Genomic DNA, 279999 nt, shown 5'->3' with positions numbered 1-279999 from the left:
AAGAACTGCCTCAAATGAGCATGCACGACGACATTCCAATGAGCATGACATTTCTACAACTACTAAAGTTAAGAAATTTATGAGAAAAGCAAAACATGCAAATTGCAAATGGCATGACTATGACATGTAGCACCAGGCAGAAAACCCACACAAACAACACACAGTGCAAACATCCCAGATACCCGCTCCATTTGATTCTTTATGCACTCATCACAGAAAGAACCAATAAATCCTAAAATTCACCCATTCTCCTCTATTACCTTCAACTGCATGCAGCCACACTTTCTATTACTTCACACCGGTCAGAACAGACCAGCCTCCTTGCCGGTGAACTGGAGTTCTAGTTCTGTCTGTAAGTTTTCTTATAAATAATTAATCTGAAGCTAGCTCTGTCGACTATTAGCTCTAACTCTAGATCGGATCAAATATTTGGTACTATTTTTGCAATTACTTTGTCGTGGAATACATGTTGGTAGCTAGGTTGTTAATTATGAATAATATTGCTTTAAGCTGTGATATATATATTTCCAATAAAACTCTTTCGTGGAATTTAACATGTAAGACCGATGATCGTACGTAGACTACATATGGTTTTCTTATAAAAAGGGGACACTGTAATCAAGATGATGATAGTGCAAGAGCCTGAATTGGCCACAGAACTGCACTCGATGAACATGCATGTACTCACATATACATCAAGATCTGCAATGATATAACTTAGTTGTGATTCTTCTATGCACATTGGCAATTAATTTTCCATTACATTCATAATTCCACGGGAGACATGCAAGAGGCCAACAAACATTACATTCATGAGTCTATTCCTACATGTAAATTAGGTTGAAAAATTCTATTTAGTTGTAAGGTCTTCGTATACTTTCTGTTGCTTCTTGATTTTACCCTAGTGCATTTGCATTTTAACTACAAACAATTACACCAAAATTCAAGCACATGCAAACTCCTGGCCTAGCAAATCATTACTCTTTCCACAACAAATTAAATTCAAGTCATAACTTTGGGTTTACATAAGGCAAAGATTTGTGATTCCTCCTGCCATAAAATTTTATTCCAATCCTATATAACTTCAGCTTTCGCATTCATGTAAGTGTAGATTGTTAATACTTGAAATGAAACACAATAACCATTAAAATATGTGGAATCATGACAGCGAATTGCAGAGTTGCCAAGGTTATATAATGTAATCATGTTCATTCATTACTGTCAAGCAGATGATACATAAACCATCAAGAGAACCAAAAAAAGAATTGAACTGACGACACTAGTCTTGAACTACAAGAGATTATAATATCCATTAGAATACCGCTACAAGTTTGTTCATACTCCGTGAGATCCTGAAATCTGCATAGGAAGAGGGAGATAACAAAGTGAGGGGAATTCCAACCTTGATTGGCACAAAGCCCGTCTCTTCTCCTCTCATCTCACCATTTCAGAAGAAATAAAATTAACAAGACCAGAGGCATGAGAGAGGTTTTCCTTCTTGGCATGTCTTTACACAACCCAATACTATCTCTTGCAACTGTTTCTCAACTTCCTCCATGGTTGAACAAGCATCTATGACCTGCATCAGGCCAAACGAATTTTAACAGCATCCAAGTAATTCAACTCACCCCCAGCAATACTATACTGCAAGAATGATGGTACAAACCAAAAGAATTTTATCACTGTTGAAGACTAGTTGTGTTTCATGCCCAAAAGTTTGAACAGCAAGTACAACAACCATCAATATGACATATATATATATATAAACTCAATGTAGTTTTAACTGCCCCTCATGAGGAACCAGATCACAGTCCCATTGGTGATCCAGGTGACACCCTCTAGATAGTATCACAACCAAAAGCAGATATCCAGGTTCTCTATGACAGTAAAGCAATAAAACAATAAACTACCTTCCAATTGGCACTGCAGAGGTCCTTATATCTTTGGCCAACTTTCTTCTGAAATTCAAGCTGCTCATATCTCTCACCTCCATAGCCCCCTCTTTCTGCAGCTTTCTGATAATTAGAATGTCATAGATCAGTTCAAAAACAATGGGGAGAACTACTAGGTACATCTAATTTGCAGGAACCTTATCATCAATGTGTATCTGCATAGCATAGGCTGCATAGCAACCTTGATAGTTCAACAATTATCATGAAGGGTATATATATCTCCATTGATAGCAACATAAATAGATCAGCATTTCTCATGAAGGGTATATATCCTTTATTTTGAGAAGTTATTCTTTGAGCAAATTTGAAGTATGTAAATAAACTTCTGATGACGAGATGTCTGTGTGTCTCAGTAAGACATGTCAGGTTAGGTAACATACGATCAGGACACTTTTCTCACCTTAACAACCTTAAAAGATAGTTATATCACTAGACTTTAAAAAATCACGTGACACACTAAAATACAAGTAAAAGAATTCTGGTTTAATCTTCCCATGTTTCTTCCGTACAGTTCACAATGAAACATTACACAGTTTACTTACCTCAGGTGGTATGTCAAGGTACAGAACAACATCTGGAGCCAACAACCCAATCTCAGGAGCCTACAAAAGAAAACCTCACTTTGTTCAGTATTAGATTTCGAAAATATACTTCTCTAGGAGAAACAACAAAAATCCAGCAGATCATCACCTTACACCATTCCATGTCCAGTCCTTTGGCAGATGAGAAAGCCACCCCAGAATAAGAATACCGGTCAACGACAAGAGTGGTTCCACTTTTCAATTTAGTTTCCATCAATGATCTGCACATAAATTAATAAATTATAGACTATCTAGTATAACAATCAATGCCCACCTCTTTCTTTATGCAAGAAAGAATTTTAGAAATTTGAAGAATTCAAACTCTTATATTACTCAAACTAGTGATGAAACACATCACAAACCTATGATTTTGCTCATAATCTAATCCAGATCCTGTGGGAAGCACCACTCCTAAAGGGAAACAGGTTACAGGATGGAAAGCCAAAGTTAGGAAATATGATACTCGGCTTTATTTCGGTACATTCCCTCTTCCCTTTCACCTCGGAAGGGGAACTTCCAGACGTATGAATAGTGAAAATATTGGTTTCATCATTTTAGATTTTAGGGACCCAGGAAGTTCAGACTCAGAACACCTCAAATTTGCATCATTTTAAGTTTGAAGTACACATGCACCATGAGCTGGAAAAATGCACTTGGACACCCATGAACCCCAAGAATCTTGTAAAACCCTACAGGTACAAGAAATTCACTTGGGCCAACCAGATAACTGCACTAACTGATTTACTGCTTACATATGCACTTCTTATCTCCTTGACATACCTAACAAATCAGCATGTTATGTTGGTTACTCAAAACAGCTAAATACAAAGTATTAAAGATTGGGTTCCGACCAACATTAAAGCTCTCAATAATTAGGTCACTGCACTAGAATGTCATGCAATTCAATGAGCCAAAAGACAATCACTGTGCATTCCACTGGTATTGTGTTTTTATTCTGAACAAGAGATATCAATTACTAGCAGAAGCAACATTCACAAATGGAGCAACTTCTCTATCATATATATAGAAACCCACAAGGCAAAGTATAGCATAACACCAACCTCTTCTCCCACCGGTTGGCACTGAAGAGAAGATGGATAGTACGATCATCCAGTTGCGATTTGTTCGAAAGATAAGAAGATATCATTTGCCCAACACTTGTAGTCCTGTCAGGATACCTCCATAATTCCGTTGAATACCCTAAACTTTCTAAGTGTTTTACTAGTCTAGTAGACTGTGTAGTCTTCCCACAACGATCCAAGCCTTCCAAAACAACCAATGCACCTCTTGAATCCTCCTTGCCTCTTAGGCTACAGTTGTGACTATTGTCTGCCATTTGAATCCGCCTAACAAAAACCTTTTGGGGCAACTTAAAAGAAAAATTCGATGATCTTCGCAGCGGTCTTGCTCCAAAATTCCTGGAGAAACAAAAGCAGTCTATCATAGAAGCTCTTAACAGTAAGCCAATCTAGACTATTTCTCTAACATACATGGCATTCTAAAATCCATTTATCCTGATGAATCCACAAAGTTCAAAATTTCAAAGTTACCAAAAATGGATTCTGGGAAGCGAAAAAGTAAACCCTTTTAGCTTAAATTGGGTTTTTTCCTTGTCTAAACAACAACCAAAAAGCACACTAATCTCATTTCTTCTCCTTGCTTTCTCAGAAATCCAAAAGGCTTCCGAAAATGGATTCTGGGAAGCGAAAAAAGTAAACCCCTTTAGCTTAAATGGGTTTTTTTCATATCTAAACAAACACTAAAAAGCACAGTAATCTCATTCCAATCTCTCATTCTTCCCCTTACTTTCTCAACAAATCCAAAAACTGACATACACAAAATGCTTAAGCTAAAGAAGCAAAAAAGCTAGTAACAAAAGCAAGAGTTGATGATTCTTACAAAGCCTTGCAAACTGTGAGATAAGAAGCATGGCTCATGTCCCTCACAACCTATATAATCTGATAACCAGACCAATACAAAATCATAAACACAAACTCTTTTGATGATTGTAAGCTACAAAACTGGTAAAGTTCATCGATTTTCAGAGAAAAATGTAATCTTTTTACTGAAGCGAATTGGGGTTTTTTTTTTTTAACTTTCAGAAACCAAGTAGAGTGCTCTGTGGAATCAAATTGTTGAAGCAAATTCTTAGTGATGAAGAGAGAGAGAAAGTCACCTCAGGATGATTACGTCGTGGAGAATTGAAGTTGTGTAAGAGTGATCTGATGATCTCACCGGCCGGTGAGGAAGAAGCCGCCGCGGCTGAGTTAACAGGACGGCTAGATTGCTAGAGAGCAAGTGACTGCGGGAGGGAGGCAAAGGCTTTGAAGTAACAAATTTACTGTCAATTTTTATTTATTTATTTCTTTGAATTAACTGTCAATTTTTATTCTTCTAAAAAAAAAACACACTGTAAATTTTTTTTTCTTCTAGTAATTCTCTCAAACCAAAATAAAAATTAAATGAAAACCCTTTTTTTTTCTTTATATTTTCTTTACATATTTAAAGGGGAGACAATTATTTTAGTTTAGTTTTACTTTTTGTTTATTTTTTTCTTGTACAAATGAGAAAGCTGATGTGAACTAAGAACTTGGGATTAATGTCATTGTCTGGAGGTGAAAAAAATAGTGTTGTCATGTCATGGACGGAATGAAAAATAATGAGTTGTGAAACAAGTAGTTCTATTGTTACTAATTTTTTTCCTTTCTATTTTGTCCATATTAATATATAGTACATAATCCGATGATAATAGAATTATGGGGGAGGATTCAGTGCACCGACATAAATAGATGGTTAGATTATATTAAATACACTCTTAATTTATCAATAAAAATATTAGTTATAAATATCAAGAGTTGATATCATCTTATAAGTGTTGAGTGCATAGAATTATTAATTAATCGTCTAGTGTCAAATTTGAGTTGCATAAAAATATTAAATATGTCAGAATATACAAATTCAAAAGAAGCAAATTAACTCAAATAAGTACGTCAACAGATCATTAGATGGTTTGAATTACGTCAAAGTATTAAACTTTGACGAATATATTTGCATTAGCAAATTATCAAACTCAACCCATAAATAAATAGGGGCCTATATAGGAGTCGGTCCATTTTAAGCCTCATCTAGCGGCTGACAAGTGGCAACCAAATATATGTCGGTTATCCAACGGTTGACATCCATTAGACCCATATTTAAAAGCGAGTCTCTTGTTTTTAAATTTCTCACCAGCCTTTATATTTTTCGTTTCAAAAACAAGAGTGGGACTTTATTAGAGAGCCAAAGTCCAAGGACGCCTCATTTTTCAAGTCGCCGCCGTCTTCCGATTCCGGGCGGTTCGGGTCGTGATCCGGTTACTCTCAATCGGAGTTTCTCTAGGGCTTGTGTCACTCTTCTTCTCTCTACTCCAACCTTGCTCCCGCCGCCTCTCTTGTTTCTCTGAAGCTCTCTGGAGCTTGAGACGAAGAAGAAGGCGAGCTTTTGATCGCAAGGATGGGTCTTGAACTCAATTGGGCAACTGAGGATTAGCAACTGGTAAGTGTTTTAGGGTTTTGGGTCGGTTTCAATTTTGGAGTATTTAGGTTTCTGTGTCTTCAATTTTGAAGAGTTGGTTGCCGCTCAAAGGCTAGGGTTTCAATTTTGGATTGTGAAGATTGAGCTTTTGAACTTAGCCTAGAGTTAATTGCGGAGATGAAGAAATTCATGTGCTTTTGATCATTGTATGTTTCGATTTTAGATAACATGTTTTAGCTGTTTCGAATTTCGACTAATCCCGTTTTGTAATTTGATGCTTAATCTGTTCAGAAATCACTGATCAAAATCACACACCGCAAATCACCATTGTGAAGAGAAGTGGTGGTATTGGAGAGATTTGTTTAGATATGACAAAGACGAAGAGGAACAGGTACGCTGGAGGGGGAGGGTATAGCGGTGGTGTTTTTGACCCGGCGGGTGGATATGAGTGCTCGGGTAGCTCAGGAAGAATCGACACAGAAGTAACAGTCTCAGAGGGGTCGAGTGCTCCGAAAAGGAAGTGTATTAGTTTGAATTCTAATAATCGCGACAGTTTCAGAGTGCCCACGCAAGTTCTCCCCTTGTCAAGGATGTTGTCGTCAGAAAGGAAGGATTTGATGAACAGGTTGAGGACGGAGCTTGAACAGATTCAGGTACTTAAGAAGAGAGTTGAAACACATAGAAGCAATGGTGTTGCAGTGTCGTCTTCTAGTGATATCCTCAGCTGTAGCAATGGACCAAATGGGCTGCATGTGGAAAATTTGCAAAAGTCATCAGCTTTGTCTTCTGGACAGAGGAAAAAAGAGTATCCTGTGGCTAAGAAAGTGCATGAGTTGAATCCCGGCAATTCTGGTAGGTTCAAGTCGGTCAGTCAGGCTTCAAAACCTAGCACCGCAAGTGTAATGTTGATGAACCAATGTGAGAAGGTATTGCGACGGGTAATGACCCAAAAATGTGCACATCCATTTAATAAACCTGTTGATATAGTGGAGTTAAAGATTCCAGATTACTTTACTATTATCAAGCATCCAATGGATTTGGGTACAATAAAGAAAAAGCTAACTTCAGGATCTTATTCAAGCCCGTTGGAGTTTGCTGCTGATGTCAGGCTTACTTTTACCAATGCTATGACCTACAATCCACCAGACAATAATGTACATATATGGGCTGATGATCTTAGTAAATATTTTGAACTCTGGTGGAAACCCATTGAGAAGAAACTTCCAAAGGCGGATCCACCAGCTAAATCTGCTCCTCATGAAGACATGGAAACTGCCAAGCCAATCCTCCCCTCAAGAAAGAGGACAATCACTTCAACGCAACCCGAAGTAAAGTCTGAGCCTGCTAAGCGGGTAATGTCAATGGAGGAGAAGCACACTCTGACAAGAGATTTGGAGTCTTTGCCACCAGAAGAAATTCCTTCAAACATCATTGATTTCTTGAGAGAACATAGTTCAAATGGAAAGGAGAATCCAGAAGATGAGATTATGATTGACATCTATGCCCTCAGTGATGATACCTTGTTTGCACTTCGGAAACTCTTAGATGAGTATGTACAAGAGAAAGAAAAGAATCATGTGAGGGCAGAGCCTTGTTCAATGGAGGTATTACCTTGACCTCACTTTATTCTTGGATTCAAAGTAGATTGATATATGCATAATAAACACTTTGTTTTCAATTATTTATTGCAGCTTTTGAATGATTCAGGGTTGAGCAATTCATCCATGCAGCCATGTGAAGGTCAGATTCTTTTTCATTTGCTTCTCTATTTGAAATTCTAATTTTAGCTTATATGAGACTTTATTCTTTCCCCCTCCTCACATATGTGCATCTGTAGGGAATGACCTCGCTGAGGAGGATGTTGATATTGGTGGAAATGAGCCCCCTGTCACAAGCTATCCTCCTGTTGAGATAGAAAAGGATACAGGCCATAGAAGCAGTAAAAACATAAGCCCAAGCAGCTCCAATGGTAATTGAATTTGTCGTGCTGTGGTCTTTCTTTTCTTAGATTTCTTTAGGAACTGTTCTTCGCTACCTTTTTTTTCCTTTGGCTTTCTTTGTTTTGGTATTCATCTCCATTTCTTTAGCTGGAGTAGGGCTTCTAGGAGCAATTTGTCTAATTTTTGTACCAAAATAACATAATGTTTAGAACAGAAGGAGAGTGCTTTATGCTTGCAAAGAGTAATCTGAACATAACGTTAGAATACTGAATAGTTTCTACGATCTGTATGCTTCACAGAGTCAGATTCAAGCAGTTCCGAGAGTGAGAGTGATGATGATTCTAAGGCCTCAAGTCCAGTAAGTGCATAAAGTCTGACAATTTTTTTAATTACCTCAAATCTAGATCATGTATCTTTTATGGGCTACGGGGTTGATGAACTATCATGCTCTGTTGCTCTGCTTTTAAGGTTTTGTAGTACAGTGGTGTATGGTAGGTAGTTTGACTGGCATTGCACTTTAAATTCTTCTTCAGGTACTACAACCCTTCAGTTCTGAAACTCAAGCAGATGAAAAGACAACAGTTGGAAATCCCCTTGAAGGAACTCGTGAGTGTTTCTCCTTTGATCTCTAGGTGTCATGTAAAATTTTTTGATACTTAGTTCTTGTAAATTAGAGACACAAGGTTGGCTACAATTCTGTACCTAAATATGGCACACTAGAGTGAATTCTTTGAAAATGTTGTGGGCGGGGTACACTTGTTCTGCAGTATACTTAACCTTGTAACTTCTCTCGAGTCAAATACAGAGGCCTTAAACCACACCATTTGTGGTAAAATTGGTTTTAATATCACAATAATTGTGATCGTACTGAGTGATCGAGTACTCTTGTTCATCCTCTTGCTCTTAATCACTTTGAAGGATCTCATTATGACATTGGTTTATCATCTAAAATTGAACTTGACATTTTTTCTTTACCAATGGCCCTTTACCTTATGCAGCTCTTTGTAAGAAAACAATAAGACCTTTCTTGATAGAGAACACCAAGAGCAAGGATTATGACATTGGTTTATCATCTAAAATTGAACTTGACATTTTTTCTTTACCAATGGCCCTTTACCTTATGCAGCTCTTTGTAAGAAAACAATAAGACCTTTCTTGATAGAGAACACCAAGAGCAAGGATTACTGTAACTTGTAGATTCCCAAAGGAAATAGGAATAGAAGGAAAAGGAAGTTAATTTTGTTGAAACTATAGGAGTCTGCCTCTCTCATGGCTATAGAAATAAAGCTTAGAAGTCTAAAGCACTAGATAGTAATGGTATTAGTAAAATTGGAGAATTATAATAACAAGGGATGAAGTACCTTTATGGTGTGGAGTAGAGATGAAATTATCAAAAAGAGCATATTATTTTTTAGTTCTTGTTGGATGAATGATATTTGACTGTCTTTGGTACCCTTTGTTACACTCGATCACTAGTTAATTTTACATATATAGCTTGATGATGTGGTATCCCTATTGGAAACTGCCAGGATCATTTAATCATTTAGCTTTGATGAAAAATATTCTTCAATGGTTCTCACTAAATAACGGATTTGATAATTCATGCTTACAGAGTCTGACAGTGGGTTGGATCAAGTTGAACAAACTTCCCAGCCAAAGCCAAGTTCAGTTGAATCAGATAGCCGTCAGGATGGTAAGTGGAAGAGTTTAACCAGTTAAAAAGGCAAAACAATTAGGCTGTTGTTTATGTGGTAGCATCTTATTGCTGATCTCTCAAAAAAAAATTTAGGGGACAGTGCTCCCACAGAGAGGCCAGTCTCCCCTGATAAGCAGCATAGAGCCGCTCTGTTGAAGCATCGTTTTGCTGATACCATTTTGAGAGCTCAAGAGAAAACCTTTATTCAGGTGGGATTCAAAGTTTGGCTAGTTTTATGGTAATTAGTTTCGCATGTACATTTTATTGTGGATGTGATAATTTTATCTGGCTGATATCAGGGTGACAAAGGGGATCCTGAGAAATTGCGACGGCAGAGGGAGGAACTTGAACTGCAACAGAAGAAAGGTTGTGGCCTTTGCATTTAACTTATACTTCATTTCTGTGTATGGTTTTCATCAATTCCTTTGGTTATACACTTAAAACCACTCCTGGTTTACTGAACTGAAATTGTATATTAACAAAGTTAGCTTATTAATTTTATTTGCCAAAATATGTGCAGAAAAGGCCCGGTTGCAAGCAGAAGCCAAAGCTGCCGAGGAGGCTAGAAGAAAAAAAGAAGCAGAAGCTGTAGCCGAGGCTAAACGGAAGAGGGAGCTTGAGAGAGAAGCAGCAAGGCAGGCTTTGCTGCAGGTAAATCTTGGATGTTGCACAAGTGCAACTACTTAATTTATGTAAATTGTTATTTGAGCATCTTATGGCGTACGTACAGATGGAGAAGACTGTTGAAATCAATGACTCTCGGTTCCTTCAAGATCTGGAAATGCAAATGCTTACAGCTCCCATGGAGCAGTTACCAATTTCAGTAGATGAAACAAGCCCAGATCATTCAGAGGATGGTTTAGGTGGTTTCAACTTCCGGGGCAGTAACCCCTTGGAACAACTTGGCTTGTACATGAAAAAGGATCAGGATGATGAGGAAGAAGAAGCTGATCTTGTCGTTCCAAATCCTGTAGATGATATAGAGGAGGGAGAGATTGATTAAGTAAATGCTACTTTTCTTTTTGCTCGACTTCTGCCTTTGTATTTATGAACAATTCAAGAAGTAAAACATAGAATTTTTTTGGGACGAAAACGATGCTAAAAAATGTCTATGCAATTTTGGTAGTGAATTGGTAATCTCAGTCAAGTTGATTTAACTGGAAAAATGACTCTCTTTCGCCTCCAACTGTTTCATCTTCTCTAAACCGTGCAACTCTAGTTGCTCTTTTGCTCCGAAAAGTTGCCGCTCACCTTCCGCCGTTCTCTGATGCTTAATGTTAATATGGCGGTGGACTGGCAACCTCCTCTTTCTCATTTGCCATGTCCTAAACTACCTTGACGTTAATATGGTGCTGCTACCCAGGGTTAAAAGAAGTAAAAAAAAAAATATTACCATGAATGGTTTGGTTAGTCAAGATAGTGATACTGTGACATCTGAATAGTCCTTTGAGTTTCAAAACCAAGAGATCCCCCTATATATATATATATAAACTGTGTCACTCATTTCAGAGTTCAAACACAGTCAAGAGACTCTTCTTCTTCTTCTTCTTGTTCTAGGAATCTAGGGTTTCCAATGGGAACGCAGCAAAGCCCAATTGTTTCTTCCCTCCCACCCCTCCCAATCCTCTTCTCCTTCTTCTTCACCGTCTACCTCATCGCCTACTTCCTCGTCTTCCGCTCCTGGAGCCCCAAGATCCGACCCGAAGCCTCCAGCTGCCTCATCTCCCTCGCCCACGGCACCCCCGCCGTCTTCTTCTCCTCCTTCGCCATTCTCTCCGATCCCACCACCGGCTTCGCCGCCCCCAACACGCGCCTCCAGAACTCCGTCCTCGATTTCAGCGTCGCCTATTTCCTCATGGATCTTCTCCACTACCTCCTCTTCTTCCCCGGCGACGTCCTCTTCATCGGCCACCACCTCGCCACGCTCTTCGTCTTCCTCACCTGCCGCTACGTCGCCTCCCGCGGCGCCTTCGCCGTCCTCACGCTCCTCATCCTCGCCGAGGTCACCAGCCTCTGCCAGAACGTCTGGACGCTCGCCAACGCGCGCCGGAGGGACGTGGAGTTCGCCGCCAAGGTGTATGATTTTCTGTCTCCTCCGTTTTATGTCCTCTATTCGATTGTGAGGGGCTTTGTTGGCCCTTATTTCGTGTATAGAATGTGTGCTTTCTATGCTAGCGGCGCCGCCGAGGGCTTGATTCCCCGGTGGGTTTGGGTTTCGTGGATTGTGGTGGTAATGTCTGCTATTTCTGTTAGCATTATGTGGATTTCAAATCTTTGGGTGGAGTTGTATAGAGATAGGAGTGGCAAGTTGGAAAAGAAAGTTACATAGAATATTTGATGTTGATTTAGACGGAACATTTTGCAAACTTGGTGTCATGTTTTTTTTTTATCTCAAGCTTAATAACAATGTGGCTTGATTTAGCGTAGCGATTTGCAACAAGTAGCTCTGTTTCGTTGATGTCTTTCGTCAAATTTTATGTTTCGATGATGTAGATTGGTGTAAATGATGATACAAGCAATGCCAGTCGAATGGTTTAATCATGATCACAGAACAGATTCAATGCAGTTTTTTGAATGCATACGTTTTTCTTTTCTGATGCTATCTTTGTTGTTATACTTTCGAAATTGGAAAGGGAGCCTTCTTTAGTCTTTGTTGTTCGGAATGCTGATTAGGTTTGACGATCAGAAGGGTTTCTGAATTATGAGGATGAAATGAATAAATTGATGTAGTTGAAATCAGACCACCTACCAAATTTGTGGCAAAGGGTTTTGTTCTTTTTCTTATGAAGTTGTTGACTTGCAGTGTAGGTTAAAGCATAGAAATCCAAATTTGAGTGGTTGCTTTTCTGTTTTCTGCAATATCTTGTTCCTCACTTTTCCATTCTGCTTAGGTAGGTAATCATTTAAATTAGTGCCCTCTCGCTGTCATGTTGCATTCTGGTGAGATATTTAGCTTTGGTGAGCTTTGGTTGGCAGCCAAGACTGTCATAATCATGGTCTTGTTTCTATTACCTAACATAAAAGGAAAAGAAAGTTGATGAGTTTTTTGTATTCATTAGTCTTAAATTGCAGGTTTTAAGGCGATTTCTCAAAGATAATATTTTCTCTCCTTTCGTTATTGTGATTGAATCATCGACAATAGTGCTTTCTCTGTTAGCAAAACCAAATCTTCTTCATCTATGATGTGCATTCCTCTGTTCAGACATGTGACTGTAACACTGTTCATCATAAATAAAACATTATCTGACATGTGACTAATACTCCGATAGTCCACAGATCTATTTCTTATTACAACGGTAATTGACAATACAATGAGTAGAACTCTGACATGTTTGCGCCTCTTTTATGTTCGTATTAGTTACACATGGTTGCCTCTATCATTGCATTGGATTTCAGGGTGACGACCTGTGCTTGTACTAAGCCTCTTTAATTGTAGAAATGGTAGTCCTTGGCTTCAAGTATTATATGCCTTAACCCTCCAATAGGTGATAGGATCATGAGCAGGACACCTAGTGTAATGCAAATCTGAAATTGAAGAAGCCAATTTAGAAATGAAGCGGTCTAGTTTAAAGACACAAGCTGAACATGCTTATACTTTTACATACCCAGTTAATGAACCAAGATAAGCTAAACTTCCGTGGTTTCCTTATGGCTAGCCAGATAATGCAAGGGAGCTGAAGAGTGAAATCAAGTTGAGACCATGACTAAATTTGTTATGATTATTTAGAAAGCAAAATGGCTTCAAGTTAAGCGATAGACTAGGAGGACTCACAAAGTATGTTGTTGGCGAAAAAGCAAATCCTCCAAAGAATCCCAGAAGTCCACCAAAGAAGGGAAAACTAATGCCCACGAACATTGTGAGGGCTGCAGTCAAATACGACATTATAGTTTTCACTCTTGGCTCAAGCAAGTAATCACATAGCTCTTACTTACCAACGTATACATTCCTCGAAATGAAGCGAAGAGTTCTTGTAGGCCTAAAATGCAGTTTCTTTACCAGGACTGTTTCTATCATGTCGAATACTGGCATTGCAAATAGCTGCAAAATGATGCAAAGGAAATCCAAGATTTGATCAAAATCCACCGATTTATGTATTCGACCTTGCATTGATTGAAATAGAGAAGAAAGAAGCAGAACAAACCTGATAACCTCCAATAATATGAATAACTACAAACATGTTGGCCGTAATGACTAGCCATGCAGGTTTCTCCAAGGAGATTAGGATGTTGTCCTGGACTTTATTGCCGAAAGTATAAAATCCGACGAGGGCAACCGGGAAATAGCACAAAGCGACCACTGTATAGGCAATGAGCACCCCTCTCCACATAGGCTTCTTGGATGGCTTGCCAGGTGAAGAAGGGACTGTTGCTTGGATCTCCAAAACCACATTATGGCCGGCATAGGCAAACGCAACGTTTCCCAAGGCAGTCAAGAAGTTGAAAACTGTTCCCGATGCGTTATGAGCTGTATACCCATATTCTACATCTGCCTGAACACCCTTATGTACGGAAGCTGTCCATGCAATAGTAGAATAACTGCATCACAGTTAACTTTTATCTTATCTTTCCTTATTGTCATTGTTTGGGAAAAACTAAATGTTGTACCTTAAACACATGACTGCTGCAGTCAAGGACACGCCGGCAATGGAGCCAAAGTTGGGGAGATGTGCGAGTACAAACTGAGCCGAGGCATAGATCATGATGAAGTAGGTGAGTTTAATCGGGTTCTGGCCTTTGCGAACTATGCTATGCACCTTCTGCAGTGTTTTTCCTCCTGCGACCATATACACAATGTCCACACCAACTTCGCAGACCAGCTGTTGAGGCACCACAATCCACAGACCAAGCTTTTCACCAAAGGCATGTTGACCCAGTTCATGGTACCTATCGAATCGCTTTCCAGGTACCATTTCATGCATCTCAACCATTTGCCATAATGTGAATAAAGTGATGACCCATGATAGTACTAAAGCAACTACACCAGGACCCCTAAAATTCAACAAGGAATTCAAAACTTGTAGATGGAAGTAAAAAAGTGACTTAATGTTTAGTGTTAAACATACCATCCTAGATTCGACATGGCATAAGGAAGACTTAGGACACCAACTCCAACCATGGAGTTGACGTTATGGAAAGCTGAGTGCCACCAGTTTGCATTCCTTGAGGAAGTGATTGGAAGCCAAGCATCAATTTGCTTCTGCCTCTCTAGCTTTTCATCTATCTGTGATTGCTTCTCTGATTGCTCCTCCATCTGTGGTTTAGTGAAATTCCACAGTTCTTAAACAAACTCACAAGCTAAATCCACACTGAAAGCACCGTAAGCTTTATTCTTGATGAGAAAAGTGTGTTCTTGTGGATCAAATGGTTCATCAAATGAATCAAAATCTAGTCAAACTTGGCAGGTGTTTATGTATGAAAGAGAGGCTTACATTGCTCGGAATGGAAGAATTTTCGTCGGTTGGAGCTTGAGTTCCCATTCATGCACAGTGTAGGCTTTAGTCGTACGTATTGACTAGTAAAATAAGTGGCCAAGAGAGTTGGAACTTATAACACTCTTGAAGCTGACATATTTGTTTGCCACTCTTCTGTAGGGGGAATCTTGTAATTCGGCCAGTTAAATATCTCCAAACTAGTGCTAAATAAAAGTAGTATAGAAATTAATCCTTAAATTTGTTTTCATGTTGGTTGGCCTCGGGTTGCGCCTCAGAGAATTAAAATATACTGTATATGTAACAATCGGCAACAAATATGCAACTCATATTGATTAATCTTCCATCAATCTTGTATTCTTATGTTTAATTGTTTGTTCTAGTTTTTTTTTTTTGATAGAATGAGGCCAACAAAGTTCGGCGCTTTCGCTCAAGTAACTCACAAGTGGAGGCTCAGGATTCAATCATCATCATTACCATTTCTGTCCCAGTCATGCAACCGATTCAGACATTCGGTGCAGGCCACCAACCAAGTGTCTAAGTGGTTAGTTTAGTTTTTCTGCACCATTCTTCTTCTGGTTCTAATTTCCCAGCTGCTTAGGTTATAATTTGCGGATATTTTGCTGTTGTGTTGCACTTTGGTGAGACCATGAACATTCAATATTTGTTGGCCATAAAGAACTAGTAGTCCACAAATATCTATTTCATTGCTGCTGAAAGTACATGAAAATAGTAAATTTGTAATGTATATATGCATCACACCCATACAACACAAAATTAAAAAATCAACAACTCTGAGAAGAGGCCTAGAGATGTCTCCTGTACTTCCTTTTTCAGTTCAGACAAGCCAGATGGAGACCTATTTGTGTCTGTCTTCGTTGTCTTATTCGTCACATATGCTTGCATCTATATGTCTGCATTGGATTTCAAGGCCACCAACCTTTGCTTCTGCCAAGTAATTTCAATTGTAGAACTTGTACTTCTTGGCTTGAAGTATGATACTCCTTAAGCCTCCAATAGGTGATAGGATCATGAGCATGACTCCCAATGTAATGCAAATCTGACATTGAAGAAGCCAATTTTTAGAAATAGAGCTGGTTTAGTTTTAAAGAAGATGACGATACCTGATGAATGTACACATACCCAGTTAACGATCCAAGATAAGCTAAACTTTTGCGGTTTCTTGATGGCAAGCCACATGATGCAAGGGAGCTGAAGGATGACCATGAGTTGAGGGTTGGTGTCATATAAAAAACTTCAAAAAAATTGACCTCAAATTATGGGCTGTCTAGGAGGACTTACAAAGTATGTTGTTGGGGAAAAGGCAAATCCGCCAAAGAATCCCAGAAGTCCACCAAAGAAGGGAAAAGTAATACCGACGAACATTGTGAATGCTGCAGTCAAATGTGACATATGAGTACCCTATGTAAATCACATACACATTCTGCCTCAGCCTAGCGATCACACTGGCCGGTCTTAGTTACTTGTACTTACCAACATATAAATTGCGTGAAATGAAGCGAAGAGTTGTAGTTGGCCTGAACTTTAGTTTCTTTACCAGGACAGTTTCTATCATGTCAAACACTGGCATTGCATATAGCTGCAGCAGAACAAAGAAAAACCCAAGATTTGATCAGAAATCTACTAAGGCCATCGCCTTATGTTCTAGTTCTAGTTCATATAACTAGATAGGAAAGAAGTAAAACAGACCTGATAACTCCCAATAACATGGACAACAACAAACATGTTTGCCATTATGATGAGCCATTCAGGTTTCTCCAATGATATTAAGATGTTGTCCTCAACTTTGTTGCCAAAGGTGTAGTATCCAATGAGAGCCACTGGAAAATAGCACAAAGCCACAACTATGTAGGCTATCACAACACCCCTCCACATAGGCTTCTTCGATGGGGTTTCAGGTGTGGAAGGGAGTGTTGCTTGGATCTCCAGAACCACATTGTGGCCTGCATAGGCAAAAGCAACATCGCCCAAGGCACTGAAGAAGTTAAAGACTGTTCCTGATGTGCTGTGGGCTAAATAACCATAATCTACATCTGCCTGAACACCCTTATGGATTGAAGCCGTCCATGCAATAGTAGAGTAACTGCAATATTACAATTCAAATAAGTTTAATCTTAATGTTCCCTCTTTGTCACTGAGACGAATATAGGACTCCAAAAGCTTAACGTATGACCGAACACTTTATGTCAAGCTAAAATCCTCCCTGCTCATGTATATCCTCACTAATGAGAAGGGAGAGAAATGAAGGGACGGGAGGTTTCAAACACAGAAGCTTTTGCAAACAAGATTTGATACCACATTAGTCAATGGCCCAAAAGCTTAAGGTATTAGTTATCGATGAAGTCAACAATGAATATCAACCAAACATTAGCTAATAAGAGTTAACTGCATGTACCTTAATGACATGACTGCTGCTGCCAAAGACACCCCAGATATGGAGTTGAAGTTGGGGAGATGAGCAAGTACAAAATGAGCAGAGGCAAATATCATGATGAAGTAACTGAGTTTGATTGAGTCTTTCTCGTCTTTACGAACTATGTTATGGACCTTCTGCAGCGATTTTCCTCCAGTGACCATGTACACAATGTCCACGCCAACTTCGCAGATCAGCTGTTGGGGCACCACAATCCAAAGACCAAGCTTTTCACCAAAGGCATGTTGACCCAGTTCATGGTACCTATCAAACCGCTTTCCCGGAACCATTTCATGCATCTCAACCATTTGCCATAATGTGAATAAAGTGATCACCCATGATAATATCAGAATAACTACACCAGGACCCCTGAAAAACAAGGAGTTAACAACTCGATAATTTGATATACAAATTTTTATTTCGATATCAAGTTCATTGGTTATTTTGGGTTAAACATACCATCCAAGATTAGACATGGCAAAGGGAAGACTGAGGACACCAGCTCCAACCATGGCAGTGACATTGTGGAAAGCTGAATACCACCATTTTGCATTCCTTGATGAAGTAATTGGAAGCCAATCATCAATTTCCTTCTGCCTCTGTAGTTGTTCATCTATCTTTGCTTGCTTCTCCGGTTGCTCATCCATCTGTTATTTAGTACAACTCACAATCCACACTTCTTAAACAAAACCACCTAACGGTACTAAATTTTATTTTTGTTGATTGAGAGATTTTGTGTGCTTGATGGCATAGCCTTGAGAAACTTAGGGCGAGTTTTAAACAACAAAAGGCTAATGAAGAACCAATAGTGGTGTTTGTCCCAAACAATAACATCATTTGATGGTGGTGCATGATTGATAAAACTTGAAATTTTTAAAATCAAATCAAACTTCAAGCAGCTAAGAGCAGGGTCCTTAAATAAGATATCAATTCCTCTTTTTGTGTGTTCAAGTCATGCATCAAGTGTATGTCCAATTCTAGAGAGAGCGAGCTTACATTGCTTGGGGCAGAAGAACTATAGTCGGTTGGAGCTTGAATTCCCATTGATAGACCGAGTAGGCTTCAACTCCTGGAAGGAAATATTAGAGCATGGAACTTCAAAATGAATGGAGAGATGAAACATATAATGTACTACGAGGCTGAGCTATGAATGTATCGAAAATGACAGAATGTTAAGCTACAGAAAACTCCGCCCTAATCGAAGTTGCTGGCAACTTCATTTGTTTGCTAGTCTTCTGTCTTCTCTATCAAATATTCAATCTGGCCTGCAAAGTCTGTCTCCAAATGCTGATTGAATCAAGTGTTATTATATAATCATATGCTTTAAGCTGTTTTGATGTTGGATTGGTAAAAGAAAGTGATCGACGTACCTACCTGCTTATTAAATATTACCAAATGGTCCTTTAAAAAAAAAATTACCAAATGGGTTTTCATTTGTTTCCTGCTTTCTTGAGGCCATTATGAACTGGTCATTTCTGCATATGGACAATTCCATGCTATATGAGGCCAGAGAATGAGTCCTACACATCCTTTACCACAGCCTTTTTGTTTCCATTTCTAAGGGATCTGTTAATGTATAATGTATTGATGCTCCATTAATTTCTTTCTTGTCTTATTGAATATATTAGTGCACACATGATGTATTGATGTTTTATGTTGTATATCATCTTAGTTTGATGATCCCATGCATGTCAACTGCTTTCCCGTGGCTCATATCATATCAATTTACTGTTTTTTGTTCCGGAGAAAGTTGAAGGAGAAGAAAGTTCGTCTCTGTTGCTGCATATATACTCCTGGTAATTAAAGTGTAACATTTTCGATTCAAATCTTTTGTGCTAACTTCCAGGCCCGGTGTTAATGATTCCAAACTACGAGTGTATAAACAGAATTATCGATATATGGAGACTTTGGCTGGCTTGTGTGTGATGGAAGTTATGTGTTGGTTGTTGTAACCTCAAGAGTTGTGTTTGAACCCAAAATAAATATTTTTTCCTACATGGGGGACTCGAAGAGAACCGGGCCAATATCCGTGGCCCAAACGATTTATTTTCGATAAGCTCGGAAAATATTGTTTAGAGGCTAAATAAAGCCTACTTGGAGGCCAAGCAATTTTAAAGCAAATCTGGGGATTAATCGATTGACTATTAATTATCAAATATTTGATAATTAATGATGATCTATTTGCTTGATTACCAAGGTTGAGCAGGAGGGAAGAATGCGGACGAGTCGGTTTGCTCGCGAAGATCAAGCTGGCTATACTTCTCTACCCATATTCAAGACCACCCCTGCAATTAAGATCTTTGGTGGTTCAATTAAAGAGGGAGTCAAGGTGGGCCATTATCCTTCGCTACCAGCGGCATGCAAGCAAGCCATGCGAATATTCATATATTCCCATGCAATTAATGTGCAATGGCATATATGGAAGCATGCAATCATGCTTGATGGTGGTCAAAGAGGAATATTTATATATATATGATGTATGTATGGTGGCTCATGCATGGTTCAAGTAAGGAAGATTCCCCATGTAATTAAACATGGCAACGTGCTGTCCTTCTCCACTCATATTCAAGAGTATTCATGCAATTAAATAGCATGGTGGGCCATCATTCACCAGCCAATCACATGCAAGCGAGCAAGTCTTCCATGCAATTAAGGTTTCATGAAGGTGGAGCAGTTTGACTCGCGACCAGAAGAAGATTACATCCAGGACTCCAAAAGGCAATTAACCTTGCCTAGAAGATTGCTACGACAGAGTTAATCTTTCATTGACTACGATAGTTATCAAAACTATTAAGAGTTTTGATTTGATTCAAGGCCAATATCTGTGGCCTAAAATATAGTATTTCATTCCTATTTGGAAGAGAATCTGCAGCAGCCTATATATAGAGGCTAAAGACGATACAGAAAGGACACCTCTCTCATATCAATCAATCCTAGCGATTACAAAGCCTCCCCGGAGCAAACCTTCAACCTTGTTGAAACCCGGTGACCTTGCGTCAGTCCTAGTCTCTCCAAGAGCCGACTGTCAGCATCACCAGACCAACCCGGCGACCGTACTTCCAGTCCCAGTCTCCCAGCGAGCCGACTGCGAGCGCAACCGCCACCGTTACTGCCAGCGAAGCAAGGGTAACGCCCTCGCAACCCAGCGAAGCTAAAGTCACGCTTTAGCGCAACCCGTGCTTTCTCCCAACTTCCCAGTGATTGCTCTGCTTAGTCTACAACACTAAGTATCTATTCGGTGAACGCAAGAGACCACAACCAAAGTCCTTATCCGTAAGGCAAAAGTCCTTTTCCGAAAGGCTAGAGAAGAACCCTGTGACGAGGTTGGTGCTCTCCTCGTCCACAGTGCTTGAAGAAGAAGTCAGGTCAAGGGACTACCCCAACGACTGCACCCCGCGGTGCTGGCACGCCTGCGCAATCACTCGCTCAAAAGAGACAGTTTGCAAGCCAACTGGTTTTGGAGCCAAACAAGTTGTTAACTTGTTAATAAGAATTCTATATACTCGTGTATTTGACAATTGACATCATTCTAATAATTACGAATGCCTTGTTCGCCATATCTGAATCCATCTCCGCCATACCTGATCGCCGCCTGCTTAATAAGACCTTCTCTCAGTCTAAAAAGCTGGGAGAGACAAAGCGAGTTGGGGGTTGAGTGTTTATATTTTTCTTTTTTATTCATGAGTTTTCAATTGCTAAAGAAGTTGTATTGCACCATTGCCTTATTGCAGCCCATGTGGAAGCAACTGAAGGTCATGACAGCAGATAACAACTCTGTGGGAATTCTAGCTCGGATGGGAGCAGAAAACAAGCAAATTGCTCCTAATTAAGGTATTAATTATTGCAAAGAAGAGTTACAACGAAGTGATATTATTGCCAAATCGTTACAAAACATATATTCCACATCTGAAAAGGAAACAATAAATTTTTATAAAGGTGTGAGTCACCATCATTTCATGTAAATTCTAAACATTATGTGTATATATACACCAAAAGACTCGAGCAAAGACATCCATTTGACTCCATTTTTGGTCCTGCTTGGCTAAATATTACAATATGGTAGGACCTCTTATGTTGATGCAAAGAGCGGCTTGAAATTCCCAATTAGTTGCCAGTTTGCCACCGAGCGACTTGACTCTTCCGTACGAATTTAACTCCATCTTCCCTAGACCTCCAATTATTCCCAATCGATAGTCATTTGCTATATAAACACATAATACAAGATTAAGACTTAACAATTGCAAGATATAATTGAAGTGTAGATTAAGTAATATATCTGTATTGAGTCTATACCAGTACTGTAGATAAAGTATAAAAAGTAGGAAATTGAAGAAATTAGGTAGCACAGAGACTCAAAGTTTGGAATACATGCTTGGTGCGCTTCTTCAAAATTAACCCCAACCAGGTCTTAACTTATCGTACTAATTAATAGAGTATGCAATATATACCAAATGACCAATCCCTTGTATATGTAGTATTTGAAACTCCTGAATCCCTGATGTATGATTACCAGGTTTTTAGTGAACTAAGTACTTTATTTGAAGAAAGTTGTGGATGAAAATCTGTGCTCCCTTTGAAATAGAACTTGATTAATAACTCACTGACGTTCCTATTAATGTAGAAAGTGTTGAAGGAATATCGATTTAGTGTGCCTTATCAAACTAGGAGTAGCAATAGGAGAGAAGGTTCTAGATTTCCCAATCCTACACGGATTGGTATTCCTTGTAACATTAGAACTAGTACTTTGTAATCCCTATATATAGGGCTCCTATTCTCAATAATAATACACATCTCTCTACAATTCTCTCTCGAATCTATTTTACTTAAACACGTTATCAGCACGACTCTAGCCACAAAAACTGAAACCAACTATTCTGCCTACTTGCGTGCCTACTGCCCCAGCAGCCCCTAGCCCGAGCTAGCCAAGCCTGAGCTGCAGCCTGCTCCTTGCGCGCCCAGCGCTACGCGCCCCTGCGCTCCGTGCTGCCCGCCTACGCGCCCGTGCGTCTGCAGCCCCGCGTCGCTGCACTGCTGCTCCTACAGCTCTGCCGCACATCTGCTGTCCCTGCAGCACCTACGCGCCCCTGCGCACGCATCCCTACTGCCCCTGCAGCACCAACGCACACCGACTGCACCTTTCCTCTTTCCTGTGCACGTCCGTCTGTTTGCAGGCTTCGAAACATCTAGTTCGGAACCTCGGATCAAAATCTTTTCTTCATCAAAGTTGTTCATCTCTGTCTCTTCCATCGGACCTCCGAATTTCAGCCTTATCGGAGTTATTTTGAGACCAGTACAACAATCAAAGTGAAAACTGTTCAGAAGAGAATTTGCTCCGAATTTCAACAAGCTTGACCTTATAAACATTCGCTGCACGCCTCTACTCGGATTGCTTCGCTCCATCACGCCTGCATCGACACGCGCGTGATCCAAATACATGTAAGTATTCAAAAGAGTAAGTTTTGAAGTTCCTATAATTCGGAATTTATATTTCTTCTTCTTTTCTCGGGGACTTGAAAACCTCCATTCTTCTACATCCCACCTTTCTTATAACGTGGGTTCGATTCTTGAAAAGCAGAATCGTGGGGATTCACGCAATTAACGAACTAAGAGCGTTCGTAAGACTTCGGACTAAGAGTATTGTGTAAGCCCCCTTTAGGATCGTTGTGTTTTACTACTTAAGCAAGGTCAGAAAATAGATGAACTGAAAACAGAAACAACACAGCAGATTTTATAGTGGTTCAGCCAAAACTTTAGCCTACGTCCACTTCGTGATCTCTCTTGAGAGATTCACTAGCACTATGAAGAATTTAGGTGTTTACAAGTACTTATTGCAGATCCCTCAAACCCCTCAGACTAGTTCTTATCTCTCTATCACCTTGACTCTCAGTTTTCTGCACTTTCTGTCTTCTATATCAGAAAACTGACTGCAGCTCCTATTTATAGGGCATAGAGGCTGCTGATACAACATGGGATTAGGATTCCTAACCCTAATAGACTAAGCTTTTAATACAAATCCTAATAGAACTTGAAAGACTAACTTTCCTAGAACTTATAGAAAAGCTACGCGCAAACCTCTTTCCTTTCTAGACTTGGATTTGAATTCTGCATCCTAATTTTCAGATTGTATCAATGAGCCAAAAACACAACAATCTCCACCTTGGTGAGTTGATACCAAAACGATTGCTGCAACCTTCAGGATGTCTTGAACTTCTTGAAGTAATCCCGAACAAACCTTCAAGAACCTTCACCTTGGCAAGACTCTTCTTGCCTCAACGCACCTCAAGTGAGGAGGTGCTCCACCACAACTCAGCATGTTGTGATACTGAGCAAGTTCAAGCAATGCTTGAACTTCTCTACAGCAACGGGCTTGGTAAGACAATCTGCAGCATTGTCATTTGTGTGAACCTTCTCCACAAAGATATTTCCAGATTCTACCCAATCTCTGATCCTGTGATAGCGAACATCAATGTGTTTCGTCCTTGCATGAAACACCTGATTCTTTGCCAAATGAATGGCACTTTGACTGTCACACTTCACTACCACGCCTTCTTGGTGAATTCCAAATTCACTTGCTAGCCCATTCAACCAAATAGCTTCCTTTGAAGCTTCTGTTAATGCCATATATTCTGCCTCAGTAGTAGATAGAGCTGTGACTGCTTGAAGAGGTGATTTCCAACTCACAGGTCCTCCTCCACAAGTAAAAACATAACCTGTTGTGGACCTTCTTTTATCTAAGTCTCCTGCATAATCTGCATCCACAAAACCAGCCACACATGCTACTTCTTGTTTTCTCTCAAACATGATTCCAAGCTGCCTAGTCCCTTTTAAATACCTCAAAATCCACTTCACTGCTTCCCAGTGGGGCTTACCCGGATTTGACATGTACTTAGAGACAACGCTCAATGCTTGAGCTAAATCTGGTCTTGTGCAAATCATCGCATACATGAGACACCCTACTGCACTTGCATATGGAACATCCTTCATCGCATCAATCTCTTTTTGACTTGATGGCCTTTGTTTTGCACTTAACTGATAATGTGCAGCTAATGGGATAGAAACAACCTTAGCTCCATCCATGTTGAAGCGTTCAAGTACCCTCAGAATGTACTTTTCTTGTGAAAGCCAAATTTTACCAGCTTTTCTATCCCGCCTTATTTCAATTCCAAGGATCTTTTGTGCAGCTCCTAGATCCTTCATGTCGAATTCAGCTCCCAATTTCTTCTTAAGCTCTTGAATTTTCGACATATCCTTGCATGCAATTAGCATGTCATCTACATACAAAAGTAGTAGAATAATCTCCCCATCTTCGAATACATGGTAGTAAACGCAGCAGTCATATAGACACCTTGTGTAGCCTATTTTCAGCATGTATGTGTCGAAACGCTTGTACCACTGCCTTGGTGATTGCTTAAGTCCATATAGGGACTTCTTTAACCTACAAACCAGATCCTCTTTTCCTGTTTCGACAAAACCCTCCGGCTGCGACATATAAATGTCTTCTTCGAGGTCCCCATGAAGAAACGCAGTTTTCACATCCATCTGCTCAATCTCCATATCATACTGAGCTGCTATAGACAACAATAACCGAATCGAAGTGTGTTTGACGACCGGAGAGAAAATCTCGTCATAGTCCACTCCCTCTTTCTGCGAATACCCTTTTTCCACCAAACGTGCTTTGTACTTTATGGCATCAGCATCATGTATTCCTTCTTTCTTCCTAAACACCCACTTGCAGCCAACAAGTTTTCTTTCTTTGGGTTTAGGAACCAACTCCCACACGGAATTCTTATGCAAAGATTCCATCTCTTCTGTCATAGCACCAATCCAACCTGCCCGTTCTTCGCTTTCTATGGCATCTTGATAAGTAGTTGGATCTCCTTGACTTATACTCAGAGCATGACTCACATCTTCTTCCGGTTCGAACCCAAACCTTTGTATCTTTCTTGGATTCCTCTTCGGTTTGTCAAGTGCTATGCTTCTTTTAAATGACTCAGGTGCTTGTGGGATAGGGGAATTTCGACCCCTCTGTGGGGATTGCTCCACCTGAGCCCTAACTGGTGACTGTTGTTGCTGCTCTGTTTCTTCAATAGCTCCTTGATCATTCCCTACTTGCTCAATTTGCTCCACCTGAACTTGGGAATCTTCATCTGATGGTTTAGCTAATGAAATCTTGATTGCTTCTTCTGCAACAACAGCCATCTTCTCCTTCTTGCTATTAACCTCCTCATTCAATGGCATAGTCTTCTCATCAAAGATTACATCCCTGCTGATCAATCTTTTGTCGTTGACTATATCCCACAACTTATAACCTTTCACCCCTTTCTCAAAGCCGATGAACAAGCACTCATGGGACTTAGGTTTCAGTTTGGTTCTTTCATCGCTGGGAATATGTGCATAAGCACTGCAACCAAACACTCTCAAGTTGGAATAATCAACTGGCTTTCCAGACCATACCTCCTCTGCACACTTGAAGTTAATAGCCCTAGAAGGTGATCGATTAATCAAATAACATGCATGATTAACCCCTTCTGCCCAAAAAGTTTCAGGCAACCCCGCATGAAGTCTCATGCTTCTTTCTCTCTCCATGAGAGTTCTGTTCATCCTTTCTGCAACACCGTTTTGTTGAGGAGTCTTCTTAACAGTAAAGTGTCTTGTGATGCCCGCATCCTTGCACAGCTGTAAGAACTGATTATCTCTATATTCACCTCCATTGTCGCTTCTCAAACACTTGATTTTTCTGCCTGTTTGGTTTTCAACTTCAGCTTTCCACTCCTTGAACTTAGTGAAAACTTGGTCTTTAGTTTTCATGAAATGTACCCAAACTTTCCTTGAAAAATCATCTATGAAAGAGACAAAATATCTGGCTCCACCCTTTGATTTTGTTGGTGTAGGCCCCCAAACATCTGTGTGAATATAGTCCAATACTCCTTTGGATTTGTTCTCACTGCTGCCCATATTGAACGTCACCTTGGTCTGCTTTCCTAGTGTGCAATACTTGCAAAATTCAAGCTTGCAGCTCATTACACCTTCCAGCTGATCCCTTTTGTGTAATTCTTGCAACCCTCTCTGACTCATGTGCCCTAGCCGTTTATGCCAAAGCTCAGTCTTGTCTTCCTCCGTACAAACTGCAGCTCCACCTACCACTGTAGAACCCGTAAGTTTATACATGTTATCTAGTTGCATCACACTCCTCATGTAGACCATTTGTCCCTTTCCTACCTTGAGCTGTCCTTTTTCAGATTTATACCAAAATCCAGCCCTATCCAAAGTGCTCAATGAAATCAGATTTCTGCTCAATTTTGGGACATGTCGGACGTTTCCCAGCGTTCGGACAATTCCATCATGCATCTTGATCTTTACTGTTCCGATTCCCATGATTCTACAAGGTGAATCATCTCCCATCAACACTTCCCCGGTGTTCCTCTCTTCATATGTGTCGTACCAATCTCTGTGTGCACACATATGAAATGTGCAGGCTGTATCCAAGGTCCAATATTTAAGCGCGCCGGAGCTGGTTGTTACTGCGAGAAGTTCTCCATCGTCACTATAATTTCCAGTAACGACATTGGCTGACTTGGAGCTTTCTCCTAACATCTGCGCCTTTTTCTCCTTCCATTGTTTGCAATTCCTTTTCCAGTGGTCGAGTGAACCACATTCGAAGCAACCATTCTTCTTTTCTTTGCCTTTCCCCTTGGATTTAGACCTGCCTTTTTCTTCAAATCCACCACCTCTATTCCTGGACCTTCCTTTCTCCTTGCCTCGGACATGAAGTCCCCGTGCTTGAGAACTTTCTTCATTTTTGTCCATTTTGACATATGATTCCAAGTTCTCACACACTTTAGAAAGTGTGATAGTATCTTTGAATATCATGGTGGTTTTGAAGTGCTTGAATGAAGGTGGAAGCGAATGAAGTAACATGACAGCCGTGTCTTCGTCATCCATCTTTGCTCCAACCTTCTCCAAGTTTGATATGCAATTCTGAAAATTGCATATGTGATCATTAAGATCATCCCCTTCCTCCATCTTAAGGCCAAAGAGCTGTTCCTTCAAGAGTAGCTTGCTGCTGATAGTTTTACCCCTGTAGACGCTTTCAAGCTTCTCCCATGCTTGCTTTGCAGTCATATTCTCACCAATATGAAGCAAGACATTATCAGCAAGATGCAGCTCAATGGAGCTCTTTGCTTTCTTATTCTTCTTTGTATAATCTGCTTCAGACATCGTTGTAGGCTTATCTCCAATTGCCTCATCAACCTCTTGCTGAACCAGAACGTTCTTCATCTTCCTCTGCCAAAGCGTGAAGTTGTCCTTGCCATTAAAGGGCTTAATGGACGGTTTCACATCGCCTGCTTCGACAATGACTTTGCTGTTCACCATCGCAAAACACCTTGAGCCTAAGCTTTGATACCACTTATTGTGTAAGCCCCCTTTAGGATCGTTGTGTTTTACTACTTAAGCAAGGTTAGAAAATAGATGAACTGAAAACAGAAACAACACAGCAGATTTTATAGTGGTTCAGCCAAAACTTTAGCCTACGTCCACTTCGTGATCTCTCTTGAGAGATTCACTAGCACTATGAAGAATTTAGGTGTTTACAAGTACTTATTGCAGATCCCTCAAACCCCTCAGACTAGTTCTTATCTCTCTATCACCTTGACTCTCAGTTTTCTGCACTTTCTGTCTTCTATATCAGAAAACTGACTGCAGCTCCTATTTATAGGGCATAGAGGCTGCTGATACAACATGGGATTAGGATTCCTAACCCTAATAGACTAAGCTTTTAATACAAATCCTAATAGAACTTGAAAGACTAACTTTCCTAGAACTTATAGAAAAGCTGCGCGCAAACCTCTTTCCTTTCTAGACTTGGATTTGAATTCTGCATCCTAATTTTCAGATTGTATCAATGAGCCAAAAACACAACAAAGAGCATCCGTAAGCATCGATTTACGACCATACAAACATCATTGTTTCGGTCTAATCCAATTATTCTTGGAAATCGATTTCTTGGTAGCATAGCTCGGAAATCTTATTTATATTAGTTTTCGTGGAAGCATTGAGTCCGAAACTAACTTGTTCTTGTTTCATCTTTCAGGATGTCAAACATGAACAAACTCGATTTTATTCCATTGGATTATGCAGGCAAAAGGTACTTAATCTGGGTCATTGATGTCGAGATCCACCTTATTGCCCGTGATTTATTGCATACTATCCAAGAGCTTTGTCCTATAGAAACAGCTCCAGACCCTCAAACTGAGAAAGATAATTCCAAGGCACTTGCCTTCCTGAAACGTCACATGGATAGTGACTTACAGTTTGAGTTCATAAATGAGGATAGCGCCATAAAGCTTTGGCATGCGCTTCGCGAACGATATGGCAATGTTCGTGACTCCATACTTCAGAATACAGAAGCAGAATGGAAAGATCTTCGCTTCTCTGAATTTGACACGGTCATGCTATTTTATTCGGAAGCCCTCCGCATCAGAGTAATGATGCGTCTCTGTGGAAAGATGATCACAGAAGACCAGTTGATTGAGAAAACCCTCAATACCTTCCCCGCCTGTGCTATGAGGTCCTCTGACTTATTCCGGACTCATGTAAATGCAAGACGGATCACAAGTTTCCAATAGCTTATTGAAGCTATGGCCACTGCTGAAAGACATGGCAATGAACTTGTGAAAAGAGAATTTGATAGGCTTCAAGATAGCCATCAAGAGCATCGTCCTATGGCTAGAGAAAGTCGCCATCGACGTCATGATCCATACGATCGAAATGCTCAAGAAGGTAATCGCTCAAGGCGACAATCACACGACCGTAGGAGGCGTGATTTTGAGGGAAATAGGGTTGGAAACCATGGAGCCAACGTTGGCCATGGGCACCACTTTCCAACGCCACCAGTCCTAGGGACTATGCATATTGCGCCAATGCGCCTCAATAAAGGGAGAATCCTTTTTATGGTGTCTATTTCTGATATGGAACGTCTGATCAATGGACCTGAATTTGCAATGTACCTACGGAGGTAGACGCATCATGGTGATCAAGACTTCGAGTTCACAAAGACTTTAAATCTGGCGATGAAGACAAAATGCGCAGATTTTTATTTATAGTCTTTCATTTTTTCCAAGAATTATGTAATGGCTATTATGCCTTAAATCAATAAAATGACTTATTGTATTAACTTTTTCCCTCTAGGCGTACTCAAGAGTACTTGTGATGTCTAGGCAAGGTTTGATCTGAGAGAACGGTTTTAAAAGTGAGCAACGCTCCACCAAAATCTCGCCTTACCTTACCTGGTCACAACTAAATTGAAATTACCGAACGGATTGAGTGACTACGATTTGTCTACGGTTTGATTTTTATGTTGGATTAGATTTTGGTCAAGAAACTTTGATGTAATCATTGGCTATTATTAATAAAGTATCGATTTATTTTTCATGTCATGGACATATTTTTTTGAACTTTATTACTTCAAAGATATAAGAGCCAATGGTTTTCATGTGGAAACACATTGTGAGAATGGACAAGAGTTCCTTTGCATCACCTCTAATGACTACGGACATAAACGAGTCTTAGAGAAACTTATGTGTCGCTCTAGTGGGTTGTACGCAACCACTATTCGAGTCATTAAATCCAACCATGTCATGAGAGATGATTTATGGGATTCCGACACATATAGGCTTTGGCACGACCGTTTGGGACACCCAGGTCGTGACATGATGATCCGTATATTAAAGACTTCACACGGACATCCCTTTTTCAGAACGAAAAGAAGTAAAACTCGGTTTTTGGACACCGAAGGAGCCCCTGCGCCTCACGGCGCCGTTCCCCCCCCCAAATCCGGCCATCCTTGGCCGGCGCCGCCTTCCCTCTGCGGCCTCAGGGTGGCATTGACGCCACCAAGGCTCCTTTGTCTCCAACTTTTACTTCTAAAGTCACTTGTGATTTTTTGGCTCAACCAAAATCCTCATTGGTTGTTTCTACAGCCTATCATTCGTTCTGCAAAGCCTGCTCTTTAGCAAAGTTAGGATCGAGACCATCCTATGCAAAGGACACCAAAGAAAATATACCATTCTTGCAAAGAATCCAAGGTGATATTTGTGGACCTATTCAACCATCATGCGGACCATTTCGATATTTTATGGTATTGGTTGATGCATCGACACGCTGGTTACATGTCATGCTATTGTCCACAAGGAACGCTGCATTTGCTAAACTCCTAGCACAAATAATTAAGTTGAGGGCTCACCACCCTGATCATCCCATTAAGTCTATAAGATTAGACAATGCTAGAGAGTTTACATCAAAGACTTTTGATGATTATTGCATGTCCATTGGGATTGATGTTGAACATCCTGTTCCTCATGTTCACACCCAAAATGGTCTCGCAGAAGCCGCCATTAAACGACTACAAATGGTCGCTAGGGCATTGGTAATGCGCACCAATCTCCCTATTTCTGCTTGGGGCTATGCAATATTGCATGCAGCTGTGCTTATTCGTCTGAGGCTCACTGCCACTCAACCCTTTTCTGTGTCCCAGATGGTGACTGGGTATGAGTCTAATGTCTCACACTTACGCATATTTGGGTGTGCAGTTTATGTGCCAATTGCGCCACCACAGCGCACCAAAATGGGTCCTCAAAGACGATTAGGCATTTATGTTGGATATGATTCTCCAACGATTATCCGCTACATAGAACCCTTGACAGGCGATCTCTTTACCGCTAGATTTGCGGATTGTCACTTCGATGAGACAGTCTTCCCATCGTTAGGGGGAGATAAGAACATCAATGTTCAACAGGAACGACAGGAATTGTCGTGGTCTATCCCCACTCTGTCTCATCTTGATCCCCGAACCGCACAGTCCGAAATTGAAGTGCGGAGAATTCTTGATCTTCAGAACGTAGCAGAATCGATGCCTGATGCTTTTTCTGATATCGCTAAAGTGACGAGATCAAACATACCTGCTGCAAACGTGCCTGCAAGGATTGAAGTCCCTAAAAGTAGAGGACATGACGCCAACTCAAGAATGCATGAGCATGGCGCCAACGTCCCATCTCTCAATGATGGTGACGTTATGGCTAGGCCCACGGCTCCTGCCAGGAAGCGCGGGAGGCCCATAGGTTCGATGGATTCTCGCCCAAGAAAGAAAGCGAGTTTGGCACAAAATAATCCATTAATCATCGATGTGAATAATCCATCTCATGAGAATATTCCGGATTATGGTTATGTCCAAGAGACATCATTGGGGGACGCTCCAATGTCAGAACCAACTCCAGAGAATAGAGAGATCTCCATAAATTACACTAGTGTACATGAGATGATGGATAGAAATTCTATGGCGATTGATGATGCATTTGCATATCATATTGCAAAAGGAATTATAGAATATGATGATATCGAACCTCGCTCTGTTGAAGAATGTCAACGAAGAGCAGATTGGTCTAAATGGAAAGATGCGATCCAGGTTGAATTGGATTCACTAACAAAGAGACAGGTATTTGGGCCTGTAACGCAGACACCCCCAAGTGTAAAGCCTGTTGGCCATAAATGGGTCTTTGTTAGAAAGCGTAATGAGAAAAATGAGGTGGTAAGATATAAAGCCCGCCTTGTGGCGCAAGGTTTCTCACAACGCCCTGGAATCGACTACGAGGAGACATATTCTCCCGTAATAGACGTTATAACGTTCCGCTACCTTGTCAGTTTGGTAGTTTCCGAAAAACTTGACATGCAGCTTATGGATGTGGTTACAGCATATCTCTATGGGGATCTAGATTCAGAGATATATATGAAGGTTCCAGATGGACTTCAATTACCCAAATCAAGTGGCTCTAAACCACGGAGCGCGTTTTCAATAAGGTTAAAACGCTCACTATATGGATTAAAACAATCCGGACGGATGTGGTATAACCGTCTAAGTGACTACTTGATTGGGAAGGGATATATTAACAACGAAATATGCTCATGCGTGTTCATTAAGAGAACAAGTTCCGGATTTGCAATCGTAGCAGTTTATGTCGATGACATGAACCTAATTGGAACTCTAGATGAGTTGAAGGAAACTGCTAAATACTTGAAATCCGAATTTGAGATGAAAGATCTTGGGAAAACACGGTTTTGTCTCGGTTTAGAACTCGAGCACCGTAGTGATGGGATTTTGATCCATCAGTCTGCATATACTCAGAAGGTCCTAAGGCGCTTTAATGAAGATAAAGTGAAGCCTGCGAGTATTCCCATGATCGGCCGTAGTCTTGAGCCCGGAAAAGATCCGTTTCGTCCAAGGGATGAGGACGAAGAACCATTAGAGGCCGAAGTGCCCTATTTGAGTGCAATAGGCGCATTATTGTACTTAGCTCAATGCACAAGACCGGATATCTCATTCGCAGTGAACTTGTTAGCTCGACATAGCTCTGCGCCAACACGCCGCCATTGGATTGGTGTAAAGACAATCTTTCGATACCTAAGAGGTACGATTGATATGGGTCTATTTTATCCCTACAGAGAGATGAGGAACGACGGAAGAATGGGATCAGACCCCATTAGGCATGGAGCCGCCGTCCATAACATGACCGTCGGCCATGTTGTCACCTCCAGCGCCGCAGCCGCCCATGGTGGCCGGCCTCACCCTATTCCCCTCCATCAAAACGACAACAATGTTTTGATGGGATTTGCTGATGCAGGGTACCTCTCTGACCCTCACAAAGGTCGCTCCCAAACTGGTTATGTCTTTACCATGGGAAGCACTGCGATATCTTGGAGGTCTACAAAACAGACCCTTGTTGCTACTTCCTCGAATCATGCAGAGATTATTGCTCTACATGAAGCCGTTCGTGAATGTATATGGCTAAGGTCTGTGATTCGACATATTCAAGGAAGTTGTGCTTTGAAGTCTACCACAGATGAACCTACATGCATTTATGAGGATAATGCAGCTTATATTGAACAAATGAAGTTAGGTTTCATCAAAGGCGACAACACCAAGCATATATTGACTAAGTTCTTTTATAATCAGCAACAACAATCACTTCTAAAGATTGAAGTGAATCAAATCCGATCAGAGGATAATGTAGCGGACTTATTCACTAAGTCGTTACCTAAATCCACCTTCGAGAAACATGTGAAGAGCATCAGATTGAGAAAGTTATCCGAACTCCCACGATTGTAGCAATCAGGGGGAGATATCGACATCAGGGGGAGTTATGATGTCTGCATGTTCGATCTCGAAGAGTGAAGGACGTGTTGTGCTCTTTTTGTCCTTCGACCAGAGTTATTTTTATCCCACAGGGTTTTTGTTACCTGGCAAGGTTTTTAACGAGGCAACGGATGAAGCGTCACCACCAAGTTTGAAGCGGCACAAGGGGGAGTGTTGAAGGAATATCGATTTAGTGTGCCTTATCAAACTAGGAGTAGCAATAGGAGAGAAGGTTCTAGATTTCCCAATCCTACACGGATTGGTATTCCTTGTAACATTAGAACTAGTACTTTGTAATCCCTATATATAGGGCTCCTATTCTCAATAATAATACACATTTCTCTACAATTCTCTCTCGAATCTATTTTACTTAAACAGAAAGTATGTCAGAATAGTCATTCGAAGTAGATGAATATTCATAATCAAATTTTTGTTTTTTATGTTTTCCGAAAAAGTAAATATTTCATACTCTGTTATTTAGAACTCAATGCAAGTATGCAACCATTGTAATCGATCATAGAGTTTATATGTCATTGTCATGCCATATGACTCTGTTTTTTCATTTGCATTTGATGCAGTACTTAATTTTTGTATTGGTGGTGTATTAGATCTACATCAACTCAAGACCTAAAACAAATTTAGAAAGACAAAACCAAACAGAGATTCTACAACACTCAAACGTTGAGTCAAGGATTAAGGGTTGGTTGAAGAAATAATCACGTGAAGATTAACAATGAACACTACGTACATGATATAATTAGGAGGAAATTGCAAACACGGGTTGCAAGACATATGAAGAAGCAACCTTTTGCATGATGTGTGCACACACTATTTGACATTATGCGCGCGCGCATATATTATGCGAAGCAACGCAACCACAAAACAAAGAGGTGTTACGCATTTCAAATATGCACGTGAATCTTTGTTGGGGACGAGACACCCATACCGGGGTTGGGGGAGAATAATGAAAACTAGGTTATCAAGATCAGTGTGTGATGTATTCAATTTATTTTCTTTGCTTGTGATTATAACAAAACAAAGAGGTGTTACACATTTCAAATATGCACGCGAATCCTCTTTGGGGATGAGACACCGGTTGGGGAGAATCATCAAAACTAGGTTATCAAGATCCATGTGTGATGTAATCAATTTATTTTCGTTTGCTTTTGATTGTAACATCCAGAATTGTTAGTAGTCCGATTCTAACAATTACTTCCTATGCACTTCAATTTTATAAATTACACTATTTCTATTCTACCTGAACAGGCCATTGGTAAGCCTATCTAAGCTACTTAGTAGAAGGCGATTACGCAGAGAGGGGAAAATGGGCATGCAGAGAGAATTTTAGTCTGCCCGTTGTGGCCAATCAAAAGCAAACTACGGGCCGAGCTAGAGCCTCCGGCTCGATTATGGTTAGGGCCCAACATAGTACCTAATTTCTTAGGTTTAAATCCTCATATATTTAGATGCTCTCAGACATGAGACATGTAACATGCCTGCATATGAACTCACAAACTTGCCCACCAAATAATTCAGATTCGACCAAATGGATCATTTGTCTTCTCCTTCATCGCTGCTTTGCTGCGTTTGATTAAAATCCAATCCATCAAACTCTCAGAGTTTAGGTAATTTTCATTTTCCTTTCTGGTTTGTTTTTGTTTTTTTGTTTTTTTTTCTTTGGTCCTGTTGATGATGTGGGTCTGTATTTGTTCTTATGTGAAAGGGTAATGGTAATAGTTGATAAGGATTGAGGGGGAAACTCTATACTCCACAAAGCATTGAAAAATATCTGAATTTCCCTTTACAAATTGTCATTATTTCATCACTGATTACATATAACATTATACAATTAACTCAATTTTTATATCATATATGCCATTCCCTTCTATTTCAAATGGGTAATGGCAAATGTGTCTACATGTAATTGAATCCAACTTTGAACACCAAAGAGCTGCAAATATGTCTCTTAAAGTTCAACATATCTATCAAGAAATAACTGTGGGGAAATTTCACTTTGTTTGAAGCTTTTAGCTAATCTGCTCACCTATTAAGTCCAAACCTACAACAAGAAATGACAAGCCTTGGAAAAGCAAGAAATAGAAGTGAACTCCATGTTCTGATAGGAAACTTCTTGCTGATGCTGTGAGTAGCAGAAAAGCAAGAGCAAGTTCCTTCCTATAAATCCCATTTTTCTTCTTTTTCTTGGGAGGTGCTGCTACTTCTTGTTCCTTGAGTTTACTTAACGATTCTAAACCAGACTCAGAGTTCCTCCTTAGGATCTTCTCATCATTTGACGATTCCCTTTCAGCAAACGCTAACAAATCTGACTCAGATGATCTTCCGGTCTTCTTTGTCACCACCCACTCATAAGAACTTCCCAGCTGAAATAGGCCGGAGACCATGGCATTGAATTTTGTGACAGACATTGTGTTTTCAAAGAGTAGGTATGGGACTAGGAAAGGGAAAGATTTTGGGGATGGTAGAATGTTGAGGAAGGACATGAAAATTGGTACATAGCAAATTACCCAAAGAGGTAATTCAGCCTCAGGTATGAACATGGTCAATGGAAGTATGATGCAGAACAATGTGAATGAGTAAAAGGGAAGAATTAGCTTCCTCAAAAGAAAGAATAGAAATATTAAGTTGGCCTTCTTGAATATAGATATCTGCACAATGATAATTTAAAAATTGTTACAAAAACTTATATAATGTGACAGTTTTTGGAAGTAATCAAAAATTCAAATGAAGGGTGAAAAACCAACCTTGGAAGTTAAGATAGCAGGAAGGCATAATCTGAAGAGCTGCATTGGACCTGAATGCCATCGATGCTGCTGCTTCTTATAAGTTTCATAAGACTCTGGTAATTCACAGAGGGCTTTTACATCATTGAGGAAGATGAATTTCCACCCATTCAAGTGTGCTCGAACTGCAATGTCCATGTCTTCAACTGTTGTTCTCTCTAGCCAACCTCCTGATTCTTCCAGGGCCTTAATTCTCCAAACTCCTGCGGTTCCATTGAATCCGAAGAAATTGAGAAAGACACCATTAACTTGCTGCTCCACTTCAAAATGGAAGCACAAGTTGATGTTTTGCAGCCTTGTAAGTAAATTCTCATCCTTGTTCACAAATGACCACCTAGCCTGGACTAGTCCTAATTCTGGATTTCCCTGTGAAAAGTTTAAAGAATGTTAGTGGCTACTTAGAAAACACTGCATCTATTTACTGACATATTATAATAATTAGTCTATCAATCACCTTGAAGTGAGGAACAGTGAGTTTAAGGAAATCAGGATTGGGTGTGAAATCAGCATCGAAAATTGCCACAAACTCGTAGTCTTTGACATACTCACATCCCATGGCCGATTTAAGATTCCCAGCTTTGTAGCCAGTTCTGATCAATCTGTGCCTGTAGATTATGTTAATGCCTTTCTGATTCCATGCCGAGATTTCATCTTGGATTAAATTCTGTAGAACTATGTCGTCCGAGTCGTCCAAAACTTGAATCAAAAGTCTGTCCCTAGGCCAATCCATCTGGCATGCGGCGGCAATGGCTTGTTCGTACACCTGAAGTAATTAAACATACCAGAAGCAACATGAGAATCCAACACAAAAGGACCTTTTTTATAACAGAAGTACAGCTAGTTTGTTCTGTTACCTCTCTCTCATTGCACATGGGAATCTGAAGAAGGACCATTGGGAAGCTAGAAGGGTCTTCAACATCATAAGCATCTGGCTCAATCCTAGGCTTTACCTTCTTGAACTTGATCCAGAAACATCCAAGACACAAAACCAATCTATCAAGAGACTGAATCAGGAACAGAACAATGCAGAATTTAGAGAGGAAGATAGCCACTGGTGCAATATAGTCAACTCTGAAAGACAACCAAGCCATATAGGACCACCGCACCAGACCCTGAACTTCCCAAGGTTGATGATGAACCAGATTTAAATTCCATTTCTTGTAATGAGCAATAACTTCAACTCCCAAAGCCACAATTGACAACATAAGAAAAGCCTTGATGAATCTGTACAACTTTCCTCGATTCCTCGGCTCCTCATCGCTCATATCCGATAAAGCAATGCGTTTTCTGAATGCCATTGGAAGCCATGAAAGACAAGCAAAGATTCTGTTGACTTTGAGAAGAAGAACCCATGTGAATTGCTTGGGGCTCGCTGCTTTCTGCTTCTCAAAGAAAACAGAGGACTCCAAAGACTTTGCCTTTGAGAAAGAGTTGTTTGGCTTCTGGATTGTGATTGCAACTGAGTTGTTTGGAGCCATAACCAACAAGGAAAGAAGCAAAATGATGAACTGGGTATTATATGCTATGAAAGGAAAGAAGCCATGAAAATAAATCTGGGATCTTTTAGAGCATGAACTCAGTTGAAGTATATATAATAGAGGACAAGGAAGATATAGAAACTCTATTAGGGATGTTGGTGAGAAATGGAAGGTCCAAGTCCAGCTTCAAATTCATAAACAAACCCATATATGGTAACTAGCAAATTACCTGGAACAGTAAAGGTTAGCATGGCAATGGTGTCAAAAAGAATATGTATTGTTTAAAGTTATGCGGTGTGATAGATGAACAATCAGCTGGTCCTTTGACGGACATGCATATCAGTTTTGGTTTGTCTAGTAAACTGATGAGGAAATTAGTTTAAAGAGTGACAACCAGGTTCCAGATCACGTACTCCCCACCATGGAAAGTGGTTCTTGTCTGCTCATTTGGGCACGTACACTTGCACAGAAAATTCGGTTTCTTCTCTTCAAAAATAGATGTCAGTCATCTCTATACTGCAGTTTAGTATACTTTATCTTAACTAATTTTGGACTTCCTGCTGTAATCTGTCTTGCTCACCGGCGCGTCTGGGGTCCCATTGAAAGTAAATCATGGTTGTTGTAAGTTTTGTTTTTTTTAGAAATAGATAACTTCATTAACTTATCCATGGTCAGAAGGCACATACATCACAAGCTGTCTCATACCAACAGATCTAGCTGGCACAAGTTGCCAAGCAAATGACAAGTACCCTCACTGAAAACAAATGCGCTCACTTATGAAAGTGCCTAGCGAAATGCTCAAAACCCAAAACTATCTAAGCTCTTGCTATAGCCACCCAACCGCCTAGAGACCTCAATTGGTGTACGATTAAAGTAGCTAACTTACATAGCACTAGAATCTAAAACAAATACTAGGCACACGTTCTTGTCTTGAGAATCCTCCGTCGTTACCACTCCAGAGGATTTGCTAGAGGCACGAAAGTGCGTAATTCCCTAACAAACGTAGAGAGTACAAACCTAGGGTTCTAGAACAAGGGAAAAAACTAGAACAAGAAAAAAACTAAGAAAAGTCCAACTAGCCCAAAGCAGATAGCAGCACCCTAGGCCCAACAGCTGGCCCAGCTCGTTCCACCTCCACTTCCCTACGCTGAGCTCGACGCGCACACGCCGCAATCAGCCACCGCCTCCACGCCATGCCGCAATCATGTCGTCGCCTCCCAACTTCAAGGAACCCCGCCAACAACACGTTGCCACCGCTGAGAGACATCGGCGCAACCCGAAAACACCAGACCCAATCCAAACGGGACCTGATCCCCGATGCCCCAGGAAGGTCAACCGCACCCTGTCAATGCCGCTGCGCCGCCGCCAAGAGCCGAAGCTAGCTTGCGCCGCCCCTTAAGCCGGAACCCCACGACAGCCCAAGCCACAGGGAGGCTTCAAACCAGACCGGAACCCGTTGTCAACTTCGGGTTGCTGCAAACCCTAGAGGCCAGAGAACTGTCGACCACCAGCACCCGTCCGGCAGCCTCCCAACGACGACGAGGCAAGCCCCATGCCGATGATGAACGCCGCCGGACGAGAGGAGCTCTGCTAAAACTAGACCAAGCTTGTGTGCGTGCGGCGCCTTCGAGTACTAGGGTTTTTTTGTTGTTGTAAGTTTTGTTTGATCACTTAAATATAGAGAAATATTGTCCAATAAATTATTTGCGAAACATACATGTATCATACATAAAATTTTCATTCACGAGATCAATATTTGCGAATATTCTTTATTGATCTAGTTAATTAGTAACTTGTTTCAACAATAGCTTTAGTGTCTCATTAAACGCAAATTGTCTTCATTTCAGTGTACCAATTAATTATTTAGTAGAGAATATGACTTCTAAAAATAATGAAAAAAAAATCAAACATCCGTCCGAAATAATCTAAAATTTAGATATCTATCGTTGATTTTGACTCGCATTTTGTAGACATTTGAAAATTAGTAACACTCCAGAGAGTATGGATGTTCATATTGTACCTAATGTACCTAATCAACAAGAAAAAGTATTCCCACTTTGACAACTTTGCTTAATGTATTCCATTGATGCATGGATGTCAAACATGAATACATGAACTGCCTGAGGTCTAGCTGAAACGTATAAATCAAATCGTGAATACAGAAAGTCTGAGAGTTAGATAGAGAAGTCAAAGCAGGTGCACGTTACTGCGTTATTCTTGGACGGCGTAACAGCAGCAGAAGCTTATATATAACCAATCCTAATCCTAACTCTTACGCATGATTGCTGTGAAAGGGAACCACAGAAGCCACGTTGACCATTTGACTTTTCTCTCGCAGTAGTATAAAGCCACAACATGGGGACGACAATTGGAGGACTCATACTCTATTGGACAAAGAAAATGGAGGACTTATATGGAGGCATATGGACTTAAAGTTTAGTCATTTAGATTAGCAGGCGGTGGAGAGGAGGATCGATGAGTCAATTAGGTTAATTAATTGCTTATATAATGTATGTATAAACGTCCAAGTTAGAAGTTTACAATTTTATAAATTGCTTATATAATATATGTATAAACGTCCAAGTTAGAAGCTTACAATTTTCTTTTATAAAATTGCTTACAATTTTCTTTTATAAAATTGTATACTTCTAACTTGGACGTTTATACATATATTATATAAGCAATATTTTTTTTTTTTTTTTGGCAATGAGTGATAGCAGAGGAACAACCTCTCTAACACTCTAATTTATGAAGCCAAAAAAATGTGAATGACAATAGAGGGGGACCTAACCAAAACCTCCAGAATAAACAAGCAAAACAAACAAATCAACGAAATCTAAACTGTGGAAGACCCAAAACATCACTCTCATAGAACGACAAGAGAAATGGAGGAGGCATATCCCACCATACTTGCTCCGACAAAGATGTTCTATGATTAGCTAGAGCATCTACTACCTTATTCCCTTCTCTAAATATGTGTGAAGATTTAAAGTTCATTTGTGAGATCCTATATAAGCAATTTAACCAACGTACTCGAAGTTGCCAAGGCACAAGAGAAGGAGAGCGAATATAATCCAATACAGTAGAGGAATCTACCTCTAGCCATATGTGTTTCCAATCGTGAAGCCAAGCAATCTCAATAGCCGTAATGACTGCCATTACTTCTGCCGCAATAGAACTAGGAATATCCAGGTTAGAAGCAAAAGCACCAATAAACTGACTTTTATAATACGAAAGACAGCTCTGAATCCTCCAATACCCTCTTCATGTTTCCAAGCGCCGTCAGAATTAATCTTGATCCACCCAATAATGGGGGGATGCCAATTAACCTCAACCACTCTAGGAGTACGTCGCAGTCTACAACAAGCACCAAAACTTTTCAAGATATGTAAATCTTGAATTGTATTATGCATATGACCTGTTGCCAGTCGACTAGCTGCTTGGATATCATATACCCTGAGATTAGACGACAAACTCCAAGAACTGAAAATGCCTTGCACGCTCTCAAATCAGATTTGATTTCTAGCATGCCAAATATACCACAAAACAGTAGTGAAGCATATTAACCAAAGTTCTTGAAGTTGGGGACTCCTCTCCATATCCATACCCAAATTAAATACTTCATGAATTATATAAGCAATTAAGTGAGATGTTTACCTTAAAGATCATGAATTTGGCTGAAACTTTGCAGAGATGATCTATACAGTAGTATTTAAAAACTGAACGGTCGAGATATGGATATGAGACCGAAAAGTGACCTTAAACTCCAACCTCACACGTTAATTTCAGAGCAAGACCTCGCTCTGGATAGGATATATATATATATATATATATATATATATATATATATATATATATATATATATATATTATATATATATATATATATATATGATTTTTCTCAAGTAAGGATGTCCTTAGTTTTTCTTATGGAACGGATTTACTGTTTTCACCAACTTTCCGATAACATTTTCACATCTTAACCGTTCAGTTTTTAGGTCCTAATGTATGGATCACCTCTGCAAAATTTCAGCCAATTTGGTGATCGTTAAGGCGTCCAAAACTGCAATTTACACGAACGAACCGAATCTGTTGAACCGGAACCGTTCGTTTACATTGTTGTAATTTGCAGTTTTGGATGCCTTAATGATCACCAATTTGGCTGAAATTTTGACCTAAAAACTGAACGGTTAAGATGTGAAAATTTGATCGGAAAGTGGGTGAAAACCGGAAATCCGTATCTAAGAAAAACTAAGGACGTTCTTAGTGTAGCCGGACTGTATATATATATATATATATATATAACACAGAGTAGCTACTAGGTACATTCAAACCCTGTATAATACAGTATAATTAAATCAATGGGTAGTGGCCATCCATATATATGTATATTTTCCATGTGAGCCAAAACAAGTACAGGCTCTTTCTGGTGGAATATATAGATCCATGATCAGTTTCACAACCCAGCAAGGCGAGCTCTCAGTTAAGACGGTTATTATTTGCCGATCACATACATACGTAATGGTAAATTATGATTTAGCTAAGGCACAGTAACCCTAAACCAAAAGAGATACAGTAGCAAAGGATGGGCATATGGCACAAAATGTGTATCTTAATTTTGTCTCCGCGTGCAGAGTCACATGGATTAAGATCACTATGTAGGCTTGGACGCTTGGTAGTCACACTAGCACTACAAGTTCCACGTGAGTTTGATTAGCTATACCCTGGACTTCGCTGTACAATTCAATAAATACAGACCAATTATTCAACATGTAGAATTAACTAGTCAATAAATATAGACCAATTATTCAACACGTAGAGCATTTACAGTAAGTTTATACAAAGCTCGTCGGTTTAAATTGCGCACCATCTTCATGTTGCTTGACCGATCGGTGTGTTGCTGGTGTACGTTAGGAATTTGGGGTAAAAGCTTTAATTTATGGTGTAACTCTAGAATCTGGATTCTGGAATCCAAGAGTTAAACTCTAATCCCTTGAGCAACTATATGGGAAGCAAAAACATATTCAATCTTCAGGTAGACTATCTATCTCTTGAATCCAAGAGTTAAACCCCTTGAGCAATCATGTGTGAAACAAAAGTATGCTAGATCATCACATAGACCAGTGTCCTCTTGGTGTATCCGATACACTCGGTAAAGTTCTGTAATTATGTATGGGGATAGAACACAACTTGTTGACACTAAATATATATATGTACAATATATGTAGTCGCACTCGCATCAAAATGAAAGCTACAAATTGGCCAGGTGACAAGTTATATCGATGTCTACCTCGATCATTTCTACATCACTATCATGTATATATATGCATATTTCCGACAGAGTAATTGATACATAACAAGAGAGGTTTAATACGAGTGTGTGCTGTGTGCCCTCACCAAAAGACAACACCCATCCACAAGTTCGACAAGCTAGGTCGAAATACTTCGCCAGCTATATATATTCATGTGTAACAAGAAATCGATTAGATCGACAAAAGGACTACTCAAGCATATATCTGAGTCAGCTCGGGCACAGCAACCCTAAACCATCAGATCGATCGGTAACATGCACTAGCCCAAAATCGTGAAGGATGCAACTAGCAGAGGAGGATATATGGCCATTTTAACATGCAATTCAATTTGTCTCTGTTTAACATGGGCAGTCAAATGGATCGATCACTACAAAGTTCCATGTGAGTTTGATTGGCTATACTCCTAGACCTGACTGTAGAATATGTAGAATTAAGTTAATTAACTAGTGCGTATATATATATATAGTACTGCAGCTACACTACTTCACTTCCCAGCGAGCTGGAATTAATTGGCCAACCTTTATGAGCAGGTAAGTCTTCAAAGATCGTATTTACGTTGATGACCCATTAATCATTGGCCAAAAATATCAAAGTGCATACTAATCCAGCTGAATGTTTAATCCCAATTAACCAACAAATCCATGGGTTGTGAGAATAATCTCACATCGAAGTTAACGCATTAATCTTTATACGTACACCTAAACCCTGGACCCTTAAACCTTTAGAGATGAGTAAAAAATGGAAACCCATCTGCAATGAGTTCTTATTCACATCAACTTCGATCAAGAATCAAAGCTTTTCCTCTGGGGCATTATATGCATTTAGCTTGCGTTAATTAAGGTCTGTATTTCCATCGTATAAATTTCAGCTAGACTCGGACATTTTTTTTCTTCAGTCTTCCTTTCTATGTTAAATACATATTTGAGCTTTGTTATGTCTGCAGCCTAGGCTTGCAGCTACCATGTTACTACATTCATCATTAAAAAAAAAACTCTCATATACTAGACTCATTTCAAACATATATATGCAATAATGCAAACGATGTTTAAATAATTTTGCACAACTTCCTATCGTTCACAAGAAGAAAAACTCACCTTCAGATACATATCCTTTCGCTCCTTTAGGTACCATTTCTTTTCTTTTATATTGCTTTGATTATCTATTGTTTAATTTCGATTTTTCTTGGTAACTTAGGTTTTAATTATTGGCCGGATATATGCTTTGCAGCTAGCTGATCACGTTCTACTGTCTTCGTTGGGTGTTCTTCGAAGCGAAAATTTGAAAAATAATGTATTCATAGAGACCTACAAATTAATTTGTAGTATAGACCTAACTTACCAAAAAGAAGCCAAATTAATATTTAATTTGTTGGGTGTTCTTCGTTGGTTGTCCTCGTTTTTTTCAGCCAAATTAATATTTGGTTTGATTCACACAATTATGTATGTTTATGCAGGGCTCTTTTTTTTTTTTTTTTTTGAACAAACCCAAATAGGGCGACTATCATTCATCGAAAGCCAGAAATGGTCATTACATATCCTCCCTCTACCATCAAGGGGTAGATAAAGAGTTTGTGGTAGTAGCACAGTGATACATAGATTAGGTCAAATCATTTGACGGTTCCATGCTCCGAAAGGAAGCCTATAAACTATTAACTACTACATAGTAAATAGGCCGAGTAAACTAGACTCCATGACGCTCACTAAAAAAACTAGAAAGCACAGCTCCCTAACAAAGTAGGGAATTATTTTAATCAAAATGACTAAACTAAATTAAATGGCCTAGAACAAAAACCTAGCCCAAAACTAGCAGCCCAACTAGGGCATCCACCAAAGGAAGTCCACGCAGGCCCATCAGCAAGGTCAAGGTCCAGTCCACATGCTTGTCCCCTTCCCGTCGTACGAAATCGCCAGGCCGAGCTCCATCCACCGCATGCCGCCACGATCCGCGCCGCCTCGATCCCTACTGCCACAACCACAACCCAAACCACCATGACACCAAACCGCCACGACCCACGCCTGCACGGAAAACCAGCCCCAATCCAGGTCCTTGCCCCGCACACGGCCAACAAGTCGGATCCGTAGCGCCGCCAACCAAGAACCTTCATCAAGGATCGATCGCCTGCCCTGTTTGCACAACCCTCCTCCTCGCACCAGCCCAGCCAAAACCAGCCGACAAGCACCAGAAGCACCTCCTTCGGCGGAACCCCACGAGCAATAGCAGTCAAAACCTGTCCGGCAGCAAACCTCAAGAAGTCAGCGCAGCCAGAGGCCATCCCAGATGCCAGGGCGCTGTCAGACGAGCTCGAAATCACGCTCGGAAAAAAAACCGGCCTTTAGGGTTTTGTGAGAGAGAGAGGATTAAAAACTACTAATATATTCCAGTAGTATGCAGGGCTCTTTTAATAACAGACTCTTTTTTTTTATATACATACCATTTCAAATCATCATTTGTATGACTCATTTTTCAACCACGTATTGACATCTCGACCATTTAATTTGTAGGTCTCTATGAATAAATTATGTTTTATTGTTCCTTACTTTAACAAATATTAATTTGGATGAACATTTAAAAAATAATTTATTCATAGAGACCTACAAATTAAATGGTCGAGATGTCAATACGTGGTTGAAAAATGAGTCATACAAACGATAATTTGAAATGGTAAAAAAAAAAAAAAAGTCTGTTATTAAAAGAGCCCTACATAAACGCATATAATAGTGTGAATCAATGAATAAGTAACCAATTTGATTGTGTCCACCCGCCGACTGTCGACAGTGGATCAATCCAATTGTATGATTTTTTTTTTCTTCATTTTTTTAAAAGAGGATCAAATGATTTCACTCCTACCCCCATGGTGACTCGAACCCAATACCTGGATCCTAGGTAGTGGGCGCTACATCCAATTGTATGATTAATCAGTTGGGGTGGAGGATAATCTTTGGTCGTATTTTTGGGGATAACTACCGATGGAAGAGCCGAGATCCCACTTCTTAGATTTTGCTTTAGTTTTCAATTTCGCATGGTCGATGCAGTTTACAAACATTAAACATAAAGGAATTGGAGGCTTTGTTTGTGATTGCTTCTATAGAAGTAGTTTTGTTACATAGCATTTCTACACGGTTCTTCTTTTATTGAAATAGAGTCAAGAGAGTGAGCACTAACTGGATTGCTGGAAGCCTTTTGATGGAAGCACGTACTATTATTTTCATAAAATTTTTGAGTGGTTTATGTGAAAGCACTTGAAGTGCATCGATCTTTTAGAAAAAAATATCAAGTACTTTATGAAAACCTACTACAAATTGCTTTTTTAACTTAGTCGTTCCTCAATATTGTTCACTTAATCGATAGCTGACCAGAAAAATTATGTTCAACCACCCTTGGATGTAAATCTAATGATGGAAAAGAAAAAAGTTTAATTTAAAAATAAATATTTCCACCATTGGATTTACATCCAAGGGTGGTTGAGCGTAATTCTTTTTATCAGTTACTATCCAGATGAACGGCATTGGTCCCTCTAAATCTTTTTTTTTTTTTTTCTGAACACTGTTAAAAACTTTGTGATACTCTTAAAAGTATTTTTGCCAGTTTTGATCATGATATTAGTCTAGTGTTAGAGGAGGCTCTAGGCTTTATTCAAGATGTCATCTATGAGGATAACTGTAATTGCCTCTATTATCGCTCGGTTTATAGTTATTACGTCCCCCTCGATGCGAGCAAATATTATTTCTAATAACATGCACGTCGGGATGAGTCTCCCAGCCTGACTGGGTTCCAAACCCCTTTATTAAAAAAAAAAAGCGTTTTTGCCAATTCAATTTTTTTTTTTTTTGAGATAAGTAAGTACTAAATGCTACATTTATGAAGGATTATTTATATTTTTTTCTCATTTAAAATAAATGAAGTGTTTATAAGAAAATTATTTTTAAAAAGTTAATTTACTATATTAAATCATACATATGCTGAAACTAGCAAGTACATAGGAGTGGAGAAATGCCAAACATAATCATTTAAAGTGCAAAAGCAATACCTTCATCATCCGTGTTATTGTCTTCTAGCTTTGTTTTCCATAGCTTTCACAAACGGGTCGCTTTGAACTTCCTCCAGGATCCAACTCCATTTTCATGCCTGAGGGTATGGCCGAGGTATATGTACTCTCCTTAAGTCAGCATCAGCTAATGGTAAGGCCCATATGCACAACTTCCTCCTTATTTTTGTGCAGGGAAGATTGATTGCACCACCTTCTCTGCCACAATAAAAGACTAGGGGCACAAACACTTGATTATCACGAGTGTAATCACAGAAGGCAAAGCTACCAGCTTATGCCAGTGGTACATAGCAAGTTCCTTTAGCAGGACCCAAATGTGCAGGAAAGAGTGTCCTTCTTCAACTGCAGGAGATACATATACAAATGCAGCAAGCTGACCTTTGAAGCCATGGCCAAGCACCATGTCCAAATTATTAACATCAGCTTCTCGAGTGGCTACCAAGCTGCCCATTTGTTCAATCTCTAAATGATAGGGTATTATTTAAGCATTAAAAATTATTTCCTTATAAACATTTCATTTATTTAAAATGGAAAAAGATATGCATAATCCTTCATAAAACTAGCGATTTAGTATTTACTTCTCTTAAAAAAAAAAATGAATTGGCAAGAACGCTTTTAGATTATCACAAAGTTTTTGACAGTGTTCAAACAAAAAAAAGATTTAGAAGGACTAATTTTATTTACCTGGTTAGTAACTAATAAAAAAAAAACTACGCTCAATCACCCTAGGATGTAAGTTCAATGGTGGAAATATTTACTTCATGAATGATGTTTCTAACTCAAAGCTGAACGAAATTAAAACTTTTGTATCATTTGCATAGGACGGTCTCGGTCTTAATTTTCCTAAGGAACGGAGTTTACAGAATGAATGAAGGGCCTTAGAAGCAATGAATGAGGATTCCCAAGAATGGTCTCTTTCACTTGAATATGATGGAAGTTTTGCGTATCATACCAGCCGTGCATAAGCATCAGGACCATGGTGTACCATTAAATCATGGCTTCACGAGAGTAGATATCCACTCTGCCATTCCCTCAGGAATTCAGATGGAGCTTGGATCCTGCAGGAGGTTCCAAGAAACCCCTCTTGGGAATCTCCTCTACAGATCCAAGAAGTACAACTAGAAAGCTATGGAAAACCAAGCTGAAGAAAACAACAACAGTGGTAAGAGAATCAGGCTCTGTTGTGAAGATGATGACTCCTAACTGGACATAGGTATGGTACGGTAGCATTTGTGACTTTCTAATGCACTAATATACAAAACTAAAATGGAGGTTTCACTTTTTGCCTCTGATAAGAGCAATCGAAAAACCACAAAGTCACTACTGATACTGGTGTTGAAAATGAAGCTGGACGTGTTGTTTATGTTGATAGTGGGAGTGAATGATGCAGGATATACTTTGTTACACAGGTTGAAACATGAGGTCAAGATTTTTTTTTTTTGGGTGGGGGGGGATGAGTTGCTAGGGAACCAAGAATTAGGGTGAAGGTTATTAATTACGATTAAATTTGAATCGGCAATCCCGAGACGAAGTGTGCTTCGAGAATCTTTCAAGCAAAAAGATTTGCATCTGGGACTTGAACAAAGAACAGATGGAAAATGAAGTTGAATTTGAATGGAGAATACCAGCCGCTCATGGATTTGGGCAAACCAGAACTGGACAACTGAAGATAGTGAGGTTCTTAATCCCAACCGTTGATGCTGGAGATCTGGAAAGAGAACGATGATACACTCAAAGTGAGTGTCAATTTAAACCTTGTATCAAATTGTAGTATGAGTAAGTAGGGTATCGTTCTAAACCAGGGATTGGGGTATACTTCCTGTCAAAAACGTTAAACAGATTAGTATTATTCACAAAGTATAAAACAAAAATAAAACAAAATATATTTATACAATTACAAGATAGGGGGAATTTATAAAAGTTTGTATTCTAATCTAACTATATAATACATGTGATCAATCAACCATGAATCAAGGAAAAGATGGACAGATAAGATGTAGAGATGTAGTTAACAATCATTAACACGAAAACAAGCAATCTAACCATAAAACCATGGATCAAAATATGTGAATGAAGAAATCAATCAAAACAGAAATGAACACATACAAAGTCCTTATTACTTTCCTTAATTAAATTAACTAGATGAACACATCATAGTTAACCCTATTAAACATGCAATGCTAGTCATAGAACGCTACTCACTAACAAAACTATGTTAACACAATAAACACTTAGAAAGTTTGATTGATTTAAGCAAAGAACACAAGTTGGAACGCCATACAAGCATGCAAGACTCTTCATTGATTTACCTAAGGAATTATAGGTTTTCCACTTAGCAATTAAGACCTAGAACGCTAGCAATCTTAATTTGGATTGAATTACATGCTCAATATTCTAAGTTTGCAACCAAAGAATACAAAACACATAAAAGGTGGGATTGAAGCACAAAATCAATGAACTTACATCATCACATATTGAAATTGCAATTTATGAATTCTAGAAACCTAAAACGTTTTCATGTTTCATGATTATTGGAAACTAAACATCAATACATAAACTTTATTCTCACAAATATTCGAAACATCCATTTAAAACAAAAATCTAGAACGCTGGTACAACTGTTTTTAACGTTACAAAACAAAGAAACCAAAAACAAAAGATAGAAGGACATAGTTACACTTTTGAAGAACTTCAAGGATGCAAGATGATCTTCAAAAGGATGGAGGACGTTGATGATGACTACGGCAATGAGGTGGAGATGCTTCATGGCTTCCATGCTTGAACAATGGAGAGTGATCGAAATTTAGAGAGTAAAGGGAGAAGATTTGCGTTTTGATTCTGGTTTTGATGATGATAAAAACGTTGCTCAATGGTCTCTATATATAGAGGAAGTTTTACATGTCAACCCTAGCTCTCCTTCTTCAATTCCGATTCACTTTCCTTCTTTGTGTTGATGTAGATTTCCTCTTGAATTTTCTCATTGGTCCACATCATCATGGCTGCAATATATCTTCAAAATCAGATCAAATATGGAGTAGAAACCTTCCCAAACTCGTCCCAAAAGATATTCACGTCAAAACTCTCCTTATTTGCACAAAACAGATTTTCGGGCAGATTGACCTTCGTGTACTAAATCAGCCATAACTTCTTCTAGAAAATTGATATTGACAAACTGTAAAACGTTTTGAAAATTAGACAACCATATAAAAATAATAATTTTCTTATTTCTGAGCTGCTCTCAGGACTCTGTCGAAGTTGACTGATCTGCACAGACAGATTCCTAATTTGAAACGAATTTGACTTTGACGCGTTGTATCTTGTGTCCAATTAGGATTCCTTATCTAATATTGATTGCTTTACCACCACATGCCTTGCACATGTCGTCCATGACATCATCTAGAAGCTTCATGAATGTTCTTGGGCTCTCCTAGTCCACTCAGGTATCCTAGTATCATCAAGACTCCTAATGCCAACAGGTTTCCTAGTCCAACTAGGACTCTTGCATTTTCGCCATTTCTCATCATTTTCCGAGCTTGACTCTTAGTTAACTTAGGATTCCTACTTCAACTGGGATTCTTTGTCCTGGTAGGATTAGGAAAGCTTCATTTCTTCATTTCTGATCATTTTTGCGCCTCATTTCCTCCTTGCCTTCATTTTAGACTCAAAAGTACCTAAAAACACTAAACTAAGTTAGAAATGATAATGTTAAGAGAATAACTAAGTAAAATGTAGAGAGAAATGCACTAAAAACATATGAAATATTAGTCCGATCAAACGACAACAAGAAGAAGAAGCTCGTTTGGGCCAAGAAGGAGGTGATGAGGATCTAAAACCGAGAAACATGTCTCTTGGACATGGCTTCCAAGGCAGGCTCTCCCTATGTGTTTACACTGATCCCTCGCCACAAGAACCGTTCTCAAAGCTCAATGTTTGGACTATTGAGAAGAACCAAGGAGGAGGTGATGGTGAATTTTGGCACAAGTTGCTCACTCTTCCACTGGATGATACTGCATATCTCCTTGAGCCTTATGTTCCTTTGTCATTCTTTTATGGAAGAGGGGATGGGGGATTGAACCTTTTCTTCCATAGAAATAAGGCCCAAATTTTTCAAATTGTTGTGAGGGTAGTGATATTGTAAGTGAAGCGATCGCTCCCACTTTTAGCTACCGTGAAAAATCACTCTACCTGCCTTTGGTTTGTAGCACATTTCAAGCCACTCCTCTGGCTCCAAAAACACTATTCCTGCTGGAGCCTTCAATGCCAATAACTGAGAAGGAGAACAAGGAGGAGAAGAAGAACTGGGATGCCACCAGACTCAGTTTTGTAGATGACCTTGAATAGCTGACTCTCACAGCATGTAATGCTCTAACCTTTTTGGTCCTTTTTGTTGTTTTTGATGTATGTCTATGTATAATATGTGCAGCATGGTAGTTGTTAATTAGTGCTTTTATGAACTCTAACCTAACCCAATTGTCATCTGCATTAAACCCACTTTCTCACTTTGTTAATGTTTGAAATTGCTTGCCTACTCTAATGCAATTGCCCTCATGTGTACATTTTCATTCTTTTATGGCGCTCTTTCTTATGTGTCCTCCATATGCCAATTTGGCTTGATCCTTGTCTCATTGTCATATTTGAATAGTGCTGTGCTGGATATGAATTTGATTATAGTTATTTCTGTTTTATGAAGCTATGTTGTTTTAGAGTTGCTTATTTAAGTTCATAAAAAATTGATATTCACAGTTTCAATGTTCTTTCTGGAGTAGAGATCCCTCATCATTTTATATTATTTTGGGTCTCTAATTTTCTTTTACAAGTGCAGCGGGACTATTAAGCTTTAACCTTAATTTGTGTAATTTGTGATCATATTTCTTATCCTGAAAAGTAATTAACATCAAGTCTCATGTCCTTTACTTTCCGGTGCATGCTGGGCTAGAGTCTTAGTTATAATGATTATTTTTGTCGTACCTACTGAGCTTGTGAAGCTCATTCCTTATACTCTTGTTGTTGTTTTCAGGTAGTCCTTGAGTGGACATTTAAGTGATATTCTCGAGCTTTCTTGAGTGGAAGTTCGCTTGGTTTTACTTTGTGATGGTGCATTGGATGTGCTTTGTTTATTGATCATTGGCTGTGCTTTGCTTATTGATCAGATACCTTTGTTCTCTTGGGCTGGGATGCCTTGTCATATTTGAATTGAGGAGTTTGCTTTTGTGGTTATCATGTTATGAAGTGGTAGTTCATTCTCAAGTTCCATTTCATTGTTGCTAACAAAATGTTTCTTCCTTTAAACATAACCCAACTAAAATTTTGGTGGTTACGTTTTTGGTTCTTTTTAAAAGTCTTCAGCTGAGAGAGAGAGAGAGAAATTCCAGCAAACTTACATTTTCGACTTAATCCATCATATTAGTCATGCCTCAAGTTTGGGGTGTGACAAAGCGACAATATGGTCCTCCAGTATTTTATTTTTATCAGATTTTAAAGCTTTTCCAGTATTTTATTTTTATCAGATTTTATAGTTCATTCTCAAGTTCCATTTCATTGTTGCTAACAAAATGTTTCTTCCTTTAAACATAACCCAACTAAAATTTTGGTGGTTACGTTTTTGGTTCTTTCTAAAAGTCTTCAGCTTAGAGAGAGAGAGAGAGAGAGAGAGAGAGAAATTCTAGCAAACTTACATTTTGGACTTAATCCATCATATTAGTCATGCCTCAAATTTGGGGTGTGACAAAGCGACAATAGGGTCCTCCAACCATTAGGCATCAGTGACGGAATCTGCTTTGGCCGTGTGCTAATGATTTCGTTTGTGGCTTGACTATTCCTTGGAAGCATATTACTATTAACTTGTTCATGAAACACAAAGTAACTTTTCAATAAAATCTTAAGACATGAAACTTTTGTGGTACATTGATTTCGATTGTAGCCTGAACATTCATTGGAAGCATGTTACTTTTAACTAATTCATGAAACACAGCGTAACTTTTTCATAAAATTTTATGATAAGACATTACACTTTTTCTTGCGCTATTTTTTCTGGTACTCTGACTTATTCTTGTTGATTGATCTACGCAATTGTCTGTTTATTGATCTTGGTAGTTGGCTTTGCAGGATGGACTGTAAAGGAGATGTTAGAGACTTGGAGCGGTTAGGAAGGTTAATTCGTTAGTGTTACATGAAGATACTGTTGAATGTAGAGTTGGTTGTACAATCTGCTGAAAACTACACCATTGATTGAAGAAGAGTAGGGGGAGTGCAGTAGTGATCCACTTCAGCTGCCACTGTGATGTACTGTAGCAATTTTGCCTGATGGAGCAAACTGTAGCTTTATTTTAGCCTACGATTTCAAACTTACTTTTTCTCAAATCACTTTGGTTTCTCTTTTTGGGTTTTATATCATTGGAAAACTAGGTACATCTAATTTGCAGAAACCTTATCATCAATGCATGTGTATCTGCATACAACCTTAATAGATAAGCAATTATCAAGCTTTCTTTGATAAAATTTGATGTATGTAAATAAATGCTGGTATAATGATTACTGTTTTGTGTTCGGTTCTCTTTGTTCTTTTGGGTTCCACTTTGGCTTGGAATTGTTTTCCTTTAATACTTAGGAATGGTATCATTTCTCTGAGGAGTAGGTTGATAGTCCTCCTCATTGTTACCAGAAGAAATGGGAATATAGGATGTATAAATATTTTGAGGAGTATAGTGGCAGCCATCTGCATATTATTGAAATTTATAGTCCATGTCTTACTAGATTTGAAGTGTTGGAGATGGGGAGAAACTACTCTAGGTGGTTTGTGAAGTACCATGTTGATCTTGATCCCTTAGGCACCGGTTAACCACGCTTCCTAATTGAACAACATGTTCTATTTCTTGCTCGAGACGAAAATGAGATGGAGAGGAAAGTTCATATATGCTGCTGCATTCTCCTGGTAAAGTCTTCTTTTGTAACATTAAGAGCAAAACCTTCAAATCTTTTGAGTTAGCCACTTTAAAAGTTGGATGTTACACTAATCCATGTGGAGACTTTGGCTTTTCTGTAGTTGTTCCATTTATATCCCAAGATGCTGCTGCTCCAGCTAGCTTTGCGTTTTTGTGCTTTTGGTTTAAGATCAAGCATCAAACATTATAAGTCTCAGTGATACAAATTGGTAGGTTCCATGAAACAGATTGGTACATTAGGTTGATTGAAACATACTAGTTACTAGTCATAAGATTTCGACTTCAACTATGGATTCCCCAAAACAGAGACTAGTGGTTATATCAGAACATCTCTGCACTACCAATCAAAATTCATAAAATCTGGCGAAAGGAAATGCACAGCAAACTAATTCATTCACACCGCGGTACATAAGCAAAAATGTAGTACAAAATCCCCTTCCTAAGACACAAAGTGATCAAGCTGGATTGCATTAGCTAGGCGAGTCCAAGCAAATGAATAATACTCAAAAGTGGAAATAGCTATAACTGCTCAAAATTTGACGTATTATAGGATCAATCAGTATTGGGGAATTAAGATTTCCCACATATCCACCTCAGAATGCTTAAACAAACACAAAGAAAGATCATATACATGATGACATGCCCAAACAAATACATAATGAAGAAAAGGAAACAGTAGAGAGCCCTTTGGAATTAGTCCCATGGTGACTGATTCTTTTACATGGAGACGAGTATTCCACTCCATAAACAACCTTATTTAATTCTTTGTCCACTGCTTACTTGCTGCTCAAGGTATTTAGTCCTTGATATTTCTTCCTCATCTTCATCAGAAACGGCTCAATGTTTTTTTTCTTTTCTTTTAAAAAAGTCTAGGCTTTTCGCTTGGAAGGATGATGATCAATGGCTTACGAGAAGAATTCGTAGGTCTTGGCTTTAACTATGATTGATCTCAGCCCTCCAATTGGTGATAGAACCATCAAAAGAACACCAAAGAAGATGCAGATCTGAAATTAGCAAGTCAAAATAAGATTAACTCAAATATATGCAATCAAGAGGAAATCAAATGCATGCTTAAGAACAATAAAGTATAAATTAACCAAACTCAACATACATAGTTGCACCACCAAGATAAGCCGAATTTCTTTGGTTTGTAGATGGCAAGCCACATTATGCAAGGGAGCTGAAGATATTAACAAGTTCATTAAACATGTGAAAAAGAAAAATCAGAATGTCAATTTTATTTCATTAGAATTTAAAGGAATAGATTGTGAGCTTACAAAATATGTTGTTGGGGCAAAAGCAAATCCTCCGAAAAATCCAAGGAGACCACTGAAGAAAGGGAATGTAATTCCGAGAAACATGGTAATTGCTGCAACGAAATGTATATTTTAATTCATTAATGTATATCCAGCTTGAACTCGAAGCAATAGCATAAACTTGATGGAATTAAGGTTAACTGTAACCAAATAACTTACCAACATATGAAGTTCGTGTAATGAAGCGAAGCATAAAAGTTGGCCTGAAATTCAACTTCTTTACCAGTAGAGTTTCCATCATGTCAAACACTGGCATTGCATAAACCTGCAACAGAGCTAGTAGTGTCAGACTAAATGTTTGAGTACAGAAAATGAAATTAAAAAAATTTAGGCAATCCTTGATCGGTCCATCACCTGATAGCTTCCAATAACATGGATGACAACAAACATGTTGGCCATTGCAATTAGCCATTTGGGTCTTTCCAATGTGACGAGGATGTTGTCTTCAAGTGAATTGCCATATATGTAATATCCCACCAGAGAAACTGGGAAGTAGCACAAAGCCACAATTATATAGGCAAAAATGACTCCTTTCCACATGGGTACCTTGGAAGGCTTCTCAGGTGTAGAAGGAATTGTTGCTTGGATTTCGAGGACTACATTATGGCCAGCATACGCAAAAGCCACTTCACCCAATGCAGCTAAGAAGTTGAAAAATTTTCCTGTAGTAGTCTTGGCTTTGTAACTATAATCGACATTTTCTACCACACCCTTGTCTAGCGCAGCAGTCCATGCTATGGTAGAGTAACTGCACACATATGCATCACAATTAGTATCCAAGATATTAATGAATCACGTACACAATAACATAACTTGGAAGTTGGAAATAAACATAGTAGGACTCCCTAGCTTAGAGGCATTAATTTCATCAAACATGTTTTGGGGGCAAGACTTCTAACTTGGAAGAAACACAAAAAGCTAGTGGGTTCCTCTCGCCACGCCTATTATGTAGTGAGTAAAAGCCTAGCAAAAATATCTGACCTCAAGGACATGACAGCTGCAGCCAAAGACACGCCGGAGATAGAGTGGAAGTTGGGAAGGTGGGAAAGCACAAAGTGAACAGAGGCAAAGATCATGATGAAGTAAGTCAATTTGATCTTTTTGCAGTCTGAGCACACAGTGTCATGGACCTTCTTCAGCGATGTTCCTCCGGTGACCATGTACACAACGCAAACACCAACTTCAACAATGAGTTGCTGAGGCACCACAATGTAAAGACCAAGCTTTTCACCAAATGCATGCTGACCCAATTCGTGGTAACGATCAAAACGTTTCCCTGGAACCATCTCATGCATCTCAACCATTTGCCATAGTGTGTACAATGTGATGACCCATGAAAGGACCAAAATAACTATACCAGGACCCCTGAATTACACAATGAGATCAATCAAATTAACTGAACTGACAGAAGTTGTAAGTGTATAATTTGATGCTTAATTAGAATATAGAATAATTAACATACCATCCAAGCTCCGCCATGGCATAAGGGAGACCGAGAACACCAGCTCCAACCATGGCCGTAACATTGTGAAAAGCCGAATACCACCATTTTGCATTCCTTGAAGAAGTAATTGGAAGCCACTCATTAATTGCCTTTTCCTTGGCTAATTTTTCGTCCATCTACACAAATTTAGTAACGGCAGCCGTGTTATGCTTTCATGAGCATCAACAACAAAAGTACACCATATTGAGCACTTCAAATTTTACAAATTAAACACCAGTAGTATCCAAGATTCCTAGCTAGCAAAGGAAACTTTGGGGGCAGTAGTGATATTCTAGGGACTTTGGAGGGTATTTTGGGAATTCAATCTCAACTCAGTGAATCTAGGGAGATTGGTATCCCCAAATTTGAGGAATTGAATCAATTGGCATAGTCAACTTTCACAGTTATCAATTTGCGATGGCCCAGTAATAAGCTGACACCGTGTGCTGCCCAATGCCCATTACCATATTCAATATTTATTTCAACTAAATATATTTGTTTTTCTGTGATTTTTTTATGACGTTGTTTTTTCTATTTTGGCCTAATTATAGAAATTAGTTCAATTACGTGCGATACATAATTCAAACCTATCCTCTCAAAATTGTAGTGCAACTGGTGTAAAAAAAAAAAAAATACTATTGCTGCCAACGAAGCCACGTGTGGATCTAGGAAAAACAAAAATGCAAGAAGGAATAGTCAATACGCTTTACATTTGGTTAAGGAGACTCAAAGGATCTTACTTGAAAATAATATCTCTTTGGGTTTGTTTATGCACGCAAAGGTGAAACAAAAATGACAAGTATCTACTTCTCTCTAGCGGCAACAACTTCTATCCTAGTCGTCTTCCCTAGTGTTTCAAGAGCGCTCATCTGGCGGTGACCCAATTTCACTGCCGGCCTTTGGCCACGCTGACGTTGCGGTGCTGCCGGACGGGTGGTGGTCTACAGAGCTCAGCGGTGGTTCTTTGGTTTCTGGACGGGAAGAAACTAACATTGGTTGGCCGGTTTCATCCCTTTTCGATCCTTGTTGGCAGCATAGATGGTCGCGGCAGAGTTCCGGGGACCGTGGTTGGAGGTTGTGGAGGCGTCGTTGGCATCTAGTAGACGGCGGGGTGTGTTGGGTTTCCCATACCCGATTGGCTCGGGCCTGATGGGCATCCAAACTCGTTTGCTTCGATGGCGGCGACAATCCTTGGAAGGGCGGCGATGGGGTCGTGGCCGTTGCTCGGGCGTACATGCTGCACGGGGTGGAGATGGGTTTGGGCCGGATTGGCCTTGTTGGGCTTCGACTTTGGGCTAGCTAGATTCTCCTTTGGACCATGATTGAGCTGTTGTTTGGTCCAGCAAATCTTATTTTTCTAACTTTTTCTCTAGGCCTTTTCTGGTAGATCTAGTGGGCTTTATCCCGTTCTAGTTTTGTTTTTTTGCCTGCAATTGGATTTGGGTTTTTGTCGGCTTAATTCTTAGTTTCTCTAGTTGTATACAAATTGAGGTCTCTAGACGACTAGATTTACTATGAAGGAGATTTAGGTTGTGAGGGTTTGGGTCCTGTTGTTTTTAGGCTCGAATAATTGTGCTCATTTTGTCTGCAATGAGGGTTACCGGTCAATTTGTTTGGCGACTTGTGCCATCTAGACTTTTGGTATGAAACAACAATTGATGCAAAGTGTCTTCTGGCCATAGATAAGTAATGAAATTACCTATTCTCTAAAAAAACAAAGACAAGTATCTACGGTATACTGTAGAAATCATAGAAAATTATTGAAAGTTTGTCTATAAGCAAAAAAAGAGAGATATATATATATATATATATATATATATATATATATATATATATATATATATATATTGTTGAAAGATAATTTTATTAGTTACTTTTTGAGATTGCATGGTAAAACAAAAATAGGAAACCAAGTGTATATAAGATGAGAAGACATAACTTTCCTCATTGTTTATGAAACAAACAGATGCAACCTCAACCGAATATAAACAAGATCATCAACATCATTTTCGGAAATTTCGAAAGTTTCAGATAGGAATCGAGACTAATACTAACCTCTGTCTGGTCGTAAGTTTGAGTTCTCATGGCGACTCAACCAAGATTTGGAGATAGGAGAGATATATGCAGTAGCTGATAGGTTAAAACCAAGAAATGGAGCTCTCTAGCTAGCTCTGCACCCTCAGTCCAGCACAGAAAATAAGGAGGGTGCATGCTCTATGGTATTTAAATACAGAAGCTCTTAAGCTAGCTAAGATTCACGTACTTCTAAAACAAAAGGCTAGCTAAGATTCAAGTATTCAAACTCAGAAGAATCTTTGTTTGTCAGTAGTCTATTCCAACGTGTGAAAGAGGAGTTGAGTAATTCGAATTCGTGACGTTTTTTAGTTTGACTTTCCAAACTGCGCGCATATTAACGGAAACAGTTTTTTGTTTTTTTTTCCAAATGCTGAATTTTCCAGGCAACGACCTCGTGGTTGGCTTGGCGTGTAGCTAGCTAATTTATGTTACAAGTTTTCAATTTTGAACAGATGCTATGGGGAATGCTACATACACACGCACAGTGCGTCTGAGTGAAACAACACACCATCACGTGTTCAATGAAAGCAGAGACGAGGTATTTTATTCAATGCAAGTTTTTCTTCTTCTTTTTTTTGTCATTTTTGCCCCTATCATTTCTTCTTCCCCTTCCTCTCTTGGTAAAAATAGCTTCGTTTTCTTCTCCTCTAGCTCTCATCAGTCTCATGTTTTCTGGGTAAATGATATAGAAATAGAATTGAAGCTAGAATTGAAAGCGTGAAGAAATGCAAGGGTTATCATAAGCCTCATATCAATTTTGTGAAATTTGAATAGTTGATTTTTTAATCCAGTTTATAGTCCAACTGAGATTTTAGATTCTGGATTTCTATTGGATTGGAATTTTACCTCAGAAATTCAGCAGCTTTTGAATTAATTGAACCAACAACGAGAATAAGGAGATGGGTGAAGTGACGGCAGCTAAGTCTTTTATTTTCGTCGTCTTTAATCTTCACCAACGATCCTCTTCTCTCTGCTCAAATAGCTTTCGCTGTCGCCCAATTCATCAAGCTCTTCACCACCTGCTACTTAATTATCTCTCTTTGTCGTTTGAACCCAGTTATGATCAATATCTGATCTATGAAGTTAGTTTTCAATTTGTAAAGTCATGTTTGATTGTTAGCTTCATAAGTTTGATTTTTGGATAAGAGGTTCTTGAAGATGTGTATTCATTCAAATTTGGCCAAGAGATGCCTTCGGTGGTTCTGGAGGATATAGTGAAGAAAATAGAAATTGCTTTTGCAGAAGCCAAGAGAGGAGGAACAAAGAGATCAGAGCAGCAAAGGGCAAAAGTGACCAGAAAAAAATAATAATATTATAAAGTACTTCGTTTCTAGACACGTGGTGGCGTGGTGTTTCACTCAGACGCACTGTGCGTGTGTGTATCTAGCATTCAATTAAATGGCTCTATTATAATACCTGTTACGTACATGGGACGTACATACCCATAGAAATAAGTCAATAACGAACATGTGGGGAACTTATGTGGGAGAGGCCTATCCAAGATCCTTGTTTAGATTCAAACTATCCCATGCACAAAGATTAAAAAAAGGTAAATTGTTGAAAAACTAATTCAACGAAGGCATGAAGCCAGCCAGAAGAGGCGTTCCTCAGAAGAGGTTTGTAAAGAAATCGAATGCTTACATAAACCAATAATTGGATAATTTGAAATATAACACTCATGAATCGAAAACAATTATTGATATTAATTTTTTTCTTAATTTATTCTTGGATCTTCGATCTGGGATTAAGTTTTATTTGTATTAACGTATAAGTATAAATGACAATAATTCCACTTTTATTTTCTACGTACAAAAAATCTAATGGAAGTAAAACATATTGAGATAAGAGATTTGAAATTTTAAAATTCTATAGTGGTCATTTTTTTTTTTGATTGAATATAGAAGGTCATATGTTAATGTAATTTTTTGCAATTAATATGACGCGTTTTGGAAAAACTTATAATCATGTACTTGAACCCAGTGCTGATTGATTAGGTACGTAGCTTTCATAGGAAGTAGAAACCACAAACGTATAGTAATTGTAGTACGAGTGAATTAGTAACCTTACTACCTAACCCTAGCTACAACACCGTAGAAAATGAATGTTTCATTTCTAAGGGAAGGTAGTAATGTAGTATGGCTGCTGGTAGCCGTGGCTTACTAACTAAAATAAGATCGATGGCGTGTGCACAGTATACATAGAGATTCCATATTGCTAATCCTCGGGTTAACCCAGGCCACTTGCTACTTGTGGCGTAGAGCCAGGACCAGTTTTAGCAAAAGAGGTATGGTACACAATCGTCAATATTCTCTAGCTAGCTAGTAGCTCGTGCACTACCACCTCTCAAAATAGCACGTACACGACTCAATTAAGCAAATTTGGAGCCCAATAGCTTAACACACGTTGCAACTCGTATGAAACATAACGTGTCTCTGTCGTATTTTTAGCCTTTGATTCTTCAACCCAAAGATATTTTTCTTTTTATGTTTTTGAGGTTTTCATTGTACCTGAATAGTTTATATCTTTTATAGTGGTTCTTGTCCCAAGTATGTATTCTTGGTGGTGATGATCATCATTAGACATTGTAGTAAATGCTCTTAATTCATTAGCGTAGAGAGTGTTGGTATTGAATGATCAGTGTAATATTATGTGATGGCTCAATGAAGCAGCCCATAAGCCAATTATAAGCATTGTCTTCGAAATAGTTTCTCAATTCACTCCCACCTTCTGATAGCGATATGAAGATCACTGATTTTTTTTTGTCTTCCCCCACCAACTTATGGGAGATATATCATTACTTAATGCACTTACATTTGCCACCCGACGGCCAAAATCACCCTCATTTTTCTTTATTTTGATGAAACGATGATTTAGAGAAGAAAGTTCGCACTTAGATTTTGAATCTAATTAAGATTTTTGATCTCATCTTACTACTGGATCCAACAGCCCTAATTATTCTTAGTGATCTGCTTGTAGTGTTCGATTCCGTTGTATCGATTGCCTAGGTATGACAATGGAAGAGACCCTTGGATTGATACAATTCTTTCCTTTGGTAAAGGGTAGCTAACACCAATTAATACGTTATATATGGGATGATGGCCAGCAACAATTCAAGTTGTAATTTCTTTTTCTTATAAAAAAATAAAAACTTATAATTGAAATAGTTGCTCAGTTGATAAGGAGAAGGTCCGAAAAGCGAGTCCAAAAGGCATAACGAAATCCTTGATATTAAAAAATGATAGAGCAGGTCTTCTTTTTTTAGATAAATTAAATAGAGGATTAGGCGATATTAGTTCCTCTGCGACAACCGATTTGGGGTGACTGGCATCCACCCGCAATCTCGAAAGAAAGGGGGCCATCGCAACCAGGAACCCACCGTCCGTCCCTTTATTTTATTTTATTAATAAAAGAAAAAAAAATCACAAGAAGAGAGAGGGGGACAAGAACCAAAACCTCTCTGAGAACAAAAAGAAATAAAGTACTCAAAGTGGGAAGATAAGAAGACATCATTTGCCCAACACTTTGACCTCCATAATTCAGTTGAATACCCTAAACTCTCCTAGTGATCAAAACTAGTCTAGTTTTACTAGACGTATAGTCTTCCCACAACCATCCAAGCCTTCCAAAACAGCTGGTGCTCCTCTTGAATCCTCCTTTCCACCTCTTAGGCTACAGTTATGACTATTATTTGCCATTTGACTCCGCCTAACAAAAGACCTTTTGGGGTAAGTTAATTGGACAATTTGATGATCTTTGCACTGCTCTCACTCCGAAATTCCTGGGGAAGCAAAGCCACTCAATCAAAGATTCTGTTAATTCTGGGGGTTTATTCTTTTCATTGTTTGAAGGAATAATAGCTGAAACGCACAGCAAACCAGTCGAAATTCATAAAATCTGGTGAAAGGAAATGCACCGCAAACTAATTCATTCACACCACGGTACATAAGCAAAAATGTAGTACAAAATCCCCTTCCTAAGACACAAAGTGATCAAGCTGGATTGCATTAGCTAGTCGAGTCCAAGCTAAATGAATAATACTCATAAGTGGATATAACTATAACTGCTCAAAATTTGACGTATTATAGGATCAATCAGTATTGGGGAATTAAGATTTCACACATATCCACCTCAGAATGCTTAAACAAACACAAAAAGAAAGATCATATACATGATGACTTGCACAAACAAATACATAATGAAGAAAAGGAGACAGTAGAGCCCTTCGGAAATTAGTCCCATGGTGATGGATTCTTTTCCCTAATACATGGCGACGAGTATTCCACTCCATAAACAACCTTATTTATTTCTTTGTCCGCTGCTTACTTGCTGCTCAAGGTATTTAGTCCTTGATTTCCTCCTCATCTTCATCAGAAACGGCTCAATGCTTTTTCTTTTCTTTTAAAAACTACTACAACCCCTTTGAGGCTTGTCGATTGGAAGGATGATGATCAATGGCTTATGAGTAGAATTTGTAGGTCTTGGCTTGAACTATGATTGATCTCAGCCCTCCAATTGGTGATAGAACCATCAAAAGAACACCAAAGAAGATGCAGATCTGAAATTAACAAGTCAAAATAAGATTAACTCAAATATATGCAATCAAAAGGAAATAAGACGCATGTTTAAGAAAAATAAAAGCATGAATTAACCAAACTGAACATACATAGTTGCACCACCAGGATAAGCCGAATCTCTTTGGTTTGTAGATGGCAAGCCACATTACACAAGGGAGCTGAAGATATTAACAAGTTCATTACCACATGTGAAAAACAAAATCAGAATGTCAATTTTATTTCATTAGAATTTAATGGAATGGATTGTGAGCTTACAAAATATGTTGTTGGGGCAAAAGCAAATCCTCCGAAAAATCCAAGGAGACCACTGAAGAAAGGGAATGTGATTCCGACAAACATGGTAATTGCTGCAACGAAATGTCAATTTTAATTCATTAATGTATATCCAGGTTGAACTCGAAGCAATAGCATAAACTTGATGGAATTAAGGTCGACTGTAACTAAGTAACTTACCAACATATAAAGTTCGTGTAACGAAGCGAAGCATAAAACTTGGCCTGAAATTCAACTTCTTTACCAGTACAGTTTCCATCATGTCAAACACTGGCATTGCATAAATCTGCATCAGAGATCGTAGTGTCAGACTAGATGTTTGAGAACAGAAAATGAAATTCAAAAAATCTAGGCAATCCTTGATCGGTCCATCACCTGATAGCTTCCAATAACATGGATGACAACAAACATGTTGGCCATTGCAATTAGCCATTTGGGTCTTTCCAATGAGACGAGGATGTTGTCTTCAACTGAATTTCCATATATGTAATATCCTACTAGAGCAACTGGGAAGTAGCACAAAGCCACAATTATGTAGGCAACAATGACTCCTTTCCACATAGGTACCTTGGAAGGCTTCTCAGGTGTAGAAGGAATTGTTGCTTGGATTTCGAGGACCACATTATGGCCAGCATACGCAAAAGCCACTTCACCCAATGCAGCTAAGAAGTTGAAAAAATTTCCTGTAGTAGTCTTGGCTTTGTAACTATAATCGACATTTTCTACCACACCCTTGTCTAGCGCAGCAGTCCATGCTATGGTAGAGTAACTGCACAAACATGCATCACAATTAGTATCCAAGATATCAATGAATTAAATCGCAAACAATAACATAACATGAAAATAAAAATATAGTAGCTAGGACTCTCTAGCTTAGAGGCATTTCATCAAACATGTTGGGGGCTAGACTAAATCTAACTTGGAACAAATTAACACAAAAGGCTAATGGGTTCCTCTCACCACCCCTATCGTGTAGTGAGTAAAATTTTTGTTAGGCTATCTCACCTCAAGGACATGACAGCTGCGGCCAAAGACACGCCGGAGATGGAGTTGAAGTTGGGAAGGTGGGAAAGCACAAAGTGAACTGAGGCAAAGATCATGATGAAGTAAGTCAATTTGATCTTTTTGCAGTCTGAGCACACAGTGTCATGGACCTTCTGCAGCGATCTTCCTCCGGTGACCATGTACACAATGCAAACACCAACTTCAACAATGAGTTGCTGAGGCACCACAATGTAAAGACCAAGTTTTTCACCAAATGCATGCTGACCCAATTCGTGGTAACGATCAAAACGTTTCCCTGGAACCATCTCATGCATCTCAACCATTTGCCATAGTGTGTATAACGTGATGACCCATGAAAGGACCAAGATAGCTATACCAGGACCCCTGAATTACACAATGAGATCAATCAAATTAACTGACATCTGAAGTTATAAGTGTTTAATTTGATGGTTAATTAGAATATAGAATAATTAACATACCATCCAAGCTCTGCCATGGCATAAGGGAGACCGAGAACACCAGCTCCAACCATGGCCGTAACATTGTGAAAAGCCGAATACCACCATTTTGCATTCCTCGAAGAAGTAATTGGAAGCCAATCATTAATTGCCTTTTCCCTGGCTAATTTTTCATCCATCTATCATAAAAGTGAACAATTTAGTACACAAATTTTGTAAAGGCAGCCATGTTGAATCTGCTTTCATGAGAATCAACAACAAAATGTACACCAAATTGAGCACTTCAAATTTTACAAATCAAACACCAGTAGCGTCCAAGATTCCTAGCTAGCAGAGGAAATTTTGGGGGCAGTAGTGATATTCTAGGGACTTTGGAGGGTATTTTGGGAATTCAATCTCAGTTCAGTGAATCTTGGGAGATTGGTATCCCCAAATTTGGGGAATGGAATCAATTGGCATAGTCAACCTTTGAGTGATGGCCGGGTTGCTTCCTTGATACGTAAATTGTGTCTTATTAGCTTTTGGGCCCATATCTCATAATGGCCCAGTAATAAGCTGACACCGTGTGCTGCCCAGTACCATATTCAATATTTATTTCAACTAAATATATTTGTTTTTCTGTGATTTTTTATGAACGTTGAATTTTCTATTTTGGCCTAATTATAGAAATTAGTTCAATTACGTGCCATACATTTTCAAACCTATCCCCTCGAAATTATTTTGCAACTGGTGTAAAAAAAAATACTAGTGCTGCCAACGAAGCCACGTGTGGGTCTAGGAAAAACAAAAATGCAAGAAGGAATAGTCAATATGCTCTGCATTTGGTCAAGGAGACTTGAAGATCTTACTTGAAAACAATATCTCTTTGGGTTAGTTTATGCATGCAAAGATGAAATTTTTTTAAAAAAATGACAAGAATGATATATACAGTAGAAATCATAGAAAATGATTAAAAGATTCTCTATACGAGAAAAAAATATAGGAATAGTCTTATTAGTTTTTGGATTTCATATATCTATACTATTATTAAGAGAAGAGAGCTTGCTCTTTAAAACTGAATTTTTTTTACTAATTTAACCTTTATATATTAAAAAACTATGAAATATAATTAATCAATAAGGATAATATTTAACATTTATATATTAAAAAATTATGAAATATAATTAATCAATAAGTATAATATGGTAAATTATAAAATAGAAAAAAAATTAAAAAAGCAGAAAATGTGGTAGTTGTACGGGAAGTTTTTTCACTACCTTTAACTTCTCTCCACACACATAGTAAGTGGGCCCTGTTAGTATATTTTGTTGAAGGAATAGTATTATTAGTCGTATTAGTTTTTTTTTTTTTGTCAATCTATAAAAAAACCTCTGTTTTTAATAAATAAAAAATAAAGGTTGTATGTCTAATCATTATTATTTTTGAAAAACTAGCTTCATGGTGAAAAAATGAAGTATTAGTCAATTCTATCAATCAATTGGAAGAGTTGGCTTGAAAATCAAAGTTGAAGTAGAAGACAAGGTGCCGTAGGCCCTGGGGCATTAGAACAACCGAACCAGAAGACCCTCAGGCCTTATGAGGTCTCATCTCGATAAGATTCCGAGCAGAAATAAAGACATAAGCTAAAACAAAAATGGAAAACTAAGTATATATAAGAGGAGAGGACATAATTACTTTCTCCCATTTAAGCCTAGCTTAATTGGCCTCATTCTTTATGAAACAACCAGATGCAACCTCACCCCAACATAAACAAGATCATCAATTTCTGAAAAAGTTTCAGATAGTTATCGAGAAGCATATATACTAACCTCTGTCTGGTCGTAAGTTTTATCGGCACCGTTCTGAGTTTGAGTTCCCATGGCGACTCAACCAAGATTTGGAGAGAGGAGAGATATATGCAGGAGGCGATAGGTTAAAACCAATAAATGGAGCTCTCTATCTAGCTCTGCACTCTCACTCCAGCACAGAAAATAAGGAGGGTGCTCTATGGTATTTAAATAGGGAAGCTCTTAGCTGGCTAAGATTCAAGGTGTGAAAGAGGACCAGACGAGAGTTGACTCAGTTGAGTCATTCGAATTCGTGATGGTTTTTGTTTGACTTTCAAAAATGCGCGCTTCTTAACGGAAACTTTTTTTTTTTTTTCAATTGCTGAAGTTTCCAGGCAACGACCTCGAAGCTGGCTTGGCGTGTATAGGTAGCTAATTTATATTACAAGTTTTCAACCATGAATATATGCTATATATTCAATTATATTTAGTCTATTCTCAAAAAATAATACCTGTTACATACCCATAGAAATAACTAACATGTGGGGAACTTCTGTGGGAGAGGCCTATAAAGATCCTTGTTTATAATTAGATTCAATCTATCCCACAAGTATTAGCAAAAGGTAAAATAGTTGTTTGAAAACCAAACTAGTGAAGGCATGAAGCTAGCTAGAAGATGTTTGTAAAGTGGGTGAATTAATGCTTTCATAAACCAATAAATGGATCATTTGTGTTAAACAGCGACAAGCGTGGCCAGTGGCCCACCATTGTACCGATATTGTCCTAACTTAACCACCCGTTAGGTGTTGGGTTTTAATCACAAAAGGCCTCGGTACAATTGGGTAAGAGCCACCCACTTATAAGTTATATTTTATTTGTCACTTTTCCAATGTGGGATCTTTCCTCTCCAACACGCCCCCTCACGTGCAACCTAGCTCTAGGTTTGCACGTGAAATTCATTCATCCAATTCCCATATTGGAAATTGGGACACAAGTCTCATATTGGAGACTTGGTCAATACAATCCAAGGCCCACATTGGACACTTGGTAATTTCATTTCAATGGCAATACAAGGAACCCCAATTTGGGCTCATGATACGTGCCTACGTGGAGACGCAATTGGAGAGGGACCCGCTCTGATACCATGTTAAACAGCGACAAGCGTGGCCAGTGGCCCACCATTGTACCGATACTGTCCCAACTTAACCACCCGTTAGGTGTTGGGTTTTAATCACAAAAGGCCTCGGTACAATTGGGTAAGAGCCACCCACTTATAAGTTATATTTTATTTGTCACTTTTCCAATGTGGGATCTTTCCTCTCCAACAATTTGAAATATAACACTTATGAATCGAAAACAATTATTGAGATTAACTATTTCTCTTAATCTATTATTCAATTCGAGGTTAAATTTTGTTTGTATTAGCATATAGGTATAAATGACACTGGTTCCACTTTTATTTTCTACATGCATAGAATCTATGAAAGTAAAACATATTACGGGAAGAAATTTGCTGAAATTTTATTACATATCTATATATAGGGGCTAAGACATTTGTTAGTGTCAATTTACTGCAATTAAAATGACGCGTTTTGGAAAAACTTGGTTACTAGTTATATCATATACGTACTTAACCAGTGATCTTGATTCATTAGGTACATAGCTTTCCTATATAGGAAGTAGAAACCATAAACCAATAGTAACCTTACTACCTACTTAGGGCATCTCCAACAGACTAGCTATTTCAATAAAAAGTTAAAAATTTGGCTAATTTGAGATAGTTTAGCACTCCAGCAGAATAGCTATATGAAAGTCAAATTTGGCTTTTGCTAAAATCTCTAGCTAAATTTAGCTAGGGAGGAGAGAGAAAATAACAAAAAGCTAAACACTCCACGTTCTATTTTTTTAGTTTAGCTAACACTGCTGGAGGAAAAGCTGAAAATTTACTATCTAAATTGAACTTTTAAATGATTTAGCTAAAAAAATAGCTTTTACTGTTGGAGATGCTCTTACCCTGGCTAAAGCACCGTAGAAAAAGAACGTTTCGTAAATGTAGTTCTAAGAGAAGGTAGTATGGATTCAAATTTGCTAATCACTAAATATTAGTGGTGATATCACCGCTCAATAAACACATGACGCATATACTGCATCTTAACTATGGTTAGTAATAATAAATTAATAATTTTAGTTAGGAATAATAAATCAATAATTTAATATCTGCGACTACTCCCTCTCTGTCATCTCTCCTCTCTCCGATCAAAGGAAGCACCTTCATCGACCTTTCCGATGCCTGATGACGGCGATGACGAAGAGCTTTGAATTCTCCGATTTAAACCCACTAAAACCCACTTCAAAAGGCGAAGAACAAACCCGTTCACAACCGGGTCGGTATCCGAACCCGGCCAGTCCTCCAATTCTCTCACTGAGTAGTGACTACCCATAATTTTTGTGTGAAATTTGCGCCGACGATAAGTTTGGGTACCAATCGAGAATTGCAACCATATCTATTGAACTGATTGTATGATCAACTACATCGATTCGAAGCTTGAAGAAAAAGAACCCACCATTCGGTGCTTTGTTCCGGGCTGCAAAGGTTTGCTGGAGCCCGAGTACTACTGCTCGGTTCTGACTACTCAGGTGCTTGTGAGGTGAGGAAAGGCAATGTGTGATGATGTGATTCTCGGCTCGCAGAGATTCTACTGCCCATATCAAGATGATTGATGATGGGCTTACACTTTTCTTTGATCGCATTCATGATTCATCCATCCCTTAGGTCCAGATTTAGTTCTTTTTCCTAAGACCCTTCTCCAACCTGGCCATTTCGCAAAGCTGCAATGTGAAATAGGCCGTCCAAACAACATTTGCCTAAACAATCAAAATATATGATCAAGTCATTGGCTGGGTATGACTATTTCTTTGATGAGCTTGCGGGGAGGAGCTTGGCCATGTTGGGAAGGATCGGCGCGTTTCAGTAGCTGAGGATGGATGAGAGAGGGAATGAAGATGTTAAGGAAACTGGTGGTGCAAGAGAGAGTAGGAGAGAAAAAGGAGAGAGAAAATAATTACACAAATTAAAAATTATTAATTTTATTATTGCTAACCATAGTTAAGTTGTAGTACATGTGGCATGTATTTATTGAGTTTATTGAGTGGTGATACACGACTAATGTTTAAGTGGGATGAAATCAGCTGTCTTCATTATTCTATCTCAATTCTATCCCCTCAACATGATTGGTGCATAGAGATTTAAAAAATATTTTCTTAATATTTTGTTCTATTTTTTAATCTATATGCACCAATCATGTTGAGGATTTGAATTCAGTTAGTATGGCTGGTAGCCACAGCTTACTAGCTAAATAAGATCGATATGACATGTGCAGTATACCTAGAGATTCCATATTGCTATTCCTAGGGTTAACCCACTTGCTACTTGCATTTTTATAGCGTATTCATAGAGCTAGGACCAATCTTAGCAAGAGGTAAGTATGCCAATCTAGGTAGTAGCTCATGTATTACCCCACCTCGAAAAAGAGCACGTACACGGTACACGACTCAATTAAGCAAATTTGGAGCCTAATAGCTTAACGCACGTTGCAACTATTATGAAACCATAACGTGTCTCTGTCGTCTTCTTAGCCTTTGATTCTTCAACCCAAAGATATTTTTCTTTTGTGTTTTTGAAGTTTTCATTGTACCTGAATAGTTTATATCTTTTATAGTGGTTCTTGTCCCAATTATGTATCATCTTGGTGGTGGTGATCATCATTAGACTAAATGCTCTTAATTCATTAGCGTAGAGAGTGTTGGTGTTGAATGATCAGTGTAATATTCTGTGATGGCTCAATGAAGCAGCCCATATGCCAATTTTAAGCATTGTCTTCGAAATTGTTTCTCAATTCACTCTCACCTTCTGAAGATCACTTATTCTTTTTGGTCTTCCCCCACCAACTTATGGCCGGAGATATATCATTACTTAATGCACTTACATTTGCCGGCCGACGACCAAAATCACCCTCATTTTTCTTTATTTTGATGAAAATATTATTAGGAGAAGAACGTTCACACTTAGATTTTGAATCTAATTAAGATTTTTTTATCTCACCACATTACTGGATCCAAAAGCCCTAATTATTCTCAGACCAGTAGTGTTTCCGTTGTATCGATTGCCGATGGAAGACACTCTTGGATTGATACAATTCTTTCCGTAGCTAACACGGATTAATACGTTATTATACATAGACTGACATGGGATGATGGCCAGCACAGCTACAATTGATTAAAGCATAATCAACAGATTAATCAAACATTCATTTCTTAATAGGATGAGAGAGATGTAGAAGTTGCCCAAGATAAACAACGTAAAAATCTCTAAACAAATATCTTTGACACATTATGGATTCTAGCTAGTAATGCGGAATAGATATCTGATACGTGTATATTCTTATAACTAAAGAATCTCATAGCTACAAACCAGTCAGTATGCTTGGAATCTCATCAATTAATATTATAATGAATTCTTCTCTATTCTATACTATTTAGCTTTTGCTACCTACAGTCCTACAGATACAAGGGAATGAATGTCAACTATGTGAGCAACTGTAATAGCATAGAAAATGGGTGCTGGAATATGTATAGTCGTATTTGCTTCCCTGTTTGGCGGAATGTGTGGCAACTGGCAAGCAATAATAACTATATAGAAAATAAGCAAACAAACAAAAAAAATCTCGATGAATATGTGCTTGTAGTGCGCCGAAAACTGCTAGCTAGGCATATGGTGGGTGTGACTAAAAAACAAAAAGAAGAAGAAGAAGCTAGACAATGGTGGCCCATTGTCGTAATTTCGATTATTCACGAATGGAACCAAATAAAGTCGATGCAAAAATATCGAATGAACTAGGAATCGAGGAGAATCAAATCAAATGAAGATTCATAAAGAGTATCAGTATCTAGCTAGCTAGCTAGAATATTGTGGAAAAGTTGAAAGCTAAAAGGTGCAAGACCCAAGCAATATTGTATTAGGCCAAGTACCACATGTCACATGATGATGATGAAATTGCAGATATTTCTGTGGCCCAGAAGCCGGTTCATTCATCTACAACAAGACTAAAGCTTCTAAATTTATACTTTTCATTAGTTCGTGTTAGACTTTTTATAGTAGCATTAGCAACAGTGGCGATCTACTTTTTATACGAGATGATGAAGCAGCCAACATTTTATTGGATGCTTTTTGATTCCATCTTTATGTGCTAGCTTGAGCTAGCTAGCAATCCAAGTTTGATTTACGAAGCAAATACAATGAGAACATTGACCTACATTCGATCGCCTGCTATTGCTCTCCGGCCTATAGAATAATAAGCACCCACTTTACAATCTCACTTGCTTATCAGAATCTGCAAATACATATTTTAGATTAATTATATATAATGTGCCGGAAATGATGTGGTCAATTTCAAAAGCAATAGGATTATGGCCGGCGAAGGATTAGATTATTTTATAACAGAGGAATAGAGGATTCAGCGGTCCACTGAGTGAACTCCTTCATATGTTCATATTACAGAATAATATTGTAAGAATTTGTGCGATCGAATTAGTCAATGGGATGAAATTTTCAAAAGTTTCGTTTAAATTTCTGTAACTGATCAATCAATCTTCTTATTGAAGGACCAGTATATATACTGAGTATATTGATTCTAAATGAGGAGCTCGATCAATTGCTTTCCGTACAAAATGTGATCGAAACTTGGTAGCACCTTCGTCACAAATACCAAAATTCCAAATGGGGTCTTCAACGTGTCCCAATCGGAAGAACAAACCATGAAATAATAGAGTCAATAATGTGGAAATTTCACCAAAACTACTAGTGCACACAAAGATGACTCTGACCCAGAACATTTTAATTTGCAATTAACAATAGTCAACAACACTATACGCCATAAATACGAATATGATCGATGCCTACACTTTACTCTAATTGACCGCAAGGACTAAATAATTTCGTTTTTTTGAGTCTCCGAAATTATCGTCACATACCACTATAATATTCCAAAATATTCCTCAAAGAAAATCCAACAAACCTTGACATTACACAAGTTTCGAACCTGTGACCTTCCAAAATAAGGCCAGGCAAGGCACCAAGCCCCCAGCCAACTCGACTGACCGTTGCTTTTGGTTCTAACACACTTTTGTTTCTATTAGAATGTGTTTTCCATGGAAAATATTACTAATTATTTTTCTGAGAATTAAGTTAAACTTCTAAAATATAATTTCAAGCAATTTTGTATTTTTAATTTGTTAACTCTAACATTTCTAAATAATTTAATGCTTTACAAGATCTCCTAAATACTTTTGTCACGTTTTCGTAATATTAATTCAGTTGTATTTGATTGAATAGTTCTACAACTTTACTAAATCTCTAATTATAATTGGTACCATATATTTTACTGGCGGCAACATACGTACTCTAAATTACTATAATTCACTATGAAATGAAGGTTGTTCACCATTTTTTTTTTTCCAAATATAATAGATAATGGAGCAAAGAAATAGGTCACAAGGTTTCACTTAAAATTTCAATAATTTTCTCTCAATTTCCACCATTTTTTTTGAAAATTTATCAATATCGATATTTCCGTCGAAATTTTCATTTATCAGAATATCGATATTTCCTCGATACTCGATATTTTAGTCATTGAATTATTGACCGACCTTACAAGTGCTGCATATCCGCTTGAATTGGCTTGTGTGTTGTATTACGTGTTTTCTTCGACATGAGTTTTCTTTTTAAGGTTTGAATTGTAAACATGAATTTTCTTTCTTCCTTTAAAAAAATAAAAATAAAATAAATGAATTTTCTTCAACATAAATTTTTACGTAACTTGATATGAGTTTCTTCTTTTGTTCAAATTAGGGTTCAGAAACCCTACCAAATGCCAAACTCTACCTCTCTAAAGCAGGTTTCCATTTATTTTAGAGTCTTTATCCTTGAAAATAAAAGAGTAAAAGACGTAGTAAGTTCACATGGTTTGTCGCCCTAATCGTAAGCTTAGCTCTTCTTAATTTAAACATTCACATGCAGATGCGAAGTTTGTGGTATGATTCGGACAAAAGGTTTAACAAAATTAGGGATTGGACGTGGACGAACTTCGATCAAGTGGGATTAGTATAACTTTGTCTAAGAAAAACTAGCCAATCCGACCATATATTCGACGCCGAATTCAAACTAGCCACACGTTTTTCACTGGCTAATAGCCAATTTGGTATTCGACGCCGAATTCAAACTAGAAGAAGAAGCTAGCCACACGTTTTTCACTGGCTAATAGCTAATTTGGTATTCGACGCCGATATATATCCATGACCCCAAGTCCACCATGAGAACCCTAAGTCGTTCACTCTAGCTGAAGTCGACAATTGTAGGCAGATAGCTAGTACATTAGTAGTCGACGTATTAATGTACTTAACAAAGTTACAAATCGAAACCGCTTGAGGTTTATTTCAACTCTATCCAGGAAATTCAGAGGAGTTGAAAGTGATTTATACATATATATACTTATACGTAATGCAAATTAACGTCAAGCGGAGACTAATACTCATATAATTGTAGCAGTCAAGAAAGGACAGAGACAATGAAGTAGCAGGTACAATAATTTCAAGTGGAATTATCTGCAAGTAGGAAAATATGTGTGCCCGTTATGTACGAAATGGTCAAGAAAATTGAAATTTAAGACTGTCACAGCTGCAGAAGCTTGTGCTTGTATTTACCCTGGTGATGTTAACTCGGAAGAATTTGATTTGGTGGCTAGCTAGCTAGCATTGATATCTAAATTAGTTAGATTATTTATTGATTAAAAATAAAATTATGCTATGGTATATTTAAATTTGATTGCGCCAAGTGGTTCAAATCAGTTCATTCTGCTACAATTTATATATATTCTAAGCGTGTGAAGAGGAGTCAGCCTGACGATAATAGTGTGCAATAATCCATAACGTATATGATTGCTTCCCAGCAAGGCTTCATTTTTGACATATATATATTTGCAGGGGGGTGGAATATATATCAAATTGAGGAGTCGACCGACCAACATCGTCAATTTTGATCCGGTTTCGGTTTCGCTTGTCAACCGTTAACTGTGACACTGATTTCTTTCTACAATTATATATGGTTATTATCAGCTTCCCCGCCATACTTGCTCATTTCTTCTCTTCCTCTCTTATGATTCGCGATATGGGCTTTTGGATGTGGAGGGCTGGCATGGGTGTGGACTTCTGTGCGTAACCACTAACCACTTGGTAGCCTTTTTAAATGTCTTCTAAGCGATGTGGTCACAGTCTGATGCAGCGGCTGTCTGGCAACGCCTCTTTTCTTCCAGTCATTTTGAGTGCGAAACTGGATAGCATAGGATCGACAAGATCAGATCGATTGGAGGAGTAGCATTACATTGCGACGTGGAGCGTGATTTCTTCAAAAAGTTTCCCTTTGCCATGAATACATAACCCTGGCTATATTTGGCATATAACGTGACCGAATGCTCGGGCTGTGGCCTTAGGCCAGATTTCTAATAGTGATCCTAGGCTCCAAGCCAACGCACCAACCGACTTTCATCATTTACAGCTCTGGCTATTATTCAGCAACAACCCTCGTATAGTAAAACACATATGAAGCTCGCATAGTACAGATCCCTAGCTTCTCTCTCATTTTCGTAGGCACATCGTGTACGTGGTAACATAATTGCTAGAGTATGTATTAAACGTTACTAATATAACATCTAACATCTAACATTTAATTATACATATATTTTTCAAGATGATGTACACAATAATAAGTGGATGAACAGAAAGCAGACGAAGTTGTAGGAGAAACAACTATGAATGGTTGGCGTTGTTCGAATAAGAATTGATGGTAGCAGCAATTTTCTGTGAAGAAGTTTTTGCTTGCAGATCAACACTGCGTACAATATTGATTTCCCAAAGTTGACTATGACTTGTTGAAATCCAGCCAGATACAATTATTTTGGGTGGTTCCTAATGCAAGGTTGACCAATTCCATATATATGATTCTCGCTATCAACTGCTTTTTTTATTTTCTTCATTGCGTATGTGTTTGTGTTTTGGATTTTCAGTCATTGTGATATCCTTGTTTATGATTGGGATCACAAACTGGGCTGTCAATGAAGAAAGAGAAGCCTACTCGTTGAAATATCTATTCAGATTTCATACATTAATTTGTTATAAACTTGGTAGGTATTGTGTGCGCTAGAAATGAATTGGAGTAGTAAAACTTTTGCTAAGTTGAATTCTTGCCAAGTTGAAATTCTTGGCCATCAAATATTTCAAGGGAACAAGAGTAGAAAAGGGCCATACCTGAAAACCCAAAACAAGAATGTTGACTGATGTAGACGAACATTACAGAATTAGGCTTCATACCCTGAAAGGGATTAGACTGCTTAGTTGATAGGCCCATTGGCTCATTGAATCATTCGATAATTGCTGAGTTCACTCTAGAGGTCAATCTTAGAGTTATCTCAATTTTTGTTTTAATCTTGTCTGGATCATCATAGTTTGAACTTTGAACAACTAACCTACGAGATGTACGTTATAGTTTGACCGTTGAACCTAATAAGTTATACGAAAACTATTGACGTTGACGTACAGTTATACCTTAACTTCATATTGTTCTTACATCTCCTCCTTTTAACAATATAATCGATCACTAGATTGTTTTTGATTACCTATATTTTCTCAACCAGTAGTGGAGCTGAATGTCCAAGTGAGAACCCAGAATAGATTTTATAGAAAATGCCCAATGTTCATTGACCCTTGGCATACATAGTACCTACTATATAGATAAGACGTCTTTGCCAAAAAAAAAAAAAAAAGAAGATAAGAAGGTCATATATTCTCCAAGGAAAAATACTATTCATGGATTCCTCTTCTCTGCTCTTATTCTTTATTCTCCAGGAAAGAGTAAGGAAGTTCACACATGAAAGATAGATCCTAACTACTTTTAGAAAAGTGCATTAACTTGGACGGTTTTAAGTTTTAACTAACAGGTTAAAACAAGCAAACATACCATAAAATACTAGACAAAAATAAACAGAAAAAAGTAGTACTAATAGCACCACTAGCTGAACTAACATGATCATCTTCCTCTATGTTAGTCAATCGTTTAAGCCACTGAAATAACAGGAGGAGGCTTGAAGCTTTGGTTCTGATGTTGCCTGCTAACCGGGTGCTTCACAGATAGGCCTGATGCCCCAAAACAGAAGTAATGCCTCCTCAACCTTCTGTTAAGGCTGCCTTGTTTACCCAAATTTGGGGTGTCATCATCATCTACTTGATTGGACCAAGATGGTCCAGTGGCATCAGTGTCAATGCAAACACCTTTCTGTTTATCTAGAGAACTAGGTGAAGAGAGTGATGATGATTTCGAAAATGAGCTAGAGCGAGAACGGCCTGGGACAGTTATGTGTGGGATTGCCTGCATTACACCATGCCTTAAACCCGAAGCAAATTTCTTCTTGGCGGTTGGACTTGATTGGTTACTCCTCACTGCGAGTGTTCTTTTGTTATTGGGAAGTGATGAGGAGGCCTTTGAGAATCTCTGGCGAAGTGGTGTGGGAGCCTCATCTGAAGTAGTGCTGCCAAAATCTACTGATTTCTTGAATCTTTCAGGCTTCTTCTCTTTGATCCGGGGCCACCCTATTGCACGTTTCAGTCGTTGTGCTGCATGGTTTACAGAACCTGAAGGCTTTTTAGTACTAATTGAGCTCTGGTTCTCATCAGTTGTGTTGCGTGGATTTAGTTCCGGTGAAGATGAATTGCTTCCTATACTAACCTTGTGCTGGTGACCAGCACTAGCAACTGGTACATTTTCAACTCCTGTATACAAAAAGATTTCAGTATCGGAGATTTTAAACGATGTTCCAGGACTGCCTCCATCGCCTTGCATCTTTAAGTGTGAAGCAATGGCTTTTCTTGCACTGTAATAGTCCTGACAACCAAAGATCCCCCCAGCCGAAATCAACTGCCTAATTAGTATATCCGAGGATGCAGAACGAGGCCATTGCCTGAGGTAATCAAGTGCAGTCATGCCATCTACATCCCGGACATTGACATCAATTGATCGAGACATCATCAGAAGTTGCACCAAGTCAGAGTGAACATTGCCAATGATTGCTGTGTGAAGGGCAGTCCGGCCTTCATTGTTTTTGGCATTGATGACTTCTTCAATGTCAAAGACTCTCCCACAGACCAAGTTCTTCAGGAGATGAATCTGTCGGTCCAATCTACGGAAGGCAGGAGTTTGGAAGCCAGATATAACCTTATGGAGAAATGTTTCTCCAGAGTTGTTTTTTGTAGAAATCATTGATGAAGGAGATGCAGATAGAAGAGATTCCACTGCAGCTAATTGGCCCCTAGAAGCTGCAACATGCAATGCTGTGTTTCCCTGATGGTCTTTGGAGTTTATGATATCATATGCGGCTATAAGGTACTTCACTACCTGCATCGATAACAAGGATCAATAATCAAATATACGGACCAAATGATAACAAAGTTTCAGTCAGGGCTTAAATTAAGTGTTGATTTTCACCATGGGAAAGGACAACATGTGCCTTATACAGAACAGCTACAAATAGAAGATGAAGATGTAACTATTATAACCAGTGCTCTTAATAGTGAATTCATAATAAGAATCGATAAAATTTTCGAACAATCATGAATCAGTCATCTAGCATCTATGGCAGCAAATATGCCTTAAAAGTTAAAACTATTGATCATGATTCATGACATCTTGGGTAGTAACACAACTAAAGCCATACAGAGTCATGCCATTCACCTTCTTCTCTCTTCTTGCTACTATATCCAACCGTACAACAAATTAACCATAACCTCAAATTGGCAGAAACTGTTACCATTCTGAGTCATCCCCAACCCCAACAATTACTATGAAAATCGATTTAGATATCTTCGAAATTTATGCTTGTAACAGTGAAAGAAGAATGCCCAAAAGAAAGGTCAAAGCTTTTCAAAATGCATATTAATGGAAGCTAGAATTCTCACCTCTACCCGTCCTTTTCCAGCTGCTGCATGTAGAATAGTGGATCCCTGAACATCCCTATAAGCCAAAACATCATTGCAATCCGAAAGAAGCTCCTTCAAAACCAACAAGTTTCCTCCTCTGACAGCAGCATGAACCGCCCTGTTAACCATCTCCCTCTTATAAACACAAGGAATCTCCCCAATGTGTTCCTCCAATTCCCCACCTCTGCCCGAAAATCGTGGAGAAACTGCAAAGTCAAACAGCAGCCTGAAAACCTCAGCATTCTTGCTCCTAGCAGCAGCGTACAGTATATCAGTAACGCCAAACTCTCCTTCCCCGAAAACAAGAAGAGGGTTTCTCTCAAGCAACTCTTGGACAAAACCAAGCTGTCCAGCTGACGAAGCTGTGTAAATGAGCCATCCACCATAACCAGCTCGAATGAGGGAGTTCTTTCCCTGTTTAGACTCACATTCATGGAAAAGCTTTCGCGCAACATGTGCACGACACTTGGCTACGCCATGGAACTGCTCTTCATCATCCCAAACAGTCTCAAGGCGGCGAATTCTACGTAGAGATGTGAGCTTGATGAGGTGGTTGCTGTCAATGCGGATGAGCTCTCGGACCAAGTCATACTGTCCATTGGCGGCTGCATAGTCAATCGGAGAAGCATACCACCATTGGTCTCCGGTGCTTTCCCACCGGAGAGGAAAATATGTAGGAGGCATTCTGTAGAAGGTGTTTAGGAAAATATAATGCAGTACTAGTAGGAACAACCAAATTGAGTGAGAGTTGAGGAAAGCTCACACAATGAGAGGAGAAGAGGACCCTGGTTTTGTATTAATTTAAGGAGTTGAACTACTACCTGCTGTTCAAATAGTTCACTTAGAAATATGAAAATGGAAATGAAGAATAAATAAACCGAAGCACATGCAGCAAAGGGAATTAAGAATTGCCTTAAGTGTTGAGGCCAAGGTTAGAGAGGATGGGATTGTTAATAATATCAAGTAGTTTAGATGAGAAGGGAAACAACCATCATTGCTTACACAAATGGAAGGCAGGAAAAGAAACAGGCCCTTTGAGATATGTTACAATAAAATAGGGTCAATATCAAATATTTTCAGAAGATATCAAAGGCGGATGATAGACATTTGGTTGTGACAGATAAAGGGACTGGCGGATAGCACATAAACTATAAATGACTTAGAATGCTATGGTTCGATTTTGTGTTTTGGGATCTGCTATGACTTTTAATCCTAGTCGTAAAAGTATATGGGAGCTGAAATGAATTCGTAACACTTTTTAGGTGTGTAGAGTTAAAGATAGACTCATAACCATTAGATTTATGATACACCGCTAAAATTGATCTTAGCAATTCCTAACGCAGAAAATTGGAACAGAGAATCCAAGTTCACCGATACAAAGAAAGAAAGGTTTGATGAACAAAAACTGAAAATTTTAATTTAAAATGAAATTTCAAGATGAAAGGAGATTCCTTTTGTACTGTGAAAGTTACAGATGCAGAAATGATGATGGTCTTAAAGAATTAGATAGATTAGACTAAAGTTTATTGGTTGGAATATTGATAATGATCATAGAGGAGAGGAAGAATTACCGTGCTCAAAGATGTCGGAATGATCAAAAAGATTGAGGCAGAACTGAAGGAAGGCAGAGCTTTTCAGAAATGGAGGTGGAGCTTTTCAGAGAGAGAGTTTATGATATGAGAAAATTCTTAGTGACTCTTAAATATATCATTACTTTAAGTTTTGATTTTCAGACTTGTACTTATTATGGTTTTGCTTTATTCTTTGGTCGTTAGCTACTCTAATTAGACAGTAAGGGGATAAAGTGACACTCTAACTGCATCATAATCCACTTTGTTGTCCCAGTCAAGGACTCAACCAAAGATAATACTGATGTTTAGCCTTTGACTCCAGAATCTGGTTTATATACTTTAGGAAATTTTTATTCTAATTAAGAACTCAGAAACCAATTAACTTAGATTTACAGGAACTTAATGTTAGGAGGTGATAGGTGGCTTACTCAAACCAACTTCTATGTGCTGACCTTAATGGTTCATCTATTAACTGCATAAATTAATATTGGGTCGGTGCAAACCCACAGCTTTGACATAATGTCCAAAATTTAGACTTAATAAACCCAACCATGGCACATAAATAGGTAATTCCCTTATCATTCAGACCATAAAGAAAACCTTTCAAGAGGTTTTAATCACCTGCTTTTCTTATTTTTCTGTTCTCCTGCGGAATAAAACTACCAGCAGATCAATTCTAAAGCAAGAGATATGGTATAGCCTAGCTAGTTGGATTTGTTAACTCATTCCAAGAGAAACTGAACTATAAGGTTGGGAAGGTGTAGTCTTATTGGGACATACAGCTAGCTCTCCTAAAAGCAAAAGATGGCATGTGAAAATGAGAGAGAGAGGCCTGCACCAGCCTTTCTAACTTTTTGAGAAGAACAAGATTCAAAAGCTATGAATTGGGAATAGTGGGTTACTACCCAATACTGACTTTAAAAAGCCTTTAGCAATAATAATGCATGCTGCATGTGACATGTCAAATTTCCATGAGTCTCTTTCTTTGCTTTAATGGAATTCATTGAAGCCCAAGTGCCTAACCCTTCACATGGAAAAATCCAGAAAGAAAAAGCATGTAGATTCATCCTAGTATATACTAGCATAAGAGTGATAGATGATATATAGTCCTTTATATTTCTACAACAAGAGAAGTTCTACATATATGTGATAGGATTAGGACCTTGATGAATGAGGACAATAGATCGATGACCAAGTTGATGTGATAATGATGGAGGGAAAAGGGAAAAGCATGTAGCTTTCTGTGAATCACTAGTGGTGAGATAGGAATAGGAATGGAAATAGGATCGAATAGAATCCGACCCACCATTAATTTGTTAAACTTGAGTTGGGTAGTACCTAATGGGGGACATCAGTAGGACAGTAGGATGGTGCCTTCCACCACCTATGAATATGATGTTCAATAACCAATCTCCAAAAGTTTTGGGCCCAACTGAATGATACATTAATCAAATTCTATAATGCATAGCTGGGATTAACATGTTCTTGGTATATATAAGAAGCATCGTCTTATATCTACACATCACTTGCACATTTCAGATAGAAACCAGACAATTTTTTATCAGGGTATGAAGACTAGTTATGCATACAGATTGATGTTCATAGGGGAACTCAAGTCAAGCAAGAGTCTTGATTGATCGCATGGTCAATGGGTGGTTATTAACGCTTCGATTAAGATCTAAAGTGTGCTAGTGAATTTATTCTTGGGTACTGGAGTGTATGTTGTTAGGTACTAGTGAAAATTATTTGCTTAGAGATGAAATATGTAGCAAAACGAATTATGAATGTTTCTTGAGATTTGTATGTACACAAAGGCTCAGCTGCTCCAAGTCGAAGTCCAAGGCACACCCTTTCCCTTTCATAAATCGTATCTTCTTTCTATATCTAGAACTGCTGTGTGAAAGTTGATCACAGAAGCATTGGAATAGTGAAAGAAAACTTTTGGTCAAACCCTTTCACTAACAAAGTAAAAGGTAGACTCCATTATAAGCTAAACAGGAATGGGGTAAATGAGAAATTGAGTGGTGAATTTTAGTGCGTAATTTTAAGGCTCCACAAATGAGCTAAGGTCATTCCTGCTTTTATTTAATACACCATCACATATTCACATAATCTCCTCACATGCAAAAGACACAATCATTCAAAGGAATCCCAGAAGATTTAGAAGCATGACAGAGTAGTAAAACCGGTACCTCTTTTCTGCTTATTAGCACATGACACACCAATCAGGGCATTTGTACTAAAGTCTAAACTTCCAACGCTTCTGATCTTTAGGGTTTTGGCACCAAGCTCAATAGTAGACTCAGACTTGGCTTCTTTGCCAGTGTTTGATGCTTAATCCCTTCATTAACCGTAAGAGGCGTTGGACTTGGGCACAACTCACTTGCCACAGACTTTACTGTGCCTGGTTCGTAAGCTTCGAATGCGGCCTAAGCCCACCCATGAGCCCACTAATGCTAGAAATGTCATCACTCAAAGCATGACATGAGCGTAACTGCAAGTCCTAATGATAGGTTCCCGCTACTCGATCCTTCCCTTAAAAAAGAAATCTTTCTAAGGTTTTCCCAGTATAAATCTGCCTCTAGGGTTTCGAACAGTGACGACGCGACGATGGAAAAGAGCGATCGCGGCGTCGATCCATATTCTTTGGGGTGGCATGAAGATTTTATCTGCTATTGTACCTTCCTCTTCTTTCTCTTGTTTCGTTTTGTGTCTTTGGAATTCATCAGCAAAGAAATTATGTGTTATGCTCTTTCGTTTGGGATCAGACCAGATGGAAAATAATACAAGTATAGTTGGTAAGAAGGAACGACAGTATGTGACAAAGAACTGCATTGGCAATTAACATCCTATCTTTAGCACCCTGATGGTCGCTGTAACTTTTGTAACTTTAATTAGAAGCAGGGCCCTGTGCCAAAAACAGAAAGAAGATAAACATTGATTGACGTAAATCTGCTGGGGTTGTTATTGATCGACGTGTTCATAAGGGAACTAAATCGATCAGGAGACGATGATTGAAGGTACATTGTTATCAACGTACAGTTAGATTAAGAACAACTAATATATATTGAGAGCTAGTGAATTTGTTCTTAGGTACTGGAGAGTTCGGTGTTGGGTACTAGTGTGTACCACTCAAAGCCACAGGTTGCGGACTCAGGTGCTCCGAGTCCAAGGCATACCCTTTCCCTTTCATAAAGCATATAGAACGAAGATATCTAGATTACTGCTGTATGGATCGAAATAGCTAGCCTTGGAATTGTGAAAGAAAACTTCTGGTTTAACACAATATATATGTAGATCGAGATGACTAACAGAGTAAAAGGACTCATTGTGAGTTAAACAGGAATTGGGTAAATAAATTTTAGTGTGTGAATTTTTAGGCACCACAAAGATGTAGGAGCACGCTAACCCGATTCATATATAATTCGAAAGTTTTTCTGGTTCTTTGCTAATTGGGGGCTAAATCTCCGTAAATGAAATCACTTCTGCTTTTCATGACATTCCATCTCATAATTTCCCCAATTAACTGCAAAAGAAGCAATCATTCAAAGGAATCCCAGAAGATTTAGAGGCATGACAGTCGACAAAGGTAAAACTGGCACCTCTTTTCTGTTTATTAGCACATGGCACAGCCAATCAGGGCATTTGTAATCTTCCCAACCCTTATGATCTTTAGGGTTTTGGCACCAAGCTCTGTAGTAGACTCAGACTTGGCTTCTTTGCCTAGTGTTTTATGCTTTCAATTGGTGTATCAAATTATCAATGGCTAGCTCGCTCCATCTCTTCCTCTTAATCATCTAGCTTAATCCCTTCTTTGTGATCAGATGGAGTTGATTGCCTTAAACATATGTCCCTGCTCCAACGCTTATATCAATTTTCCAATGATCAAAAACAGAAAAAAAGGATCAGAGAATTTCTAGCCTGATTAAGCATATAAGGATTGTTTGAGTACCAATGCTCAATTGTACTTTGCTCTTACCGTATAGAAGAGCCTTTTTTTTTTTGACCCTAAAATACTTTCGTTGTGGGTAACCAATTCAGGACAATCTTATCATGACTCTCTAAAATTCTTTTCATTTCATAATTCTAAGCCCTTAACCACCGAGAGAACTAGAAAACCTCGATAAGAAGGGCGAAAAAAGTTATAGAATTTTATGAGAGATTTAATTGCACTTTTTTATTTATTTAAAATGTCGCCTTCTGCCACCACCAAGGTCCCTCATTTCCCTATTTTGACTTGTGATGAATATTTATTTTGCCCCGTGAGCTTAATTCAAAAAAAAAAAAAAAAAAAAAAAAAAAAAAGAAGGGTCCCTCATTCCTTCACTCCTCAAGTTATTATTTTATTTTTTTGTTATACCTATGCTTGCTGCATAAGTTGTCCACAATTTAGAATTTGAGGCTCTTCTAAGGGTATATTTGAGGGTTCCATAATAAAATCGGGTTGTTAGATCATTTGAGAGCTTGAGATCGAACTCATAATAGAATCATGTTTTAGGTGATTGCAAGAACATGGAGGGGAGCTGGTATCTAGACAATACCATTTTCTTTCTAAAACAATACGATAAAAATGTAAAAAAGAAATTTCGTAAGACGCAAACTACGGCCCAAGTCACAAGAAGGAGTTATCCAAAGCCCAGCCCACCTCTGAGAAACTGCCCTCTTGCCCAAGTAGTCCGAAGGGGTTTTAAACATCATAAACCCTACCTCCTCCCCACTCCAGAAAACCCATCTCACCTTCTCTTCATCACACCATGGGAAGCAACCAAGCCGCCGTGTCCTTCCTCACCAACCTCGCACGCGCCGCCTTCGGCCTCGGCGCCGGCGCCACAATCGTCAACTCCGCCCTCTACACCGTCGACGGCGGCCAGCGCGCCGTCCTCTTCGACCGTTTCCGCGGCGTCATCGACGAAACCGTCGGCGAAGGCACCCACTTCCTGATCCCATGGCTCCAGAAGCCCTACATCTTCGACATCAGGACCCGCCCCCACACCTTCTCCTCCATCTCCGGCACCAAGGATCTACAGATGGTCAACCTCACTCTTAGGGTTCTCTCCCGCCCCGAGGTCAGTCGCCTCCCTCAGATCTTCAAAACCCTGGGGCTCGAGTACGACGAGAAGGTCCTCCCCTCGATCGGGAACGAGGTTCTCAAGGCGGTGGTGGCGCAGTTCAACGCCGATCAGCTCCTGACGGAGCGGCCGCACGTGTCGGCGCTGGTGCGGGAGAGCTTGATCCGCAGGGCTAAGGATTTCAACATTGAGCTGGACGACGTGGCCATCACGCACTTGTCGTACGGGGCGGAGTTCTCACGCGCCGTCGAGCAGAAGCAGGTGGCGCAGCAGGAGGCGGAGCGCTCCAAGTTTGTTGTGGCGAAGGCGGAGCAGGAGAGGAGGGCTGCTATTATCAGGGCTCAGGGTGAGAGTGAATCTGCTAAGCTGATTTCTGAGGCGACTGCCGCTGCCGGAAGTGACTTGATTGAACTTAGGAGGATAGAGGCCAGTAGAGAGATTGCCGCCACGCTCGCCAAGTCGCCGAATGTCAACTACCTGCCTAAGGGGAACCAGGTCCTCTTCGGCCTCGGTGGTGGTCGTTGAATGTAATCGATTTCACTCCAATCTTGTTGTTTCGCCCATTATGTTATGATTTGCTTTGCTCTAAATTTGCTTGTTTTTGGTGTGAGTTGAAACTTGAATTCTATGCATATGTATTGGAATGTTTGAGTAGACTCTGTATCTGGTTTAGTTGCGAATTGATAACTGAATGGCAATGAGAACTATACTTTGCTTTGCTCTAAATTTGCTTGTTTTTGGTGTGAGTTGAAACTTGAATTCTATGCATATGTATTGGAATGTTTGAGTAGACTCTGTGTCTGGTTTTAGTTGCGAATTGATAACTGAATGGCAATGAGAACTATAATCATCTCTGCTTTCTAGCTTAGTTTGGACAGCATTATGATTAGTTATGATATAATAAGCATTGAAGTAGACTAAACCTATAATCATGTCTGCTTTCTAGCTTAGTTTGAACAGCATTATGATTAGTTATGATATAATAAGCATTGAAGTAGACTAAACCTATAATCATGTCTGCTTTCTAGCTTAGTTTGAACAGCATTATGATTAGTTATGATATAATAAGCATTGAAGTAGACTAAACCTATAATCATGTCTGCTTTCTAGCTTAGTTTGAACAGCATTATGATTAGTTATGATATAATAAGCATTGAAGTAGACTAAACCTATAATCATGTCTGCTTTCTAGCTTAGTTTGAACAGCATTATGATTAGTTATGATATAATAAGCATTGAAGTAGACTAAACCTATCCTGATGAGAATTGATTAACCGGAATAGGGTGTGATCAAATTTCTAGTTTAGTTTAGACAACTTTCTGCTTATGATATAATAAAGCATTAATGTAACCATGTATCTGTGGTGGTTAAACAAAGTGGAGCCTCGAGTGAAGAGCAGAGAGCCATGCGCTTGCTACTTCTCATAGTGCTCCGCAAATTGATTACCTTGCTGTTACAGAAGGATGGTATTCCATGTTTTTTGTTAATATTAAGGGATATGATACACCATGAAGTTAAGTCTATAAGCTCAACCTGCTCAGGTCTATAGTTTTCGTGAACTTCTAATTCAGTAGTAGATTTTCAAAACTTTGTTGGACATCAATTGGGATGTACATTTAGAATTGGTTCCTTTTCTAGAGTCCCTTGATCCCTTTGCAGATATACTGTACAGTGTATGCAGTCAAGTTAGTTTGGTTGCTTGTATTTTCTGGCTCCTCTTTTTTCTCAGTGTTAGATATTGCTTGATAAATCCAGAAATTCACCACTACAATTCTTGCTTTATTAGGAAGTTGGAGAAATTAATATGATGTGTGACTTGTGTGTTTAAGCTTTGCTTGATACTGTATTTTCTGTTTATGTTATGCATTTACACTATCTAATAAGAAAATTGGTGGATATAATTGTTCTTTATCCTTGCTGAACTCGGTGGACTTGATTTAGTTCATTTTGGAATTTAATATATATTGTTTAAAATTTTGCAGGGTCTCAAGAAGCAGCACAAGCATGACCGGATCATAAATAGCCAGAAGAGGGGATATTTCAAGAAGCTTTTCTGTTTTTGCTTGGAAATAGTCGGAACCTTCATAATGTTAAAAAAAAAAAAAAAACTAATGGTTTTAGGAAAGCTTCTGGATGTTGTTTAAATGGCTAAACATTCTGCATGTTTGTTGGTACTTTCACTACTTTGATTAGAAATATTGGAGCTCTTTTGTTAATATGCTGCTGGATATGTCCTTGTCCTTTGTTATATCTGTTTCCTTATATATTCAGCAGTTCTTCTTAAATATATAAAACACTAGGGCAATAAGCAAAGCAACAAGGCAGAATTTGACATGTTCTGTGAACAGTGCTTGTATTTCATCGTAGCCAAAGCTACTGGAGTAACTCTTTACAAAATGAATTTGAGTCATCTTTACTGCAGTTAGCAAAAACCTGTAAGACACAATAAGTCTCAACACCATGTCAAACCCAGAATTGCAGAAGCAGTGGTGCTATTTTTACTTTCTGTCAAAGAAATGGTAGATAACATCCTCAGTTCAGAAAATTTCGGTGAACAATTGTCAAGAATTAGCTGCCTCTGAACTTTCATCTTGGCTAACAGAGGCCATGTGACAGATCAAGTCGATAACTCGTGAGCTGCAAAGTGTATTACATTTAGTATCCCACAATGATGTTAAAGAAACCCAGATTGTATAATGAAAATATTGAGATAATTACCTATAAGCCCATTCGTTATCATACCAAGAGACAAGCTTCACAAAGTTGTCATTCAAAGCAATTCCAGCCTTGGCATCGAAAATGCTCGACCTGCAACATAACATATGGTGCACTCACTGAGAAATAGCTCCTGCATTTGCCATGAAAAAGGTCGAAAAGAAAGGCACACAACCAGAAACTACTGAAAATCCAATCTACAGAGGCAGCGCATTACATTATATTTCCGAAGTTTTGTGTACTAGATACATGTTCCATGAATATCCTCACCTATTGTCACCTAAAAAGTCGGTGGAAACCACATCATCATCAGTGTATCCAAGGATTCCTTTCAGGCTACCCTCAGATTCTGTCCTGCAATTTGCAACAGAACTAAAATTTAGATGAGCAGATCATCAAAGATGAGTAGGTTATATCATCAAACAGAATAATCTGGCCTATAGATGCAACCAAGTAACCCAAGAAATCATAGTGAACCTTCCTTCCTAATCCTTACTTGATAGCATTTTTTATCTCATCATAAGTAGCCTGCTTCTCAAGTCTCACAGTGAGGTCAACCACAGAAACATCAACAGTGGGAATGCAGAAGGCCATTCCTGTTAGCTTCCCTTCCAGTGCCGGCAGCACTTTACCAACACCCTGCAAAAATCAAATCAGCTCTAATTCTCAACATTTTTAAAAATTTGATGAACTATTTCAAAAAAAAAAAAAAAAAATTTGATGAAACAAAATTAGACAAGTAGCACGGACAGAAAGGGCTAGCTTGACATCATTCCTAGCAGTATTGGAGCTAGGAATGATGTTGCGCCCAGCAGCTCTACCGACTCTCCAGTCTTTCTGACATGGTGCATCAACGGCTTTTTGAAAAGCTGCATTGCATCGAAAAATAAGTCAACCAACAATCCCATTACAGGGCTAGCTTACTTTCTGCTGAAATGAGTACATATACATTAATCTATGCAAGCCTCAGATTTCACAATGTGGGATTCTACAGTCTCCAACAAGATCAATAAAAGGCTTAAGGCTAAGCTCGCAACTGATATGAATACATTTTACATACATACTGACCAGTAATAGAGTGGACCGTAGTCATTAGACCCTCCACAATACCAAATTTCTCATGGATAACCTGTCAATATATGTATCATAATTAGTTAACCAGTTAATTAATCAAGTAACTAATATGAAATCAAGTTGATACCTTTGCCAATGGAGCAAGACAGTTGATAGCACAGCTTGCATTAGAAACAACTTTAAGATCCGGAGTGTACTCCTTCTCATTTACGCCTACAACGAACATAGGAGCATCGCTACTAGGAGCTGTAATTACAACCTTCCTTGCACCATACTGTATGTGTATTAAACAAACTATTTAACTATACATGTATGTTATTATATAGTAAACACGAGATCATAACCATTGATTAATATCAAAGTTCACCTGCATATGGAGAGCAGCTCTGGCGTGATCCGTCATATTTCCAGAGGCCTCAACCACAAATTCAGCATCGACCTCTTGCCATGGGATGTACGCGGGATCCCTAGTTAATCAAACGTACAGGAAACTTGATATTTCAGTACTCTAGCGAACAAAGTAAACATAGGATCGAATTAGGTTCTAACTGGTAATTAAGTCGGTATACCTGCCATCAAAAATTCTAACTGGGTGGTCACCAAAGAGAATGGTCTTCTCGTCCTTAAGCGAAAGTTCATGTTGGTGCTTCCACCTACCGTGAACACTATCGTACTTAAACATGTAGATCTGCATGGTGTATAGATACATACACAATCCTCAAATAACCGAAAAGCCGATGAGAAATCAAATCTCATGCACAAAGACATGCATACATTTACATAACGCTACATGAGTAGTTAAACCGGTTAACTTCATACTACACTAAGCTTACTCATCTAACAATGTTACTTTGTCTAAGGATACAAAACTTGGGCCCGCCTACAAACATATCATATTTCTGCAAAAACTCAAGCAAATCCAAAATTGTGTGCATACCATATACTTGGCATCGATGTTTGGATCATTTATACCAACTATTTCGATATCATCTCTTTGTAGAGCAACCCTTGTCACCAAGCGGCCGATTCTTCCAAATCCTTCACCACATAACATCAGATCAAGACCATTGATGTAATGCAAATAGCTCAACCACAATGAAGAAATACAATATTCAATACCATTTATGGCAATCTTGATCTTGGCCATGAGGAATGCTGCTATATATGTAAAAGGGCAAAAAGAGTGAAATTGAAAAATGCTTTGTGATTACGAAAGAGGAAGAATGAAAGACGGTGAGTTGTATTTATGTATAAGTAAAGACCACCATGGACGACACGTTAGGCGAACAAAATGGGCGGTGCACAATCACTTACCGTATACTCTATTGAGGTGGCATGGACGCCGTTCCCTTCGAACAAAGATGAATTGGTAAACAGTGAGTCAGTGACTATGAAGGAGAAATTATATTTTGTATTTTCAAGATTCGCCGAATTAGTCTAAGATATCCAGATTAATGCTAATTAATAGGTCACGGTGTCTTTAATTTAATTTCAAAAGAAATTCCTACTCGTTTTTTAGCATCTTCCAATACCTTAATGAAATCATCCAAACTTGGAGCAAATTGTCATTACATATTATCTGTAGTGAATTGCATGGATAACAAAGACATGTACTTCTTAAATTCTAGCAACCAAAGTCTTTAAACTAGTCATATCACACAACATACATTTTCCTTTTACCTGCCAAGAAAAAACGAGTTGGTATGAAACTATAGTCATGGACATATAGTGAGAAGGAATTGAACAGGGTTCACTTGGATATTTATGACTATTCATCACTAGCTTGTAAACAAAAATAGTTTGTATTTTCAAGATTCGCGGAATTAGTCTAAGATATCCAGATTAATGCTCTTTTAAAGGTTCACATGATATTCTAAGGTCTTCCTTAGCAACGATATATATGAATTGATTAACTCCCAAAATGCATGTCTCAACTGTCTTATGAATTGATAGATAGAAACCTTTTGCGTTGAGATTTTTCCACCTTTTTTTTTTTTTATTCAAGAAGGAATTTGTTAAACTGATTCAAGTACTACAGCAGTTGAGAATAGCAGAGCATCAAGCTTCTGTCCCCAGAACATCATTACATATATAGATAATTCCTCTACTAGATCATGAAGCCAAGGAGGGAGCGGCCAACCTCATGGCAGTACAAACTCTCATTAGATCGTAATGCAGAACGAGCTAAACAATGAGCTACTTTATTGTTCTTCTTCGTAACATGCTTCCACGTACGATACCACCTCAAACTCGGTCATCAAAAGCTTGCACTTGGTCCTTGGAAACTGCATGAAATATCCACTTTTTTTCTTTTACTTTTAATGGTTCTGATTATGTGTAAGGTTGTACTTTTAAGTTTTAACCCTTGCACAATATTTTGAAGGTGCCAGAACTCTTGGAATACCTATATTCCGACTGGTTATTTGTATTCATTTTCTAGTTTTCAAACTTGGACTCTCCTTAGACAACAACGACAAATGTGATGCGACACCGCCTCACACTATCTTAGTATTTCGGTAGCTTTCATGTGTATTCATCTCCCTCAGTCTCTCAATACTATTCATCTGTGATTTTGTGGAGAAGGACATGCAATCCTAAAACAAACCAAAGCAAACCAAAATCTCTCCCTCGTTTTTGCTCACAATTTTTAGGTGCAGGCTACATGAAGTGTAAAGGGTCTATTACGATGATGTAAGAAATTCATGACTGTAGGCAAGCAATCCAAGAAATGCTACCTTGCAAGTGTTTCATTCTATCTTGGATTAACAACAGAAGAATGGTACTGAAGGCATCTCAATTTATCCCAAACAAAATCTCTAACGCTCTGGAGTCAGCTGAACTATAAATTCCAAAGAATCAGTTTTAACCATGGTCGAAACCTAGCTGCAGTTGTGATTAAGGAATTGACATTGCTCATGTAACTGTGGCCATGTGACAGATCAAGTCGATGACTCGTGAGCTGCAATAAACCGTGTTTATCAGAAAACTGTGATGTCAAAAAAATCTACATTATGCTAATGAAATGGTGGTATTACCTGTAACCCCATTCATTGTCATACCACGCGACAAGCTTCACAAAGTTGTCGTTCAAAGCAATTCCAGCCTTGGCATCGAAAATGCTTGACCTGCAGCATAACATGTATGCACTCCCTCAGAGCCTAAATCAATTAACCAAAGTAAAGAATAGGGCAGACACATAGCCAAGTGCTGCAGGTTTTACAGAGGCAACAGGCAAGAGTCAGCAATCATCACCTGTGGTTATCCACAAAGTCAGTGGACACTAAATCATCGTCCATATATCCGAGGATTCCCTTTAGGTTACCCTCAGATTCTTCCCTGAAATTCACAACCAAAACGAAACTCAGATAAGGAGAGGTGAGCAGATCTTGAAAGACAAGCAAGTTAAATCATCAAACTGAAAAATAGGCATATAGATGCACCAAAAATATAAAACCAATCAACTGTTTAGTAGTTTAGTTTGTTTTAAATTCCATATAAAGAAAGAAATCATAGTGAATGCCCTGATCCTTACTTGATAGCATTTTTAATCTCATCATAAGTAGCCTTCTTCTCAAGTCTCACTGTGAGGTCAACCACGGAAACATCAACAGTGGGAACCCTGAAGGCCATTCCTGTCAACTTCCCATTTAGTGCCGGCAGCACTTTACCAACACCCTATAAATCAAACCAGCACAGATTCTGAATATTTCCCAAATCTATTAAACAGCGTTAGAGAAGTATAAAAACTGTACAGACATATTACATCTACCAATGCAAGGAATCCAATATATACCTCAGCAGCTCCAGTACTAGTGGGAATGATGTTATGGCCAGCAGCTCTACCACCTCTCCAGTCTTTCATTAGTGGACTATCAACAGTCTTTTGAGTAGCTACATCACATCGAAAGAACCTTCAACCAATGATTCATTACAGTCTAGCTTACATCGAATCAAACAAGTATACTAGAGTTTTGTGTGTGTTTATACACACACACACTCACCAGTAATAGAATGGACAGTGGTCATAAGACCCTCTATGATACCAAATTTATCGTGGATAACCTGCCAAGATATGTACATTGATTCAGTAAACATGAGAGAATTAACCAGTTGATTAACGTACTAGCTAATATTGATTTGATTAAGACAATAATAAGAAATGAAACCTTTGCCAGTGGAGCAAGACAGTTAGTAGTGCAGCTTGCATTTGAAACAACGTTAAGATCTGGAGTGTAGTCCTTCTCATTAACACCCACAACAAACATGGGAACATCATCACTTGGGGCAGAAATGATAACTTTCTTTGCACCACCCTGTGTAACGTACGAATTATTGTATATATGGACAACAAAATCTTCATGAACATGTATAAAAGCATCTAAAAAATTTTACCCTCAGGTGGTGAGATGCTCTCTCCCGATCTGTGTAAACTCCGGAGGACTCAACGACAAATTCAGCACCAGAATCGCCCCATGGGATTTCATCAGGTAAGGTAAGTAGAGAACTAAACAAGCCAAGTGAAATTTCATTGTTCTTGCTAACTACCAATTAAACACAAGAGTGGGAGCGTAATTGGTGTATAAATGGTAATTAAGTAGGATTTTACCGAGAATCAAAAACTTTAACAGGCTTATCGCCAAAGAGAAGTGTGCTTTCATCCTTAACCTTAAGCTCGCCATGCTTCCACTGCCCATGAACACTGTCGTACTTAAACATGTATCTCTGAGAAGATAGGATTAATTAATACATGCTACCCCTTTATCAAGAATTATGTTACCTAATACACATTCAACTCGATCCACAATGAGGGAGGATTTCGGGGATGCCTTGTAGGCAATTCCTCCACGCAGAGGGCAAAATGTTTGTTGAAATGCCTCAAAAAGACGGGACACTAGAATCATGTATGAAACTGGTTCTACATACACATACCATGTGATCAGCAGTCAAGAAAGGATCGTTAATGGCAACGAGTTCGATGTCATCTCTCTGCAGAGCAACTCTGGCCACCAACCGGCCAATCCTTCCGAATCCTTCATTTATAACATAATTTTCAATCAAGAAAGATGACACGATACAAGTACTGAACAAACCAGTGAATAGTTACACCAATACCATTGATGCCAATCTTGATCTTGGCCATGGGTAACAATGTATATGCTTGTTAAACCCAAACAGAGTGAATCAATGAGGACGGCATGCGTTTGTGATGAAGATGGGGATCACTGTTCAATTTGAGAGATGAATCAGTAAAAGAAAAGGAAAAGAGAAGATGAAAAACAGGCCTAAAAAGATGGGGCGTCGCTTGGAATGTACATTGGTTTTATACAATGTTGACTCAGATAGCTGCCACTTGGCACTTACAACATGAATCAACAATCTTCTTACATGTGACTATGATGGAGAAATTATATTTTGTATTTTCAAGATTCGCCGAATTAGTCTAAGATATCCAGATTAATGCTAATTAATAGGTCACGGTGTCTCTAATTTAATTTCAAAAGAAATTCCTACTCATTTTTTAGCATCTTCCAATACCTTAATGAAATCATCCAAACTTGGAGCAAATTTTCATTACATATTATCTGTAGTGAATTGCATGGATAACAAAGACATGTACTTCTTAAATTCTAGCAATTACCAAAGTCTTTAATCTAGTCATATCACACAACATACATTTTTCTTTTACCTGCCAAGAAAAAACGAGTTTGGTATGAAACTATAGTCATGGACATATAGTGAGAAGGAATTGAACAGGGTTCACTTGGATATTTATGACTATTCATCACTAGCTTGTAAACAAAAATAGTTTGTATTTTCAAGATTCGCGGAATTAGTCTAAGATATCCAGATTAATGCTCTTTTAAAGGTTCACATGATATTCTAAGGTCTTCCTTAGCAACGATATATATGAATTGATTAACTCCCAAAATGCATGTCTCAACTGTCTTATGAATTGATAGATAGAAACCTTTTGCGTTGAGATTTTTCCACCTTTTTTTTTTTTTATTCAAGAAGGAATTTGTTAAACTGATTCAAGTACTACAGCAGTTGAGAATAGCAGAGCATCAAGCTTCTGTCCCCAGAACATCATTACATATATAGATAATTCCTCTACTAGATCATGAAGCCAAGGAGGGAGCGGCCAACCTCATGGCAGTACAAACTCTCATTAGATCGTAATGCAGAACGAGCTAAACAATGAGCTACTTTATTGTTCTTCTTCGTAACATGCTTCCACGTACGATACCACCTCAAACTCGGTCATCAAAAGCTTGCACTTGGTCCTTGGAAACTGCATGAAATATCCACTTTTTTTCTTTTACTTTTAATGGTTCTGATTATGTGTAAGGTTGTACTTTTAAGTTTTAACCCTTGCACAATATTTTGAAGGTGCCAGAACTCTTGGAATACCTATATTCCGACTGGTTATTTGTATTCATTTTCTAGTTTTCAAACTTGGACTCTCCTTAGACAACAACGACAAATGTGATGCGACACCGCCTCACACTATCTTAGTATTTCGGTAGCTTTCATGTGTATTCATCTCCCTCAGTCTCTCAATACTATTCATCTGTGATTTTGTGGAGAAGGACATGCAATCCTAAAACAAACCAAAGCAAACCAAAATCTCTCCCTCGTTTTTGCTCACAATTTTTAGGTGCAGGCTACATGAAGTGTAAAGGGTCTATTACGATGATGTAAGAAATTCATGACTGTAGGCAAGCAATCCAAGAAATGCTACCTTGCAAGTGTTTCATTCTATCTTGGATTAACAACAGAAGAATGGTACTGAAGGCATCTCAATTTATCCCAAACAAAATCTCTAACGCTCTGGAGTCAGCTGAACTATAAATTCCAAAGAATCAGTTTTAACCATGGTCGAAACCTAGCTGCAGTTGTGATTAAGGAATTGACATTGCTCATGTAACTGTGGCCATGTGACAGATCAAGTCGATGACTCGTGAGCTGCAATAAACCGTGTTTATCAGAAAACTGTGATGTCAAAAAAAATCTACATTATGCTAATGAAATGGTGGTATTACCTGTAACCCCATTCATTGTCATACCACGCGACAAGCTTCACAAAGTTGTCGTTCAAAGCAATTCCAGCCTTGGCATCGAAAATGCTTGACCTGCAGCATAACATGTATGCACTCCCTCAGAGCCTAAATCAATTAACCAAAGTAAAGAATAGGGCAGACACATAGCCAAGTGCTGCAGGTTTTACAGAGGCAACAGGCAAGAGTCAGCAATCATCACCTGTGGTTATCCACAAAGTCAGTGGACACTAAATCATCGTCCATATATCCGAGGATTCCCTTTAGGTTACCCTCAGATTCTTCCCTGAAATTCACAACCAAAACGAAACTCAGATAAGGAGAGGTGAGCAGATCTTGAAAGACAAGCAAGTTAAATCATCAAACTGAAAAATAGGCATATAGATGCACCAAAAATATAAAACCAATCAACTGTTTAGTAGTTTAGTTTGTTTTAAATTCCATATAAAGAAAGAAATCATAGTGAATGCCCTGATCCTTACTTGATAGCATTTTTAATCTCATCATAAGTAGCCTTCTTCTCAAGTCTCACTGTGAGGTCAACCACGGAAACATCAACAGTGGGAACCCTGAAGGCCATTCCTGTCAACTTCCCATTTAGTGCCGGCAGCACTTTACCAACACCCTATAAATCAAACCAGCACAGATTCTGAATATTTCCCAAATCTATTAAACAGCGTTAGAGAAGTATAAAAACTGTACAGACATATTACATCTACCAATGCAAGGAATCCAATATATACCTCAGCAGCTCCAGTACTAGTGGGAATGATGTTATGGCCAGCAGCTCTACCACCTCTCCAGTCTTTCATTAGTGGACTATCAACAGTCTTTTGAGTAGCTACATCACATCGAAAGAACCTTCAACCAATGATTCATTACAGTCTAGCTTACATCGAATCAAACAAGTATACTAGAGTTTTGTGTGTGTTTATACACACACACACTCACCAGTAATAGAATGGACAGTGGTCATAAGACCCTCTATGATACCAAATTTATCGTGGATAACCTGCCAATGATATGTACATTGATTCAGTAAACATGAGAGAATTAACCAGTTGATTAACGTACTAGCTAATATTGATTTGATTAAGACAATAATAAGAAATGAAACCTTTGCCAGTGGAGCAAGACAGTTAGTAGTGCAGCTTGCATTTGAAACAACGTTAAGATCTGGAGTGTAGTCCTTCTCATTAACACCCACAACAAACATGGGAACATCATCACTTGGGGCAGAAATGATAACTTTCTTTGCACCACCCTGTGTAACGTACGAATTATTGTATATATGAACAACAAAATCTTCATGAACATGTATAAAAGCATCTAAAAAATTTTACCCTCAGGTGGTGAGATGCTCTCTCCCGATCTGTGTAAACTCCGGAGGACTCAACGACAAATGCAGCACCAGAATCGCCCCATGGGATTTCATCAGGTAAGGTAAGTAGAGAACTAAACAAGCCAAGTGAAATTTCATTGTTCTTGCTAACTACCAATTAAACACAAGAGTGGGAGCGTAATTGGTGTATAAATGGTAATTAAGTAGGATTTTACCTAGAATCAAAAACTTTAACAGGCTTATCACCAAAGAGAAGTGTGCTTTCATCCTTAACCTTAAGCTCGCCATGCTTCCACTGCCCATGAACACTGTCGTACTTAAACATGTATCTCTGAGAAGATAGGATTAATTAATACATGCTACCCCTTTATCAAGAATTATGTTACCTAATACACATTCAACTCGATCCACAATGAGGGAGGATTTCGGGGATGCCTTGTAGGCAATTCCGCCACGCAGAGGGCAAAATGTTTGTTGAAATGCCTCAAAAAGACGGGACACTAGAATCATGTATGAAACTGGTTCTACATACACATACCATGTGATCAGCAGTCAAGAAAGGATCGTTAATGGCAACGAGTTCGATGTCATCTCTCTGCAGAGCAACTCTGGCCACCAACCGGCCAATCCTTCCGAATCCTTCATTTATAACATAATTTTCAATCAAGAAAGATGACACGATACAAGTACTGAACAAACCAGTGAATAGTTACACCAATACCATTGATGCCAATCTTGATCTTGGCCATGGGTAACAATGTATATGCTTGTTAAACCCAAACAGAGTGAATCAATGAGGACGGCATGCGTTTGTGATGAAGATGGGGATCACTGTTCAATTTGAGAGATGAATCAGTAAAAGAAAAGGAAAAGAGAAGATGAAAAACAGGCCTAAAAAGATGGGGCGTCGCTTGGAATGTACATTGGTTTTATACAATGTTGACTCAGATAGCTGCCACTTGGCACTTACAACATGAATCAACAATCTTCTTACATGTGGTCTATGAATAGTTAAAGTGAATATACAAAATCTTCTAGTCCCCCAGAAGCCTCACCCCCTGATACATTGCACCAGATTGAAGATCATCTAAAGTATCAATGCGTCTGTAGCCACCTAATTCTCTTAAATCTCTTAAACCGATCAAGCCGCGACGTGAAAGGAAATCACGAAAGTCATCCTCAGTGTAGAATGTTATTTCTTCAGTGCGAACTATACGGTCAGATTCATCGCAGAGGCAAAGTTTAATGGTTATTCCTGCGAAAAGAAGTATACAGCTTCTTACCATATATCCAGTAAACCAAAATCCTAGTTCCACAATTAACGGAAAAGAAATTGCATAGGATACCTTCATCAAGGTGGAGAGTATAATTGCCCAAAGGCATATCCCTATCAAGACTCCGAACAACCTGATACTCGTCCTCCAACCAAAATGCTCGCTTAGTTCTTATTCTGAATGCAGACTTGATTGCCTCCTTAATCGCATCAGCTGTTCCATCAATACCAATCCTTCTGGTGTTGTATTCCCCCAACTTGACAGTTATAATCCTTCCACAAAAAGATGAGTGTGTCTCCCCTCCTGCCATTAAACAATCACATGCTTCAAACAATTTGTAAATTGTGACTTTACAAGATGTGTGTATCAGTTTTGGTTGTCGTTTTGGTGTTCAGAAGATGTAACGGCAGATTGTGGTAAAGCTTAAAGTGGAAGTACCATCATGCAAGTGGTTGATAGCGATAGAGAACTCCATTAATGTGGTAAAAAGGGAAATGGACAAATACTTCAAGAATATGCCTTTTCTTTGGTATCACTACTAAATTAGAATGCAACATGCTACCATGATAATAAATATATGCAAAGTACGCTAGCAATTGAAATGAAACATAGGGTAGTTATGAGGTCACGAAAATTGCCTCTCTTTTTTCAGGTGAAGGCAGCTTAATTCCAATTGAAGGCGGCAGATACGCATATAGTAATAGAAACATTTCCACTACCATTTATAGCAGCATCTCAATTCTCAATGCATTACTAATCTTACTTATTTGGCATTACAATTCTAGTTACGAAAGCTCACCATTCTCAGGGCCCTCCCTCCAATTCCACGGAGGAACCTCGTTGGCTGCCACTGCCTCAGCCGCAGTAATAGCCAGAGGGTCACCATCATGATCCAACTGCCTTTCCAAGTCCACTGCTGTTCGGTCAGCTGCTATAAACAAACAAACAAAAAAGCTCTTACAAATTGCAGCAACCGACTCTTAAAAGCACAAAGCGCACACACACAACACTCAAATTGCACCAAAACACAATGCTATACTATACTAACCAGAGCCAGTTAAGCATTTATCAAACCAAACGTCGAAAACTAAAACGAACTTATACCTTCCATGGGTCCAAACGGAATACCTGCATCCTCGAGACCTGCAATGTAATTTGGCAAGTTACAATCAGCATTGCATTCATTCGAAAAAAATTCAGACACATAAAAAGAAATTCCTTTTCGCGTTTCACACTCACTCTTATCAGAGAAACGAATGAAAGATTCGAGCTTCGGAGGAGAATTCGGCCTCTTATAACCAGCAGCACCATTACTACCGGCATTATTAGCACCATTGTTACTAGTCCTATCCCTAATCAACTCCTGCAAGTCCTCGTAATACAACATCTTGGCAGACCTGCTGCCCACCTTGACCTGCTGCCTGGCCTTCTTGAACTCCTTAAGCAAGTTCCTCCACTTGTCCGTACACATGGTGGGGCTCCGATCGAACCCTTTATCCCTCATCTTGGCGGAGATTTGCTCCCAGAGGTGCTTGTTGGACTTGGAGGTGTTGAACAGGCCGTCGACCTCGCGGCGGAAGCTGATGAGGCACCGGGTCTCTTCCTGGATCCAATGCTCCGCCCGCTTCTTCGGGGCGCGGGCCTCGTGGTCCTCGCCGCCGCTGCTGGTGTTGCCACCTGGCGCGGCGGCGTTGGCGGCGGCGGAGACGACCTCCATGATCATGTCGCGGTCGGGGGAGGAGGAGGAGGCGGCGTCGACCGACTTGTAGAAATCAATTGGGTGGGGCTTTTCGGAGAGGTACATGGCGGGCTTGTGATTGGTCGGAGGAGGCTGAGGGCGGTAGCAAATGGGATTGGCATGTGATGATGAAAAGGGTAAGGACTAAGGACGAGGGTGGAGTCGGAGAGAGTGGACTGTTTGGGATCTTTTGGTGTGCGAATATTTCTTTTGACTAGTAGATCTTCTATTCTACTTGAGGAAACATTTTCTTCTATTCTACATGAGAGCCTCAAAATTTATATGTAACTATTTACCTTCTTGTTCATCTTTTTGTGCTAGTCAAAAAAGAAGAAACAAGAATTCCTATGAATGAATTACCAAAAGATAGAGAAATGTTGGCCACAAGATGTGGTCGATTTGGCAAACTCCTCGTCTGGTATTCTAGGTTTCGGGTTTGATTCCAACTGAAAGCATATGTGGTTAGGAAAGTCCATGCCCGAAGTAGATTAGTCTCTTTAGTTGTTAGCTTTAATTTGGAGGAAACCACTCTAAATAAAAATATAAGAAATGTTGATGAGGCTTTGATTTCCAAAAAGTGGGATGTAATCCTAGACGTGAAAAGAATAAAAAATAAGGTTTTTCTTTGCTTGATTTTAAACTGTTCTTAGTAAGATTTTATCTATTCCACCTCTTTAAATATTAATGTTTAACTATTTATAAAATAATAATAATAATAAAAAGAGCTCGCGATAAATTTGATAGAAAATACTACCAAAGTCATCAGTGAAAACAGAAAGAGAGGGATTCGAACCCTCGGTACGAAAAACTTGTACAACGGATTAGCAATGCGACCCTTTAGTCCACTCAGCCATCTCTCCTCTCAATTGAAAAAGGATAATACTATGTTACATTATTAAAAAATTAAGGCAATTCCCAATTTCTCATCATATTATATACTCTATTTTTTTTATTTTGTATTTCGTCCGGAGGGGCTTTTTAGTTCCACAGTCCGACATGGTCAGTACTTAGCCGGGCTCGCCCTTTTGTTCCAACAAATCATAAATAAAAAAAAATTATTTTTTCTTTTTAACAATATAGATACTCACATGTCATGGCACCTTAATAATGTCACGTCTATACAAGTCCGATCTCTTTTGTCTATTTATAACTCATTTCATGCTCATGTAGTCATGTTCTGACTAGTAGACCACATATCCAATGCGGAAATGATTCTCTGTCGAAATGGAAAATTTCAGAAGTTGGATGATGGATGAGGAGAACTCACTCCCTTCATACTGTACATATAATCGATTCAACGGAAGAACACAACAATTCATGAAAAATAGTCATTCAATTACTGGTTCACATGGTCAAGAAAACTGTGTTAATCAATACTTAGAGGAAAAAAAAAAACACCCTTTTTTTTTGTGATCCATGTAACTTAAGAGATCCGATCCAGGTTTGCCAAAAAGTATTATTCTACACAACCATAGAGTGACATAAACAAAATCTTGAAATTGGCGGATCACGCCAATCACCTATGCATCATTGTCTACCAACATTCTAGATATGCCTTGATTTTCCATCAATGTCTCAATGATTTTCTTCAGTGCAGGTGCACTCGTGCCACTTTTCTGATCAACAAAACAAGATCTACCTTCTTCAGCAGCCTTGCAAAGCTCGGGATCCAACGGCACCTTCCCCAGGAAAGGTACCCCCATTTCACTGCACATTCTTGTGGCTCCACCACCACTATTATCAAACACTTCATTCAAGGCTATTATATCAAGCAATTCCGGTGCTTTCTCTTTCACGTACTCTCTAACCCATTCTGTGACATCCTTCTCCTCACCTGCCTCTGTCATCCTCAAAAATTTGGAAGCAGCCAACATCGGCTGGCGCAAGCCACTCATATTTTCAACTACCCCAAGAACCTGGACGCCAGTTTTTTTGCAGAAACTCACTTCTTTCCTGACATCAATAAGGGAAACTTGTTGTGGAGTGGTGACAATGATTGCACCATCTATTGAAGCAGCACCAAGATCTTGAACAATTGAAATGTGTTCATCTGAGGTTCCAGGAGGAGCATCAACTATTAGAAAATCAAGCTCACCCCAATCAACATCCTTGAGGAATTGCTTAATGAGTGCATTCTTGCGTGGCCCCCTCCATATGACTGCGTCATCAGGGTCTGGAAGCATAAACCCTATTGACATAACCCCAAGGTTGGACTCAACATAGACAGGCGACCAACCGAGGTTGCTCTGGTGGATTTCTTGGCCTTCTAGGCCAAGCATCTTTGGGATGCTAGGGCCACAAATGTCGATGTCCAGAAGACCCACCTGGAAGTCCATAGCCGCTAGTGCAAATGAAAGTTGTGCAGAGAATGTGCTCTTGCCAACTCCACCTTTCCCTGATAAAATCAGTATCTTATGCTTTACAGTGGCCATCCTTTCTGCAATTGCAACCAAGTCTGCAGAAACATAGAGAACACGAGGTCAAATGCATCAGTCTTGAGCCATGAGCATATAAACAAATCTGAAGAGAAATGCACATCATCTGTAAGGGAAAAACAACTATTCGTCTACACAGGACCACAACTTGCAAAGTTGCACAAAGGATGAAAATCCTAGATGGTTATTGATATCCTATGCACTTACATAAGTAGACTTTCCTAATTAAACTTTGAACTTGCAATCCAGCTACTGGTAAATCTAACCATCAGAATCCACACTTTGGTCAAATTAAGTTCTACTACAAAGAACAGTTGCTCACTGCTCCACTTAACACAATCTTTTGTCAATAAATTCACACAGAAAAAAGGCTCATTAATTCAGCTCGGAACTACAAAAAGTGCTATAAATGATACGTGGAAATCAAGGCTTGCAAAAACAAAAGCTCATAGTCTCCTTTCTGTTTTGCAACAACAACAACAAGATGTAGCTAGGCACAAGCCACATACTCCCACATCAGTAAGTTTAGAGGCAGAAGACTAAATATAAGAAAAAGCCAGAATGTGAGACTGCTTTAACATCCAGGACGTTTCAATCCATATGAAGTGCTAGAAGTTTCTTTTCAAAGACAAATACAGTTCAGTGAACAAACTATGCTATCAAATCATCATTAAAATCAGCCACAACATGATCAGGGCCAACTAAACTAAGAAGAAATGTAATAACAAATATTTCGAAAAAAAATAACACAAAATCTCCATGATGAGTAAAATCAGGTACATAAAGCAATAACTCTGGCTTGTTCTTCGAAATGAATAAAATGGTCATAGTCAAAAACCGGCACCAAAGAACAAAAAAACAAGAACTTTCCAATAATCAATGAAGAAATTAACAAACTTCAATTCAAATTTGCAGCTAAAGCAGAACAAAAGCACAGCTGCAGCAGTAGAGAGAGATAGAAAGGAAACCTGGGTCAGGGCCCTTTGGAGCAGTAGCACAAATTTGTTGATTCGGGCATCCTTCACAAGATTCAGACTTCCCAGCAGACTCGGATTGAGGACCTGGGCAATCTGAACAAACAATATCCCAAAAAATCATCAAGTAGAAATAACAACACATCCCAAATGAACAAAACCCAGAATGAAAAATCTCTTACGTTCATTAGCATTTTCGGGTATTTCGCCGTTCTCCTTCTCCATGGCGATGAGAACCCAAGAGTGATTGGGGTTTTAGGGTTTATGCCAAGATATTATCGATTTTGATTTGAATTGTTTCCAAGAGTCGGTGTATAAATTCGTGACCGACCCGCCACTTTACAGACAAGCTGGGCCAGTTGAAAGCGTGACCGACCCGATAGGGTGAAGGTCCAATGCTTTTGTCATTGACCCAATAAGATCGACACCGATCTCTGTCATGTATTTTGATGGTCGATTTTTTTTTTTTTGGAAGATCTAGAATAAAAATAAATTATTTAAAAATGGAAGCAAACTATCGTATCTGAAAGGATGTTGCGTAATTTTATGTACGAAATTGATTAGTCACTCAGACGATCAGAATGATATGTAATTTTATGTACGAAATTGAATAGTCACCTAGATGATCAGAATTGTACATAATTTTATGTACGAAATTGATTAGTCACCTAGATGATCAGAATTGTACATAATTTTATGTACGGAATTGATTAGTCACCTAGACGATTAGAATGATACGTAATTTTATATACAATCCTAAGTTTCCATACACATCGCTTGAGTCGGGGCCGCCCCACAGCTTACTCTTCAACAAAGCATTATGATGCAGAACGGATGACAGTCCAATTCGAATAGCAGTTTGATCGTGCAAGAGGAGGAAAACGAAAGTTATTAGTAGCCACTCCATAGCTTGGTGTCCGATTGGAGCGTGCCATAGCTTTCCGAAAAGGGAATCGCGCCAGGAACAAAACTCGTCGCTATGCTACGACGTGTGGGCTTTTTCGGGCTTTCGAGTTCGTTTAGGGCCTCAAAAATGCAATTTACTGTTTTTTAGAATTTTCGGTTTCCTAGTTTGTTTTGGGTTTGTTTTATTTTTTTACCTGTGGGCTTTAGGGTTTCATTGTTAGTCGCCCTAGGGTTTCTTTTCTCATATAAGCAACTTTAAACGGCTGCAGAACTATCTTTTCTCTTATTATCAATCAAATAGAGAATTTTCTCTTTTATCTCTGGTGGACTCCAGAACTCTTTGTTTAGGTTTATCGCTTGTAAACCTAGGTTACTGTTCCGACTGCGTTAGGTGGTATCAGAGCAGGTCTTCCCTGTCTCTCCTATTTACCTTGGTAGAAATGGGTGAAGTTACGAAAGCAGATCTTGATGCTCTTACCGCTTCTCTTACCGCAGCGTTTACCGCTGCCATCAACACCATGAACAATCAGATTGGAGAAATTCGTGGATTGGTGGGAGAACGAAACAACACAACATCAACAACAATCGGAATAGAGGCGGGGAAGGAGGCCAGCGAGTTAGGGCTCCACGTGGTGAAGTTGTTGATAATGATTTAGAATCTGGGTCTGAAGAAGAAATTGTGCAACCTGAACAAGAAGGACAAGCTGACTAGGATTACAAAGTCAAGGCTGAAATTCCTTTCTTTTCAGGCAACTTGGGTGTGGAAGATTACCTGGATTGACAGCTTCAGGCGGACAGATTCTTTGAGATTATGGAGGTGCCTGAACACAAGCAGGTTAAGCATGTTGCCTGGAGATTGAAGAGTACCGCTGCAGTTTGGTGGGATAAGTTGCAGAATACTCGAAAGAAGCAAAGGAAGCAGAGCGTTAAAACATGGCGAAGAATGAAACAGCTGATGATGGAAAGATTCTTGCCAGATGATTATGAGCAGATTCTGAACAAGTTATATATTGAATGTGTCCAGGGAACTAGGACAGTGGCTGAGTACACCACTGAGTTCTTACGTTATTCAGAGCGTAATGAACTAGGAGAAACTGAGGGCCAGAAGGTGGCTCGCTATATCAGTGGGCTGAAGCCTTTCATTCAGGAGAAAATTGGGTTGCAAACTGTGTGGACTGTGGCAGAAGCTTCAAATCTAGCATTGAAGGCAGAATTGTTAGAGAAGCCTTCACGAGCTTCCTCTTTCCAGAGATATAACTACCAAAGGAGCACATATTTGGTAAACGCCTCAACTGACAAGGGTAAAGCCTTACAGCATAATACAGGAAGTGCTTCTAGGGCTTCCGATCCCCCATCTAAATGGACTGGCAGTTCTAGTGGTGCACCAAATAGGGCCCCAAACCAGAGGCTTAATAATCCTTATGCTAGGCCTACAACAGAAGTCTGCTATAGATGCAACAAGCCTGGGCATAGATCTAATGTGTGTCCTGAGAGGAGACAAGCTGCTCTTATAGGTAAGTATGATGAAGATGAAGAAGAAGTTGAAAGAGGTGATGAATATGATGGGGTTGAGTTTGCGGTGGAGGAGTCTCCTGAAAAGGTTAATATTGTGTTGCAGCGGGTTTTATTGTCTCCTAAAGAAGATGGGCAACGACGTAATATTTTCAGGTCACTTTGTTCCATTAATAATAAAGTGTGCAATTTGATTGTGGATAATGGGAGCTGTGAAAATTTTGTAGCCAAGAAGCTGGTGGAGTATTTGCAATTACCTACATAGCCTCATGAGGCACCTTATTCCCTTGGGTGGGTCAAAAAAGGTCCACATGTTCGAGTTGCTGAGTCCTGCAAAGTACCGGTATCCATTGGTAAGCATTATAAATATGACATTCTGTGTGATATTATCGATATGGATGCTTGTCATATTTTATTTGGGCGACCTTGGCAATATGATGTGGATGTGACTTACAAAGGCAGAGATAATGTGATGATGTTTATATGGAATAGTCATAAAATTGCTATGGCTCCTGTCTTACAATTTGAGAAGTCTGGTGGAAAGAAAGGGGAGAGTTTTCTGACATTGTCTAGCAGTGAATTTGAGATGGAGGAAGCCTTTAAAGAATCTGAAGTTTTCTGTCCAGTGGTGATTAAAGGTTTGTTGACTGCAGAAAAGGAAGATATGGTGATCCCTAAGGAAGTGCAGAATATGTTGGGAGAGTTTGAAGGCCTGATTTCAGATAAGTTGCCCAACGAATTACCACCTACGAGGGACATTCAGCATCAGATTGATTTGGTGCCTTGAGCTAGTTTGCCAATGAGTATTTTCAGGTTACCAAAAGGTGTACAAAAGTTGTTTCAATCGAAGATTACAAGGTTTTGGTGGGGGAAAGGAGGGGGAAAGAAAGGGTTGCATTGGTGTAAATGGGAGCTCTTTGTCGGAGTAAGTGGGAGGGTGGTTTGGGGTTCAGGGATTTGGAGCTATTTAACCAATCATTATTGGCAAAGACTTATTGGCGTATCATGCAGGCACCTCACTCTTTGGTGGGAAGGCTTCTCAGAGCTAAATATCTCCCGGATGTGGAATGGATGAACGCAAGAGTGGGTAGAGGCTCGTCTTTAGTTTGGCGGAGTCTTGTCTAGGGTAAGGATGTTCTCGATCTTGGCATGCGCTGGAGGGTAGGCAATGGTGATCTAATTAACTTGAGAAGTGATAAATGGCTCCCTACACCATCAACGTTTAAGGTGATTTCTCCCATTTTGTTACCTGGCACGTCTAGAGTCGCTGACCTCATTAATTCCAATCATGAATGGAAGGTTGATCTCATTTATGCCCAGTTTCTTGAGTTTGAAGCAAAAACTATACTTTCTATCCCATTGCCTAAATATGGTGGCATTGATAAGTTGATCTGGCACTATACTAAGAATGGGAGATTTACGGTAAAGTCGGGCTATTGGGTTGCTACGCAAGAAAAATCAAGGAAGGACGGGTTGATTGGCTCCAGTGGTAGTGCGGATGGGAGAAATGGGTACAGTATGGGTTGGAAGAGGCTTTGGGGGTTACATCTCCCAAATAAAATAAAGGTGTTTCTGTGGAGGGCTTGTAATGGGTTTATTCCCTGTGCTGCTGCTTTTTTTTTTTTTAGCAAAGAGTATTTGAGAGGGGGGAAGGCAGGACCCCCCGGCCCAGGAACTTTATGATCGACCGTTTGCCCCGATTACTCGAGGCAGGCCTTGGCAGGAGCCCAACTAACATCTGGGCCCCGAACCGGTTACAATTGGGAGTAGACAGACCCCGCAACGTCCCAAAGCCCACACTACCACACTGAAGTGGTCAGGTGGTAGGACCCGCAGGTATCCGCAATCAAGCCTCGAGATGACTTAGACACCCGTGAATTTGGCACGTTTCACCAGCGTTCACATGGGCCCCGCAAGACCCCGGCACTCAACAACCTACCAGCAAGGGATAAATTGACAACTCTGGGGCTCGAACCTTGGATGGGGGTGCCAACCAAGGCAAGACCTTGCTTTTGCCAATCCTGCCAACCCTTGCTGGCTCCTGTGCTGCTGCTTTGAAAGCTAGGTAGACGGGTATGCGACAGTGTTGTGTGTAAAGCTTGTGGGTGTAGAGATGAAACTGTAATTCACGCTTTGTGGGAGTGTACGGTGGCTCGCAGAGTTTGGAAGTGAACCTTTTTGGCTGAGGTGTGCAGAGTTTGGAAAGAAAGGAATTTTTTTGATTTATTCATGCACGTAGCTACAGTATCAAGAGATAATGATCTAGAATGGTTTGGGGTGGTGGCATGGCAATTATGGCATGAGAGCAATAATTTAGTGCATGGGAATCAACCGTTGGGACCAGAGGCTTTAATTGAGAAAGTGGGGTGCTGGTGGGAAGTTTATTTAAGAGCTTGTGGGGATCAAGAAGGGAGTAAGGATAGAACTACACATCATTGATGCATCTTTACATGGGCAACAGAGGTGTGTGCAAGGCCAGGAGCAATTAAACTAAATGTTGATGGTGCGATGATGGTTGACCGGGGGGTTTTTGGTACCAGCGTTGGTGTACTGGCAGTACCAGGGATTGGTAACTTGAGCCCGCAAAGTTTTTAGCCTTAATAAATGGGTTGCATTTTTGTCTTCAAGCGGGGTTTTCACACTTGGAGATAGAAGGTGATGCTCAGAACATTTTTACGGCTCTTAACTCTCCAAAGGAGGATTTCAGCCCGGATGGAGCATTAGTAGAGGAAGCCAATTAAGGTTCTTTTGAGTCATTTTCAGTCTTGTAGTTGGGATTATGTACCTAGAGAGTATAATAAGGCTGCCCATTGTGTGGCCAGAGCTGGCCTATCTATGTCGTTCCCTACTTATTGGTGGAGAATGACACCAGATTGGCTAAATCCAATTCTAGTCGACGATCTAAGTCAGTGAGTCTTTGATATGGAGTGTGGTACTCTTCCCTCTGGTTTTGTAGGGTTTAATGAGGCCACTATATACTCCTTGATGTAGTTCTTTATTGAGGATGAATGCATTCCCATTTTGATAAAAAAAAAAAAAAAAAAAAATTTGGTTAAAACTTGTTGTTAAAAGGATGCATGGCTAAAGCACTCAGTACGTGCACAAGAAACAGAACTATAAGATATTTGGTTAAGAAATTACTGAGTAATGCTAGGTACATTATATTCAACAAGGAATTGAAAAATAGTGGTCGACGCATAGTGTTCTTAAGCATCATGCAGAACGTCATTTGAATCAAAGCTCATTAAATTGTTGGATTGAGAAGTGTAGGAAAACGTACATCGATCACTTATAGAAAGACGTAGCATGACTATTGTGTAGTTGCGTGTTGATTTGGGATCTATATAATGACCAAATGAGACCTCCCATGCTACTCCTGATTATTGCAGTAATAAATATTTTCCTTTACTACTGGACATCTAAATTCTAATTATCGATGAGTATGTACATGACATTTTAATCATGCGCGTATTATGTTATTCTATATCATGTTGAGAATAAGGGAGAAGTTAGGAGGGGACTACTAATATTTTTCGATTGGTTATAATGCGTTGAAGATGATCAAAGAAAGTTCGGAGATCGACGAGCTAGGGACGTACGGAGGCCGGTTACTGGGTTCTGTTGTCTTTCTTGAACAGCCAGGCCAGGCCAATTCTTTGAGCAATTATATATGGGTTCTAATTTTCTCTTTGTTACTTAATCTAGCTAGTTCATGAACCATGATTATTTTTTAAAATATGAAATTTACTCTTGGTTGGTGATGTGGGTTCATATATGGACTCCACCTTTACAGCTTCACTTTTCCATATAAAAGCACACAACTCTTTCTTTAATTTTGGTTGTAATGTATTTCCATATTTTCCACGTGTTATATTTGGCTTGTTTTCACATATTCATGAAGTATTTTGGATACCTGTCCAAATACTGTATTTGTGATTCAAAATACGAAAATACAACGGCAGTGTACAAATAATGATTCAATGTATTACATCATCCTTCATTCAATATTAATTAATTAAAGGTATAAATTACCAATAAATAAAGGGCTAAAATTGACAAAGCCTGGTTCATCTGTCGACAGTGAGCATGGGGGTAAAAACAAAAAAAAAAAAACAGAAAGTTTGGAGCACCAACAGATTACGAACACGCTGACGCATTGGATTACTTGTCGTCGTCAAAGTTAGGCGGCTGCTCTAAAAAAACCCAACTTCCACCAAACCTCCCTCCCACCTGATTGAGTACTTTCAAATCTACCTATTGTATAGCATTAGCTCTGACTTGGCCTCTCTCTCTACTACTCCCTCCCACTCTCTCTTCCCTCGAAGCATCACAATCTCCAGGAATTCGATCCGCTCTGCTGATTCCGGTTCGTTATTCTCTATACTTTTCTCCTCCTCAGTTGCATGCAAATCTCATTCGATTCCATCGCGCTTCAGTTATAGCTTAGTTTCGATTCTATTCTCGATCCGTAGCCGATAATTCGCTCCGATTTTGATTTTGTTTGTTGAATTCTTTTGGTGTATTGAGACTGAGAAGACTCAGAAGAGTGAATTTTGTTCGTTGGGGGGGTTTTCAGTGGTAGTTGAAATTTTTGGTTTGGTGGTAGTTGGTAGAATAAAATATTAGGAGTGCCGATGAAAACGAGGGATATAAAAATGAATTGATTTGCGTGATCAGTGGTAGTGACTAGTGAGGAGAGTGAGTGAAGATTTTGCGAATCTTTGTGATTATATAGAGGTCGATAGTGATTGTCTTTGATATTACAGATTAGGAGCTCTGCATCTGATCGAACTGAGGTTTTGGCTTTGAGCTACTTAGCGGAGAGAAATGGGATCAGGAGCATGGAAAATTGAGAAAAGGGATAATTTTCTAAGCGATTCCTTTAAAGATGTGGCTAATGTGCTTGAAAACGGGTCTCTGTCGATTATCGTGCTCGGCGCATCCGGTGATCTTGCCAAGAAGAAGACTTTTCCTGCACTCTTCCACCTTTTTAAGCAGGTTTAGTTTGCCCAGCTTCTTCGTCGTCTTTTGCTGTGTTTGTTTATGATTGATCGTGATTGTTTGGTTCTAGATTGTTCTTAGATTTGATTGAAAAATTTAGTGCTTGGTAAGGATTGAGTTGAACATGCACCCGTAGTGACTTTGCTTTTTGTCGGTTCTTCTTTTAGGGGTTTCTGAATCCAAATGAAGTTCACATTTTCGGCTATGCCAGGACTAAGATTTCTGATGATGAGCTAAGGAGCCGCATACGTGGGTGAGCTTTCTCGCCCATCTTTGTACATTTGTTTCTCTCAAGTATGACAGCTCCACTGACTTCAACTGTTAGAAATTCTTTTTGCGCTCTTTCGCAGATGTTCTGTTCTTTTTCTACTGGTATATCAAATGATAAATATTGATGCTTGATATTAACTGCAGATATCTCATCCAAGGAGCTTCGTCCAACGACTTGGATGATGTAACCAAATTTTTGCAACTGGTTAGTGCCATATGCTGCCATCTTGTATAATTCCATCCATATTTAGATATTCAACTAATTTGATAATTTTGTTTGTAGATCAAGTATGTGAGTGGTTCTTATGATGGTGAGGAGGGTTTTCGGCTGCTTGATAAGGAAATTGCAGTGCATGAAGACTCCAAAAATAGTGCAGATGGAACATCTCGCAGGCTCTTTTATCTTGCACTTCCTCCATCAGTATATCCTTCTGTTTGCGGGATGATCAAGAACTACTGCATGAATAAATGTAAGCCTTTTCCAATTTTATTTGGTTTGAGTTTTTCATCGTGTTTTAGCATAGATATTTTAAATAAACTTTTTTTTCTTTATTTTTTCCTTCTATACATCCATTCTGTCCTTAACTTGTTCCAGAATGAAATTACTGTAGATTAACATTAACATATTGTTGATTACATCATTTCAGCTGATCTTGGTGGATGGACTCGTATTGTTGTTGAGAAGCCTTTTGGCAAGGATTTGGAATCTGCAGAGAAACTCAGTAATCAGATTGGACAGTTGTTTGATGAATCACAAATTTACCGTATTGATCACTATCTGGGAAAGGAATTGGTGCAGAATTTGGTAATGTTACAGTCTTTGTATGCTTGCTTCGTTTCTGGTTATTGCTAACCATGAAATTAGCTTATTTTATTCTTATGTAAATTTACAGTTGGTACTTCGTTTTGCAAATAGATTCTTTTTGCCCCTTTGGAACCGAGACAACATAGAGAATGTACAGGTGAGAATCCCCTTCTGTGTTTATGTTTGAGTGTTGGTAGAACATTGACAATGTACATTACTGGTGGTACTTCCAAACATTGACAATGTATTGTTTATTTCGCAGATAGTGTTCAGGGAGGATTTCGGGACTGAAGGTCGAGGTGGATATTTTGATGAATATGGGTATGGTTCATCAATGCTAATGTGCCAAATTGTTCTTTCAAAAGTATCCTGAATGAAAAATAATGCCTCCATTTCCTAAATAATGCTTCATTTATAATTGTTTTACAAGAATTCCTATTTCCTGATGGCGGGAATAAATTTTATTGAATATTCCCTCTGTTGTCAATGTTTCTGGTTTTATGTTTGAAATATAACTAGAAGTGTTGATGATCAGCTATGATTTGTTTCTGTGCAGAATTATCCGCGATATTATCCAAAATCATCTATTGCAGGTAAGATCTTGATACTAGTTAGTAGGTTTGATGTATTTAGCTTGCCATCTCTTGTAAAATATACCATCTCATTAGTTTTGAGAAACCACTTTAAAATCACTCGGAGCATCAATTATTTCACTTCTAGTCTTTTTGAGTCTTACATATGCTTTTGATAAGAGCTTATATAAACTTGGTGGACCATATTTATTGTTGCAACATCTCCTAGTTGTGATGCACTAGATCATTCGCCAAACTTCCTTCCAATTAGCCTCCATACCAGGAAAAGGAATTTAAAATTTTTTAGCTAAATTATTTATACAATTTTCCTCTGCAGGTTCTTTGTTTGGTTGCCATGGAAAAGCCTGTTTCCCTTAAACCTGAGCATATCCGGGATGAGAAAGTGAAGGTGTGTATTCCCTATTTATTTGTTAGCTGGTTTACAGAAGAAAAAGAATCAATCTGAAATGTGTTCTTAGTATATAACAGATGTACTTTCATAATATGTACTGTGAGTTCCATAAGTTCCTTGTTGTACATTTTGATGATAAATGAATCAAAATGTAGGTTCTGCAATCGGTACTTCCAATTAATGATGATGAAGTTGTTCTTGGACAATATGATGGGTATAGAGATGATCCAACTGTTCCTGACCACTCAAACACTCCCACTTTTTCAACTGTGGTTCTGCGTATACACAATGAAAGATGGGAAGGTATAGTACCCCGAAAAATTCAAATTTTATGAAGTACTATATTCCCTTTCTGTTCTCACTGTCAACACCATTTTTTGCAGGTGTTCCATTCATACTAAAGGCCGGAAAGGCATTGAATTCAAGAAAGGCAGAAATAAGGGTTCAGTTTAAGGATGTTCCTGGTGACATATTCAGATGTAAGGACTTAGTTTCAACATATTCAATTGCATACTATCATGTTGACAAAAAAAAATCAATTGTATAGAATATTCAATTTTATATTTTCATGCCCTTGCTAGTCTTCCATTACTTGAAACTCTGGCATCAAAGTAGAATTTCATGAGCGCCTGATATGGATCATTTCTACATAGGATATTAATAGTTAATACACTGCAGATCATTGTTCCAAGATGATTTTTGTAATTTCATATATTATTGTTGTTGACTATTATCTGTTTGTTTAGGTAAAAAACAAGGGAGGAATGAGTTCGTAATACGCTTGCAACCTTCAGAAGCAATGTACATGAAACTTACGGTATGTGTTGACTATTGAATCTAATAACAATATATTTGAGCTGATATCTCCTGAATTCATCTGTATATGTTGTTGAATAGTTGTAGTAAGTATGAGGCAAAACTTTCCTGTTTATACGTCAAATGTATGTTTGTTTGCTAATGACATTTGAGTTGCAAATATCCTTAGGACGGCTTTTAGAGAAACTTAGATTCATGTCTATGGTATCCCAGTTCACTAATTTCAAATTTCTGATATCCCTGTTTTCCAAAATTGTGTCTATTGGAGTTGTCTGCAATCGTATTCTTATGCCAAATTGGAGAAGCCTGCTGTTTCTTGTGAATGATCTCAATGTCATATATGTGTTTGGTATCCGGTTAAGTTATATTTTCACTTTAGAGAAACTTTTAGCCATATTTTGAATTGCACTTAAAGAGTCCCGAATCTTCAACATGTTCACTTACTAGGTCAATGTCTATTATGCAGGTCAAGCAGCCTGGACTAGAGATGTCAACTGTCCAAAGTGAATTAGACTTGTCATATGGGCAACGTTATCAAGGGGTGACAATCCCAGAGGCGTATGAACGCCTAATCCTTGACACGTATGGCCACTGCCCTATTTATTTTTATAACCTGCCCTTTATATTGTAGGATTGTAGCCTATAGGCTACTTTTGTTTTAGTCAAAGCATATAAATATTGAGATCCTCTGAACTCATAGGCTAGTCAATAGGTTTCATATAACTGAATGGTAATTATTCCATCTTTTTATTGATAAATGCGAATTTTGCTTGACAGAATAAAAGGCGATCAACAGCACTTTGTGCGCAGAGATGAGTTGAAGGTAAACCACATTGTTGATTGTATCCTTATTTTCTTGGCACACTAGCCATGTTCTCTGTCGACTAATTTGTTGTGTTAATCATCAGGCGGCCTGGGAAATCTTCACACCTCTTCTGCACAGAATTGACAACGGTGAGCTAAAGCCGCTTCCATACAAACCAGGCAGTCGGGGTCCTGCAGAAGCAGATGCTCTGCTAGAGAAAGCTGGTTATGTACAAACACATGGCTATATATGGATCCCTCCCACCTTGTAAATGTGCTACCCTGTTTGCTTTCCAGCTCGAGCTTCCACATTTACAGTGTGTCATAAATTTGTTCTTTAAATTTTAAGCTTAATAAGCGCAAAATGAAGAATGAATAAGGGTGCGGTATTGTGTGTATTAGATTGAGCCATCATGAGTAGCAAGTAAATGTTGCTTCTGGTTCATCCCAGTCGGATGGAGCAAGTTGCTTTGTTGTAACCTATCGAATAATTTTCATGTTATTTAATGGAAAATACCACATCTTATTAGTAATGCCCCTATTTTCACGTTAATTAATGATCAAATACTGCCATATTTTGCCGTCCATCGTTAACTATGAAGCCCCAAATCGCCAAATCAGCAGAAAATGCCTTCCTTTTTATGAGAGGCCTTCCCCAGGTGGATCTCCTTGTCCAAAGGCGTGCCAACTTTTGTTTTTGTTTTTTTTTTGTTGGAGAGACTACTACCGAGAACAATTTTGCCGACATGATTTGTCAGATTTATGAAAAATATAAGATGCATGCCTTTACTAACGAGTTATTCGTTAGAAAATATGAAGAAAAAAAAGAAGAAGAAAAAAAACGGCTGTATCCTTATGAATTGTAAATTTCGTGGGAGGCTATTACTAATGAACTGTACATCATTAATAATTTTAAAAAATTATTTTATTATTTTAGAAGAGGCTTTTGCCGACAAGAAATTCATTGATGGACTTGTTTATGTAGAAAATATTTGTTATGCAAGTTGAAGACATGATTTTTGAATAATTTTAGTTTTACAAGTGTTTATTATAAGAACACTCGGAGTTTTTTTATTATATATATATATATATATTTTTTTTTTTTTTTAAGAAATATGTGATAGCTTCTTAAAAATCCATCAAAAACATGTTTTTTTTGCATTGTTAACTCTTTCTGTCAAATGCTATCAAAACAGCTTTTGATTTTTCATAATCTGAAAACTCTTATATGTCAATCACTCAATCCCAAATAAATTCATTCATTATCACTTTCATGCTCTCGGCATATGCACATTTTTCAAAATCGTACAACTCGAGATTTTTTTGTTTCTGGTTGTTTTGCCAATAAAACTCCAATCAAGGGAAAAAAGTTACATTTTTCTTCAAAAAGGCAACTAATAAGTAACTCCTAGTCCTCTGTGTCAGAGAAAGTAACTCCATGTCTGGTGAGGAAATCATAAAAAATTAAATGCCAAAAAGGTTCACACACATATATATATATTTCCTCAAGAGGTAAAGTATCAAGTAGCAAGTCAAATCCCAAAAGGTTTCAATTTGGGGAAAGTTAAAAATAAAAATAAAAATTTGTTGTGGCAACTGGCAAGGTCCTTCTCTGGCAAGTTAAAAGGCCAAAAGGTCGAGTCTTTGTTGGGTTGAGAGGAGAAGACTTTCTCTCCACGCGTCTCTTTCCCAACCTTCACTCTCTCTGCGCCCCTAATTTTAGAACCCCCCAGCTCTTTTCTTCACCTTCTAAAATTCCCATTGCGCTGGTTGGTTGATTTGCTTTGCCTCGCAAAACTCGGTAAATTCCAAGCTCCCTCTCTCAAAACCCTTTTTATATTAGAATTGCTTCTCTGAATTGGACACTGTTGCATTGATTCAATTCCACCCCAAGTTTGGATTTTTATGCTTTTTGTACTTGGAAAAAATTGAGGGCATTGATTCAATTTAACCATGCGTTGGGATTTTTATGCAATTGGTGCTTGGAAAATTTGAGGGCATTGATTCAATTTCAACCCAAGTTTGGATTTTTATGCAATTGGTACGTAGGAAAATTGAGGGCATTAATTCAATTTCACCCCAAGTTGGGATTATTATGCTATAGGTAGTTAGGAAATTTGAGGGGATTTGTTGTTTCTGTTCTGGGCTTTTTTTGATTCGTAGCTGTCTGTTAGGTGCTATAGGATGGCTTTGAATCTGTCTCGTGGCTCAGTTCTGCCTAAGTATCCTTCCCCAGAGCATAGTTTGTGTTCTTCTGTTAGGTGTTCTAATGGGTATGTGAGGGATCAATGTAAAGAGAAGAGTTTGGATGGTGATGCATCGAGTTCGAATTCGGAGTTGAAGAAGAATACCCATTACAAGGGTGAAGTGGGTGGCTATTGTGAGCCTTCTGTTGATGATATTCTTGATAGGTTGCCTGTTGATCCTTTTGGGATGGATATGAGGTCTACTTTTACGGCGATTAGTGGTTGGCTTGAGGATTTTGAGAAGGGGTGTGAGTCTTATGGGTTTGGGGTGGATGAGCAGAAGAAGAAGGTGGGGGATGGTGGGTTGTTTGCTGGTCTGAATTGGGTTTGGAATAGCGCTGTGATATTTCAGCCGGAACTGGGTGAGGTGAAGTTTGATGGAATATCGATTCCATATGATAGCTTTGATGGGTTTGGGATCAATGATGGAGGTTTTGTATTGGACGACAATGTGGAGGAGTTTCTGGGTTTTGGCCATGTGGTGAACTTGGATGTTGGTTATGGAGCTAAGGAACTGCCGGTTGGAACTATGGAAAGGCCAGAATGTAGCATAAAGAATTTTGATAGTGAAGGGGGTGCTCCACATGATGCTATGTTTTATGCATTGGGTTATCTCGGCGTTCAGGATCTTCTTTCAGTTCAACGGGTTTGCAGGTCTTTGAATCATGCAGTCAAAAGTGATCCTCTTTTATGGAGGAGCATTAACATTGATTGGCCGTTGAATGAGAGGATCACTGATGATGCTCTTGTAAATTTAACTAGCAGGGCTCAGGGTAATCTTCAAACCTTAAGTCTAGTGCATTGTGCATGGATTACCGATATTGGGCTGCATCGCGTGTTTGACAGCAATCCAAGGCTGACAAAAGTAAGTTTTTGAAATTTTGATCCTCTATGTTTGAGAATGAATCAGCTTTCTGTTTCTTTTTCTGATTATGGTATTGTATAATTGCTCCATTTTATTGGCATATTGAATACGAAACCATAAAGTAGAGTTTGTATAATGTTCTTTTATAATTGTTTCTTGCTCCATAGAGGATGAAGTTTGTAACTTTGTATATTAGTTATTCTACGTTATAACTTCTACGTGCTCGTCTCTTCATACTTCAAACTTCATACTTCTGTTTTCCTCTTGATGACGATTAACATATCTTGTGAGTCTGCTTCCCATCAATAAACAATATCTCATGCTGCTCATGCACCATTTGTTATCAAAGAGAGGAACTATAAAATTGTTAGTTATTGTATCTTACACACTTTTTGAAACAAACTCTTCTTTCTTTCTAGTCAAAAAAATGGACTAAATAGGTATCCAATGGAATTCTTTCACCCCCTTTCTAGAAATACCAGTGATTTTGGTAATTCATGCAGCATCAAGATATGCTGGATATGTCTTACTTTTTCGTCATAGCTTTTGTTTTTTGATAAATAGGTTTTATCTTTTAAACTTGATAGTGCACTAATCCTTACCTCTTTTTCGTATTGAAATTTGTAGGCATTCATTGTACCTTATTTATGTGGTTAACTAACTTTAGTCATTGTACACTTCTTTCCCTATGCAGTTAAGTATTCCAGGATGTATAAAAATAAGTGTTGAGAGCATCTTGTTAAACCTAAGGACCTTGAAGTCTGCAGGCAAACCTGGAATAAAGCAGTTAAGAATTGGAGGTCTCTCTGGTATAACAGACAAGCAGTTCGAAGAGTTAAAATTCTTGCTTGGAGCAGATAACCATATCCAGGTTAAAGCCCCAAAACCACGGTATTTTCATGGTGGGCTATCATATCTCTCTTGTGATGATGATTGCGCCATCGACATTGAAGCATGCCCCAGGTGCCAGAGACTAAGTTTAGTTTATGATTGCCCAGCAGAGAGTTGCCAAGGGAAATATCAGAAGGCTCAGATGTGCAGGGCTTGCATACTCTGCATAACTCGCTGTATTAGCTGTGGGTGTTGCCTCGGAGACTGCGATTATGTGGAGACGTTTTGCCTACAGTTGCTTTGTTTGGAATGTTTGGAGAACCTACTCAACTGTCAAGAGAGGCATGGAGAAAAAGGTGCTACCAAATGTGCCATATTTTGTCAGGAGAGCAGGTATCAGTTTTGCCTTTTTGGCTAATGGGAAACCACATTGCTGCATATTGGTGTGCTGTTGGTTCTGGACTGGAATCTAGAAGGTTTGGCTGTTTAAAAAAATGGGCAGAAGCTATTTAATGCATGCTTAGTTTCCTGAGGATTTTTGTTACCATGAGGAAATTGCATGAAGGAAAAAGAAAAAAGAAAAAAAAAAAGGAAAATGTAAAAAAATAGAAAAAAGAACAGAACTGAGAGGAGTCTTGCGGAAGGGAAAGTGAAAATAAAAGAGGTAGTATGGAGAAGTTTGTTTTGAAAATTTTAGCTCATTCCCAAGTGATTCCCGTCCTGAGGGGTTGCCAAAGGCAATGAAGAAAACTATCTGGGAAACTTTACGGAGTGGAATTGAAGCAGTATGTGAGTAACTGTTGATTGGTAGTGGAAGCGATATTCGTTGTCATCATCATCATCATCGAAGTTGAGCAGCAGGCAGAAGGTTCTGGGAGAAGCAGTTGGACTGTTGAAGGACTGATGTGTTATATTTCAAAGGATCTCCTTTTGCAGTTGCAGCTGATGCATACAATTTTTTTATTTATTATTGGGATACATGTTTCTATTGTGCCTTTCCATTGCCTTGAGAGTTTAATCCATACTTGTGCAATGAGCATTCTTCCTGCTTATACTAAATAATGCCAGTGATGGGCTATGATGATAAATTTGTGCGCACTAGAAGGACTTGAATGTAGTCATCTTTTTCATTTCAGAATTGTGACCAGTGGATTTTCATTACTTGATTGTCTGCTGTTGATCGGTTTAAGAACAACACTGATTTTATTTATACTAGAGACGTGAATTAGATACTTTCCTGCTTTCTTTAGATACTATGTTCTGTACTTGAAACTAGTTGTTTGCATCATGACATTTCTCTCGATAATATTTGATAGATGACATGACTTCGCGATTAAATAAAACAATAGCTGATATTATGTCAATAATAACAAATGTTCATGATTTTCGTATTCATTTTGTAAAGAGTGTTTCTATTCGGACTCCAAATATTTTTATGCTTGCTTTTATGCTTGAGGTAGCTCCAAATATCTCGAAAATCTTCAAAATACGTGTACTATTTAAGTACTTTTAAATCAAAACATATATTAAGGATTTGATTCTACTTCAATGTACTCAAAATTTTTACGGATAAATTGAACAAAAGTGATATAAATTAAGGATCGTCTTCTATACACCGGCGGTGCAAATGAAATAACAAATTCAACAGATTTCAGTCGTTGATATTTATAGACAATTTTTTTTTTAATAACAATAAAATATACTTTATGTTATCCAACCGTTCATTCCTGCTGATGCAAGTACAAGTCGGTGCACTGAATACTCTCTTTGTAATTGACTTGTTCTAATTGAATAAAATTTACGTTCCTTTTCAAAAAAAGAATTGCTTGACAACGCAAGTCACATAAACTATGCAACTAATTAAAACTCGATTTGCATAACCTATCAAAGACTCAAAGTTACTATTTCTTAAGAGAAGTTTCATAAATTAATGGTTAATCTAGCTGTTCACCTCTCTTGTTCTTTTGAGATGCTCTACTTTTTGCAAACCGATATTAGCTTATATCGTAGTGTATATGGTTTCCTTCTTTAGCTGTCTCCAATCTCATTCAACTTTCTTAAGCTTTTGATGATCCAACTTTTCGACGTGGAAGTTTTGCCAACATGTGACTACTAATTTTGCTTGATTCATCTCAAATTGATAAAAATAGTCTAAAAGCACCAAAGATTTCGAACTTTCACATTAGAGTCTGAGTTTCATAGTACCACACTACTAGACACCAAAAAGCCAGAATTTCTTGTAGACATAACAAAGCATAAGGAAAACGATAAGAAAAACAGTCACTTCATATGGAAATCACATTAGCTCTCTATTTGTGAGATTAAATCTAGCTGTCTACTTCTTTTTGTGGACTTGGCTCTTGAGATGAGCCGGGAGTCCATTTTCTGTGGCGAACTCCTTCTTACAACCACCAGTGCATGGGTAAGTCTTCTCTTGGGCCTCGGACTTGGGGGATGCTTCTTGAAGTTGTTCACGTGATCCTCGTATATGAGCATATTCATCACTAAACTGTTCTTGGCAGAGTTCACACTAAAACAGTAAAACCATCAAAAGAATTTAGCTAATAGTGATCTGAAAAAGATAATTTTTTTTTTTTAGGTGTGACTTTTGTTTATTAAAATAAAAAATTATTCCCTAAATACCTACTCTACTCACATACCCAATTCTTCTTCCCAAAAGTCTTCTTGTTTCCCATCTCTAAAAACACAAAAAAAAAAAAAAAAATCACAAATTAAAGAATGTCGTCCCCTCACAATATTACGCATGCACATAAAATGTTCAAAATATATTAAAAGCTAAAATTGTTTATGGCTTAAGTTAAACTATCTCAAATTTGCCCACAAAGTATCTAAATTTAAATGGATCTTTTCAACAACAAAAAAAGTTACGCATAATGGGAGTTGACTAAAAAAATGAACAATGAGTCCACCAAAATATATAAATTGTGTGAATAAAAAAGAGGTAAGAACACGCGGTATCATAAAAACATAGCGTTACTCATCTAATATCTATAGTTATGTACAAACATAGCCTCACTTGCACTAACATGAATGGATAGTTAGATTGCAATAAATATCAATGGTTGAAATTATTTTTTAAGTGTTGGGTCACTTGCACCGTTGATGCATAGAAGAACTTCCTATTAAATATAACCAGATTTTATTTTATTTTTTTGCAAAGAAATATAACTAGATTATAAAACAAAACAAAAATTAAGAAAACGATTCATTTCTCCTATTTTTTAGGTTGAAGTCGTTGAACAATACATCCTAAAAAAAAATGTTCATATAATAGCGCTTGCTGTGGGAGATTAGTCTGGCTTTACTAAGATACTCTCGTGGACCTCAGTCGAAATATTGATTGGTGGATGTGTTACTAACTCACTAACATAACCGAGGTGGCTTGCTATATATCTCACTCCCAATATAAAAAGAATGTTCGTACAATTCATCTGTCTCGTCTCACTATTGTATCCAACCTCACCCATTAACCAAAAGGAAATATGACATGACACGTGATTTAACCAATCACTATCACTAATATTTGTTCATTTTAGTTAATTTGGTGAAATGTTATTCATCCTTAATTATTTAGTCCAAAGACTCAGCCGTTGATAAAGAGTTGTCTCGCTTCTTGATTGTGACTGCAACTGAGTTGTTATATGTTGACTTAATTAATATTAAGAATCTATGTTGTTATTGTCATATTTACCCTTATGATATAATTTATTCTTAAAGTTTTTTTAATCTTGTACGGTTAAATTTGTCAAAAATTTTAATTTTGGCTAACAAAACCTCGTTCTCTTCTCTACTACTATAAATGGAGGTCATCTTTTGGTGTTGAAAGGCTTCACTAAATTTTGAAGTGCCTATAATACCGTTAAATAACATAATTATCAAATTAATTTAATAAAATATGAATCAACAAAAGTGTCCAAAAAAAAAACGATTATTCTTTTTAGTCGATCTATTTTCCATAAACCTCACAATGAAAACACTTGATTGAACAATTTGTAAAGAATAGATTTAAGAACACACAACATAAGGATTTGCTAACGCAGTGTAAACCTCATCACTGAGGAAACTTCACAGCGAGACTTGTAACGCAGGCTACACGATAATCAAATCCACTATTGAAGAGAAAGAATACAGTTTACAAGTAGTGATATCAAACACAATCACTTTACTAGCAGTAAGCTAACTTGTCCTTGTGAATACTTTTGTGTTGCTTGAGCCCTGCAGAGGTCTTGAACTTCTTACTGCAACAATCACACTCATGTGTTTTCTCAACTTTGTGCTGCTTCTTGGCTTTGGGAAGATGTCGCGGATTTTTTTTCGCTTGGTTGTAGGCTTGCCTGGTAGACTCAAACTTCTTTCTCCTGGCTGTTGAAAATCTCTCATGATATGGAAGATTTAGGTGTAAATGATAATTGTTTCCCTTCACATTTTGTCAATCGTTGTAATTTATTTTTGTGATAATACTTAGGATCTAGATTATTCCATACCATAGAACGTAGGTTGATTTCCTATATATCTTGTAATATTCTGAATTGTAATGATCATCAATATACCAATTATCATTTTCACACTGGCCTCCTCATCATCCTTGTCCATGTAAGAGGCGATGTGTTGTAGCAACTGCTTCTCACGCTTGAAAAACACATTGCAATCACTGCACTGAGGAAACAATTCAAGAGATGTAATGCTCATCTATATATTATCAATTGAGTAGCAATACTTTCCAAAGCAAATCAACTTGAATTCAACAGATGATGTAATTCTCATCTATATATTATCAATTGAGCAGCAATACTTTGCAAAGCAAAACAACACGGGTCAGGTGATAGTTAAAAGCATACCCATAATTGTTTCGCCTTCCCCTTTGACATTTTCTTCTTCTCCTTCCCCTTCTTCTTCCCGTTTGCCATGTTCCACACCTGAGAATACATTGCCACACAATGAAGCATACACATGTAAAATCAAAGGCAGTAGATATATCGAATTACATCAATGCTGACAACTCCATACAAATTACATTAATGCTGAAATCAAAGCCTCTATCTCTATACAAATTAATCAACTACCTAGCAATAACCTACATATTCTGACCACTCCATAGACATCAATGCTGAAAACGCTCTTGTAATGATCATCAATATACCAATTATCATTTTCACATGGTATCAGAGCAAAACGCTCTTGGACCTAAATTTCAAAATATTTCCAGCTAGTGTTGGAATTTCTTTGAGAAGTTTTTAACTTCTCCTTTTGTTTATCATGACTACCGCTCATTCTACCGTTCATAAACTTCAAGCAATTGTTCCCAATCTTACCGTTGAACAATGCCTACAAATTATGGCACTGGTAAAGAGTAAAGGTGTTTTTCCATCTCAAGCAAATGGTACAGGTTTACCACATTCCTCTTTTTTTCTTAATCATTGGATCACAGATAGCGGGGCAACAGACCATATTACATCCATTCCTAATTCTTTATCAAATCTTGTTCCTACACCTTCGTTTCGTCCTGTGAAATTACCTAACGGTGAACATGCTCCCATTCATTCAATTGGGGATTTTTCTTTTAATTCTAATATTCGTCTAAATGATGTGCTTTGTGCTCCAAGTTTTAATGTTAATCTTATTTCAGTAAGCAAGCTTACAAAATCTTTTAAATGTTTCATCAGCTTTTTCCTGACATGTGTCATTTGCAGGACTTGGTTACGAAGAAGATAATCGGCTTGGGTAGGGAGCATAACGGTCTCTATTACCTCACTCCAAATTTAGCCACTAAACCTTCACATATTTCTTCTGCCAATCATGCAGTCATTTCTTCCACCTTGTGGCATCGACATCTTGGTCATCCTTCTCCAAATCGCTTGCAATTGCTAGCCAAAACAATTCTTGGTGTTTCTTGTAGGGTAGATAAAGTATGTGATGTCTGTCCATTAGCCAAGCAAACACGTCTCTCATTCAATTTGAGTACTATTTCCACAACAAAACCATTTGCTCTCATTCATTGTGATATTTGGGGTCCTCACAAAATTGCATCTCATTTCGGTGCAAGTTATTTCTTGACAATAGTGGATAACTTTAGCAGATCTACCTGGTTGTATCTTATGCATGCCAAATCTGAAACTCAAAATATTCTGAAATCTTTTTTTGCCTTTACTGAGACACAATTCAATCAAAAGGTACAACACATTCGTTCTGATAATGGAAGTGAGTTTTTATCTATGCGTGCATTTTTCCAAGCTAATGGCATCATTCATCAGCACTCTTGCGTTTACACACCCCAACAAAATGGAGTTGTGGAACGAAAACATCACCATATAATCACGATTGCCCGTGCTTTACTTTTCAAGCTAATCTTCCATTAGAGTTTTGTGGGGAATGTGTTCTCACAGCAATTTATCTTATCAACCGTCTACCTACACCACTTTTGTCTGGTAAATCTCCATTTGAAAAAATATTTCAACGTGTTCCCCAATATTCTCATATTCGTGTTTTGGTTGTCTTGCATATGCCACTAATGTTCACCCCAAACACAAATTTGATCCTCGTGCTTATAAATGCATATTTGTTGGATATCCTTTCGGTCAAAAGGCATATAAACTTTATGGTCTAACTACCAAAAAAATTTTCACTAGCAGGGATGTTGTTTTTCATGGGGATATCTTTCCTTATAAGCAAGATTCTCCTAATGTTTCTCTGCAGCATCATGATGCAGTGCTTCCTAATGTGATTCCTGAAAATGATATCCCTCAAGAACCCTTGTCTGCATCTAGGGTTTCTCCCATTGAAGACACTATTCCTCAAGTTGACAATTCTTTATCTCCAGACGTCTTGTCTGACCATAAGACTTATCCCAATGATCAGACACCTCCATCACCATCTCCATATCATTCATCTCCTCTACTTGATAACTCTTCACCTTCATCACCATCTTCACCTCCTTCTCCTCCAGTACCTAATGAGGATATTGTCCCTGCACTTCGCCGCTTAGAATGCATTAGAAAACCAAATGTCAAACTAAAAGATTATGTTTGTTCTCATGTTGTGTTGCCTACCCATGAAGATTCATCGTCTTTGTGGCCATTTCTTAATAAAGGTACGCGTTATCCGCTTTCTAATTACATTTCCTATCACAGTTTTTCTTCATCTCACCGTTCCTTTATTGCCAATATTACTCGAAATGTGGAACCTAATAGTTTTGCAGAGGCCATAAAAAATTCTCAATGGCAAGAAGCAATGACATATGAAATTCAAGCTTTGGAAGCTAACAACACCTGGAGACTTACTCCTCTTCCTCCCGGCAAGCAACCCATTGACTGTAAATGGGTGTACAAGATCAAGTATAATTCAGATGGCACCATTAAATGTTACAAGGCCCGCCTCGTTGCCAAGGGTTACACTCAAGTTGAAGGGGTGGATTATTGTGAGACTTTCTCACACACTGCCAAGCTCACCACATTTAGTGTCTCCTTGCTATTGCTACCTCCCGAAATTGGAGTCTTCATCAAATGGACATACAAAATGTGTTCCTTCATGGTGACCTTCATGAAGAGGTTTATATGCTTCCTCCACCTGGATTCAATTGATAGGGGGAGAATTTGGTATGTCGACTAAATAAGTCATTGTAAGGTCTCAAACAAGCTTCTCCAAATTGGTTCTCAAAATTTTCCAATGCCATTCAAAAGGCTGGTTACAGGAAATCCAAGGCTGATTATTCATTATTTACACGTGTGGTTGGTAATTCTTTCACTGTTGTGCTCATTTATGTTGACGATATTATGCTCACTGGAAATGATCCCAAAGCCATTGAATTATTACAAGCTCACAATAGATCTTAACACAACATTGAATGTAGTAGTTTGATTTTGAAGCTGTACATTTGTTTTTTATATTCAATGGTTATCTCTTGGACAAATGCATCTCTTTTGGTGACATATACTCAATTGTCCCCCTTTAGAGGAGATTGAAGTCCATCACTCCAAAGAACACCACAAAGCATAAGAAGAAAGATAAAGAATTAGTCCATATCCAAAACCATATTTAGATCTAATCAAAGTACCAACCGCTAAGTTGTTTCTAGACCTTTTTTTTTTTTTTTTTTTTTTTAAGAAAGAAAAATAAGGGCCAACACTTCGTTTTGTTCAAAATTTTCCTAAAACCATTAGTTTAATGAACTTTTTGCTAATTATTCATAACAACATTTTCGACAACTTTCCCAATGTTACCAACATAAGAATGAATAGTTCATGTGAGTGTTGGTGGCGTTTGGTAACAATTTCTCATCTGAGATTCCAAATTGAAGGAGATGGATGAACAATCATGAATCTTGGTGGCGTTTGGTACCAAATGCTATCAAAAACAAAAGAGGGTGTGATTGATGAACAATCAGCTGGTTTTGACATGCATATCAACATTGTCTAAGTTTCTCTACTAAAACTTAGTTACAGATCAGCCACATCCATTCTCAAGTGGTCTTTGAGATTGGGATGTGCAAAAGTCAATATAGTCTTGTGGGCCTAGTTATTTGTCTTGTGGGCCTAGTTATTTTTTTTAATTATACGCGTATTAATGTTTTATACTCATTTTAATTATACGCGTTTGTTTTTGTTTCCAACCACTCCACCAGGAACTTGAGAGGAATCTGGAGTGGTGACACTTTGAGCAAGTCTCATTGAGTTCCCAACCTAAACGCATATAATTCTAAAGGAAAAATCCTCATATAGTACCTGGACTATTGTCTATTGCATTTTTTGTTACCTTAACTTTTAAAACTATCCTGATGGTACCTGAACTATTGCTCCGTTTCTCCATATGGTACTTCCATCCAATTTGCAGTTAACTTTGCTTATGTGGCCCATTCTGGCATTCTTATAGGATGACATTCATCTCAAGAAAATAATAATAATAATAAAAATAATAGGCAAAGTTAACAGCAGATTGGATGGAAGTACCATATGGAGAAACAGAGCAATAGCTTAGGTACTACGAGGGTAGTTTTGAAAGTTTAGGTACCAAAATGTGCATTGGACCATATTTCAGATTTTCAGGTACCATTTGAAGATTTTTCCCTAATTCTAAACATAAGCTATTGTATTTCTACACTACATTATCTTATAATTCATCAACAGATTTACCGAAGAGTTGTGGCTTCTCAATGGGAAGACTTAAGATAACCACTACAAAGGAGAACGGAGATGCCTGCCATCCATTGAACATTTATAATTTGTTTGAATTGACCTCTAGATCATTATTCGGAATACAAATACAATATTACGAGGTACACCAGCAGTTGGCAAGATACTCCTACACTCTATAGTGCATACAAAAAATGCAATCTTTATGATCACATGAAGGAACAAGGAACATAATTTTTTGAGGCTAATGGAACATTGGGCCGTGTACTTAGCTACTATGCTATGGAACATTTCTTAAGAACATCTTTAGCAGACTCTCTATTTTAGCTCCTTAGCTATTTTGGAGAGCATGTTTAGCTTTTTATCTATTTTAACAGCTGCACCAGACTCCTAAGTGGCTCTTCATTATAACTTTTAGCTATCTCGCTCCTAAATATAGAGAGCGAGACGAGGCTCTCTATAATTTAAAATATTCCTTTTAAGTTATTTTATATAATTTATAAATACATTTAAACTCTTTAATCATCATTTAAAAAATAATATAAATTCAAAATTAGCTAGAATAGAGAGCATTGATACTGACGTATTTCTAAAGTGGCTAGCCAAAATGACTTTCTAGCTATTTTAGCTAAAATTTAACTAAAAAATGGCTAGCATTGCTAAAGATGCTCTAAGAACCCTAAGAACTGTATTTTCGAAATCATCAGAAAGATTTGGTACTTAGTTTTTTAGAAGAATATAAGGAAAAATGGCTATTTGTGTTTTGACAAAGCCAATGGGGGACAAGCATACTAATAATTGTGTCATCTACATTGAGAATTGTATTTATATATAGCTCTCAATGTCCCAGCAAGGGACGAGCTTATCAGGGCAAAAGATTTGGAACAAATTCATAGATCATAAATTTTCTGTAGTAATTAATAATGATTTAATGGAATTGAGACAAAAGTATCATAATCACTATTTTCAATAGTTTGAATGCATAAATGATCCTTTGAAATTTCATATGACAACGATCTAGTGTGTACAGAAACTTACAGTAATGTTTGAAGTAACCCGGGAGGAGGTTATATCGGTTCCCTAATTATAATATACGGGAGACAAATTTTTATTCCCAATTTTTGCAACTAGGTATCCCTGAGGGAGTAGGCAGGAATATTATCTATAAATAAAGGGAACAAGACACCCAAACATACGAGATCTGAAGGAAGGAATTAATTGCAGAGTCATCCAGGTCTGAGAACCTAGGATTGGAAACAAGTTCAATTTCTTTGGCAGCTGGCCGGTTTGATATATACTATGGGTTCAGGTATGTTTTCTGATCTTAGACAAATCGATTCCAATCAAATTTTATACGATTATCCCATACTCTATTCTTGTTCTATATATACAATTAGGGTTGCATATATATATATATATAAAAGCTCTTTAATTTTTATTGCTATTGTCAAAATAGGGATAGAACTCTTAATGACATTTTCTTTGGTCTTCTCAGATTGGGCATCATTGCCTGACCATCTACGTACTGGATTCAATTTTGGAAAGGTCAGAGTTGCAATTCGATCAGTCTTAAACCACTTATTATTGGTTATGTACTTTTACTTCCAAATCAAGGATCTTATTACCCATGACGTTGTTTAATTACATTCCAAGTATTATTGCCTTTGTTAGTCGTACGAGAAATCAACAGCAATGGAGGACGATAACAGCTTAACATCATCTTAGCTCTTTGGCTCTCACTATCCTTTGCTACCCAATACCATGACCGACAAACAAGTCCGAAAGTAACTCTAACCTCTTTACAATTGAATCCCTTAGGAACTCAGGTAATTCCACCCAATCTGAGCAAATTTATGTAGGTTTTCAATTAGTGCAACACACACTTAGAAATTAATACACAAGGTCTATTTATAGTTAGGGAAAATAGAAACCCTAACATTTATTACATGTTGTGATAACAGCATTACCACGTCAGCCTGCCAGCACCAATACATGTAGAACAGCTAGATGTCGCGTCAGTATGTAGCAAATGTTGACATTCACGTTGACTTGCTCAATCGTTAACATTGGATCTCTACAAAATATATATCCCTAATTTCCAAACTCCTCATGGAGGAAGAGTCCTTCTACTCAAAGGAAAAGATCAATCTGAAATAAAAGACGATAGAATTTTCACGCAATCAGGGTTAGCAGTCAAGAATTGGGCAACATCACCATTAGTATTGCAAGTGGCTTGCTAAGATGCATGGGATCAAAATTTTAATTGATTACGAGCTTGTAGTGATCCCAGCCAAATCACCAACCGACTCTCATCATTCACGTACAGCTCTATCTATACGTACTAGCTATTATTCAACAAAACAACCCTCGTATAATAAAACACATATAAACCTCGTATATACAGACCACTCTCTCATTTTCGTAGGCATATTGTGTTGCTAGTATGTGTTGAACGTTACTAATATAACATCCAACATCTATATATACATATCTTTTTCAAGATGGTGTACACAACAATAAGTGGACGAACTGTTTAGGGAAAAGCAGAAGTTGTAGGAGAAACAACTATGAATAGCTGGCGAACAAGAATTGAAGTTTCACCTTACGACCTACATACATCATAGTTATATAATAGCAACAGTTTTCTGTGAAGAAGTTGTTTGGACCCAAAATAAGCATTTTGGCCTAACAAGGCGTGTCTTGGAGAAATTGAGCCAATGTCAGTGGCTCAAGCTATATATTGTCGACAAGTTCGAAATATATATTTAAAGGCTAAATAAAGCCTACTATGAAAGCATGGAAGCATGGAAACATGAAAAGTCAACTTTAGCACATTTTCCTACTTCGGCTAGGAGAAACCGAGCTAAACAAGGAAGGAGGGGCAGCAGACTGACCAAATGAACTTGAAATGAGCTGAAACTCTGCAGATCCATTCTAGACAGCCCAAGGATCATTTATTATGAAGAGTTCCAGAGCTTTTTTTGAGTGGAAGGCCTTCAAAAAATCAGCCCAATTTTCTACAGAAGCAAAACTGGAAAACTGGACCTGTAAGAGGTCCAGCAGCATTTTCGGCCCAACCACATGGAATAAAAATCTGAAAATTTGTCAGGATGATCTACACTCATAGTGGAACATTTCATATGAAGAAGTCGAAGGCATATAATGAAGTCTTGTTGGAGAAATAATTGAAGGAATAAAGGGGCAGAAACTGACCTAAAACCAGCTCAATATTCACATGTTCATGTTTCCTACCCACATGAAGAAAGCTAGATGCTTTTCTCTTTTTCCTTGGATATATTTTTCTTCTACAATCTCTTTAATAGATCATCACCACTTCCATGTTGCTGCACCTTCATGCTTTGCTTTCATTTCATCTTTTCTCTATCTTTTCCATATTTTACAAGTGAACTTAGATCTACTTTCATTATTTTTCTTCCACTCATCATTTCACTCTTCTTTTTCTTCCCTATATAAACACCTTCTCCTCTCATTCTAAAACACACATTCACAACACAACATCACAACATCTCTAAGATGATCTAAGTTCTCTCTAGAGCAAACCTCTCTAAGAGCAACTCCTCTCCCTCTCCTTCTCTTTCTCTTAGCGGTGATCACACTCCTAGTCCTAGTCTTCTCAGAAGCCGACTTTCAGTGCCACCAAACCCTCTGTCAACGTGCTTCGGTCCTAGTCTCCTCGGGAGCCGACGGTAGTGCCGCGACCACAACGGTTACAGAACCAGCCAAGCAAGGGTAACGCCCTAGCAACCCAACCAAGCTAAAGTCACGCTTTAGCAAGATCTCAACATTTCCCGGTGATGTCGCTCTGCTCGATCTACAATATTGAGTATCGATTGTGTTAACAAGAAGAAACTTCAGCAAAGTCCTCACCACGAGGCAGAAAGAATACCACGAGGCAGAAAGAATCCCACGACGAGGTTGGTGCTCTCCTCGTCCACAATTGCTTGAAAGAAGTCAGGTCAAGGGACACCCCCGACGACCGCACCCGAACGGTGCTGGCACGCCCGCGCAAGAAAAGAGACTGTTGACCAGCTGCAGCAAAATTGGAGCCAAACAGAAGTATTTGCTTGCTGATAGATCAACACTGCGTACAATGTTGATTTACCAAATTAGTTGACTATGACTTGTCGATATCCAGCCAGATACTATTATTTTGGGTGGTTCCTAATGTAAGGTTGACCGGCCAATTCTAGGGTTAAGAACCATGCATAAATTGCTCTCTATCAATTAAAAATAAGTAAAAAATATATTGATTTAATATACACACATATATGTCTTTTTGTTGTTGTTGTTAAATACAAGAATACCCTACGTCTCTAAAATATAACTCTTTCAAAATTTAGCTCCAAATAATTAACGTAAATATACAGTATCATCATCCAATTTTTACATTTATGGCTGGATTATGAAATGCTCATCTCTTTCTCCCTACATTTGAAGTAGTCATGGGCTTGAATTTTTGGTTGCGACCTTAAATGCGACTCACATCGTCCTCTAGCACATGGTGAACTTTGGTTCACACAACTTCCCATTCATCGGTTGGCATATGTATCTTCCATTGTAATGTGTTTAAGTCACATTCTATAATTATCTGCCATAACGTAAACTTATCTATTGTACTAGTGAGGAGTACGTATCAATGTAGTTGCTCATACTTTGGTTACGACTTACGAATATTCTCCTTGCATAATCACATAAGGTGGCCAATGAGTACTCACGTGCGAATTCACACGTGCTCCAGTTTCGTACGTGTTACCTCCCCCGCCATTTCTCCACTAGCTCCTCACTCCCTCGCGCCCTTTTTCTCTTTTTGGTTTCAGTCCAACACTGCAATTGGGATTAGGGTTTTCTCTTTTTCTCTTTTTGTCTTACTCAGACAAATAACCAAGAAGTATTGTATTTCAGGAAATGGATCCTCCTGCTGCACTTCTGTGTGAACTTCGTCCGTACCAAAAGCAGGCTCTTCATTGGATGATCCAACTAGAAAAGGGAAAATGCATGGATGAGGGAGCAATGACTCTTCACCCTTGTTGGGAGGCATATCGTCTTGCAGACAAGTATGTTGGGCTATCAACCTTATTTCCAATGCTAGTTTATAATTTAGTATTCATTGAAGGTGTTTTATTATAGGAGGGATTGTATTATATATTTGAATGCATTTTCTGGAGACGCAACAACAGAATTTCCAAGCGCACTTCAAATGGCCAGAGGAGGAGTATGTCTCTAGTTTGCTTGCCCTTATTATAATTTTTTTTCCCGTACTATTCTTATATGTTTTGTTAAATACACTGCCTTTCTCATGCAATTGAAGATCCTAGCTGATGCTATGGGCTTGGGGAAGACGATAATGACAATAGCACTCCTTGTTGCTCATTCAGGACATGGATCATCGGTTAGTCAACCTATGAGCCGGTCCTCCGGTGAAGATATTGAAGCCAGTGACACGTCAGACCATTCATCAAAACTCCCAAAGTCGGTCACAAAGTTTTCAGGATTTCATAAGTTGATGAAGCAAAAAAACACGCTTACATCTGGGGGCAGTTTGATTGTATGTCCTATGACCCTTCTTGGCCAGTGGAAGGTAATTAAATCCATTGCCTGAATATTTTTTGTATTCTGCACACTTTCTATTGGGTGGTAGTTCTGTTAATATCAGAATGTCATGTGCACTCTGATAAGATTTTTTCTCCATTTGAGAGTTACTTTGAACGATTTGAGTGTGTTTTCAGGCAGAGATTGAATCTCATGTGCAACCTGGATCTGTATCAGTATATGTTCATTATGGACAGAGTAGACCAAAGGATGCGACTCTTTTAGCCCAAAGCGATGTTGTGATAACTACATATGGCGTTTTAGCATCAGAATTTTCTACAGAGGTAATGTAAACAAATCCTATTTGTAATTGTTTATGAGTTCTGCACTTGTGTATAGAAGCTGAATTTGTGCATCATTTTCTTTCTTCTTGCCTCTCTGCATCTAGAATTCTAAGGACAATGTGGGACTTTACTCAGTTAGTTGGTTTAGAGTGGTTCTTGATGAAGCGCACACCATAAAATCCTCTAAAAGCCAAATCTCTATTGCTGCTGCTGCTTTAGTTGCTGGTCGCCGATGGTGTCTTACTGGCACCCCCATACAGGTAAATTATTTCTTAGAGATTTATGTAAGTATTTGAGATTGAAATTTTTGTTAGCGTTTGGAGGTTAAATCTGTGCCACATCTCCTGACATTAACTTTGTTGTTATTAGAACAATCTGGAGGACATTTATAGCCTACTCCGGTTTTTGAGGGTAGAACCTTGGGCGAATTGGGCTTGGTAAGCTCTGTTTTCCTTTTCCACATGGAACATAAATATATATGTTGTATAATCTAGAGTATTCTCTACACGTTTATTTATATATTATATTTTGTAACTTTTGCTTTACTGTATAAATCTCGTTAGTCTACGATAGGATGCGATATCATATGCTGCTGAAATGATCTTACTTGTAGAAGTTATGTAATTCAAACCTTAATCCTTCATGTTGAGAAGGAATCATGACCTATCAGAATTTACAAAAAATGCATTATATTGTTTGGAAGGAGAATTTTTCCTCTTTTTTTATTTTTATTTTTTTAAAAATATAAAACCAGTGTAAACTGGGACTTACAGAATCTCAAAATTATTTGTGGAGAAAATTTTACTTTATGTCTGACTTTCCCCATAAGTTGAGCAGTCTCAAACTACAGTGTTGTTTATTTGATTTTCATTAAACGTAGGTGGAATAAACTCATCCAGAAACCCTTTGAGGAGGGTGATGAGAGAGGATTAAAGCTGGTTCAATCTATCTTAAAGACGATTATGTTAAGGAGAACCAAGTTTAGCACTGATCGTGAAGGCAGGTGAGATGTTAATTCAGGATATGCCACTCAATTCAATTCTTTTATATATTTTTATTCTTTTCCTTTTGGGATCCTAAGGTTTACTGTTCGTTTCAGGCCTATTTTAGTCCTTCCTCCTGCTGATATTCAGGTGGTTTACTGTGAACTCACAGAAGCTGAAAAAGACTTTTATGAGGCCTTGTTTAAAAGATCAAAGGTATTCTTTCATCCCCTTGACCGGACCTTTCGTATTTGCTTTGATTTACTGTATCTTGCATTTGTAGTTATCAAGTATTTCAACTTTTCAGGTGAAATTTGATCAATTTGTTGAGCAAGGACGGGTTCTTCATAATTATGCATCCATATTGGAATTACTTTTACGCCTTCGCCAATGTTGTGATCACCCATTTCTTGTGATGAGGTGTGCTTTAATCCTTTATCCAATGGACTGAAGTTAACCTGAGCAGCTTAGTTCGATATCAATCCTTCCCCTAGCCTTGTGGTTTGAATTGGCCAAAATTCTTTGTTTGCCTTGTATTTTTTTCTTTACTTTTTATTGATATGTTTTTGGTTGCAATTTTTTAATACATGAACAGATCAATGTTAAATGACTTCCAATGAAAAGTAGATGTAGAGGTGAAAATTTCCCTTGAAGTTCTTAAAACTAATATTTAGGTTTCTTTGATTTGTTCAGTCGAGGTGATACACAAGAATATTCAGATCTGAATAAGCTTGCAAGACGTTTTCTAAAAGGCAGCCAGAATTCTGTGGAAGGGGAAGCCAAAGATGTGCCTTCACGGGCTTATGTTCAGGAAGTTGTTGAAGAAATGCGCAAGGGGGAACAGGAAGAGTGTCCCATATGTCTTGAAGCATTTGAAGATGCAGTATTGACACCTTATGCTCATTGCTTATGCCGAGAATGTCTCTTGGCAAGTTGGCGGAATTCAACTTCTGGCTTATGCCCGGTTTGCAGGTATATCAAAATAATGCCTTTTAGTAAACAAGGAAATTTATTTTAATTTTCTTTGTTTACCTTTCTTATAATCAATTTTACTATCATAGGCTTGAAATGTAACAGTTTTCTCATTATAGGAAGAGTCTAAGTAAGCAAGATCTTATTACAGCACCAACTGAGAGTCGGTTCCATGTTGATATTGAGAAAAACTGGGTGGAATCATCCAAAATAGTTATTCTTTTGCGTGAACTTGAATGTCTTCGTTCGTCAGGCTCAAAGAGCATTGTCTTCAGCCAGTGGACAGCCTTTCTGGACCTCCTGCAGATACCTCTTTCTCGGTACTAATGACCACTTATTAAGCTTTTTGAGAAATACTTTGGTTTGTGAGTGCATGAAAATGCTGAAGATTAACTAATCTCTTTTTAGAAATTAAAGTCAATGTATGCTCTTTGTACAAGAAGACTATCTTGGAACACATGCAGGCCTTGTATGTACTCTAGTTTCACCATATGAAGGAACCAATAACCTCGTTGTTTATTAAACTTCAAAAGTTGAATGGTCCTGACATGAATTATGATACCTGTGAAGTTACTCTATAATTGATAAGTTTTGGCATTATGGATGATCAAGGAGGTATAAAGTGTATGTATCAACTAGTGGTATATCCTTCTCTATCTGTTTTCATCTTTTTGCTTGGTGTGTTTTCATCTTTTCATGATTTGCCACAAAAGTACCAAGTACCAAATCTTTCTGATGATTTCGACAATACAGTTCTAGAAGCTAAAGTAATCAAATGTCCAAGGTTAATATCGCTGTAGCATGGCTGTCACCTCAAAGTCCTGTACGTGTTGGTCGAATTTCACTTGAAAGCGGGTAATGTAATATTATGGTACTACTGAAAGTTAACTGGTGTAATGTAAATCTTTTGAGTTAACTACTCATCGGTGTTTCCTTTTTAATTAGGGGGGTGAAATTTGCACACCCCTCTTTACATTCTGCACACCCTTCTTAATTTTTTAATATTTTCTGATCTCCTCTTGTATTTGTTTCCCATATTACCCTTCTTCTCCAACCAACTCAAAGCTGCATCTCATCCTCTCAATCAGAGAGAGAACATACCAGTTGCAGAGCCAAAGCTTCTGCAGCAATCAGAGAGGGGGCCAAAGCATTCGAAGCACAGTGACACAGACTGATCGCCAAGCACAGTGAACTTCGACGACGGCCAAAACAATCAAAACACCCATCCATCAAAACTGAAAACCAATCATACCAGCGTGTAGAGCACAACGAGTAGAAGAAGGTTCATACCTCGAACAGCCCAGAAGATCGCTGGAAAACTTGCCGGCATCGAAGACAGCGACGGGGCCAAAGCAACCCCAAAACCAAAATCAGTCAAAATCGATCGAATTGAAAAGCTAAGTAGACTAACGTGAGAGCATGACGAGGGGATCGATTTTCATACCACATGCAAGTCATCGGTGGCTGGAATTCGATGATGACCGTCGGAGCTCCAAAAACTTCTCGTCGTCGATTCTTCCTCCACAGTCGATGATTGAACGAACTACCACAAGAAGTGTGACGACGACATCGAGACGAAGAGAACGGCACTGGTGCGCCGCCGTGGGGTGGCCGGACGCCGGAGTTGCCGGAACTTGCCCAAAAACAGTCAGAGAATCATGAACTTCGGGCCTTCGATTCTCTTTCTACAGCCAATGCCTAGATGATCCGAGACCACTAAGAGGTCGACGATGAAGAGACGCTTCGATTGATGGTGGTCCGCCGTCGTGTCGTGGCCGGACGGCGAAGATGGAATCGGTTCGCCTGTAGGAGGACGAGAGAGAGAGAGAGAGAGAGAGAGAGAGAGAGACCGAAGAAAAATGTTGGAGAACAAGGGTAATATGGGAAACAAATACAAAAGGAGATCAGAAAATATTAAAAAATTAAGAAGGGTGTGCAGATTGTAAAGAGTGGTGTGCAAATTTTACCCCCTTTAATTATCACAATTTTCTGTGCAAGGAGACTTTTGCTTGTGTAATGGTTCACCTACTTGTTATCCTCCTGATTTTTTTTTTTCAAAACCAATATGATTATGACATCAAAATTGTCCAGTTTTATGATATTCTCAAAACTCTCCATCAACTATGATGTAGTGAAGCACAAAAACATCAAAAGGTTGAGAAAAATGCATTTTGATCAAAGAGTCGAGTGCTTTCGCATGCATGGTGTCTTGGGACACAAATGTCATGCAGCGTCCAGAATCTACTTTTGTTGAAAACTGACATTTTTGACGATAAAATAAGGCACAATTGGAAATTGAAATATGCCACCTATCCGAAAAGTCCACCAACTCACTTCAAACATTGTTATGTGAATAAACTAATGGGAGGTCTTTGGCCCTAAAGAAGCTTGAATATGATTGAATCAGATGATGCCCGTGCTGGTGCTCAAATACTTCTTAAATAAGAAATCTGGAGAGATCCACTTATGGCCAACTTTCCAACTTCTTTTTTTGGGGGTTCTGAACATGATTAGACATAAGAGTACCGCGTGATTTCAGACCCAGCAAATCTGGGAGTGTCTTTTCATCAAGGAGAACCACCAGTGTCTACCATAAGAATGCCACGTGATTTCCAGAAGCCGGCAACATCGGGGTGGCAACCGTCGTCCCCAAGCCGTTAGTAAGCTGTAAAATCCTCACAGAGAGACATGCCTCACTTTAAAATTGGGGGATTCAGGTTTTTGCTGAAACCATTCGTTTTCTTTCTTAGGTCCTTGACCCAAAGCACCAAAATAGACTAAAACTATCCCACTTACCCCAACAACAAAATTATATTCCCACTATCACAATTTAAGATAAAATGACAATTTTACCCTCGATGTAATTAATGAATTACAAATACCCCTCCTTCCTATCTCTTTCTCTCTCTCTCTCCTCCCTCACCAGCGATTTCTTCTGCCTCCTCTCTCTCTCTCTCTCTCTCTCTCTCTCACGCCAGCGCACGGCCTTCAGCTCCGGTCTCTGGTCTAGATGGCCGGCGGCGAGACGAGGCCGACGATGACGTCGACAGAGGTGATACATCGGTGATGGTGCAGATCCAATCGACGACCTCAAACGCCGCTTTGTCGTTTCACTGCAAAACGACGCCTAACAAAGCGGTGACGATGGCCTGCCGTTTATGGTCGACGAGCTTCACAGGCTCCGAGTCGAGGAGCTCAGGCTCGAGGTCCGCCGTCACGACGTTTCGATGGTGTAAAAACTCGACATCCCTCTTTGGATTGAGATATGACTGTGAGACTTCTTCGTTTCAATGGTCTTGGAGATCTGAGTGTGTGTGTTGTATGTGTCTCTTGTGTGTTACAAGTCGTTGGAGCTGAAGGTGAAGAGGATGGAGGAGGAGGACAGAGACTGGAGCTTGAAGGCGGTGGAGGCGGAGCAGTACAATTAGCAAGGAACACTTGTCCTGGAACCGGCCAATTTTGTCCTTCAGGCCTTTGGTTTTTTTTTTTTTTTTGGTCCGAGTCCCTGGAGGCTTAGAATGTCCTTCTAGTCATGGTACCAATGAACGATAAAAGTCAATACAAGTAACCTAGGAGGTGAATCTCCATATCCAACAAAACTAGGTCACCTACTGCATTTTTATTAAGGGGCAACAGATGTCTATAGACGTCCAATAAAAGTCTATTGGGGGGCAATAGACGTCTACTGGGGGGCAATAGACGTTTTGAATTGATGTAATCTCCTCGTTTTTTTTCTGTAATCAAAGTTTTATTTGTCTAAATTTAGGGAGATTAGTTCCCATTTTGGTAATCTAAACGTCTATTAGGGGGCAATAGACGTCTACTGGGGGGCAATACATAGCTGATAGTCGTCTATTGGGGGGCAATACATGGCTGATAGTCGTCTATTGGAGGGCAATAGACGTCTATTGGGGGCAAAAAAACTTTCCGGTGAGATTTTCAACAAATTCCGGTGGGCGGCAGCCGGTGACCGGATTCCGGCGAAAGTTGGCCGGAATCCGGCGACCGGTGACCGGATTCCGGCGGCCGGTGACGGGCTCCGGCGAAGTTTCCTATAGTTTCTCTCTCTCTCTCTCTCTCTCTCTCTCTCTCTCTCTCTCTCTCTCTCTCTCTCTAAGTAAATAAGGGGTGAAGGGTAAAATGGTATTAAAAAAAAATTAAAAACAAAAAAAAAATCTTAATGGGGTATTAGGGAAGACTCCCTTAGAGTGTATTGGGTAAGAGAGAATTAAAAAAACTCAATGGGGTTAGTGGGAAAAAAATCCCTAGAAATGGGGTAAATGGACAAAAACCCTTCTTTCTTTTCATTGAAGACCTTTAAAAGAATTGTTGGGTACAGAAGAATTTGTTATTATGTTTATTTACCATGACTATTATTGTCATTTCGTATGAAGATATAATTGTCTTTTTATGCAAAATTGATTTGCTGGGTCAACATAGAAATTTGCTGGGTACATGTAGAAAGACTCAGATCCTTATTCAGAGTCACAGTCAAAATATAATTGATTAGAATTTTTTGTATTATGGTATTGAAAAGAAGTTGCTTGTATGATTTCCAAATATATTAGGATATGGGACTCCCTAAAGAAACGAGGAAATGGTTCCCTAATTCTTATTGGAAACAAGTTTCCCTAATCCATTGAGTATTCCCCATGCCACTCTATGTGGGAGTAAGAAATTATCTTATTCCCCTATAAATACACTTCTATACGAAGACAAGTTCTATATCTTACACATCGATCCCTAATAAGATTTTATAGATCTCAACATATACTACTAAGAGGTATGTCTATCTCAGATTGGGCAGAATTGCCCGACGGCATATTGGATTCAATTTTAGAGAGGTTGGAGTTGGTGTCGGATTACTTGCATTTCAGTCTTGTTTGTTGGTCATGGAATTACGTTGCAAAGGAGAGCACCGTCAAGGCTAAGATGATGTTACGTTATAATCGTCCTCCGATGCTGTTAATCTCTAGTTCTACCAAAAAGGGCAAGAATACTTGGAATGTATACAACTTCATCAATAATAAGGTCCTTGATTTGCAATTAGAGATGCCAAATGTGCGATTTTGTGGGTCTTCCAAAGGATGGTTGATAGCTATAAGGAATAATTTTGCAGTAGCCTTAATAAATCCCTTCTTTAGGGTTAAAGGCACGAGAAAGAAAGAAAATTCTATCATTCACCTTCCTCCAATAACCACGGAATTTCCCGAAAACGAAAAGGACCTCTGGAAGAGAGAGTTTGAACATTATGCGTTCAGGGCTACAATTTCAGCTGATCCAGTATTAAACACAAATGATTGCATTGTTGCTGTCATATATGAGCACAGATGCCTATTGGCTTTTATTAGACTCGGTCAAGACACAAAATGGACTTTCATTGATCAAAGGTGGTTCCCATTTTATGATGTTGCTATTGTTCAAGAGACGTGCTATGCTGTTCGTGGTCAACCTAGCCAGCTTTTGTCTTTCGATATTGCCACTGGGAACAACTCTAAAACGAAAAAGAAAAAGAGACAGAATTTCTGCTCTGATGTAGAACGTGTGGCACCAGCTGTTAGACAAGATCGTCGATATGTAAACACCATGACGTATCTCGTGGATTCAACTCAGGGAAAATTGTTGATGGTTCAAAGATACATTACTCACAAACCTGGCACACGTGAAACATCGAAATTCGAAGTATATGAATTAGATTTCGATAAGTTTTGGTGGAAAAAGAAAAAGACCTTAGGCGATGTTGCAATCTTTTTGGGGGACAACTCTTCAATATCCGTAGTTGCTTCACATTTTCCAGGATGTCAGCCAAATTGCATATATTTCAACCATGATTATGTTAGGATAAGAATGAAAGTGGAGGAATGTGGACCTCATGATTTTGGCGTGTATAACTTGGAAGATAAAAGTCTTCATGTTGGTGTGTATAATGTTCAAGATAAAATGTCTTCACATCTTTCCATCTTGTTAAAGAAGACTGATCGATTACCAATATGGGTTGTGCCAACGTTTCAAATGTGAGCAACTCTTTTTTCTATTCCTTCTTAATTTGCCACTTCGATCAAGGCAAAGTAATATTCCTTTGGTTGGATTAGAAAATTAGAAAATTAGGTATCTTTATTTTGTATTTTTTTTTTTTCATACATGTAAGATTAAGACCATAACCAAGAAGAAATAGAACTCTAGCTCTCATTTTCTTCTTTTTTCTTCTTCCTTTTTTTTTTCTTTTTATTTTCTCAGTTTTATGTTCTTTGGAAAATTATCTTCTCATTTGTCATTTGTATACATTGGCCCTGTAACATAAGTGAGTATAAGCGCAAGAAAATAAGCTAGAAATGAAACTCACTCAAGTAACCAAAACATCGATGAAAGCTAAGCTACGCTACTCCCCGTATTGTTTCCACCAACAATCCCAATGCCTACCATCCCACTTTTGGAAAACAAAGAAGCATCAACAATTTTTCTATTTTTAGATTAGGAATACATTATACACACACACACACATAATTTGAGGAAGAAGGCGCTAAATATAAATGTGATCTAGTTCTTAAATAATCATCAGGTGTTGAGACAATATTGGGAATAAGCAACTCACTGATAATTTTCTTGTCACTTCACTAATGTAGAGTTTTCACTATCCAATAGAGTGGACTATTTGCAAACATTTGCGTGGGTGTTTAGTAGATGGTCCCAGACTCGCAGTTGCTCGTTCTTGCAATTTCGTGGACACATCATTATCTATTTGAAGTAATTATAATAACAATTTAAGGACTTAAGAATGACATGACTCGGATTGCTTAGATATATATATATATATATATATATATATATTTTTTTTTTTTTTTTTTTTTTGAGTTGAAAAGATCATTTAGTATGAAATTCAGCAAGAATTACAGTACACAAAAAAAGTACACCCCTATACACACCCCTAGCACACCTATCCTTTTGGAATAAATGCAAAAACCAAAAACGAGGCTACCCAAAAACAAGTAAATTAACCAAAAGCAGCTTCTCCCTTGTCGATATTCCCCACTCAAGTAAATTACTCAGTTGAGATAATCACCTCCTCAACCGGGATAAAAAGCATACTCAAAGGAAGTAGAAAGCTCACCAGTGACTGCCACATCCACCATAGCATCAACCCTACATCCATATTAATCAATGAAGTTTTAGGTGTCTCCACTTCAGAAATATCTGAAGCAGACTCCCTCTATCAATACAGATTTGACCTCCTCAACAGCAGTGGTCCCCATAGTAGTTTCCTCATCAAGCTTCTTCAGAAATCTCTCTCTCTTTCTGCCTTTCATTTGAGGACGAGGCACCACCTCAACCTCATCCAGCTTGACACTCTTGAATTTGTTCTTAGAACCCTTTGGTCACCCTAGCTTCGGCTTCTTGGGAAAGATGATCAGACGTCCATGCTCCTAAGGAAGCGTTAGAGCTATACATTACAATACACACACAAATACTGATTAAGGAGACTTAATATACTTGAATGTAAGGTAATGTATATCAGTACATAATATAGAGGAGTAATTACCTTAGTAATAAGATTACTTTTATGGGAAGAATCTTAATATTATATCAACCTTTATATAAGTTGTGGTCTCTGCATTTTCTAGACAATGAGTTCTACAATCACTCGCCCCATTTAGAGATTACTCGGACTTAAAGACCTGCAGAAGACTAAGACTTGCACAAATGATATTCGACTCCTCCCTACATCGATCAGGTATGTGTCTTATCTTCTGTTAATATGAACTAGTTAATTAGCATGCATTTTGGTTCTTGTGTTTATGTAATATAAGTTGGGACAATATCAGTGCAATTTGGTTAGCTTTACGTAATACGTCCGCCCTACGTAAAAATCTTTTAGTTAAATATAATTAATTGAGACAATATGGGCCATACGGGCCACATAGTCAACAAAGAAATTTTGAACATTCTTAATTTGCTAAGGATGTTTGGAAACTTTTACAGGTCTTAATTCATTTGAACCCATGGAAGGAATAAGTACCATTAATTCTTTTTTAATATTGTTGGGTGTGCTTCCTCTAGTCTAGCCTGTCTTTTGCTGCAATTTGAATTTTGGTATGTATGTGCTGGATGATCTTGAGAGCTGTTTTTTGAGTTGGTTGCTGGATGCTTTTATAGAAATTTTCTGTTTGACTCGAAAAGGCAGTTGCTGCCAATGGGCTTCCTACGTGGAATTGGAGAGAGAACCCTGATGAGAATGGTGAACTTTCAGCATAGACTTGCAATCTTTTAGAAAGATAAGCTATTATTGGCAGTGGAAATGGATCTATCACCTATCTGCACAAGTGCACATGTACCACATTCAATTGAAATTAAGCTGCCATCACCTAAAAGGCAATTTTCAATACCTTACAGCTATACTATGTTTCATTTGAATTGCTAGTCTAACTTTACATGATGATAGCATGTTGGCTTCCAATTTTAGTACTGGTGCCAATTAAGCAATAGGTATGTAGGAATGGGCACACGGGGGGCGGGGGCGGGGTACCCGCGGGTTTTCCCCGCATTTGTCAAGCGGGGGTGGGGGCGGGGTTCCCCATCACAAGTGCGGGGGCGGGGGCGGGGTTTCCCATTACCCATGCGGGTTCCTCTTCTTCTTCTTTTTTTCTTTTTTTTTTTTCAACCAGGGCATTTTTATAATTTTTCTTATTCCCCATGAGGATCCGACAGTTGGATCTTCATATAATTGTGAAAAGACGATTCAAAAGGAGATCCGTGAGGATTCAACCGTTGGATCGTCGTATAATTTTGTGAGGATGATTCTAAAGGCGATCTGAGACGATCCAACAGTTGGATCTTCACATAATTTTGAGAGGAAGATCCTAAGGGCAATCCGTGAGGATCTGACCGTTGGATCGTCATATAATTTTGTGAGGATGATTCTAAGGGCGATCCGGGACGATCCAACCGTTGGATCTTCGTATAATTTTGAGAGGACGAACCTAAGGGCGATCAGTGAGGATCTGACCGTTGGATCATCGTATAAATCGGTACTCCGGGGAGATGCATCTTCTTTCCATCAGAAAATGATTTGGCTTTAAAAGCTAATTGTGACTCAGATTGGGCAAGTTGTCCAACAACAAGAAAGTCAACAACTGGATATTCTGTTTTCCTTGATAATTCATTGATTTCTTGGAAATCTAAGAAGCAAAGTAATGTGGCGTGTTCATCGATCAGCAGAAGCCAAGTACGGTGCTATGGCTATGACTTGTCGAGAATTAACTTGGTTGAGGTACATTTTACAAGATTTTCATATCATTCATGATAAACCTACTTCTTTGTATTGTGACAACCAAGCTGCATTACATATTGCCGCCAACCCGGTTTTTCATGAAAGAACCAAACATATAGAGATTGATTGTCATGTGGTTCGAGAGAAGCTACAAGCCGGATTGATTTCTACTAGATATGTTCCTTCTTCTCTACAAATCGCAGACATTTTCACAAAGGCACTGGGAAGAGATAGTTTTGAATCTTTAGTTTCCAAGTTAGGACTTCATGACATTCACTCTCCAACTTGAGGGGGAGTGTTGAGAATCTCTCATGATATGGAAGATTTAGGTGTAAATGCTAATTGTTTCCCTTCACATTTTGTCAATCGTTGTAATTTATTTTTGTGATAATACTTAGGATCTAGATTATTCCATACCATAGAACGTAGGTTGATTTCCTATATATCTTGTAATATTCTAAATTGTAATGATCATCAATATACCAATTATCATTTTCACACTGGCCTCCTCATCATTGATGTGCTCATATTTTCCTATATTTCTTTGCCTCTTAATCTTAGTATTTATGCTTAGTCCTCCTTATTTCGAGTCATTTATGTTGTTATAGTGTTTTTGTAGGTTTGTCTCATAAAGAGAAGAAAAGAAGTTAAAATGAGCTAACTAGGATTAAAAGACGCCCAGGTCCCAGAATCTGTCTGTGCAGAACATCCAACTTCCTCGAATTACTAGGAGTTACTCAGATCGAATCAGACAATGAGCCTTATATTCATGGAAAGCTACGGATGTCTACTTTCTGTAGAATTTTACTGATCTCGATTTCGATACTCCTGGAGAAAGTTATGATTATTTGAGTGAAGATAGGTCGGACAGGAAATCTGCTCGGGAATTTACAACCATTCATGGAGAACTCAAGTTTCACGCCACAAGATCGTCAATCCTAATGTTTCAAGGAAGTTAATTCAGATGAGGATTAAATGATAAACCTATTCCTACTTCTACAAGAGATATTTCAAGGTTTTCCCATTCCAAATGAAGAAATGAATCTAAATCCAAGTTTTACAAGAAAACATGAAGCCAAAGATGAGCAGAAATTTTCCCTATATAAGGGAGCACGAATTTACATGAGAAGAAGAGTCTCGGGAGCACAATGTAGACGCCTAAGGAGCAGAGACGACTCATCCATCTTCCCCATCTTTTCCCTTCCATTCTTTTTATGTTCTTTCTATGTTTTATTTAGTTATCTTTTGTTAAACTTTTTCTAGGTTTATGATGATGCCCTATCATAATTGTTTATGTACTTTGATGTTTTATTGATGGATTTGTAGTTTCTTTATGATGAATGCTTAATCACTATTTGAATTGATGCTTTATGTTTAAGTTCTTTGATTGATCACCTTAGGGCTTTTCATATAGTAATTGGAAGACAAATTTGAAGCAGAGATGTAATATAATTTGATTAGCTTCTTGTGATTAAGTGTGGTAAATTACATTATTACTTGAGAAAGACTAATGGTTTGCTTGATTCCCTTGTTTTCTAAAGCATAATGAGTCTTGCATGTTAAATTTATACCTGAGAAGGATAAACTGCATAGTTAGGATATAAGATCTTTACCCGAGAGGGAAAGCATCATACACTTAAGGAAAACTATGGTCTAGAGTACCTGAGAAGGACTTAGATACGGGAATTATCATCTAGAGAAACAAAAGAATCTGTTAATTGCATTGAAACATAAATAAGATTGTTAGTGGTTGATTCCGAAACCCTAGGTTTTATCATTATTTGTTTGTTTCTTTCTTTAATTTTCACATTATTTGTTTAGTCGAAAACCCAAAAATCAATATCTTCCTTTGCTTGATTGTTTATGTGATTTTGTGTTTGGATTAATTAATTGAGTTAGGGTTTAAATTGATTATCAATCCTCAGTTGGAACGACCTCGTACTTGCACACTATACTAACGACGATTCGTGCGCTTGCGAGTTTTAATTAAAATTTCACAACAAGTTTTTTGGCGCATCATCCTTGTCCTTGTGAGAGGCGATGTGTTGTAGCAACTGCTTCTCACGCTTGAAAAACACATTGCAATCACTGCACTGAGGAAACAATTCAAGAGATGTAATGCTCATCTATATATTATCAATTGAGCAGCAATACTTTCCAAAGCAAATCAACTTGAATTCAAACCCCCCCCCCCCTTGTATTCGTCGGTTTCATTTATGAAGGCTTGAGGGCAGCCGCACCGGCCCTTGTTCAAAAAAAAAAAAAAAAAAAAAAAAATCAACTTGAATTCAACAGATGATGTAATTCTCATCTATATATTATCAATTGAGCAGCAACACTTTGCAAAGCAAAACAACACGGGTCAGGTGATAGTTAAAAGCAACCCAGAATTGTTTCGCCTTCCCCTTTGACATTTTCTTCTTCCCCTTCCCCTTCTTCCCGTTTGCCATGTTCCACACCTGAGAATACATTGCCACACAATGAAGCATACACATGTGAAATCAAAGGCAGTAGATATATCGAATTACATCAATGCTGACAACTCTATACAAATTACATCAATGCTGAAATCAAAGCCTCTATCTCTGTACAAATTAATCAACTAGCTAGCAATAACCTACATATTCTGACCACTCCATAGACATCAATGCTGAAATCAAAGCCTCTATCTCTGTATAAATTAATCAACTAGCTATCAACAACCTACATATTCTGACCACTCCATAGACATCAATGCTGGTTAAGACATGACTCCCTTTACCACCAAGCCAAAAGCACCAAACCATGGCTCTACAAGCCCGAGCTTCATCCAATTTCCTTGACCCATACTTCACTGGACATTTAAACAAACATGTAGCCAACATAGACTATAAAAACTGTAAATGTGACTCCCAACTCTCTCAAAAACACAAAATCAACCGAATCTACAAGCCAATTTCTCCAATAGGAAAATCGAAGAGCCGAAATTAAAACGAAAGCAAAGTAAAAGCTAGCCTATATACGGACTGAGTACGTCAAAGTGAGACTCGAAACAAAGATCAGAAAATAAAGGAGCAGTAGCTAGTAATGAGCAGAAAATCCTACTGTTACCTTCTTGCTGATGGATCTTCTTTCTTTTTTTCCCGCTTGAGAGGAAGAGACCTAGGAGAAGAGTAACGCTTTCTCTAGGGATTGTGCTGTTGAGGGGCTTTATAGCAAGTGTCAGGCACAAAGAAAAGTGAAAATGAGAAAATAGTAACTAAAAAGTGGAAGAGGGTTTCGATTCACCAAAAAAAAAAAAAAAGGAAAGAAAGAGGGGGTTTCTTCAATTTTCTTTTGTTCAATTAAGAAGTGTCTAAATTGGGACGCCACTTCAAAAATAATTATGTTTACTTAAGATTATATCTGTGATAATATTTTGATTTGGGTATTTTTTATTTTATTTTATTTTTTACATCTTCATGCAAAAACCTAAAATATTACACAGGTCAATAGACAAATGGTGATTGAAAGTCGAAACCCACAAACAATCACAATTAAAATAAATTGTTGGACATAAATACCGAGCAACGCAAGCATAATCTCAATGCGAAAATAACAACATATATATATAAATTCGGATGGTTAAAAGATAAATCGTTATTTTTTTCCCCTGCATTTCAAGTTTGGTTAAAATTAAGATAGACCTCCATGAGTTATCTAATGTTCTAAATTCGGATGTGAACATTTCAATGCTTAACGACATCGGAGCTTGTATGGATTTCATCAAGGCTTTGTAGTTAGAGAATGCAGCCACCCTGCTGTGCAAGCAATTAATGATGCTTCTCCGGATTTATCTTGCTTAGGTAGCTAGTGTTCTGGATGATATTTAGGTTGGATTGACTAATGGCCCAAGTATGATTTTTACTCGTATGCTGCTAGGTCTTCTAATGTTGTTGTTCATAGATTGGCTAGCTTCTCGTTTTAGAATGATGTAAATTTAGATTGGTTTCCTCATGCTCCAGATATTCTCTTGAATGCGCCAACCATCGTCAAAAATTCCAATAAAATTTCAGTTATATTTTGTCAAATGAATGCTTAACATTCTATTAATTAATATCCAATCTTGTATCTCGGTTAATTAGTTCTCCCTTTAAAATTGTCACACCCCAGCAAGCATAGAATGATATAGTTCGTTTTACGCCCCGGCCACACAATTTTATTACTAGACTTGTACTAAAAAAAAACACGTCTTACTATAGGATGTTTAATGATATTAATAAAGTTATCAAAAAAAAAAAAAAAAAGTTATCAGCCTCTAAAACAAAAACACTTTATGAGTTTTATGACAAAGCCAATGTACTGTCACGTGCGAGTCGGAGAATTCATACGTTTCTTCAATCCCTCGCGCCCTTTTTCTCTTTGGTTTCAGTCCAACCAACACTGCAATCCGAGCCCTACACATGGCTCACCGCCGCGATCAACTCCCACACCCAAATCTAAAGAAAGATCGGATGTTGCGAGCCCTGAAATGGCAGTGATTGCCCCGCCAGTTCAGGCGATGAAGAAGTCGTCGTCTGTGACGTGTAGAGGGAGGAGGATTTCACATTTCCTTTGAAGATTTCGCCGTCTCCCGGCAGGGGACGGCCGGCGTGTTCGGAGATTGTGAGGTTCTCCACGACCGATTCCGGAGAGGTAGTCCTTTGTTTATGGATTTGGGACTGTTTTGTTTAATTGATTGATTGTACGTCAACAACTTAGATTTTTGTATGCTACAAGTTTAGTGTTTGATGAATAATGTACGTGTTTGGATTGATATGGGGTTTTCATAGATTGGACTAATGCCTCCTAAGGAATGGGCTCGATGTCTGTTGCCACTTGTGAGAGATAAGAAGGTTAAAATTGAGGGGCATTGTAAATCTGCTCAGGATGTCTTGAGCGTTATGGACATCATTCTCTTGTCTATAAGGTTAGCTACATTTTTCGATGATTTATAGCTGCTCATTCAAGAAACAAATGAAAGTTTCGAAGCATATAACTATATCAGTCATTTGTAGGATGACTAAGTGGTTGATGAATTTTAGTTTGTTTGTTTGGTGCAGTGTGTATATCAACAGTTCTATGTTCCTTAAACAAAAGCAGACCTCGCTTAAGGCAGCCAGTAATTCCACAGAGGAAACAGTGGTTCATCCTCTCCCGACATTGTTCCAGTTGCTTGGCCCAACTCCTTTCCAGAAGGTGATCAATTCTGATATGACATTTGAATGCATTTTTTTTTTTTTTTTGGAAATATATTATGAACATCTTCGGACAATAAACTTGTTGTTTTGGTTCAGAGGTGGTGACGTCGTAATTCCTTTATTGATCTTTTTGATAGGAAGAATTTACTCCTGGTGACTTGTACACAAGAAAGCGCCCTTTAGACCAAAAGGTATTGACACAGTACTCTTATATTCCCCAGTTATGTTCTCAGTCAATTTCAGTGCGTAATTTTTTTTCTTTTCTGAACAGGACAGTTCTGGGCTTTGTGCCTCAATTGTACATGCAAATAAGCATAAAAATCCTACTAGAAATGAAGATGAAGTTGAAAACAAGGAATGTATTTCGGATGCTGAGGGGTTGATAACATCGTTGGGGTTGGAGATAGCTCTGAGTTAGAGGTATTTTCCTGTATATAGCATCTTGTGCGCCTTTATGGAGGTTGGTCTTGCTTAGACAAAATAACCAAGAAGTATTGTATTTCAGGAAATGGATCTCCCTGCTGCACTTCTGTTGTGAACTTCGTCCGTACCAAAAGCAGGCTCTTCATTGGATGATCCAACTAGAAAAGGGAAAATGCATGGATGAGGGAGCAATGACTCTTCACCCTTGCTGGGAGGCATATCGTCTTGCAGACAAGTATGTTGGGCTATTAACCTTATTTCCAATGCTAGGTTATGATTTAGTATTCATTGAAGGTGTTTCATTATAGGAGGGACCGTATTATATATTTGAATGCATTTTCTGGTGACACAACAACAGAATTTCCAAGCGCACTTCAAATGGCCAGAGGAGGAGGAGTATGTCTCAAGTCTGCTTACCCTTATTATAATTTTTTTCCCATACTATCCTTATATGTTTTGTTACATACACTGCCTTTCTCATGCATTTGAAGATCCTAGCTGATGCTATGGGCCTGGGGAAGATGATTATGACAATAGCACTCCTTGTTGCTCATGCAGGACATGAATCATCAGGTAGTCAACCTATGAGCCGGTCCTCCGGTGAAGATATTGAAGCCAGTGACATGCATGTCAGACCATTCATCAAAACTCCCAAAGGCGGTCACAAAGTTTTCAGGATTTCATAAGTTGATGAAGCAAAAAAACACGCTTGCATATGGGGGCAGTTTGATTGTATGTCCTATGACCCTTCTTGGCCAGTGGAAGGTAATTAAATCCACTTCATGAATATTGTTTGTATTCTGCATACTTTCTATTGGTATGTGTTTTCAGGCAGAGATTGTATCTCATGTGCAACCTGGATCTGTATCAGTATATATATATTATGGACAAAGTAGACCAAAGGATGCGACTCTTTTAGCTCAAAGCGACATTGTGATCACTACGTATGGCGTTTTAGCATCAGAGTTTTCTATAGAGGTAATGTAAACAAATCCTATTTGTAATTGTTTATGAGTTCTGCACTTGTGTATAGAAGCTGAGTTTGCGCATCATTTCCTTTCTCCTTGCCTCTCTGCATCTAGAATTCTAAGGACAATGGGGGACTTCACTCAGTTAGTTGGTTTAGAGTGGTTCTTGATGAAGCGCATACCATAAAATTCTCTAAAAGCCAAATCTCTATTGCTGCTGCTGCTATAGTTGCCGGTCGCTGATGGTGTCTTACTGGCACCCCTATACAGGTAAAGTATTTTTGAGAGATTATGTTAGTATTTGAAATTGAAATTTTTGTTGGTATTTGGAGGTTAAATCTGTGCCACATCTCCTGACATTAACTTTGTTGTTATTAGAACAATCTGGAGGACATTTATCGTCTACTCCGGTTTTTGAGGGTAGAACCTTGGGCGAATTGGGCTTGGTAAGCTCTGTTTTCTTTTTCCACATGGAACATAAATATGTTGTACAATCTGGAGTATTCTCCACATGTTTATTTATTAATTATATTTTTTAAATTTTGTTTTACTGTATAAATCTCGTTAGTCTACTATAGGATGCGATTTCATATGCTGCTGAAATGATTTTACTTGTAGATCTTATGTAATTCAAACCTTAATCCTTGACATTGAGAGGGAATCATGATCCATTGTCGACTTATCAGAATTTACAAAGAATGTGTCCTATAGTTTGGAAGGAGAATTGTCTTCTTTTTTATTTTAACTTTTTTAATATAAAGCCGATGTAAACTGGGACTTATAGAATCTCAAAATCATTTGTGGAGAAAATCCTACTTTATGTCTGACTTTCCCCATAAGTTAAGCACATCTCAAACTACAGTGTGATTTATTTCATTTTCATTAAAGCTAGGTGGAATAAACTCATCCAGAAACCCTTTGAGGAGGGTGATGAGAGAGGGTTAAAGCTTGTTCAATCTATCTTGAAGACGATTATGTTAAGGAGAACCAAGTTTAGCAGTGATCGTGAAGGCAGGTGAGTTGTTGGTTCAGGATATCCCACTCAATTCAATTCTTTTATATATTTTTTTATTCTTTTCCTTTTGGGATCCTAAGATTTACTGTTCATTTCAGGCCTATTTTAGTCCTTCCTCCTGCTGATATTCATATGGTTCACTGTGAGCTGCAAAAGACTTTTATTAGGCCCTTTTTAAAAGATCAAGGTATTCTTTCATTCCCTCGACTGGACTTTCGTATTTGCTTTGATTTACTGTATCTTGCATTTTTAGTTAACAAGTTTATTTCAACTTTTCAGGTGAAATTCGATCAATTTGTTGAGCAAGGACGGGTTCTTCATAATTATGCATCCATATGGAATTACTTTTACTGCTTCGCCAATGTTGCAATCACCCATTTCTTGTGATGAGGTGTGCATTAATCCTTAATGGACTGAAGTTTACCTGAGCAGCTTAGTTCTATTTCAATCCTGCCCCTAACCTTGTGGTTTGAATTGGCCAAAATTCTTTGTTTGCCTTGTATTTTATTCTTTTCTTTTGATTGATATGTTTCTGATTGCAATTTTTTTAATCACATGAACATATCAATGTTAAATGAATTCCAATGAAAAGTAGACGTAGAGGTGAAAATTTCCCTTGAAGTTCTTAAAACTAAATTTTAGGTTTCTTTGATTTGTTCAGTCGAGGTATACACAAGAATATTCAGATCTGAATAAGCTTGCTAGACGTTTTCTGAAAGGCAGCTAGAATTCTGTGGAAGGAGAAGCCAAAGATGTGCCTTCACAGGCTTATGTTCAGGAAGTTGTTGATGAAATGCGCAAGGGGGAACAGGTATAGTGTCTCATATGTCCTGAAGCATTTGAAGATGCAGTATTGACACCTTGTGCTCATTGCTTATGCCGTGTATGTCTCTTGGCAAGTTGGCGGAATTCAACTTCTGGCTTGTGTCCTGTTTGCAGGTATATCAAAATAATGCCTGGCTTATGGTGGGTTGTTTGCTGGTCTGAATTGGGTTTGGAATAGCGCTGTGATTTTTCAGCCGGAACTGGGTGAGATGAAGTTTGATGGAATATCGATTCCATATGATAGCTTTGATGGGTTTGGGATCAATGATGGAGGTTTTGTATTGGACGACAATGTGGAGGAGGTTCTGGGTTTTGGCCATGTGGTGAACTTGGATGTTAGTTATGGAGCTAAGGAACTGCTGGTTGGAACTATGGAAAGGCCGGAATATAGCATAAAGAATTTTGATAGTGAAGGGGGTGCTCCACATGATGCTATGTTTTATGCGTTGGGTTATCTTGGTGTTCAGGATCTTTTTTCGGTTGAATGGGTCTGCAGGTCTTTGAATCATGCAGTCAAAAATGACCCCCTTTTATGGAGGAGCATTCACATTGATTGGCCATTGAATGAGAGGATCACCGATGATGCTCTTGTAATTTAACTAGCAGGGCTCAAAGTAATCATCAAACCTTAAGTCTAGTGCATTGTGCATGGATCACCGATATTGGGCTGCATCGCGTGTTTGACAGCAATCCAAGGTCGACAAAAGTAAGTATTTGAAATTTTGATCCTTTATGTTTGAGAATGAATCAGCTTTCTGTTTCTTTTTCTGATTATGGTTTTGTATACTTGCTCCATTTTATTGGCATATTGAATACAAAACCATAAAGTAGAGTTTTGTATACTTCTGTTTTCCTCTTGATGATGGTTAAACAATTCTTGTGTGTCTGCACCTATTAAAAAGCAATACCTCATGTACCATTTGTTGTCAAGGAGAGGAACTATAGAAGTTAAAGTTATTGTATCTTACACACTTTTTGAAATGAACTCTTCTATATATCTTTCAGAGCAAGTAGGTTGACGACTGTAGTCCTTGCGGTGGATTTTTGTGACTTCAATTGGTTGCTAATTGTATGTTGTCTTGTTTTTCTACTCGGGAAAAATGGACTAAATAGGTATCCAATGGAATTCTTTTACCCCCCCCCCCCCCCCCCCTTCTAGAAATACCAGTGATTTTGGTAATTCATGCAGCATCAAGAGATGCTGCATTTGTCTTACTTTTTCGTCATAGCTTTTGCTTATTGATAAGTAGGTTTTATCTTTTAAACTTGATAGTGCACTAATCCTTACCTCTTTTTCGTATTGAAATTTGTAGGCATTCATTGTACCTTATTTATGTGGTTAACTAACTTTAGTCATTGTACACTTCTTTTCCTATGCAGTTAAGTATTCCAGGATGTATAAAAATAAGTGTTCAGAGCATCTTGTTAAACCTAAGGACCTTGAAGTCTGCAGGAAAACCTGGAATAAAGCAGTTAAGAATTGGAGGTCTCTCTGGTATAACAGACAAGCAGTTCGAAGAGTTAAAATTCTTGCTTGGTGCAGATAACCATATCCAGGTTAAAGCCCCAAAACCACGGTATTTTCATGGTGAGCTATCGTATCTCTCTTGTGATGATGATTGCGCCATCGACATTGAAGCATGCCCCAGGTGCCAGAGACTAAGTTTAGTTTATGATTGCCCAGCAGAGAGTTGCCAAGGGAAATATCAGAAGGCTAGATGTGCAGGGCTGGCATACTCTGCATAACTCACTGTATTAGCTGTGGGTGTTGCCTCGGAGACTGCGATTATGTGGAGACGTTTTGCCTACAGTTGCTTTGTTTGGAATGTTTGGAGAACCTACTCAACTGTCAAGAGAGGCATGGAGAAAAAGGTGCTACCAAATGTGCCATATTTTGTCAGGAGAGCAGGTATCAGTTTTGCCTTTTTGGCTAATGGGAAACCACATTGCTGCATATTGGTCTGCTGTTGGTTCTAGACTGGAACCTAGAAGGTTTGGCTGTTTAAAAAATGGGCAGAAGCTATTTAATGCATGCTTAGTTTCCTGAGGATTTTTGTTACCATGAGGAAATTGCACGAGGGAAAAAGAAAAAAAAAGAAGAAAAAAAAGCAAAAAAAAAAAAAAAAGGAAAATGAAAAAAATTAGAAAAAAGAACAGAACTGAGAGGAGTCTTGCGGAAGGGAAAGTGAAAATAAAAGAGGTAGTAGTATGGAGGAGTCTGTATTGAAAATTTTAGCTCATTCCCAAGTGATTCCCGTCCTGGAGAGTTGCCAAGGGCAATGAAGAAAACTAACTGAAAAACTTTACGGAGTGGAATTGAAGCAGTATGTGAGAGTAACTGTTGATTGGTAGTGGAAGCGATATTCGTTGTCAACTTGTCATCATCATCATCAAAGTTGAGCAGCAGGCAGAAAGTTCTGGGAGAAGCAGTTGGACTGTTGAAGGACTGGTGTTATATTTCAAAGGATCTCCTTTTGCAGCTGCAGCTGATGCATACAATTTTTTTCTTGCCTTTCCATTGCCTTGAGAGTTTAATTCATACTTGTGCAATGAGCATTATGGGTTATGATGATAAATTGGTGCGCACTTGAAGGACTTGAATGTAGTCATTTTTTTTCTTTCAGAATCGAAACCAGTGGATTTTCCATTACTTGATTGTCTGCTGTTGATCGGTTTAAGAACAACACTTATTTTATTTATACTAAGAGATGTGAATTAGATACATTCCTGCTTTCTTTAGATACCATGTTCTGTACTTGAAACTAGCTGTTTGCAAAATGACATTTCTCTCGATAGTGTTTTATAAATGACATGACTTCGCGATTTAAATAAAACAATAGCTGATGGTATTGCCATAAGAACAAATGTTCATGATTTACTTATTCATCTTGTCAAAAGTGTTTCTAATTATACCTCAACCTCAAAAATTAGTAATTGGACTTTCATTTTTTCTCAAGTGATAGTTGAGTTTGTCAACTCATATAAAATGACTAGTAAAAAAAAAAAAAAAAATTCTCATTCTTGTTGGGAAGGCTGCGCTTTTCTTCTGTTCTTGTTCGTTGAATGCAATTCCCCAGCTACCATATAAAAGACCGACAAAGTGATCTCATTAGGTAGCATCATTTTTGCTCAGTTTTAATGCCCATCAGTGTCGAAGCAAGTATGAGGTTTTTTTTTCCAGGAAAAGTGTGAAGAAATACCACCATTATTTCCCAGCTTTCCATTATATATTTAATCTATATGTAATATAATACACATCTCAAGGTTGTCAGAAACAAAATTCGTAGGCGATCTAATGTATTTTTATTATACAAATTGAAGCATATGTTCACCAACAACACATGAAGCGCAATACATTTATGTGCGATGGTAAGAGTTGCGAATTGGGCAACCACTGTTGACTGTTCCCATTCATGACCGGAACATTTCCAACATTTGCTTGATTAGTTTGAAGACTTGTAACCCCTAAAAAGGAGAAGGGAGATGTCCACCATGCGTTGAACATTTATCAATAGTTTGAATCGACCTCTAGATCGTTATTTGAAATACAAATAAAATATCTACGAGGTACACTGGTAGTTTCCAAGATACTCCTGCACTCCATAGCGCATACAAAAAATGCAATCTCTGTGATCACTTGAAGGAACAAGGAACATAATTTTATTTAGGCTAATGGAAGATTGGGCAGTGTACTTAGCTACTTTGCTATGGAACTTTTCTTAAGAACCCTAAGTTTCGCTAGATATTGGGAGAATTAGGAAGGTGTACTTAGCACATTGTTTATTTTAAAAAGTACGTTGGAGGTTCACTTAGTTAAGGAGGTCCAAATGCCAATTTAGAATGTATGAATAGAAGCACTCTTTTGTAAAATACCGATAAAAATGTAAGAGATAATTTATCCTTAATTAATTGCCATAGAAATATAATCATGTACGTTAAGCTTCATAGTAATTTAATTCTTATCTATTGGATAAAATTGGGTCGCAAAGTCCACAATCCTTAACATGTAGTATCATAGAAACATGGCATTAATTACTCATCTAATAACTATAGTTGTGTACGAACATAGCATTGTTCTTAGGCCTCGTTTGGTTCAAGGGTTTGACGGCTTGGGAAAGGAAGCTGATTCACTTTAGGAGAAGAAAAAGTGGGGGGAGAATGGATGAATCCTCCTATATCCCCAAGAGATTCATTTTCCCATACTCATTCATTGCGTTAATTACTTGCATTTTATTATTTTACTGCATTAATTATGATTTTCATAACAATTTTTTCAATAACTTTCCCAATGTTACCAACATTTTTTTTTAAAAGAGGGCCAGTACGGCTGCCCTTAAACCTTGATCATTAATGAAACTGCAGAATACATGGGGGGGGGGGGGGGGGAATGAAACCTGAACCCCAAATTACAATCAGCATGGAGAGAATATACCGAGATAATAACGAGATTCTCAATAAAAACTATGTATTCCAACAAACACCAATTAGCGAAAAGACTACATTGGGTTACTCTATTTGCTTTACAAAGGTGGTGACATACTGGAAAGTAAAAGCCTACTAGAAGCCATAATATACTACTAATTAAGATCAGCTTTCCCACTATGTTGCCACCGGAAACCGCATCCGGTGACACTTAGTTTCATCCTGCCACTAGGAGGTTTCGACCATTTGGCAAAGCAAGGAACTCGCTGCCTTCCTAGGGAAAATCAGGCACACAAGGTATGCAGTCCGGGACAGAGCCCACGTCGCCTTACCACAATAGGGTAAGGACTTATTACTGGCATAAAGCCACGTCGAATTAAAATAACAAAACAATCTAAATAAAAGATATAATACTTATTCCTTAAATAAAGTAAATAGTCAGCCCACCAGATTAGGCCCAGCAGCCAAGGGCAGGCCCAAGAGCCCAGAAACCAAGCTAAGGAGTGCGGGTCGGAGTTGACCCGCCTATGTTGCAGGACCAACACCTCGGCTTCCAACGGAGCACGTCGCCGCACCGAACCATAGCCGCCAGCTGACTTCGCCGATCGGATCGTCTTGGATCTGGATTCCAACCCGAAACCTGATTCGAAACAGGATCGATCACCACAGCCTCCATCAGACTCTCTCAACCCCAAAACAGGGGAAACCGCAACGACAATCCACCTCTGCTTCGCCGCACCGCCCTTTCTCGAAATCTCCGCAACGCAGATCAGAAATGAACAAGGAGGACCCCTTCTGGTTGTTGTTCCCTCTCCGGTCGCGACCCGATCATTCCCAGCCCCCTGCTCCGTCCCCAGAACCCCTGTCCCTCACCGGTGAGCGCACAGAGCCAGTTCGCCGGTCCGACGACAACGTCCCATGGACGCGCTGCCGGACGCGGCATTGACAATTTCCTAGGGTTTTCGCACTCCAATGTTACCAACATAGGAATGAAAAGTTCATAGGAATCTTGGTGGCGTTCGGTAACAATTTCTCAAATGTGATTCCAAATTGAAGGAGATGGAAGCCCATCGCTCCAAAGAACACCACAAAGCATAAGAAGAAATATAAAGAATTGGTAAACAAGCATATCCTACACCATATTTAGATCTAATCAAAATACCAACCACTAAGTTGTTTCTAGACATTTTTTTTTAAGGAAGCAAAATAAGGGCTAAGTTGTTGCTTTATTAAAAAATATCCTAAAACTATTATTTTTGAACTTTAATTAATCATTATGAACTTTTGGCATGACATGACATAGAATGATTTATCCCATATATGAGCTTGCACAAATTTGAGGGCTGTAATGTTATCCCATATATGAGCTTACACAAATGAGTCCATTGCTACTATCAAGCTCCTTCTTGCAAGCATTTAGACCTTTCAAAATACTCTCTATCCTAATTGTATTAACAACAATAGGTAAGAAACAAATTGGAGCTACCTAGCTCAAGTATAAAAGTATTGAATGTTTGGTTGGTTTTATCCTGCAGCCATATATATAACAAGGGATGTGGTATATGACATGGAATTAGATCTACTTGAAAATAACTATTTTAAACTTAAAATTCAAAACAAAACTGCTTTTAAAAATAGACATTAGAACACGACTAAAAAAAATAAGAAGAACAAAAAGCCAGAAGAAAGAACGCCTCATCGTCTTTCCAGGAAAAACGTTACCCCATCATTTTAAGATGATCGGTTCTCTTGTAAAACTCTGAATTATAGAAAAGAATTAATCAACTCACCATAAATGAGAAATATAATATAAAAGAAAATTGAATTAGAACTAGTGATCGATACCAATTTGGATATGACGACGTAGATGTTGATCTTGAATGCCTGTTAGATACAACCCTCACCATTTTGAACCTCTTACATCTAGGTCACAGAAATGACATCTATCAAAAGGAAGAAATGATCTCTTTCTATTACAGAAACGTCAAGGTTCATACAAGGATTCTACGTGTCCAAAGGTGGTTGAGCTTAATTTTTTTACTTAGTCACTGACCAGTGAACACTATTGATTTTTCAAAATCTTTTTGTTGAACACTATCAAAAACTTTGTGATACTCTAAAAGCGTTTTTGCCAATTCAAAGTTTTTTCTAGATTCGATCATGGAAATTATTTGAGATTTACAAGCTCCCAATAGATCTTAACACAACATTGAATGTAGTAGTTCGATTTTGAAGCTGTACATTTGTTTTTTATATTCAATGGTTATCTCTTGGACAAATGCATCTCTTTTGGTGACATATACTCAATTGTCCCCCTTTAGAGGAGATTGAAGTCCATCACTCCAAAGAACACCACAAAGCATAAGAAGAAAGATAAAGAATTAGTCCATATCCAAAACCATATTTAGATCTAATCAAAGTACCAACCACTAAGTTGTTTCTAGACCTTTTTTTTTTTTTTTTTAAGAAAGAAAAATAAGGGCCAACACTTCGTTTTGTTCAAAATTTTCCTAAAACCATTAGTTTAATGAACTTTTTGCTAATTATTCATAACAACATTTTCGACAACTTTCCCAATGTTACCAACATAAGAATGAATAGTTCATGTGAGTGTTGGTGGCGTTTGGTAACAATTTCTCATCTGAGATTCCAAATTGAAGGAGATGGATGAACAATCATGAATCTTGGTGGCGTTTGGTACCAAATGCTATCAAAAACAAAAGAGGGTGTGATTGATGAACAATCAGCTGGTTTTGACATGCATATCAACATTGTCTAAGTTTCTCTACTAAAACTTAGTTACAGATCAGCCACATCCATTCTCAAGTGGTCTTTGAGATTCGGATGTGCAAAAGTCAATATAGCCTTGTGGGCCTAGTTATTTTTTTTTAATTATACGCGTATTAATGTTTTATACTCATTTTAATTATACGCGTTTGTTTTTGTTTCCAACCACTCCACCAGGAACTTGAGAGGAATCTGGAGTGGTGACACTTTGAGCAAGTCTCATTGAGTTCCCAACCTAAACGCATATAATTCTAAGGGAAAAATCCTCATATAGTACCTGGACTATTGTCTATTGCATTTTTTGGTACCTTAACTTTTAAAACTATCCTGATGGTACCTGAACTATTGCTCCGTTTCTCCATATGGTACTTCCATCCAATTTGCAGTTAACTTTGCTTATGTGGCCCATTCTGGCATTCTTATAGGATGACATTCATCTCAAGAAAATAATAATAATAATAAAAATAATAGGCAAAGTTAACAGCAGATTGGATGGAAGTACCATATGGAGAAACAGAGCAATAGTTTAGGTACTACGAGGGTAGTTTTGAAAGTTTAGGTACCAAAATGTGCATTGGACCATATTTCAGATTTTCAGGTACCATTTGAAGATTTTTCCCTAATTCTAAACATAAGCTATTGTATTTCTACACTACATTATCTTATAACTCATCAACAGATTTACCGAAGAGTTGTGGCTTCTCAATGGGAAGACTTAAGATAACCACTACAAAGGAGAACGGAGATGCCTGCCATCCATTGAACATTTATAATTTGTTTGAATTGACCTCTAGATCATTATTCGGAATACAAATACAATATTACGAGGTACACCAGCAGTTGGCAAGATACTCCTACACTCTATAGTGCATACAAAAAATGCAATCTTTATGATCACATGAAGGAACAAGGAACATAATTTTTTGAGGCTAATGGAACATTGGGCCGTGTACTTAGCTACTATGCTATGGAACATTTCTTAAGAACATCTTTAGCAGACTCTCTATTTTAGCTCCTTAGCTATTTTGGAGAGCATGTTTAGCTTTTTATCTATTTTAACAGCTGCACCAGACTCCTAAGTGGCTTTTCATTATAACTTTTAGCTATCTCGCTCCTAAATATAGAGAGCGAGACGAGGCTCTCTATAATTTAAAATATTCCTTTTAAGTTATTTTATATAATTTATAAATACATTTAAACTCTTTAATCATCATTTAAAAAATAATATAAATTCAAAATTAGCTAGAATAGAGAGCATTGATACTGACGTATTTCTAAAGTGGCTAGCCAAAATGACTTTCTAGCTATTTTAGCTAAAATTTAACTAAAAAATGGCTAGCATTGCTAAAGATGCTCTAAGAACCCTAAGAACTGTATTTTCGAAATCATCAGAAAGATTTGGTACTTAGTTTTTTAGAAGAATATAAGGAAAAATGGCTATTTGTGTTTTGACAAAGCCAATGGGGGACAAGCATACTAATAATTGTGTCATCTACATTGAGAATTGTATTTATATATAGCTCTCAATGTCCCAGCAAGGGACGAGCTTATCAGGGCAAAAGATTTGGAACAAATTCATAGATCATAAATTTTCTGTAGTAATTAATAATGATTTAATGGAATTGAGACAAAAGTATCATAATCACTATTTTCAATAGTTTGAATGCATAAATGATCCTTTGAAATTTCATATGACAACGATCTAGTGTGTACAGAAACTTACAGTAATGTTTGAAGTAACCCGGGAGGAGGTTATATCGGTTCCCTAATTATAATATACGGGAGACAAATTTTTATTCCCAATTTTTGCAACTAGGTATCCCTGAGGGAGTAGGCAGGAATATTATCTATAAATAAAGGGAACAAGACACCCAAACATACGAGATCTGAAGGAAGGAATTAATTGCAGAGTCATCCAGGTCTGAGAACCTAGGATTGGAAACAAGTTCAATTTCTTTGGCAGCTGGCCGGTTTGATATATACTATGGGTTCAGGTATGTTTTCTGATCTTAGACAAATCGATTCCAATCAAATTTTATACGATTATCCCATACTCTATTCTTGTTCTATATATACAATTAGGGTTGCATATATATATATATATAAAAGCTCTTTAATTTTTATTGCTATTGTCAAAATAGGGATAGAACTCTTAATGACATTTTCTTTGGTCTTCTCAGATTGGGCATCATTGCCTGACCATCTACGTACTGGATTCAATTTTGGAAAGGTCAGAGTTGCAATTCGATCAGTCTTAAACCACTTATTATTGGTTATGTACTTTTACTTCCAAATCAAGGATCTTATTACCCATGACGTTGTTTAATTACATTCCAAGTATTATTGCCTTTGTTAGTCGTACAAGAAATCAACAGCAATGGAGGACGATAACAGCTTAACATCATCTTAGCTCTTTGGCTCTCACTATCCTTTGCTACCCAATACCATGACCGACAAACAAGTCCGAAAGTAACTCTAACCTCTTTACAATTGAATCCCTTAGGAACTCAGGTAATTCCACCCAATCTGAGCAAATTTATGTAGGTTTTCAATTAGTGCAACACACACTTAGAAATTAATACACAAGGTCTATTTATAGTTAGGGAAAATAGAAACCCTAACATTTATTACATGTTGTGATAACAGCATTACCACGTCAGCCTGCCAGCACCAATACATGTAGAACAGCTAGATGTCGCGTCAGTATGTAGCAAATGTTGACATTCACGTTGACTTGCTCAATCGTTAACATTGGATCTCTACAAAATATATATCCCTAATTTCCAAACTCCTCATGGAGGAAGAGTCCTTCTACTCAAAGGAAAAGATCAATCTGAAATAAAAGACGATAGAATTTTCACGCAATCAGGGTTAGCAGTCAAGAATTGGGCAACATCACCATTAGTATTGCAAGTGGCTTGCTAAGATGCATGGGATCAAAATTTTAATTGATTACGAGCTTGTAGTGATCCCAGCCAAATCACCAACCGACTCTCATCATTCACGTACAGCTCTATCTATACGTACTAGCTATTATTCAACAAAACAACCCTCGTATAATAAAACACATATAAACCTCGTATATACAGACCACTCTCTCATTTTCGTAGGCATATTGTGTTGCTAGTATGTGTTGAACGTTACTAATATAACATCCAACATCTATATATACATATCTTTTTCAAGATGGTGTACACAACAATAAGTGGACGAACTGTTTAGGGAAAAGCAGAAGTTGTAGGAGAAACAACTATGAATAGCTGGCGAACAAGAATTGAAGTTTCACCTTACGACCTACATACATCATAGTTATATAATAGCAACAGTTTTCTGTGAAGAAGTTGTTTGGACCCAAAATAAGCATTTTGGCCTAACAAGGCGTGTCTTGGAGAAATTGAGCCAATGTCAGTGGCTCAAGCTATATATTGTCGACAAGTTCGAAATATATATTTAAAGGCTAAATAAAGCCTACTATGAAAGCATGGAAGCATGGAAACATGAAAAGTCAACTTTAGCACATTTTCCTACTTCGGCTAGGAGAAACCGAGCTAAACAAGGAAGGAGGGGCAGCAGACTGACCAAATGAACTTGAAATGAGCTGAAACTCTGCAGATCCATTCTAGACAGCCCAAGGATCATTTATTATGAAGAGTTCCAGAGCTTTTTTTGAGTGGAAGGCCTTCAAAAAATCAGCCCAATTTTCTACAGAAGCAAAACTGGAAAACTGGACCTGTAAGAGGTCCAGCAGCATTTTCGGCCCAACCACATGGAATAAAAATCTGAAAATTTGTCAGGATGATCTACACTCATAGTGGAACATTTCATATGAAGAAGTCGAAGGCATATAATGAAGTCTTGTTGGAGAAATAATTGAAGGAATAAAGGGGCAGAAACTGACCTAAAACCAGCTCAATATTCACATGTTCATGTTTCCTACCCACATGAAGAAAGCTAGATGCTTTTCTCTTTTTCCTTGGATATATTTTTCTTCTACAATCTCTTTAATAGATCATCACCACTTCCATGTTGCTGCACCTTCATGCTTTGCTTTCATTTCATCTTTTCTCTATCTTTTCCATATTTTACAAGTGAACTTAGATCTACTTTCATTATTTTTCTTCCACTCATCATTTCACTCTTCTTTTTCTTCCCTATATAAACACCTTCTCCTCTCATTCTAAAACACACATTCACAACACAACATCACAACATCTCTAAGATGATCTAAGTTCTCTCTAGAGCAAACCTCTCTAAGAGCAACTCCTCTCCCTCTCCTTCTCTTTCTCTTAGCGGTGATCACACTCCTAGTCCTAGTCTTCTCAGAAGCCGACTTTCAGTGCCACCAAACCCTCTGTCAACGTGCTTCGGTCCTAGTCTCCTCGGGAGCCGACGGTAGTGCCGCGACCACAACGGTTACAGAACCAGCCAAGCAAGGGTAACGCCCTAGCAACCCAACCAAGCTAAAGTCACGCTTTAGCAAGATCTCAACATTTCCCGGTGATGTCGCTCTGCTCGATCTACAATATTGAGTATCGATTGTGTTAACAAGAAGAAACTTCAGCAAAGTCCTCACCACGAGGCAGAAAGAATACCACGAGGCAGAAAGAATCCCACGACGAGGTTGGTGCTCTCCTCGTCCACAATTGCTTGAAAGAAGTCAGGTCAAGGGACACCCCCGACGACCGCACCCGAACGGTGCTGGCACGCCCGCGCAAGAAAAGAGACTGTTGACCAGCTGCAGCAAAATTGGAGCCAAACAGAAGTATTTGCTTGCTGATAGATCAACACTGCGTACAATGTTGATTTACCAAATTAGTTGACTATGACTTGTCGATATCCAGCCAGATACTATTATTTTGGGTGGTTCCTAATGTAAGGTTGACCGGCCAATTCTAGGGTTAAGAACCATGCATAAATTGCTCTCTATCAATTAAAAATAAGTAAAAAATATATTGATTTAATATACACACATATATGTCTTTTTGTTGTTGTTGTTAAATACAAGAATACCCTACGTCTCTAAAATATAACTCTTTCAAAATTTAGCTCCAAATAATTAACGTAAATATACAGTATCATCATCCAATTTTTACATTTATGGCTGGATTATGAAATGCTCATCTCTTTCTCCCTACATTTGAAGTAGTCATGGGCTTGAATTTTTGGTTGCGACCTTAAATGCGACTCACATCGTCCTCTAGCACATGGTGAACTTTGGTTCACACAACTTCCCATTCATCGGTTGGCATATGTATCTTCCATTGTAATGTGTTTAAGTCACATTCTATAATTATCTGCCATAACGTAAACTTATCTATTGTACTAGTGAGGAGTACGTATCAATGTAGTTGCTCATACTTTGGTTACGACTTACGAATATTCTCCTTGCATAATCACATAAGGTGGCCAATGAGTACTCACGTGCGAATTCACACGTGCTCCAGTTTCGTACGTGTTACCTCCCCCGCCATTTCTCCACTAGCTCCTCACTCCCTCGCGCCCTTTTTCTCTTTTTGGTTTCAGTCCAACACTGCAATTGGGATTAGGGTTTTCTCTTTTTCTCTTTTTGTCTTACTCAGACAAATAACCAAGAAGTATTGTATTTCAGGAAATGGATCCTCCTGCTGCACTTCTGTGTGAACTTCGTCCGTACCAAAAGCAGGCTCTTCATTGGATGATCCAACTAGAAAAGGGAAAATGCATGGATGAGGGAGCAATGACTCTTCACCCTTGTTGGGAGGCATATCGTCTTGCAGACAAGTATGTTGGGCTATCAACCTTATTTCCAATGCTAGTTTATAATTTAGTATTCATTGAAGGTGTTTTATTATAGGAGGGATTGTATTATATATTTGAATGCATTTTCTGGAGACGCAACAACAGAATTTCCAAGCGCACTTCAAATGGCCAGAGGAGGAGTATGTCTCTAGTTTGCTTGCCCTTATTATAATTTTTTTTCCCGTACTATTCTTATATGTTTTGTTAAATACACTGCCTTTCTCATGCAATTGAAGATCCTAGCTGATGCTATGGGCTTGGGGAAGACGATAATGACAATAGCACTCCTTGTTGCTCATTCAGGACATGGATCATCGGTTAGTCAACCTATGAGCCGGTCCTCCGGTGAAGATATTGAAGCCAGTGACACGTCAGACCATTCATCAAAACTCCCAAAGTCGGTCACAAAGTTTTCAGGATTTCATAAGTTGATGAAGCAAAAAAACACGCTTACATCTGGGGGCAGTTTGATTGTATGTCCTATGACCCTTCTTGGCCAGTGGAAGGTAATTAAATCCATTGCCTGAATATTTTTTGTATTCTGCACACTTTCTATTGGGTGGTAGTTCTGTTAATATCAGAATGTCATGTGCACTCTGATAAGATTTTTTCTCCATTTGAGAGTTACTTTGAACGATTTGAGTGTGTTTTCAGGCAGAGATTGAATCTCATGTGCAACCTGGATCTGTATCAGTATATGTTCATTATGGACAGAGTAGACCAAAGGATGCGACTCTTTTAGCCCAAAGCGATGTTGTGATAACTACATATGGCGTTTTAGCATCAGAATTTTCTACAGAGGTAATGTAAACAAATCCTATTTGTAATTGTTTATGAGTTCTGCACTTGTGTATAGAAGCTGAATTTGTGCATCATTTTCTTTCTTCTTGCCTCTCTGCATCTAGAATTCTAAGGACAATGTGGGACTTTACTCAGTTAGTTGGTTTAGAGTGGTTCTTGATGAAGCGCACACCATAAAATCCTCTAAAAGCCAAATCTCTATTGCTGCTGCTGCTTTAGTTGCTGGTCGCCGATGGTGTCTTACTGGCACCCCCATACAGGTAAATTATTTCTTAGAGATTTATGTAAGTATTTGAGATTGAAATTTTTGTTAGCGTTTGGAGGTTAAATCTGTGCCACATCTCCTGACATTAACTTTGTTGTTATTAGAACAATCTGGAGGACATTTATAGCCTACTCCGGTTTTTGAGGGTAGAACCTTGGGCGAATTGGGCTTGGTAAGCTCTGTTTTCCTTTTCCACATGGAACATAAATATATATGTTGTATAATCTAGAGTATTCTCTACACGTTTATTTATATATTATATTTTGTAACTTTTGCTTTACTGTATAAATCTCGTTAGTCTACGATAGGATGCGATATCATATGCTGCTGAAATGATCTTACTTGTAGAAGTTATGTAATTCAAACCTTAATCCTTCATGTTGAGAAGGAATCATGACCTATCAGAATTTACAAAAAATGCATTATATTGTTTGGAAGGAGAATTTTTCCTCTTTTTTTATTTTTATTTTTTTAAAAATATAAAACCAGTGTAAACTGGGACTTACAGAATCTCAAAATTATTTGTGGAGAAAATTTTACTTTATGTCTGACTTTCCCCATAAGTTGAGCAGTCTCAAACTACAGTGTTGTTTATTTGATTTTCATTAAACGTAGGTGGAATAAACTCATCCAGAAACCCTTTGAGGAGGGTGATGAGAGAGGATTAAAGCTGGTTCAATCTATCTTAAAGACGATTATGTTAAGGAGAACCAAGTTTAGCACTGATCGTGAAGGCAGGTGAGATGTTAATTCAGGATATGCCACTCAATTCAATTCTTTTATATATTTTTATTCTTTTCCTTTTGGGATCCTTATCAGAAAGAACAAGAATGTTGAGGGAATATCTTGTTGTATTTGATCTCTACGAACAGAGCATATATACATCTACAAAACTCTACTATTACAAAAAACAATATCCCTAATATAAGACATGATTTAAGCCAGCTTTTCGGGGTGTGTCGGCCACCTTTGTCGGTTCAACACTCCCCCTCAAGTTGGTGCATACAGATCACGGATGCCCAACTTGTCAAGTGAGTCATAAAAGGCTTTACTCGATAAAGCCTTTGTAAGAATATCCGCCAATTGCTCTTCAGTAGGAACGAAGGGAAACAAAATGACCTGTGCATCCAGCTTCTCTTTAATGAAGTGTCGATCTACCTCTACATGTTTCGTACGATCATGCTGAACTGGATTATGAGCAATTTCAATTGCAGCCTTATTATCACAATAAAGCGGCATAGCCTTTTTTTGTATGAACCCCAAATCTCTTAACAAATTTCTCAACCACAACATCTCACAAAGTCCTCGGGCCATTCCTCTATATTCTGCTTCTGCACTGGAGCGAGCCACCACCTTTTGTTTCTTGCTCTTCCAAGTAACCAAATTACCACCCACAAATGTGAAGTAGCCCGAAGTAGACCTGCGATCTGTAATATTACCTGCCCAGTCTGCATCTGTATATCCGGAAACATCCAAGTGACTGTATTTTGAAAAAAATAATCCCTTCCCTGGAGCAGACTTTAAATACTGCAAAATACGAAATACAGCATCCATATGGGCTTCACTGGGATTATGCATAAACTGACTCACCACACTAACTGCATAAGCTAAATCTGGTCTAGTGTGGGATAAATAAATCAACCGTCCAACTAACCTCTGGTATCTCCCTTTATTTGTAGGTACTTGATCTATATACTCTGCTAACCGATGGTTCTGCTCGATAGGAGTAGCAGCCGGTTTACAATCAAGCATACCTGTTTCTGCCAGCAAGTCTAGGACATACTTTCTCTGACTCAACACAATACAATCCTTGCCACGAGCAACTTCAATTCCCAAGAAATATTTCAAATTACCCAAATCTTTCATCTCAAATTCAGAGGACAATTGACATTGTAACCTTTGAATTTCCTCAATGTCATCACCTGTCACAACCATGTCATCAACATAAATAATCAAGGCAGTCACTTTACCACACCGATGTTTAAGAAACAAGGTATGATCTGAATTGCTCTGTCGATACCCAATTTTCTTCATGAACTTTGTGAACCGGCCAAACCAAGCTCTGGGAGACTGCTTCAAGCCGTAAAGCGACTTCTTCAATTTGCACACCACCTGTTCTCCAGTGGAAGTACCATATCCAGGAGGCAAATCCATATAAACTTCTTCATGCAGATCACCATGCAAGAATGCATTCTTAACATCAAACTGTTGCAAAGGCCAATCAAGATTAGCAGCTAATGAGAGAAGTACCCGAATTGTGTTAATTTTGGCCACTGGTGCAAATGTCTCATCATAATCCACTCCATACTTCTGAGTATAACCTTTAGCCACTAATCTCGCCTTGTACCGATCCACTGAACCATCCGAATTATGTTTCACTGTATACACCCACCGACAACCAACTGTCTTCTTCCCTGGTGGTAATGACACCAACTCCCACGTGCAATTCTTCTCAAGAGCATCCATCTCAGCTGTCATTGCTTTCATCCACTTCTCATCCTTCATGGCATCCTGTACTTTACTAGGAAGAGACACAGAAGATAATTGATTCACAAAGGCTACATATGGTTTAGATAACCTATGGGTCGACACATAATTAGCAACAGGGTATTTAGTCTTAGCACTTAGAGTAGGTTCATAGTGTTTCGGAGGTTGACCACGGGTTGAACGACTGGGTAAGGTTTTGGTAGGAACACTACCTGACACAAAAGGACTTTTAGACAAGGAAGGATTGGGACATACCTCGGGTGATGATTGAGCAGGTGAGACCGCTGAAGAGGAGGGAGAGACTGAAGAATTGTCTAAAACACCATCTGAAGACGGCAGAACATCATCCTCCACTTGATCAAAAATTGTCTCCCCAGCCGACTGGTCAGACTGATCCGGTTGACCAGTTGGTAATACATTGCTCAAAGCTTCTTCTCTGGATGAACCCCTGTTTTCCCTATTTTCCTTCTCAATATTAGACGATGGGTCCTCCAACTCTGAGAACTCATATGCCAGACACTCATTTTGCCTATTAGACAAATCTTCATAATAACAAGACTTCTCCCCCTTACTAGGAGTCACAGGAGGCAAGAAATAACAAACATCTTCACTGAAAGTAACATCCATGGTAACATAAAACTTCTGGGATTGAGGGTGATAACATTTGTAACCTTTCTGATGAGACCCATACCCAACAAACACACACTTAAGGGCTCTAGCATCCAATTTTGTCCTTTGATTTTTATACAAATGAACATAGGCAACACAACCAAAAACACGAGCAGGAAGGGTATTAGATGATGGGATAGAAACATAGTTAGACAAGACCTCAAGTGGAACACAACCTTGAAGAGGAGCAGATGGAAGGCGATTGATAAGATGAGAAGCACACAAAACAGCTTCTCCCCAAAGGTACTTAGGCATGTTAGCACTAAGCAAAAGAGATCGAGCCATATCCAAAAGGTGACGATTTTTCCGTTCAGACACCCCATTTTGCTCTGGTGTCTGTGGACAGGAAGTTTGATGGATTATGCCATGGTGTTGGAAATATTCATGAAAAGAATGATTAATAAACTCACCCCCATTATCGGAACGAAAAACCTTAACATGAGCATCATATTGAGTACGAACAAGACTATGAAATGCTGTAAAGGCAGAGAAGACAGAATCTTTGGACTTAAGTAGAACCACCCAAGATAATCGGGTAAAGTCATCGATGAATAACACAAAATATCGCATTCCAGAAAGGGTAGAATGTTTAGAAGGACCCCACACGTCTGAATGAATTAACTCAAAAGGCATAGTACTAGAATGAAAGCTCGAAGGATAACTAGACCTATGACTCTTAGCCAAAGCACAAGTTTCACAATGCAAGCTAGAATCACTTATTCCCAAAAATAACGAAGGCATGGACTTCTTCATAACTCCAAAAGATGGGTGACCCAAACGCCTGTGCCACAACCATAACTCACTCAGTCGATCAGAACTCGATGTCAGGGCTAAAGGTTGTTCTGGTTCTTGTGTTTGTCCTGCGTACATGCAATCCAAATGAAACAGTCTCCCCCTCAGGTCTCCCTTGCCCATGATCACCCGATTGCATAGATTCTGAAAAACAACATACATTGGATAAAAGGTTACTGAGCACTTATTCTGTGAATTCAATTGAGATACAGATAACAGATGATGAGACAACGAGGGCACATAAAGGACATCATGTAAAACAATGGATGGTGTAACTTGAATAGACCCAATACCTAAGACCGGAAAAGACACACCATTTGCATTAGAGACATGAGATATAGAAGGAGATGACATAGACACAAAGAAAGACTTGTCGTAGGTCATATGATCGGACGCACCAGAATCAATTATCCATGTATCACTACCAGTAAAATCAGAAATATGTAAAGCAATACCAATTTTACCTCGAGTTTCCTTAGTCAAGGAAACATTACCCTTAGAGAGGTCTTGCCCTTCGACACCATAGAAATCAGGTTCTGGCACCATTTGGATTGCTGCTTTGCCTCTCTGACCTCTACTTCCTCCAGTATTACTTCCTCCTCTCCAACCGGAATTGTTAGAATTAAACCTTCGCAGCTTAGGGCATTCATTCTTGAAATGACCAACTTCCTTACAATAGTTGCAAGTCATTTGGTTATTAACCGGAGCCAGCCCTCGGCTATAATTCTTATTCTGTTGGTACACCTGACTCTGAGGTCGATAGTGACTTAGAGATGGAACATGAGATGAACTCCCATACTGAGGAGACAAAGATTGAGGTGATCTAGCCTGGACTGCTAAAACTGAAATGTCAGTATGAAGACCCTTGGCAGCAACTTTGTTGGCTTCATCTTTTCGAATATAAGCAAAGGCTTGCTCCAACGTTGGAGGAGTTGCAAGACGCAATAACTCATTCTTTGCCCCTTCGAAATGAGGATCGAGACCAGCAAGAAAGACATGAACACGCATCTTATCTTGCTCACTCCTGTAAGTAGTGATGTCTGCTTCACAAGTCATAGGATTAGGATTTCTCTGATCAAGCTCCTGCCAGATTGTCTTCAAATTTGCATAAAATGTTGCAACAGGCTGTCCACTTTGAGTTATTTTGAAAGCTTTGACATTTAATTCATGAACACGGGCAAAGTCACTTCCATCATAATAAGTAGCAGCAACAGAGTCCCAAATTGCTCTGGGAGAATCAAAATTAGCAAATAACTGCATTACCTCTGGAGTCATTGCTTTTAGAAGAATTCCCATCACGTTAGTATTTGCCGTGTCCCATTCATCAGCTTTTGGTCCTGCAGCAGGTCTTGCAGTGCTACCAATAACATAACTCCACTTTCCAATTCCTTGAATGTGGATCTTCATAAGTCTGTGCCATAACTGATAATTTGTGCCATCAAGCTTGACGCCAAAGCTTGAGTTATCTGTTACATTTTGAACAATCACAACTTCACGAGCCACAGATGTAGATGTAGCTCCTGTAGCCTGAGGGTCACTTATGATCAAATCCACCATCTTCTTCTTTTTTTTTTTTTTTTTTTTTTTTTTTTTTTTGAATAAATAAATTCAGGTTTGAACTTTGTAGACACACGGGTTGAATAAGTCCACTACTTGATCATCATCTTCACCGGTCACACCACCTCATTTCTCAAGTCTTTGATGAAACCAGGTCGAAAAGAGTGAGCCTTTTCAACTCACAATGGACTCCAAGTCGGTGCGGCTCTTGACCCACCAGTCCTTCTTCTCCGCCGTTCGATCCGGCGACCTCGAGTCGGTGACGCAGCTGGTGGGAGGTGATCTTGATATGAACGCCTAGTCAGCTGGTGCGATGAGAAGCCTGGGCTGCTGATGCGCTGCTGTGCGGACTGAGGAGGCGCGCTGCTGCAGTCAGGAAGGTGTCCAGTGAGGGCTTTGTGCTCTTCTTGAGAAAAACCGGGTACTCAAAAGAACCCGATCTGTATTAATCAAAAGAACCCAAAATACAAAAGAAAAAACACAGCAGATTCCAAATTGGATCTCTGCTCTGATACCATATCAGAAAGAACAAGAATGTTGAGGGAATATCTTGTTGTATTTGATCTCTACGAACAGAGCATATATACATCTACAAAACTCTACTATTACAAAAAACAATATCCCTAATATAAGACATGATTTAAGCCAGCTTTTCGGGGTGTGTCGGCCACCTTTGTCGGTTCAACAATCCTAAGGTTTACTGTTCGTTTCAGGCCTATTTTAGTCCTTCCTCCTGCTGATATTCAGGTGGTTTACTGTGAACTCACAGAAGCTGAAAAAGACTTTTATGAGGCCTTGTTTAAAAGATCAAAGGTATTCTTTCATCCCCTTGACCGGACCTTTCGTATTTGCTTTGATTTACTGTATCTTGCATTTGTAGTTATCAAGTATTTCAACTTTTCAGGTGAAATTTGATCAATTTGTTGAGCAAGGACGGGTTCTTCATAATTATGCATCCATATTGGAATTACTTTTACGCCTTCGCCAATGTTGTGATCACCCATTTCTTGTGATGAGGTGTGCTTTAATCCTTTATCCAATGGACTGAAGTTAACCTGAGCAGCTTAGTTCGATATCAATCCTTCCCCTAGCCTTGTGGTTTGAATTGGCCAAAATTCTTTGTTTGCCTTGTATTTTTTTCTTTACTTTTTATTGATATGTTTTTGGTTGCAATTTTTTAATACATGAACAGATCAATGTTAAATGACTTCCAATGAAAAGTAGATGTAGAGGTGAAAATTTCCCTTGAAGTTCTTAAAACTAATATTTAGGTTTCTTTGATTTGTTCAGTCGAGGTGATACACAAGAATATTCAGATCTGAATAAGCTTGCAAGACGTTTTCTAAAAGGCAGCCAGAATTCTGTGGAAGGGGAAGCCAAAGATGTGCCTTCACGGGCTTATGTTCAGGAAGTTGTTGAAGAAATGCGCAAGGGGGAACAGGAAGAGTGTCCCATATGTCTTGAAGCATTTGAAGATGCAGTATTGACACCTTATGCTCATTGCTTATGCCGAGAATGTCTCTTGGCAAGTTGGCGGAATTCAACTTCTGGCTTATGCCCGGTTTGCAGGTATATCAAAATAATGCCTTTTAGTAAACAAGGAAATTTATTTTAATTTTCTTTGTTTACCTTTCTTATAATCAATTTTACTATCATAGGCTTGAAATGTAACAGTTTTCTCGTTATAGGAAGAGTCTAAGTAAGCAAGATCTTATTACAGCACCAACTGAGAGTCGGTTCCATGTTGATATTGAGAAAAACTGGGTGGAATCATCCAAAATAGTTATTCTTTTGCGTGAACTTGAATGTCTTCGTTCGTCAGGCTCAAAGAGCATTGTCTTCAGCCAGTGGACAGCCTTTCTGGACCTCCTGCAGATACCTCTTTCTCGGTACTAATGACCACTTATTAAGCTTTTTGAGAAATACTTTGGTTTGTGAGTGCATGAAAATGCTGAAGATTAACTAATCTCTTTTTAGAAATTAAAGTCAATGTATGCTCTTTGTACAAGAAGACTATCTTGGAACACATGCAGGCCTTGTATGTACTCTAGTTTCACCATATGAAGGAACCAATAACCTCGTTGTTTATTAAACTTCAAAAGTTGAATGGTCCTGACATGAATTATGATACCTGTGAAGTTACTCTATAATTGATAAGTTTTGGCATTATGGATGATCAAGGAGGTATAAAGTGTATGTATCAACTAGTGGTATATCCTTCTCTATCTGTTTTCATCTTTTTGCTTGGTGTGTTTTCATCTTTTCATGATTTGCCACAAAAGTACCAAGTACCAAATCTTTCTGATGATTTCGACAATACAGTTCTAGAAGCTAAAGTAATCAAATGTCCAAGGTTAATATCGCTGTAGCATGGCTGTCACCTCAAAGGCCTGTACGTGTTGGTCGAATTTCACTTGAAAGCGGGTAATGTAATTGGTCGAATTTCACTTGAAAGCGGGTAATGTAATATTATGGTACTACTGAAAGTTAACTGGTGTAATGTAAATCTTTTGAGTTAACTACTCATCGGTGTTTCCTTTTTAATTAGGGGGGTGAAATTTGCACACCCCTCTTTACATTCTGCACACCCTTCTTAATTTTTTAATATTTTCTGATCTCCTCTTGTATTTGTTTCCCATATTACCCTTCTTCTCCAACCAACTCAAAGCTGCATCTCATCTTCTCAATCAGAGAGAGAACATACCAGTTGCAGAGCCAAAGCTTCTGCAGCAATCAGAGAGGGGGCCAAAGCATTCGAAGCACAGTGACACAGACTGATCGCCAAGCACAGTGAACTCCGACGACGGCCGAAACAATCAAAACACCCATCCATCAAAACTGAAAACCAATCATACCAGCGTGTAGAGCACAACGAGTAGAAGAAGGTTCATACCTCGAACAGCCCAGAAGATCGCTGGAAAACTTGCCGGCATCGAAGACAGCGACGGGGCCAAAGCAACCCCAAAACCAAAATCAGTCAAAATCGATCGAATTGAAAAGCTAAGTAGACTAACGTGAGAGCATGACGAGGGGATCGATTTTCATACCACATGCAAGTCATCGGTGGCTGGAATTCGATGATGACCGTCGGAGCTCCAAAAACTTCTCGTCGTCGATTCTTCCTCCACAGTCGATGATTGAACGAACTACCACAAGAAGTGTGACGACGACATCGAGACGAAGAGAACGGCACTGGTGCGCCGCCGTGGGGTGGCCGGACGCCGGAGTTGCCGGAACTTGCCCAAAAACCGTCAGAGAACCATGAACTTCGGGCCTTCGATTCTCTTTCTACAGCCAATGCCTAGATGATCCGAGACCACTAAGAGGTCGACGATGAAGAGACGCTTCGATTGATGGTGGTCCGCCGTCGTGTCGTGGCCGGACGGCGAAGATGGAATCGGTTCGCCGGTAGGAGGACGAGAGAGAGAGAGAGAGAGAGAGAGAGAGACCGAAGAAAAATGTTGGAGAACAAGGGTAATATGGGAAACAAATACAAAAGGAGATCAGAAAATATTAAAAAATTAAGAAGGGTGTGCAGATTGTAAAGAGTGGTGTGCAAATTTCACCCCCTTTAATTATCACAATTTTCTGTGCAAGGAGACTTTTGCTTGTGTAATGGTTCACCTACTTGTTATCCTCCTGATTTTTTTTTTTCAAAACCAATATGATTATGACATCAAAATTGTCCAGTTTTATGATATTCTCAAAACTCTCCATCAACTATGATGTAGTGAAGCACAAAAACATCAAAAGGTTGAGAAAAATGCATTTTGATCAAAGAGTCGAGTGCTTTCGCATGCATGGTGTCTTGGGACACAAATGTCATGCAGCGTCCAGAATCTACTTTTGTTGAAAACTGACATTTTTGACGATAAAATAAGGCACAGTTGGAAATTGAAATATGCCACCTATCCGAAAAGTCCACCAACTCACTTCAAACATTGTTATGTGAATAAACTAATGGGAGGTCTTTGGCCCTGGGCCTCTTGGGATCGATCCTAAAGAACCCCCGGGTTTATGATATGTTGGAGGATCTCACGACGTTTAAAGTTCTTTTCAGAACATACTTATAAAAAGCACAACGATATTGAAAAAAAAAAAATTAGGTTAAATCGGGCAAATTTTGAAGCCAAGGTAAAACACAATTTTTTTTTTTTTTTTCGAATAACACAATTTTGTTGAAAAGGGAGGTTCATAGACTAATAATATAAGAAATCTAGAATTAGTCATAGTAGCAAAAGCTCCTCTCTCTCTCTCTCTCTCTCTCTGCGCATCTGATCGAAGTCGCATGGAAAACAATCCCCTTCCCCCATGCCATGTTCATTTTCCTGTTTTTCTTTGCACTGGCTTTGCTTTTCTTCTTCGTGGTGCACCAAGTGACTCTCGAATCCTTGCGTGAATATGTAATACCACATTCTGCACACTGAATAGAAACAGAGACTTATATAGGAGTATAGAGACTTGAACACCAATTGGGCTCAATTATATTAATTTGAATGTTTCTGTATAAAACAAAAATGTAAAAACTGGCACTCACCACATCGTTTTTCCCTACACCCCTCAGTCCAACAGCTTTCTCAGCTGTGGTTCCAAGGAGGAGATGGAAACTAATTAAGATAGGGCTTATTTTGAATTATATATTGTTAGGACAAAAACCCTAACAGAGCAAATTGCAAGAGAAACTAGAATGAAAGCAAAGAAAAATAACTGAGATATATTGATCCAATAATGAGAAATTAATGGATTACAAAGAGGCTTAATTTATACCCAGAAGCAGCTAAGAGATAAGGCCACGTCGCCATCATGTAGTCGTTCAACTAATAGAATCCTAATTACCTAATTAACTCAAAACAGGTTTAATTAGTAACTCATGTGCCTGGCACGAGAGTGACTAAAGACCAAGTCAACTAGTTCTCCTAGAGTGAAAAGAACAGCTAAAATAGACTGAAATATAGGGCTTATTCAGGGATCTTTCTAAATCTACCCAACAAATATCTATGTAGACCCACCAAATTTTTAACACGCAGCAAAATAATAGAATTTCTAATTGCACCCATAATCTTTTCCAATAATACCCTTTCTAATTGCACCAAGTAAATCACAAACCCAACAAAACCCACACCCAGCAAATCACGAACCCAGCAAAACCCACATCTCCATTTGGAGTAGAAACTGAAAACCCTCTGTTGATACAATAGTACATGAATGTATATAATAATTATAGTAATAACAATATAATACCTAAAGCTACAAATGGTGAGTATATATGAAGCTTGAATATGATTGAATCAAATGATGCCCGTGCTGGTGCTCAAATACTTCTTAAATAAGAAATCTGGAGAGATCCACTTATGGCCAACTTTCCAACTTTTTTTTTTGGGGGTTCTGAACATGATTAGACATAAGAGTACCGCGTGATTTCAGACCCAGCAAATCTGGGAGTGTCTTTTCATCAAGGAGAACCACCAGTGTCTACCATAAGAATGCCACGTGATTTCCAGAAGCCGGCAACATCGGGGTGGCGACCGTCGTCCCCAAGCCGTTAGTAAGCTGTAAAATCCTCACAAAGAGACATGCCTCACTTTAAAATTGGGGGATTCAGGTTTTTGCTGAAACCATTTGTTTTCTTTCTTTTCATTGAAGACCTTTAAAAGAATTGTTGGGTACAGAAGAATTTGTTATTATGTTTATTTACCATGACTATTACTGTCATTTCGTATGAAGATATAATTGTCTTTTTATGCAAAATTGATTTGCTGGGTCAACATAGAAATTTGCTGGGTACATTTAGAAAGACCTAGATCCTTATTCAGAGTTAGAGTCAAAATATAATTGATTATAATTTTTTGTATTATGGTATTGAAAAGAAGTTGCTTGTATGATTTCCAAATATATTAGGATATGGGACTCCCTAAAGAAACGAGGAAATGGTTCCCTAATTCTTATTGGAAACAAGTTTCCCTAATCCATTGAGTATTCTCCATGCCACTCTATGTGGGAGTAAGAAATTATCTTATTCCCCTATAAATACACTTTTATACGAAGACAAGTTCTATATCTTACACATCGATCCCTAATAAGATTTTATAGATCTCAACATATACTACTAAGAGGTATGTCTATCTCAGATTGGGCAGAATTGCCCGACGGCATATTGGATTCAATTTTAGAGAGGTTGGAGTTGGTGTCGGATTACTTGCATTTCAGTCTTGTTTGTTGGTCATGGAATTACGTTGCAAAGGAGAGCACCGTCAAGGCTAAGATGATGTTACGTTATAATCGTCCTCCGATGCTGTTAATCTCTAGTTCTACCAAAAAGGGCAAGAATACTTGGAATGTATACAACTTCATCAATAATAAGGTCCTTGATTTGCAATTAGAGATGCCAAATGTGCGATTTTGTGGGTCTTCCAAAGGATGGTTGATAGCTATAAGGAATAATTTTGCAGTAACCTTAATAAATCCCTTCTTTAGGGTTAAAGGCACGAGAAAGAAAGAAAATTCTATCATTCACCTTCCTCCAATAACCACGGAATTTCCCGAAAACGAAAAGGACATCTGGGAGAGAGAGTTTGCTCATTATGCGTTCAGGGCTACAATTTCAGCTGATCCAATATTAAACACAAATGATTGCATTGTTGCTGTCATATATGAGCACAGATGCCTATTGGCTTTTATTAGACTCGGTCAAGACACAAAATGGACTTTCATTGATCAAAGGTGGTTCCCATTTTATGATGTTGCTATTGTTCAAGAGACGTGCTATGCTGTTCGTGGTCAACGTGGCGAGCTTTTGTCTTTCGATATTGCCACTGGGAACAACTCTAAAACGAAAAAGAAAATGAGACAGAATTTCTGCTCTGATGTAGAACGTGTGGCACCAGCTGTTAGACAAGATCGTCGATATGTAAACACCATGACGTATCTCGTGGATTCAACTCAGGGAAAATTGTTGATGGTTCAAAGAGACATTACTCACAAACCTGGCACACGTGAAACATTGAAATTCGAAGTATATGAATTAGATTTCGATAAGTTTTGGTGGAAAAAGAAAAAGACCTTAGGCGATGTTGCAATCTTTTTGGGGGACAACTCTTCAATATCCGTAGTTGCTTCACATTTTCCAGGATGTCAGCCAAATTGCATATATTTCAACCATGATTATGTTAGGATAAGAATAAAAGTCGAGGAATGTGGACCTCATGATTTTGGCGTGTATAACTTGGAAGATAAAAGTCTTCATGTTGGTGTGTATAATGTTCAAGATAAAATGTCTTCACATCTTTCCATCTTGTTAAAGAAGACTGATCGATTACCAATATGGGTTGTGCCGACGTTTCAAATGTGAGCAACTCTTTTTTCTATTCCTTCTTAATTTGCCACTTCAAGGCAAAGTAATATTCCTTTGGTTGGATTAGAAAATTAGAAAATTAGGTATCTTTATTTTGTATTTCTTTTTTCTTTTTCATACATGTAAGATTAAGACCATAACCAAGAAGAAATAGAACTCTAGCTCTCATTTTCTTCTTTTTTCTTCTTCCTTTTTTTTTCTTTTTATTTTCTCAGTTTTATGTTCTTTGGAAAATTATCTTCTCATTTGTCATTTGTATACATTGGCCCAGTAACATAAGTGAGTATAAGCGCAAGAAAATAAGCTAGAAATGAAACTCACTCAAGTAACCAAAACATCGATGAAAGCTAAGCTACGCTACTCCCCGTATTGTTTCCACCAACAATCCCAATGCCTACCATCCCACTTTTGGAAAACAAAGAAGCATCAACAATTTTTCTATTTTTAGATTAGGAATACATTATACACACACACACACATAATTTGAGGAAGAAGGCGCTAAATATAAATGTGATCTAGTTCTTAAATAATCATCAGGTGTTGAGACAATATTGGGAATAAGCAACTCACTGATAATTTTCTTGTCACTTCACTAATGTAGAGTTTTCACTATCCAATAGAGTGGACTATTTGCAAACATTTGCGTGGGTGTTTAGTAGATGGTCCCAGACTCGCAGTTGCTCGTTCTTGCAATTTCGTGGACACATCATTATCTATTTGAAGTAATTATAATAACAATTTAAGGACTTAAGAATGACATGACTCGGATTGCTTAGATATATATATATATATATATATATATATATATATATATTTTTTTTTTTTTTTTTTTTGAGTTGAAAAGATCATTTAGTATGAAATTCAGCAAGAATTACAGTACACAAAAAAAGTACACCCCTATACACACCCCTAGCACACCTATCCTTTTGGAATAAATGCAAAAACCAAAAACGAGGCTACCCAAAAACAAGTAAATTAACCAAAAGCAGCTTCTCCCTTGTCGATATTCCCCACTCAAGTAAATTACTCAGTTGAGATAATCACCTCCTCAACCGGGATAAAAAGCATACTCAAAGGAAGTAGAAAGCTCACCAGTGACTGCCACATCCACCATAGCATCAACCCTACATCCATATTAATCAATGAAGTTTTAGGTGTCTCCACTTCAGAAATATCTGAAGCAGACTCCCTCTATCAATACAGATTTGACCTCCTCAACAGCAGTGGTCCCCATAGTAGTTTCCTCATCAAGCTTCTTCAGAAATCTCTCTCTCTTTCTGCCTTTCATTTGAGGACGAGGCACCACCTCAACCTCATCCAGCTTGACACTCTTGAATTTGTTCTTAGAACCCTTTGGTCACCCTAGCTTCGGCTTCTTGGGAAAGATGATCAGACGTCCATGCTCCTAAGGAAGCGTTAGAGCTATACATTACAATACACACACAAATACTGATTAAGGAGACTTAATATACTTGAATGTAAGGTAATGTATATCAGTACATAATATAGAGGAGTAATTACTTTAGTAATAAGATTACTTTTATGGGAAGAATCTTAATATTATATCAACCTTTATATAAGTTGTGGTCTCTGCATTTTCTAGACAATGAGTTCTACAATCACTCGCCCCATTTAGAGATTACTCGGACTTAAAGACCTGCAGAAGACTAAGACTTGCACAAATGATATTCGACTCCTCCCTACATCGATCAGGTATGTGTCTTATCTTCTGTTAATATGAACTAGTTAATTAGCATGCATTTTGGTTCTTGTGTTTATGTAATATAAGTTGGGACAATATCAGTGCAATTTGGTTAGCTTTACGTAATACGTCCGCCCTACGTAAAAATCTTTTAGTTAAATATAATTAATTGAGACAATATGGGCCATACGGGCCACATAGTCAACAAAGAAATTTTGAACATTCTTAATTTGCTAAGGATGTTTGGAAACTTTTACAGGTCTTGATTCATTTGAACCCATGGAAGGAATAAGTACCATTAATTCTTTTTTAATATTGTTGGGTGTGCTTCCTCTAGTCTAGCCTGTCTTTTGCTGCAATTTGAATTTTGGTATGTATGTGCTGGATGATCTTGAGAGCTGTTTTTTGAGTTGGTTGCTGGATGCTTTTATAGAAATTTTCTGTTTGACTCGAAAAGGCAGTTGCTGCCAATGGGCTTCCTACGTGGAATTGGAGAGAGGACCCTGATGAGAATGGTGAACTTTCAGCATAGACTTGCAATCTTTTAGAAAGATAAGCTATTAGTGGCAGTGGAAATGGATCTATCACCTATCTGCACAAGTGCACATGTACCACATTCAATTGAAATTAAGCTGCCATCACCTAAAAGGCAATTTTCAATATCTTACAGCTATACTATGTTTCATTTGAATTGCTAGTCTAACTTTACATGATGATAGCATGTTGGCTTCCAATTTTAGTACTGGTGCCAATTAAGCAATAGGTATCGGTATGTTATTGAAGTGTTTTTCATCTTTCCAGGAGCTTTTTCAGTTTTGTTATTCTTGTCCATTTCTGTTTCTGCACACATTTATTGAGTTCTCTGTCAGCTATCAACCACTTGCATGAGCTTCATCACAATCATTCTTTCATTGCATTTTGCCAAAAAAAAAAAAAAACAAACAAACAAACAAAACCAAAACCAAAACCGATGCACACATCTTGTAAAAGTCACAATTTACAAATTGTTTGAAGCATGTGATCAGATCGTTTGGGTTTAACAAGCATATACATTGTTGGGGAAATGATCATTTACCCAATTTTAGCTTAAAAATTGCCCACTTACCCAAACACTCTAAGAGATTGCCCACTTACCCAAACACTCTAAGAGATTATTTCCCTAATACCCAATTAAGTATTTTTTAATTCATTTTTATTTATTTTTTGGACAATTTTGCCCTCTCCTTTTTTGTCACTTAGAGAAATAAGTCATTGGAGACCTTACTTGACTCCGGTGGCGGACTCCGGCGACCGGTGATTGGACTCCGGCGACCGGTGACCGGAATCCGGCAACCGATGACCGGAATCCGGTGACCGGATTCCGGCGTCTGAATTTATTGCCCCCTAATAATACCCAGTAATCATATTATTGCCCCCCAGTAATCATATTATTGCCCCCCAATACGCATATTATTGCCTCCCAATAATCATATTATTGCCCTCTAGTGAATTGCATAAACTCCCAAAACCAATATGAATACACTACAGGCACAATTGATCAATTTATATGCATATTATTGCCCCCCAATACTCATATTATTGCCTCCCAATAATCATATTATTACCCTCCAATAATCATATTATTGCCCTCAATAATCATATCATTGCCCCCCAATAGACCCCAATAAAAGCCAATAAAAGTTTACACTATCTTCATTAGTAAATTGGTTTCCATTTCAAGCATTAGAAGTTTAGAACAATGACTTTGCAAACTCGAATTGGGCATGAAAAACATGGAGCGCGATATTCATACTTGGCCCAAGAAGCCCATTTAACATAACTATTATCCGCATTCGTCTTCAAGCCTTAAACCTCAACCGGCTCGCAGCTCTCAACTGAATCACAACCAATTCCAGAGACCTGATTAAGCAATTCAATCCAATATTGAAAAACCCAAATCCCAATTCCCCCAATTTTACCTTAAACCCTTTCAAAATGGCTACCCCGGAACCTAGCAACATCGACGAGGAGCTCTCCGCCGCTTCCACGACCATCTTATTAGACCGGCTCGCCCAACGACTCGTCGTCCGGCCCGTACGTGCTGGCATTCCGCGACGCGAAAACCTGGGCCAACGCCTACAGAGCGTGCGAGTCGAAGATCCTACACCAGTGCGAGACCGGGTCGAGAATCGGGTGCACCCTCAGCGCATCGAGGAAGTGTAAGCTGCAGTGGTGGAGGTTTCTAATTGGGCAGAAAGCGCCGGAGTTGAAGCAGAGGGCGGAGTGCGAGGAGAGAGAGACTGAGGGGTGTTTGGCTACGGCGAAGGAGAAGTGCGTTGGGTTTGCGAGAGACAAGTGCTTGCAGCCGTTTAAGGAGGGTAATACTATCAATAGATGTTAGATTGAGTAAATGGGAGTAAAAAACTCTTAGTGGAGTAAGTGGGCAATTTTTAGGCTCAAATTGGGTAAGTGGTCACGGCCCCTACGTTGTTCCCCATGGCACTACTAGCAAAATAACAACACACACGGATTTACTGTAGTTAAAAGCCACAGAAATCCGTGTGAAATATAAATACTAACAGAAATCCGTGTGAAATGAGCATAATCGGGCCCACAATAATTTATTCAATAACAATATCAACGGAAATCCGTGTGCATAAACAACAGTCACAGATATCTGTGTAAAAACTAAAACATTTTCACACGGATATCTGTGTGAAAATCAATTCACACTAATTTCTGTACGTATTATAAATTAGTTTATTTCGAAATCATTAATTTTTTATGTTATGTGAATTATGGAGGGACGGATTTCCGTTACAATAAGTATTTGATACAGATTTCTGTGTGCAATGAGTAACACACAAATATCTGTGTGAAATGTTGACACAGATATCCGTGTGTAAAAAGCATAATTAGGCTCACAGTAATTTATACAATAACAATATCGACGGAAATCCGTGTGAATAAACAACAGTAACAGATGTCTGTGTAAACGGTAAAATATTTTTACACGGATATCTGTGTGAAGATCAATTCACACTGATTTCTGTACGTATTAGAAATTAGTTTATTTCGAAATAATTAATTTTTTTTTGTTATGTGAATTACGGAGGGACTGATTTCCGTTACAATAAGTATTTGATACAGATTTCTGTGTGAAATGAGTAATGCACACGGATTTCTGTGTGAAAATATTGACACAGATATCCGTGTGAAGAGAACAATTGGCTACAGAATTCCGTGTGAAAAAGGAGACTACACACAGAATTCCGTGTGAAAAATGAGACTACACACAGAATTCCGTGTAAATAATCGACTGACAATTGACATGACAGTTAGTAGTTACCGAGGTAAATACACACGGAAATCAGTTGCAAACTGTGTAAGTATTTCACACGGATTTCCGTGGTTATTCTGCTTATAATTAGCAGATTGATTAAATTTGGCTATTGTTCTTATATAAGTATTTCACACGGATTTCTGTGGCAAAATAACTTGAAAGAAAACTATTATCAATAAAAATAAAAGCTAATGACTAATTATTTATTTTCAAAAAATAAGGGCGGGCTAATCAATTTATTCCCGCTCAATATTTGAATATTCCCACAGATTACCGTGGATACTGTTGTAAAAAAACAAAAAAAGTTATTATGATAAGAATAAATGGTTGTGTTCAAAATTTCAGCTATTTTCGTCGTCGTTTGGGTTTCGATCTAGTAGATCAACCCTAAACCTTAAATACTACATAAAACTAATATGTTCATAACCGCTCACTCGTAACTTATTTTTTTGATCTATAAACTCTCATGCTCTCATGGGTAGAAATCCGTATCAAGTAATGTAAAAATTTCTGAAATTTTATCTCCTCAAGGGTCGGCTCCCCTTAGGGAAGTAGAAACGTTTAAAGGGTTGACCGGTTTATTTCATGTCAAAATAACGGCGGATCGGGTTAATTTTTTTACACAATACCTATTAATACGCTATAAATAGATGGGTAATGCCAAATTTATTGATTTCCAGTTTCGATTGTTTAGATCGAACGAAATCCTTATGTGCCTACTAATGTTGTTTAACTGGTTTATTAGTTGTATTGAAAAATATACCTTCTACAAGGAACAATGCGGAAGAAATAGACTTTATCAAAATCGACCGTTAGATGTTATCATGATAAGAAGATATAATTATGGTCAAAATTTCAACTATTTTTGTTATCGTTTAGGCCTCGATCTACTAGATCAACCCTGAACCCTAAATACCACATAAAACTAATATGCTCATAACCGCTCATTCGCAACTTATTTTTTCGATCTGTCAGCTCTCATACTCTCATGAATATGAGGTATACCAAATAATGTAAAAATTTTGAAAAGTTTATCTCCTCGTGGTTTTACTCCCCTTAGGGTAGTATATGTATATATAAGGTTAACCACTTTATTTGATATTGAAAGAACGACGGATTGAGTTAATTTTTTTACACCATACCTATTAATACGCTATAAATATATGGGTAATGTCAAATTTATCAATTTTCAATTTTTATTTTTTGGATTGCACAAAATTCTTATATGTCTACTAATGTGGTATAACTAGTTTATTAGTTATAATGAAAAGTATACATTCCATAAGCAACAATGCGTAGGAAATAGACTTTATCAAAATCGACCGTAGGATGTTATCATGATAAGAATAAATGGTTGTGTTCAAAATTTCAGCTATTTTCGTCGCCGTTTGGGTTTCGATCTAGTAGGTCAACCCTAAACCTGAACTACTACATAAAACTAATATGCTCATAACCGCTCACTCGTAACTTATTTTTTTGATCTATAAACTCTCATGCTCTCATGGGTAGAAGCTATATCAACTAATGTAAAAATTTCTGAAATTTTATCTCCTAAAGGGTCGGCTCCCCTTAGGGAAGTAGAAGCATTTAAAGGGTTGACTGGTTTTTGGTACAGACATCTGTGTGCAATGAGTAACACACGAATATCTGTGTGAAATGTTAACACGGAAATCCGTGTGAAAAGAAACATTAGCTACAGAATTCCGTTACAATAAGTTTTTAATACAGAATTCTCTGTGAAATGAGCAACACACGAATATCTGTGTGAAATGTTAACACGAAAATCCGTGTGAAAAGAACCATTAGCTACAGAATTCCGTGTGAAAAACTCTATTAGCTACAGAATTCCGTTACAATAAGTTTTTAATACAGAATTCTCTGTGAAATGAGCAACACACGAATATCTGTGTGAAATGTAGACACGAATATCTGTGTGAAAAGAAAAATTAGCTACTAAATTCCGTGTGAAAAAATAGAATAGAGATAGAATTCCGTGTAAATAATAATTAACATGACAGTTATATATTACCGAGATAAATACACACGAATATCAGTGATAAATATATATGTATCTCACACGGATTTTCGTGGTAAATTTTTTCCCGCTCACTTTTTTGGAACAAATTCAATTTCCCTCCCCTAGTAGTATTACACACGGATTTCCGTGGATTACTGAGGTACATACACACGGATATCAGTAGCAAAGGTAAATGTATTTCACACGGATTTCCGTGGAAATTCCGCTTATAACCAGCAAATTGATCCAAATCTGAACCATATCGATCCATGTCCTTCTCCCCCACCCCTAAAGCGTATCGATGTCCTTCTCCCCCAAATCGATTCAGCCTTATCAGAGGTCTGGAAGCACCGCCTCCAGCTACAATAATCTGTCTGTGAAATTTGAACTCTGCAATCCCAGAAAAAAAACGAGAGCATGTCGAAGGAGAGAGCCAAAAGAGGCACACTGCCTCCAGCCCAAGAGGTAAATCAAACCTGAGTTCGAATTTTCAGTACTCGATTCCACAATTTCATGAAAAAGATCGAATCTTTGATTCTCCGAATTTCCAAAACGTATTGATTTATTTTGATCAGGATTAGTGTTTTGGTTTCTGAATTAGAGGAATTTCGTGCTGTTTAATTGTTTTTGTTCTACGAACTGTAAAGAAAAGAATTTTGATTCCTGAGATTTCCTGTACTTTGATGTAACGAATCAGAAATGCAGCCTGACTTTGATCATTGAGATTCAATTGAGAAAAGATTTGATTGAGATTTATTGTGCAGCAAATTGAGAAAGTTGTAGAGGAAGGTAACTACTATGGAGCTCAGCAGCTGTACAAATCTATTAGTGCGAGGTAACTACTATGCGTATTGGACTGAACTCTCAGCATGGCTGTTGAGAAGTCCATTTATTGTTCTTTTGCTTTTTGGAGGTCATTGTGATAGGCATGCGCATTGATAGTATATGCTTGTTTTGTCGCAGATATGTAGCTGCTCAGAGGTATACTGAAGCTTTAGATATTCTTCAGTCGGGTGCATGCATCCAGTTGAAACATGGGCAGGTTATGCTCTTGTAGTTCTTCTTATAGGACCAGTTACTCTAGCAATGATAGAATTTAAACTTCAATGTTCTTAATTAATTGAATTTTTAGTAAAGAATGAATCAATCTTCGAGAATTCAAATTAGGCTTGTCTGCATACTGATTAAGTTTTACGCCTGTGTTGGAAGTGTCACAGTTCTTATATGAATTATACACAGAAAGAAAAGAAATCCCAGGTATTGATGCTGTATGTGTGAAAACAAATTTCAGGTTACGTGTGGGGCAAGGTTAGCTGCTTTGTTTGTGGATACACTTGTCAAAGCGAGATCCCCTTATGACGATGAAACCCTCGGTCAGTTGGAAAGTGGTAGTGTCTTGTTTAGTGTCCTTGTTTTGATATATATATTTTTTTCAGCTCTGAGGACTTCTTGTCCTTGTACTTTGATCTTTTTTTTTCTTTCTTTTTTCTATAAACGTTTGTCCCCAGTTGTCTAAACTTTTGATTAAAAAAGAAAAAAACAAAAAGAAAATAATAATTCAAGGGAGTAGAACCCAGTAACAAGTTTTTCCAAGTTTTCTCCAACTTACTGCAGATGCTAGGTGGGAGCTTGACATTTTGTGGGGTTAGTGGATAAAACAGATTGTACCAACTGAAACTTGGATAATATTTATGTTGCCCTTGACACTTCCGTTTCCTTAAGGATATGTTGGTGCTTGGTTTTGATCCATAATGGATTGCTAGATTTACAATGTGTTCAAGGAGGAAAAGAAGAATATTGGTTTCAAATTGGGCTTGGGTAACAAGTAATTTAGAATATCTGTGACTAATGTTTTTAAAGTAGCTTAAGATGGTTTCAGCTGCAAGAAAACTGCAGTATTCACTGTGTCCTTAGTAGGAAGCATAGAAATTGTAGTCCTTAAGTAGGGGAATGATACTGTAGTTTATGAACACAAGCTCATCCAATATTTATGCTGCATATGTGGGGGAATGCCAAGAATGCAATGAAATTTACTTGGAATATTAAAGCGTTATACTAATTTTTCTAACATGTGTAGTTGAATTGAAAGAAAGTTAAAATTGATAGATTGCTGCATAGAACTTTATAAGGTCTGTGATCAATTCCAAATTATTTGAAGATATATAGAATTAATAACATCAACAATATGTTTGTATGTACAGTGCAAAGCATCCTCTAGTCCTCTGCACCGATGATTCTGGGGTCTTTTATACCAGCCCTTCCAACGAGTACAACCTTCCTGCTTCTGCATTTGGTATGTCCGATGTCACTAGTGCATTTAATATAAAATAGAACAAAAGCGCTCACAACTGATGCCCGTTTCTTGAATTCTTAGGTCTTGGAAGGAGGGAAATATTTCAGCTAACGAGAAATTCGTGCAAGTTTATATTTGCTGATGATGGAGTGAAGAGAGAATTAAAGGAGATTTTTAGTTCACCAGAACAGAAGCTCGACCAATCTTTCGAATTTAGGGGCATATGCAGAAACGCTGATCATTTCATAAGTTGTATTATCAACTGTTATTGACATCTTTAGAATTATATTTTTTTTCTTCAAGTAATGCAGAATCTTCATTGGTTCCTAATTAATTAGCAGATTTTTTTTTTTTTTTTTTTTTATAAATGCTATCACTTTTACACACAGAAATCAGTGAGAGTTAGGGTAAAAGGATTTGACACAGAAATCCGTGTGAGATAAGTATATATTTGACACAGAAATCCATGTGAGATAGGAAGTTATTCACACGGATTGCATTTCATTACGGTAATTTATATTCATGGAAAGACAGTGGGGCCCACGTCTAATATTCACACGGATAAAATAATCCGTGTAAGATGAGTACATATTTAACACAGAAATCCGTGTGAGATAGGTACATATTTGACACAGAAATCCGTGTGAAATAGAGTTGTTCACACGGATTGCGTTCCATTCCGGTAATTTAGATTTATGGAATTATAGTGGGCCCCACGTTAGTATTTCACACGGACAACATAATCCGTGTGAGATGAGCATTACCCCCCCTCCAAACCGCACGGTAACACCAATCTGTGCGGGTACTGTGTGTAAAAGCTATCACACACTGAAATCCGTGTGAGAAAGTCTTATTACCCACAGATTAAAATCCGTGGGTAATTGTTGTTTTGCTAGTAGTGTGGCCAAGATCAAGACCGGCGTCAATGGTATTGGTGTCTTCATTTTTTCTAGTTTGTTCACTAATTTCTCATCAAAATCTGCTAGTAGACTACTTCCAAGTGGCTTTTACGATTGACTAACTAGGGATCCCATTTACATCCCATGGGAAGAGGCCGGTGCTAAATCTGTCGTCAAAGCCACCGGCTTTCACACGGATCGTGAAGGTTGTTGTACAACTCCAAGTAGGAGTGCTCCTATGTTTGTCATAGTAGTAAATGAGAAGGACTACACTCCAACTGTCTTGCTCCATTGGTAAAGGTATCAACCTAATTTCATATTAGCCACTTAAATAATTGGTTAATTAATTAAGATACGTATCTATCTTGACAGGCTATCCATGACAAATTTGGTATCTGTGTGTAATGACTACTGCCCATTCCATTTACTATGAGTATGTATGATACTGATGCATGCAGTCTGCATTTATCTCAGTTGCGAGGTTAGCCGTTATGGATCGTTTTGTATAATGTAGAAACCCACATGGGGAAATCTAAGCCTTGCAAAATATGTACACGTATTCATTTCAGTAAGCAAGCTAGCCTCTTAATGAATAGGCGGCCGGTGGATGGACCATGCATATCAGAAAGACTGAGGGGCAGTAACAACATTATTCCTAGCAGAGTGGCAGTACCGGAGCTGCCAAGGAACTGTCACTCCTTTCTTTTCCTGCTGCCGTCTAGCAATGTCGAGAATCAGATCGAGTTGATCTAATTTCTGTAGGCTGTTGGTAAAATGCTGCCGGCAGGAATGGACTTCGACATTCCTGGCTATCGATGTTTCTGTGGTTGACCTCAATGTGAGACCTGATCAGATGGGAAGTTTTAAAAGGATTAGGAAAGAAATTAAATTCAAAAATACTATGATCGATGAGATTAAAAATGCTATCAAGGATTAGGACGGAAAGTTTACTATGATTTTTTGGGTGACTTGGTCTTGGTTGCATCTATGCCGGATTGTTCAGTTTGATGATATATATAACCTACTCATCTTTCATTATCTCTGCTCACCTCTCCCATCTAAATTTTTGTTTTTGTTGTAAATTGCATAGAATCTGAGGGCAGCCTGAACGGTATCCTTGACAGACCCAAAAAAAAAAAAAAAAACCAAGGATGTGGGTTCTGCCAACTCTTTTAGGTGACAACAGGTGAGATGTTTATGATACTAGCTAGTACACAAGTCTTCGGATAATTATTATGACATGATGACTCTGTAGATTGGATTTTCAATAGTTTCTGTTAGTTGTGTGCATTCTCTTTTCAACCTTCTCCATGGAAAATGCAGGAGCTGTTCCAAGCCATTTCTCCTTATGCCTACTCTTTTCTATCTCAATTTCTTCATTGCGATCTGCGTTTCTTTAACATCACTATGGCAAACTAAAGTTACTAAACCAGTGTATACACAGTACACTTGTTGCAACTCACGATCGAGTTATCGACTTAATCTGTCACAGGGCCATTGTTAACTAAGCAGTCGAAAATAGAAATTATAGTTCTTTCAAGTAGCTATATATGACCATTCTTCTTTGCCTACTCCTTATTAGTAGGGGATGATATATACCTGTGATGCCTTCAGTAATTTATCTACCATTCTTCTTTGCCTTAATATGTTGTATAATTTTGAACCCACACTCCAGAGAAACTGTTAAAGTTATGTACCTACTTGGTCAGACTCAAGGATGAACATGGCAGTAAAATTGACCAAAAATTCATCAATAGTGCATGGTCTAAATTTTTCCAATCACACTCGTTGGAGACTGTCAAATAATATCAGTCACAATAGAGAATTGGAGAATGAGTTATTGCACCGTTAATCAGTTTGGAGACTCCGTTATATTTCAAATCAAAAATAGACAAAACGCATTTCATATCACCTTCAATAACTTTGGTATAAAATCCCCTACTTCGAACCACATATACACTAGTAAACCAACAAAAGACTAGAGATACTATATATTCATAAGCAAGATCCATTCCAACCATCATAACAAAGGGAGGACGAGCTTTTGGGTAGATTGCTTAGAGCGATGTTGAGAGTAGAGATTCTCATATTTATAAGCATATATACTCATAAGCAACAAAAGCAATCAATCTACGCATATTCATAAGCAAACTCACTGTTTAAAATAACCTCATGTTACTAAACTGTCTAATCCACTATATTCGATCATAAGCATACTCAGCTCATTGTTTAAAATAACCCATATAGTTATTTTTTATGCACTTGACTTTTCATATGAGCTTCTAGGCCATTTTTGCTTGCGAATACCTTGTTGCACATAGAGCAAGCATATTTCTCCACCTCTGGCTCAGGCTTTGGAGGGTGGGGAACTGTCTCCATGTGATCGAGTATGCCATACTCATCCTCGAACTGCCTGTCGCAGGTTTTACACTAAAAACAACAACAAAAATATCATTATTAGCTTAATTGAAAAAAAAAAAAAAAATCAAACTTTTTTTTATAAGATGTGACTAATTAGTTTTTAATCAATTATTTAGTAATTGAAAATAAAAAACTTACATAGTTTTTCTTCCCCATTTCCTTGATCTTTCCCATCCTGTTTTTAGAAAAATCACAAATTAATCAAAGCTATAATAATAAAGAAAGTTAAGGAAGGAGGAGTTTGCCAATTTTGGGGGTGAAATAATGGGTCCCACTTAATAGACCACCCTGCATGGCTTGCATGGTTTTGGCAATGCATTTGGGGAAAAACAAACAGCTTTTTCAAGTGCAGGGGAATTAGGCAATACTCATGAATCATGATACTCTCTCTAGTCTTTACCCTTTTCACACCATCTAGACCTTTCAAGTGTTTTGATATCCAAATTGTATGATCAATTATAGGTAAAAATTTAAATGATCCTTAACTTACATCAATTTATTCCATTTATCCGTAAAAATTTCTACTACATTGAAGTAGAATCAAACTCGTATTATATCTTGATCTAAAAAGTACATATATTTCAAAAACTTTCGAGATCTTTCAAGCTACCATAAACATATAAAAAAGAAAAGAAAAACAGAGAGAATCGAGCTCCTAATATATTTATTTTGATCTAATTAAAAAGTACATATATATATATATATATCTTTCGAGATCTTTCAAGCTACCTCAAACACAAAAAAAAATAAAAATAAAAAGAGAGGGAATCGAACTCCTAAAATATATTTTGATCTAAAAAGTACATATATTTCTAGATCTTTCAAGATCTTTCAAGCTAGCTCAAACACATAAAAAATAAATAAATAAAGAGATAATCGAAATCCTAATATTTATTTTGATCTAAAAATTACATATATTTCGAGAACTTTTAAGCTACCTCAAACACATAAAAATAATAATAATAAGCTTGATCGTGCTCCATTGTATTATCAAGTATCAACTCAATTCAAGTACAGGGGAATTAGCTAGGCAATTCAAGAAGCCAGACCTCTTGCAGATCTGAAACTGAAAAGAAATCCCAAGCACAACGTACACCTGAAAAGAAAAGAGAAAGATATATAGGGAAGATGAAAATTTTATGAGATCCAACTCAGATCGATCTAACACCCACAAACAAATAAATCTAGCTTAGAGAAATGGAGGGAGAAAGAGAGAGAGAAATGGAGGGAGAAAGAGAGGGGCAGAGAGGGAGAGAATTTATTTACCAGGAGCGATCGATGAGGGTGATGAAGGTTTTACATGGTTTCGGACACTCAGGTATATATAGGAGGGTAGTGGGACTGTGGGGGTTTTAGAGTTTCCGTTTTTTGTCTGCTAGCAGCTAGCTAGGGTTTTAATAAGTAGTTTAATTATTATACAATATACTAAAGGCCGGAAAAGACGGTTTTGTCCCTGTTTTTTTTGTAATCACAGCGTTGAGGCTCGCCCTTTTTTTTTTTTTTTGTGCTTCTTTCGCCTTCCTCCACTCTCTCAAATTCAGAAAGTTTCTGTTTTCGCGATCCAAAAGATAGAAAGAAAATCCAATTCCAGACGACTCCGATCGTCTTCTTCAGCTTACAAGGGACGCCGATCTATTTCTCTCTCTTCTCCGATCGTCTTTTGATTGGTTTGCTTTTTGATGTGATTAGAAACTAGAACTTGAACAGAAGCTTGAGTTTTCGGGTTTTTTCCAGAATAAATAACTGTCGGCGGCTTCGATCTATCATATCAGACCCATCATCTTTTCTTCTGTTATTTCCAATCAAAACCCGTTTCAAAAGAGAGTCGAGCAGACAAGGTAGACTTCGAAAAACTTTGGATCGTTTACCTTCTTGGGCTTTTCTGAAAAATCTGATCACTCTGAACTTCTGTTCTGGGTCTCTTTAATTTGAGATATAAAGGTTGGGCTGAAAGCAAATAGGAAGGGTTTCGTTCTCAAAGCTTTTGAATTATTGATTTGTTGTAGCATTTTCCATTGTGATTGTAGGTTGCTGGGGTAATTAGTTATCCAGCTTTGTTAACCAAAATTGATCATTTATTGTTTGTTGCTGTAATGCTTAATTTGTGTTTTGGTTCCACAATCAACTTTCTCATTCATATAGCTTACTTTAAGAGTTGTCATGGATCCTTAATAGCATGTACCATCAGAATATAAGTGCTCTGAGACACTGGAGAATAAAATAGTCAAAGCAATGTCTATCGCTGAGAATTATCTTTTTGTTTGTTCTTTGAGTTTGATCTTTTTCTTCATTTTTTAATTGCTGCATTTATCTGCTTTGTTTTCTTTTTCTATCTTGATTTTCAAATTATCTTCAGAATGAATGCATCCATTTTTTTTTCCAAGTTCATAAGTACATATATTTCTTTATAATGTTTTCAATACATATATGTAGGGGGCAATATATTGGTCTCGAATAGTTCATTGATTTCAAGAAGAACATTTCAAAAATGAAATTGCATAGAAATAGGTTCAAAGGTGGCTGATTTGTTGATACTTTTTAATGTAAGTACACGGTGTTTGATACGCAGAATATCAATTAGTTCAGTTGTTAATTTTTTACTTTTTTTGTTTTTCCCCTCCCCTGTGTTAACAGAGAGTTATCTCCTTGATTAGCACTGTTCATTTAAGCTTGATCAGTTAGAAAAGTTGTTACATTTCTGTTGTAATCAGTGGTTAATTAGTCTTGCTAATTAGGGTTAGTTCATGCTTAATTAGTTAGTGTCCTACAGCTGTCTGCCACATGTCTCTCATCTGTGCAGTGCAGCTATAGGTATAAATATCTTGTACGACTTTATCTTCTGGTAATGCAGCTCCTTTTCTTCTCAAAATATCTGAGTTTCTCTCTTTTCTCTCTAGACTCTCTCTATCTCTAACATGGCATCAAGAGCCAGGTTCGATTGGGACCAGTGTCTTGCATCTTTTGCTTAGCTACCTGAGGATCATGAAGCGATCGTTCTCTTCTAGTTCTTGCGGGTGTTGATTTCTACAATATCAAAGAAAGATTCAAGTTTGAGATAAGTTCAATTTTGTTTCTAGATCCGGAATTATGGAAGTTCTGAAAGTTGAAATTTGTTGCTGATTTCTGGTTTCAAAGTGTTGATTCCATGATGGAAGTAGTATGCCTACTGTCTAGTACAAGATTCATGAGTTTTTGCTGTGATTTGCTTAAGATTGAAGTTTGGTAAAGCCCTAAATTTGTTCATAGATGTTTCAGTACTTGCTTGTGGAAGATCTAGTTGTGATTTTGGAAGATATGGAAGTCTAAAATCCTAGTTTCTCATCAGTATTTGTTCAAGATCATATCAGAAATTGTTGAAGATCATACAGCTATTTTGCTGGGTTTTATCTCTGTTACTAGTGTGAAGTTGCTACACATTGCATAAGCTGGAAATTGTTGGATTTCGGTTATGTTCATCAGTTAGTCATCTGAGATCATCAGTGGTGAATTTTGAGTGTTGATTTGTGTTGCCTATCATCATGAATACCGATATTGACTTAAGAAATTGTCTACTGTCCAACTTCTGCAATTTGATTCCGGTTCACTTAGATGGCTCTAACTATGTCACATGGAAGTTTTTGTTAGAGACAATGTTAAAAGGTTGTGGTCTAATGAAATTTATAGATGGTTCGTTTCCTTGTCCTTCTCAATATATGATCACAGAAGAAAACGAAAGCACATCTGAAATAACAACAGAGTACATTAATTGGAAGCAAAACGATTATGCTGTGATGACTTTGCTTGCTGCTACTCTATCTAGTGAGGTTCTCTCTTTTGTTGTTGGAAGTATTACTTCAAGGGAACTTTGGTGTTTGCTCAAAGGGAGGTATGCCTCTACTTCTTGGTTTAACAAAGAGCAACTCAAGAGCAACTTTTACAAACGTCAAAAAGGTTCAGACTCTATTGACAACTACCTGGATCGAGTGAAGATAGCTTGTGATCAGTTGGCTAATGTAGGGATTCATATATGACGGATGAAGACATAATTGTCTCTGTTCTTCTTGGTTTGCCATCAAACTATACTACCATGAAGACTATAATCAGGGCTAAGCCTACCCCGATTTCATTACAAGAATTAAGGTCTCTTTTACTCATTGCTGAAGCTGAACTTGATGAAATTGACAAGTCTATTTCTTTGCCAAGGTATGCTTCTGCACCGACTCTTGTTACAAATGACAAATATGATGCTAATGCTACGATGCCTATGATGCCTACAAGTAGTGTTGCCTCTTCTATTGGGTATACTGTGCAGTCCATGTCTAATTTGGGGTATACAATGAGTGATGCTCATAAGGCTCCTGCTGTGTCTAATGGAATCTGTTATGCCACTGCATCTATTCCTAAAAGGGATTTTATATATGCTGCAAATACTGTGCTTAACAATGAGTCTCAAGGAGACTTTGTACAGCAATTTTCGAGTCCCTCTCAATCTGCTGATGTCCTGCACCAACACTTTGGTCATTCACAACAGCACTTGAACCATTGTCGAAATAGTACTACTGACAGTTTTGTTACTGGGCTATACACTCAACCCAATACTGATTTTACTCAGCAACACAGTGGTTACTCAATGCATAATAGCAATCATGACTCAAGTGGAGGTTTTGTTCCCAATCATAACACTGCCTCTCAGCCTCTATACTTTACAAATACTTCATCACCTATTGCAGTCACTCCTAGTCTTGCAACCTGTGGTCGAATATCACAAGTACACGATGGTTGTTTTCCTCAAACCTCAAGTTTCTTGCAGCAGCGTGGCTTTTCACAACCATTTGCATCGTGCACTAGTACTACAAAGCAAAATGTTTATGGGTGTTTCCCTCAATCTACTGGTTTCATTGCACAAAGTGAAGGTATACAGAGGTCTTATGGTAATGAAATTGGCAATGGAGTGCAAGGCTATAATGGTTCGCATCAACTACATAACAACTCTCAGAATGCTAGAGGATCTGGATCTCATGGTGATATTGTTGATGTGAATAATAGGACAGAACAACATGCAGAGGCTCTTGTTTGTTCAAGTCGAGACCATGGAGATTATGAAAAAGATGGTCCTTTGCCCATGGGAACTCATGATAACAACCTTGTTGGTAGTTCTTTTAAGGCCAAAATGTCTTCTACGGAGTCCAATAAGGATGTTGTTGAGGATCATATGAACAATGGTAGCTATCAAGGTATTCAGCAAGTGCAACAGAAAATACAACAAACCAATGCATTTCAGCAAAATAATGGCTCTCAGCACAATGGAGGATTCATGAAGCAGCAACCCAATCGTTCGGGATACTCTGCACAAAGATGTTACCATAGGAACTCTCAGCCTTTGAATATTGCCTTGAGCTCATATGTGGAATGCCAATTGTGCAGGAGGCCTGGACACATTGCCAAAATTTGCAGATATAAACAATGGCCAAGTAACAGCTCTCAGAATACTCAATTAAGTTCCTATACCTCCATGCCACTCATTCCTCCTGGCTGAAGTACATATATGGTGTGATAGCTTGCAGCAGGCTGGAACAATCAAGCTTCAGTTTGTAGCCTCAAAGAACAGATTGCTGATCTATTTACAAAAGGGGCTCTGCTCACCACAGCACAACTATCTTTGTGTCAGCTTGAAGCTCATGTCTAAGCATCAAGCTGAGGAGGGCTGTTAACAGAGAGTTATCTCCTTGATTAGCACTGTTCATTTAAGCTTGATCAGTTAGAAAAGTTGTTACATTTCTGTTGTAATCAGTGGTTAATTAGTCTTGCTAATTAGGGTTAGTTCATGCTTAATTAGTTAGTGTCCTACAGCTGTCTGCCACATGTCTCTCATCTGTGCAGTGCAGCTATAGGTATAAATATCTTGTACGACTTTATCTTCTGGTAATGCAGCTCCTTTTCTTCTCGAAATATCTGAGTTTCTCTCTTTTCTCTCTAGACTCTCTCTATCTCTAACACCCTGTAAAGGAGGCTGATAGTTATTATTGAAAAGGTCAAGATCAGTAGATAAACAATGAAACAGAAACATTAGATACTTTGTATACTTTGTATCTAATGTTTGTGAATGCGGTACCCTTTTACGTTCGATGGCTAGAGAGTGCTATTATCTTGGTGAGTGGTTTGTTCTTTCCTATTTTTTGATTTTATGAGTGGATTCCACTTATGGTAATGTACTGCTTCATCTCATACCCTCGCTTTATAATTCTGTAGTAGCAATCGAAGAAGTCAATGCTCTAGCTCTTGCTATAATTCCCTATTAGATTGAGAAAAATTTGTCAAACATGCCGTTGTGGAATTTAATGATCAACCATTTTACCTTGCAGGGACTAAGATTGGTAGAACTTCAAAATGGCGATAATACACTGAACCTCAGGAGAGATCCAAGATTTTGGTCAATTTTTGGAGGAAGCTTTAGCTTTGTTTCAGAAGAAGTGGCTGCTAAATTTCAGTTATCTAAAATTCTGCTCTTGACTGAGTTTTTTCTTTCTAAATTTTGTGTATTAGTATATTAACATGTGAATGAAAATAATTTAGCTTTTAAGTTTCAATTTGAATGGAGATCAAACTAATGATGTCCCGTCACTAAGGTCTACTTTAGCTTAATCAAAGCTTTTAATTCATTGATAACATTAAATCCCGCGGCAAAGCGCGGGTAACATTTCTAGTAAATAAAAAATGTCACTTTAAAAATGGCACCTTTTTGCAGTTATAATTATAAATTCGCTGAACTAAATAAAATCTGTTCTAACTAAAAAATATGGCACCATTTTAGTACCAGAAAAAATGGCACCATTTTGTAGTTGGTAAAAAAAAAAAATTATTTCAATTTTTTTTTTTTTTTTTGGACAGGATAAAACAAAGTCGCTAAAGTTACCAAACCATGTTGGAATTGATTTTGAGAACATTCAGATTACACAAGTGAGTTGGGTTTGATTGGTTTGCTATTTCTGAGGTTTTAATAATGTTGTTCGAATACTATGAAATCAAATATAAATAACATTGTGTTTACAAACACAACAAAATTGTACTGAAGGGTGATGACCATTGTCCAATATAAAGTTTTCTGATTTCATTAGTTGTAATTAACTACTCCTCTTTAAAAATGAACTCGATCAATATGAGTTTTGGTAATTTTCGATAAAATGAGAAGAAGAAAAAAGTTAATAATTAAAGGAAATTAAAGGAGACAAAGTACTATAGAAGAAGAAATAGTCGAGTGTGTGAGGGCTGAGATGATAAATATAACCAAATATTTTTTTAATACCAGATTAGGAAAACAAATTAAGACAATGATTACTCTTTCCTATTTTTTAGGCTTATATATCCAAAAAAAAAAAATTACCGTACAACGGAGCCTAAACCCTAAACAACGGAGCTTCTTCTTCTTTTAACAGCACGTGAATTATACGCGCTGTTAATTTTTGGTGGTCAAGATATTTGTTGAGACGAAGACCAAAAATTATCGGCAATTACTTCGAACCCAGATCGAATTTGGATGTTGTTGGGTTAGCGAGTCTCCAGAATCCTCCAAAACCTGCTTATGAGTCTCCAGATCGTCCCCCTTCCATGGAAGACTGAGTTAATCCATGACCGGTCAACAACTTTGTGGATACAGAGACCCAAAAATATTGAAACGCAGTATCACAGTAAATAAATCAGCTTTGTCACATATTCATTGTTTCTTTTTCTTTTTCTATTTCTTCCTTCAGCCTTGTGGTTTGAATAGGCCTCTATTCTTTGTTTGCCTATATATACTAGCAAATGTTGCCCGCGCGTTGCTGCGGGGGTTACAGTAGTTCATATATTATTTAGAAAGGTAAGTGATTATTGATGGGGTGTCGATTGTTCGTGATCGATTGGTGGAAAACATAGGCATAGCAAAGACCAATTCGTTTGTGCAAGAGCATACTATCATAATCAACATAAAAAAAAAGAGATAAAAAAGCAAGAGAGCAGGCCAAAAAAAAAAAAATGTAAGACGTAAATTGGAATGAAAAGAAAGATTATAACATATTATTGATATATATTTAGTTTTACATTGTTTACATTGAATCATACCTAATACAAAAATGCTAGTTCTACAAATTTGTCATTCATTAACCTAGCAGGAGTAACTGACAGATACTGTTAAGCACAGCAGCTGCATTGCAACTTCAAAAACAGCAGCTGCATTGTATCTTCAAAACATAAGATTGATTCAGGTATAGCTGCTGAATCAACTGAAGTTTGTTTACAAAAGGTTATACTGGAAGCTGTTTCAAAAATTGGTTATTCCAGTGTACAAAATGCTTCAGTTGATTAGTTGACTACAGTTATACCAAAATTTGTAGTCAATGCAGCTTCTACTTGTTAGTTACACATGTACAAAAGAGTGATGCATGTTTACTGCTCGTTTTCCTTGTTATGTTCTTCTTTTTCCAGTGATGATGAAGTGGCGCTTCCTTGTTCTGGTTCCCTATCAGTTTAAACAGAAGTATTATGCAAGTATTATGTAATTAAAAGTAGCATGTCAATAAGAAATGTATGCTTTTATATAGAAACTTGCGTGGTAATGTAATATATATTTACCTCCCGATTTTCTTCTCTGGGTCAGAAATGAATAATGTCCTTTTGCTTGCCTCAATTGATCTTTTTTTTTTGGGTGAGGGGACGATCTGGTGTTGCAGTTCCTGGTTCTTCTGTTGATGGCAGGGAAACTTGCGTAGCCGGAAAAATGTTGCTGACAATCACTTCTTCTGGGTCAGGTAGTTTTCACCAATTGTTCTCTGAATTTCCTTTGGAACTGTTTGTTTGGTTGAATACATGCTGTTGTTGACCAAGTCCTGACATTTGCTGCCAAATAACTGTTCAGCCTGTCTTCCCATGAGCACAACTGTTGCTTGGTTTGTATCATCCTCAATTGTCATGTATACTCTGTAACTGTACATAAAAGAATGAACCGTTACAATGAAATGTAGATGACAGATTATCTGTTTTCAAATGTAGAATAATTTTTGTTAAAAGCTATTTTCGCTAAGCAGAGTCTTTACCATGGGAGAGGCGTTTGTACGTCATGACGACTACAGCTGAGCTGATTAGTATCCTCTTTTTGCTTGAGTTCCTTGCGGCAGGTCAGGCAACCTTTGTACCACCAACCGTTGTATGTAGGAAATCTACAAATCCATGCATTGCAGTAAAGCGCTTGTTGTTGCAATGTGTACAGTCTTAAAATATAGCTGCATTTATAAAGCATGTTGAAGCAAAACAATAAAGTTGGAGGAAAAAAAAATCTTGTTTGTACCTGGTATTCATGCAGATTAACGGTATTGAGCCGTGACGCTGTTTTTTTTTTTTGCATGATCTTTGGCTTCTTGGTGGAGTGGTTGCTTGGATGGAGTTGGTAGCAACTTCCGCTTATCCCCTGCTTTTGAGAATCTGCAATGTTTTTCATTTTATCGGTGTACACATTTACACATGAAGCAATTGAGTTTAATGGATTGGGAATTTATTAATATTAATAGACTATGATTTTGTGATGATAAAAACACTTACTCTTCCTCGTAGTCTTCTCTTTGGCCAATGTCTGGATCAATGATTATGCAGCTGTGATTTGTGCTCGATGGAGTTGGTTGTTCTATAAATTGGAAGAGAAAATGATTATAAAATAGATAGTAATTGTAACAATTTTATTAAATGTTTCAAATTTATAGTTACGTTGAAATAGAGCAATCCTCAAGCTAGTAAATACTGCTAGTACTGGTGGAGGCAAATTGTAAATTGCATCCAGATCGAACTCTCTTGCAGGATCCCCCCAAAGAGTTATCTTCACATCTTCTCTACTGCATTGAAAAGTTTATTGGTTATTTTTATTAGGGAAAATAGCATATTTTAAGATATAAGAAACTTTAAAAATACTGTACCTCAGATTTTCCAAAGTGATTTCACATTTTGTTTCCATTTTGTTTTTGCTTCTAACGAACACCTCATGATGTGGTACAACTGCTTTGATGCAGCCATAAAGGTCTTGTATGAAATAAGAAAACATTGTCAGTCTATAAAGTGTTAGTTTCCACTATAATTTGTAGATAAAAAGAGTATTTATTTATGAATTGGAAATTCACCTATAAGGACTGTTTGCCCTTCCATACGCTTTTGCAATTTGAAAATCTATGTACCTTCAGTCCTCTTTATCACAGTCATTCTAATAAAAAAATCAGTCATATCCTTATGCATACAATCACTAACTTTTTTAAACAATTCACAAACAATCATAGCTGCCGCAGCAACGCGCGGGCAACCTTTGCTAGAAACAAATAGTATTACTTATTTTGAACTTGTAAACAGAAAGGAGATAAATAGTTTAAATTTGATAATGGATGCTCACCACGCCTTGATCTTGGATGAATTTGATGGTCTTCATCCCTACCAGAAACTGCGGTTCCAGTTTCAGATATACCACCAATTACATTCTGGTCATTAGATATTTCTTGGACTTCCCTTTCAGCATTATGATTTTCATCTTCATACTCCTCTAACAATCTCTTACTTCTTGTCCACCTCATCTTTGGAGCCATAACTACCCTAAACCCTAAAATGAAGATAGAAAAAGAAAACAAAACAAATACATGCAGCAATTAAAAGACGAACAAAAAGATGAAACTCAAAAAACAAACAAAAACAGCTTTTCCTTCATTTCTTCCTTGATTTCATGTTCCTTTCCAAAGCATCAATTCACTCACTCGCAAACCGAAAACCATATACCAGTGACCCCAAAAACCATATAGCTAAAACTTGTCCTAATCTATTGTTTCCCTTTCTAAAGCATTAACACAAAAAGAACAAAAGGTGCAAGAAAGAAATATAAAACAAAATGCCTCACCCTTCACTTCAAACTTCGGAGCCCCGACACTGAAGCTACTGTTCTGTTTTAAACCTGCACAAAAGACGTCAGTTAGCTACAGCCTTTAGTATTCTGTAATACAATTAGCCTATAGTATCTTCACATTCACAAAGAAACCAACAGTATTTTGTGAACTAAAAAAAAGGAGATTAAAAACAGAAATCCAATTAAATGTGCTGTTATTTAAGTATTCGCAGTAACCAACAACAACCAAAAAAATATGAATCAAACCACAAATCCACACCAAGATTAAAAGAAAAGAACAGATGCTTGAAACTCGGAAAATTGATAAACAGCAAATTTGAACACCTGAAAGGAACCACAAAAACCGACCATCCTGAACAGCTGAAAGGAACCACAAAACCCGACCATCTAAAGCTTCAATCAATGAGAAAAAAAACAGTGAAAAAATTCAAAACCACTTACTCTTGCTGGACCCAAGTTCTTCGCCTACCCAAAACCAACTCAGTCACCCAATTAGAATTCCAAAGATCTCTGACGCTGAAGATTGAATCCCCCCTCACTCCTGTTTTTTACATTTGAATAGGTATAGTGAATTTAGCGATGATCAACTATATTGGTATCCAGAGCAAAATTAAAGCCAAACCTTGATCAAGTAGAAACATGTAGATCACAAAAATTGCATCAGAAATCATTAATCATCTAGATGACAAATCAGAAACACCTACATCAACTTCCCTAATCTGATTCTCTTGAATCTTAAAGATCTATCAAGGCTTGTGGCAATCAGCCAAGGAAAAAAAAAAGAAAAAAGAACTTTCCTCAATTGAAGAACATGCAACAATCAAAGCATAAACCCATCACCTGATTTATCTTCTAAACCCGGGTACGATTGATTTACTTGTAGCAGATCACCAACTCAAAACACAACTATCCTGAAGTCAAACACAATGCAAAATTAATATAGCAAAAGAGAAACCCAAGCACAAATCTCAATCAGAACACAAAACCCCTCACCGATTGGTCTAGCTAGCACGATTATTCGAAACCCAACGACACCAAAACCTGATCAAGCCCCTTCCATAACGAAGAGGAGCACAAAAGAAGGGATCTTTCTCCTTGGGCGAGCCAGTAATCAATTTGCTGAGGTTCTTGCACTTTGGTTATTGTAATAAGATATATAGTCTCTTTCTCTTTTGGGTAGTGTTTGTCTGTAGTCCACAATCATCTCCAATCTTTATGTTGTCTGAATTCCTTCATATGACATTTTACATTGCCTTTAGCTGTCTCTTTCACATTGGTTTCATAACTTTTTGAATGAAATTTAAACTGAAAGGAATTCAAACTACAGACTGATGGAGAAAAATTGGAAGGATAGTTCCACACCATGTTTATGTTCTTTGCATTGACTTTTTCTTTTTTCCATTGACTATCTATATATCATGCAAAAGTATAAAATGTTTTGTACATGCTTGTCGCAAAAACTGTGCAAAATTTTACTCTAGGATCGATCAATGCTTTAAAAAAAAAAATGCATTAATTTGGTTGTTATATATAACTTTGTTGGTTCAAATACATAACAATGTGTCCATTATATTGTCAGAGACATCATTTAGTAATATATAATGTAGAATATCATTGCATCTTCCTATTTATATCAGTTTATTAAAATTCAAAGGAATTTATAATGTATGTTAAATTTCAAACGAAAGTAATAATATAATAATTTTGTTTTCAAATTTCTGCTATGAACAAATAGCGGGATATATTCAATTTTTTTTGTTTTTAATTTTTTTCAATTTGCTTTGAAGACTGTAGATACAATTTGTAACACTTCTTTATAAACTATATTTCTAGTGTGTTTGTTTGACATGTGATTATCATTGTTTATCAAAATTTTTAAACCATTTCTTGATGTGACTCTAGATAGTGCTACATATAATTGTCCGTGTGTAAAAACAGGTTCTGATAAATATATATCAACTTGCTTTAATGATTGACCTTGACTTTTGTTAATAGTCATAGCACAACATGGTCTTACCAGAAATTGCCGTCTTTTAAAAATAAAATGGCCACTTATTTTCAGATACATTGAGATCAATTCTTGGTATGAAAAAATTTTGACCCATGTTTTTTCCAGTTAATATTTTTGCTTCTATTAATCTGTCATATAATTTTGTTATTATTAATCTTGTACCATTGCATAAACCAGATGTTTGATTTAAATTCCGTAACAGCATGACTGGCATCCCAATTTTTAAAATCAATTGATGTCACGGTAAGCCATTAAATTCAAGTGTATTCAAAAATTCAATTGGGTATAAAGTATTGATGCCTTCATTATTTCCAGAATTGACCAGTATGCTATCAGCACTTAAATAAATTGTTTTCTCACCTGGTAATAAATTTATAATATAATCATTTATATCTTTCACTGTAGAATTTCGCGGCGTAACAATTGTACGTTCTTGTAAATAGTTAAAATTATTGTAATTAATATTGAAATTAGAATAAGTTGCAAGAAATATTGCTTCCATTGGATCTTTATATGTATGAATAAGCAAGTCTTCTGGAATTTCAACCCAAGATGCATCTCTATCATTGTCATCATTAGTCGAACATATATTACCTTCTCCAATTTGTAATAACCAATTTGCAAAACTTGAAATATTTATTTTTTCCTGATCAGTCAAATTTTTTTTCAATAATCTCATATTTTTAGTTAAATGAAATATTTTGAATGATGACCAAAGATATGAACTGTTTAAGGCGACTTCAATTATTTGCTCTTTGCTTCCTCCAGTAATAACAGGTAAAATTTGTCTAAAATCTCCACCTAACAAAATTGGTTTTCCAGCAAATGGTTTATTAATTGCTGCATTATTTGAATTAGATAAAATATCACGTAAACATTTGTCTAATGCCTCAAAACAATATTTGTTTTGTTGGGCTTGCTACTGGAAAAAGCCCACAATTGGGTTTGGGTGTGAGAAAGAAGGTGTTTAAACCTAGCTTGGCATTTATACCTCCGGAATTTCAACTTGGTGAGTTGGTGGAGGTTCCAATATCGATGGGGACAGCTCCAAAGAAGAAGGGTCGTCCGTATGTACACTGAGCTAAACGTGTATTATCTTCAGAGAAAGCGGAAGGTAATAAGGCAAGTGTGGATTTATGCTCCAACTCGAATGAGAAGGAGCTACTTATTGGTTAATTGTTCTGGCTAGGGGTTAGAGCCTCTGTGAGGATGATTAAGTTTCTATGAGTCTTCTATGACGTTTCTAGTTCCTTCCTTGTACCACAATTGCGTGATTGGCAAGGGAGGGCTAGTTGAATGATTTCTTTCCATAGGAGGCGAAACTTGGTCATTCTTGGATAGGCTCGCTTAATTGTGAGCTTCCCAATGATGTTAATTAGTTTGCTTTAGCTTGGATAGGTTTTACGGGATTTTCTTGCCGGAATTTACAGTTTTGTAAGCTATGGCCTATTGGCTGTTGATTATTGAATATCAATCAACTTCTATTCAAAAAAAAATAAAAAATATTTGTTAGCCATTGGAGCTTCGTCCCAAATAACTAAATCTGTTCTATCAATTAATTTTGCAAGATGAGTGCCTTTTTTTATTGGACATATTGATAAATTATTAATGGTTAGAGGAATTTTAAACCTTGAATGAGCAGTTCTACCGTTTGGAAGTAATAATGAAGCAATTCCAGATGAAGCAACAGCTAAAACAATTTTGCCTCCAGATCTTAATTTATTTGCTATTGTATGCCATAAAAATGTCTTACCAGTTCCTCCATAACCATGAACAAAGAATGTATTACATGTCTTTTCTTCAATTGCCTTCATGATAAATAATTTTTTGACCTGTATTTAGCTGAGTCACCAAATTATCGTGTTCAAGCTTCAATTGAAAACGATCATAATTTAGCTCTTCTCTCAATAATTTATTATCTAATTCAAATATTTCATTTATATTAGGCATTAGCAATTGATGATCTTTCAGTGAAGTTGAAGATTTATTAAATATCTGTTCTAACTCAAATAGTACTTTATTTTTTAATTCTGCTTCTGGTAAAATTAAAGCTGGATTTGTAAGTTCAAGTCTAGCTTTGTGCATAATATCATCGTACATATGCATCCAACATGAATTTAACAACATTTCAGGATTTACAACATGACAAAATAATATTATTGTAACAAAAAGCTGGCGAATTTCAGAATATGTTGCAGTCTGGAAAGATTCTGTTAATGCTTCAATCCATTCTTTGTCATCACCTAATAAGCCTAAAACTTGGCAAGCTTCTTGGTAAGAACTATATGTAATGCCATTAACTGTTTTTATTGAATCATATCTACAACATCCTTTTTGAATATTTAACAACGTTCTCATGAAATATAATTCACCTGCAACAAGATATACATAAGCTATTCGACCAATTGTGTGATATTTTTTTCTTGGTTTCCAATGCATTTGATCAATTAAGCATAAACACAGCGAAGTGACTAACTTTAACTTTCAAAAAACTCAGAATCGAAACTCTGAAATTACAAAATCAAATTCAATCAACCAAGAAAACCCCCAATTCAGTAACCCTAACCGTAAAAGCTAATCCTCCAATACATTAAACAAATCCCAAAAGTATCATACCCCTTAAAAAATCCAACAACAAAAACCACAGAACAATTCAAACCACAAATCCAATACATTGGAACCGGTCTTTTCTTTCTTCGATCTTCTCCTTTCGTCTCTTCTTCTCCTTTCGTCTTTCGCTTTTCCTCTTTTCTCTCTGCTCGCTTCTTTCGCCTTGGAACCGGTCTTTTCTTTCTTCGATCTTCTCCTTTCGCTTTTCCTCTTTTCTCTCTGCTCGCTTCTTTCGCTTTTGTTGAAAGAAGAGTAAGGACAGAAACCCCGATCATTATACCCATCCAACACAGATAAGAGGAAGGACATAAACGACTTTTCCACCAACTTGATATTCTCCTCGAACAGTGAGGATAAAAAGGGCTTTTCCGACTCTTAGGAACAGTGTAACAGTAACATTGACGCTTTAGATATAGAATAATAAATATATACTAGCAGACCCCACCCACTATTTGTATGGAGAGAAGTTAAAGTAGTGGAAAAACTTCCCTTACAATTATCACATTTTCTGCTTTTTTAATTTTTTTTTTCTATTTTACAATTTACCATATTATCCTTATTGATTAATTATATTTCATAGTTTTTTAATATATAAAAGTCAAATTGGTAAAAAATTTCTGTTTTGGAGAGCAAGTTCTCTTTTCTTAATAATAATATAGATATATATTTTTTTCCTTTTGATTTATTAACTGGTGTAGCTAGATATGTTGGTGGCTTTTTGCTTGCAATTTTTCAATTACATGAGGAGTCTAATGTTAATGAATTCGAACGAAAAATAGACGTAGAGGTGAATTGGCCAAAATCTTTGTTAATAATGAGTAGCTTTCTTTCTATATATTTGAATCCTGTCCGTAGCTTTTTTTCTTCTGGCTCATGTCCTGTTTGCAGGTCTATTAAAGTAGTGCCATAGTATTTCAATTTGGTTATTTTAATTTAACCTACGGCTTACATTAAATTTTACCATCGTAGGCTAAGAATTTAACTATTTTATCATCATATGAAAAGTGCAACATCTTATAATATCTGTGAAGGTACACTATTGATATGTTTGCATTATGGATATGATCAAGGAGGTTTAGTCATTTCCGTCGTAGAGTTTATATGAGTGGAAACATCAAAAGGGGCGATCTCTTACCATCAACCGTATACGTCCTGAGAATTCGAAAAGCCATTATTCCTCATTTATATATGACCACAACAATTCAATCACTTGCGCGCAGTATTGGGTCAGCTGAACATGTAGCCCTATATGCATAATGCTCACAATTCTCTAACCCATCTATTCAGTCTCTTGGACGGAGGTCATCGGAGGAAGGTGAATGATCAAATTAATTTTTCTTTCTTTCTTCTCCCTTCAACCTAATGGGTTTGTAAGTTTTACCGAAATATTTTCCTCCACATCAATTAACCATCCTTTTGAAGACCTATAAACCACTTATTAGTTATGTACTTTTACTTCCAAATCAAGGATCTTATTACCCATGACGTTGTTTAGATTCCAAGTATTATTGCCTTTGTTAGTCGTACGAGAAATCAACAGCAATGGAGGACGATAACAACTTAACATCATCTTAGATCTTTGGCTTTCACTATCCTTTGCTACCCAATACCATGACCGACAAACAAGTCCGAAAGTAACTCTAACCTCTTTACAATTGAATCCCTTAGGAACTCAGGTAATTCCTCCCAATCTGAGCAGACAGAAAAATTAATCAAGAGACGATGACGATCGATGATGATGAATGATCAAGATATATACATGTAGTTGACTAGAAACAAATGCATATCTAGATGAAGTAAACATATATGATAAGAGCCAGATACAACATCTCCCATTCGTCGACAGCTATTGTTTATGGGTTTTTGAGTAAAGGGGCTCGATCTCTTCACTTATAACACGGCAGCCATAGCCAATCTTAGCAACAAGAGCAAGATTGAAGAAGAAGAAAATGAGAGAAAATTCTAGAGCAAATTTCTGTAGGTTTTCAATTAGTGCAACACACATGCACTTAGAAATTAATACACAAGGTCTATTTATAGTTAGGGAAAATGGAAACCCTAACATTTATTACATGTTGTGATAACAGCTGTTGTTAGCCTGCCAGCACCAATACATGTAGAACAGCTAAATGTCGCATCAGTAGCAAATGTTGACATTCACGTTGACTTGCTCAATCGTTAACATTGGATCTCTACAAAATAGGATTCAAATTTGTTCACCACTATTCCTTAGGTGGTGATACCACCACTCAATAAGAAGCTGCTATATGAGTTATCACACAACCATGCAGCTAACCATGGTTAACTTAATTATCAGGAAAGAGAAAAAGAGATTTAATAATAATTTAATATTTATCCTCTTATTCTTCTCAAAAAAAAAAAAAAAAAAAACCTTTATCCTCATAATTTCCAAACGTTTTCTTCCTTTTTCATAACCATCTAGCTTCCTCTGTGAGGAAAGATATACCAAAGTCAGAAAGTGAAAGAAATAAAGAAACAGAAGCCATGAACAACAATGGCAGCCTTTCATTTGCCTCAAACCCAGATTCGCATGCTCACAAGCACAAAAAGCAAAACCCATGTCCCTCACTTTCATAAGCAAAATCCATCTTCCATTGCAAAAATCTCAAATATATAGAAACCTGCTCCTGCTACATCATCAATTTTCAAAGACTATATATATAGATCTCCAAGTCAACTCAGATGGTGGATTCAAATTCATCTTCCGATTCAATATTGAAACCCCAAATCCACCACAATTTGAATCTGAAATACAAAATCAAAAAATGCCCACTGATCCTATCAAGCATTTCAACCAAATAAACCCAGTTCTCTGAGTCCTGCTACTACCACCATCGAGTCCCAAAATTCAAAACTCAAATTAAAAATCTGGGGATGATCCAAATCGGAATGAACCGGTCAGCGACGTAGATGGAAGAGATGGCGAACATGAAGACCAAGAGAGTTGAATGGATCTGGAACCGGAAGACGTTTCCGAAGAGACGAGCGTTCGATTTCTTGTTCTTCATTCTCTCCACCATTTCTGAACATGCATCAATCAGATTCCAATTTGGGCCTAAGATCAATACTTTCATGTGGTAGACTACTAATAGTGTATTAGAATGGTGGGTCTTGGATTAAGTCTAAAACTGATCTACGTTTTGACTGAAATCTGGATTTCAATATTGGACATCGACATAGGAAAAGATTCGGAGGGTTTTCGGAGTGGGGGGGCTGGCAATTCGGGAAAAGGCTGGATTATTATTAAATATTTTTTTCTCCAGCTCTTTTCTGATAATTAGATTAACCATGGTATGATTTATCACACATGACAGCCTCTTATTGAGGGATAGTGGTGAGCAAATTTAAATCCTACAAAATATTCCTAATTTCCGAACTCCTCATGGAGGAAGAGTCCTTTTACTCAAAGGAAAAGATCAATCTAAAATAAAAGACGATATATAGAATTTTCATGCAATCAGGGTTAGCAACATCACCATTAGAATTGCAAGTGGCTTGCTAAGATGCATGGGATCAAAATTTTAATTGATTACGAGCTTGTAGTGATCCCAGCCAAATCACCAACCGACCTCATCATTCACAGCTCTGTCTATACGTACTAGCTATTATTCAACAGAACAACCCTCGTCTAGTAAAACACATATGAACCTCGTATAGTACAGACCACTCTCTCATTTTCGTAGGCATATTGTGTTGCTAGTATGTGTTGAACGTTACTAATATAACATCCAACATCTATACATATCTTTTTGGACTAATTTCAGTTTACCCCTCTGAAGTTTGGGATCGACATTATGTTAGTCCCTGCAGTTTCAATTTAATCAGTAACACCCTCATACTTTTTAATTTCATCAACCGTGTCCAATTTCTTGAGTTCCGTCCAATTTGGACGTTATATCTGACGATGGGGGCCCACTATAAGGGCTAAAATGGTCATTTCACGAAGAAAAAAAAATCTGAACAAAAAATACCCACTTTAGGGCTAATCCAACGTCGTTGAGCCTCTTGGCCTCTGCTCCACCATCTTCATCTTCCTCTTCGCAGCCCAATTCTAGGGTTAAGAACCATGCTATAAATTGCTCTCTATCAATTAAAAATAAGTAAAAAATATATTGTTTTAATATACACACATATATATGTCTTTTTGTTGTTGTTGTTCTTAAATATAAGAATACCCTACGTCTCTAAAATATAACTCTTTCAAAATTTAGCTCCAAATAATTTACATAAATATATAGTATCATCATCCAATTTTTACATTTATTGCTGGATTATGAAATGCTCATCTCTTTCTCCCTACATTTGAAGTAGTTATGGGCTTGAATTTTTGGTTGCGACCTTAAATGCGACTCACATCGTCCTCTAGCACATGGTGAGCTTTGGTTCACACAACTTCCTATTCTCGATGGCTTACAACGACAACCAGACTTTTGTTGTTCTTACCACATCGGTTGGCATATGTATCTTCCATTGTAATGTGTTTGAGTCACATTCTATAATTATCTGCCATAACGTAAACTTATCTATTGCACTAGTGAGTACGTATCAATGTAGTTGCTCATACTTTGGTTACGAATGCTTGACAATTCTCCTTGCATAATCACATATATAAGGTGGCAATGAGTACTCACGTGCGAACTGTGCGAGGGGGAGAATTCACACGTGCTCCAGTTTCGTACGTGTTACCTCCCCCCGCCATTTCTCCACTAGCTCCTCACTCCCTCGCGCCCTTTTTCTCTTTTTGGTTTCAGTCCAACACTGCAATTGGGATTAGGGTTTTCCTCAAACTTCATTGCAATGGGCAACAAAATCACCGACGAACTATTATCCACCGTTCGTTCAATCGTCGATTCCGGCTACTCCGACATGGACATAATCCGAGCCCTACACATGGCCAACAACGACGTCACCGCCGCGATCAACATCATCTTCGACACCCCCACACCCAAATCTAAAGAAAGGTCAGATTTCGCGAGCAGTCCCAAAATCTCGAGTCCTGAAGTCGCGAATTCGAAGCCGAACGGAGGCGATTGCCCCGCCAGTCCAGGCGATGATGTAGTAGGTGACGTGGAGAGGTCGGCCGGCAGCGAGTGGTGGTTGGTGGGTTGCGGCGAGGTGGCAGGGTTATCGACGTGTAGAGGGAGGAGGATCAAGGCCGCAGACGAAGTGGATTTCACATTTCCTTTGAAGATTTCGCCGTCTCCCGGAAAGGTTTTCGGGAGGGGACGGCCGGCGGCGGCGTGTTCGGAGATTGTGAGGTTCTCCACGACCGATTCCGGAGAGGTAGTCATTTTGTTTATGGATTTTGGAGTGTTTTGTTTAATTGATTGATTGTCAAGAACTTGGATTTTTGTATGCTACAAGTTTAGTGTTTGATGAATAATGTACGTGTTTGGATTGATATGGGGTTTTCGTAGATTGGACGAATACCGAAGGAATGGGCTCGGTGTCTGTTGCCACTTGTGAGAGATAAGAAGGTTAAAATCGAGGGGCATTGTAAATCTGCTCCTGATGTCTTGAGCATTATGGACACCATTCTCTTGTCTATAAGGTTAGCTGCATTTTTCGATGATTTATAGCTGCTTATTGGAGAAACAAATGAAAGTTTCGAAGCATATAACTATATCAGTCATTTGTAGGATGACTAAGTGGTTGATGAATTTTAGTTTGTTTGTTTGGTGCAGTGTGTATATCAACAGTTCTATGTTCCTTAAGCAAAAGCAGACCTCGCTTAAGGCAGCCAGTAATTCCACAGAGGAAACAGTGGTTCATCCTCTCCCGACATTGTTCCAGTTGCTAGGCCTAAGTCCTTTCCAGAAGGTGATCAATTCTGATGACATTTGAATGCTTTTTTTCTTTTTCTTTTTAATAAATTATGAACATCTTCGGGCAATAAACTTGTTGTTTTGGTTCAGAGGTGGTGGTGATGTTTTTTCCTTTATTGATCTTTTGATAGGCAGAATTTACTCCTGGTGACTTGTACACAAGAAAGCGCCCGCGCCCTTTAGACCAAAAGGTATTGAAACAGCAGTCTTATAATCCCCAGTTATGTTCTCAGTGGATTTCAGTGCGTAATTTTTTTTCTGAACAGGACAGTTCTGGGCTCTGTGCCTCAATTATACATGCAAATAAGCATAAAAATCCTTCTAGAAATGAAGATGAAGTTGAAAACGAGGAATGTATTTCGGATGCTGAGGTTGATAACATCGTTGGGGTTGGAGATAGCTCTGAGTTAGAGGTACTTTCATGTATATAGCATCTTGTGCACATTTATGGAGGTTGGTCTTACTCAGACAAATAACCAAGAAGTATTGTATTTCAGGAAATGGATCCTCCTGCTGCACTTCTGTGTGAACTTCGTCCATACCAAAAGCAGGCTCTTCATTGGATGATCCAACTAGAAAAGGGAAAATGCATGGATGAGGGAGCAATGACTCTTCACCCTTGTTGGGAGGCATATCGTCTTGCAGACAAGTATGTTGGGCTATCAACCTTATTTCCAATGCTAGTTTATAATTTAGTATTCATTGAAGGTGTTTTATTATAGGAGGGACCGTATTATATATTTGAATGCATTTTCTGGAGACGCAATAACAGAATTTCCAAGCGCACTTCAAATGGCCAGAGGAGGAGTATGTCTCTAGTTTGCTTACCCTTATTATAATTTTTTTCCCCGTACTATTCTTATACGTTTTGTTAAATACACTGCCTTTCTCATGCATTTGAAGATCCTAGCTGATGCTATGGGCTTGGGGAAGACGATTATGACAATAGCACTCCTTGTTGCTCATTCAGGACATGGATCATCGGGTAGTCAACCTATGAGCCGGTCCTCCGGTGAAGATATTGAAGCCAGTTACACGTCAGACCATTCATCAAAACTCCCAAAGTCGGTCACAAAGTTTTCAGGATTTCATCAGTTGATGAAGCAAAAAAACACGCTTGCATATGGGGGCAGTTTGATTGTATGTCCTATGACCCTTCTTGGCCAGTGGAAGGTAATTAAATCCATTGCCTGAATATTTTTTGTATTCTGCACACTTTCTATTGGGTGGTAGTTCTGTTAATATCAGAATGTCATGTGCACCTGATAAGATTTTTCTCCATTTGAGAGTTACTTTGAACGATTTGAGTGTGTTTTCAGGCAGAGATTGAATCTCATGTGCAACCTGGATCTGTATCAGTATATGTTCATTATGGACAAAGTAGACCAAAGGATGCGACTCTTTTAGCCCAAAGCGATGTTGTGATCACTACATATGGCGTTTTAGCATCAGAATTTTCTACAGAGGTAATGTAAACAAATCCTATTTGTAATTGTTTATGAGTTCTGCACTTGTGTATAGAAGCTGAATTTGTGCATCATTTCCTTTCTCCTTGCCTCTCTGCATCTAGAATTCTAAGGACAATGGGGGACTTTACTCAGTTAGTTGGTTTAGAGTGGTTCTTGATGAAGCGCACACCATAAAATCCTCTAAAAGCCAAATCTCTATTGCTGCTGCTGCTTTAGTTGCTGGTCGCCGATGGTGTCTTACTGGCACCCCCATACAGGTAAATTATTTTTTAGAGATTTATGTAAGTATTTGAGATTGAAATTTTTGTTAGTGTTTGGAGGTTAAATCTGTGCCACATCTCCTGACATTAACTTTGTTGTTATTAGAACAATCTGGAGGACATTTATAGCCTACTCCGGTTTTTGAGGGTAGAACCTTGGGCGAATTGGGCTTGGTAAGCTCTGTTTTCCTTTTCCACATGGAACATAAATATGTTGTATAATCTAGAGTATTCTCTACACGTTTATTTATATATTATATTTTGTAACTTTTGCTTTACTGTATAAATCTCGTTAGTCTACGATAGGATGTGATATCATATGCTGCTGAAATGATATTACTTGTAGAAGTTATGTAATTCAAACCTTAATCCTTGATGTTGAGAAGGAATCATGACCCATCAGAATTTACAAAAAATGCATCCTATTGTTTGGAAGGAGAATTTTTCCTCTTTTTATTTTATTTTATTTTTAAATATAAAAACCAGTGTAAATTGGGACTTATAGAATCTCAAAATTATTTATGGAGAAAATTTTACTTTATGTCTGACTTTCCCCATAAGTTGAGCAGTCTCAAACTACAGTGTTGTTTATTTGATTTTCATTAAACGTAGGTGGAATAAACTCATCCAGAAACCCTTTGAGGAGGGTGATGAGAGAGGGTTAAAGCTGGTTCAGTCTATCTTAAAGACGATTATGTTAAGGAGAACCAAGTTTAGCACTGATCGTGAAGGCAGGTGAGATGTTGGTTCAGGATATGCCATTCAATTCAATTCTTTTATATATTTTTATTCTTTTCCTTTTGGGATCCTAAGGTTTACTGTTTGTTTCAGGCCTATTTTAGCCCTTCCTCCTGCTGATATTCAGGTGGTTTACTGTGAACTCACAGAAGCTGAAAAAGACTTTTATGAGGCCTTGTTTAAAAGATCAAAGGTATTCTTTCATCGCTTGACTGGACCTTTCGTATTTGCTTTGATTTACTGTATCTTGCATTTGTAGTTAACAAGTATTTCAACTTTTCAGGTGAAATTTGATCAATTTGTTGAGCAAGGACGGGTTCTTCATAATTATGCATCCATATTGGAATTACTTTTACGCCTTCGCCAATGTTGTGATCACCCATTTCTTGTGATGAGGTGTGCTTTAATCCTTTATCCAATGGACTGAAGTTAACCTGAGCAGCTTAGTTCTATATCAATCCTTCCCCTTGCCTTGTGGTTTGAATTGGCCAAAATTCTTTGTTTGCCTTGTATTTTATTCTTTACTTTTGATTGATATGTTTTTGATTGCAATTTTTTTATACATGAACAGATCAATGTTAAATGAATTCCAATGAAAAGTAGATGTAGAGGTGAAAATTTCCCTTGAAGTTCTTAAAACTAATATATAGGTTTCTTTGATTTGTTCAGTCGAGGTGATACACAAGAATATTCAGATCTGAATAAGCTTGCAAGACGTTTTCTAAAAGGCAGCCAGAATTCTGTGGAAGGGGAAGCCAAAGATTTGCCTTCACGGGCTTATGTTCAGGAAGTTGTTGAAGAGATTCGCAAGGGGGAACAAGGAGAGTGTCCCATATGTCTTGAAGCATTTGAAGATGCAGTATTGACACCTTGTGCTCATCGCTTATGCCGAGAATGTCTCTTGGCAAGTTGGCGGAATTCCACTTCTGGCTTATGTCCAGTTTGCAGGTATATCAAAATAATGCCTTTTGGTAAACAAGGAAATTTATTTTAATTTTCTTTGTTTACCTTTCTTATAATCAATTTTACTATCATAGGCTTGAAATGTAACAGTTTTCTCCTTATAGGAAGAGTCTAAGTAAGCAAGATCTTATTACAGCACCAACTTACAGTCGGTTCCATGTTGATATTGAGAAAAACTGGGTGGAATCATCCAAAATAGTTATTCTTTTGCGTGAACTTGAATGTCTTCGTTCGTCAGGCTCAAAGAGCATTGTCTTCAGCCAGTGGACAGCCTTTCTGGACCTCCTGCAGATACCTCTTTCTCGGTAATAATGACCACATATTAAGCTTTTCAAGAAATACATTGGTTTGTGAGTCATGAAAATGCTGAAGATTAACTAATCTCTTTTTAGAAATTAAAGTCAATGTATGCTCTTTGTACAAGAAGACTATCTTGGAACACATGCAGGCCTTGTATGTACTCTAGTTTCACCATATGAAGGAACCAATAACCTCGTTGTTTATTAAACTTCAAAAGCTGAATGGTCCTGACATGAATTATGATATCTGTGAAGTTACTCTATAATTGATAAGTTTTGGCATTATGGATGATCAAGGAGGTATAAAGTGTATGTATCAACAATTGGTATATCCTTCTCTATCTGTTTTCATCTTTTTGCTTGGTGTGTTTTAATCTTGACATGATTTACCACAAAAGTACCAGTGATGCTAATGAATAAAGAATTATAATACCTCTTTTGTTATATGCGGCTGGTGTTTGAGGTTGGAAAATGTCTTATGTGAGAGTTGCGATTAATCGTATTCATCTTCTTACAGGAGTAACATTCCATTTTTGCGCCTGGATGGGACTCTGAATCAACAGCAGCGCGAGAAAGTGTTAAAACAGTTTTCAGAAGACAGTGACATTCTGGTAGTGACTTCTGACTTTATTATATTTTGTAATAGTGAAAACAGTTTGGAAATACGAGTGGAAGCATAGTTGTTGACTCTGTTATTGTATGTCAGGTGTTGCTAATGTCACTGAAGGCCGGAGGAGTTGGAATAAATTTAACAGCAGCATCCAATGCCTTTGTCTTGGTATGCATTAGATTTAGATTTCAAGTTAAAATAGTGACATTTCTCATCTTAGTAGTCATCTGCATAAGTGTGTTACTGAGCATTTTTGCTGTGGTGGTATGTCATGTGGTATAGTATTTGCCACTGCCCTAATGGGAGTTATGATGTCTTTGTACTCATCTGCATGCGACTGACTGAAATAACCACTGTATTGTGGATCTGCTGTTCGAGGAATGCCGACGTTCATTTGTATCAATGATGGGTCACTGTCCATTTTTGCAGGATCCATGGTGGAATCCAGCTGTAGAGGAACAAGCGGTTATGCGGATTCATCGCATCGGACAAACAAAAAGTGTGATGATCAAACGATTTATCGTGAAGGTCCTCTTTCTTTTGTACTGCCAAGTTATATATCTCTGTTTTGTTTGGTTAAAGCTTAGAATTTTGTTCTTTCTAAAGTCTTTATGTCAGCCTAGTGTTTGGACTTACAAAGGACATAACCAACGAATGGAACATAGACAATTCTGATTGTCTGACGGTATCTGAATTTTGTTGAATGGCAGGGAACAGTCGAGGAAAGAATGGAAGCAGTGCAAGCTCGTAAACAGCGGTTAATTTCTGGCGCCTTGACTGACCAAGAAGTTCGTTCGGCTCGCATAGAAGAACTGAAGATGCTTTTTACTTGAGTGTATTGTCCAGAAGTTATAAGTATTCAATTATGTCACTTTCGGAACGGGTTTTAACCTCACCTCATTCGAAGAGTGTGTCTAAACCCAGAAAATTGAGGTGCCTTCTCCCGAGCGCAGGCGGTTTTGAGAAAAGCTTGAGCTCCTATGAGGGTTGTAATTCTTGTAAAATGCAATAGCTTTTTCTTTATTTAAATTGTTTTCTGCTAGCAGAACTTAATTTTGTTGGTTTGCTTTGTAATATTGTACATTTGTATTCACCAGAAAGAAATGCCAGATCAATTAGATTCAAATTCAAGCAGCTTATGCAGTGATGCAGGTTAATAACTAAACATGCTGCTTTCTGTCAATCTTTAGGATTTAAAAAGATGAGAAAAATATGAAATGTATTTCTCTAAATCATCATTATTTTTGTGTTAAAAAGTGGAATAAATTGGACCTTGAGAAATTGAGAATCACCCCATCCTAAACCTAAATTCTTCTACTAAACTTTAATATAAAAGGAAAAGGCTAAAGAATAAGCACACCACCTACTGCGGCATTCTACATAAAAGTTGTACATTATTACATTGTTGGAGAAAATATAAACAACCTTAACAAAGCACAGATTTGGCATATGTAAAAGTCATCTCTTTGAACTCCTAATAAATATTTGCTAAAAAAAAAAAAAATCTCCTTATAAACATCTGAGGCCTAGTTGCAGCCATCAAATAATTGTCATAACCAGCAAAATGTTACAGAAAGGGACTTGCGCCCACCATTTCACAGAGCATCAGATGATGAATAGTGATTACACCTCTGGAAGTTGGTGATTTGATCCATGTCACATTTTCAGCCACTTCGGCTTAACAGATTTTTTCTCAGCAGGCTTCTTCTCTTGGACAACAGGGGGTGGTGCCTCGTGTATAGGTTCTGGTGCAGTCTGAACGGGCTCTGCATGCTCTTTCACGAGTTCCAGACCTTTCAAAGACATGATCTCGTCGTGAAGGAAAGGACCTGACTTGACATCTGCAGTATCATCACCTGGACATGTCACACAAATGGTTAAGCATTTGGATTTAGCCATTGTTATTTACAATCACGGTCAAAATATAGGCAAATCAGTGAAAGAGAGATGGTGCACCCCTCTTATTCCCCCAACCTATCCACTTCCCCAACAGTGTAGAAATTCCATATTAAATGTGTATGAATCTTATATAAATAGTGTCACATAATCTAAAACAAGTTTGAGGTAAAAATTTTGATTCCTCAACAGTCATTTAAGACAAATACATCATAGTAGAGAAAGAGAAAATCAGAAAAAGCCTAGATAAGGCAAAATCACAAAGTTCAGTGGACAGTTACTATGGCACTGAAAAGCGAGCTCTAACCTTTTGGAATATCATATGAAAAATATACAATTGCACCAGGAGCAAAGCCAGCAGAGTAAAAGTCCTGTGTCATGTCTTTTATCAGCTTCTTAGGAGGAGTAGTATCTGCATATGTAAATGTTAGACTCTACTGCATAATCAGTTATTCCTATATGAAAAGGTCAATATTTCAACTCATAATCTACATACATATGTGGAACGATAATTCTGGTCGAGCAACCACTTTCATGAGGAGATCAACCAAGCTCTGAATTGTTTCTGATGGATGAAAAGTGGCCTCTAATGTTGCATTATCAGGAAAGCGAACCCTGATCACAGCCTGCAGATATGAAACTAGTCAAGAGTCGGAATAGGTTATGCATCAAGCAGCAAAAGAGTTGATCATCTACCAACAAGAACATCTAGAAACCATCACTACATCAAGCAGCAAAGAAATGCTTAAGGGTCTAAAAACCACCTTTGTTATCCTTGACCTGCGAGCTGCCTGTTCTGCCTCTCTAATCTTTCGTGTTTTCAGGAACTTATCTGTTCATTAGTAGGTATAAGTATCATTTGCAAAAGTAACTAGTGTATCAATGCAGTCCTCTGGATGTGCAAATAAGTAAAAACCTAACAAATATCAAATTTCTTTCAATGTTATTTGCTTTTTTCAATTAATAAACTTCGAAGAAGAAGAAAAATGTGTTTCCCATTCCACATATAATTGCTAGTAAAATACATAAGAAAAGGCTTCTACTTTTCTCCCTGAATCTTTATCATGCGGTTTCTATCAAACTCACCTTCCTTCTTGGTATTCATTATCCGATAATAATCCTCAGCAGTGAACTCATAAAGGTCATCTGGCTCCTCTGCCAGAGAAAACACAACAGAAAAGAAAAAATTCTGTTAGGCAATCTCAACGAGCTTGCATTGACAGATATTCTAAAGCATGCAAAAATCTCATCTGAATGTTTGTAGGGGGAGGATAGAAGTTGAAATTGTTCATACCAGTATTGGAGTCTGCATTTTGCGAAGAAGAAGATGCTGCTGTTTCAAAAACACGAATTTCTCTCCCAAACTTTTCTTTTGCTGCTGTGAGCTTGGCCTGAAACCACCCCCACAAAACAAAAATCCAAACGTAAATGTAACATCCCAACAACATATACAGCAAGAACCACCAACATTAAAACTATAATGGTCTCAACTCCAAAATTGTTACTTCATTTCTTAACACAACACATTAATACAATAAACCCCAGCAGTGATTTGCAAGCACTGACTTCAATGAAGACTTCAAATAGAACAAACACACAAAAGCAATAGCACACAATTGATACAGACACAAAAACCACCACAGAAAAAACTGTTCTCACACTCCAAAGCACCAAACTTCACATATTTTAGCTGCACCAAATTCATTCCTTGATATTTACCTCCACAGATCACCAAAGCACCAAAATTTATATACAAACTAAGTAAACCCATTAACAGAACCAAACCAAAGTTGGTTTCTTTATCAGCAAACTACCTCAAACCTAAAAATTAACACATTCTGCAACATACCCACAACTTAAAAACAGCCAAAAACCACTAATCAACACCTAAAACCCATCATACACAAAACCCAGATCGACCCCAGTAGCCAAAACCAATACAAAAGAATCAAGAAAATATGGCATGGATAGTAAAACGAGTTGGGTTTTCAAACCTTGGCTTCTTCGGCCTCCATGCGATCAATGTTGGTGACCCTCCTTCTTTTAGAAGAAGAATCAAGGATCATAGAGAACACGGCCTATAGAACCCAGAAGGGAATTTGATACTGGTTTTATGGGTTCAACTTCAACTGGGTCGGTTCAAGAGTCTCTTTCCTCTTTGGACTAGAAAGATGCTTACCTTTATGTATAGGGAATAGTGGGCTGGGCTTTGTTTTGCCAGTGGGCTGTTGAATGAGCCCAAATTTGTGAAGTATTGGAGCTAAAAAGCTCCCACCAAACCTTTTCTTTTTATTGTATGAGCCTTTGGGTTCACTCATTCCTTGGTTTACAATGAAGCCATGTCTAATCTAGTGATAAAAGTTGGCATCCAAGCTAAGCAAAAATGCAATGAGGTCACTACCATTTGTATATCATCACGTTTCTTATGTCATATGGTAATGTACCTGGCTAGGACTTTTTTGTTTACTTATCTTTCTACTAATCGACATTTTATGGAATGATAACTAGCAAAGCAATTTAGGTGGGGTCGACCCGAAATGGTTTAGGTGGATTGTAGTCTCCGATTATCACTGTTCGTTAGGGTTTTGGTCCTTTGTTTGTGATGTAAAACTTTAGTCATTATTCATTAATGGAAAAAGAAATGTATATACTGTTTTTCCTAACCAAGTGAAAGAATCAACTTATAATTTCATCGAATGAAGATACAATATACGTAATCTAAGCCTTGATAATGAATTTACTACATAGCCAACATGTAAGAGCTGATTTCCTTGTAAGAGAGACCATTTAATTTTTATTTCTTGTGGATAAATATAGCTTTTCGGTGAGATAGTTAACTTAATTCTCCATAGGAGCACATAGAAAGTTTACATCTTATATACGATTGAAATATGCATATGGTATAACTTAATCAATTTTGTATTAGGCTATTAGCTGATTAAAATACAAAGTTGGACACCTAGAAAGTTTACATCTTATAGTTAACAGTGGTGAACAAAGTATACATTATTTGCTTTGTTCAAACATGTCACTGCCGCTCCATTATGGACATTCTCGTGATATAAAGGAAAAAGTTTTCAGTGATGATTTTGCGTATCTACTGCATTAACCACAATACAAAACTAATAAAACATACTCAAACACACATTTCTCATTCGCATTCAAAAACTTAAAAATATCTTTATTTATTTTTAAGTCATATACAACATACATGACGAGACATGATTGGACGGTCGGACAATCCTAAAATCGAGTCATATCCGGTCGTCTTTTTCCGTCTCAAACTCTCAATAAACAAAAATAGGAACTATCATACAGTGGTGCGGCGGAGCAAGGTATCCTACTCAGTTCTCACCAAACCACACCAGACGACGACACCTAAACGAATCCACAGGTGGCCGGCAACAGTTTCACTGGCGCACGTCACAAACCGGGGCCCACCAACGCCCCCCATATAACAAACCTCCAAATTGAAAAAAGCAAAAAAAATCAAAAAAATTTAAAACCAGGTCCCGGCACTTTCCCATATTTAAAAAACCACCCCAGTTTATTCAAATTCACGATCTGAAAAAACCAAACCTTCCAGACCTCCATTTCCGATTAGGCCAAAAGCGAAAACCCAGAGAGAGAGAGAGAGGGAGGAGGTTAGGGTTAGGGTTAGGATTTGAGGGTGATGACTATGGACAGAGAGAAGGAGAGAGAGATAGAGCTGGAGAGTGCAATGTACACTAACTGTTTGCTGTTAGGTTTGGATCCGGCCATTATCGGACTCGGAGCCTCCAACTCCACTCCTCGGGTCGGGTTCTTCCGCCACTCCAACCCCAAACTCGGCGAGCAGCTCCTCTACTTCATCCTCTCTTCCCTCCGTGGCCCAATTCAATCCGCCAAGGTAATAATAACACACCGGATTCCAATCCCCCGATTTTGATTTTGATTTCGCTCTCTACGTCGTCGTTTTACGTGACACCGCGTTTTTTGATGATCTTGCAGGATTTCGATAAGGTCTGGCCAATCTTCGATTCTACGCAATCTCGCGATTTTCGTAAGGTGAAAAAAGCTTGAAGATTGATTCCTTTTTTTTTTTTTTTTTTTTGATGCTTTGATTTTTGGTGCTTGTTGAATTAGGCATTGTGTTGGTGTTTGAAATTTTGGTGTGATTTTTGGTTGTGAAGGTTGTGCAAGGGATTATTAGCGAGCTTGAATCGCAAGGGGCGCTTCCCAGGAGCAATTCGAGGGTTTCATCACTTGCTACATGTTGTGGACCGAGGTTGGTTGATGATTTACTTCTCCTGTTATTGTTTTTTTTTTTTTTATCGTTTTCGTAGTTAGTTTGTTCGGTTTTATAGTGGAATGGAGCTTGTTTATGAGTAGAAAGTCTGAAATCTACCGATAAAGTGAGGTTGTAGTTTTGTTTAATCCAGAAATGACTGCTAAACTAATGCAGGGAAATGTAGCTCTGTGTAAGAACAGAATTTGTTTTCTTCTCAATCAACCAATTTATGGCATTAGAATTGAAAGTTTGGTGCTTTATGAGTGTTGACGTGTCTGCCTAGTAAAATGATGATATCTTAGTTGTGCATACTCATAGTTCTCAATTTAATGGGTGTCTGATGGCGATGCATTTGGGTCCTTGTGATGGTATTTATGGTTCATTTGCTTAATGGACTGCAGGTTTGTAGAACTTCTGTGGCAACTTTCTTTGCATGCTTTGCGAGAGGTTCATAGGCGGACATTTGCAGCTGATGTAGCTTCTAACCCTCTTCCTGCGTCATTGACAGATGTGGCCTTTTCACATGCAGCCACTTTACTTCCTGTTACAAAGGTAGTGTTGACCACGCACGTAAAACTTAAAGCATGCATGATGTTTGCTACCAATAGCGTTTTGAAGTTGTGATCGAGTGTGTTCATACTTATATTGGTTTCGCATCATCCATTCATATATGCCATGGAAAAGTTGCACATACTTACAAACTCTTGACTGAGTCTTCAGGGTTAAGGTTTTCTCTAGATTATAATGTTGTTTAATGCTTTAATTGTGGAAAGCATTTTAGAAGAGGCCTAGACTGCTATAATTTTGTCTTCCTTGGCTTCCTTTCCTCTGTTTGCATATTCTCTTATGTCGGTTCCAAACTGTTTACTTGACCTTCAGTAGCAAAGATTTGAGCTTATTATTTTAAACAGGCTAGAATAGCACTTGAAAGAAGGAAGTTTCTTAAGAATGCGGAAACAGCAGTACAGAGACAGGCCATGTGGTCAAATTTGGCTCATGAAATGACAGCAGAGTTTCGTGGTCTGTGTGCTGAAGAGGTATAGGACTAACACTGAACAGCTTATTTTTACTGGACTTAATGGAAAATTCTAGAAGTTTGCAATTCATATCCAAGTTTATCTTTTGTGTTCTGATGTGTCTCTTCGTAAAACATGAATCCCAGGCTTATTTGCAGCAAGAGCTGGAAAAATTACATGATCTTAGGAACAAAGTCAAGTTGGAAGGGGAACATTGGGATGACCTTGTATCTAGTTCGAGTCAGAATTCTCATTTAGTATCCAAGGCTACTCGTTTGTGGGAGTCGATATTAGCCCGTAAAAGTAAGTCCAATCATCATCCTTGTAGTAGTATTATCAAATTGTGTCACACAATTATGTATTCATTTATTTAGTTCTTTAATTTCTGGTTAGATTCATACTCAGTTAATCAGTTTGATAATTCAACTCAATCTCCATCACATGTAGGTCAACATGAAGTTCTTGCTTCGGGCCCTATTGAGGATTTAATTGCTCATCGGGAGCATAGGTAATATACTGTCAAATATCATTTGAATTCACTAGAGGTCATTCAGCAATTTACCTTTGCATGCATAATTTTCCTTTATAGGTACCGCATTTCTGGATCTTCTTTGCTTGCAGCTATGGATCAGAGCTCTCAGGTTCCTTATGCAGATGTCTTATCTGTCCAGTCTGGTGATTTTACTCCTACACATGTAGATGATAAAGAGCAGAGTGATGGTTCACGTGTCAATATTAACAGAGAAAAGATGAAGAATAATTTAGATTCATCCCATTCACAAGTAAATGATGAAACTCTTCATCGAGCAGATGAGAGAAGTGGAAGAGTCCACCCAACTGTTGACGTGGCAGAAATTATCAGGCGTTGGACGCATGCTTTACAGCGTATTCATAAACAGTCGCTTCATATGGTAAGCCACTTGGAATTATGTTTTTGATTTTGTGGGGAAAATGATTTGAAAAATTGCATTCTTGTAGTCGTGCTTATATGCTGACTTGGGTTTATAACCTCTCAGTAATTGAATCTGTATTGTGCAAATGGTAATTTGTAGGCAAAAGCTAATGAGGGAGAGGGTCCAGAAATTCTAAGAAGTGCGCATGAAGGCAGTTCAAGTGGTCATGCCGAGTCATTAGCTGCAACACTAGCTGAACATCAGCAGCACTTGGTTAGCTTTCAGGTAAGCTTATGCTTTAACTGAACTGGTTATGGCTAAAGTGCTTCCAGCTTCTCAGTTTGGACTTCATGTAGAAGTTAGAACCAATTCTTGTCTAACATGGTAGACATCTAACATAAACTTGTAATGAAGTTGTCATTCATTTGAATCTTCATATATGACATTAAATGAAGTATTTCAATTTGAGTTATTTTTGTTGGTATGAGGGGATGTGGGATAGTGAATCCTAGTATGCTTGGACTTCTAGTACTGAATAGACATCGTAAGGCAGGCAATTATGAAATTGAGACACAAGTGGTGGATACGCTTTCTGGAATTCCCGTGATGCAAAATTCATTTTTCTTGAATATCCTTGTATAATCATCTGATGCCATGCTGAGATTTTCCAATTGTAACTTGTATAGGTTCTCATTAATCAACTGAAGGAAGTTGCTCCAGCAATACAAAAGTCAATATCAGAATGTACAGATAAAGTAGATAGCATTTCCTCTAATCTGCCTCCAATGACTAAGCATCCTGGCCGCTCAACCTCACCTAGTCAAGCACAGAGCAGTGGAAGGACATTGGTAATACACTTACCTATTTCATTCAAAACTAGTACCTACTAAAATATGTCCAATATTGAATGATTGCAGTATGATTTACTCATATTTTTTTTATTTGGAATATTTCAGGAGAGCACTGATGATGTGGCTGAAGTCACTTCGAAGTTGTCCACCTTTCAGCTCGAAAAGGTGTCAGCCAGTGCGCCTGCTCTAAAGCTCCCCCAGTTATTTAGCTTGACGCCTAATTCTCATAAGCGCCTTGCTTCAGCTACTCAAATAAGTCAAACAGAGAATTTTTCTGAAAGGAAACCTTTGGAGCAGCCTCTATCTAATAATCACATAGATAATCTGCCACAAGGTCTGCTGTGTGTCCTTGCTGTTCGTTTTTCATTGCATGTATAAGTGTTGGCTTGTGGAATGCCTTTCATTTTGTGCATGGATTCACAATTAGTTGTGGAACAGCTTTATCATGCAGGATTTTGATATTTATTTTCATGTATGCAGATAGTGATAGTAATTATGTCCAGAATTTAAAGAGATCTGTTAGAGAAGCTGCTTTGTCACGGAAGTCCTTCCATTCCAAATCATCACAAGGCAGTCATTCTGATGAAAGCTCAGAGCATTTCTTTATGCCTCTTTCATCATCTGGGTTTTCTCGTCTGGGTCCAGAATCTAAAGGGGGTTTGATAACTAGTTCGCTTCATGATTATGACCAAGTAAATGGGTTTCTTTCAGTTACGGGTTCAAACAGTGCTGCTTCTGATGCACAAAGATCGTTTTATGACTTTGAGGAAGCTCAGGAGCAGGTCTTCTCTCCTCCTTTGCTAATAGAAGATGCTTATGAAGACTTACTGGGTATGTTGCTTAAGGCACTGACTATTCTAGTTAGTAGGCTTCTTTTTGATTTAGTTTTTTATATGCACAGATTGTTGACTGGCTACATTTTAGTAATAAAGTGCTTCAAATTGAGTATACGGTTCTCTGCTGGTTCAGGCAACTTTCTGTTATATAGCTTATAAAATATGTCACAGAACAATCATACAATTACTTATTTTCTTTGAAACATCCCTCAAAATATCCACATCCTTATTCAATTATGATCTAGTTAGAATAGATCTCCATCATAGCTCAGCTCCATTTGTTATATGATGAGAGATGTTAAAATGTGAAAACATCTTATGAACTCCACTCCCCCTCTTTCTTTCCTTGTCTGAAACAATGAATGCATGCACTCTGGTTGACCATGGCTAGTGTTCGATATTTTGGTCTAGAACTAGCTTAGTTAAACCGTGATGTCTTTACTTTGCTCTTACTCATAATTTCTTCCCATTCATAGACAAGTTTGTTGACCCTTTTGCAGCACCGCTTTCAGAAACTGAAGCAGCATTAATGGAGCACTGAAATTGGTTGAGGAACAATTTGGTTACTGTGATGGTTTAGGTTGCCATATCTCGGGACACTTTCCACTTTCCTAATAATTGTTGCATGATTTCTTTGATGTTCTGTACATTTTCACCCTCCAGCTCAGCACAGTTAGTTTGTTGGAGGGAATTGTGAACCAACTAGCAGTGCTGCTGTACATGCTTGACTGCTAGGAACCGAGATAATTGTATCATGTTGAAACCTCTACCTGGAGCTTAGAAGCGAGATAAATCTACAGCTCCAAGCAAATTTTTGGGGAAGACAGTTTCTTGGAGTGTTTTTGTCCACAGATGTTACCTAGGAAGAACTACTACTACATCCGACTGATGGATCTGTAAGTTAAAGAAGAAGTGTATCTTGCTCTTGCAATTCTTAGCCCTACAGTGTGCCGCGATACTTGTTTCTCCAAGTATCATGATGTTTAAGTTGACTACCAAGATTTTGATTGTTGGTCCGGTTTATATGTATCTGATTAATTTGGACACAGATGTATGTTGCTCAAAGCCTCGAACGATAGAAATGAGAAATTGTTGTTGAATCATAGGGGTTCTTCTGTGTTTTTGTACAGTAATTTTTCTTCTCCAATGCTGGAATTATGAGTAAATTTACTTGTTTGAGTAGAAAAAGATAAATATTCAAATTAATCTCTGTGATATTCCTCTTTTCCAATTGTTAGATGTTAAACTTGTTGCAATAGGAACAAGCAACTTTTTTTTTTTTTTTTTATGGATAATAGGAACTAGCAACTTGGATCTATAAGAAAACAAGAAGCTGTGAAACGACACGTTTCGCTCAGATCCCGGCGGATTCGAAATAAAAGACCTCAGCCCTCGGTCACTGCCAGTTGTCACATCTCACTGTGCTTGCCCTGTACCAAGTGCTAAAGTTATGAGCGGAATTACCATTTCAGCCTTTTTCATTCCTTTTAAAAGTTTTTTTCTTTTTCTTTTTTTGGCTAAAAAAGTGTGGGTAAGAAATAGCTTGGGAAAACTATTCTCCTTATCAGGGCTTCGTTGAATCATCACCAGTAAACCGACTTCCAAATCAGGGAATACATGTAGCACAACAGATGAGCGGTAGTTATAGATCACAGACACAACGCCACTTTAGACTATCATGACGCTTATCTTAACAACCTCCAATTTTTTTGCTCAACTGCAGCACACGCATCAGTGGACATACGGAATCGGATGGATATTGTCGTACGCTTTAACTTGATTATCCACCAATAAACTAACAAAAGACTTTTGGAGCGGTTATTAAACTTAAGTTGAGACTCAACCACAAACGAGCTTATATCAACTGAACCGACCCTTATTGACACCTCTTGAAAGATTTGGTCCCCATCTGAGTGAAAGGTTAGTTTGGTCAAATGGGATAGCTGGCCTCCCATCCTCTAGAGTGAATCAAAAAATCCAAAGAAATTTCTTCAAGTTAAAATAAACAATGGAGGTAAAAAGAAAAAAAAGAAAAATCAATCTGTTTATGCTTTTTTCAACAACCAAAAACATTATTATACTTTTGAGTGGAGAAAAAGATAAACCGGTTTTTATCAAATTTACAATAATTAGAAACTTTCATCTAACAAAAAAAAAAAAAAAAAAACTTTGATCAAAAAAAGAAAAAGAAAATCCAATGACAACAGCCTTACAGCCGCCAAAGATTGCTGTGTTCTTCAACACCCACCCACCTTTTTATTTTACTGAAAAATTTATATTTTCTCCTTCTCTCTCTCTCTCTCTCTCTCTCTTAAACAAACAAGAAGCAGAAGCGCTGAAGCTAAAGCAGAAGCAGCTCAACTTTCTCTGTAAGCATCTAAGAACATTCATTAATTTCTCCAAAGATTGCTCCTTTATTTCCTTCTTTGCATGTCTCAAGCTACCTGGGCTTGAAAAATTTGGGTTTTAAAGTTGTTGAAGAAACCAAAATGGGATTTTTAGATCATACCCAGATCTTGTTTCTTTCTGATCCAGCTGAATTGGGTGTTCATTTTTGGGAAGAGGGTCAGAGATTCAGTAATGGGTTTTCAAGTTTTTGATGTTTTCAGCTCAAGTCAAAGTCTTTAGCTTTTGAATGCAAAATTTGATGGTTTTATGCATCTGGGTTTTTGTCTATGTAGGTTGGGATGTTAGATTGTTAGTTGTGAAAGGTCAAAGTTTAGTATTATTTGAGCAAAGTTTGGATTTTTGGGTTTGATTGATATGGATCAGAGATCATGAACTAAGCCAGCTGCTGATTTTGCATTGTTTTGTTTCATTGGAATTATGCAGCTTTTGATATCTGTGCTCCAGATTTCCTCAATTGGATTGGAACATTTCTTTTTTAGTTGAGGAAGATCTGTGTGTTCATCAGGGAGAGAATATAAGCAGCTTACAGTGTGATTCTTGCTTCATTGGGGCGAATTTTGGGTTAATGTTTTCGGGGTTTTTCTCGGCTCATTGAAGTTGTGTGTTTCCTCCATCAGTGATGCAGTGTTTGGTTTGAAAGTGCAAGAAGAAGAGATATTGTTTTGCCAGTTAAGTTATGATCAAACAGATACTTAATAGACTTCCTAGGAAGCCCAAGTCAGCTGAACATCGTGAAGGAGGAGCCTCGAACACTTCTTCAAATGCTTCAACCAGTTCAAGAAGTGGTTCAACGAGTAGTAAATTTGCAAACTCGGGTAGTACGTCTCTTTCAGGCCCTAATTCTACTCCTAACTATGGAGTAAATCATGGAAGCAAGCTTAACCAGGATGTGAATGCAAAGGTTAATGGGAATTCATTTGCTTCATTTGAGGCATTGCCTAGCTTCAAAGATGTTCCGAATTCGGAGAAGCAGAACTTGTGCATAAAAAAGTTGAACTTGTGTTGTTATGTGTTTGACTTCACTGACCCAACAAAAAACCTCAAGGAAAAGGACATCAAGCGACAGACGTTGGTAGAGCTTGTGGATTACATTGCTTCTGCCAATGGGAAGTTCTCAGAAAGTGTCATTCAAGAACTTGTAAAGATGGTGTCCATAAACTTATTTAGAACATTCAGTTCTCCACCCCATGAAAATAAAGCTCTAGAGGCCTTTGACTTAGAAGAGGACGAGCCCTCAATGGACCCCGCATGGCCGCACTTGCAAGTTGTGTATGAATTGTTCTTGAGGTTTGTGGCATCACCTGAGACAGATGCAAAGTTGGCTAAGAGGTACGTTGATCACTCGTTCGTTCTCAAGTTATTAGGTCTTTTCGATTCGGATGACCACAGAGAGAGAGACTACTTGAAAACTGTTCTGCATCGAATCTATGGGAAATTTATGGTGCACCGCCCATTCATCAGGAAAGCAATCAACCACATCTTCTACCATTTTATTTTTGAAACTGAAAAGCATAATGGGATTGCTGAGCTGTTAGAGATTTTGGGAAGTATAATCAACGGTTTTGCTCTGCCATTGAAAGAAGAGCACAAACTCTTTCTTGTTCGAGTGCTTATTCCACTCCACAAGCCAAAATGTGTATCCTTGTACCATCAGCAGCTATCTTATTGCATTACCCAATTTGTGGAGAAAGACTGTAAACTTGCTGATACAATAATCCGTGGGTTACTAAAATATTGGCCTATTACAAATAGTTCGAAAGAGGTCATGTTCTTAGGTGAGCTGGAAGAAGTTTTAGAAGCTACTCAGCCTGGAGAGTTCCAGCGCTGTATGGTACCATTGTTTCGCCAAGTTGGCCGTTGCTTGAGCAGTTCACATTTTCAGGTTGGTGGGTTTCCTATTTGGCAGTTTATCTTGTATGGGTGTCCTGTATTAATCTTTGTAATAGTAGAGGTGGTGATGGGAATACAGTATATCACTGGTTTAAGCTGTGTGAACTAGTTTGTGGGTGGTGAAATACTGAGCTCTATAGAATGTTTGTTCATGTAGTTTGTATTTCTCCCTCCAGCATCTTAAATATATGTTAGTAATTAATTTTACTGCCATCTAGGGGTCAAGAGTAAAATGGAGATAATGATGTTCTGATTTATATCGTAAACTGATAAAGGTGCACCTTAGGTGTTTCGAATTTGCAACCTTGGATCTTAAGATGCTGGTTTGAATCATTTAATGCAATCCTGCATTTAGGTTGATATGAGAACAGTTCTTGGTTAGTTACCTGTCCTACTTTGAAAGAAAATTTCTGGTTATACCTAGTTAAATATCGTGTGATGGATAGTACATAGAAGGACAAACTGAGACAAAATGTATGGAAATAGATATACAAAGTTTCCTCAATTTACTTCTTTACTTTAGTGCTATAAAAAATTATTATTCTTTTTCAATAAGAGGAGTCAGTTAGCATTTCTGTACAGTAAATTTACAGTTATGCTCTCTCTATCTCACTCACACAGTCACACGTATAGATACCCTATTTGTCTGATTTACAGTGTATGCTCTCTCTATCTCGCTGACACGTATATGTACCCCTATTGGTCCTTTAATTGCAGGTGGCGGAAAGAGCTCTGTTCTTATGGAATAATGATCACATTTCAAACTTAATCAAACAGAATCGCCATGTTTTATTGCCCATCATATTCCCTTCGTTGGAGAGAAATGCAAGAAATCACTGGAACCAGGCAGTTCAGAGCCTAACACTAAATGTCCGCAAGATATTCTCTGATATTGACCCTGAGCTTTTTGAGGAATGCTTGCTCAAATTCCAGGAAGATGAAGCACAAGAGAAGGAAATGAGTTTGAAACGTGAATTGACTTGGAAACGTTTGGAAGAGATTGCTGCAAAGAAAGCTTCTGCAAGTAACGAAGCGGTGCTTGTGTCCCCAAGAAAAGCCATGGGCAAACCTTCTGGCTAGCAAGTTAGAAAACCTCATAGTGTGATCACAGTGGTTTTCATATTCAAATTATTACGCAGACCATAGACTGACATTGCTATATAAGTTCTGAGATATCAATCTTCTTGTTGTTGGTTCCTCCGGTACGTTAACTTCCGAAATTGGGAATGTCAGGTGATCAAGTCACAGAGCATGAATGGCTCAATCTGGAATACAATTAGCCCCCTTTTGGTTTACCATGTGGGGTGTGGGCTGTATATATTTGATTGGGTGTAGAAGAAGAACAAAAGGGTGTGCTGCTGCCACAGACATCATGGTCAAATTGGAGAATTGGCTAGTAAGTTACTCCTTTTGTCATCAGGGTTTTTAAGTTAACAAAAGGGCTTGAAATTGACATACTTTTGGATTTGGTTTAATAGAGATATCATTCCTATCATCATCGATCTTTAGTTACATGTATTGTATCATGTATGTATCATCAAACTATGTTGCTTCTGCTTTTGTGAATGGATCCTTTCATATACCTCGTATAGTTTCGAGTCGTCAAGCTGACTTTGATGTTTCGGTCATTCATTTATTCATCACATTTGCTAGCTCCTGGCAGTGTGTTTGAGTTTCCTCAACAAGTTTATGCTTAGCGTGGAAGACACATCTATTATGGATGAGCTGTGAGATGGGTTGGCCAACTTGTTTGCATTTGCACACATACTCTAAGCAATAATTCGTATCCCCATCATTTACAAATGGTCTACCTGTTGTTGAATGCTGACTATACTTGGCTTTGAATACTGAGTAGTCACAATATAACAATCTAACTATCCTAACAGAATGTGAGGCAGGCCTTGTGCCTATGGCCTCGAAATTTTAAACTTTACATATAGATTTGTGCTTGTTTATCCCTGATTTTGAATTTAGAGTTTTAGACCATTCACTTTTTTTTAAATTTTTTGTTTGACTGAAAGGGAGAAATTATAACATCACTGAAACAATCATCCTTGTTCAAGAACCGCCATTCTAGCAACAATAAAAAAACAAAACAAAAAAAATTACTAATCCAAAGAGAATGAAAACCTACCGCTAAAATTGATGCAGAGGAGGAGAAATCATTGGTTCCCACTGCCTTCTTTACCCTAGTTATTCTGTCAGTCCTCTTCGCTTTAACAACCAAAGAAACCAGGACCTCTGCCAGTTTAAGAACTTCCTGCCCTGCATCCTTTTATGGGCCATTCCTAGACGTCCCAAGTTATTTCATTATATTTTTACACATATACACACAAGAGCTCAGCTGGCCAGACGTAAAACCCTAGCCGTGCCCATCAAGTTTTGTTTGTGCTTAAACCCAGTTCTCACACAAAGCAAAAATAAGCTTACCATGGTGAAGTCGTACCTCAGATACGAGCAGGGGGCCGCCTTCGGCGTCATAGTGTCCGGCGGTTCAAACATCACGTACGATGGCTCCGGTAAGCACCTTGTTGCTCCGGCCCTGGAAACGCTGGGCGTGTGGCACGCGCGTCAAGGCATTTGCTCCAAAACCCTAACTCCTTCTTTGGAACATCCTACTTTGGTCACCTGCATTGCGGCCTCACCTTGTTCTTCTCTGGTAAACTTACCCTTTTGTCTGATAACTTTGATAGTTGAAAGAAAGGATTTTTGTCTCATAACTTTGATAGTTGAAAGAATTTCTTATATTCAGTTTTATGCAATTTGAGGCAATATATATGTCACTAGTTTTGATTGATAAATGCAGATAGCCTGTGGGTATGGAGATGGTAGTATAAGAATTTGGGATTCTGACACTGAAACCTGCGACAACATTTTCAATGGTCATAATGGGGCTGTTACTGCCTTACGGTACAATGAGCGTGGGGATATGGTTGCATCTGGAGGCCAAGATAAGGACATTGTATTATGGGATGTGGAGATGGGCGAGGGCAGATATCGTCTCCGCGGGCATGCCAATCAGGTTTTATTCTAGTTCTTCAAATGAAACTTATATGCATGTTTTCTTATAACTCTTGATAATCCAATTTCAGGCTGTGGTTTTATGACATTTGTGTATATTTCATGTATCGTAGGTCACTGATCTTGTTTTCTTGGATTCTAGTAACAAACTCGTTAGTTCCTCAAAAGATAAATTGTTGAAGGTGTGGGATCTTGGAAACTTGAATCAAACCCCGTATTGCATGCAGACGATTAGTGGCCATCATAGTGAAATTTGGTCCATAGATAGGGATCCAGATGAAAAGTATTTAGTCTCGGGGTCTGCAGACCGAGAACTAAGATTTTACACAATTAAGCATAACTTGGAAGGTGGCCAATCCATTTCTAATGGGAATGGAACTGAGATTGTGAGCTGTGAAGATAACAAATGGGAAGTTTTGAAGCTGTTTGGTGAATATAATAAGCGGCAAAGCAAGTATAGAGTTGCAACTGTAAGGTTCAACAAGTCTGGAAACTTGCTGGCTTGTCAAGAGGCAGGAAAGACAGTAGAAATATTCAATGTGTTGAATGAGGCTGAATCAAAGCGTAAAGCAAAGCGCAGGCTTCGCCGGAAGAAAGAGAAGAAAAATGCAAAAGGGGAGCCTGAGGTGATGGAAGATGGAGACACAAATCATGAAGCTGGAGAAGAAGGAAATAATCTTGTGGTTACTGTCTCTGATGTCTTTGAACATCTCCAAACTATTTGAGTTGCCAAAAAGATATGTTCCATCTCTTTCTCTCCAAATCCCCCAAAGAATTTGCGAGCTACATTAGCTCTGTCGCTGAACAATAATTTGTTGGAGTTTTATTCTGTTGAATGTGCACTGACAAAAAAAACACATACTATAGAGCTCCAGGGTCACCGATCTTCTGTTAGAAGTTTGACACTGAGCTCAGACAACAGCTTTCTGATGTCAACTAGTGATACTGAAGTCGAGCTTTGGAATCCTAGTACCGGTAACTGCCTTCATACTATTGACATTCCAAATCTGGTGAGTGGTTTTATCCTTCCCAATAACAAATATGCACTTGTTGGATCTAAGGGTGGAAATATGGAGATTATTGACACCGGGAATGCCACTGTCACTCAAGTAGTGGAAGCTCATGGTGGTTCTGTTCAATCTATTGTAAGACTTCCCAATGAAAATGGTTTTGTCACAGGAAGTTTGGATGGTTATGTTAAGTTCTGGGAATATGAAGTCAAACAAAAGTCTCCCCAAGTATGTCTTCTCTACCTTTTCCTATTTGAAGTTCTAATCCTATAGTTATAGTTTAACTTCTCCTGTATTAACTATAGGACTTAACTCTGGTGCTGTCTTAGTTCATATTTTAAAAGTAGATCAGCCTTTGCGTCTTGTTTTCTGAAGTCCATAAAAGCATTGATGATATGCAAATTGGAATCAACCACTTTTAATACGTATTGATCATAGTCATTTCAACAATCAGGAGAATATATACATCCCTAGTTTTGATCTTAGAGCTTCTATATAGATACATTTATAGGTATGTATGCTTATATAGTTACTTACATACATGTCTGTGCACGTGCTAAGGTAATTAGAAGAATGTTTATCTTTCTTTTTTATAAAGACATCTTTGGGTGAATTACTTATTTATGATACATTTCTTCTGTGATAAAATGCCATTCTTGATGTTGCCTTCCATCTTTTTTTCTTTCATTAATTTTTCTCTTCTCAGATGTGTATCAGTTCGTCATCTCCATATTAATCTGGTTAAGCTTGACTGCATGCACTCTGTTTGTAACAGGATCTGCACTCTGTTTGTAACAGGATTCTAAGCACCTAATGGTGACAAATGTAAGAACCATGAAAATGGATACTGACGTTCGTGTGGTTGCTGTTAGCCCCGATGCCAGATATATTTTGGTTGGCTTGGACTCCACAGTAAAGGTCAAATTGACATAATCATCCATTGCATTGTTTCATTTAACTACCAAGTTGTAAACCCAGACATATTTAGGCTTTAGACTCTGGAAAACGTGGTAAATTTGAATAGGCATCATTTTTTAGTTCCTCCTTTGTTCATCTGAAGTTATTTTTCAACACAGAATTATATCTATTAGAGTTAATTACATACAAGTGCATATTTGTATGCACATTCTATATCTATTAACATGCATCACAAAATTTACTACCTTGATTATTAATTCATGTAGAGCTAGAGTGTTATATAGTGAAATGCCTAATATGAGCTTGGATGAAGTATTATAAGGCTCGGATACAGATTCTGTATCCGAATTTTTTATTTTATTTTTCTATGTTGCTTCTTTCCATAATATTACTGTTTTCATCCTGCGTTTGTAATTTCAATTAATAATATCTGCATTACTAAGCGTCTTTTCTTAACTTGGGCATTCTATTTTTAGGTATACTATATGGACAAGCTCAATCCTTTCCTTACCTTAAATGGTCATACGCTGCCTGTGCTATGTATGGATGTGTCATCTGATGGAGATCTGATAGTGACTGGATCTCAAGACAAAAATGTAAAGATTTGGGGTTTAGATTTTGGCGACTGCCACAAATCAATGTTCTTTCATAGGAGCAGTGTTAAGCAAGTTAAATTTGTGTCAAATACCCATTACGTGGTTAGTGTTGGTAAAGATAAGCAAGTGAACTACTGGGATGCTGATAAATTTGAGTTACTTTTAACTATTGAGGGACACCATGAGGGTGTTTGTTGCCTCGCTATTAGCAACCTTGGTGATTTTTTTGTCACGGGATCTGTTGATCGATCGATACGTCGCTGGGATCGTATTGACGAGCCATTTTTTTTGGAGGTAATTGCTTCTTCTTAAGGAAGAACGCCTTTTTTCCACCTGAAATTTGTACTAATATCTAAAATTTGGTTTCTGTCTTTCTGTTGGTAGTGGTACTGATGCTTTAGGTTGAATATGTACTTCTTAAAAAGACATGTTCTTGCCCTATTAACAAGCTTAGTTTGAAATTTCAGGAAGAGAATCAGAAAAGGTTGTTAGAACGTTATGAGTCTGAGCTCAAGCATGCAGCGGAAGAAGAAATTCCTGAGAAGGGAGCTGTGGCCTTAGTGGGAAAGGAAAAAACAATTGATCTGACAGATGAACTTATTAATGCACTAGATGTAGCTGCCGAATATGAGGTAAATTTGTTTCTGAAAGTGATTACGTTTGAACTTTTTCTTTATGGTCAAAGATTAGGTTCTCACTTGATCAATGATTCTTGAAAGTGAGATAACATTATATGTGCACCATACGTCTCAGCATATATTAATTTAAAAAATTTCTTTTGAGAAGTAAAGAATATGTTGAAAGGGGAGACATCTCAGCAGACACACTCTTCGAATGTAATTCAAATATGATAATCTGATTGCCTCCTCAAGTTACAAAAGCGCCTGAATTTTAAGCTTCAAGAATAATAAAATTCCTGAATGACAGATGCATGTTCATTATGAATGTAATGTATTACAACATGTATGATGAGTGGATCATCAGAAACTAAAGGACACATTTGGCAGTGCTTGTTTCTTCATTTATATGCAGCATGCGTTATTTAATCAAACTCAATATATTGAAAGTTTCAACTTTTCTCTGTTATAATTTATGAATTGTAACTTGTCCTGATTTTGAATTACAAAATCACAATTTTATCTGTAAAGCACTATGCCAGATGGTGATTGTGCTTGGAAATAAGGAAAAAAGAAACACCAGAAGATGAGGGTTCCAAATCTTAAGTATTGGAACTTGTTTTTCTCTGAATATTAAAGACAATGAATTTTGCTTTTGGAAATTGGTTTCACCAATTTACCGCCTCTCATGACCTTTTGGTTCTTGACTTCACTAACCACCAATCAAACGGAAACTTACTACTAAATATGGCTCTAATTCTGTAAATATAGTCTTAGTTGTATTTCAATTGAATTGTTTCACCATGTCGTTTCAGGGGAAAAAGTCCAGATCTGATCATGTTCTGTATGCACTTTCAAAGATTAAGAGTGATCTGGAGTTGGTGCTACTGGTATGCTTATGTTTTTCCCGATTCCCAAAATGGGATGCTAAAAAGTTTTAGAGCTCTTTTTTTGTTTGCCTTATAAATATTGTTCGAATGCAGGGTTGGGGTTGGTCTAGTTGTGTGGAATCAGTACAATATATGTGTTGTCCTTCTCAAATCTTTGCTAAAATTGCATCTTTTTCTTGTCTTAACTTTCACACTTTTTCGTTGGTGCAATGCCATGCCATAAGGAGCTAGACTAGCTTACTTTTATACGTATATTTAGGGTTCAGGAACTAACTGAATCAAAGCTGGTGTAATTATCTGCTTCGAAGGAATTAACTGATTAGAAAAATCTACTGCACCTTATTGCCTTCAGCCGGTTGAACTTTTCTTTTTGGGATTTACTATTTATTTTTCTTTATAAGGTACGTTATGCATGGTCAACTCTTCATTGTAATTTAAGATTACTAACATCGGAATTGCAGTGCTTACCATTCACAGAAGCTTTGAGGCTTTTGCCTTACTTGGAGGACCTTGCTTCATATCCTGACCAGGTTGGTGTCTGTTCATTTTTTCCAATGGACTTTGGTCTGCGGTGGTTTCTTTTGCTCTATCTATTCTTTCGCACAGTTTTCTGTAGTGGCTTATGCCTCTTATATCCTCTTGTCCTTGTAATACAGCATGCTTTGATTGCATCATGGTTCCTAGAAAACTATCACTCATTTATAAATTGCCCCTTTTTTGAAAGAATGGAACTTTCCAGTTTAGTATTTAAGGTTTACAACTGCTGCAGTTTATCGATATTTCCTTTTTTCCTATGAGAAGAATAAAAAAAAAAAAAAACAATTTTTTTTCAGGCTGAACTTGTTAGCAGGGTGGTTACATTCCTATTCCAGATGCATTTCCACCAGTTGGTTTCTACGCCAGCAATTAAACCTATATTAAATTCTCTGAAAGAGACTCTTTATCCCGGATTAAAGGTAACGGTACCATTCAGCATTCATTTTAGGACACAAAATCAGAAGTTTAATAGTTCCTTTCAAGTCGATTCTCCTTCGAATGCATGTAGTTTCTATGTAAAACATAAAGGAACTTGGAATTTCTGTTGACATGATGAGGTTTGGATATTTCCAGGAAAGAAAAGATATTATTGGTTACAACCTCGCCGGGATCAGTCACATTAAGGTGCGAAAAATGATTCTCTGGATTGTAAGCGAATTCATTGTCTTTGTGAAACTTAGTTTATTTATTCCGTTTAATGTTTCAGCAAATGTTGGATTCGAGATCAAATGTCAAACTCAAGTTTCCTCTAGATGCAAAAGAAGAGCGTGAAAGAAAAAAAATCAGACTCATGATGTGATAGGAATGCATACTTGCCAAGGCTCTCCCTTTTTAGACAATTTGATCGCCGTGACAACACTGACTGACCGGAGCTGGCCTGTCTATTAGCCTGAGAAGGAAGTGAACTGAATTGTGAGCTGTTGCACTAGTGTATTTCCTTGTATGGATTGCGAATATTGGATTATGAAAAAGGCTACAACACAAACTCCTCCTACAAAGCATTCTACTTTTCTAATAAACTACACTTCCATTTAATTATATGTGCTCGCGCTTTCTTTTGGAACCTGGGGACAGAGAAAGTGAATTCGTAGTTTACCTCCTTAGAATTCTAGAACTTGAGGGGTCTCAGAGGAATCTCATACTCTCCAATTTAATCAATCATTCAAAATTAACGAATTTGGGTCATTCTGATTCATGTTTCGGTCGACCAAAACACGAACATGTGTGTAACAACTATAAGTGAAGTAAAAAATAAAAAGTAAAAGCAATAATTCCCCTTGAGAAATAGAAGCCAGTACCATTTGTGTTGGATTTCTTGCATGTTTATATGGACTACAGCCCCCCACGGTTTATATACTTCTCTACCTCTAATAAATTTCGGTTTTATTCAGACTCCGTGTTGGTTTAATTTATAGGCTGTTGCAAAAAGTGCTGCCGGCACACTAACGAGAAAGTTGGCGCGCAGAACTGGCCTTCAGGGTTCCCGGGTTAAGTACGTCTTCTAGTTTGGTCCCTCTGGGCCAATTCCAAGTTGTTCCTCAACTTCGATAGTCCTAATGGAGTTTGGTCTCTGTCGGAGTGAAATCCTTGTCTCAGATGGATTAGAATTGAGGGTTTCTCCTCAACTTTCCCAATCCTAATAGAATTGAGGATTTCCAAATTACCAAATTCTTGTCCTAGACGGGGAGGGTTCTTCATTATATATGCGCGCGCACACACAGAGAAGCCTCGATCTTTAGGGATAGAGATTCAAAACCGATTATGTTGGGATATCACTATGCGTATCTTCACGATGCGGTGCAAAAACCGGAAGGCAACCTCAGAGGGTCTTTGGAGGAGGACAAGCTTCCCATCAGATTGCAGTTCTTCAAGACAAGCACATCGCACCGTGGGATAGATGATGTTCGCTTACCAGCTATTGTCGAAAGCTCTACTTTACTAGAGGAAAGAGATATTTGGGTAAAGTTTTCTCATATCAAGCAGCAATTATCCAACAACTACGACAGAAATAGGGAGTATGAAGCGCTCATCTCCGAGTCTCTTTCGAGTATGGGTGTGCCCCAAGATGAGCATCTTACTGCTGTTCACATCCTATTCCAGGCGGTTGAGGCCGCCGGCGACCCCGAGCTCCCTGTTGTACTGGCTGTGTGGGACAACACTTACCTTGGTAGAGGTGGAGATGGAGATGGAGATGGAGATGGATGTAGGCCCCATTCGATTACTGCGAGCAGATCATCAATCCAGGGTTTGGAGCAAGTGACACTCGATAGTGATATTATCACATACTCGCCCTCCTGTGCTATTTGTTTGGAGGATTTTGATCTTCTTTAGCAACAAGAACCGATAACTGGGTTGCCCTGCCGACACCATTTTCATGTACATTGCATTGTTCAGTGCCAGGAGATCAGCCACATGTGTCCCCTCTGCCGATACCCAATGCCAACAGAAGAAGATTAAGCCCTGCTCAACCTGCCAAGATCAAGAGGAGCTTGCTGCTGTCTTATCAATTACTAGTCTTGTAAATTTAAAAAAATAAAAAATAATTTGGTTGCTACTGAAGTAAAATGTATTATCTTTTATTTACTTTGTTTCGAGCTATGTATGTGGGAGTCTCCACTCTGCTCGCTTTATTTGTAATAAATTGGTTTGTGTTATAAAGTAGAAAGAAGATGAAGAGAGAATAGTTAGGAGGAAGTAGAAGTATCTCATTCAGTCTCATTAGCCTCCTTTATATAGAGGTAGGGTTTACATAACTAATGAGTATTTACATGGACATCCACATAGATAATAATATTTACAACACTCCCCATTGGATGTCCACCAATGAATGATGGTATTGGACGCGCTTATTGTTGCCTCGTTAAAAACCTTGCCAGGTAACAAAAACCCAGTGGGACAAAAATAACCCTGGTCGAAGGACAAAAAGAGCACAACGCGCATATGTCCTAGGTAGCATGCTTCTGGATGCTCCCCCTGATGAGAATCTCCCCCTGATTGTTGCAAGCCTCATTTATGTATGCGATAAGCTACATGTACCATGTATAGTAGTTTGATGTGTCTATCACCGAAGTAAGACCATGTGTGCTTTGCATATCGGGGCTCATCACAAATTTTATACCTGCAAAGGTTAAGCAATACCAACAAAGGAATACCTCATATGATAAAGTTAGAAACAATCTCATATGCTCAAAATCATACACAAAGTAATAGCTAAACAATATAAAGAAATTGATACATTTAACTTTGTATAGTTTAAAACATTGAAAAATCATCATGGCGTACCTAGCCATACACATCAATATCTTTGTGTATTGATATGTCTCATATAAGCTCTTCAAGAGCTTTAAGTAATTCATAACTTTGCGAAAGTTAGAATATGTTGCAACACAATAATCATAATTCGAATTCGATAGTAGTCTCGTCATAGTACTTATTAAGGCAATTTAGATCTCGTTGACTAGAACGAAATGAGTACATATGAGCTAGTTGTAGACTCTTTGATTCCATGAGGGAGCTTCAGGCTCTTTCAACCTTTCATGGACTTGCATTTGAATCATTCATGTATTTGAATCCCTTGAGGATTGATAAGCAATACGCTTATAATGACACTTTACTTTTGAGATTTTGCTTTTAGCAATGTGTCTTTAAGATCTTCATAATATACGATGATAACGTGCCATAAATCTCTCGTCAATATAACAGCTATATGTAACACTGTATTTATAGAAAATTGTCATTCGTATAAGGGAAGATGTTCACAATCTCATGTCTCTATAAACAGACATTGTGTCATAGTGATTTATCTTCACTTTTGTAAAAACCCTTTTGTAACTTGTAGGGTTAAAGGTCTAAGTATTTCATCACGTTTCAAATATTTAATTTCACTGGAATTGCCTCTTTCCAATTTGGCCAATAATATACTTTGTCGACATTCATAATGAAACATGGTACAGCGTCAATACAACCCTTAATGATTTTTGGTAGCTACCATATATAAATTATCATCGATGATCATTAATCATAGATCCCACACATTCTTATATGCATGCATTAGCTGTAAGAAGCTTATTGATATTGGGTACCCATGCCACTTCTGGGGCATATATTGTCACTTCTAGGACAATCATCTCTCATTGATGAATTATGTAGAATGTGGATCTTTTTACGTATAACCTCATGTCGAGCACTATAGGACTTGTATGATCTTCCCTTTTTGGGAGTTTAAAACTTTAGACCTGGTGGATATAATCCACACAAATTCACGCCGTTATTCAAATGACAGTAGTCTTTCCTCCCCCTAACGGCGGGAAGACTGTCTTATTTTGACCATGCTCAAAAGATGCATTCAAAAATCTATCACTTTCTTTGAAGTGAAGATGCTCATTGGTTGGTGGCGAGCCCAAACCAAGATTTAGGTCAAAACATGCTTTATTCATTAGCATCAACCATATTGATTTATTATTGTATCACTAAGACATCATTTCCTAATGGCATACCTACACCCTCTGTATGTGTAGCCATATTAGGAGTTGTGATATTGTTTAATGACATTCTCTTAAGGAGAATCATGTCAATTGGATACACTTGCATCCCACAAATCAAATGGAGTCTACATTGTTTGTAATAATATGGTTGGTCTCTGGGACTTTAACCCAGGCAGATGCCTTTGCATTTAGCATATAATTTTGTCACTATCTTTTATCAAATCACTAGCTTAGATATTTCTCAAGATCAAATTGAGATGGTGGATAAATATCTCACACCAATTCATGTCGTTCTTCAGGAACAATCTTTCTCCCCCTCATTGCAAGAGGAATGTCTCATTAAAGTGACAACTTGCAAATATGTGGTAAATAAAACAATCTGCTTATGAGTAAGATTAGCAGTCATCAAACTTGTAAGTGATTCCACGCAACATGGTAGACAAAAGATGACATAATCAATCATGCCAAATAGTGTATTTGGTTCAATGAACTTCTGGTTCATGATATTACATATATGCCTCAATTTACTGTGAAAATTCAATACAGTATATATCCGATCGATGGCATAAAGGCTTCTCCAACCATATAGGAAGCAATTAATGCAATAATATTTCAAATTCGGTAACATGATAGTAGCTCATTGGGAGCCATAAATCAAGATCTACAACTCATGATATGAGTGTTACCTTAGCTTGAGTAAACATCAATTGTGAAATATTAACAATTGGAATGGACCAAATTCATTTTGAACTGCAGGCCAGAATGATATACTCAAATGTGTACCATAGGTGACACACGCCCAATTTTTAATTTCCTCACATGTGTGGATGTTAGGGCAGTATTTGCATTGACTCATGATTTTTCTCTTGCCATGATCCACTTCTGGTGGCATTTCATGGTATAGCCATGTCAATCGGCTTTCTTATCAATGAGTTCTATAAGAGGGAGAGATTATACATCTCTGGTAATATTGGGGGCACAAGATGCAAAAAGACAATAATGTGTGCTCTTCTGGAGCCATCAATCAGATATGTAAGATCTGAGATGTTGTTATATTAGCCTCATAAGCATAAGCCTTAATAATTTTTCTGGACACCATGGATAAAATTGCATTGCTTGGAAATCACTCAAAATATAAGTTTGAAGATGACACAAATCAAATTTGCAAAAATTGAACAGTGGATCTCATAAGATACACACGAAGCTTCTGGTCCGTGTTGGTCATGTAAAATTTGATGTTCAATTACTGTATTGTTGTTTGATGTAGATATTAACATCAAATGCATTTTGAACTTCTGGCCAAAATGACATATTTGAAATGTCGAGTTTAAACTTCATGACCATAACTTATGAGTGAAGGACTTTAGTTGGTCATCTCGTTAGTTTGATCATTGAGGAACTTCAAGTCCTCATGTAATTAAGGATCAAGGAACTACAGGTTCTGATCTCTTTTAATTACAAAATTCACGATCACAAATTTGGGGTATACTCATACTCATTCGTCATAAACCAATGGTTGAGTATCTGCTTACATATAAATTGGTGTCAATATAATTCCCTCAAAACTTCAGGTTTGAGGTTAAAGCTCTTTGATAAATTGTCCATATACTCGAAACTTACGGCCCGAGTTTGCACAATTAGAACTTCAGGTTCTAAGGTGGAATGCTTTAAGCAGGCATAAAGAAGAATGTGTCAATCGACATATCAAAATTTACTCAAAACTTCTAGTTCGAGTTGACATAAAGTCAAATGAACTATGAATGAATTATGTGTAATCGAAGCTTCAGGTTCGAATTTTTTTTTTTTATGAACTGCAAGTTCTAAGATTTTGTAATTTGAACTTCGGGTTCAAATAAATTTGGTGCTCGAAACTTCAGGCTCGAGGTGACTAAAGCGAATCTTCAAGTTCACTTTGAACTAATTTATATTTTATACTCAGAGCTTCGGGTTTGAGTTTTACTGTTAGAACTTCAGGTTCTATTATGAAATTTTGAACTTCTGGTTCAAAACTATTACATTCGAAATTCATATGTTCGAGGTATAGGACTGCTGGTCCGTATGAGTAACAAAAAAAATTAATTTAAAAGTACATAACAAAATAGGAAAATTGCAGGGAAAATAAATAGATAAATTATGCAATAAAGTTAACTGTGGAAACTTCTGGTTCCATTAAATGAAGAAATACACAGAACTTCTGGTCCAGTTAACTTCATAATACATGATAATCTTGTATCTCATCTAACAAAAGACAATAGGAGAACCAAGTTCTCTGATCTAAATGCTAGTCAGAAGCTTCTGGCTTCGATTGATTGTCCAACTTTGAACTGCAGGTTCTAAAGGTGGTTTGAATTCCAAATTCAAAAATAGTCATAAGGAGGAAGGGACCCCAGCATAAAAAATAGAGGAACTTCAGGCCTTTTATAATTGGGGATTAAGAAACATTTGAGTTCATATACTCAATTGCATAGTTTTGAGGATCTTCTGGCCCTCGTAATTGTATAAATTTGAGAGACTTTATATCGCAATTTTCCACTACACAATCTTTGAGGAACTTCAGGCCCTCGTGTAATCATATAAAGAAAATATTTTGATCGCATTGAATTTACAATGGTCATTGAAATCAGTCTATGAGCAATAAAATCATATCATACGGCCTTACCTTTTGAGCATACTTATGCATATAATTGTAAGATTGTATAACTTGGATATCAAAAAATATTGATCCGCCTTTGGGAGTTACTGATCCTGCCATAAATTTAATCAACATAGATAGTGGTCATCAGTCTCATCACGTCAAGATTGCTTCTCATATTAATCAATTCGTAAATACATGTGTAGATGACAACATAAGGCATATACTGATACTTGTAATCATGAAATATATGACAAATTAGGATTGATGTCTAACGACAATGAAGGAAACACACAAAAAAAAATCTTATGAGTGTATACTGACAAAAACCCAGAAAATGCTATTAAATAGTCAAGTAAAAACTAATGCCTCTATTGCACCTTATGGGATAATACGTTGGGTTTTGGTTGAAAAACCAAAAATAAAGGAGAGAGGCATGATTATTGACAAAAGAAAATTGGGATTGTCAGAAAGGAAAAACGGGTATGATTCTATTTGCGTGATCAACTAAAAACTTTCAGCAATTATACCCTGAACGCATGTGAAAACAAACACCAATATACCCATATATACATAAGCAATTGTATTCAATCATCTGATCAATCGTCTGATGAGGTATGTTAGGATCCATATATAGTGTTAGAACTACAGGTTCTTAACAGATAAGTAATCAATATCGAAACTTCAGGTTCGAAAATAAAGTGAACATTGGATCGCAATTATATGCACGAAGCTTCAAGTTCGTGTTCTTATGATTAGAACTTCAGGTTCTAACATTCCGTATTTTTGAACTTCGGGTTCAAATGGATATGTACTCGAAACTTCTGGCTCGAGTAGCAGTAGTGAAACTTCAGGTTCACTTGTATTATGAATAGTAAGTATGCTTGATAAAACAGATAAAATAAATTTATTTAAATACATATTAAATATGCGATAAGTAATAAAACAGAAAAGATATATCCATTATGTTAACAACATATACCTCATATATACAGGAACGTGCGATTAGATAATCATATGAAACCATGTATATATTAAAGTGCGATTAGAGAATAGAGATCATAGTAAACTATATATATATGCTTGCCAATAGTTAGCAACCAACTAAAGTGCGATTATGGCCCATAGACTATATTAAACAAAACAACCAATATTAAACTATGGACGATACTTGTACCCAGGATATATTAAACTATATATATATATAGGATTGCAGAAGCACAAAAAAACAAAACATTCCATAAACCCTAATATGACACTGAAGCAACTGCAATAAGGCGCCGTATATCAAAAAAATAAGTAAAAAAAAAAAAAAAAATAAACAAAACATTGATATGATGCCGTATATCTCCATAAACCCTAATATGCATAATTGATATAGATTATAAATAAACTCATAGATCATGAGTTATAGGTAAGAGCAACAACGTTGCACTATAAACTCGTAGATCATCATAGAGTTTTAAGAAAAATAGCAGAGCGTGCTGATAACGTGTTATAAAGTAGAAAGAAGATGAAGAGAGAATAGTTAGGAGGAAGTAGAAGTATCTCATTCAGTCTCATTAGCCTCCTTTATATAGAGGTAGGGTTTACATAACTAATGAGTATTTACATGGACATCCACATAGATAATAATATTTACAACAGTTTGGTATTTTTGTACTTCTCCATTCTATTAAAGAACTGAAGGGTTACTGTTTTCTTATTTATACTTGGTGCTTTAGGGGTTTTAAGGTAACAATATATGTTCTTTACTTGTGATCATAGCGTGCTATACCTTCATGTTCTGTGCCAATATCTTTGGTGTCACATGTTTAATGTTGTCAAAATGGACTGGTCAGCTACTGTACTACATTGAACAAACAGATGGTCTCACATCTTTTCATGCTTTCGGATGTACCGTCCATTTATTTGATACACATCCACAAATTTGATTGAATTCTCATATATTATGTTTTAAATGTACTATATATGTAAATATGTCAATGACGACTGTCTGAAAAATTTTGACCAGTGTAAAACGCTATAGTTGTGTTGACTTTAATAAGCTAGAGGAGAGCTTGTTTTGGTTCAATGTGGTAAAAGTGTAGGAATGTAGAGATCGATGGTGACATGGAAAACACAGTAAGAATAGGTATCCTCCCTACTGAAAAGAAAGGATTTTTGTCTCATAACTTTGATAGTTGAAAGAATTTCTCATAACCCTTGTAGATATTTTCATCTGAGTTAATTATTGTTTCACCATGGGTAATATGGGGACTTCTAAAATTTGGTGAAGCCTTTGACACCAAAAGAGGGTCTGGCTTTATAGTAGTAGAGATGTGCTCGTGCTTTCTTTTGGAACCTGGGGACAGAAAAAGTGACTTCGTAGTTTTGAATTCTGAGAACCTCCTTCGAATTCTAGAACTTTAGGGGTCTCAGAGGCATCTCATACTCTCCAATTTAATCAATCATTCAAAATTAACGAATTTGGGTCATTCTGATTCATGTTTCGGTCGACCAAAACACGAAGTATAACAACTATAAGTGAAGTAAAAAATAAAAAGTAAAAACAATAATTCCCCTTGAGAAATAGAAGCCAGTACCATTCGTCCATTTGTAATCACTTTTGGATGAGTTTGGAATTGTATTGGTTATAAATTCTCTCAGAGAGCCACTCTAACTCTTCTTGGCCAAGAAGCCGAGCCATTCTCCATAGCTCCACGGAGCCGGTCAAAGTAGCCTCTACGTACTTCACCACGTGATAGAGAGAAGAGAGTTACAGAGCATATTAGCTCAGTGGAGCCGGTCAAACCAGCATCTACCTACTTCACCTGTTCACTATGTGATAGAGACAGAGCTAGAGGGTGCAGGCTTCTACAGTTGGCTGGCCCTTTCTATATTTGCATATATACCATCTTCATTGCTTGGAATCAATAGGACTTGATCTCATCATACCCAAAAGTTGAATACATCCAACTTCTCCCAACTGGTCCCTGCAGCACACACTCGCTCTACAACACTCTCCCCCATTCTAAATACTCACACTCCCTCACACTCTTCCTTCCCACACCAATCAAACTCCATTTCAAGGTATGCTAGCGTCTTCTTTGTTCTTCATCTTGCTTAGAATCATTGTTCAACTTTTTTCTGCTGTCTTTTGTCTACATCTGTATCTTCTTTCACCAGGTCTGTTTCTGCTATTCCGAGGATGGTGAAGACCAAAGTCTCTGAAATCCCGAAGATTACTTACCAGGTGAGTTTAGCCTTCTTCACTGCTTTTAATGCTTCCTTGCATAATTTGAATATCTACTTAATGCTGCCAAAATTGAACTCTTGAAAACTAGTTTTGCATCTAAATTTTTTTTTACTGTGTTCAAAGAATTTTCTTCCTTGAATTGTCCTGGTTTTCAGTCGGATATGATGGATGAGTTGAAGGCGGCACATGTTCTTATGGGTATTGGTGCTCCGGAGGCGGCGGCGGACGGTGTTCCTGCAGCGGCGGCAGCGGAGGTTGCTTATGCCTTTTTCACTGCTTTTATTGCTTCCTTGCAAAATTTGAAATTTTTATTTAGTTTCCTAAGGGTATTATTTAGTTTGAAAAAACACGTTTTTATAAGAATTAATTGAAAATATGTGTTGGTTAAAGAAAATATCTTTCTTCCTTGAACTGTGTTGGTTGATTTTGCTGATATAAATTGTGAACAAGCTAGTGTTGGTAGAAATTTGTTGTTATTAAATTTTGTGGATTTCCAGAAACACTATGATTTGCTTGTTGTGGTTGTTTTCGTATCTGGGACTTAATTGGGTTTTAAGGAGAAAAAAAACGGTTGGAAATTCTGTTCACATGGTTAGTTTGTGGATCCTCAATTATCTCTAATATGCTTAGGTTGTATGCTTCTAGTAACATAAGTGTGTTAAAAACAGCAAGACAAGACGCTTCAGATACATATCTGGCATGAATCATGCTCATATGGTAAAGGTAACTGTTGCTTGAGGGTAGAAAGAGAAAAGGTAAAAAAAAAAAAAAAAAAAACTTGAATTCAGTAGATGAGGAATGGAAAGGTAGAAACGAACAAGTTGTGAATGAAGTCAGGGGAAAGTGAATTTCGTCAAGATGTAAATTTCAAGATGTGAATGTATGAGTGGAAGTATGCTTTAATTTGGATGAAGAACATGCATGTATTGATGGTATGAAAAAATGTCTTGCAGGAAAGCAGATGTGGTGGTGGTCATGAAGAGTCACGCCCAAGTTCTAAGGCTGATGAAATTAATATCCCCCCTTGGACACTAATAATCCCGAAGTTGGAAGATCACAATAATCTTCTACAGCTCCATGACGATCAGGTTGTGGGTGTTCGACTTCCAGCTGACCTTGATTCAGTAAGTTACCCTAAAAGATTTTATTGTAAAATTCGAAGCCCTCACTTACTCACAAATATTCTACATAGATTCTTTTCCCTCCAATTATGGACATAATGTATTGATTTATTTGTATTATTGTACGTCTTGTAGGTGAGTGCATCTACAGCAGCCATGTTAGTGCCAGTGCTCGGTGGTACTATGAGCCTTTTGAAAAAAGTGAGTTACATTGCACAAAAAGCTGTCCTATTAACCCAAGTGTATATATGTTGTTTTGGAAGTTTTAGACTCCACTGAAAATTATGTCCCTCTGTTCCATGAACAGAAGTTACAAAAGGAGGTTGCTGGATATGATGAGGACGAAGACGAGGAGGAGGAAAGGGATGTTGGCAATCAACATGTAAATGAACATTTCAATTAAGTTGCTGCATGGCTTATATTATCAGCTGATATAATTGACACATGAAACCATCTAGGATGAGACCTTCCAGGTCTACCTATTTGGGTGCATATAGCAAAAGATATCACTCCTACTATAGTGGTGAACCACCCAGCCACTCCTATACTGTAGATTGCTGCGTCTCTTTTCCACACTTTTTTTACATGTTTGGCTTCTATCCAGATTCCAGACACAGCTCTACTGTATAGTTAGCCAAATTTTATACTCAAAGTTATTGTTGCAGGAAATGAATCAGGAGGAGGGTGAGCAAAGAGAGGAGAATAAGCATATCAACAGCTTTCATAAGGAGGATGTTATTGTTTTAAGTGATGACGATGACGAGGAGGAGAAGGCTGTAAGTCATGTTGGCAAGTCTACTTGTTTTCTGCTGTCTTTGGTCTACATTACCTATGGATCTGTGGTCTTGTTCCTTCCTTTGAGCTAGCTGTGTTGGTAGAAATTTGTTGTGATTAGATTTCGTGGATTTCAGTGTTTCTGATGATTTGCGTTTTCGTAACTGGGACTTGATTGGGTTTTAACATTGAACAGGGGAAGGTCTATTCAAAGCCGCTGTTGATGAAAATGAAGGTTGATGACCTTAGACATTTAGCTGTTAAGCTGCGATTGAAAAATAGCTCCTGGGATTCAAAGGAGAAGCTGGTTGATCGTATTGCAAAGGCACTAGGTGTTTGTAATGAATAGTTTATGGTTATTGCAACCAAACTAGGTATTTGAGATTCCATAAATAATTTATGACAATTTGAAGGATCTTTATTACTTGTGTAATTTGTGAAGAGAGACCTGAAGAGTTGAGCATCGTATTGGGTGCTTCTTAAATTGAGTTTGGTGCATATAGATCTTTTGCCCCAAATTTGTTGCTTACTGAATTTTCGAGCTTTAGTGCTCTTTAGTTCATCTTTGTAAAACTCATTTTGGACAGGCAGATATAAAAGGCATGCTTTCAGTTGCAATATTGCAACTCGCAAGGTTCAAGTGCCTGCATTCAGTTTTACTTGTATGATTTACACACCTCACCAAGAAAATATAATGACGATGGAATTGTAATACCCGAAAAATTCAAATTAATGTCCGATGACATTTTGGAAATGATTTCGTAGGCGTGGGCACGAATACGAAGCTTGAAGGAGTTGTGGAATTAGTTCGAACGATTTTATTTCGAAAACGAACGTTATTTAGGGGGTCTTGAAAAGTGACTTCTTATACGTACAGAATTTGGGAAAACTTTCTTCATGAAAGTTGTAGAGCTCGTCGATACGATCTCGTGCATATGTGGAACGCAATATTCGGAGTTCGTATGAATAAGTTATGAATATTTGAAAATTGGGAATTTTCTATAAATATCAAAAAAATGTTGATTTTTTTCATTAAGGACGAAACTTTTCTGTTTTTGCGGAATAGTCCCCCGGATTCTCTCTCTCTCTCTCGATCGAAACCCTCAGACCCGGCGGGTCGTGTTCGACCCGACCCGGCTGGTTCTCTCCCCTCCGGCCTCCTCCAGCCCCGGACCCGGACTCCTCCGTGATCGCCGCTCCACGCCCAGCCGTCCCCTCCCATCGCTTCGCCCAGACGCTGCTCCAAAAGCTGGATCGAAGCCACCCAGACTCTTGATTCGGACCCGGCCGGAAAACCACTTTTCCGGCGTTGCATGGGCCGATCGTTCCCATTTTTGTGATCTCCTCCTCATGCTGATCATCCCCATGTAAGCCTTTCATCACGATTTTGTGTATAGAACGCTAGATCATGGTTTGACTTTTTCGACGTCCCTGATTTAATCTGAAATCTGATCGGACGCACAGGATTAATCCGACTTCCAAGCTTGATCTAGGACGATCTAGGCCAAACCAGACTTAGCTCCAGGTATGGAAGTCGACCACCCTTTCATTTTGAACCAGTTTGTAGTTGGTCACTTTGCCATCTGAGGTGGTTGACCGGCGTTGACCGCCGCGTTGACCGCCCACTGACCACCGCTTGTGGCGGCGCATCAGACCATATTTCGAGTTTTCATTATCTGGGCGATGATCTATGCATCCATACGAGCGTTTTGATATATTACAAGGTTATGTTAGAAAAAGTTGGTAAATAGTGGATTTACGTTTTTACGTTACTATTTACGGTTTTTACGTTTTATCTTCGGTTTACGATCTACGAAGATCAGACCATCGGTTTTACTTCAAATTTTAATATGTTGATCGTATGACTGTCCCGGTGACTTTGTGAGGTCACGGGCGAAGATCTGACCGTTGGATCTTCGTATATTTGAGAAATAGTGATTCGGAAGGCGATTCGTGAGAATCCGACCGTCGGATTTTCATATAATTTTGTGGAGATGTTAGTAAGGGCGATTCAGGAAGATCTGACCGTTGGATCTTCGTGATAATTTTGGAGGATGATCCTAAGGGCGATCCGTGAGGATCCGACCGTTGGATCATCATATAAATTTGATCTGACCGTTGGATCATCATTAAATTAGAATCCGACCGTTGGATTTCTGTATATGTGTGGTCTATGAATGATTTCTAAGTTAAGATCGTGTTTGACTAGGTGGTTGATGGATTGATTGGTGAACGATTTCGGATCGTTGTTTTTGAGCTGTTAAGAAGACGCAGCGGGAATTTAGAGGTGAGTAAACCTCACGTGGTTCATATTACGAACCGAATAAATTTAATTACCTTATTTTGTCGTAATTGCGTGAAAATATTTATGAAATAAATATTTGTTTTAAAATCATATGGACTTGATCAACCACGGTCCATGGGGAAGTAAAATGATTTTTATTATACAAAATGAATTTCACGATTTTCTTGTGTGAACTATAGTTGGTATTAGTGGTCATTCCTGAGTGGGTGATTACGTATATATATATTTACGTGATTATATGTGGAATGGTGTGACATTGAAGAGTGTGGAAATTGGGATGATTAAAATACTATGAATTGAAATTTGACTTATCATATTTATATGTGATGATCATGATTGATGAGTTCTTGTTAATATTCATGATTTACATTGGAGTATGTATAGAGTTGGAGAATGTAGGATTCTGAGGACGAGGTGTCCGAAGTTTGACGGTTATGGATAACCGGAGTGTTTGTGTACTGAGGACGGGGATGTCCAAAGTGCGACGGTTTATTATTAACCGAAGTTGTGTACTGAGGACGGGGATGTCCAAAGTGCGACGGTTTATTATTAACCGAAGTATATGGTGCTGAGGACGGGGATGTCCAAAGCGCGACGGTTATAGTGTTAACCGAAGTATTTTGCCGTTGCTTGACCCTAGGCCAAGGTGTCAGAGGTAACGAGGCAGTTAGAGCTCTAACGTGTTATTGGGATGGACCAGAGTGGTGTTATGTGGGTTGGGTGTTTACAGGACCAGTGTGGTGTATGGTGATTTGAGGATTGTGAAAATGTATTCCTTGTGGTTTCCATGAGTGGGTTGATGTCTCTTTGCAGACGTAATACTGTTGAATTTTACTTGAATTGTAATTTAATAAATCAACAGTTCTTTCTTGTTTACTCATACTGGCTGTAAAAAGCTTACCGGGTTTTGTGTTGTTGCAACTCCCGGTACACTATTCAAATTGTGTAGCGGGTAATCCTACAGGACAGGAGAACCAGGACGGTGATCGTGCGGTTAGAGCAATGGTTATAGTTTTACAGCAATTGTAATAGTGAGGCGAGTTAAGCTCATTTGAGCCTTACAATTTGATTTGGTGGGAGTGTGCTGTAATAAATAACTTGAGGATTTGGGTTATTGTAAATTTGAGAGTTGTGAAGTGTGGTTGTTGTGAGAAAAAAATTCAGGATGTTAGTTGTAATTTGTTATTATTCATGTTTCGGATTTGAATTGATTATTCAAAATTCGGGGCGTGACAGTTTGGTATCAGAGCGTAAGGTGCATATTTGGTGATGTGTCAATACCTTCCGAGTGATGGCCCGTCTGCAGCGGATCCCCATCGTGTGCTCTTTGGTATTGGCTAAGTCATTGGGTATGCGTGAGTGTTGGGAGTTGTTTAGGCCGCTAGGTCGTTTAGGGAACGTGAATACATTCCCTATAGTATTGACTTGGTTAATATGAATTTGTATTTGACTTATACTGTGTTTTAAGTGTTATACATGTATTAGCCAAGCATACTATACTCCTTAGGTGATGGAGATTCGAAGGGGTTGTACTTAGAACCTTACAGTTGTCTTGTAGGTTCGTATTGGAATAAGTTCAGTGGCTGCGAGTTACAATCCTTGAGGAATAGAAACCTCTTGATTCAACTCTGTTAAGTCAACGAGGATTGTTTTATGGAAATGAGGTTCTTTTGATTGTTGAAGTGTTTGGTTGAAGGCATGGTGTGGACCTATGCTCGTCTGTAATGTGGATACGAGTATTAATCGATAGTAATTTTGCCTTTTTAAGTTGGATATACTAATGTTTTTGAATAGATTCTTGACTCATGTGGAGTTGTGAGTAGTGTTGCGGTTAGGGAAGGAATTATTGCGGTTACTTCTTCCTTGTGCTTGTAAGTTGTTAAGCAGGGTTTAAGGTGCGAGACAAGAATTTTATTTTGTGCTCGATGGTTAGAGAGGAGAGACCATTGTTTTGGGTTGTCGTTGAGTACTATAATTCCTTCAGAATCAGGATTGTTGGTAGAATTGGAATTAGTAGTAGTTTTGGTGATTCTGAATTTGAATTGAGTTCGCGAGATGTGTCTTATATACGTGGTTGATGTTACTTGCATCATTTTGGAACGATACGTTACGATTCACAAGGAAAACTGGATTTGAAATTTATTCATTTGAACACCATGGGTTGATGACCTGACCGTGACTTGTGAATATAGTTTTGTTCAAGTGAATGAAATTGAATTTTGTGGCCTTTGTGTGGTGAACTAGTTTTCTTAAGTTTTGGATCGTAGTATGGAGATGGGCTGCAGTGAATTTGAAGTTGTTGTGTGTTTTAAGTTTAAGTAGGCGGGACACTTAAAGTTTTGCAATGGAGTTGATTTTGGTGTAATTAATTGGGAGAGTTAGAATCAGTTCTTGTGAATGATGTTGGATGAGAGTGTGTGCCTTTGGTGATTGATTGTAGGTGTTATAGTTAAACGCAATTTCGGATATTGATTTTAGTGATTTTGTTAGGTATCCATAGTGGTTCAAGTGAGTTACTATGTGATATGGAGTTTGATTTGATTTCTGAATCGCTAAATGTTAGGGATTGAATTGTGGTGAGTTTTTGTTGAAACAATTGATAGATGGAATTATCGAGATTCTATAAGAGTTGTAAGAGTAACTCTAAAAACGTGGGTTTTTCCTAGCTAACTCAGGATGTGTTTAGCTTTATAAATCCCTAATCCTATCGATGAAATTGTTGTGTTTGGTTTGACTCAGAGGATACTAGCTAGACCTCGATGCGACTTAATTGATTGTTGGATTCTTTTTGAGTGATTGTTTTTATTGCATCATTATGAAAGATGTGTGCAGTAGAGTTGTTTATGGTTTTGAAAACAGTATTGGGTGACCAAGGTTCGATCCTTGGTGTTGTTGTTGGTTAAACAAACAGGAAAGAAAACATGCACACCATCTTATTGAGTTTATATTACAAAAAAAAAAAGAAAAAAAAAAGAAAAAAAAAAGCGAGGACTATGCTATACTAAGCCTAGTCAGCAGCTCCGGATGGGTTGAGGCTGAGCTCAAGAGAAACGTTTGAGCCACTGTGGTAACCGCCTGAGCCACCAGAATAGTAACCAAAAGCGCTACCTTCCTCGGAAGTAGCCTTCAGGTTACCAAAGACGTCCTCGCCGTGCACGGGGAACAGAGGAAGAGTTTGAACCTCCTGGTGATCTCCTCCTCGTTGTTGCAGGGATGTTTGTCCTCCTGTTGTGCCAAAAGAGTTGTACTAGTATTAGTGTTGAAGTGTGAGGAAGAATATGAAACAGAATTTAAATCAAGAAATCCTTCATTACCAGTAGAATAGGTGGAACCAAAGTTGAGATCAATGGATCTACCATCATCCGTAGAACTAGTGGACCCAAAATTGATGTCAATGGATCCACCAGCTGGCCCAAAATTGATGTCGATGGATCCACCAGCACCAGTAGAACCAGTGGACCCAAAATTGAGATCAATGGATCTACCAGTACCAAGAGAACTAGTTCTCATGGGCACTGGAGCAGCCTGATTACACCTATTCATCTGCTTCTCTCGAGCCCTGACGTTCTGGAACCAAAAGTAAATGTTCTTACCCTCAACATGCCCATACTGGTTCAGCTGGAGACAGATCTCGTGAATCTGCTCTGTAGTTGGGCACTTAAATCCCTTGACATAGTAAAGATCCTTGAGGATTCTTATTTGTTCTGGAGTAGGAATCCACCTGGTACGGCTTCGCCAGAAATCCATGTTGGCACTACTTCCAGCTGCTTGGGTGTTTCCTCCCTCCTCTGTTGGTTGCTGTTGTTGTGGTTCCATTTGTTGCGGGGTTTGGAGCTCCATTAGTTGCAGAGTTCGTGGCTCTTGGGTCATGGGGTGAGAGGATGTGTAAATCGAGGAATACATGGTTTAGTGTTTGAGGGAGATTTTGTTAGAAGGATTGGAGTTGTTGAACTGGTGATTGGAGATCTGAGATTCTCAGAGGAAAGATGAGATCGAATCTTCAAATGGAAGAAAAGATCTGAGAAAGAAGGATTGAAGATTTGGAGGAAAAGATTGAAGATCTGAGAGTAAAAAAAAAAAAAAAAAAACTGGGGATTTGAGAAGAGAAAGGCTGAAGAGTTGAGAGAGAAAGACTTGAGCTCGGAAGAAAATTTCTTTTCTTTTGGAGTGAACAGTTTTTCTCCAGAATGCACCTATTTATAGAACAAGGTGAGCAGATCTCCACCGTTGGATGAACGATCTCAGAATTTGAATCCACGCGTTGGATTAAAGTCGCCCCGAAACCCGGAAAAGCTGTTGGCGCGTGTTGAGCGTGTAAGGGGACAGGCCGAACCTCGAGACGCTGTGGCAGACAGCTTTAGCCGAAAGTGATTTGCTTTCCGTAAATCACGGAAGAGACGTGTCGTGGCACGTGGAGTGTACCGACAGTTTGTTGTTATTCTATCGCTTATGATAGAATAAATAAAAGAAGTTGCATGGATAGTAACGAGAGCAGCTGGTGCTCTAGTGGTTGAAGAGCAAGGCTCTTGTACAAGAGGTCAGAGGTTCGAACCTTGCCTCTCGTTTATTTTTATTATGTTCGCTTATGACATAATAAGTATAACATTTGTACACATTATATTAAGCACAGCTTGTGCTCCAGTGGTTGGGGGACAAAGGTTTCGTGCGGCAGGTTGAGGTTTCGAACCTTGCCTCCCCCGTTATTTTATTTATGTCACTTATGACATAATAAATATAACACGTGAGCATATATTAATGAAGGCAGCTCTTGCTTCAGTGGTTGGGAGCAAAACCTTCGTGTTCGAGGTCGGGAGTTCGAACCTTACCTCTTACAAATATTTTTGGATCTCGTATATACTTGTTATACGGACGTATATACGGTATGTACGGTATACATACGTATATACGGCCTGTACGGTATGCATACGTATATACAGTTGTACAGTATGCATACGTATATACGGTCTGTACGGTATACATACGTATATACGGTATGTACAATTTCATACCGTAGCCGAGCTGGAAATAGTAAGCCCAATTGTTCGGCCCGATTTGTAGGCCAAAATAGTAAGCCCAATTGTTCGGCCGATTGGTAGGCCCAAATAGTAAGCCCAATTGTTCGGCCCGAATGGTAGGCCCAAATGTTAAACCCAAATTGGTTCGGGCCGGTTTAAATGTGGATGGTTCGATTTCTTCGGCCCAATTGGCCAGCCTTAATGCTTAGCCCAAGGATTGAGCAAGCCCAAGTCATCATCACTGGGTGACATGTTTTATTGGCGTGCTTTTGAGAATGATTTGTTTTGAGTGATGCTAATTGAGTAGCGAAACGCTTTGTGGGAGTGTTTATTGTGGTTGTATGCCAGTACAGGATGACGATCAGTGTGAAAACAACAATATGTGCAATGCCACGTGGTGATTTGAGTGTGGGTTGCTTGAAGCAATTGTTGTGTTGTAATTTTGAGAAATGATGCGGTGAAGGAATGTCATGTTGATGACTTAAGTGGGAATGAGGATTTCATTTGTGAATTCTAGTTTTGTGAATTTACATCGTGATGAAAGGATTTAGTGGCCATAGGAATGTATTTTTATACGAATGGCTGTGGCTTTGTGGATTACTACAGTTTTGGGAAGGATGGAGATTCGATGGTTAGGTCAACCTTAATCAAGAGGAATTGACTTACGCTTAAATTTCGGGACGAAATTTCTTTAAGGAGGGTAGATTGTAATACCCGAAAAATTCAAATTAATGTCCGATGACATTTTGGAAATGATTTCGTAGGCGTGGGCACGAATACGAAGCTTGAAGGAGTTGTGGAATTAGTTCGAACGATTTTATTTCGAAAACGAACGTTATTTAGGGGGTCTTGAAAAGTGACTTCTTATACGTACAGAATTTGGGAAAACTTTCTTCATGAAAGTTGTAGAGCTCGTCGATACGATCTCGTGCATATGTGGAACGCAATATTCGGAGTTCGTATGAATAAGTTATGAATATTTGAAAATTGGGAATTTTCTATAAATATCAAAAAAATGTTGATTTTTTTCATTAAGGACGAAACTTTTCTGTTTTTGCGGAATAGTCCCCCGGATTCTCTCTCTCTCTCTCGATCGAAACCCTCAGACCCGGCGGGTCGTGTTCGACCCGACCCGGCTGGTTCTCTCCCCTCCGGCCTCCTCCAGCCCCGGACCCGGACTCCTCCGTGATCGCCGCTCCACGCCCAGCCGTCCCCTCCCATCGCTTCGCCCAGACGCTGCTCCAAAAGCTGGATCGAAGCCACCCAGACTCTTGATTCGGACCCGGCCGGAAAACCACTTTTCCGGCGTTGCATGGGCCGATCGTTCCCATTTTTGTGATCTCCTCCTCATGCTGATCATCCCCATGTAAGCCTTTCATCACGATTTTGTGTATAGAACGCTAGATCATGGTTTGACTTTTTCGACGTCCCTGATTTAATCTGAAATCTGATCGGACGCACAGGATTAATCCGACTTCCAAGCTTGATCTAGGACGATCTAGGCCAAACCAGACTTAGCTCCAGGTATGGAAGTCGACCACCCTTTCATTTTGAACCAGTTTGTAGTTGGTCACTTTGCCATCTGAGGTGGTTGACCGGCGTTGACCGCCGCGTTGACCGCCCACTGACCACCGCTTGTGGCGGCGCATCAGACCATATTTCGAGTTTTCATTATCTGGGCGATGATCTATGCATCCATACGAGCGTTTTGATATATTACAAGGTTATGTTAGAAAAAGTTGGTAAATAGTGGATTTACGTTTTTACGTTACTATTTACGGTTTTTACGTTTTATCTTCGGTTTACGATCTACGAAGATCAGACCATCGGTTTTACTTCAAATTTTAATATGTTGATCGTATGACTGTCCCGGTGACTTTGTGAGGTCACGGGCGAAGATCTGACCGTTGGATCTTCGTATATTTGAGAAATAGTGATTCGGAAGGCGATTCGTGAGAATCCGACCGTCGGATTTTCATATAATTTTGTGGAGATGTTAGTAAGGGCGATTCAGGAAGATCTGACCGTTGGATCTTCGTGATAATTTTGGAGGATGATCCTAAGGGCGATCCGTGAGGATCCGACCGTTGGATCATCATATAAATTTGATCTGACCGTTGGATCATCATTAAATTAGAATCCGACCGTTGGATTTCTGTATATGTGTGGTCTATGAATGATTTCTAAGTTAAGATCGTGTTTGACTAGGTGGTTGATGGATTGATTGGTGAACGATTTCGGATCGTTGTTTTTGAGCTGTTAAGAAGACGCAGCGGGAATTTAGAGGTGAGTAAACCTCACGTGGTTCATATTACGAACCGAATAAATTTAATTACCTTATTTTGTCGTAATTGCGTGAAAATATTTATGAAATAAATATTTGTTTTAAAATCATATGGACTTGATCAACCACGGTCCATGGGGAAGTAAAATGATTTTTATTATACAAAATGAATTTCACGATTTTCTTGTGTGAACTATAGTTGGTATTAGTGGTCATTCCTGAGTGGGTGATTACGTATATATATATTTACGTGATTATATGTGGAATGGTGTGACATTGAAGAGTGTGGAAATTGGGATGATTAAAATACTATGAATTGAAATTTGACTTATCATATTTATATGTGATGATCATGATTGATGAGTTCTTGTTAATATTCATGATTTACATTGGAGTATGTATAGAGTTGGAGAATGTAGGATTCTGAGGACGAGGTGTCCGAAGTTTGACGGTTATGGATAACCGGAGTGTTTGTGTACTGAGGACGGGGATGTCCAAAGTGCGACGGTTTATTATTAACCGAAGTTGTGTACTGAGGACGGGGATGTCCAAAGTGCGACGGTTTATTATTAACCGAAGTATATGGTGCTGAGGACGGGGATGTCCAAAGCGCGACGGTTATAGTGTTAACCGAAGTATTTTGCCGTTGCTTGACCCTAGGCCAAGGTGTCAGAGGTAACGAGGCAGTTAGAGCTCTAACGTGTTATTGGGATGGACCAGAGTGGTGTTATGTGGGTTGGGTGTTTACAGGACCAGTGTGGTGTATGGTGATTTGAGGATTGTGAAAATGTATTCCTTGTGGTTTCCATGAGTGGGTTGATGTCTCTTTGCAGACGTAATACTGTTGAATTTTACTTGAATTGTAATTTAATAAATCAACAGTTCTTTCTTGTTTACTCATACTGGCTGTAAAAAGCTTACCGGGTTTTGTGTTGTTGCAACTCCCGGTACACTATTCAAATTGTGTAGCGGGTAATCCTACAGGACAGGAGAACCAGGACGGTGATCGTGCGGTTAGAGCAATGGTTATAGTTTTACAGCAATTGTAATAGTGAGGCGAGTTAAGCTCATTTGAGCCTTACAATTTGATTTGGTGGGAGTGTGCTGTAATAAATAACTTGAGGATTTGGGTTATTGTAAATTTGAGAGTTGTGAAGTGTGGTTGTTGTGAGAAAAAAATTCAGGATGTTAGTTGTAATTTGTTATTATTCATGTTTCGGATTTGAATTGATTATTCAAAATTCGGGGCGTGACAGGAATTCCTCCTTCATCGAAATTAACTAAGAAGTCTTGTGATTCACGTGCTAGTACACAGAATAATTAACTTATAAATTGAACTACCCAAGCAATTTTTTTGTTACTAATAGCCCAAAAATAAGAACAAAATAAACTTTGCCATAGATTAAAATAACTCCGCTATTGATACCACTATATCTAACTAAGAAGTAACTCCACTATATATATATTCACTATCTCCAACATGCGTGGTCTTTACTTCTTTTAACACTTCACGTACTCAATCTATAAACACAAAGACACTTTGAGGATTAATCTAAAGTAGCAAAGCCACAAAACACAACACCACATGGGAAATCATATCCTCTCTCCATCAATAGTAGCAAAGCCACAATTATATGAAAAGAACTTTTACATCACGTATTAAAATTTTAAAACCCGCATGACAAATATCATTAACATCATACATACGCCAATAATATATTGATACGTATGAAAGGTCATTTTCCGTAACGAGACGGCGTCAAAAAATAATTGCCAACAAAGAAAAAGTACAGAAAAAAAAAAAAAACATTAAAAATTTGAAAACGACAGCGAATAGCTTCATCACCTTCATGTTTGGCAATCACGCTCTCCTGACTCTCTCTCTCTCTCTCTCTCTCTCTCTCTCACGCCATTGAAGCAATTTTAGATTCAAGCAATCTCAGATTTTGCCCCCCCCCCCAAAAACCCTAAAATCCCATGCGATATCCTCAATCGAAATCCCACACTGATACAAAACCAAAACGACGTCGCTTCTTCCTCATTTCCGTTCTCTGCAAATTCACCACCGGAGGGATTTTGTAGAGATAGAAATGCCGAGCGTAGCTGTGAAGCTCTACAGCGTCTTCTTCAAGTTCCTCTTGAAGCACCGTCTCCAGAACCGGATCCAAACCCGACCCGACGAGTTCGACCCCTTCGGCGTCACCTCCCGACCCGAAGAAACCATCGCCGCCGCCAATCCCTTATTCGACGACGGCGTCGCCACCAAGGACATCCACATCGATCCTTTTACTTCTCTATCTATTCGAATCTTCCTCCCCGAGTCCGCTCTCAACCCGCCGGAGCCCTCCGGTAAATCTAGGGCTAGACGGCCCGATCTCAATTCTCCGGCCGATTCCGCCCGGCCGAGTCCGAACGGCTCGCCGTTCCATCCTTCCCGCCGCAGCAGCTACGGCAACGCGGCGGTGGCGAATACGTTGAGGGCGGAGCCCAGGAGGAACAGCTACGGCTTCAGCAACGACGTCGAGGGGTTGAATTTGATGGCCGGAGTCGGCTCCGGAGTGTACAGAGGGTACTCGCCGGCGAATTCGGCCAAGAAGAGTCGGAAATTGCCGGTGATTTTGCAGTTTCACGGCGGTGGTTGGGTCAGTGGGAGCAATGACTCGGTGGCCAACGACTGTTTCTGTCGCCGGATTGCGAAATTGTGCGACGTCATCGTTTTGGCCGTCGGGTACAGGCTTGCGCCGGAGAATAAGTACCCGGCGGCGTTTGAAGACGGTTTGAAGGTGTTGAATTGGTTGGGGAAGCAGGCCAATTTGGCCAATTTGTCCATGGGCGGCGCCACCGAGTTGAAGAAGACTGATAATCGGCATATTGTGGACACTTTCGGGGCGTCAATGGTTGAGCCGTGGTTGGCTGCCCATGGAGATCCATCAAGGTAATAGTTTTCTTTCACATTATACTCTTATTGTTAAAGCTAAGATTCCAACTTTGAATTCTAGTTAGTGATCGCTGAAAATGTACTGATTCTAATCTGCTAAGGAGAGAACATGCATATATGAGTTTCGAATTCTTAGTTCAGTTTGCTGATGTTGCTATAATGTGTTTTGCATTGCTTGTGGTCAACGTTTTAGAGTTGATTAGATCCATGAGTTGATTTCTTTTCATTCACAAATTTGCAATTGGAGACTATGATGGGAATGTTGCAAGTTCAGTCTCGGAGCAGTTTTCCCAACTAAAATGAATGTCAAGGCTGGTTGCTGGTGGCAATGCTTTATCTTCTGAGCTCATTTCCATCTCAGCCGGACTTTGATTAATGTCAACCGAGAACTATTGTTTTTCAAGGGTTCCATTGGTTCTGCTAGTTGACTAATTAGGCCACTAGCTGTATGACGGCTTATCCAGATTTAGAAGGGGGAGAATTGATTTATCATCTTTTTCTGCAGCTCCAGCACTAAATAAAAGTTAAACTCGAATCATATTTAAAATTTGTGAAAAAAAATAGATGCTCTTAGATTTATGATGGCTATGGTTTTTTATTTATTATTGTTTTCTTCAGTTCCTTTTGACAGATGTTTTTTTCCCGTTTCTCTTTGTAATGAAGTTCTGTTTCTTATAAAAAATTATACTTGATAGATATATACAGATAAGAGCTTGGACTAAAAGTGGCAACGTATATGTTCATATAAGAATTTAATCCCTACAGAATTTTTGCTATGTTGGTTTTCTTCTGAAATGTTTCTGCTTTTATCACTGTCTGATGCATGGATCCCTTAAATGAATGTACATGTTGGATTCATGTAGATGTAGATTGAGTGAGAAGCATTTGTTGTTTGCTTCCTCAATTTGTAGCAAATCTTTAGAGTTCTTGATGATAAGTGTTAGAGAAAATCACTCTCCTATATTTATTTCCTCTCCACAATCAAAACTGATTGTGTAACCTCTCTACAATCAAAACTGATTGTGTAACCTCTCCACAGTCAAAACTGATTGTGTAACCTCTCCACAGTCAAAACTGATTGTGTAACCTCTCCACAATCAAAACTGATTGTGTAACTGTAGATTAGTTTTGAATATTTGCATTTATAGCATTGTATTCTGTTGGTAACAGTAGAGCAGATCTTAGCTATATAATTGTACAATTGTAAACATACAGATCAATGAAAATCATATTTAACAATAAGAGTTAATAGTTTCAGTAAGAAGTAAGAGCGGAAGTGGGATTTGCATATGTTGATGTAAGATAATCCTTGCTTTCTTGAAGCTGCTTCTACCTTGTGTCAACCAGAAATGGCACAAATGATTAATTAACGTGTGGCTTTCTTGAATACGCTATTAGCATATCAGCCCAAATGACTAATTTACATCTAGGTAAGGTGTTAATATATATACCCATGCGTGCCATGACTTGAACTAATTTAAAGAAAACATATGACATTGACTTGTTGTCACACCTCTAAGTATTGGTATAGTGGGTTTGAGTGTATAAAACTATTATCTTAATGGTTTTGATTGAAGTTCTTTAAGGTAAATTGGTGTTTTTTGGTTTTCATTGTCGGGCTGTTCCCCTGCACTTTTCTTGAAACTTGAAAGTGTGTGTTGATTAGTTTTAGAGTACCATGTATAGTAGCAGCACTATACGTTTTAGTTCTCTGCATTTTCCCGTTCTGGAAATATTATCTTTTCCATTTTGTCTTCTCCTCTCTGGAATCTACTCCAGAAGAAGGCTGGATTGCCAAATTACTAACTTTGTTTTGATTTAACAAACAGATGTGTTCTCCTTGGGGTGAGCTGTGGTGCAAACATTGCAGACTATGTGGCTCGGAAAGCTGTAGAGGCAGGCAAGCTTCTGGAGCCTGTAAAGGTGGTTGCACAGGTCCTTATGTATCCGTTCTTCGTTGGCAGTGTTCCCACACATTCTGAAATAAAATTGGCAAATTCGTATTTCTATGACAAGGCAATGTGCATGCTAGCTTGGAAATTATTCTTACCCGAGGAAGAGTTTAGCTTGGACCATCCAGCTGCCAATCCTCTCATTCCAGACAGGCAACCGCCTTTAAAGCTCATGCCTCCAACCCTTACAGTGGTGGCAGAACATGATTGGATGAGAGACCGTGCCATTGCTTACTCAGAGGAGCTTCGGAAGGTAAATGTTGATGCACCCGTAATGGAGTATAAAGATGCAGTTCATGAATTTGCAACCCTTGATATGCTTCTCAAGACCCCTCAGGCACAGGCCTGTGCAGAGGACATTGCCATCTGGGTAAAGAAATACATCTCACTTCGAGGTCACGAGTTCTCATATTAATTAGGAGACAAAACCGTGATATTGCTCCACAACACAATCATCTGCCTGTGGATTCTGTTAGAAGCTAAGCAGAGAGAAAAGCGGCCTGCTGCCGTTACCTGGAACTTATACTGCTAAATCATTCAGGTGGCCTCTGCCTCGGTAGCCCTCGGGATGCGATTCAGTAATTACACAATGTGACCTTGTGATGCTCTGTGTTTTTGTAAGATAGATAAGTTGGCTGAGAGTAGGATTTAGATGAGCCTGTGAGATGTATCTCATTTTCTGGTGAGGAGCCACACCGCGTTCGGACATTCTTGTGACATTTTTTCCTGTGAATTATGATACATTTTCTTATGAATAGAGTTGAATTAAATTAAATGATCTCTCACTCTCCTTCTTGCTCCTTTATGAAGAATGATCCCGATGCAATTGGGTGCGTTTCTTAGTAATAAGTGCCCATCATGATGTTTTTGGACGAAAACAAAGGGATGTTGGGATTGCTCAGCTGAAAATGATTGAATTGATGTCTGTGCTATAAATTTATGATGTGTTTATTTTCTATTTTTGAGCATTTCCTTTTCAGACTAGTGTTTCCATTAAACTCTTCATTCATTTCAGTTTAGTACACCTCCATTGGAATTTAAAGAGAATTTACTTTTGCTGAGGTAAAAAGTATGTTCATTTTTCATCCATTATTAATCAATATTCTCAAAATATCTATATCCTTGCGATGATTAATAGAAATGTCCTCACGGTTATCGATTAAAGTAATGAAATCAGATGAGTGATATTATTACAAAACTTTTGTCTTTCTAGTCTCAATCTGTAGATTTGTAATAAAAACCAAAAGTCACAATTTGCGGAGTTTTTTTTTTTTGAATAAATTAATCTGTAGAGTTTTACATTCTCAGAAATTTAATTAGAAATAATATAATGAAATCATTTGAAATATTTACTTTTAGTAATTCAATTTAGTTACCAATAATTAGACATAAAAGAAAAGTTTTTATTTTATTTTTTGACGACAAAAGTTAGATGTAATAATTTGTCAATTCAAATTTTCTTTTTGTTGGTGAACAATAACTGTCACTCATGATTTTACCGCTTTTTCTTTCAAAAAAGAAAAGAAAAAAGAAAAGGAAATAACGATTACTTAATAGTTAATACTTATTCACTCCCGGTAACACCGGAACTTAACCCAACCCGATCTCCAACCCGACCCGACACACAAAACCGGTGCTGCCTGTATAACTTCGTTTCTAATTTTGGACCCTTTTGGACTAGTGCGATTCGCCATGAGAGTAATCGACAACTCACCCTCTGCTACTCTCTGATTCACTTCCAAACCTGTCACCATCACCAATCTCCGATTGCCTCACACGACGTCGTTTCCTCCGTCTCAGATCTACTACCGCCTCATCTCATCCGTAAGCATTTCCTCTTCACTTTCATGCTTCTTCACTCTCAGACTCTCTCTCTCATTCATTTACTTCCATGACCGATCTCATTCTTCTGTATAAGGAAATTTGTGTAGAATTTAATGCTGCTCTACTAGCTCAATCACTGCTTCAACTTTTTTTTTTCCTTATGGAATTTTCGAATTTTCTTCCTGAAGCTTAATTTGAATGCGGAGGAGAATTTGAGCGGTCACGATGGAGGTGCTAGGGTTTAAAGCGAAGTCCAAAATAGCGCTGCTCGTTGTTCTCGTGCTGAGCTTTGGCCTTGCTGCGCTCTATGGCTTGTTGAAGCCGGTTTCGAACGGCTGTAACATGACGTATATGTATCCGACGTATATTCCGATACAGATGACTAACTCCGGTGCTGCACCGGCGGCGAAGTATGGGCTGTATTTGTACCACGAAGGCTGGAAGACGATTGATTTTAAGGAGCATGTACAGAAGCTAAGCGGCATTCCGGTGCTTTTTATTCCGGGGAATGGCGGGAGCTATAAGCAGGTAAGGTCAGGTTTTGGTGGATTTTGATGTAGTGATGGAGTGTTTTACATGATGGAAAGCTTAAGGTTTGTGGATTTTGTGATTTACAGGTGAGGTCATTGGCTGCGGAATCTGATAGGGCGTATAAAGTAGGTCCACTTGAGCGTACGTTTTATGAAGAAGCTCGGTTAACTCCGGAAGAGGGAGGGGAGGAGGATATGGATGCAGCTGGCTTTGAGTTGAAGAACCAATACGATTCGAGGTTGGACTGGTTCGCTGTGGATCTTGAAGGAGAACACTCTGCTATGGATAGTGCTGTACTTGAACAACACACACAATATGTTGTCCACTGCATTCACAGGGTTGATCTCTCTCTCTCTCTCTCTCTCTCTCTTTCTTACTCACTCATACACAAACTATTTTCCTCAGATTGAATGTGGAATTGAAATCTCTCAATGCTTGATCCTTGAGTTCATACTATTTTCTTGAAATTGCATCATGAGAAAGAGTCGTAGAGTTTACAGCACTTAAATGTGTAGGCGAACTTTTCTTTATTGCAGTTTTGTCAAAAATATGACATGCATTTCTCAATGTTGGATTTTTACCCTGTCAATACTTCCTTTTTGGGGCTGCAACATCTTTCTTGTTTGCACTGGCTTGTGGTTTATTTAGTGTTTAGAAAAAAGATTTGTTTTCACACGTTTCTAATTGTCATTATATTTAACCTACAAGGCTACAACCACACATGCAGATTTTGGATCAGTACGAGGAGTCTTTCAAGGCTAGAGAAAAGGAAGGAGCTGCAACCTCTGCGACTTTGCCAAAAAGTGTTATATTGGTTGGTCACTCTATGGGTGGTTTCGTTGCTAGAGCTGCAGTGGTCGACCCTCTTTTGAGAAAGTCAGCAGTTGAAACAATTATTACACTTTCCAGCCCACACCAGTGAGTATTGTGGCTCATACAATGTCTTGTGTTCTCAAAGTGATGGCATAAATTATTTTGATGATTTTTACCTCTTTCATTCAGACAACCTCCTGTGGCACTGCAGCCTTCCTATGGTCACTACTTTAGACATGTTAATCGAGAATGGAGAAAGGGATATGAGGTCCAAACAACTGCAGCAGGACATTACTTGTCTGGTCCTGCTCTCTCTAATGTTGTTGTCATATCTATTTCTGGTGGTTATAATGATTACCAGGTAAGTATGTTGACACATGTCTTGAATACTATAATTGAAGAGTTGGACTAAATGTTGCATAATCATAATTTACTGAAGTTGTTTGTAACTGTGTTAGTGTTAGTATAGGCATATGCGGTCTTTTTATTTTATTGTTTTTACATCAAATCTCTGTATGTGTATAACTATTCTTGCTGTGTACCCTTACTTTGTGGCTTGTTTTTGTCTTTAGGTAAGGACCAAGTATGAATCCCTTGATGGCATTGTGCCGCCTACCCATGGTTTTATGATCAGTAGTACCGGCATGAAAAATGTTTGGTTATCCATGGAACATCAAGTTATCTTATGGTGCAATCAATTAGTTATCCAAGTAAGTGAAAGTCACGTTTGGAAGCCGGATTCAATTATATGCAGGCGGAATATAATAATACATATGCTCTTGTCCAGGTATCACACACTCTCCTTAGTTTGGCAGATTCCAGAACAGGCCAGCCTTTCTCTGACACACGAATAAGACTTGCAATATTCTCGAGAATGCTTCGTAGTGCAATACCACAAAGTTTCAATTGGAGGAAGCAATCGCAATTGTCTCAACAGTCAATGCATGCTCCAACTAGAGACGTGAAAGACAGAACTGGTAATATATGATAGCATTTTGTATTGTTGTGGAAACTCCATCATATGGTTCTTTATGGTTTGCTAAAACCCTTGGGATATTAATGTTAATGTATTCATTTTATAGCAGTAGTGCAAAAAAGGATGCACAAGTTTCCTGACAATGTTAATGTCTTCATTTTATATACTCTACAATTGCAGAATCACTATACATCCCTGCTGCTTGTCCTAGCAATTTTCATTGGAGTGATGATGGCCTTGAGAGGGACTTATACATTCAGACAACCACCGTCACTGTTTTAGCCATGGATGGTCGAAGACGGTGGTTGGACATTCAAAAACTGGTTAGCATCAGCAATCTTTCCATCTACCATCTAGATAGTGATATGGGAACTGTTCTGAAGTTATTTTCATTCATGATTCTATAAAGTCATATTAATCCTCTCCTTCCCCAGCCCTCTTTCATTCATGGTTGTCCTTATGAAAGGTTTCTGGGAATAGTTTCTTTATATCGTGCATGCACGGCTTTGTTTGAAATAAAAGCGCTCTGTGCAATTAATTTGTCGTTTATGAGTTAAAGGGTTAATTTTGATCTATTGGCCTTGCAATGCTTTTCAAGGTGATGAATGAGTATTTACCTTTATATGTTCTTTTTTCCCTATTCAGTTGTTCGTATCACTGATAGCTTTTGTTAATTAGCTTTGTATTTTGCATTTTGTATCCCTGATAGTGCGACTTTAATCTATTCGTGCAGGGATGAATGAGTATTTACCTTTATATGTTCTTTTTTCCCTATTCAGTTGTTCGTATCACTGATAGCTTTTGTTAATTAGCTTTGTATTTTGCATTTTGTATCCCTGATAGTGCGACTTTAATCTATTCGTGCAGGGATCCAATGGAAGAAGTCACTTCATGTTTGTGACCAACCTTGCTCCATGTTCTGGGGTTAGACTGCATCTATGGCCTGACAAAAGAAACTCAACTTCAGACTTGCCTGCATGTATAAGGATCCATGAAGTGACATCGAAGATGGTGCTCATTCCATCAGGACCAGCACCAAGACAGGTACTGAATGTTGCTTCATTACGGTTTTCATGAGTTATTGACTTATTGTATTTATGAATAGATTGTTTTTCATGGTATTTAATATGAGTGTTCTGAATTTGAAGTGGATTTTTCCTTAACTTGTTTCAAGTGAATTTTGTTATACTCTATGACAGTCATGTCTAATTAAGTTGCTACTCAGCTTTTCAAAAATTAAAAAAAATTAGGTTGGTACTCAGACTGGTTTCCCTGGCACATTTATGTGCTAATTTCATCTGCATGCCTTGATTTTTGGATATGCTCTATTAGATTGAACCAGGAAGCCAAACAGAGCAAGCTCCCCCTTCAGCTATACTCTGCTTAGGACCCAAGGATATGCGTGGTTTCAGATTCCTGACCATCTCAGTTGCACCACGTCCGGTATTGTTTCCCCTGAACTTTTATGCTTCACAAAGAGTCTGATTAGATTGAGTTTTGATTTGTTGTTTTCCTTGTTATGTGCTAGACTGCTTATTGTCTCCTTACTTTTGTTCTGTTTTTTATTTTCATTTTTTTGATAACTATGTTTCGTTTTTCCAAAGAGTTCTTTTTCTTTTTTTGTTTGAAATCTTTATTTTATTTCTTTTTCTTTTTCAACACTTTAAAATATGTTTTGGCATGTTTGCTGTAAGCATACATCTGAAGTACATGCAGTGAGTAATTGACTATATTGTCACAGATCGGTAAACTGTATGATTATCTAGTTCTTGATTTCCTTGAAAATTCACTTCTTCGAAACAGTAACTGCACAATGAAGTTCTTTTGGTGTCTAATATAGCAAAGGGTGATTGTAAATTCTCAACTATGTCATATTGTCATTTTCATAGTAAAAGCTGAAATGTAATCTCTCCATACTACAGTTTAAGTGAGTATAGTCTTTCTGTTATGCCTTTAGTTGTTAGTCTTGTCTGAAGTCTGCCTGTGTTTCTTATCCTCAATTTCTCAACCCTTTTCTCCTGTATCTTGTTAAATGTGATATTTCAACTGTATTGAGTTTTGTACATGACGGTTGACAATCTTGTAATCAGAGTATTTCAGGCAGACCTCCACCAGCAGTTTCCATGGCAGTTGGTCAGTTTTTTAATCCAGCGGAAGGGGAGAGAGAGATCTCTCCTTGGTCTCCTCCACTGTCTGGTTATTCTCACAAGGTTAATATTTTGATGACTCTGAGTGATTCTGGAATTTCAAAATCGTAGGAACTTAAGCTGTCACTTATCTGATTGTTTGTTTGACCAGTCATGACTTGGGTTGCTATGCAGGATTTATCTTGGAAGGAAGATCATCCCCTTGCTTTGAATCTATCATTCACAAGTAGTTTAGGCCTTCTGCCTGTAAAGTTCTCTTTGACGACCGCAGGTTGTGGAATAAAGAGTTCTGGACTTCCAGATGAACAGGCTGGAGATATTGATAATAGCAGTAAGAGCTGATCTTAATAGTTTTATAACTTGTACCCCTTTTATGTTGTATATCTTTGGTTCATATATCGTCATGGATTAAAGAATGTTGACGTAAATGGTTTCTCTTGTATGACTAAGCTATTTCTTTCTTCATATTACAGAGCTCTGTAAGCTTCGCTGTTTCCCACCAGTTGCATTTGCTTGGGATGAAACAGCAGGTCTCCACGTATTCACAGATTTGTATAGTGACAAAATTGTTGTTGATTCATCACCATCGCTTTGGAGTTCACCCATAAGTTCTGAGAAAACCTCTGTTATGTTGGTGGTAAGATTTCACCTATACTTTCAGTTATTGTATCATATGATATTGACACAAGACATTAGTGAATTATAAGTTCTATTGAAGCAAGAACAGCAAATTTTGATGATTTCTTCCTACTATTGTTGATAGGAAAAGGTTTTTACATTTCATACGCTGCTTCTCTTCAGGTAGATCCACATTGTTCATATAGCAGTGCGATGACTGTTTCCGTAACTGCAGTTGCCAGTAGGTTTTTGCTTGTGTATACTTCACAGGTAATGACTTCCAACAGCCCACCCACTTCGAGATATTTCTGAATTTTTCAGCTGTGTTTCTTCAGTTTCTTTTGCTCTTTATGCTTATAAAATGATACCGTGAGGGCTTGGAGGGGAGTAGGAAATTATAGAGATTTGACTGAAAGGGTTCATGTTGTTTATATTTAGTTGCTCCTCATGTTATACTGCCAAAATCTGATTGCAAACGCACGTACCCAGAAATGGCTATGTATATTAAACCTTTGAGCTAAGCTATTGCTGTATAGTATCTGGAGTTATTTAATGTGAACTGTCATATACATATAGATGAGAGGACAACAGGCATGTGATTATTTCCAAATGCGGTTCACTTCTGTGACCTGTCCCATCTCCCAATTACATGATCTAGTGACAGTTTCCATTCGTTCGACCAAAACATGCAAAATCATGCGAATACTGAATGAAAATAATTCATGTTGAATTGGAACAATGGGCACATATGGCATAATGGTGAGGGCTGGGTTCGAGTCTTAATAGTCACTCGTGAACCATTTAATTCTGGCGGTTGGTTGGACATTGAACCCATTCAGTCTAAATTGTGAGAGAAAATTGCACTAAGTTTGATGGGCAGGTCAGATCAGCCGGGTTAGAATGTTGGTGAAAAAAGTTCCCATATTCTTTCTCATGATCTATAAAGATTTTCTTTCTTTCTTTTTTAATTAGAAAAAGAAGTATGCTTCATAAGTAGTTCTATTGATCATGTTATAGGGCTGTTGTCTTGCAGATTATTGGTTTCTCCATTGTTGTTATCTTTTTTGCACTGATGCGGCAAGCATGTGCATGGGATCGTAACCTACCCATACCCTCGATGTTGAAGGCTCTGGAGTCCAATTTGAGATTCCCAATTCCATTTATCTACCTTGCTATTGCACCAATTGGTCTTTCTTTACTCGTTGGTTTTTGGATTTCTCAACCATCTCCTTCATTTGCTAGCTTCACCATTGTATCAGTTGTCTGCTATTTCCTTGCTAATGGCTTCATAGCCATTCTGATTTTGACATCCCAGTTCGCCTTTTATGGGGCTGCTCTGCTACATATTTTCATCAAGAAAAGGTCAGTAAGCTTGCTTTATTGTTCTTTATACAAAATTGGATAAAAGATTACGTGTTTACTAGTGCCAATAATGATAGGAATTATTTTTTTGCAGGTTTCAATTGGGGGGAAAAACTTCTCAATGGTTTGTGAATATATCCTCTGGTTTCTGTTCATGGAAGGTAAACTTTATCTTGTAGTACAATATCATCATTACCAGCTCAAGCATTTTTTTTGAACTGGTGTCTTGCACATGTAGCTATTAGAAACTGTGTGTTTGAATGTCTTTATATCGCTGTGTTTGGTGATTTTGTGCACTTCCAATTTTAAAAGATTATAACCCCCTTTGACTATTACTTCCCCTTTTTGTTTCCTTCAGTTCTTGAAAAAGGTTGAAATGCCGACTCATGAACTTTGACATGACTCTTTTATGAACAGGTGGTAAGGGTTATAAGAGCTAATCCACTAATGGTTACAGCACTTGCTGCAATTACTTTGGCATGCTTGGTTCATCCGGGTTTGGGTCTACTTGTTCTCTTGCTCTCTCATGCTTTGTGCTGTCATACTGCTCTTTGCAGGTATGTCCCAACTTTGATTGCCATGGACTTGGACGAGTTATACATATATTTTCTGTCCATTTATTGTATTCTTATTTCATATAAGTTTTTATTATTGTTTCTTGTTGATGCATAAAATTGTAAACTTCATGAGTCATTTCCTACGGTATCTGAAAAAAAAAAAACGATCCTAAAAGTTGTTTTATGTCTTTGTAACAGTTTTTTGACAGCTTCATTTCGCAGCCATGCACTAAGACATGAATTATTTGATTATAAGAAAGACGGAAATGGTGGGCCTGACAAACTTACATTCAAACGTGATGGTATATCAAACCAGAATTTTACTTCTGAAGATACGTGCTCCAATAGCCCAGACTCTCCAAAAAGTTTTGGTGAAACTCAATTCGAGATATTCCATCATCGGCATGGGTTGTTTATTTTGCATCTTGTTGCAACGCTCATGTTTGGCCCATCATTTGTGACTTGGTTGGAGGTACGATCATTCTGTCAATTATCTTTCTCATCTCTCTATGAATCTGATGATTTCATATCTATGGATGGGCACCATAGTATGCTAGCAAATTTCTGAACCAAATGGTTCCTGGCATTAACTCTCTAGAACCACCAAGTTTTCAACATTCATCAAGATCCATGCAAAAGAGTTTCCAATCGTGCTGTATATGTTAAGAGTAATGCACATGTGTCGAGGAATGGTGTATGCATGTCTTTACCCCTGACCAAGCCATACGGATTACATACAAATACAATTAGGATTTCATACCTTGTTGTAACGACCGTTTGTGTGATGTTTAAGCTATGCAAGATTTTATCCATTTTTCTCTTATGTAAACTAGTTTTTTTGTGTTGCAGAGAATTGGGACGGATCACAGCTTTCCATGGGTCTTGGATTCAGCTCTTTCCACGGGTGTGATCCTTCATGGTATCTTCACTTCAAACCCTCAGTTCAATTCCTTCCTGGTTTCTTTCCCTCCAATCCGAAACCTAGAAGTGAGGATGCATTTACTGTACCTGTTTGCTGGATACTATTCCTATCTCTCTTCCCTGGCCTTGGCTCCATACAGAGAATTTTATGTTATGGCTGCTGTAGGCTATACTTCAATTGGTCTGACCCTCTTACAGAGATGGAACAAGGAGAAGGGAGATGCCCATTTTGTTAACCGAAAGCACTCTCACAGGCACTGACTTCCCCAGAAATACACAGATTTTACTCAATGGCCAAATCTCCAGTAAGGCCCCTTGTACAAATTTAGGTTACAAGAACATGTTAGTCCTTCCGAGGGTGGGATTTGTTTGTGGACTTGCTTCTATTAACCACAGTTCTGCAATCAGAATTCTCACAGACCCCTTAGTGAACTGTTTGGTGAAGCGACTGAAACGAAAAATTTTGTTGTGCCATATGACCCCTTTTCCAGGTCGCAGGGATGGTCTGCTGTGTTTTCTATTTTGTTTCCTGATACCATTGGGAGTTTTATGAGGGTTCTGTTTGGCGATCTAATGAAAGAAAGAGTAGGCTATCCTGCTGGGGATTGACTTGTTGTATTGTAGCGTGTCCATAGATAAAAACAATGATTGTAACCAACGGGTACCATTACAAGTTTGGAGTGTCTGATTCGTGTGTGTGTTTAATTTGCAAGGTTACCGTTTCATACTTTCTGTCAATTCCTATTCTGGTTACCATTTTTGACCGCCTAGTCTCTTGCGATGGTGGATGCATAGCACTTTGGGTGTGCAGGTGTATAATCAATTTGTTTAAGGCATTCTGTCAAGATAGTCCAAGAAATGCATTAGAGGTCTATACAGTACACAAGATTCAAATCTTCATAAAAGACCTCATCTAGAAACCCTTCCAAGAAAAGGAGTTTCCTGGTGTAAACCAACTTTGTTTCAGCAGGGAAAAGCTGTGTTCCCAGTTCTTTGTAAATGTTGGGAGTACATGAACAAAGTAATGCAACAAATTTAGTAACCACTAGGCTTGAGCAATGCTAGTAGAACGTACGTAGGAGTTGCATGATGCCATGCAACATGTTAACAACTTTAAACAATGACAAAAACACAAGAATCGAATAGCATGGCAAGATTAATACAAGCTATATATATGCAAAAGAGAAACACACTATGCAACTATTTTCCTTTTGTTTATGAGAGTAACAAGATATATTGGTTCTAAATGTTCATCATTAATCCTATCTCTTCGACTCTTCGATCGATTGTCTCTGAATAACGTGCTCGTGTATTCAGATACATAAGTGGAAGCTTACTCCTTATAGGTGTTAATATTTGTTTACTTTCCAATACTATATTGTCTAAATCAGATGTCTTAATAGCATGACAACAAAAATTCTATTTCCGCATTATGATTTGGATTTTAATTAATCAATTAATGGTTAATTAAACTTTTCAAAAAAAGAATTATAACACATGCAGTCTCGCCCATTTACAGACATCATTGGGGCCTCATTTTGATTTTAGGACCAGCCTGTAAAATTTTAGGACCGGCCCTAGGGTTAAGGTTTAGGTCGCTCGAAATAATATTAGAAGCCCAAAATTCAATATATAAATAAAGAAAAGTGGTCAGGTAGAAACCCTAGCTGATGTAGCCTAGCTCGCTCGCTCACTCACTGTGTACCATGTCAATGTCAAAAATGAAGAAGAACAAAATGAAGAAGGAGGGGGACGATAGGTGGTCAAACGGACTCCCAAAATATGTCTTGCAATTGATACCAGAACGGCTACAGATATCACATTACCAATCCTTTCGCCACGTCTCCCTTTCTTGGCGAGGTGTGATTGAGGATGGTGTCGCCACCAAGACTTGCCCTCCAGCTGCTCAACTTCCGTGGCTCTTGCTCAGATCTAATGATTTTCGACATGCCTTCATTCTACTTTAGATTTAAGTGGCCGGAGTGGTACTGCCCTCCTCCTGCTATTCATTTCACCCAAATAATACAAACGGTAGCTAGTGCCTATAGGTAATGCTTTAGTTGAAGACGTGACTTTAATTACGTACATTTTGTTCAAAATCGACAAATTAACTATAGTCCAATAACAACAATTCAACAACAAAAACAGTAGTATAAACAAATAAACAATACTTTAGATAATGCTTAGTTGAAGAGTAAGCTGAGAGGCCCCCGACTCAAGCGATGTGTATGGAAACTTAGGATCGTATATAAAATTACATATCATTCTGATCGTCTGGGTGACTAATCA

The 279999-nt window shown here is 38.1% G+C and overlaps 31 protein-coding genes and 3 pseudogenes across 53 annotated transcripts; 20 read left to right on the top strand and 14 right to left on the bottom strand.

Moving 5' to 3' along the window:
- Nucleotides 1–1178: 1178 nt before the first annotated feature.
- On the bottom strand, nucleotides 1179–4849 carry LOC133707229 (thymidylate kinase). 2 transcript variants are annotated; one of them, XM_062132789.1, is made up of 8 exons: nucleotides 4710–4849; nucleotides 4433–4491; nucleotides 3595–3951; nucleotides 2643–2754; nucleotides 2495–2554; nucleotides 1911–2015; nucleotides 1444–1579; nucleotides 1179–1359 (listed from the first exon to the last, which is right to left on the bottom strand). In XM_062132789.1, the coding sequence occupies exons 2-7, from the start codon at nucleotides 4468–4470 to the stop codon at nucleotides 1463–1465; spliced, it is 789 nt and encodes a 262-aa protein (XP_061988773.1). In that variant the 5' UTR covers nucleotides 4471–4491; nucleotides 4710–4849; the 3' UTR covers nucleotides 1179–1359; nucleotides 1444–1462. The 2 variants fall into 2 exon arrangements, with proteins under 2 accessions (XP_061988773.1, XP_061988767.1); XM_062132783.1 differs by having other exon boundaries at nucleotides 1179–1579.
- A 917-nt stretch (nucleotides 4850–5766) lies between these two features.
- LOC133726709 (transcription factor GTE8-like) lies at nucleotides 5767–10849 on the top strand. Its single transcript, XM_062154313.1, has 11 exons — nucleotides 5767–6067; nucleotides 6338–7650; nucleotides 7738–7786; nucleotides 7884–8015; nucleotides 8286–8344; nucleotides 8520–8592; nucleotides 9599–9679; nucleotides 9776–9891; nucleotides 9982–10048; nucleotides 10203–10333; nucleotides 10413–10849. Exons 2-11 carry the CDS (start codon nucleotides 6415–6417, stop codon nucleotides 10683–10685), a joined length of 2217 nt encoding a protein of 738 aa, XP_062010297.1. The 5' UTR covers nucleotides 5767–6067; nucleotides 6338–6414; the 3' UTR covers nucleotides 10686–10849.
- A 335-nt stretch (nucleotides 10850–11184) lies between these two features.
- Nucleotides 11185–12339, top strand: LOC133726713 (TLC domain-containing protein At5g14285). The gene has a single exon (XM_062154316.1). The coding sequence runs from the start codon at nucleotides 11256–11258 to the stop codon at nucleotides 12009–12011; it is 756 nt and encodes a 251-aa protein (XP_062010300.1). The 5' UTR covers nucleotides 11185–11255; the 3' UTR covers nucleotides 12012–12339.
- Nucleotides 12340–12889: 550 nt separating this feature from the next.
- Nucleotides 12890–15260, bottom strand: LOC133726712 (lysine histidine transporter 1-like). The gene is made up of 8 exons (XM_062154315.1): nucleotides 15112–15260; nucleotides 14746–14933; nucleotides 14288–14671; nucleotides 13825–14218; nucleotides 13616–13721; nucleotides 13455–13546; nucleotides 13288–13356; nucleotides 12890–13207 (listed from the first exon to the last, which is right to left on the bottom strand). The coding sequence occupies exons 1-8, from the start codon at nucleotides 15157–15159 to the stop codon at nucleotides 13109–13111; spliced, it is 1380 nt and encodes a 459-aa protein (XP_062010299.1). The 5' UTR covers nucleotides 15160–15260; the 3' UTR covers nucleotides 12890–13108.
- A 539-nt stretch (nucleotides 15261–15799) lies between these two features.
- On the bottom strand, nucleotides 15800–18701 carry LOC133726710 (lysine histidine transporter 1-like). The gene is made up of 8 exons (XM_062154314.1): nucleotides 18542–18701; nucleotides 18005–18192; nucleotides 17528–17914; nucleotides 16822–17215; nucleotides 16606–16711; nucleotides 16414–16505; nucleotides 16255–16323; nucleotides 15800–16171 (listed from the first exon to the last, which is right to left on the bottom strand). Exons 1-8 carry the CDS (start codon nucleotides 18587–18589, stop codon nucleotides 16073–16075), a joined length of 1383 nt encoding a protein of 460 aa, XP_062010298.1. The 5' UTR covers nucleotides 18590–18701; the 3' UTR covers nucleotides 15800–16072.
- A 16784-nt stretch (nucleotides 18702–35485) lies between these two features.
- LOC133726708 (xyloglucan glycosyltransferase 4-like) lies at nucleotides 35486–38485 on the bottom strand. The gene is made up of 4 exons (XM_062154312.1): nucleotides 37387–38485; nucleotides 36987–37295; nucleotides 36494–36898; nucleotides 35486–36397 (listed from the first exon to the last, which is right to left on the bottom strand). Exons 1-4 carry the CDS (start codon nucleotides 38008–38010, stop codon nucleotides 35759–35761), a joined length of 1977 nt encoding a protein of 658 aa, XP_062010296.1. The 5' UTR covers nucleotides 38011–38485; the 3' UTR covers nucleotides 35486–35758.
- Nucleotides 38486–54697: 16212 nt separating this feature from the next.
- On the bottom strand, nucleotides 54698–59346 carry LOC133726707 (lysine histidine transporter 1-like). Its single transcript, XM_062154311.1, has 8 exons — nucleotides 59163–59346; nucleotides 57087–57244; nucleotides 56606–56989; nucleotides 55979–56372; nucleotides 55784–55889; nucleotides 55586–55677; nucleotides 55420–55488; nucleotides 54698–55312 (listed from the first exon to the last, which is right to left on the bottom strand). The coding sequence occupies exons 1-8, from the start codon at nucleotides 59190–59192 to the stop codon at nucleotides 55214–55216; spliced, it is 1332 nt and encodes a 443-aa protein (XP_062010295.1). The 5' UTR covers nucleotides 59193–59346; the 3' UTR covers nucleotides 54698–55213.
- A 3888-nt stretch (nucleotides 59347–63234) lies between these two features.
- On the bottom strand, nucleotides 63235–67562 carry LOC133726706 (lysine histidine transporter 1-like). Its single transcript, XM_062154310.1, has 8 exons — nucleotides 67302–67562; nucleotides 65515–65672; nucleotides 65036–65419; nucleotides 64406–64799; nucleotides 64211–64316; nucleotides 64013–64104; nucleotides 63847–63915; nucleotides 63235–63738 (listed from the first exon to the last, which is right to left on the bottom strand). Exons 1-8 carry the CDS (start codon nucleotides 67350–67352, stop codon nucleotides 63640–63642), a joined length of 1353 nt encoding a protein of 450 aa, XP_062010294.1. The 5' UTR covers nucleotides 67353–67562; the 3' UTR covers nucleotides 63235–63639.
- Nucleotides 67563–77149: 9587 nt separating this feature from the next.
- Nucleotides 77150–81260, bottom strand: LOC133726705 (uncharacterized). Of its 4 annotated transcripts, none has more exons than XM_062154309.1 (4): nucleotides 80909–81260; nucleotides 80101–80161; nucleotides 79317–80022; nucleotides 77150–78756 (listed from the first exon to the last, which is right to left on the bottom strand). In XM_062154309.1, exons 3-4 carry the CDS (start codon nucleotides 80019–80021, stop codon nucleotides 77422–77424), a joined length of 2040 nt encoding a protein of 679 aa, XP_062010293.1. In that variant the 5' UTR covers nucleotide 80022; nucleotides 80101–80161; nucleotides 80909–81260; the 3' UTR covers nucleotides 77150–77421. The 4 variants fall into 4 exon arrangements, with proteins under 4 accessions (XP_062010293.1, XP_062010291.1, XP_062010292.1 ...); XM_062154307.1 differs by having other exon boundaries at nucleotides 80101–80158; XM_062154308.1 differs by having other exon boundaries at nucleotides 79317–80161.
- A 4349-nt stretch (nucleotides 81261–85609) lies between these two features.
- On the top strand, nucleotides 85610–88194 carry LOC133726704 (prohibitin-3, mitochondrial). Its single transcript, XM_062154305.1, has 2 exons — nucleotides 85610–86504; nucleotides 87961–88194. Exon 1 carries the CDS (start codon nucleotides 85663–85665, stop codon nucleotides 86500–86502), a length of 840 nt encoding a protein of 279 aa, XP_062010289.1. The 5' UTR covers nucleotides 85610–85662; the 3' UTR covers nucleotides 86503–86504; nucleotides 87961–88194.
- Nucleotides 88195–88297: 103 nt separating this feature from the next.
- On the bottom strand, nucleotides 88298–90985 carry LOC133726702 (glyceraldehyde-3-phosphate dehydrogenase, cytosolic-like). 2 transcript variants are annotated; one of them, XM_062154301.1, is made up of 11 exons: nucleotides 90887–90985; nucleotides 90705–90805; nucleotides 90337–90455; nucleotides 90135–90234; nucleotides 89895–90041; nucleotides 89762–89822; nucleotides 89444–89562; nucleotides 89190–89332; nucleotides 88964–89065; nucleotides 88697–88786; nucleotides 88298–88615 (listed from the first exon to the last, which is right to left on the bottom strand). In XM_062154301.1, the coding sequence occupies exons 1-11, from the start codon at nucleotides 90912–90914 to the stop codon at nucleotides 88540–88542; spliced, it is 1086 nt and encodes a 361-aa protein (XP_062010285.1). In that variant the 5' UTR covers nucleotides 90915–90985; the 3' UTR covers nucleotides 88298–88539. The 2 variants fall into 2 exon arrangements, with proteins under 2 accessions (XP_062010285.1, XP_062010286.1); XM_062154302.1 differs by having other exon boundaries at nucleotides 88964–89047.
- A 1502-nt stretch (nucleotides 90986–92487) lies between these two features.
- On the bottom strand, nucleotides 92488–95140 carry LOC133726703 (glyceraldehyde-3-phosphate dehydrogenase, cytosolic-like). 2 transcript variants are annotated; one of them, XM_062154304.1, is made up of 11 exons: nucleotides 94880–95140; nucleotides 94697–94797; nucleotides 94374–94453; nucleotides 94160–94271; nucleotides 93934–94080; nucleotides 93769–93829; nucleotides 93561–93658; nucleotides 93300–93442; nucleotides 93020–93103; nucleotides 92803–92892; nucleotides 92488–92726 (listed from the first exon to the last, which is right to left on the bottom strand). In XM_062154304.1, exons 1-11 carry the CDS (start codon nucleotides 94905–94907, stop codon nucleotides 92681–92683), a joined length of 990 nt encoding a protein of 329 aa, XP_062010288.1. In that variant the 5' UTR covers nucleotides 94908–95140; the 3' UTR covers nucleotides 92488–92680. The 2 variants fall into 2 exon arrangements, with proteins under 2 accessions (XP_062010288.1, XP_062010287.1); XM_062154303.1 differs by having other exon boundaries at nucleotides 94374–94489; nucleotides 94880–95139.
- Nucleotides 95141–96494: 1354 nt separating this feature from the next.
- Nucleotides 96495–99252, bottom strand: LOC133726701 (glyceraldehyde-3-phosphate dehydrogenase, cytosolic-like). 2 transcript variants are annotated; one of them, XM_062154300.1, is made up of 12 exons: nucleotides 99223–99252; nucleotides 98889–98998; nucleotides 98706–98806; nucleotides 98383–98462; nucleotides 98169–98280; nucleotides 97943–98089; nucleotides 97777–97837; nucleotides 97569–97666; nucleotides 97308–97450; nucleotides 97028–97111; nucleotides 96811–96900; nucleotides 96495–96733 (listed from the first exon to the last, which is right to left on the bottom strand). In XM_062154300.1, the coding sequence occupies exons 2-12, from the start codon at nucleotides 98914–98916 to the stop codon at nucleotides 96688–96690; spliced, it is 990 nt and encodes a 329-aa protein (XP_062010284.1). In that variant the 5' UTR covers nucleotides 98917–98998; nucleotides 99223–99252; the 3' UTR covers nucleotides 96495–96687. The 2 variants fall into 2 exon arrangements, with proteins under 2 accessions (XP_062010284.1, XP_062010283.1); XM_062154299.1 differs by lacking the exon at nucleotides 99223–99252 and having other exon boundaries at nucleotides 98383–98498; nucleotides 98889–99004.
- On the bottom strand, nucleotides 98889–101466 carry LOC133726700 (trihelix transcription factor GT-1-like). 3 transcript variants are annotated; one of them, XM_062154298.1, is made up of 6 exons: nucleotides 100681–101466; nucleotides 100546–100584; nucleotides 100241–100372; nucleotides 99514–99744; nucleotides 99223–99422; nucleotides 98889–98998 (listed from the first exon to the last, which is right to left on the bottom strand). In XM_062154298.1, the coding sequence occupies exons 1-6, from the start codon at nucleotides 101243–101245 to the stop codon at nucleotides 98996–98998; spliced, it is 1170 nt and encodes a 389-aa protein (XP_062010282.1). In that variant the 5' UTR covers nucleotides 101246–101466; the 3' UTR covers nucleotides 98889–98995. The 3 variants fall into 3 exon arrangements, with proteins under 3 accessions (XP_062010282.1, XP_062010280.1, XP_062010281.1); XM_062154296.1 differs by lacking the exon at nucleotides 98889–98998 and having other exon boundaries at nucleotides 99056–99422; nucleotides 100681–101464; XM_062154297.1 differs by lacking the exon at nucleotides 98889–98998 and having other exon boundaries at nucleotides 99056–99422; nucleotides 100241–100369; nucleotides 100681–101459.
- Nucleotides 101467–102493: 1027 nt separating this feature from the next.
- On the bottom strand, nucleotides 102494–104929 carry LOC133707212 (cytosolic Fe-S cluster assembly factor NBP35). Its single transcript, XM_062132771.1, has 3 exons — nucleotides 104771–104929; nucleotides 104583–104684; nucleotides 102494–103634 (listed from the first exon to the last, which is right to left on the bottom strand). Exons 1-3 carry the CDS (start codon nucleotides 104811–104813, stop codon nucleotides 102700–102702), a joined length of 1080 nt encoding a protein of 359 aa, XP_061988755.1. The 5' UTR covers nucleotides 104814–104929; the 3' UTR covers nucleotides 102494–102699.
- A 2471-nt stretch (nucleotides 104930–107400) lies between these two features.
- Nucleotides 107401–107793, top strand: LOC133734567 (uncharacterized). Its single transcript, XM_062162193.1, has one exon. It carries the CDS (start codon nucleotides 107401–107403, stop codon nucleotides 107791–107793), a length of 393 nt encoding a protein of 130 aa, XP_062018177.1.
- Nucleotides 107794–111213: 3420 nt separating this feature from the next.
- LOC133726699 (glucose-6-phosphate 1-dehydrogenase 6, cytoplasmic) lies at nucleotides 111214–116219 on the top strand. The gene is made up of 16 exons (XM_062154295.1): nucleotides 111214–111372; nucleotides 111773–112004; nucleotides 112175–112260; nucleotides 112422–112482; nucleotides 112561–112747; nucleotides 112925–113082; nucleotides 113171–113239; nucleotides 113345–113403; nucleotides 113639–113675; nucleotides 113992–114063; nucleotides 114222–114369; nucleotides 114450–114545; nucleotides 114813–114883; nucleotides 115349–115464; nucleotides 115660–115705; nucleotides 115791–116219. The coding sequence occupies exons 2-16, from the start codon at nucleotides 111834–111836 to the stop codon at nucleotides 115956–115958; spliced, it is 1545 nt and encodes a 514-aa protein (XP_062010279.1). The 5' UTR covers nucleotides 111214–111372; nucleotides 111773–111833; the 3' UTR covers nucleotides 115959–116219.
- A 1110-nt stretch (nucleotides 116220–117329) lies between these two features.
- On the top strand, nucleotides 117330–120948 carry LOC133726698 (F-box protein SKIP14-like). The gene is made up of 2 exons (XM_062154293.1): nucleotides 117330–118797; nucleotides 119492–120948. Exons 1-2 carry the CDS (start codon nucleotides 117871–117873, stop codon nucleotides 120044–120046), a joined length of 1482 nt encoding a protein of 493 aa, XP_062010277.1. The 5' UTR covers nucleotides 117330–117870; the 3' UTR covers nucleotides 120047–120948.
- Nucleotides 120949–124970: 4022 nt separating this feature from the next.
- LOC133734558 (DNA repair protein RAD5A-like) lies at nucleotides 124971–137184 on the top strand. The gene is made up of 15 exons (XM_062162185.1): nucleotides 124971–124992; nucleotides 125078–125274; nucleotides 125340–125555; nucleotides 126343–127176; nucleotides 133698–133849; nucleotides 133923–134007; nucleotides 134104–134373; nucleotides 134522–134668; nucleotides 134773–134928; nucleotides 135038–135105; nucleotides 135549–135671; nucleotides 135768–135867; nucleotides 135959–136071; nucleotides 136345–136623; nucleotides 136743–137184. Exons 1-15 carry the CDS (start codon nucleotides 124971–124973, stop codon nucleotides 136948–136950), a joined length of 2970 nt encoding a protein of 989 aa, XP_062018169.1. The 3' UTR covers nucleotides 136951–137184.
- A 4224-nt stretch (nucleotides 137185–141408) lies between these two features.
- On the top strand, nucleotides 141409–142641 carry LOC133734549 (putative F-box protein At4g17565). The gene has a single exon (XM_062162179.1). It carries the CDS (start codon nucleotides 141409–141411, stop codon nucleotides 142639–142641), a length of 1233 nt encoding a protein of 410 aa, XP_062018163.1.
- Nucleotides 142642–150309: 7668 nt separating this feature from the next.
- Nucleotides 150310–176005, top strand: LOC133734540 (DNA repair protein RAD5A-like; annotated as a pseudogene).
- Nucleotides 154310–157016, top strand: LOC133726697 (F-box protein SKIP14-like; annotated as a pseudogene).
- Nucleotides 176006–179990: 3985 nt separating the features above from the next.
- On the top strand, nucleotides 179991–181223 carry LOC133734531 (putative F-box protein At4g17565). The gene has a single exon (XM_062162165.1). The coding sequence runs from the start codon at nucleotides 179991–179993 to the stop codon at nucleotides 181221–181223; it is 1233 nt and encodes a 410-aa protein (XP_062018149.1).
- Nucleotides 181224–188292: 7069 nt separating this feature from the next.
- On the top strand, nucleotides 188293–190894 carry LOC133707192 (protein GET4-like). 4 transcript variants are annotated; one of them, XM_062132759.1, is made up of 6 exons: nucleotides 188298–188732; nucleotides 189032–189102; nucleotides 189231–189309; nucleotides 189559–189655; nucleotides 190469–190560; nucleotides 190642–190894. In XM_062132759.1, the coding sequence occupies exons 1-5, from the start codon at nucleotides 188685–188687 to the stop codon at nucleotides 190483–190485; spliced, it is 312 nt and encodes a 103-aa protein (XP_061988743.1). In that variant the 5' UTR covers nucleotides 188298–188684; the 3' UTR covers nucleotides 190486–190560; nucleotides 190642–190894. The 4 variants fall into 4 exon arrangements, 3 of the variants coding, with proteins under 3 accessions (XP_061988738.1, XP_061988743.1, XP_061988749.1); XR_009844999.1 differs by having other exon boundaries at nucleotides 188306–188732; nucleotides 188973–189102; nucleotides 189559–189640; XM_062132765.1 differs by having other exon boundaries at nucleotides 188309–188732; nucleotides 189559–189640.
- Nucleotides 190895–195402: 4508 nt separating this feature from the next.
- On the top strand, nucleotides 195403–199808 carry LOC133726694 (uncharacterized). 2 transcript variants are annotated; one of them, XM_062154290.1, is made up of 2 exons: nucleotides 195403–195718; nucleotides 196778–199808. In XM_062154290.1, exon 2 carries the CDS (start codon nucleotides 197887–197889, stop codon nucleotides 199393–199395), a length of 1509 nt encoding a protein of 502 aa, XP_062010274.1. In that variant the 5' UTR covers nucleotides 195403–195718; nucleotides 196778–197886; the 3' UTR covers nucleotides 199396–199808. The 2 variants fall into 2 exon arrangements, with proteins under 2 accessions (XP_062010274.1, XP_062010275.1); XM_062154291.1 differs by having other exon boundaries at nucleotides 196314–199808.
- Nucleotides 199809–201883: 2075 nt separating this feature from the next.
- Nucleotides 201884–205975, bottom strand: LOC133726693 (uncharacterized). 6 transcript variants are annotated; one of them, XR_009854907.1, is made up of 12 exons: nucleotides 205756–205972; nucleotides 205603–205673; nucleotides 205204–205303; nucleotides 204757–204810; nucleotides 204262–204465; nucleotides 203999–204078; nucleotides 203798–203900; nucleotides 203592–203713; nucleotides 203430–203511; nucleotides 202928–203312; nucleotides 202467–202817; nucleotides 201884–202353 (listed from the first exon to the last, which is right to left on the bottom strand). XR_009854907.1 is itself a non-coding variant. In XM_062154289.1 (9 exons), exons 3-7 carry the CDS (start codon nucleotides 204449–204451, stop codon nucleotides 203195–203197), a joined length of 618 nt encoding a protein of 205 aa, XP_062010273.1. In that variant the 5' UTR covers nucleotides 204452–204465; nucleotides 204757–204810; nucleotides 205204–205553; the 3' UTR covers nucleotides 201884–202353; nucleotides 202467–202817; nucleotides 202928–203194. The 6 variants fall into 6 exon arrangements, 1 of the variants encoding a protein (XP_062010273.1); XR_009854905.1 differs by having other exon boundaries at nucleotides 202928–203050; nucleotides 203179–203312; nucleotides 203430–203716; nucleotides 205756–205970; XR_009854906.1 differs by having other exon boundaries at nucleotides 203430–203713; nucleotides 205756–205973.
- Nucleotides 205976–214091: 8116 nt separating this feature from the next.
- Nucleotides 214092–220699, top strand: LOC133726696 (DNA repair protein RAD5A). Of its 2 annotated transcripts, XM_062154292.1 has the most exons (20): nucleotides 214105–214687; nucleotides 214822–214955; nucleotides 215089–215224; nucleotides 215361–215420; nucleotides 215496–215642; nucleotides 215727–215878; nucleotides 215952–216036; nucleotides 216133–216402; nucleotides 216549–216695; nucleotides 216800–216955; nucleotides 217065–217132; nucleotides 217571–217693; nucleotides 217790–217889; nucleotides 217980–218092; nucleotides 218366–218644; nucleotides 218764–218964; nucleotides 219476–219569; nucleotides 219665–219736; nucleotides 219998–220096; nucleotides 220279–220699. In XM_062154292.1, exons 1-20 carry the CDS (start codon nucleotides 214202–214204, stop codon nucleotides 220399–220401), a joined length of 3045 nt encoding a protein of 1014 aa, XP_062010276.1. In that variant the 5' UTR covers nucleotides 214105–214201; the 3' UTR covers nucleotides 220402–220699. The 2 variants fall into 2 exon arrangements, 1 of the variants encoding a protein (XP_062010276.1); XR_009854909.1 differs by lacking the exons at nucleotides 219998–220096; nucleotides 220279–220699 and having other exon boundaries at nucleotides 214092–214687; nucleotides 218898–218964; nucleotides 219665–219718.
- A 213-nt stretch (nucleotides 220700–220912) lies between these two features.
- On the bottom strand, nucleotides 220913–223619 carry LOC133707182 (plant UBX domain-containing protein 1). Its single transcript, XM_062132746.1, has 7 exons — nucleotides 223459–223619; nucleotides 222759–222855; nucleotides 222551–222619; nucleotides 222229–222296; nucleotides 221961–222090; nucleotides 221772–221876; nucleotides 220913–221424 (listed from the first exon to the last, which is right to left on the bottom strand). Exons 1-7 carry the CDS (start codon nucleotides 223528–223530, stop codon nucleotides 221225–221227), a joined length of 741 nt encoding a protein of 246 aa, XP_061988730.1. The 5' UTR covers nucleotides 223531–223619; the 3' UTR covers nucleotides 220913–221224.
- Nucleotides 223620–224972: 1353 nt separating this feature from the next.
- LOC133726692 (AUGMIN subunit 6) lies at nucleotides 224973–230433 on the top strand. The gene is made up of 13 exons (XM_062154288.1): nucleotides 224973–225353; nucleotides 225455–225511; nucleotides 225637–225731; nucleotides 226136–226286; nucleotides 226646–226771; nucleotides 226897–227053; nucleotides 227198–227258; nucleotides 227340–227661; nucleotides 227803–227928; nucleotides 228330–228491; nucleotides 228600–228828; nucleotides 228975–229325; nucleotides 229831–230433. Exons 1-13 carry the CDS (start codon nucleotides 225138–225140, stop codon nucleotides 229869–229871), a joined length of 2094 nt encoding a protein of 697 aa, XP_062010272.1. The 5' UTR covers nucleotides 224973–225137; the 3' UTR covers nucleotides 229872–230433.
- Nucleotides 230434–231540: 1107 nt separating this feature from the next.
- LOC133726691 (serine/threonine protein phosphatase 2A 57 kDa regulatory subunit B' theta isoform-like) lies at nucleotides 231541–235218 on the top strand. The gene is made up of 3 exons (XM_062154287.1): nucleotides 231541–231699; nucleotides 232163–233621; nucleotides 234347–235218. Exons 2-3 carry the CDS (start codon nucleotides 232416–232418, stop codon nucleotides 234707–234709), a joined length of 1569 nt encoding a protein of 522 aa, XP_062010271.1. The 5' UTR covers nucleotides 231541–231699; nucleotides 232163–232415; the 3' UTR covers nucleotides 234710–235218.
- Nucleotides 235219–235363: 145 nt separating this feature from the next.
- Nucleotides 235364–242256, top strand: LOC133726690 (uncharacterized; annotated as a pseudogene).
- An 8955-nt stretch (nucleotides 242257–251211) lies between these two features.
- Nucleotides 251212–253996, top strand: LOC133707167 (uncharacterized). 2 transcript variants are annotated; one of them, XM_062132733.1, is made up of 8 exons: nucleotides 251212–251406; nucleotides 251503–251569; nucleotides 251728–251826; nucleotides 252526–252696; nucleotides 252829–252894; nucleotides 253001–253075; nucleotides 253359–253469; nucleotides 253664–253996. In XM_062132733.1, the coding sequence occupies exons 2-8, from the start codon at nucleotides 251525–251527 to the stop codon at nucleotides 253814–253816; spliced, it is 720 nt and encodes a 239-aa protein (XP_061988717.1). In that variant the 5' UTR covers nucleotides 251212–251406; nucleotides 251503–251524; the 3' UTR covers nucleotides 253817–253996. The 2 variants fall into 2 exon arrangements, with proteins under 2 accessions (XP_061988717.1, XP_061988721.1); XM_062132737.1 differs by having other exon boundaries at nucleotides 253359–253567; nucleotides 253664–253795.
- Nucleotides 253997–264960: 10964 nt separating this feature from the next.
- LOC133726689 (probable carboxylesterase 11) lies at nucleotides 264961–268741 on the top strand. The gene is made up of 2 exons (XM_062154286.1): nucleotides 264961–266006; nucleotides 267839–268741. Exons 1-2 carry the CDS (start codon nucleotides 265162–265164, stop codon nucleotides 268374–268376), a joined length of 1383 nt encoding a protein of 460 aa, XP_062010270.1. The 5' UTR covers nucleotides 264961–265161; the 3' UTR covers nucleotides 268377–268741.
- Nucleotides 268742–269625: 884 nt separating this feature from the next.
- Nucleotides 269626–278448, top strand: LOC133726686 (uncharacterized). 3 transcript variants are annotated; one of them, XM_062154284.1, is made up of 19 exons: nucleotides 269626–269785; nucleotides 269974–270313; nucleotides 270403–270654; nucleotides 271044–271234; nucleotides 271319–271490; nucleotides 271702–271839; nucleotides 271917–272106; nucleotides 272286–272428; nucleotides 272973–273149; nucleotides 273438–273548; nucleotides 274196–274315; nucleotides 274427–274583; nucleotides 274726–274889; nucleotides 275054–275140; nucleotides 275904–276232; nucleotides 276327–276393; nucleotides 276650–276789; nucleotides 277012–277261; nucleotides 277639–278448. In XM_062154284.1, the coding sequence occupies exons 2-19, from the start codon at nucleotides 270011–270013 to the stop codon at nucleotides 277969–277971; spliced, it is 3324 nt and encodes a 1107-aa protein (XP_062010268.1). In that variant the 5' UTR covers nucleotides 269626–269785; nucleotides 269974–270010; the 3' UTR covers nucleotides 277972–278448. The 3 variants fall into 3 exon arrangements, with proteins under 3 accessions (XP_062010268.1, XP_062010267.1, XP_062010269.1); XM_062154283.1 differs by having other exon boundaries at nucleotides 276988–277261; XM_062154285.1 differs by lacking the exon at nucleotides 277639–278448 and having other exon boundaries at nucleotides 276999–277181.
- The last annotated feature ends 1551 nt before the right edge of the window (nucleotides 278449–279999 follow it).

This window comes from Rosa rugosa, chromosome 1 (genome assembly GCF_958449725.1).
Source record: "Rosa rugosa chromosome 1, drRosRugo1.1, whole genome shotgun sequence".
NCBI lineage: Eukaryota > Viridiplantae > Streptophyta > Magnoliopsida > Rosales > Rosaceae > Rosa > Rosa rugosa.
This window is presented reverse-complemented; position numbering and strand designations above follow the sequence as displayed.

Excerpts from the sequence above, each read along its gene's own strand:
- LOC133707167 (XM_062132733.1), top strand. The coding sequence starts at position 251,525 with ATGGTGAAGACCAAAGTCTCTGAAATCCCGAAGATTACTTACCAG. Across the intron at positions 252,697-252,828 it reads TTCCAGCTGACCTTGATTCA|GTGAGTGCATCTACAGCAGC; the intron begins GTAAGTTACCCT and ends TACGTCTTGTAG. Across the intron at positions 252,895-253,000 it reads CTATGAGCCTTTTGAAAAAA|AAGTTACAAAAGGAGGTTGC; the intron begins GTGAGTTACATT and ends TTCCATGAACAG.
- LOC133726709 (XM_062154313.1), top strand. The coding sequence starts at position 6,415 with ATGACAAAGACGAAGAGGAACAGGTACGCTGGAGGGGGAGGGTATAGC. Across the intron at positions 7,651-7,737 it reads CAGAGCCTTGTTCAATGGAG|CTTTTGAATGATTCAGGGTT; the intron begins GTATTACCTTGA and ends TATTTATTGCAG. Across the intron at positions 10,049-10,202 it reads TGAACTGCAACAGAAGAAAG|AAAAGGCCCGGTTGCAAGCA; the intron begins GTTGTGGCCTTT and ends AAATATGTGCAG.
- LOC133726692 (XM_062154288.1), top strand. The coding sequence starts at position 225,138 with ATGACTATGGACAGAGAGAAGGAGAGAGAGATAGAGCTGGAGAGTGCA. Across the intron at positions 227,259-227,339 it reads ATTGCTCATCGGGAGCATAG|GTACCGCATTTCTGGATCTT; the intron begins GTAATATACTGT and ends TTTCCTTTATAG. Across the intron at positions 227,929-228,329 it reads AGCACTTGGTTAGCTTTCAG|GTTCTCATTAATCAACTGAA; the intron begins GTAAGCTTATGC and ends TAACTTGTATAG.
- LOC133726707 (XM_062154311.1), bottom strand. The coding sequence starts at position 59,192 with ATGAGAACTCAAACTTACGACCAGACAGAG. Across the intron at positions 55,890-55,978 it reads ATGTTATTGGAAGCTATCAG|GTTTATGCAATGCCAGTGTT; the intron begins GTGATGGACCGA and ends GCTCTGTTGCAG. Across the intron at positions 55,489-55,585 it reads TTGCCCCAACAACATATTTT|CTCCCTTGCATAATGTGGCT; the intron begins GTAAGCTCACAA and ends TAATATCTTCAG.
- LOC133707192 (XM_062132754.1), top strand. The coding sequence starts at position 188,685 with ATGTCGAAGGAGAGAGCCAAAAGAGGCACACTGCCTCCAGCCCAAGAG. Across the intron at positions 188,733-189,031 it reads CACTGCCTCCAGCCCAAGAG|CAAATTGAGAAAGTTGTAGA; the intron begins GTAAATCAAACC and ends TTTATTGTGCAG. Across the intron at positions 189,103-189,230 it reads TACAAATCTATTAGTGCGAG|ATATGTAGCTGCTCAGAGGT; the intron begins GTAACTACTATG and ends GTTTTGTCGCAG.
- LOC133734567 (XM_062162193.1), top strand. The coding sequence starts at position 107,401 with ATGGATGCTTGTCATATTTTATTTGGGCGACCTTGGCAATATGATGTG.
- LOC133726689 (XM_062154286.1), top strand. The coding sequence starts at position 265,162 with ATGCCGAGCGTAGCTGTGAAGCTCTACAGCGTCTTCTTCAAGTTCCTC. Across the intron at positions 266,007-267,838 it reads GCCCATGGAGATCCATCAAG|ATGTGTTCTCCTTGGGGTGA; the intron begins GTAATAGTTTTC and ends TTTAACAAACAG.
- LOC133726700 (XM_062154296.1), bottom strand. The coding sequence starts at position 101,245 with ATGTACCTCTCCGAAAAGCCCCACCCAATTGATTTCTACAAGTCGGTC. Across the intron at positions 100,373-100,545 it reads TCCGTTTGGACCCATGGAAG|CAGCTGACCGAACAGCAGTG; the intron begins GTATAAGTTCGT and ends GTTTGTTTATAG. Across the intron at positions 99,745-100,240 it reads GAGGGAGGGCCCTGAGAATG|GAGGGGAGACACACTCATCT; the intron begins GTGAGCTTTCGT and ends GTTTAATGGCAG.
- LOC133726699 (XM_062154295.1), top strand. The coding sequence starts at position 111,834 with ATGGGATCAGGAGCATGGAAAATTGAGAAAAGGGATAATTTTCTAAGC. Across the intron at positions 112,261-112,421 it reads CTAAGGAGCCGCATACGTGG|ATATCTCATCCAAGGAGCTT; the intron begins GTGAGCTTTCTC and ends TATTAACTGCAG. Across the intron at positions 115,465-115,659 it reads GAACGCCTAATCCTTGACAC|AATAAAAGGCGATCAACAGC; the intron begins GTATGGCCACTG and ends TTTGCTTGACAG.
- LOC133707182 (XM_062132746.1), bottom strand. The coding sequence starts at position 223,530 with ATGATCCTTGATTCTTCTTCTAAAAGAAGGAGGGTCACCAACATTGAT. Across the intron at positions 222,297-222,550 it reads AATGAATACCAAGAAGGAAG|ATAAGTTCCTGAAAACACGA; the intron begins GTGAGTTTGATA and ends ACTAATGAACAG. Across the intron at positions 221,877-221,960 it reads AGAATTATCGTTCCACATAT|ATACTACTCCTCCTAAGAAG; the intron begins GTATGTAGATTA and ends TTACATATGCAG.
- LOC133726706 (XM_062154310.1), bottom strand. The coding sequence starts at position 67,352 with ATGGGAACTCAAACTCAGAACGGTGCCGATAAAACTTACGACCAGACA. Across the intron at positions 65,420-65,514 it reads GCCATGGCAGAGCTTGGATG|GGGTCCTGGTATAGCTATCT; the intron begins GTATGTTAATTA and ends TGTGTAATTCAG. Across the intron at positions 63,739-63,846 it reads TATCCTGGTGGTGCAACTAT|ATCTGCATCTTCTTTGGTGT; the intron begins GTATGTTCAGTT and ends TGTTAATTTCAG.
- LOC133726693 (XM_062154289.1), bottom strand. The coding sequence starts at position 204,451 with ATGGCTCCAAAGATGAGGTGGACAAGAAGTAAGAGATTGTTAGAGGAG. Across the intron at positions 203,717-203,797 it reads ATCACTTTGGAAAATCTGAG|TAGAGAAGATGTGAAGATAA; the intron begins GTACAGTATTTT and ends TTTTCAATGCAG. Across the intron at positions 203,512-203,591 it reads GAGGATTGCTCTATTTCAAC|AACAACCAACTCCATCGAGC; the intron begins GTAACTATAAAT and ends TCCAATTTATAG.
- LOC133726698 (XM_062154293.1), top strand. The coding sequence starts at position 117,871 with ATGGCTTTGAATCTGTCTCGTGGCTCAGTTCTGCCTAAGTATCCTTCC. Across the intron at positions 118,798-119,491 it reads GCAATCCAAGGCTGACAAAA|TTAAGTATTCCAGGATGTAT; the intron begins GTAAGTTTTTGA and ends TTCCCTATGCAG.
- LOC133726703 (XM_062154303.1), bottom strand. The coding sequence starts at position 94,907 with ATGGCCAAGATCAAGATTGGCATCAATG. Across the intron at positions 94,490-94,696 it reads TCTTGACTGCTGATCACATG|AGATACATGTTTAAGTACGA; the intron begins GTATGTGTATGT and ends CTATCTTCTCAG. Across the intron at positions 94,272-94,373 it reads GTTAAAGTTTTTGATTCTCG|TTCTCTACTTACCTTACCTG; the intron begins GTAAAATCCTAC and ends TGGCTTGTTTAG.
- LOC133726712 (XM_062154315.1), bottom strand. The coding sequence starts at position 15,159 with ATGGGAACTCAAGCTCCAACCGACGAAAATTCTTCCATTCCGAGCAAT. Across the intron at positions 14,672-14,745 it reads GCCATGTCGAATCTAGGATG|GGGTCCTGGTGTAGTTGCTT; the intron begins GTATGTTTAACA and ends GTTGAATTTTAG. Across the intron at positions 13,547-13,615 it reads TTCGAGGAATGTATACGTTG|CCCTCACAATGTTCGTGGGC; the intron begins GTAAGTAAGAGC and ends ATTTGACTGCAG.
- LOC133734558 (XM_062162185.1), top strand. The coding sequence starts at position 124,971 with ATGCCTACAAATTATGGCACTG. Across the intron at positions 133,850-133,922 it reads GCATATCGTCTTGCAGACAA|GAGGGATTGTATTATATATT; the intron begins GTATGTTGGGCT and ends GTTTTATTATAG. Across the intron at positions 134,669-134,772 it reads CATCAGAATTTTCTACAGAG|AATTCTAAGGACAATGTGGG; the intron begins GTAATGTAAACA and ends CTCTGCATCTAG.
- LOC133726696 (XM_062154292.1), top strand. The coding sequence starts at position 214,202 with ATGGGCAACAAAATCACCGACGAACTATTATCCACCGTTCGTTCAATC. Across the intron at positions 215,879-215,951 it reads GCATATCGTCTTGCAGACAA|GAGGGACCGTATTATATATT; the intron begins GTATGTTGGGCT and ends GTTTTATTATAG. Across the intron at positions 217,890-217,979 it reads CCTTGTTTAAAAGATCAAAG|GTGAAATTTGATCAATTTGT; the intron begins GTATTCTTTCAT and ends TCAACTTTTCAG.
- LOC133726710 (XM_062154314.1), bottom strand. The coding sequence starts at position 18,589 with ATGGGAATTCAAGCTCCAACCGACTATAGTTCTTCTGCCCCAAGCAAT. Across the intron at positions 17,915-18,004 it reads GCCATGTCTAATCTTGGATG|GGGTCCTGGTGTAGTTATTC; the intron begins GTATGTTTAACC and ends CTTGTTTTTCAG. Across the intron at positions 16,712-16,821 it reads ATGTTATTGGGAGTTATCAG|CTATATGCAATGCCAGTGTT; the intron begins GTCTGTTTTACT and ends GTTCTGCTGCAG.
- LOC133734531 (XM_062162165.1), top strand. The coding sequence starts at position 179,991 with ATGTCTATCTCAGATTGGGCAGAATTGCCCGACGGCATATTGGATTCA.
- LOC133726691 (XM_062154287.1), top strand. The coding sequence starts at position 232,416 with ATGATCAAACAGATACTTAATAGACTTCCTAGGAAGCCCAAGTCAGCT. Across the intron at positions 233,622-234,346 it reads TGAGCAGTTCACATTTTCAG|GTGGCGGAAAGAGCTCTGTT; the intron begins GTTGGTGGGTTT and ends CTTTAATTGCAG.
- LOC133726701 (XM_062154299.1), bottom strand. The coding sequence starts at position 98,916 with ATGGCCAAGATCAAGATTGGCATCAATG. Across the intron at positions 97,838-97,942 it reads GTCTTGCTCCACTGGCAAAG|GTTATCCACGATAAATTTGG; the intron begins GTTTCATTTCTT and ends TATCATTGGCAG. Across the intron at positions 97,667-97,776 it reads CACTGTCCATTCTATTACTG|CTACTCAAAAGACTGTTGAT; the intron begins GTGAGTGTGTGT and ends GATGTGATGTAG.
- LOC133726713 (XM_062154316.1), top strand. The coding sequence starts at position 11,256 with ATGGGAACGCAGCAAAGCCCAATTGTTTCTTCCCTCCCACCCCTCCCA.
- LOC133726705 (XM_062154308.1), bottom strand. The coding sequence starts at position 80,021 with ATGCCTCCTACATATTTTCCTCTCCGGTGGGAAAGCACCGGAGACCAA. Across the intron at positions 78,757-79,316 it reads CTGGAAAAGGACGGGTAGAG|GTAGTGAAGTACCTTATAGC; the intron begins GTGAGAATTCTA and ends TTATCGATGCAG.
- LOC133734549 (XM_062162179.1), top strand. The coding sequence starts at position 141,409 with ATGTCTATCTCAGATTGGGCAGAATTGCCCGACGGCATATTGGATTCA.
- LOC133726686 (XM_062154283.1), top strand. The coding sequence starts at position 270,011 with ATGGAGGTGCTAGGGTTTAAAGCGAAGTCCAAAATAGCGCTGCTCGTT. Across the intron at positions 271,491-271,701 it reads GTGGTTATAATGATTACCAG|GTAAGGACCAAGTATGAATC; the intron begins GTAAGTATGTTG and ends TTTTGTCTTTAG. Across the intron at positions 271,840-271,916 it reads GCAATCAATTAGTTATCCAA|GTATCACACACTCTCCTTAG; the intron begins GTAAGTGAAAGT and ends GCTCTTGTCCAG.
- LOC133726708 (XM_062154312.1), bottom strand. The coding sequence starts at position 38,010 with ATGGCTCCAAACAACTCAGTTGCAATCACAATCCAGAAGCCAAACAAC. Across the intron at positions 37,296-37,386 it reads CCATGTGCAATGAGAGAGAG|GTGTACGAACAAGCCATTGC; the intron begins GTAACAGAACAA and ends TAATTACTTCAG. Across the intron at positions 36,398-36,493 it reads CTGCTATCTTAACTTCCAAG|ATATCTATATTCAAGAAGGC; the intron begins GTTGGTTTTTCA and ends ATCATTGTGCAG.
- LOC133707212 (XM_062132771.1), bottom strand. The coding sequence starts at position 104,813 with ATGGAGAAGGAGAACGGCGAAATACCCGAAAATGCTAATGAAC. Across the intron at positions 104,685-104,770 it reads ACCCGAAAATGCTAATGAAC|ATTGCCCAGGTCCTCAATCC; the intron begins GTAAGAGATTTT and ends TTGTTTGTTCAG. Across the intron at positions 103,635-104,582 it reads TCCAAAGGGCCCTGACCCAG|ACTTGGTTGCAATTGCAGAA; the intron begins GTTTCCTTTCTA and ends ATGTTTCTGCAG.
- LOC133726704 (XM_062154305.1), top strand. The coding sequence starts at position 85,663 with ATGGGAAGCAACCAAGCCGCCGTGTCCTTCCTCACCAACCTCGCACGC.
- LOC133726694 (XM_062154290.1), top strand. The coding sequence starts at position 197,887 with ATGACGGATGAAGACATAATTGTCTCTGTTCTTCTTGGTTTGCCATCA.
- LOC133726702 (XM_062154301.1), bottom strand. The coding sequence starts at position 90,914 with ATGGCCAAGATCAAGATTGCCATAAATG. Across the intron at positions 90,806-90,886 it reads GATCAAGATTGCCATAAATG|GATTTGGAAGAATCGGCCGC; the intron begins GTATTGAATATT and ends TATGTGGTGAAG. Across the intron at positions 89,563-89,761 it reads TACGGTCCACTCTATTACTG|CTTTTCAAAAAGCCGTTGAT; the intron begins GTCAGTATGTAT and ends GATGCAATGCAG.
- LOC133707229 (XM_062132783.1), bottom strand. The coding sequence starts at position 4,470 with ATGAGCCATGCTTCTTATCTCACAGTTTGCAAGGCTTT. Across the intron at positions 2,016-2,494 it reads ACCTTGACATACCACCTGAG|AAAGCTGCAGAAAGAGGGGG; the intron begins GTAAGTAAACTG and ends TCTAATTATCAG. Across the intron at positions 1,580-1,910 it reads TCTGCAGTGCCAATTGGAAG|GTCATAGATGCTTGTTCAAC; the intron begins GTAGTTTATTGT and ends GGCCTGATGCAG.